Source organism: Mixophyes fleayi, chromosome 3 (assembly GCF_038048845.1).
Source record: "Mixophyes fleayi isolate aMixFle1 chromosome 3, aMixFle1.hap1, whole genome shotgun sequence".
NCBI lineage: Eukaryota > Metazoa > Chordata > Amphibia > Anura > Limnodynastidae > Mixophyes > Mixophyes fleayi.
The window spans coordinates 32119586-32407943 of NC_134404.1; the positions used below are offsets into that span (position 1 = coordinate 32119586).

At 41.4% G+C, this 288358-nt stretch overlaps 1 protein-coding gene across 3 annotated transcripts; it reads right to left on the reverse strand.

Moving 5' to 3' along the window:
• Positions 1 to 35956: 35956 nt before the first annotated feature.
• ADGRF5 (adhesion G protein-coupled receptor F5) lies at positions 35957 to 208825 on the reverse strand. Of its 3 annotated transcripts, none has more exons than XM_075201341.1 (21): positions 208741 to 208825; positions 115350 to 115472; positions 114126 to 114198; positions 98696 to 98845; positions 96997 to 97161; positions 93422 to 93534; positions 91452 to 91510; positions 89435 to 89577; positions 84619 to 84837; positions 83624 to 83830; positions 81503 to 81658; positions 79682 to 79891; positions 68234 to 68449; positions 66824 to 66964; positions 64013 to 64194; positions 61339 to 61515; positions 46337 to 47698; positions 44180 to 44221; positions 43466 to 43525; positions 42408 to 42474; positions 35957 to 41020 (listed from the first exon to the last, which is right to left on the reverse strand). In XM_075201341.1, the coding sequence occupies exons 2-21, from the start codon at positions 115449 to 115451 to the stop codon at positions 40944 to 40946; spliced, it is 3921 nt and encodes a 1306-aa protein (XP_075057442.1). In that variant the 5' UTR covers positions 115452 to 115472; positions 208741 to 208825; the 3' UTR covers positions 35957 to 40943. The 3 variants fall into 3 exon arrangements, with proteins under 3 accessions (XP_075057442.1, XP_075057441.1, XP_075057443.1); XM_075201340.1 differs by lacking the exon at positions 208741 to 208825 and adding an exon at positions 129023 to 129250; XM_075201342.1 differs by lacking the exons at positions 35957 to 41020; positions 208741 to 208825 and adding exons at positions 41765 to 41858; positions 129023 to 129250.
• Between the last annotated feature and the right edge of the window lie 79533 nt (positions 208826 to 288358).

Sequence of the window (288358 nt, forward strand, 5' to 3'; positions counted from 1 at the left end):
CCTATCCATGATTGGTGGCAGAGGAGGCAGCGGCCCGAACAGCTGACCGCCGACAGGAAGTGCAGAAAAGCTCCCCGTTGCTAGGAAACGGAGACAGGAGCGGACACATGCGCACGGCAATCCTGAGGAGAGAGGGCAGCATCCAGCTGCCTAGCATCAGACAGTTTTTTGGGGGCCCAAACAAACCAAGAACTTAAGCCACAAAAGTAGCAGTCCTTGTTGCTGAAGTTCTTGTTTTGTTAAAATGTGTATGTCCTTTTTAAGATCTAAAATAACGCTGGGTGGGAGGGCCCAAGGACAATTCCATCTTGCTTCACTTTTCTTTTGTGCCACTGCTGTGCGACATTGTTTCCTACATGTGCTATGAACTGCCGTGTATTTTTGCCATTGTTCTGTCGATTATATTGAAGCAGCTACAAGAACAATTTAATTTGCCCTGCCACCAACTGAAGAAAGAGGTGGTAACAAGGTGGAAATGCACCCTCTATATTCTTCAGAGAATGGAGGAAGAGCAAAAAGCCATCAGTCTTAGCGTTCATTGGTTTGTTAAACAGTACCTGCTACCCCTACTGTTTCTGTGTGAGTTTGTTAAACCTTTTTAACATACAGTATTTTCATCTTGCACTGTTTGACATTTTGGCCTTGGTCTATCATCTTTTGTGTCAGTCGACAATTCAGGTTTCAACAGTATTATTAGATCGCCAATTCAAATGGTGGACGGTATGATTAGGTAGACTATTCAAATGTGGACAGTACTATTATAGGACTAGGGAAATGGCTAAGGACAGGTCTAGGGACAGGGATAGGGACAGGTCTAGAGATAGGGACAGTTTTAGGGATAGGGACAGGGTTAGAGTTAGGGTTAATACTGTCTTCATTTGAATTGTCAACCTAATAAATACTGTCTACATTGCAACTGATGTCCTAATAATAATGTCAATGCCATTATATTGTCAACTTTATAACCTCATCTACTCTGCTGACCATCAATCATATTATGTTAATCCAACAAAAGGGTGGGTGGGAGTTTCGAAGGACAATTCCATCTTGCACCACTTTTCTTTTCTGCCACTGCTGTGTAGCAATGTTTCCTAAATGTGCTATGAACTGCCGTGTTCTTTGCAAAATTTAGCTTTCCTAAGACACCTATTGAAGATGCAGATTACTCGGCACACCATTTTAACATCTGGTCTGGTCTACTCTAAATGAATTTACCCAGTGTCGGACTGGGGCATGAAAGGCCCACCGGGGAATGCAACACTAGGGGCCCACCAAAGGGGGTGTGGTCAGTGATCATGGAGGCGGGACCAAACTAGAGGGGGAGTGGTCAGTCCACAAAGGACAGCTAGCACCTTAGTGTAGTATATAAAGAATGCAGTGTGTGTATAAAGAATACACAGTCTTGACCTGCCCCTTAGATTGGGCAGAACAGTCACCAAAAATCAGGATTGTCAGACTAGACCAGGATTGGCTAACCTGTGGCACTCCAGGTGTTGTTAAACTACAAGCTTTGCCAATATATAGCAGCTTATTGCTGGAAGGGTATGCTGGGTTTCACAACACCTGGAGTACCACAGGTTAGCCAAGCCTGCACTAGACTCAGATCATTTGACAGACTGTCCTACCTGTTCTTGTGACTTTAACCACCTGTGGCTGCTGGTTTCTTTAGTTGCGGCTTGTCTGGATCGTGGAATGTTGAGGGCCCTATTTGGAACAAATAATGGGTACATTTAGAAAATTCCAACCAGCCCCGGCATTAAATAAATAGGACCCACAATTAATACATGGGCCTTCCTCCAGCCCCAACATAAAATAGTATTCCCATTTAATAAATAACCCTGATACCCTCCCTCCAAACAGCGCCTGCAATAAATTAATAGCATTTACATTTAATACATCCATTTCCCACAACCATTCCCAGCATTAAATAATATTCACATTTAATAGATAGCACTCCTCCACACACTCAGCCCCACATTCAATTATAGACCCAAAACACCTTAGCATTAAATTAAAGGTCCCATCACCCCCTCCCTATAGTGTTTTCTGTGCAGCCCTCCTCCCTATAGTTTAGTATAGTCAGCCCCCCTATGCCACACAGGAGTGCTCCCAAACAATGTTATGCCACACAGGAGTGCCATGTTATGCCACACACAGGGCCTGATTAAGGGTTCCAGCCGCCCCAGGCTAACACTTCGGTTGATGCCCCCGCCACGCGCGCGCTAGAGCGCACCTCCCGCCCCAACCCATACCTATACCTATTCTGTACAGATTTTTGCCTTAGATAGGTTTCCTGCCAAATTCCATCCTTTTCCTCTTGAATTAATTCCCAGCTCTTCCCCTGACCCTTCCCATATTCATTCCTCCTCTCTCCACTGCCTTAATGGACTCCTGTTCCCCATCTCTTTTTGGAAAAATATTCAAACTTCTGAAAATGATCTGCCACGCTAATGCATATCGGTATTCACTTTTGACAATATTTTTAAATTTTGATATGTCCTCAGTGCTATTACTCGTGTATTTATAATGTTGACATGTGAATAAATAAAGTATTAAAATAAACACAAGGAGCAGAGGATAACACATACCATACACTCCAGCTTGTCAATGAGCTGTTCCAAGCGATTAATCTGTACAGACCACTGAGTGTCACCATCTACCAGCAAACCTACCAGATATAGAGGGAACTTTACATATAGTTAGAGGAAGGTAACCACTTCACATAGAGAGAGCTGAAAACATACCAGTTGTCAGAATCCCAGGATAAGCATCTGCTGGTGAGAGGCAGACAGACTGATGCCCGCGCAGCCTGCTTTTGACTTTAACTTACCTTGAGGACTGCCGGACTGGTCCTCTTCTGTCCCGTGCGACGCTCTGGTGCTTCTTCCTTCTAGCAGTGCGGGCGCGATCGGTCTGCTTAGTGTGGTCACGTGAGATGTTAACATCTCTGACTGTGTATGGAGTCATAGGTGGACTCCATACACAGGGGCGGACCCCATAAGGTAGGAATTTCATGGGGGAGGGGGGGGGGGGGCGACGGGTTGCATCAGCCACAAAAAAAAAAAAGGACCCAGCGCCCCAGGCTGCAGCCTGGTCAGCCTGTTGGCTAATCAGGCCCTGGCCACACACAATAGTACCAAAAATTCACAAATGCCACGCTATAGTGTCCCCAATTCAAATTATGCCTGCAATAGTGCCGCCCAATTCATATATATATATTATTTACTATTAAAAATCTCCATGTGCAGATTCATGTAAGGTACTTGTAAATTTACAAGTGAAACATATTGCATATTCTCTATTTGCATTTCTAGATGTTTATTTCAAAGCTGAACCTTCTATTACAGCAGATTTGTTAGCCCAAGGCACAGGTTTATTATATGACAGTTTCTGAGTGTGTTTAAATCTCAATCTTTACATTTACATTTAAAAGTGCTGGATACCTACGATAGGGGGTGCTTAATCGTTTTTTTTTGCCAGCGTTGCAACAAATAATGCCTGTGAATCACCAGTTCAACTTTAATTAACAATGTATTTCCTTTTAATCACTATCATTTATTGTTATTATAAACAAATAGCAATACAAAATTATTGTGTAAAAACATTAATAATGTGTGTGTATATATATATATATATATATATATATACTAGGGATGAGCGCGCTCGGATTTCTGAAATCCGAGCCCACCCGAACGTTGCGGATCCGAGTCGGATCCGAGACAGATCCGGGTATTGGCGCCAAATTCAAAAGTGAAACTGAGGCTCTGACTCATAATCCCGTTGTCGGATCTCGCGATACTCGGATCCTATAAATTCCCCGCTAGTCGCCGCCATCTTCACTCGGGCATTTATCAGGGTAGAGGGAGGGTGTGTTAGGTGGTCCTCTGTGCTGTTTAGTTCTGTGCTGTTTAGTTCTGTGCTGTTTAGTTCTGTGCTGTGCTGTGCTGTGCTGTGCTGTGCTGTGCTGTGCTGTGCTGTGTTCTGCAGTATCAGTCCAGTGGTGCTGTGTGCTGTGCTCTGTCCTTCTGAGGTCAGTGGTGCTGCTGGGTCCTGTGCTGTGTCCTGTTCAGTCCAGTGGTGCTGTGTCCTGTGCTCTGTGCTTCTAAGGGCATAGTTATTTCCCCAATATTCCCCTGTGTTTAAAAAAATAAAAAAAAGTTTTTTTAAAAAATACCAAAAACTACTTTAATATTTTTTAATTACCACAAAATTTTCACAACCAATCCTGCAGTATAAGCCCATTGGTACTGCAATATTACCAAGTTCACACATTCAGCAGTAAAAGTCCAGTGGTACTGCAATATTACAAAGTTTACACATTCTGCAGTATCAGTCCAGTGGTGCTGTGTCCTGTGCTCTGTCCTGCTGAGTTCCGTAGTGCTGCTGGGTCCTGTGCCGTGTCCTGTTCAGTCCAGTGGTGCTGTGTCCTGTGCTCTGTGCTTCTAAGGGCATAGTTATTTCCCCATTATTCCCAAGTTTTTAAAAAATAAAAAAAAAGTAAAAAATAATAAAAAATTTAAAAAAAAAAAAATATATAATAATTATAACCAAATTTGCAAAACCAATCCAGCATTATAAGTCCATTGGTACTGCAATATTACCAAGTTCACACATTCTGCAGTATCAGTCCAGTGGTGCTGTGTCCTGTGCTCTGTCCTGCTGAGTTCCGTAGTGCTGCTGGGTCCTGTGCCGTGTCCTGTTCAGTCCAGTGGTGCTGTGTCCTGTGCTCTGTGCTTCTAAGGGCATAGTTATTTCCCCACTATTCCCAAGTTTTTTAAAAATAAAAAAAAAGTAAAAAAAATAAAAAAATAAAAAAATAAATAAATATATAATAATTATAACCAAATTTGCAAAACCAATCCAGCAGTATAAGTCCATTGGTACTGCAATATTACCAAGTTCACACATTCTGCAGTATCTTGTGCTACATATAATGGAGACCAAAAATTTGGAGGATAAAGTAGGGAAAGATCAAGACCCACTTCCTCCTAATGCTGAAGCTGCTGCCACTAGTCATGACATAGACGATGAAATGCCATCAACGTCGTCTTCCAAGCCCGATGCCCAATCTCGTAGTACCGGGCATGTAAAATCCAAAAAGCCCAAGTTAAGAAAAAGTAGCAAAAAGAGAAACTTAAAATCATCTGAGGAGAAACGTAAAGTTGCCAATATGCCATTTACGACACGGAGTGGCAAGGAACGGCTTAGGCCCTGGCCCGTGTTCATGACTAGTGGTTCAGCTTCACCCACGGATCTTAGCCCTCCTCCTCCTCCCCCCCCCTACAAAAAATTGAAGAGAGTTATGCTGTCAGCAACAAAACAGCAAACAACTCTGCCTTCTAAAGAGAAATTATCACAAATCCCCAAGGCGAGTCCAAGGGTGTTGGTGGTTGTCAAGCCTGACCTTCCCATCACTGTACGGGAAGAGGTGGCTCGGGAGGAGGCTATTGATGATGTAGCTGGCGCTGTGGAGGAACTTGATGATGAGGATGGTGATGTGGTTATTGTAAATGAGGCACCAGGGGGGGAAACAGCTGATGTCCATGGGATGAAAAAGCCCATCGTCATGCCTGGTCAGAAGACCAAAAAATGCACCTCTTCGGTCTGGAGTTATTTTTATCCAAATCCAGACAACCAATGTATGGCAATATGTAGCTTATGTAAAGCTCAAATAAGCAGGGGTAAGGATCTTGCCCACCTAGGAACATCCTCCCTTATACGTCACCTGAATAACCTTCATAGTTCAGTGGTTAGTTCAGGAACTGGGGCTAGGACCCTCATCGGTACAGGGACACCTAAATCCCGTGGTCCAGTTGGATACACACCAGCAACACCCTCCTCGTCAACTTCCTCCACAATCTCCATCAGATTCAGTCCTGCAGCCCAAGTCACCAGCCAGACTGAGTCCTCCTCAATACGGGATTCATCCGAGGAATCCTGCAGCGGTACGCCTACTACTGCCACTGCTGCTGTTGCTGCTGTTAGTCGGTCATCTTCCCAGAGGGGAAGTCGTAAGACCGCTAAGTCTTTCACCAAACAATTGACCGTCCAACAGTCGTTTGCCATGACCACCAAATACGATAGTAGTCACCCTATTGCAAAGCGTATAACTGCGGCTGTAACTGCAATGTTGGTGTTAGACGTGCGCCCGGTGTCCGCCATCAGTGGAGTGGGATTTAGAGGGTTGATGGAGGTATTGTGTCCCCGGTACCAAATCCCCTCGAGATTCCACTTCACTAGGCAGGCGATACCAAAAATGTACAGAGAAGTACGATCAAGTGTCCTCAGTGCTCTTAAAAATGCGGTTGTACCCACTGTCCACTTAACCACGGACATGTGGACAAGTGGTTCTGGGCAAACGAAGGACTATATGACTGTGACAGCCCACTGGGTAGATGCATCCCCTTCCGCAGCAACAGCAACAGCTGCATCAGTAGCAGCATCTACAAAATGGCTGCTCATGCAAAGGCAGGCAACATTGTGCATTACAGGCTTTAATAAGAGGCACAACGCTGACAACATATTAGAGAAAATGAGGGAAATTATCTCCCAGTGGCTTACCCCACTTAGACTCTCATGGGGATTTGTGGTGTCAGACAATGCCAGTAACATTGTGCGGGCATTAAATATGGGCAATTTCCAGCACGTCCCATGTTTTGCCCACACCATTAATTTGGTGGTGCAGCATTACCTCAAGAGTGACAGGGGTGTGCAGGAGATGCTTGCGGTGGCCCGCAAAATTGCTGGACACTTTCGGCATTCAGCCAGTGCCTACCGCAGACTAGAGGCACATCAAAAAAGCTTGAACCTGCCCTGCCATCACCTCAAACAAGAGGTTGTGACGCGCTGGAACTCCACCCTCTATATGCTGCAGAGGATGGAGGAGCAGCAAAAGGCCATTCAGGCCTACACAGCCACCTACGACATAGGCAAAGGAGTGGGGATGCGCCTGAGTCAAGCGCAGTGGAGACTGATTTCCGTGTTGTGCAAGGTTCTGCAGCCATTTGAACTTGCCACACGAGAAGTCAGTTCCGACACTGCCAGCTTGAGTCAGGTCATTCCACTGATCAGGCTGTTGCAGAAGCAGCTGGAGAAAGTGAGGGAGGAGCTGGTAAGCCATTGCGATTACAGCAAGCATGTAGCTCTTGTGGATGTAGCCCTTCGTACGCTTTGCCAGGATCCGAGGGTGGTCACTCTTTTAAAGTCAGAGGAATACATTCTGGCCACCGTGCTCGATCCTCGGTTTAAAGCGTATGTTGTGTCTCTGTTTCCGGCGGACACAAATCTACAGCGGTGCAAAGACCTGCTGGTCAGGAGATTGTCCTCTGAAGAGGACCGTGACATGCCAACAGCTCCACCCTCATTTTCTTCCACATCTATGGCTGCGAGGAAAAAGCTCAGTTTTCCCAAAAGAGGCACTGGCGGGGATGCTGATAACATCTGGTCCGGACTGAAGGACCTGCCAACCATTGCAGACATGTCTACTCTCGCTGCATTGGATGCTGTGACAATAGAAAAAATTGTGGATGATTACTTTGCTGACACCATCCAAGTAGACATGTCAGACAGTCCATATTGTTACTGGCAGGAAAAAAAGGCAGTTTGGAAGCCCCTGTACAAACTGGCTCTATTTTACCTGAGTTGTCCCCCCTCCAGTGTGTACTCGGAAAGAGTTTTTAGTGCAGCGGGGAACCTGGTCAGTGAGCGGCGAAGGAGGTTGCTTCCTCACAACGTTGAAAAAATGATGTTTATAAAAATGAATAATCAATTCCTCAATGAAGTACAGCACTGCCCTCCAGATACTACAGAGGGACCTGTGGTTGTGGAGTCCAGCGGGGACGAATTGATAATGTGTGATGAGGAGGAAGTACACACTGTAGGGGGAGAGGAATCAGAGGTTGAGGATGAGGACGACATCTTGCCTCAGTAGAGCCTGTTTAGTCTGTACAGGGAGAGATGAATAGCTTTTTTGGTGTGGGGGCCCAAACAAACCAATCATTTCAGTCAAAGTTGTTTGGTAGGCCCTGTCGCTGAAATGATTGGTTTGTTAAAGTGTGCATGTCCTATTTCAACAACAGACCTCTCAACTGCAGCTCATCCCTCCTCTGCGGGGATAATGTCTCCTGTGCTCTGACACGTCACTCTGTGTACTCTCAGCCTCAGGATCTGACACTACAGCTACTATGCCTCTTGTAGCAGCCCTCACTCCAGGGCCTCTTCCATGTGCAGTGTCCCCCTCTCTCTTGGGTTCACTATAGTGGCATGGAGTTCTCCCCCTCATCCAGGGCACACATTCCTTGCCCTGGCTCAGTCACCACGCTCAGACTTCCAGGCAATGCTGGGGGAGCCTGGGAGCTTCCACCCCAGGTCCCCAGCTACAACTCTCCTCTCCTGTGTCTTCTCTCTCTTTCTGACACTTTAAAGATCGTGCCTTTAAATGAAAAAGTCAGTCTTCATTGCACGACTATGTGCAAGTGCAACAGGGACATTTTTTTGGGTTTACAAAGTCAAACAATAACACTACGACCCTGTCTGTCTGGGGTCTGTCAATGACGAATTGTCTGGAGCATGTTTTGAGGAGGTATTGTGGCCCCGGTATCAAATTGGGTACTGGGGCCACCCCACTATGCAGTCCAGATACTTGTTTGGTGGAATTCCGACACGTGGAGGGTTTTTTAATTATATTGTGGCCTCGGTACCAAATTGTGTACCGGGGCCACCACACTACGCAGTCAAGATACTTGTTTGGTGGAATTCAGACCAGTTGAGGGTTTTATTATTATATTGTGTGGATCACTCTATCTATACCACACTACAACTCTATACCACTCTATTTCCTACTTTAATTCTATTTAATTCTATTTCCTACTTTAATTCTATTACTAATTAATTAACATAAAGAGGAACAAAAAAAACCAATTTTACCAAAAGTATAATATGACTTAGACTTACAAACACTACACTTGAAAGATCGTGCCTTTAAATGAAAAAGTAAGTCTTCATTGCACGACTATGTGCAACAGGGACAGTTTTTTTCTTTACAAAGTCAACTAATAACACTTGGACCCTGTCTGTCTTTAACATACTTGATGGGATCTCAATGACGAATTGTCTGTAGCATGTTTGGAGGAGGTATTGTGGCCCCGGTATCAAGTTGGGTACCGGGGCCACCCCACTACGCAGTCCAGATACTTGTTTGGTGGAATTCTGACACGTGGAGGGTGTATTTATTTTATTGTGGCCCCGGTATCAAATTGGGTACCGGGGCCACCCCACTACGCAGTCCAGATACTTGTTTGGTGGAATTCTGACACGTGGAGGGTGTATTTATTTTATTGTGGCCCCGGTATCAAATTGGGTACCGGGGCCACCCCACTACGCAGTCCAGATACTTGTTTGGTGGAATTCTGACACGTGGAGGGTGTATTTATTTTATTGTGGCCCCGGTATCAAATTGGGTACCGGGGCCACCCCACTACGCAGTCCAGATACTTGTTTGGTGGAATTCTGACACGTGGAGGGTTTTCTAATTATATTGTGGCCTCGGTACCAAATTGTGTACCGGGGCCACCACACTACGCAGTCAAGATAGATAGATGCGTATCATAGATAAAGTACATTCAGTGGTGTGGGGCAAATTGAAAAATATTCAAAATGCACTGACATTATCAAAAACAAGAGGTTGTCACACGCTAAAACTCCAACATGTATATGATGGAGAGGATGGAGGAGCAGCCGTATGTGTAGTGTAATGCAGACCTGTTGAAGGTTTTTTATATATTTTATTGTGGTGCCCAGTGCCCACTCCTCTAGGCAGTCCAGGTACATTTATTGGTGCGATTCATAAAAGTTCAGGGTTTTTAATATATTGTGGTGACCCACTCCTCTACGCAGTCCAGGTACATTTATTGGTGCGAATCATAAAAGTTCAGGGTTTTTAATATATCTTGTGGTGACCCACTCCTCTACGCAGTCCAGGTACATTTATTGGTGCGAATCAAACAAGTTGATGGTTTTCTTATTATATATATTGTGGTGACCCACTCCTCTACGCAGTCCAGGTACATTTATTGGTGCGAATCAAACAAGTTGATGGTTTTCTTATTATATATATTGTGGTGACCCACTCCTCTACGCAGTCCAGGTACATTTATTGGTGCGATTCATAAAAGTTCAGGGTTTTTAATATATTGTGGTGACCCACTCCTCTACGCAGTCCAGGTACATTTATTGGTGCGAATCAAACAAGTTGATGGTTTTCTTATTATATATATTGTGGTGACCCACTCCTCTACGCAGTCCAGGTACATTTATTGGTGCGAATCAAACAAGTTGATGGTTTTCTTATTATATATATTGTGGTGACCCACTCCTCTACGCAGTCCAGGTACATTTATTGGTGCGATTCATAAAAGTTCAGGGTTTTTAATATATTGTGGTGACCCACTCCTCTACGCAGTCCAGGTACAATTATTGGTGCGAATCATAAAAGTTCAGGGTTTTTAAGATATTGTGGTGACCCACTCCTCTACGCAGTCCAGGTACAATTATTGGTGCGAATCATAAAAGTTCAGGGTTTTTAAGATATTGTGGTGACCCACTCCTCTACGCAGTCCAGGTACAATTATTGGTGCGAATCATAAAAGTTCAGGGTTTTTAAGATATTGTGGTGACCCACTCCTCTACGCAGTCCAGGTACAATTATTGGTGCGAATCATAAAAGTTCAGGGTTTTTAAGATATATTGTGGTGACCCACTCCTCTACGCAGTCCAGAAAGATACCTTTTTGCAACGTTTTGGACTAATAACTATATTGTGAGGTGTTCAGAATACACTGTAAATTAGTGGAAATGCTTGTTATTGAATGTTATTGAGGTTAATAATAGCCTAGGAGTGAAAATAAGCCCAAAAACTTGATTTTTAAACTTTTTATGTTTTTTTCAAAAAAAATCCGAATCCAATACCTTAAATCCGAACCGAGACCTTTCGTCAAGTGTTTTGCGAGACAAATCCGAACCTCAAAAATAACGAAAATCCGGATCCAAAACACAAAACACGAGACCTCAAAAGTCGCCGGTGCACATCCCTAATATATACATATATATATATACACACACACACACACACATATAGACAGACAGACAGACAGAGACATACATACATACATACAAACAAACAAACATACAAGTGGCTGGAAGCTACTTACCATAAGTTGATTTTAGCAGCCTCTCTGCTCCTCGATGCTCCCGGCAGCCTCTTTCCTTCTGATGCTCCAGGCAATCAGCTGACAGGGGGAGGGGGCGGGTCACATGATCGCAGCTGGGATCGCATTTGAAGTAGCGGTGAGGCCGGGGAGGACAGCGGGCTGCCTAGTGCGGACAACGGGTCCCCAGGGGCAGCTCCGCCCACTTTGAAAAGGGTGTGTGGCCGTAAGGTATCCGGGCCTACCGGTGATTTTACCGGTAGCCCGCTGGGCCATTCCGATCCTGAATTGACCACAATTCGTGACACTGCTGCCGTAACTCCACCTGATCCTACTATCGACATCCAAAGAATGGTGAAGGATGATTTTATTGACAGCGTACAAATAGACGTCAGACAGTCTCTTTACATGCTGGGAGGATAAAAAGGCAATTTGGAGACCCATGTACAAACTCGCTTTGCAATACCTAAGCTGCCCACCCTCCAGTGTGTACTCAGAAAGAGTTTTCAGCTCAGCAGAAAACCTTGTCAGCGATCGGCGTTGGAGGCTATTTCCTAAAAATGTGCAAAAGATGATATTCATCAAAATGAACTACAAATTCCTCAAGGAGGGCCTTTACTGGCAATTACATCAAAGTACAGAGACTTCTAAGCTATTGGTAGCTTATTTTGTGAGGGCCCAAACAAACCAAGCACTTCAGCCACAAAAGTTGCACTCCTTGTCGCTGGAGTGCTTGGTTTGTTAAACTGTACAGATCCTTTTCAATGTCTTACAAAAGGGTGGGTGGGAGGTCCCAAGGACAATTCCATCTTGCACCACTTTTCTTTTCAGCCACTGCTGTGTTGCAATGTTACCTAGATGTTCTGTGAAGTGCCGTGTGTTTGTGACATTGCTCTGTTGCTTAGTATCCAACCAGCTTGCTGCAGTCTTTGGCCGAAAGTGGATGAAGATAATATTGTCACCTGTGAGGAGGTCAAAATTGACTGGATATGACTGGAAATTAGTGTTATTGAAGTTAATAATATTGTAGGAACAAAAAAAAGCATGTTTTAGCAATTTTTGTAAAAAATACAGATACAAAACCAAAGCAAAAACACGGAGGTCAGTGAACATCTCTAATCATAACCTATCTTAAGAATTGTGTGGATTTGAATACAAGCAGAACTACGCAGCATTTTCATCCTCTTTTAAAAACATGTAGAATAGGCACATTTTGCATTCCCTTCCTCTTGCAGGACAGACAAATGCCCCTTCACTTGGCTATCTTATGACCTCTTTCCACTGAGCAATCTCCTTAGCTCCTCACTGAGCTGTCCAATCAGACTTTCTGCCTCTGGGCCCTCCACTCAGCTACTCACTGAGCTCTACATTGAGCTGCAGATAGGTGCAGTAACATACCTTTTCAAACCTTTGGGGGAGGATCCCAAACTCCAGAATCTGAACAAGTGGCAAATCATTGCCCCTGTGCAATGTTGAGGTAAAGCCACTGTTAGTTGATGATCAGTCGTAGTAAGAGCAAGTAAGTACTTAGTGCTCTTTGTAAAAATATGCAATTTAATACTGTGGGTTTACATGTGTGGTAGGAAGATAGAGACAAAAAGTAAGGGTTAAATATTTATTTAAGCAAAAGTTGATGATAATAATAAGATACTGTTTGATATATTGTATAAGAATAAAGTCAACTATTACTTTTGATGTAAGTGAAATAGGAAGGAGCAAGCAATATCTCTGCTACAATGAAGTAAGGTGGTAGTGAAAAAAACCTGCAGATGGAACAGTACAGTTTTTCAAATCATTTACATACCTGGGGGTAAATGTATCAAAGTGCGATTTTGCAACTCCAGCGATTTTCTCGGGAGAGTTGAAACTCGCCAATGTATGAAGCTGAGATTTCATGCAAAGAGTTGTACTTCTGTCAAAATCGCTATTTGCAAAATCGCCAGAGATCAAACTCCCGACTGTTTGCCACTGCAGCTATACAGCTCTCAAATGTATGAAGCTGCGAGTTAGCAAACTCAGGAGAGTTTGCTTCAAAACACGACAGATACAACACGCTGCTTGATAGCAGCGTGTTGTAGAAACACATCACTGTTACACTGCCCTGGCAGTGTTAAAACTGTAAAGAATAGATAAAAGTTGAAAAAAAAAAAAAGTGTGAGGTCCCCCCGCTATTCATGCTTAACCCTAGTGCTGCCTGACTAGTGCTGGTCCCATGAAAATCGGGGAAAAATTTTGCGTGGGGTCCCCCCGATTTTCACTTTACCAGCACTAGGCAAACCAGCCAGGGTTGGCGGCACTATAGCAGTGGGACACACGGCAGGGGTCCCCCTGCCATAATGACTAACCAACCCTAGACTGTTCAGCACTGGGTTGGATTTCCTAGGGAGTGGGGCCGCCGAAAAAAACGAGCGGGCCCCACCCCTAGAAAGAACCAGCCCAGTGCTAATAGCACTAGGGCTCTTCCTACTACCCCTGGGCTGTGGGTAGTAAGGTAATACGGCGATAAAGAATGAAAAAAAATAAACGGACGCCATTTTGTTTTGTGGAACTACAAGTCCCAGCCAGCCAGGTTGCCAAAAACAGTGTGGCCATGCTTTGGGGTGTCAGAAAAGGTGTATTCATTGCTGAGTGACTAAGGTGACGCCAGTCACGGCCAGCTGTTCAGATTGCTGCTTTTGGGACAAGCTGGGCGTTCGTGACAAACTTAAATCCCAGTGTGCATGTACTTCCTTTAGGAAAGGAAACATGAGTGAGAGTAATGTTAAGGGGTAAGATTGTGCTGCAGAGGAACAGTCAGAGTTTGGAGTCAGTTATGTAATTATCTCCGACAGGGACTCACTCAAGGATGCCAAATGGAAGACAATCCGAGAACTCTATAAGCTTGAAGAGTGTTTGTAGCAGGAAGCCTGTTTAGATCTGTGAGCATCAAGCGAAAATGGCAGCTCCCATGGCACATGTGGCAGGGGAGTGCAGACACAGGTAGGCTTGTGAGGAATCAGGGATGCAGGTGACTGCCTTGAATCGGATGAGTGATGTTCACAGGGAGTCGGGAGAAATGCGCCACAGAAACACAATACACAGAGCCCTGCACAGTGAGTGGAGGGAGTAGAGCCACGCAGCAGGTAAGTAGAGCGGACCTCAGGAGTCTGTCGGCGGTGGAGGCAAATCGGCTTGGACAGAAGGATCATCCACATGAGGTGAGTGAAAAGCAGCTTTAGGACGACCAGGGCCTGAAGGAAGTTAGCGGCACAGCAGGGACACTGCCTTTGTGGTAAGAGGCAGGAGGGAAGATAATAAGCTCTGTTTTGGACAATGGGGCAGGGACTGATATGAATGACAAATATTCTCTGTATAGCTCTGCGGAATTTGTGGCGCTATATAAATAAATTGTGATGATGAAAGGCTGTGTTACTGTATTATCGAGCTGAATAATACTGTAAATTACATTAATGGTTATAATTAACTAAATATGTCCATCATGCTCTTTTTACCCGTTGTGCCTCTGGGTCATTCCATACCAAATCATCACAGCTTCCAACCCGACCATCTCAGATTTTCGTGAAATTTGGTAGGATGGTAGATGACATAACGTAACATTCATATGTAAAATTTTAGCCCTCAGTGATACACGATGTTCTTGCTACAGGGTTGCAAAAATGATAAAAAATGTAACATTTATTCTTGCAAAATCAATTAAAACAAATCATGACTTTCCTTCTAATTGTTGTAGAACGTTCATGTTGGTCTTGGTTTGAATCTAAGGGACCTTAGTTTTTTAAAAAAAATAGTTTTATATTTAAATATTGACTATTGACTTCTACATTTCAAGGTCACATAATGTGACCTTTGACCTTGAAAATCTAAAAAAGTGTATGTTTAATGTTTCTGTACATAAAGTAGGTTATGCAGTTAAATACAATCTCTCTTTGGTGTAAGTTTCATTTTGGGATGCTTTTGGGAACAGGAGTAAAAAATCTGAAAATTATACATACCACAATCAGTGAAATACATTAATGCGTGATTGCGAGATTTCTGTACCATAGAATGATGTATAATGCAGTGTACAATGCTGAGGAAAACTTACAGGTCAGTGCCTCCTTCTCCTCAGCAATACTTTTTCTGTGTTTGGTGTTTTGGGTGCCCACAGCAGGTAGTGTGTAGGTTCATCCAGTTGCAGTCTGAGGCTCAACCTTAGGGAGAACTTGTTCTCTTGGTATGTTCAAGATGTCTGGCTGATGAGGGTACACATATGATGGTGATAAACCATTGGGATGTAGAAAACTGATTAAAACCTCCTGTAATGTTGCATTCATATTCATCACACAACCTAACCACCAAGCATCATTATAGACGCAAGTCACAAAACCTTTTTTCTCCTTCATCCATTCTGGGGGACACTGCTACCATGGGGTTGTCTGAGGGCGTTGGAGTTGGCACTTAAATAGTTAACAACTAAGTTTGCGGATGACTCCTCCCCTCTGCAATCCCACAGACCTCAGTTATGTCTAAGTGCCCAAGGAGTTGGGCTGCGTTTGGTACTGCTTAGCAGTACCTGCTGTTTAGTGTTAGATTTTATAATTTTTAATTAGTTTTCAAATGAGTGTAGTTGAGGTTTTAATGTTATTAACATTTTTTTTCTCATAGATATTTATAATGGAACAAAGTTCCGTTCCTTTAAGAAGAAAGAAGGTTTTTTTAAAAAAAAAAAAAAAAAAAAAGAAACTACACGATTTGTGTGGTATTTAGTGAACGGTGACAGCGCTAAGCGCCTGTAATCACTTTGTCCCGGCGGGTCCGACACTGCCATAAGGCAGAGAGTGTTGCACTCTGTCTGAGGACCGGACAGGTTTGGAGATACCAAGTCCCCCGCTGAGGCAGAGGGGGGGGGACTTGGATCTCTATAGCCGCAGGAGGTGTTGTGGATGCGGAAGGGGAGTCCCGAGTGAGCAATAGGAGAGGCACAATATATGCTCACAGGACTGAACTGTCCGAGGTTTTATTTATGACAAAGAAGACAGCCGGACGTAGTTTAAGACTGCCGGCTGCTCAGTGGAAGATCCCGAGGAGGGAGATTTTCCCGCCCTTTTCTTTCTATGGGCGTTTGAACCATCAGACAGCGGGGGAGTGAGTGAGAGATTCTCCGGCTGTCAGTGGTATGCTCCGAGGTGGGGGATATTCGCACCTTTTCCTGTCATCGCAGTCGGACTTCAGAGGCACCTCAGAGAGTTCTACTGCTGCTGGTTTCTCCTCACAAGTCCTCCTTGTGTCAGCTAAGTACCCCATAGGGGATATATATTTAAAAAAAAAAAAAAAAGAAAACACCAGTGCTGGTAGTGTAAAGGAGACCCCCACTGCTGATTGGTACGCTCCAAAGGCGGGAGAATTCAGCTACAGTTTACCTCAGAGGACTCCTGACTGAAATAATGGAGAATCCATCTGCTGCTGCTTCACTTCACTGACAATTGCTCTAAGTATCCCAGTTGTTTATGATATAAGTCAGCAGAGTTTTCTATATATATATATATATATATATATATATATATATATATATATATAAATAATATATGTTTGTTTATGTATATATGTGTTTACAAAAGGCATATAGGGTTATAAGTAGACTCTATCTGCACTTAGGTGATTTTATACAATATCTTCCACGTTTACATTATTATTACCACAGATATTTATATTACTGTTTTGAGGCTATTGGCCAGGGTCAGAACTAGTAATTATTTTACTGTATTTTTATCTGTGAAAGTTGCCTAATCTGTATTTCTTAAAATAAAAAAAATAAAAAAAATATATATAATGTCTGATAAGAGCAAGAATTATTGTGCAGAATTTTATAGCTGTTCACAATACCTGTCAGATTATCTGTGGGGTAAAGAGACCTGGGGGTAAATGTATCAATATGCGGGTTCTTCAACAACCGCGTGTTCAGCCTCTTCCGCGATTAAATTTCAAGCGGCGCTGCATTGTAAAGGGAAGTTAACCCTTTACAATGCAGCGCTGCTTGAAATTTAATCGCGGAAGAGGCTGAACACGCGGTTGTTGAAGAACCCGCATATTGATACATTTACCCCCAGGAGGCAGTTTGAGCTCAGTGTGACACTGTCCTCAGCAGCTAAGTACCCCACTGGGGAATAACTAGTTAATGAGGCTCCTTGTGGTAATAGAGAGAAAACTGTAATATATATATATATATATATATATATATATATATATATATATATATATATATATATCTACCTAGAGTTAAGAGTTGTATTATAGAAGGATCTAAAGTTAATGCAGACAGTATTTTACATGAGTGTATAGTCAATGATTATGATTTTATTATTCAGAGATTAATTTCCATACTGTTTTGAGGCATTAGCCAGGATCAAAAAAAACATGATTATACAATCTATTATCTCTGTGGTCTGATTGTTTATGGCCTGTCTGTTTCTTTTTTTAAAAAAATAACATAAAAACTGAGGAGGAGCTGTTAGGAACCCCTTCAGCCGGCACAAAACAACGCGGAGTCTACTCTGCCAATCAGGTGTTCACTGGAGCCCCTGGTGGTGGGGACAGACTGGGCTGCAGACTGACAGAGGGTCGTGAAGTGTGTGCCGACTAGGGAGAACCCAGGCAAGCGGGGTGAGGTCCACGCAGAAGTCAAGGGCCTGCAGCAGGTTGCTATTCCAGTTAACGAACCAGGGTCAAGGGTCACAGGCAGACATGAGAAACGGTAAACAGGCCAGAGGTCAGGGTCACGAGATACACAAGCGAAGTCCAAATCCAAGCCAGGGGTCATACACGGGAGATCAGCAGAAGTTTAACAGATAGGAACAGGAACAAAGCAGGTCAGCAGACTGGGAAGCAGAAGCTATAACCGGCAATGAGGCAGCAGACCTCATTGCCTTAAATACAGACTCAGACCAATCAGCAGTTGAACACACTCCTGCAGGCTAATTTACTAGTATCCAGCAGGGCCAATCAGGGCTTGCCCCTGACCTGCACAGTTGCAGGCTAATGCCTGTTAATCAGCCTAATAGAATCAGCCCACAGGCTGCCTGCTATGCGCATGCGCCCGGCTACCATCACCGCCGGGGCGCAGCGCTAGTGTACTAGCGTCCGGCCGTTGCCCTGGTGATGGCCGGACAGGAAGAGGAAATGACGTCCCGGTCGTCAAGGTGACGGCCGGGACGCTGGGGCACATGAGAAGCGAGCCGCGGCGGCTGTGAGTACCGCCGCGGCTCGTGACAGGAGCATGTCATTTTCCTATAGGACTGCTCCCCCTTCACAAATTGGTCTGTTCCTTTAAGCCAATTCACGGAACTGGACAGTAAACAGTTGAAGAAACTCCCGAGCAGTTTTACTTCACAAGCACTGATCAGCAGTATATACTGTGTTTGACTGACAGGCTGCTCTCTGTCAGCAGTATATACTATGTGGGACTGACAGGCTGCTCTCTATCAACAGTTTATAGTGTGTGTGACTGACAGGCTGCTCTCTATCTGTGGGTACTACAGGTATCACTGCTACTGATCAGCAGTGTATACTGTGTGTGACTCATAGGCTGCTCTATGTCTGTGGGTACTACAGGTATCACTGCTACTGATCAGCAGTATATACTGAGTGTGACTCACAGGCTGCTCTCTATCAGCAGTATATGCTGTATCTAACTGACAGGCTACTCTCCATCAGCAGTATATACTGTGTGTGACTCATAAGCTGCTCTCTATCAGCAGTATATACTGTATCTAACTGACAGACTGCTCTCCATCAGCAGTATATACTGTGTGTGACTCATAGGCTGCTCTATGTCTGTGGGTACTACAGGTATCACTGCCACTGATCAGCAGTATTCTGTGTGTAACTAACAGGCTGCTCTCTATCAGCAGTAGACTGTGTCTGTCTGACAGGTTGTTCTCTATCTGCGGGTACTCTGCCCTAGACATGGTTCTGGAGGGATGAGTACCTTACATCAGTTTTGCCTTACACATATCTGTACAAATAGATTTCTGTAGAATATTTACTAATTCCTTCACATAGTTATCAACTTATTGTCGAGATTCTTCTATTGTGAGGATTATTCTGTTATGTATACATACATATATATATATTTATATATATATATCATGAACTACGTGTTTTGGATCTTTTTGGAAACCCATTCTTGTGAACACAGACTATTAATTTCAGCCCACCAATAGAGGTAGTCTCTTTGCAATTCGAGGACAGTTGCAAACGGGTGAAGATGCTTACTCTACAAGATGTCCGAATCCCAAGATCTTAAAATAAAAAAATAAAAAAAATAAAAAATATTAATAATAAAAAATTAAAAATGAAATACTAATCTGCATGACGGGACCTTACTCTCCTCGCGACTGCGGAGGTAGGGGGTCACCTACAATTATTCAAATATCAGTGGACGGCGTACACCTAAGATATTTGGAACTTGGGGATCATGTCCACAGTGGAGAAACACGGGGGGTTACATTTAAACCTGTTCTTGGTGCCCAAAACAGGACGGATCATTTCTAAACCTCAAGGGGCTAAAACAACATTTACGAGTAGACAAGTCCTTTGTTTTTAACAGTAGGAAGCTCCCATTATCAATTCAGGACTATCCCCTTTGGCTTTCCAGAGCCCAGAAAGTTTTCACAAAGATTATGGCGGTAATGGCAGAACGTTTACGTGCCTTGTGAGAGAACATTATTCCGCATTTGGACTATTTTTTCCTCAAAGACTTATCAGGTCCTTATCTCTATTAGCATCTGACCCTGTCTATTCCAATTCTGGAGCAGCACAGTTGGATAATTAATTATTCCAGATCCCAGTTGATGCCCTCACAGAGGATGAGGTTTCTAGGATTAATAATGGACACGACTTTTCAGAAGTTTTTTTTTTTGTTCCAGAACCTTCTCTACCGATCCCTACAACTCTCTATACGGTTAATCCTGAGTCACCCTGGTCCTTCCATGTGCTTGGGCATGGGGATTCTAAAGTTGATGTTCGAAACCATCCCATACGGTTGTTTCCACTCTCGCACGTTCCAGTGGAATCTACTAAGACATTGATCATGTCCCCCTTTTTTTATCTGGTGACCCAACAAATCAGACTCTCCAGGGAGATTGTCAACCTCTGAAATGGTGGCTAGTTCAACAGCTTCTGATGATGGGCCGATCTTTTGTCCTGTGGTCTTGGATTCTGGTGACCACAAATGCCAGTCTGAAGGGCTCGGGAGCTGTTGTTCTCCAGCTTTGTCTCCAGGGTCTTTGGAAAGACAGGGAGACGCTTCGGCCCATAGATGTTTTCGAGCTAAGAGCCATGCTGTTAGCCCTCCAGGGAGCTCAGTCTCTCCTTCAAGGAAAACCAGTCCACCTCCAATCCTTCAATGTCACTGCAGTGGCATATGTAAATTACCAAGGAGGAACAAGAAGTGCAGAAGCTATGCAGGTAGCGGAACAGGTCTTCTTGTGGGTGGAGAAATTTGTTCCAGCGATTTCGGCAGTATTTATTCCCAGGTGTTTCAGGAGTTAGTTTTGAAATTGGCCTGCTAGATCTGGATCACTAGGTTCCAAGATTCTGCGCGAGAACTAGAGTTTCTCTGGCTGTGGAGGTAATGTCCATGAGGTTGGACTCCTGTTTAGGATATCACTTTCCACCAATTCCGATGATTCCTCAGGTCCTAAGACGAGTACTGTTGGAAAGTTTTCCGATCATTCTGGTGGCACCAAATTGCCTCGGTTGGCTCTGATTCGCCAACATCTTGCTGCTAGTGGAAGGGTCAGGCTGGGTTTTTCAGTCAAGAATCATTTACACCATCCGCACTTGTCTCGGCTGGCTTTAATGGCGTGGCTGTTGAAGCCAACCTCTGATGGTTGAGGAGGTTCTCTTCCAGTGTAGTGCAGACCCTCATAAAAGCTCGGAAACCGGTATCAGCTAAGATCTATCACAGGGTGTGGAGGATCTATGTACTGTAGGGAAGAAGTGTCATAACCGTACCTTTTTCAGATGGGTTAGAGATGGGACTAAGACTGAGTTCTTTGAAGGTTCAGGTCTCTACGCTTTCTATTTTCTTTCAGCGCCAGTTGGCTTTTCTCCCTGACGTTTGTACTTTCCTTCAAGGGGTTATTCGTGTTCAGTTTCCCAACGTTTCTCTGTTGGCCCCCGGGGGATTTGAACTTCGTTATTGAGGTTCTTCAGCGGCCTCCATTCGAACCCCTGGAGTCGACTGATCTGCGTTTCTTGACGTGGAAGGTGGTGTTTTTGCTGACAATTGCATCTAGCAACGTGTGTCGGACCTTGGAGCCTTGTTCCGTAGGGGTCTTTATCTGGTGTTCCATGAGAATAGGACGGTTCATAAGACTGTACCTACTGTCTTGCCTAGGGTGGTTCCTGTTTTTTATTTAAATCATGAGATAGTGGTTCCGGCCTTTAGAGAAAGGATTGCTCCTTCTGGGCCTTCTTCCTCTGTTAGTCTGGACGTGGTCTGGGCTTTATGGATTTATGTGGACAGGACTTCTGCTGGTTGCAGGACTGACTCTTTTTGTTCTTTACGAATTTCATAGGAGAGTTTGGCTGTCCATCAAGCAGGCCATTGCTCGTCGGATCAGATCTATGATTAAGCTTGCGTATGTGTAGAAACCTACCTGTGCCTCAGGTTCTTACGGTGCACTCTACTTGTGCGGTGGGGGCTTCCTGAGCTGCTCGCCATGGAGCATCTGCAGAGCAGCTGGATAGGGTGGCGACCTGGTCCTCAGTTCATATCTTTACGAGGTTTTGCCAGTTCAACATTTTTGCGTCTGCGGACTCCAATTTCGTCCGCAATGTTTTGCGAGCTAGTAGACCAGAGAATTCTCTCCCTTAGGGGCAACTTTAGAAGCTCCCCATTGTAGCAGTGTCCCCCAGAGTGTCACAGTTACAAACAGAAGTACAGCTAGGAGTCACGAATATAGTGAAACCACTCTGTGTTTATTTGCAGACAAGTATGAATAACAGGTTGTCAGGAGTAGTGGTAATTACCAGGTGCAGGCTGATGCAGGAGATAATATAAATGTCCAGAAACAAGCAGGTACACAGCTAATGCAGGGAAGCAGGGTATGAACAGATTCCAGGCAGCATGAACCAGAGGAGCAAGGCAGGAGGAAGAATCCACAGGTACACAGGATATGACATCAGAATAGGACAACAATAACCAGCCATGTGTGCTGGGGGAAACAGGTTTAAATGGACCACACCCAGGTGCATGGAATGATTAGTGAACAGGAAGGTTAACCCCTAATGCACACAATAAAGCACAATAGCAGCTCCTCTGGTGAGTGGAGGAACTGCCAATACAATATAATAATAGGACAAAAGGGCAGGAGCTGCCATGCAAAGCAGTATGTACTACAAGGGGCTTGCAGGCAGATCCTGATAGTACCCCCACCCCTTAGGGCGGATTCCAGAAGCCCGATTACCAAAAATGTCTAAATTCGTCGGAATCATAGTCCACAATAGGGGCAGAAAAGTCCTCGTCCATGGGCGGAAAGGCAAAGGAGACCATGCCAGATGCCAGTTCAAGCTCCGTAGACCTTGCTCTCTTCTTTCGCTTTTTCTTCTTGCGAGAATTCCCTGGAACAGCAGTTTGAACCAATTGGGTGGAGCACAAAGGAATCTCTAGGCCAGGTGAGATGGGTGGAACTGCTGACAATACGGAGGCCCCGTAAGATGGCATAGCGGGAGGTGTTGGTGAAAACTTGTTGATCACTGCCTCGACAAATATTTGTAAATCAGATAGAATGGGGTGATTAGACTCAACAAAAGGGTTTGCCCATTCCATAGCCTCTCCTCTAAAATGTGTTAACAAAAACAAAACTTGCCTCTTTGGGTCACTGGCAAGGCTAGGTACTGAGGGGAAATAAGAAGCACAAAACCTCAGTAGAGCACTAAATTGAAAAAGGTGCCCCTCAAAGGTAGATGACAGCTCACACTTGGCACCCTTGGCAACGGATGGTTCGGACTTGGCAGCAGGCTTGATAGCAGGCCCGGACTGGGCGGCTGGCTTGGCAGCAGGCCCGACAGCAGGCCCGGACTGGGCGGCTGCCTTGGCAGCAGGCCCGGACTGGGCGGAAGGCTTGGCAGCAGGCCCGGACTGGGCGGAAGGCTTGGCAGCAGGCCCGAGCTGGGCGGAAGGCTTGGCAGCAGGCCCGGACTGGGCGGAAGGCTTGGTAGCAGGCCCGGACTGGGCGCAAGGCTTGGCAGCAGGCCCGGACTGGGCAGAAGGCTTGGCAGCAGGCCCGGACTGGGCGGAAGGCTTGGCAGCAGGCCCGGACTGGGCAGAAGGCTTGGCAGCAGGCCCGGACTGGGCAGAAGGCTTGCCAGCAGGCCCAGACTGGGCAGAAGGCTTGCCAGCAAGCCCAGACTGGGCAGAAGGCTTGCCAGCAGGCCCGGATTGGGCGGCAGGCCTGGCAGGGACAACACTTTGAGAAGCCTGAGGGCAGACAGCACTTTGAGAAGCCTGAGGGCAGACAGCACTTTGAGAAGCCTGAGGGCAGACAGCACTTTGAGAAGCCTGAGGGCAGACAGCACCAAGTGGTAACTCGAGCTGAACCGCATGGACTGGCAACTCGGGCTGGACCGCATGGACTGGCAACTCGGGCTGGACCGCATGGACTGGCAACTCGGGCTGGACCGCATGGACTGGCAACTCTTCTGGAGCAGACTGGAGGGACAGGACCCCCTCTGGAGCAGACTGTAAGGGCATCGCCCCCTCTGGAGAAGACTGTAAGGGCAGCGCCCCCTCTGGAGAAGAATGTAAGGGCAGCGCCCCCTCTGGAGAAGGCTTTAAGGGAAGCGCCCCTTGTGGAACGGTCTTTAAGGGCAGCGCCCCCTCTGGAGAAGACTGTAAGGGCAGCGCCCTTTCTGGAGAAGACTGTAAGGGCAGCGCCCCCTCTGGAGTGGTCTTTAAGGGCAGCGCCCCCTCTGAAGAAGACTGGAAGGGCAGCGCCCCCTCTGGAGCAGACTGGAAGGGCAGCGCCCCCTCTGGAGCGGTCTTTAAGGGCAGCGCCCCCTCTGAAGAAGACTGGAAGGGCAGCGCCCCCTCTGAAGAAGACTGGAAGGGCAGCGCCCCCTCTGGAGCAGACTGGAGCTCAGGAACAGAGACAGCGTCTGAAGACTCGGAACCGGAGACAGCGGCTGAAGACTCGGAACCGGAGATAGAGGCTGAAAACTCGGAACCGGAGACAGAGGCTGAAAACTCGGAACCGGAGACAGAGGCTGAAAACTCGGAACCGGAGACAGAGGCTGAAAACTCGGAACCGGAGACAGAGGCTGAAAACTCGGAACCGGAGACAGCGGCTGAAGACTAGGAACCGGAGACAGCGGCTGAAGACTCGGAACGGAGACAAAGGCTGAAGACTCGGAACCGGAAACAAAGGCTGAAGACTCAGAACCGGAGACAAAGGCTGAAGACTCGGAACCGGAGACAAAGGCTGAAGACTCGGAACCGGAGACAGAGGCTGAAGACTCGGGACCGGAGACAGAGGCTGAAGACTCGGGACCAGAGACAGAGGCAGGAAACTCGGGACCGGAGACAGAGGCAGGAGACTCGGGACCGGAGACAGAGGCAGGAGACTCGGGACCGGAGACAGAGGCAGGAGACTCGGGACCGGACACAGTGGCAGGAGACTCAGGACCGGACACTGAGGCAGCAGGCTCCAAGCTGGAGGCAGATGATGTGACCTCAGAGATGGAGGCAGATGATGTGACCTCAGAGCTGGAGGCAGATGATGTGACATCAGAGCTGGAGGCAGATGATGTGACCTCAGAGCTGGAGGCAGAGGCTGGCACCTCGGCACTGGAGACAGAGGGAGTTGGTGCCTCAGAACAGGCGGCTGGAGCTGGCAGATTGGGTCTCTTCGCAGAGAACAGGAATGCTGGAGCATAAACAGATTTGGAGTGCAGAGAGGAAACAATAGGAGATGGTTCAGTAAGCTGACGTGGTCTACGGACAGGACAGTCCTGCAAGAAATGTGCATTGCTGGCACAGTAGAGACACAACTTGTATGTTATCCTGCGCTGCCGTTCCTCCTCGGTCAGATGGGGGCGTGGACCACCTGTGTACTGGGAATTTGTTACCCCATACTTCATAGAAAACAGCAAATTTGTAGAAGTACTTTTAAGAGGTGCTGTTTGCACAGGTTCATCAGCAGAGAAGGTTGATTTAGACAGATCAGCAGCTTCTGAATTAGGAGAGACAGAATCTGACAGTCTCCTGAGCGGGTCCAAAAGCAAAGTGGAAAATTTAGCCAGCTGGGAACGTAGCAATATAATGTCCATCTCTAAAGTTTGTAGCAGTGGCAATTCCAAGACTGGTGAAACAGACATTTTGCAAACACAAATGAAAACTTGATTGCAGAAAAGGGCCCCAGAAATAACAAAACTTTCACCTGACTCCAAAGCTGTTTTGTGGGCTGGTTATACTGTCACAGTTACAAACAGAAGTACAGCTAGGAGTCACGAATATGGTGAAACCACTCTGTGTTTATTTGCAGACAAGTATGAATAACAGGTTGTCAGGAGTAGTGGTAATTACCAGGTGCAGGCTGATGCAGGAGATAATATAAATGTCCAGAAACAAGCAGGTACACAGCTAATGCAGGGAAGCAGGGTATGAACAGATTCCAGGCAGCATGAACCAGAGGAGCAAGGCAGGAGGAAGAATCCACAGGTACACAGGATATGACATCAGAATAGGATAACAATAACCAGCCATGTGTGCTGGGGGGAAACAGGTTTAAATGGACCACACCCAGGTGCATGGAATGATTAGTGAACAGGAAGGTTAACCCCTAATGCACACAATAGAGCACAATAGCAGCTCCTCTGGTGAGTGGAGGAACTGCCAATACAATATAATAATAGGACAAAAGGGCAGGAGCTGCCATGCAAAGCAGTATGTACTGCAAGGGGCTTGCAGGCAGATCCTGATAGTACCCCCCCCCCCCCTTAGGGCGGATTCCAGAAGCCCGATTACCAAAAATGTCTAAATTCGTCGGAATCATAGTCCACAATAGGGGCAGAAAAGTCCTCGTCCATGGGCGGAAAGGCAAAGGAGACCATGCCAGATGCCAGTTCAAGCTCCGTAGACCTTGCTCTCTTCTTTCGCTTTTTCTTCTTGCGAGAATTCCCTGGAACAGCAGTTTGAACCAATTGGGTGGAGCACAAAGGAATCTCTAGGCCAGGTGAGATGGGTGGAACTGCTGACAATACGGAGGCCCCGTAAGATGGCATAGCGGGAGGTGTTGGTGAAAACTTGTTGATCACTGCCTCGACAAATATTTGTAAATCAGATAGAATGGGGTGATTAGACTCAACAAAAGGGTTTGCCCATTCCATAGCCTCTCCTCTAAAATGTGTTAACAAAAACAAAACTTGCCTCTTTGGGTCACTGGCAAGGCTAGGTACTGAGGGGAAATAAGAAGCACAAAACCTCAGTAGAGCACTAAATTGAAAAAGGTGCCCCTCAAAGGTAGATGACAGCTCACACTTGGCACCCTTGGCAACGGATGGTTCGGACTTGGCAGCAGGCTTGATAGCAGGCCCGGACTGGGCGGCTGGCTTGGCAGCAGGCCCGACAGCAGGCCCGGACTGGGCGGCTGCCTTGGCAGCAGGCCCGGACTGGGCGGAAGGCTTGGCAGCAGGCCCGGACTGGGCGGAAGGCTTGGCAGCAGGCCCGAGCTGGGCGGAAGGCTTGGCAGCAGGCCCGGACTGGGCGGAAGGCTTGGTAGCAGGCCCGGACTGGGCGGAAGGCTTGGCAGCAGGCCCGGACTGGGCAGAAGGCTTGGCAGCAGGCCCGGACTGGGCGGAAGGCTTGGCAGCAGGCCCGGACTGGGCAGAAGGCTTGGCAGCAGGCCCGGACTGGGCAGAAGGCTTGGCAGCAGGCCCGGACTGGGCAGAAGGCTTGCCAGCAGGCCCAGACTGGGCAGAAGGCTTGCCAGCAAGCCCAGACTGGGCAGAAGGCTTGCCAGCAGGCCCGGATTGGGCGGCAGGCCTGGCAGGGACAACACTTTGAGAAGCCTGAGGGCAGACAGCACTTTGAGAAGCCTGAGGGCAGACAGCACTTTGAGAAGCCTGAGGGCAGACAGCACTTTGAGAAGCCTGAGGGCAGACAGCACCAAGTGGTAACTCGAGCTGAACCGCATGGACTGGCAACTCGGGCTGGACCGCATGGACTGGCAACTCGGGCTGGACCGCATGGACTGGCAACTCGGGCTGGACCGCATGGACTGGCAACTCGGGCTGGACCGCATGGACTGGCAACTCTTCTGGAGCAGACTGGAGGGACAGGACCCCCTCTGGAGCAGACTGTAAGGGCATCGCCCCCTCTGGAGAAGACTGTAAGGGCAGCGCCCCCTCTGGAGAAGAATGTAAGGGCAGCGCCCCCTCTGGAGAAGGCTTTAAGGGAAGCGCCCCTTGTGGAACGGTCTTTAAGGGCAGCGCCCCCTCTGGAGAAGACTGTAAGGGCAGCGCCCTTTCTGGAGAAGACTGTAAGGGCAGCGCCCCCTCTGGAGTGGTCTTTAAGGGCAGCGCCCCCTCTGAAGAAGACTGGAAGGGCAGCGCCCCCTCTGGAGCAGACTGGAAGGGCAGCGCCCCCTCTGGAGCGGTCTTTAAGGGCAGCGCCCCCTCTGAAGAAGACTGGAAGGGCAGCGCCCCCTCTGAAGAAGACTGGAAGGGCAGCGCCCCCTCTGGAGCAGACTGGAGCTCAGGAACAGAGACAGCGTCTGAAGACTCGGAACCGGAGACAGCGGCTGAAGACTCGGAACCGGAGATAGAGGCTGAAAACTCGGAACCGGAGACAGAGGCTGAAAACTCGGAACCGGAGACAGAGGCTGAAAACTCGGAACCGGAGACAGAGGCTGAAAACTCGGAACCGGAGACAGAGGCTGAAAACTCGGAACCGGAGACAGCGGCTGAAGACTAGGAACCGGAGACAGCGGCTGAAGACTCGGAACGGAGACAAAGGCTGAAGACTCGGAACCGGAAACAAAGGCTGAAGACTCAGAACCGGAGACAAAGGCTGAAGACTCGGAACCGGAGACAAAGGCTGAAGACTCGGAACCGGAGACAGAGGCTGAAGACTCGGGACCGGAGACAGAGGCTGAAGACTCGGGACCAGAGACAGAGGCAGGAAACTCGGGACCGGAGACAGAGGCAGGAGACTCGGGACCGGAGACAGAGGCAGGAGACTCGGGACCGGAGACAGAGGCAGGAGACTCGGGACCAGACACAGTGGCAGGAGACTCAGGACCGGACACTGAGGCAGCAGGCTCCAAGCTGGAGGCAGATGATGTGACCTCAGAGATGGAGGCAGATGATGTGACCTCAGAGCTGGAGGCAGATGATGTGACATCAGAGCTGGAGGCAGATGATGTGACCTCAGAGCTGGAGGCAGAGGCTGGCACCTCGGCACTGGAGACAGAGGGAGTTGGTGCCTCAGAACAGGCGGCTGGAGCTGGCAGATTGGGTCTCTTCGCAGAGAACAGGAATGCTGGAGCATAAACAGATTTGGAGTGCAGAGAGGAAACAATAGGAGATGGTTCAGTAAGCTGACGTGGTCTACGGACAGGACAGTCCTGCAAGAAATGTGCATTGCTGGCACAGTAGAGACACAACTTGTATGTTATCCTGCGCTGCCGTTCCTCCTCGGTCAGATGGGGGCGTGGACCACCTGTGTACTGGGAATTTGTTACCCCATACTTCATAGAAAACAGCAAATTTGTAGAAGTACTTTTAAGAGGTGCTGTTTGCACAGGTTCATCAGCAGAGAAGGTTGATTTAGACAGATCAGCAGCTTCTGAATTAGGAGAGACAGAATCTGACAGTCTCCTGAGCGGGTCCAAAAGCAAAGTGGAAAATTTAGCCAGCTGGGAACGTAGCAATATAATGTCCATCTCTAAAGTTTGTAGCAGTGGCAATTCCAAGACTGGTGAAACAGACATTTTGCAAACACAAATGAAAACTTGATTGCAGAAAAGGGCCCCAGAAATAACAAAACTTTCACCTGACTCCAAAGCTGTTTTGTGGGCTGGTTATACTGTCACAGTTACAAACAGAAGTACAGCTAGGAGTCACGAATATGGTGAAACCACTCTGTGTTTATTTGCAGACAAGTATGAATAACAGGTTGTCAGGAGTAGTGGTAATTACCAGGTGCAGGCTGATGCAGGAGATAATATAAATGTCCAGAAACAAGCAGGTACACAGCTAATGCAGGGAAGCAGGGTATGAACAGATTCCAGGCAGCATGAACCAGAGGAGCAAGGCAGGAGGAAGAATCCACAGGTACACAGGATATGACATCAGAATAGGATAACAATAACCAGCCATGTGTGCTGGGGGGAAACAGGTTTAAATGGACCACACCCAGGTGCATGGAATGATTAGTGAACAGGAAGGTTAACCCCTAATGCACACAATAGAGCACAATAGCAGCTCCTCTGGTGAGTGGAGGAACTGCCAATACAATATAATAATAGGACAAAAGGGCAGGAGCTGCCATGCAAAGCAGTATGTACTGCAAGGGGCTTGCAGGCAGATCCTGATAGTACCCCCCCCCCCCCTTAGGGCGGATTCCAGAAGCCCGATTACCAAAAATGTCTAAATTCGTCGGAATCATAGTCCACAATAGGGGCAGAAAAGTCCTCGTCCATGGGCGGAAAGGCAAAGGAGACCATGCCAGATGCCAGTTCAAGCTCCGTAGACCTTGCTCTCTTCTTTCGCTTTTTCTTCTTGCGAGAATTCCCTGGAACAGCAGTTTGAACCAATTGGGTGGAGCACAAAGGAATCTCTAGGCCAGGTGAGATGGGTGGAACTGCTGACAATACGGAGGCCCCGTAAGATGGCATAGCGGGAGGTGTTGGTGAAAACTTGTTGATCACTGCCTCGACAAATATTTGTAAATCAGATAGAATGGGGTGATTAGACTCAACAAAAGGGTTTGCCCATTCCATAGCCTCTCCTCTAAAATGTGTTAACAAAAACAAAACTTGCCTCTTTGGGTCACTGGCAAGGCTAGGTACTGAGGGGAAATAAGAAGCACAAAACCTCAGTAGAGCACTAAATTGAAAAAGGTGCCCCTCAAAGGTAGATGACAGCTCACACTTGGCACCCTTGGCAACGGATGGTTCGGACTTGGCAGCAGGCTTGATAGCAGGCCCGGACTGGGCGGCTGGCTTGGCAGCAGGCCCGACAGCAGGCCCGGACTGGGCGGCTGCCTTGGCAGCAGGCCCGGACTGGGCGGAAGGCTTGGCAGCAGGCCCGGACTGGGCGGAAGGCTTGGCAGCAGGCCCGAGCTGGGCGGAAGGCTTGGCAGCAGGCCCGGACTGGGCGGAAGGCTTGGTAGCAGGCCCGGACTGGGCGGAAGGCTTGGCAGCAGGCCCGGACTGGGCAGAAGGCTTGGCAGCAGGCCCGGACTGGGCGGAAGGCTTGGCAGCAGGCCCGGACTGGGCAGAAGGCTTGGCAGCAGGCCCGGACTGGGCAGAAGGCTTGGCAGCAGGCCCGGACTGGGCAGAAGGCTTGCCAGCAGGCCCAGACTGGGCAGAAGGCTTGCCAGCAAGCCCAGACTGGGCAGAAGGCTTGCCAGCAGGCCCGGATTGGGCGGCAGGCCTGGCAGGGACAACACTTTGAGAAGCCTGAGGGCAGACAGCACTTTGAGAAGCCTGAGGGCAGACAGCACTTTGAGAAGCCTGAGGGCAGACAGCACTTTGAGAAGCCTGAGGGCAGACAGCACCAAGTGGTAACTCGAGCTGAACCGCATGGACTGGCAACTCGGGCTGGACCGCATGGACTGGCAACTCGGGCTGGACCGCATGGACTGGCAACTCGGGCTGGACCGCATGGACTGGCAACTCGGGCTGGACCGCATGGACTGGCAACTCTTCTGGAGCAGACTGGAGGGACAGGACCCCCTCTGGAGCAGACTGTAAGGGCATCGCCCCCTCTGGAGAAGACTGTAAGGGCAGCGCCCCCTCTGGAGAAGAATGTAAGGGCAGCGCCCCCTCTGGAGAAGGCTTTAAGGGAAGCGCCCCTTGTGGAACGGTCTTTAAGGGCAGCGCCCCCTCTGGAGAAGACTGTAAGGGCAGCGCCCTTTCTGGAGAAGACTGTAAGGGCAGCGCCCCCTCTGGAGTGGTCTTTAAGGGCAGCGCCCCCTCTGAAGAAGACTGGAAGGACAGCGCCCCCTCTGGAGCAGACTGGAAGGGCAGTGCCCCCTCTGGAGCGGTCTTTAAGGGCAGCGCCCCCTCTGAAGAAGACTGGAAGGGCAGCGCCCCCTCTGAAGAAGACTGGAAGGGCAGCGCCCCCTCTGGAGCAGACTGGAGCTCAGGAACAGAGACAGCGTCTGAAGACTCGGAACCGGAGACAGCGGCTGAAGACTCGGAACCGGAGATAGAGGCTGAAAACTCGGAACCGGAGACAGAGGCTGAAAACTCGGAACCGGAGACAGAGGCTGAAAACTCGGAACCGGAGACAGAGGCTGAAAACTCGGAACCGGAGACAGAGGCTGAAGACTCGGAACCGGAGACAGCGGCTGAAGACTCGGAACCGGAGACAGCGGCTGAAGACTCGGAACCGGAGACAAAGGCTGAAGACTCGGAACCGGAGACAAAGGCTGAAGACTCGGAACCGGAGACAAAGGCTGAAGACCTCGGAACCGGAGACAAAGGCTGAAGACTCGGAACCGGAGACAAAGGCTGAAGACTCGGAACCGGAGACAGAGGCTGAAGACTCGGGACCGGAGACAGAGGCTGAAGACTCGGGACCAGAGACAGAGGCAGGAAACTCGGGACCGGAGACAGAGGCAGGAGACTCGGGACCGGAGACAGAGGCAGGAGACTCGGGACCGGAGACAGAGGCAGGAGACTCGGGACCAGACACAGTGGCAGGAGACTCAGGACCGGACACTGAGGCAGCAGGCTCCAAGCTGGAGGCAGATGATGTGACCTCAGAGATGGAGGCAGATGATGTGACCTCAGAGCTGGAGGCAGATGATGTGACATCAGAGCTGGAGGCAGATGATGTGACCTCAGAGCTGGAGGCAGAGGCTGGCACCTCGGCACTGGAGACAGAGGGAGTTGGTGCCTCAGAACAGGCGGCTGGAGCTGGCAGATTGGGTCTCTTCGCAGAGAACAGGAATGCTGGAGCATAAACAGATTTGGAGTGCAGAGAGGAAACAATAGGAGATGGTTCAGTAAGCTGACGTGGTCTACGGACAGGACAGTCCTGCAAGAAATGTGCATTGCTGGCACAGTAGAGACACAACTTGTATGTTATCCTGCGCTGCCGTTCCTCCTCGGTCAGATGGGGGCGTGGACCACCTGTGTACTGGGAATTTGTTACCCCATACTTCATAGAAAACAGCAAATTTGTAGAAGTACTTTTAAGAGGTGCTGTTTGCACAGGTTCATCAGCAGAGAAGGTTGATTTAGACAGATCAGCAGCTTCTGAATTAGGAGAGACAGAATCTGACAGTCTCCTGAGCGGGTCCAAAAGCAAAGTGGAAAATTTAGCCAGCTGGGAACGTAGCAATATAATGTCCATCTCTAAAGTTTGTAGCAGTGGCAATTCCAAGACTGGTGAAACAGACATTTTGCAAACACAAATGAAAACTTGATTGCAGAAAAGGGCCCCAGAAATAACAAAACTTTCACCTGACTCCAAAGCTGTTTTGTGGGCTGGTTATACTGTCACAGTTACAAACAGAAGTACAGCTAGGAGTCACGAATATGGTGAAACCACTCTGTGTTTATTTGCAGACAAGTATGAATAACAGGTTGTCAGGAGTAGTGGTAATTACCAGGTGCAGGCTGATGCAGGAGATAATATAAATGTCCAGAAACAAGCAGGTACACAGCTAATGCAGGGAAGCAGGGTATGAACAGATTCCAGGCAGCATGAACCAGAGGAGCAAGGCAGGAGGAAGAATCCACAGGTACACAGGATATGACATCAGAATAGGATAACAATAACCAGCCATGTGTGCTGGGGGGAAACAGGTTTAAATGGACCACACCCAGGTGCATGGAATGATTAGTGAACAGGAAGGTTAACCCCTAATGCACACAATAGAGCACAATAGCAGCTCCTCTGGTGAGTGGAGGAACTGCCAATACAATATAATAATAGGACAAAAGGGCAGGAGCTGCCATGCAAAGCAGTATGTACTGCAAGGGGCTTGCAGGCAGATCCTGACACAGAGTGGATGAAAAAGAAAAGTAGATGTTTGTACTTACGTTAAATCTTTTTCTCTGATTCCATCTGCGGGACACTGCGTTCCCGCCCTTTTGCTGTTCTACAATTAGTTGTGTTGTTGAGCCCTTTTCTTGGGACTTTAGTATTACTGAGGTCTGTGGGTTTGCAGAGGGGAGGAGTCAGCCACAAACTTAGTTGTTAACTATTTAAGTGCCAACTCCAACGCCCTCAGACAACCCCATGGTAGCAGTGTCCCCCAGATGGAATCAGAGAAAGAGATTTAACGTAAGTACAAAAATCTTCTTATTTATTCCAAAGGCAATGTTTCATATGGTGTATGTGTTTCCCAGAGCCGTAACTTAGAATTCTGGTGCCCTGGGCGAGAAAGACAAATGCCGCCCCCCCTAGCCCTCAATTTTAACCAAATTAACCTAAAATATTCCAAATTGCGCCCCCCTTTAGTGTTGCACCCTGGGCGGTCGCCCCTGTTGCACAGCCCTAGTTACAGCCCTGGTGTTTCCTTCACAGCACTGGATGAGTCTGTAGAAATCCTCTTGATTATTAAGCTGTTCCGTGTTCCTGATATGAAATCATGAAATGTTTGAGTTCCAGGTACTCGTCTTGCTTTCTCATGTTGGTTATATAGCAACTTTTCATTCTCCATTATTTCTTTTTGACACACATATATAAAGTTCATATTCTTGATATTATCCTTTACCCAGTCAAACAGTTGTATTAGAGTCATAATTTGTTCTGTATAAAGACGTTGTAATCTCGCCGTAGCTGTCAGCCTCTTAAAAGTTTTGGCAAGTCTATCACATGAATTTTTCGCATGAGATGTGGCAAAGAAGTGCCACTCAGCTGGCTCACCAAAATTAACTTGGTGATGTACCAAGTTTGAAAACAAAAGTCTGTTTTTGTATTGGGCTGCACACCCACCTGAGAAATAATATATCTTACTTACATTTTGTATGCGTTGTTTAAGAAATTAAATGAATGTATATACAGCTACTGTATTGTGTTGCAGACAATCTGAAATGACAACTAAGTTTATACAGGATAACTTCCCTGATTTCGTTCCTCTGTAATAAATGGCAAATGGGTGAATTGTGTTTTGGGCATTATTCCAGTGAAAACCTTGCACCTCATTTTGAGGGCTGAAAGAATACGTTTCAGCAAAGTCACATGTAACAATAATTTCACCAATATCTATATCATCCTTAAGGCTTTTCAGATAGGGCAATTGCTGAACAGCAATGAAAGAATTGGTGTGTAAATGAATAACTTAGAAATTAATAATTCAATGAAATCTTCGAAGGACTTGACAAGTGTCTCAAGTGTGCAGGTCTGTGATGTAATCCACTGTTTGAAGGTAACACTTTCAATGGCATCTCTTCTAGTATATTCTTCAATATACTAGAACTGATCACATCCTGGGCACATTCTAGGAAGAAACACTCTATTTTGGGTGAATTGCATATCATATTTGCCAGTGTTGGTTATTGGATAGGTGAAAATTCTAGTCCTCCGTTAGTTTATTTAATTTGCTCTCTTCCATTAACAGTTTCACATTCTGATGTAAAGTACAAACACATACAAAGTGTGTACCATTTGCTTCCACAAGCCCACAGTGTTTGGGACACAGTGTATCGGGATGTCTTTGTCCCTTGTATCACTAGTTCTCAATGCAGAAGCTGTAGCCAGACTAAGAAAAGACAATACAAGAAAAGTCTGAAAACAAGATAAAAATTACTGTTGTACCACAATTAGAAGTTATTATTCATTTTACTTGACCTTGCAAGCATAAAGTTTACATTTTTTGTAATATTTGCAACCCTGTCACATGAACACGTTATATTACAGAGCACTAAAATTTACATATTAAAGTTACTTTATGTTGTCTACCGTTCTACCAAATTTCACAAAAATCTGAGATGGTCAGGTTGAAAAGTTACTTTTTTTATATGATTTGACAGGGAACGAAGCCTTTATCTGTATCATAAAAGTATGGCTGACAGACATACATACTGCTTAGAGACATTCACTTTGTGGATTGGTGAATTGTAATAAAGAGGTAGGTCCATCGATGTCACATTAGCTTAACTAACTGAAATATAAGCCTTTTGACCTGCACCGCAGACAGGATTTAGCATTGGCTGTTTGTGATGGCCTCATGAGATAATACTCTGTTCATTTTATTTGTCAGGTTTACACTGAAAATGTATCTTGCCTTCATGGTTCAAAAGGTCTATTATAAATACACAGCTAAGAAATTCTCAAATAGGTTTGATTGTATATACTGTGTGTGAACACACACTATTCAATATGTTGTATTAAATCAATAGGGTGTATTACATATTATTACTTGTATAAACAGATTTTGCCACCTAAACCTAATCTACAGTAGCAAAGCACGTAACCACGCCTAAAAGATGATGCAAAATAGTACATCAAGGTGAAAACGGTTGACATTATTTTCTAATAACCACTTCTTCAAAGCTGACATAAAAATTACGTGAAATAACACAAGTAGGCTTTGCACTTTTAATGGTATTTATAAAAACTGACACAGAAATACAAATAATTAAAATGCAATTTGCAGATAATACATTATTATACAATAAATTGAACATATCAGTGTAAAGGATGCAAATCAGGTACAGTATGTGTATCACGGTAGTTGATTGTGTAGTTTATACTTAAATATTATTATTATCTTTAATTTATAAGGCGCCACAAAGGGTCCACAGCGCCGTACATGACATATACAGAAAACAGTGACCCATGACACATGATACATAAAGAAGAAAATATGATGAACCAAAATATACAAATCTACACAAACACACATACACAGGTAACATGGTAATGCAAATCAGATTATTTCTGGGACAATGAGTGAAATTAATGGTAGAAATCAGCGAGAAGTAGGCCGAAGCTTAAGAAAGCAGGGCTAGGGAAGCAGGCCAAGAGGTACAGAGGGTGATGGAATAGTAGAAGGAGCACACAAAGAAAGAGGGCCTTGACAGCTTACATCCTAAAGGAAAGGGGGAGACACAAATAGGGTTGTACTAACTGGGGGAGAGAGCTGGGACAAGGGAGTTAGGATGAGGACTGATAGACTTGAATAAAGAAGTGAGTCTTAAGGGCACGCTTGAAGCCTTTGAGAGTAGATGCAAACCTGATGGAACGTGGAAGATGGTTCCACAGCTGGGAAGCAGCCCAGGCAAAGTCCTGGAGACGTGAGTGGGAAGAGGTGATCAGTGAAGTAGTGAGGAGGCGGTCACAGGCAGAGCGGAGTGGGCGGCTAGGAGTGTAGGTAGAGATGAGATTGGAGATGTAGGGAGGGGAGGATTGATTAATAGCTTTAAAGGTGAGGGTGAGGAGTTTCAATTTAATTCTGTAGGCCATGGGGAGCCAATGTAATGACTGCTGGATGGGGGACAGCAGAGATAGAGTGGCGGGAGAGAAACATGTGGCGGGCAGCAGCATTGAGTATCGACTTAAGAGGGTGAAGGTGAGAATCAGGTAGGCCAGAGAGAAGAAGGTTACAGTAGTCAAGGCGAGAGATTACAAGTGACTGAACAAGGGTTTTCGTGGCATCCGTGGTGAGAAAGGGGCTATACAGCACATAAACATATATAAATTCTTATCAATGCCCTTCAAGACTATTTACTTGTTCAAACCTTATATACATTAAAGATTTGCAGAATTGCAGACCGTACAATGAATGAGTTGATATAATGGATCCATGGGTCCATTTATCAATAAAAATCACATTTGTGGTGACAAGGCCAATTTTTTTTGCTTATCGCGTTGATTAGAAACCATTTATTGGTGTAATTAATTCAAAAATATCACCAGGCAGTTGATCGCTATTCAGCTGCCTTGGCAACACTAGCATAGAGCGGGATGGGATAATTTACCACTTCATCGACCAGTCTTTACAGATATGTGTATGTTTGAGTCAGCTTTGCGCAAGTGCAGTGGAACTGAAAGCCTAGATTTGGGCTTCCAGTTCCACTAATACGGAGAAAAAAATATTAATAAAATGCTACAAAAATAGATTACATTTATTTAAACAAAATACTAAATATTTTACAGGAATAAAGCATTTAAATGTTTATCTGTTTTTGCCATCCTGAGATGGAGTGTTATTGCCAACGGTATCTCTTTGATATATAGGTTATAGAAAAGAAAAAGCTGTATCACGGGTGAAAACCCTTGTTTTCGCCAGCAATAGGGTTTTTGACCTATGTTAAATCGGATCCTGTAAATGAAAAAGTATTATTTTAATCTGTCTGTGTTATACAAATGGAGAAAATTTCTTTTATGAAAACAGTGTAATCGAGAGCCACAATAGTGTAGTTCATGCTTAGCAGTGTCCCACCACTATTAATATACATTGAAGGAGGCGAGGATTCTGGGGTGTGTTCTGGTTATCTGCCATGACTTGGCAGTTGCTGGATCACACTATCCTGACAAAATGTGTTCTCTATGTAAATTTACTGGACTGTAGAGCAGTGTCTTTGCATAGATAACAGCCCAGGATTACAGTACATATCTAAACATAGAAACACTGTAACCCCTAGCAACCAATCAATTGTTTGCTGTCAGTTTCTAAACTTTGCTAAAACAAAAAAAATACAGCTAGACTCCAATTGGCTGCTGTTGGTTACGGTGCTGCTGTTTGCGGTGGACCCTTTCTTTAAATAAGTCAAAATTATTTGAGAATACGTTTGCAGACAAAGTGAGGAGAATAGCACATTTTTGCCCTAAGTAAGACACATTTTTGATTTTTACAAAATAATTCATTTAATACGTACAAGTCACAGAAATAGCAAAATTACAGCAAGAGCCAAGTAAAAGTCTTACTGATTAATTCAATGTTTTTTAAGCTATGAAAATCTTTTAGGACTGGAATAAATAGTTTATACAAAATCAACCTAATATATATTTTATTTGTTTAGTCCAAAGAAAATCTGAAAGGCCAGGAAATTGAAACAATATTACAACATGGAAAAATCACCATACAAATAAATTTTTAATGGTTGTCTTTCAGAAAACTTTAAATTGTATCAAATCATCTCTTTATATATCTTGAACCTTTTGGGGAGGGATTCAAGTACCGTCGGAGCTTTGCCTGGTGAGACTCAGCGGGATGTTTGATTAGTAATACACCGCTGTTTTTTGTGAGGTTCGAGCTAAAATCAGCGATGTTTGCTTACCGTAGCAGCTGAAAGTGCGCACAGGTGCACTGATGTGAGGCTCTCATGAGACTTTACAGGTAGTTGAATTTCCCCCTTGGTGTCCATGCCTTGTGACTTATTCAACAACATTATACACAGAGCACAAATGTGCTTTAACCAAAAGCGACCAATTAGGTGTCGCTGGGCTCCATATTAAAACATTTTTTTCTGCTTAGGAGGCCACTTGAGCATGTACGGAGCATTTAGGCATTCAGTCCACTGCACATACTGAGACGAGCAGAGAGGGGTCTCCTTATTGGATGAACCAGCATCATCGTGCTCCCCCAACATAGAAGATGCATGGCCTGCTTCGTGCTTGTTCCACCACTGGGTATTTCATGTTACACTAATGTTACACTATACTCCATGTTAATAAATACAATAGGCCTTCTGGTTCTGTTGATCAGTGTTTTTGGCTTAGAAATAATGGTTGATTATTGAAGATCTGGCATAGTAGCTTGTGTCTGCTGCACTTGGAATATCTCCTGCTATCATAGCCTTTTATTACTTACATTATTATAAGTATATATCAAATATATCAATATATCAAATAAATAAGTTAAAGATTGATGAAAAAAAGACTTCTTAGTGTACCCTGTAGAGTATGGCTATACTGTATGGTTTTGGTTATAATAGTTATACAATATACAATCTAAAATATCAAGAGTAAGGACATTCTATGGTGATCTACGTTACATTTAGTAGATTGTTTTTAATTTAACAAAAATATTGTGTAAAAAATTATGATCTGTTTTTGTCTTTTGTTTTTTTAAATCCATGTTTAAATTGTATTTCTGATGTTTTGTTTTGTGAAACGCCATGATTTCAGTAAAATACCCCCCCCCCCTCACACTTCTACACTGAAGCAGTAGGGCCATCGGCAGGAAGTCACTGGTCGTGGTTTTAAAGGATCCTTAAGGGTAACAAACAAGAGCCTATTACTCTGGGGGCGGAGGAAACATTATAGCACGGAGTTCTTCTTCAATACCTTACTGTAAAGGCAGTCATACTATGGAATTCTCTAGCAAGGGAGGTTGTTGTATCTCCAGGTATAACTATTAATAGATTGCTTTATATAGGAATTATTATAATTAATCTGATTACTCTTTATGGGATCAGGAGGGAATTGATATTTTTTCCACTGTGGGGATAAAATGGCAACTGCCTCACTAGGGTTTACATTTCGTTTCCAACTGGATCTACACAACTAGAACTTTTAGTAGAATGAACATAATGGACCTTTATCTTTTTTGTCCTTAATAACCATGTAACTGAGGTTTTTTTCATCAGTGTTATCACTAGTTTCTTGTAAATTGATAAGCTTCATTCTCAGTTATATCACCAGTTCCTTGTAAATTTATAAGCTGTAATCTCAGTGAAGTCACTGGTTCCTTGTGAACTGATAGGCAGCATTCTCAGTGATGTCACTGGTTTCTTGTTACTTGATAGGCTGCATCCCCAGTGATGTCACTGGTTCCTTGTGAACTGATAGACAACATTCTCAGTGATGTCACTGGTTCCTTGTAAAGTGATAGGTTGTATCTGCAGTGTTGTCACTGGTTCCTTGTGAACTGATAGGCACCATTTTCAGTGATGTCCTGGTTCCTTGTAATGTGATAGGCAGCATTCTCAGTGATGTCACTGGTTCCTTGTAAAGTGATTGGCAGCATCCGCAATGATGTCACTGGTTCCTTGTGAACTGATAGGCAGCATTCTCAATGATGTCAGCTGTTACTTGTAAAGTGATAGGCTGCATTCTCATTATGTCACATTCTCATTAATTGTTTTCCACACTACAAAATGTCTTTCTACTTTGTGATGGCTGTCTTTTTTGAAAAGGATTTTGATCTATGCCATAATGCCACATCCAAATATGGCAAAGCATAAACAATTACAAGCTGAAAATGGAGTATTTGGTGAGGTAGTCTCACATATTATAGATTACTATGGTATCCAGTGTGCTCACCTATGCTTCTACTTATGTAATCACTTTGAGTTTTTAGCATCAATGAACATATACAAACTCTAGATGGCTGTGAGCAGTGCCTGGCTATAAACTGTACACTGGAAATATATGTCATCATATGATGAGACATTAACTCAATTCATAGTGGGAAAAAAAGAGTTCAGGCATAAATGGCTTTTCCACAACACAATGCACTAAGTGTGACATACTTGGCTATAAAGAATAAAGTGCATAACAAAAATTACAATAACGGAACATATCAATAGATATGCAATATAAGCATGTTCAGCAGTAAGTCTCTTCTCACTCAGTTGAGTAGTGAGTACGAGTTTGAGGCTGATTCACTAGATGAGCTAACTTGGGCAGAAGAAATGTTGTAAAGTCCTATGAAAGAAAATGAAAACATAACATTGGTTAGTTGGTGACCATTTATTTTCAGGATTATAATGAATGGATTCTTTTAAGCTTTAGAGAGACATTTCAGTGTGATCGCAACATGCTTTTATAAAGTCATGTCCACAAATTAATATGTTTATTTGAATTTAGCTGTCATTAACTTTTCTGCTGCCTTCTGCAGGAAAAAAAATAATCATTGAGTTGTTTCTAACCTATGTACTTGTGAGAAGTTGAATTCAACGGATGATTGTGAGTTTGTAAAGATACAAGTCTGAGCTCTTACATTCCCCTCCCTCTCCAATTTACTACAATAGATCTTGGCAGGCAGCCAAAATATTGTTAGGGTATTATGTTTTTGCAAAATTGTTGCAACCTTCTTGAAAACAGTTTTAGTTCAGTTTATTTTTAATGCTGCCAGGAAGCTGAAAAGTTAAATGACATTTTGTAACCATAAGAGTGAAAAGTAATGAATAACAATGTTTATAAATCAATTATCATTTTGGTAATTTACTTTTATACATTGACCGAATATGTCAATTTTAGGAGGACTTATGACAAGTCTTGGGTTTGGGTAATACTTTGAGCTGTGATTTATTTTGTTACAACTATAAAGACCATAAATACTGGAACACAAAACAGAAATGAGTTTGTAATCCAGTATTACAATTGATTTGGTATATACAATATATTGATTGGTGCATGATCATTATAATACTTATGATAAATTATTTTTAAGGCACAATTTACACTTTAACTCTTGATACCTATTTACAAAGCTGTCCTGTATAAGGAACCACCCGTTAGTAGAAGCGTTTTGTATAGGATTCTGTAAAGTACAAAAAAACAATGTAGGAAATGTCAAAGAGGAACCACAGTAGAACGTTTTAGTAAGGAAATTAGTATTGGATTGTAGAGGTGAATGAGGGAAGACCAGCAAGATGGAGATTGCAATAGTCAATGCGGGAGATTGTGAGTTTATAGATTAAAGTTTTTGCAGTGCCTTGTGTGAAATATGTGCATAATCTGAAATTGTTTCTTAGGTGTATGTAACAGGATTTCGATATAAACTGGATGTGGAGAACAAAGGACAGTTCTGAGTCAAATCACCTAGGCCACAAGCATGAAGGGTAGGGTTTATTGTCATGTTGTCAACGGAAATAGAGATGTTAGTTAGTTAGCTTCTATTGGCTGGTAGAAATATTGCTAAAAGTTTTTGAAAGTTTGAGGTGCCGAGAGGACATCTAGGATGAAATAGCAGAAAGATATACAGTTATGGTACACAGACTGGCGAGTTGCTTAGAGGTTCCCCTTCAAAGGTTTGCTGTAGGGCTCAGTGATTTCCTATCAGACAGTTCCATATTTCTTTGGTACTCACCTCTTTTAGCAAACAAATTGATAACTCCTTTTGAAAATGGAGGCTCTGAAGAACTGACATTGGACGTCTAAGGAAACATTGTGAAATGATCAGTAAACACATATATGTATATGGTAAGAAAAATCACTTTCTGATTAAACTTTCAATACTTTAACCAAAGTTCAGTTGTTTCCAAGGTCCTGTGAGGCTCATTGCATTCTTTACTTTCCTTTGGCATGCATAGCATACTGTATTAATGTTACTGTAGGCTGACGCAACATTTTCCATGTAGCTGATGTGGAACTACAAATTTCAGCCTGACCTTCCAATGCATGCTGGCAGCAGTTGGAAAGCCTGAGGTTGCCTACTTACAGTAACCAAGACACACAACTATATTTTTTTGAAAGGAATATATAAATACCTGTAACCTACTTATTTTATTCAGTAAACTAGATGTATATATTGTACAACCCATTTGAAGAAGAAAACAAATTTGGTGAAATCTCAAATTTGGCAGTATGATATTCTGTATGAATTCTTGGACAATTCCCATATTAATGTATATTACAGTTAATTGAGCTACTTTTTAAAAACAATAAGGCAGTGTTTCAGTGATCAACTTTGGTAATTGCAGCTTTTAATAACTACTTCATGCAATAGCCACAAATGGATAGAGTTCTAAATCATGAGGCGACTATAGGCAAGGGACTTATGTTCCTATTTGAAAATCCTGCCCTTAATATTTTCAATGCCGTCTTGAGCCATGGATTTAGGAACTCTGAATAATATTGCTGGAATTATGGGTATTTCTACTACAGCTTTACCCTATCCACTAGGTACCGCTAACCGCACCTCCAATGTGTGATGTAAACCAGTAACAATAAAATAAGTTAGCAGAAAATATATGGGGCTATTATGAGTGCAGATATATTTCTACATAAAGTATGTGTGGATATAGACAACATTAATATAAAAGTAAGCAGCAAGCTATGAAGTGGGTGGGGCTATTATAGCTGATGGCCCTATAGGAATGTGCCTCATTCTAAACGTAATAATAAAAAAAGAAAATGTTCCCATACCTTTGTCTGCTGTGAAGACCATCTGGAGAGAGAAAATTTGCTGAGCAAAGAATCCCGTACCTATATTATTAGAGGAAAAAGAGTTTTCTTTTAGGGACATGTGTTCTGTTTAACAAACCTAAAATTAAAAACACCATTTTATTTACTAGATGTGGATGTGCAGCACAGACGCAGTTTGTTCCCATTATTTTGTGTAATTATTCCCTTTTGTGTAGATCAGTGCTGATCTTATCACGTGAAGGTAGTGGCTACATAGAAGGCACAAAATGTAGCTCTTTCTGGTGGAAGGAGCTGGGCATGTCCCTTGCTGATTGGGGGGCAAACACAGTAATACACGTTGAATTGTGCCAAAATGAAAAAAAAAATGTATTTCATTTTGTGGGGTAATATATTTAAATAAGACCTAAGGAGTGGATATTGCAGGGGTTGGGGTATTTTGAGGGGGGGGGGGGCATTCCTTATCTAATAAATGGCCACAAAACCTTTGTACCCCTGTAAAATGACTTGATTTGTACATGGCCTAATAAGCTCTGTCTATAGGATCCACTCACAATATTATTATTGTTTATTTATATAGTACCACCATATTACGCAGCTCTTACAGAGAATAGTTTAGCACTCACATCAGTCGGATAGGTGCATTTGTGAAAGACGTATAGACAGCATCCACATTGTTTCAGGTTTGGGAATTACCCTGAAGTGTTTAGATCTTACCTTTTTGTCCATCAAACACCCAAACAGCAGAATAAATAGTCCCTGAAAGAAAAAGCAGAATTTAGATTTTTATTTATATTGCGACCTTCTCTGGTTTAAACAATGCTAGTAATCAGACTACTGACCCGCTAAGAACTAGGCATTAATAATACAGGGTGATTCAAAAGTCGCAGTACACCCTTTTATTTCAAGAACTCTACAGGAATTGGGCCGATTGGCCGATTTCAAGATGGCGCCCATATTTGGTACATACCGTAAAAGATAGACCACGTCACCCATACCTTACTGGACTATTCAGGTTTCCCAATTTCCTGTAGAGTTTTTGAAATAAAAGGGTGTACTGCGACTTTTGAATCACCCTGTATAATGACCGTTTAATTATGCCAATAATAAATATGTTGTTTTACCATCTAGTGACTATACATTGTAAACGCGGCAGGGCCTTCACTGCGCATGTGCAAACTCCTGTAGAGGGGGGCGCTAGAAATGTCATCCCTGGCTCTGAGTATATGAAATCATCACAATACATACTAATACTATATATAATGTATATTAATATATATATATATATACCATACAGTAAAATGAATCCCTGTAGACTGTCAGATTATTGGAATGTTTACAGCAGCACAGAGTCTGAGTGTGCTGACCATGTGGATAGGGCTGCCAGGAGGAATTTCGGGCCCTGGTACAGCAACATCTTGGGGCCCTTTCCATAGCCACCAAGGGGGCTACTTTGTACCTGTCCCCCCTCTTGGCCTCCTGCTTGTGGGAAGCAGGGACCTCTCCCTGGTGCAAATATATCAGTGAGGACAGGGCTGCATGTGACAGTATCATGATGTGAGGAGGGAAATACAGGAAGCTACAGGCTGAGAGTTATACAGTGGAAGGAGCAGAGTCCAGAGCAGCACAGAGTATATCAGGAGATGATTGATGTGTCAGTGAGGACAGGGCTGCATGTGACAGGGGCAGTGACATTATGTGAGGAGGGGAATGGAGGCAGCAGGAAGCCACAGACTGAGTTATATGGTGGAAGGAGCAGGGTCTCCCATCAGCACAGAGTAATGATGGGAGTCTCCACATGAAGATTGTGGTGTTATTGAATATTAAATAATATAACCCCTCCATCTTTTTTTCTTTGACTATGTATTCTGGCCAGGTCTGCCATTGAGAAAATAATATCGATCAGAGGGTAGCAGGCTTGTTACTCATCATGGAACTCGTGCTCAGCAATTTTTAAACCATTACACGAAGAACATTGAATTCAGTAGAGAACAATATTGCTCCGACTCTTTTTTGGATTTTGATAGTTATTGAGGCTGTGTGCGGACAGGGCCGAACGTAATAATTGCAGTATCATGATGCATACTGCTCAACTGTCCCGATTTGCAGACTTCGAAAGGGGTGGGTATTACATGAAAATGGTTGGCGTTTCAATCAAAAGTGGATGTTTTGGGCAGATTGGGTTGCTTGGTGTGGGGCTTATTTTGTCCTGATTTAACATGTGTGTCTACATGTTGGAAGTATTATGATGTAAGGGGGGGGATGGTGGAAAGTTGGAAGCCACAGACTGGGAAAGACAGCAGAAGAAGAAGAGTCCCAACAGTGCAGAGTGATGTGAGGCTCCTGCAAGGAAACCTGTGCACACCTCTATATGAAACAAATTTCATATATCAGATTTTATTATCATTATTATTATTATTATTTATAACTATGCATTGGGTACTTCTCAGTATTTAAATGTTTGAAAGAAGGTTTTTATTGCGAGTAGGCGGATTCCAGACGTATTTTACATGGCTTTTAACAGAGAACAATACCCTCAGCTTCCATAATAGATTTAGGGCTAGATTTACTAAGCTGCGGGTTTGAAAAAGTGGGGATGTTGCCTATAGCAACCAATCAGATTCTAGCTGTCATTTTGTAGAAGGTACTAAATAAATGAAAGCTAGAATCTGATTGGTTGCTATAGGCAACATCCCCACTTTTTCAAACCCGCAGCTTAGTAAATCTAGCCCTTAGTGTTTCTGAACCTCAACTGTTGGAGACAAAATAAGTTGGTAGCCAATCAAACCTGCTTTAAATCCATGAAGGGAAGATTTCATGTCTCTGAGAGAACCTGTATTAAGATATAAGTTTGAGTAGATATTTATTGCTTACCTGAAGTGAATTCAGTGCTGAAAAAATCCCGTGTATTACAAGTGATGAATTTGACATCGTTCCAATTCCGAAGCCCCAGGTAAGTCCAAGAAGTGGTGTCAGGATCAGTATACATTTTGTAATATGATTTAAGGTGCTTTTCTCCTCTTTTTTCGGCCTGTCCCCTATAGACGGTCTGAGGACTTTAACTATCACAACAAGTAGAGTAATAAAATTCACAAATAAAATGGTAAATGCTGGCACCACAAATGCAAGGAATGCTTTGCTTTCTACAATATTGAGCCAACAAAGCTTTTCAGCACCTTTTTGAATTATGTAGTTTTCATTGGATTGGGTGACAGCCACAGTGATTACTGAAATAATGACAGGACATCCGTAACCCAGGAAAAATGATATACCCATCATGGTAGTCTTGCTGAGGTCGTGGAAAACACACATAAGGCGATAGAAAAGTATAAGTCCCATGGTTAGCATCCAAAAAAAGACACACAAGTAAAAGAGATGTGCGAAAAACGTTGCCGACACGCAGGCTTGTGTGTTAGTTTTCGCCACGGCTGCACCAACGATAAACCAGATATCTGCCATCAAGAGCGTGACAGCAATGTTTATTATGCAGATGTGGCGCATGTAAGAGGTCTTGTTCTTGGTTACGGATTTCCAGACCACAGCCTCGATTATGATGCAGATGACCAGACTAAGGATGGAGATGCCTACCCCAATGTAGGTAACATAGTCTAACCATGGCGCATTCGGGACTGATAGGGACATGAGAATAGAGAATGAAGTCAAGTGACTACAGTTACATTTTACAATGTTCCCATCAATTGCACTATTGCAGCCTCTACTGTCCCAGTCCAGAGTTGTAAAGTTCCAGTAAACACATGTTGCTTTATTTAATGTCTCGTTACTCTTTTTAAAATCCATCTCAATCTTGAAGTTGGTATAGTTGCCAGTTACTATTGTTGTCATCACAAGACCGTTCAAAACGTTTGTGTTACTTGTGTTATTTGAGTCCGTATTTAGAATGTCCTTTAATGTAGCATATGCAATGCTTATAACACTGGCATTTTCTGATATATGGTTCAGGGTGTCTTTACTAATCAAAACATTCCCTGTTAAATTATTTGAGCGGCTGAAATTAAAATTTGCATTGTAATCTTTTGGAGAATTGCTAATAGATTTGCCAACTAGCTGAATATTTATGTTAGTTGTGATATCCAACGATTCATTGAAGGTTAGTTTTTCTGCAAATTTTTCGACAGATTGGAGAAGATTTGAGCTCTCTGCACCCTGGTTTGAAATTTGTTTCCAAGTGTGTACTGATGAATTGTCTACAACAATGTCGACCGTCTCAAGAAAGCTCTGCAAGGAAAATAAGTGTTTGAATATACATTTATAGTAATTTTTGTTATATTTTATTATCTATTTGCATAGTGAAAATTACTTTTACATATCTCTTTAAGGTCACAAGTGTGACATTTTTATTGAATGTCAAGGGACATTGTATGGTGAGACAGTATTAAATGGTCATAAATTAAAAATACTAATAAAAAACTATTATTATTATGCTTGTGTATGGTCAGAACATCGTTTTTTATTGTTTATTTCCTGCTCATCTGTTTGTCATCAGTTTCTGTGGACAGAGGGCTAGTACAAGCTGTCAATAATCACATAATCAGAATGCTCTTGGCAGCACAAAGCAGTTCAGGGAGATGTGTGCTGACCTTATGAAAGGCAGTGACCTGTCTAGTCGTGATTATGTTTGCTAGGCTAGGGCTACATGTGACAAGGTGGAATCATGCGGTGAGGAATAAAGGAATACAGGGAGCCACAGACTGAGAGATAGTAGAAAGAGCAGGTTCCTCCAACAGCACAGAGTAGTGATATACTGGTGCATAAAGATTGTGGTGCCAAACACAATTCTATATCAAATAAAGAACATCCAACGTGTCCTCATAAATATGGTGAACAACAAGTATATAGCAGAGAAGGCGAAGATGGATGTGACTCTTCTACTGTTTAAAATATGAACTTTCAAAAAACCACATTTTCATAATGATTTTATTGTGTTGCATCTTATTGAGTATTTCAATATTAAATAATAATTACACATCCATCTATATATTCTGACCAGGATTGCCATTGAGGAACAGACACCCGATCAGATGGGAGCAGACAGCTAAAGGCTTTTTACTCATCACAGAAGTTTAAGTTCTCAGCAATTTACATGAAGTAAACTGAATTATTTGGACGTTGATGATACTAAAATATATGCTCCTATTCTTTTTTGCTTATATTTTATCATGTCATTTAATTGATTTGAGTAGGACAATCCTACATTTAGAGTTCATCATAGAGCTGGTTTTAAACAAGTGGATGCATAAATGGATTGGTTTGGTTCTCAATCTTTATGATTCAAATCTGGGGTTTACAGATTGTGTTCTCCCACACTTAATAGTTGTTCATAAATGATATGAGAGGTAGTCCCATATGGTGGCCAAGTCACAATTTGTTTTTCTCAGTTGAGGGTTTTTTTTGTTATTTGGGGGTCTATTAATGGGTGAAAAGCCTAGCTTTCAATGATTTTAGAGCATCTATGTATTTTCCAAAGCCCCCGACAGTGAAGAATAAGATCCCCTCTCTGCTCTTTTCAGAGCAGGGCGAGGAGTCTAGGAGGCTACAGGTCCATAACCAAGATTTGCTATTGGGCTGGGCGAAGCACTGTTCTTCCCCTGCACACACTGTACAGTACTTCATGACAAAGTGGTAAGGCAAGTTCTCTTCTAATCTAGTGTGCAGCCCCTCTAATACAGCGCACGGCTCTTCTAATCTAGTGTGCAGTCCCTCTAATACAGCGCACAGCTCTTCTAATCTAGTGTGCAGTCCCTCTAATACAGCGCACAGCTCTTCTAATCTAGTGTGCAGTCCCTCTAATACAGCGCACAGCTCTTCTAATCTAGTGTGCAGTCCCTCTAATACAGCGCACGGCTCTTCTAATCTAGTGTGCAGCCCCTCTAATACAGCGCACGGCTCTTCTAATCTAGTGTGCAGCCCCTCTAATACAGCGCACGGCTCTTCTAATCTAGTGTGCAGTCCCTCTAATACAGCGCACAGCTCTTCTAATCTAGTGTGCAGTCCCTCTAATACAGCGCACGGCTCTTCTAATCTAGTGTGCAGTCCCTCTAATACAGCGCATGGCTCTTCTAATCTAGTGTGCAGTCCCTCTAATACAGCGCATGGCTCTTCTAATCTAGTGTGTAGCCCCTCCAATTCAGCGCACGGCTTTTCTAATCTAGTGTGCAGTCCCTCTAATACAGCGCACAGCTCTTCTAATCTAGTGTGCAGTCCCTCTAATACAGCGCACAGCTCTTCTAATCTAGTGTGCAGTCCCTCTAATACAGCGCACGGCTCTTCTAATCTAGTGTGCAGTCCCTCTAATACAGCGCACAGCTCTTCTAATCTAGTGGGCAGTCCATCTAATACAGCGCACAGCTCTTCTAATCTAGTGTGCAGCCAGTCTAATACAGCGCACAGCTCTTCTAATCTAGTGTGCAGTCCCTCTAATACAGCACACAGCTCTTGTAATCTAGTGTGCAGCCAGTCTAATACAGTGCACAGCTCTTCTAATCTAGTGTGCAGTCCCTCTAATACAGCGCACGGCTCTTCTAATCTAGTGTGCAGTCCCTTTTATACAGCGCACAGGTCTTCTAATCTAGTGTGCAGTCCCTCTAATACAGCGCACAGCTCTTCTAATCTAGTGTGCAGTCCCTCTAATACAGCACACAGCTCTTCTAACCTAGTGTGCAGTCCCTCTAATATAGCGCACAGCTCTTCTAATCTAGTGTGCAGTCCTTCTAATACAGCGCACGGCTCTTCTAATCTAGTGTGCAGTCCCTCCAATACAGCGCATGGCTCTTCTAATCTAGTGTGCAGCCCCTCCAATTCAGCGCACGGCTCTTCTAATCTAGTGTGCAGTCCCTCTAATACAGCGCACAGCTCTTCTAATCTAGTGTGCAGTCCCTCTAATACAGCGCACGGCTCTTCTAATCTACTGTGCAGTCCCTCTAATACAGTGCATGGCTCTTCTAATCTAGTGTGCAGCCCCTCCCATTCAGCGCAAGGCTTTTCTAATCTAGTGTGCAGTTCTTCTAATACAGCGCACGGCTCTTCTAACCTAGAGTGCAGCCAGTCTAATACAGCACACAGCTCTTGTAATCTAGTGTGCAGCCAGTCTAATACAGTGCACGGCTCTTCTAATCTAGTGTGCAGTCCCTCTAATACAGCGCACAGCTCTTCTAATCTAGTGTGCAGTCCCTCTAATACAGTGCACAGCTCTTCTAATCTAGTGTGCAGTCCATCTAATACAGCGCACAGCTCTTCTAATCTAGTGTGCAGTCCCTCTAATACAGCACACAGCTCTTCTAACCTAGTGTGCAGTCCCTCTAATACAGCGCACAGCTCTTCTAATCTAGTGTGCAGTCCTTCTAATACAGCGCACGGCTCTTCTAATCTAGTGTGCAGTCCCTCCAATACAGCGCATGGCTCTTCTAATCTAGTGTGCAGCCCCTCCAATTCAGCGCACGGCTCTTCTAATCTAGTGTGCAGTCCCTCTAATACAGCGCACAGCTCTTCTAATCTAGTGTGCAATCCCTCTAATACAGCGCACGGCTCTTCTAATCTAGTGTGCAGTCCCTCTAATACAGCGCATGGCTCTTCTAATCTAGTGTGCAGCCCCTCCAATTCAGCGCACGGCTTTTCTAATCTAGTGTGCAGTTCTTCTAATACAGCGCACGGCTCTTCTAACCTAGTGTGCAGCCAGTCTAATACAGCACACAGCTCTTGTAATCTAGTGTGCAGCCAGTCTAATACAGTGCACGGCTTTTCTAATCTAGTGTGCAGTCCCTCTAATACAGTGCACGGCTCTTCTAATCTAGTGTGCAGTCCCTCTAATACAGCGCACAGCTCTTCTAATCTAGTGTGCAGTCCATCTAATACAGCGCACAGCTCTTCTAATCTAGTGTGCAGTCCCTCTAATACAGCGCACAGCTCTTCTAATCTAGTGTGCAGTCCCTCTAATACAGCGCACGTCTCTTCTAATCTAGTGTGCAGTCCCTCTAATACAGCGCATGGCTCTTCTAATCTAGTGTGCAGCCCCTCCAATTCAGCGCACGGCTCTTCTAATCTAGTGTGCAGTCCCTTTAATACAGCGCACAGCTCTTCTAATCTAGTGTGCAGTCCCTCTAATACAGCACACGGCTCTTCTAATCTAGTGTGCAGTCCCTCTAATACAGCGCATGGCTCTTCTAATCTAGTGTGCAGCCCCTCCAATTCAGCGCACGGCTCTTCTAATCTAGTGTGTGTCAGGAACCCCTCCAACCAATACAACACCACCCGGAGTCTACTCTGATAGTCAGGTGTTCGCTGGAGCCCCTAGTGGTGGGGACAGACTTGGCTGCAGACTACAGAGGGTCGTGTGGCGTGTATCAGCTGCGGGGAACCCAGGAGCAGAGGATAATGGCAGGCAGCAGTTCCAAAGGAGGGGCCGAGGTCAGGGGTCACTTGCTAGGAAGAATAGTCAGGAAACAAGCCAAGGGTCGAGGTCACGGGCAAATCAGCAGAAAGGGTTGTACAAGCCAGAAGGTCAAGGGCACAGGCAAACAGGCAAATTCAGAAAACAGGCAGGGGTCATACACGGCAGAATTCAATCCAAAAGTTAACACCAAAGTACAGCAGCAGGCAGCAACACAGGAACTGGAAGCTATAACCGGCAGGGAGGTTAAGCCCTCCCTGCCTTAAATACTGAAACAGACCAATGATAGCCCAGTACTCTAATTGCCCACAGGCTGTTCCTTGATGGAATTAATCAGCCTGCAGACTTGCCCCGCTGTTGTGCACGCGCCCGGCTGCCCTGTAATGCCGGGATGCGGCGCTGGATAGAAGAGCGTTTGGCCATTGCTAAGGCAGCGGCCGGCGAGCCCCCGGAAGTGACGTCCCGGTCGTCATAGCGACGGCCGGGACGGAGGTAGGAGAGTCGCGGCGGCTGGGCACCGCCGCGGCTCGTAACAGTACCCCCTCCTTGAGGAGGGGTCAAAGCAACCCGACATCCAGGTTTGCCAGGGAATTGTTTGAAGAAATCCTCAATGAGTTTGCGGGCATGTAAGCGTCTCCACGGAATCCAAGATCTTTCCTCCGGGCCACGATTTTTCCATTGGACTAAGAAGTGGATTTGCCCCTGGACCTTTTTGGAATCCAGAATCTTCTCCACCAGGAGTTCCCTGTGGCCCTCTGGGATGACAGACTGAGATCTGCGTAAGTAACGAAGCCTAGACTTACGTGCAGGGATAGCCGGCTTCAGGAGAGAACAGTGGAAGGTATTCGGCATCCTAAGTGACTGAGGAAGCTTTAGCCTGAAGGCGACAGGATTGACCTGTTTGAGGATCAGGAATGGGCCAATAAATCTAGGCCCTAGTTTTTTTACAAGGCTGTTTGAGCTTGATATTGCGTGTGGACAACCAGACTTTTTGCCCCACCTTAAATGAACAGTCCTTCTGGTGACGGTCTGCAAATTTTTTAGACTGGAAAAAAGCCAGAGTTAATGCAGAATGCACCTTCTTCCAAACAGATTTAAGGTATGAAGCTGTGGAACGGATCTCTGGAAGACCGGAATAGTTGAGTGATGATAATGAATTGGACCTTGGATGGAAGCCAAAATTACAGAAAAATGGAGAGACTTGGGTGGAAGAGTGAGATGCATTATTGTACGCAAACTCAGCCCACGAAAGCAATGATGACCAATTGTCTTGAAATTCTGTGATGTAGAGACGTAAATATTGCTCCAAGGACTGGTTCACTCTCTCAGTCTGCCCATTAGATTGAGGATGATAGACTGAAGAGAGACTTATGTTAATTACCAGGAGACTGCAGAAAGACCTCCAGAATTGGGCGATAAATTGGGAACCCCGGTCGGAAACAAAATCAATGGGTAAGCCATGAAGACGGAAAACATGTTTCACGAACAGCACAGCCAGATCCTGAGCGCTGGGGAGTTTGGTTACTGGAACAAAATGGGACATTTTGCTAAAACGATCCACTATTACCCAAATTGTGTTGTTTCCTGAAGAACATGGCAGATCCACGATAAAATCCATGGACAGATGTGTCCAGGGTCTCATAGGCGGAGACAGGGGCATAAGTGGACCTGACGGAGAAGTTCTGGAAGTTTTGTTTTTTGCGCAATCTTCACAGGTGCGGATAAAACTCTCCACATCCGAGGACAAGGAAGGCCACCATACAGAACGTGCAAGTATTTCAAGGGTTCTGGAGATACCCGGATGCCCTGCTGATTTGTTCTCATGGGCCTCAGCGAGAACCGCTCTTCGAAGATGCACTGGAACAAAAAGACGTCCTGGAGGTGTTTCGGAAGGGGCAATTTTCTGAAACTGACGTATGGTGTTTCCTAGATCCTGAGTCAACCCAGCTTGAATGATAGAAGCTGGAATGATAGATGATGGTTCACCAGTGGGTAATTGATGAGGTAGAAAGCTCCTGGACAATGCATCCGCCTTGATATTCTTAGAACCGGGTCTGTAGGTTAGAATAAAGTTGAAGTGGGTAAAGAACAAGGCCCACCGAGCTTGTCTAGAATTTAACCGTTTGGCGGATTCAATGTACAATAGGTTTTTGTGATCAGTGAGGAATGAAATAGTATGAACTGTACCCTCAAGCCAGTGGCGCCACTCCTCGAACGCCCACTTGATTGCCAGAAGTTCCCGGTTACCCACATTATAGTTGACTTCGGCAGACGAAAACTTGCGTGAGAAGAAGGCACATGGATGCACCTTACGATCACCGGGGTCCCTCTGGGATAAGAGAGCACCAGCGCCTACTTCCGAGGCATCAACTTTCAGAATAAATGGCAACTGTGGATTAGGGTGCTTGAGGACCGGAGCAGTAGTGAACGCTGTTTTAAGAGCTTCAAATGATGCAATGGCCTCTGGTGACCAATTACAAGGATCCGCCCCTTTGCGGGTAAGGGCAGTGATGGGAGCCACAAGTTCCGAGAAAGCCCGAATGAATCTCCGATAGTAGTTTGCAAAGCCCAGAAATCTTTGGATTGCTTTTAGATTCGTAGGACATACCCAGTCCGGGATGGCTTGGACTTTACTAGAATCCATAGAGAATCCATCAGGAGAAATTACATATCCAAGAAATGACACTTTTTCGACATCAAACTCACACTTTTCAAGCTTGGCGAAGAGATGATGTTTTCTGAGTTTAAGCAAAACCTGTTTGACATGATCACGGTGTTGAGAAAGAGACTTCGAATAAATCAGGATGTCGTCCAGATACACCACTACAAACTGGCCCAGGAACTCACTGAGTACTTCGTTAATAAGGTCCTGGAAGACGGCAGGCGCATTACACAGACCGAAGGGCATGACCAAATATTCATAATGGCCTGATTGAGTGCTGAAGGCCGTTTTCCACTCATCGCCCTCTCGGATGCGTATAAGATTATAGGCGACGCGGAGATCTATCTTGGTGTACATCGTAGCGTCTCTCAATTGGTCAAACAGGACAGAGATGAGCGGAAGCGGGTAAGTATTTTTGATGGTGATCTTGTTCAGTCCACGATAATCAATGCACGGGCGTAGACTACCATCCTTTTTGGAAACTAAAAAACACCCTGCTCCTGCAGGAGACTTTGAAGGTCTGATGAAACCTCTTTGCAAGTTTTCCTCCACATAATCTTGCATAGCCTTAGTCTCAGGGCCAGAAAGAGAGTACAACCTTCCCTTGGGCAACTTGGAACCTGGAAGCAGATCAATGGCACAATCGAAGTCTCTATGTGGAGGTAGCGAATCAGCTGCCTTCTTGGAAAACACATCCTGGAATTCGCTATACGCAGAGGGCAGTTGATCCGGGCGCGACTGCAGGAGCCGCAGAGACATGGTCAAACAACTTTGAGAACAGTGAGTACTCCAACGAGTAATTTCTCCCAGATTCCAGTCGATCACAGGATTATGGAGGTGAAGCCATGGATGACCGAGAATTAGCGGAACAGAAGGGCAATCAATGAGGAGAAGAGACAAGGTTTCAGAGTGAAGAGACCCAACTGTAAGACGTAGGGGCGGAGTCGTGAAGGATATCCTGCCACCCGGTAAAGGACCCCCGTCCAGACCGCAGACAGTAATAGCGGAATCCATTTTGATGAATGGAATTCCAATGGACTTGGCAAAACTTGTATCCAAAAAGTTGCCTGCTGCACCACTATCAATAAAGGCTGAGGTATCAGAAGAGTGTGATCCATAGGAAAGATTAGCGGGAACTATTAATGCGTTTTTGGAAGAAATGAACTGCAGACCTAGATAAATCTCTTCCACCTTCTCTAGGCCTGATCTTTTCCCGACTTGTTGGGGCAAGAGCGCAGGAGATGACCTTTAGTTCCACAATATAGGCAGAGGCCTAAGGTGCATCTCCTAGATCTCTCTTCCTGAGAGAGGCGATAGGCGCCTAACTGCATCGGTTCCGCAGCTTCCATGTTAGGAGGAGGCGCAGAAAGGAATGGATGTTTCCCTCTCGGTTCTTCTTTCCTTGAGGCGTCTGTCAATTTTGATTGTAAGCTGCATGAGTCCCTCCAGGGAAGTAGGTGACGGATACTGTACCAGGGAATCCTTTATTTGTTCCGATAACCCCAAACGGAATTGGCTGCGTTAAGCTGGGTCATTCCACTCGCTATCAGTGGACCAGCGCCGGAATTCAGCAGCGTATTCCTCTGCAGAACGTCGGCCTTGTTTTAGGGATCTGAAGTGACCCTCAGCAGACGCTACCCCATCCGAGTCCTCATACAAAAGGCCTAGGGCTTCAAAAAAGGATTCCACGGACCTCAGAGAAGGACTATCAGAAGGCAAGCTGAAGGCCCAGGACTGTGGGTCCCCCTGAAGCAAGGAAATCACGATGCCCACTCTTTGCTGATCAGAGCCAGAGGAATGGGGTCGGAGACGGAAGAACAATTTACAGCTCTCCTTGAAGTTACGGAAGAGATTCCTGTCCCCAGAAAATCGATCCGGCAAATTCAGCTTGGGTTCCATAGCAGGAACTGATGGGTCTACCTGGGCTTGGGCTTGAGCGGCTCTGGTGGCCTCTTCCTGAGCAGGCAGGCGTTGAACCAGGTTCTGGACCACTTGTGAGACGGACTGGATCTGACCTGCCAGAATTTGGGCTGGAGAAAGGTTTGCTCCGTTATCTTCCATTGAAGGGAATTCTCCAAAGATTTGGGCCGGTTATAATGTCAGGAACCCCTCCAACCAATACAACACCACCCGGAGTCTACTCTGATAGTCAGGTGTTCGCTGGAGCCCCTAGTGGTGGGGACAGACTTGGCTGCAGACTACAGAGGGTCATGTGGCGTGTATCAGCTGCGGGGAACCCAGGAGCAGAGGATAATGGCAGGCAGCAGTTCCAAAGGAGGGGCCGAGGTCAGGGGTCACTTGCTAGGAAGAATAGTCAGGAAACAAGCCAAGGGTCGAGGTCACGGGCAAATCAGCAGAAACGGTGGTACAAGCCCGAAGGTCAAGGGCACAGGCAAACAGGCAAATCCAGAAAACAGGCAGGGGTCATACACGGCAGAATTCAATCCAAAAGTTAACACCAAAGTACAGCAGCAGGCAGCAACACAGGAACTGGAAGCTATAACCGGCAGGGAGGCTAAGCCCTCCCTACCTTCAATACTGAAACAGACCAATGAGAGCCCAGTACTCTAATTGCCCACAGGCTGCTCCTTGATGGAATTAATAAGCCTGCAGACTTGCCCCGCTGTTGCGCACGCGCCCGGCTGCCCTGTAATGCCGGGACGCGGCTCTGGATAGAAGAGCGTCTGGCCGTTGCTATGGCAGCGGCCGGCCAGCCCCCGGAAGTGACGTCCCGGTCGTCATAGCGACGGCCGGGACGGAGGTAGGCTCGTAACAGTGTGCAGTCCCACTAATACAGCGCACGGCTCTTCTAACCTAGTGTGCAGCCAGTCTAATACAGCACACAGCTCTTGTAATCTAGTGTGCAGCCAGTCTAATACAGTGCACGGCTCTTCTAATCTAGTGTGCAGCCCCTCTAATACAGCGCACAGCTCTTCTAATCTAGTGTGCAGTCCCTCTAATACAGCGCACAGCTCTTCTAATCTAGTGTGCAGTCCCTCTAATACAGCGCATGGCTCTTCTAATCTAGTGTGCAGCCCCTCCAATTCAGCGCACAGCTCTTCTAATCTAGTGTGCAGTCCCTCTAATATAGCGCATGGCTCTTCTAATCTAGTGTGCAGCCCCTCCAATTCAGCGCACAGCTCTTCTAATCTAGTGTGCAGTCCCTCTAATACAGCGCACTGCTCTTCTAACCTAGTGTGCAGTCCCTCTAATACAGCGCACGGCTCTTCTAATCTAGTGTGCAGTCCCTCCAATTCAGCGCACGGCTCTTGTAATCTAGTGTGCAGTCCATCTAATACAGCGCACAGCTCTTCTAATCTAGTGTGCAGTCCCTCTAATACAGCGCACGGCTCTTCTAATCTAGTGTGCAGTCCCTCTAATACAGCGCACTGCTCTTCTAACCTAGTGTGCAGCCAGTCTAATACAGCACACAGCTCTTGTAATCTAGTGTGCAGCCAGTCTAATACAGCGCACGACTCTTCTGATCTAGTGTGCAGCCAGTCTAATACAGTGCACGGCTCTTCTGATCTATTGTGCAGCCCCTCTAATACAGCACACAGCTCTTCTAATCTAGTGTGCAGTCCCTCTAATACAGCGCACAGCTCTTCTAATCTAGTGTGCAGTCCCTCTAATACAGCGCACAGCTCTTCTAATCTAGTGTGCAGTCCCTCTAATACAGCGCACGGCTCTTCTAATCTAATGTGCAGTCCCTCTAATACAGCGCACGGCTCTTCTAATCTAGTGTGCAGTCCCTCTAATACAGCGCACAGCTCTTCTAATCTAGTGTGCAGTCCCTCCAATACAGCGCATGGCTCTTCTAATCTAGTGTGCAGTCCCTCTAATACAGCGCACGGCTCTTCTAATCTAGTGTGCAGCCAGTCTAATACAGCACACAGCTCTTGTAATCTAGTGTGCAGCCAGTCTAATACAGTGCACGGCTCATCTAATCTAGTGTGCAGTCCCTCTAATACAGCGCACGGCTTTTCTAATCTAGTGTGCAGTCCCTCTAATACAGCGCACGGCTCTTCTAACCTAGTGTGCAGCCAGTCTAATACAGCACACAGCTCTTGTAATCTAGTGTGCAGCCAGTCTAATACAGTGCACGGCTCATCTAATCTAGTGTGCAGTCCCTCTAATACAGCGCACGGCTCTTCTGATCTAGTGTGCAGCCAGTCTAATACAGCACACAGCTCTTAAAATCTAGTGTGCAGCCCCTCTAATACAGCGCACGGCTCTTCTAACCTAGTGTGCAGTCCCTCTAATACAGCTCACGGCTCTTCTGATCTAGTGTGCAGCCAGTCTAATACAGCACACAGCTCTTAAAATCTAGTGTGCAGCCCCTCTAATACAGTGCACAGCTGTTATGGCTACCAGTGCAACATAAACTCATAGAACAGGTTGAAGAGGACTTCACCTTTAGCAGCCGCCTTTCCCGTAGAGACTGGTTGTGCTCACAGGTACTCAGATGCCCCCAGGTCTTGTACTCAGAGTAGTATGGGTTTATGTTAGCACGGCAGCGGACAGGTACAGGAGGTTGCACACGGAGTAGCGACAGGCCAGAGTTAAGCAGAGTGGACAGGACACCTGAGGGTATGTCGGGTACAGGCAGGCAGGTCAAGGTCACAGGCACAGGTTCAGGATCCAGGGGCAGGTGGTAAGTCAGGGTCACTAGCAGAGGTTCAGAATCCAGGTACAGGCAATAAATCAGGGTCAGAAGCACAGGTTCAGAATCCAGGAACAGGCAAAGATCATACATGGTTGATCAATCACATGTTAAACACCACAGATAGGAACAGGAGCAGGCAGCAGAACTGAACAGTACACTATAGTGCAGATGACTAATCAGAAACAGGCCCTGTAAGTGCTCTCAGCACTTGCCTAATTAATTGCTGGTACCAGCAGCCAATGACAAAGTGCGCCCAGCAGATTTAATTTAACAACCTAATTAGCCATATTTGGCTGATTCTGTACAGCCCTGCGCGCGCTCGGCTGTTTGACAGCTGGACAGGCACGGCGGCAGGAAGCCCAATGCGTCCCGGTTGTTGCCCAGGCAACCAGGACGCAGGAACCGGAAGTGATGCCCCGGTCGTCATGGAGACGGCCGGGACGTCACAAGCAGGAGGGGAAGAGTCGCGGCGGCCGCAGGCACCGCCGCGATTGCTGACAACAGCTCTTCGAATCTAGTGTCCAGCCCCTCTAATACAGCACACAGCTCTTCTAATCTAATGTACAGCCAGTCTAATACAGCGCACAACTCTTCTAATCTAGTGTGCAGCACCTCTAATACAGCGCACATCTCTTCTAGTGGGCAACCCCTCTAATACAGCGCACAACTCTTCTAATCTAGTGTGCAGGTCCTCTAATACAGCGCAGATCTCTTCTAGTCTAGTGGGCAGCCCCTCTAATACAATGCACAACTCTTCTAACCTAGTGTGCAGCACCTCTAATACAGCACAGATCTCTTCTAATCCAGTGTGCAGCACCTCTAATACAGCGCATAGCTCTTTCAATCTAGTGTGCAAACAGTCTAATACAGCGCATAGCTCTTCTAACCTAGTGTGCATCCCCTCTAATACAGCACACAGATCTTATAATCTAGTGTGCAGCCCCTCTAATACAGTGCACATCTCTTCTAATCTAGTGTGCAGCCCCTCTAATACAGCGTACAGCTCTTCTAGTGTGCAGTCCCTCTAATACAGTGTACAATTCTTCTAGTGTGCATCCCTCTAATACAGCGCAGATCTCTTCTAATCTAGTGTGCAGTCCCTCTAATACAGCGCAGATCTCTTCTAATCTAGTATGCAGCCCCTTTAATACAGCGCACATCTCTTCTAACCTATTGTGCAGCCCCTCGACCACAGCACATAGCTTTTCTAATCTAGTGTGTGGACCCTCTAATACAGCACAGAGCTCTTCTAATAGAGCTTTCTGTCTAGTCCAGTCTGTTTTTACTTGCATTGCATTATTCAATATGTCACAGCTCATGGCAGTGTTTGCTTTTGGTTTAGGTAACCCCAAGTGGTGGTTTGTAAGGGATTGTTCAACTGATAAAGTAGACTATAATATGGGACTTTCAGGTATGGTTCCATAGGCCATGTTTCTGGGATTTGCAGCCAAGTATAGCACCCACAGCTCCAGGTCGTAGACGTAAAATTTGAGGTCACAAAGTGTGGGCTTAGTTCCTGTTATCTATATCTTCATGTCAACAAATGCATGTCATTATTTATTTAATGTATCTACTATAATTGTTATCTAGATAATGTATTTAAAATATTAGTATATTTAAAAAGTCAGCTCTGTCCTTTCTATTTCTGCGTGCATGTTTGTGTATGCGTAATTGGTCTGTGAGTTTGGCTTGAGAAAGACCCTTGGATATGACGCTGTTCATATTAATGGAATGTCAGAAATAACCTAGAGAAAGTTAGGAGTCTTGAACATGTTCTATCCAGAGTATATCAATTTTGTTTTTATCTGTCAGTAACGTGGTAATATTAATGCAATGTGACTCAGTATAAATATGGGATTGTACTTCCTGATTGCCACATTAAGTTGCTTTATCTATTGCTCTGGCTCAAGCTGTTAAACATTTCTTTGGTTTTCAAACTGGTTTAAAACGAACCTCTACAATTATCCATAAGTTGTTTGATTAAAACTGGATTTGCCCTTCCTCTGATCACTCTCTTACTCTATTTATTATGAACTAGATAATAAGTAGTATGTGATTTCCAGTGATTGTTAAACAACAAGTTCCAGAATAGCCTGCCAGTCTTTGGCCTGGAATTGGAAGTAGTTATCTTTCTAACTCCTTACCTTCATAACCAGCGGCTGCACCTCTATAGCCACATTTTGGACCTGCTGTAATATGTTGATCACAAGTTGAATATTATTAGTTGATGAAGTTATAGATTGTTTTCCGGTAGTTACTGTATAACTCAGATTTCCAAGTACATTGGGAACGTTTGCTGCAGATCCAGGGCCTGTTAACTCCTGAAAGAAAACAATAAAACAACTTGGTAAATAAATATTAAACATAATGTGCAATATAATGAATGTATTTAACCATAGTTTAAGTTGATTATTCTATAAAGGTAAACTGTAATGCTCTGCTTTTCATAGTTACCAGTTAAGGGGTCTGATGCTGAGTGGAATTTATGCCAGTTTGTGTAGCGCAAATTGCTCAAATTCACACTATGCAGGCCCAGAAAGAGAGCATTTGCATATGCACCGATGCCAACTGTGTATCTGGCATTTGTGCCTTCTTACTGGAGAGGGAAGGGGCGTGCAAACACAGGCCAAGTACACTAAGGGCGTATTCACCCAAATGCGGCTCATGCAGACCTACAGAAATACGCCTGTTAGGAGGTGTATCTTTTGCACCTGTTACAGGGCAGGTGCAAATACACGCTGATGATGACTTATGCATAGTTGCCTACTCTCCTGGAATGTCCTAGAGACTCCCGAATTTCTGGGAGTCCTTCCGGACTCATGGGAGAGCAGGGTAACCTCCCAGAACCTGCCCATGTCCATAGTGAAGTAGGTGGGGGCGGAGCTTAGTGACACGATTCACACAGAATCACGTCATACTGGTCCCACCCCTGCTATAATAAGATGAAAAATTGAGCACTTTAACAGATGGGGCAGGGCATATTGAGGCTGTTCCAGTGACCACGCCCCCAGGTCCCAGCAACAAGATCTCCCCTCCCGGAAGGGGGATCTCAAATGTTGTCAAGTATGAACTTCTGGCGTAAACCAGGCACATTTGCTGCCAGTGCAGAGCTGGATACATTTAGAGCTGTGTACTACACAGGGGCTTAAGTACACTGTTTTGAGTAATTCATGCCAAGTTTGCGCCCAACTTAGCCACATGGTGTTTTACTTCAGGCACCAGTTATCGGTCTGTTTTTCTTAATGGTCAATGAAAAACACAGCATAAGTTTAAAGGTTAGACTTTATGATAATGACTTTGCTTTTAGTATAGTGCTGCACAGGCCTCCAGCTACAAGTAGGCAAAATCTAAGGTCTCAAAGACATCTGCCTTTACCAGCTTTCTTTAATGATCGGACAAGTGAAGTGGAGAGACCCGATATTGAGAGATCCACAGAGCTACAGAGGAGGGCAGCGGAGAAGTCCGCAGACAGAATAACAGTTCTCAGGCCAAGTAATTGTCAGCTCTTGTGTAGGACTTGTGGACACTGTCGATTTTGTATTGTTTACTTCAACAAATAAGTGTGTGCTTGAGGAGATGAACGAGTGAACTTTAGCAACAGATGTTTTGTTGCCACAGAGAGACTGGAGAACTGAGAGACTGAGCTAGTTTGGAGAGCAAAACCAGCTAAATGGTTGAGTGCTTTTGCAAACTGAACGTACATAGAAAAAGATATTCATGAAAAGGAACAGTTGCATGTGTGTGTTGAGTCGGACGTATCACAAGATACATACGGGCATATTCATTTGGTCGTGTTACTGTCAAAAGTAACGCGGCCTGCGCACTATTACCGTTACTACATTATTTACTTCTATTACTTATTTACTACGTAGTAGTAACGCTTACCGTTACTACTACGTTATTTTATAGATATTTTCAGACTATTCCTGAAATCAAAACTGGTATCTGTTATTGGGTGAGGTGGAAACTAAGTTCAGTATTATTGGGAAAATATATGTATTATAAATGACACAAGAGAGATGGGTGGAGAGAGAATCCTTCATACTCTATCCATTCCATTTTTTAATAGGTGCTTCCCAATGACTTGATTCCCATCAATGGGCCTGATTCATCAAGGAATGTAAATGCCAATTATGTGATTATAATCCACAAATTTCATCTGTGCATGGACAGATCTGGATCATATGTAACTAAATGCAGCAATGTTTAATTCATCTTCATGCACAAAGGACACTTACTACAGTCTACAATTTCTGGGAGGGAACGGGGCGCAAAAGTAACATTCGGCCATAGTCAGTACACAGAGAAGGCGTGACAAGCTGTAGCGCACACACACGACTGATTCAAACTTTGGGCATCTGAGTTATTTGTTTTTCTGCCGTATCTTGCACCAGCTGCAGGGCTAGTCCTGATTACTAGAGTGATGAAATGTGTGTTTTTTTTTTAACATTTTCTGCATTAATGCTTATATTATTAATAGGTGACATTAATTGTATAGGTTTTTTTTTCCTTTGTGTGTTCTTTTTTGTGAATGTATATTCCACATAGGCATTGCACATATCCTGCAGCATCTTGTCTAGTAGTGCAGAGCAGACCTCCACCCGATTTCATCAGCGCATGTATTTTCAGATCTTTTCCTTGTTGAATTCGGGGGAGCGCAGAGCCGATTTATGTGCATTTTAAAATAAGCGTACGTTGCGCTCAATCTCTCCACTAAAAGTCTCACAAGAAAAAAAAATCAGTCTAGTATCTACATAGTAAAGTGAAAAGATGTCAGCGGTGTCTAGTACAAAGCAGAACGTTTGTTGGTCTACTTACCGCAACTTGATTGCTAATCACGTTGAGGCTGGCAAGTACGCAGTTTGAACTTTTATTTTGCCATTGACCCCCAGTACTGCATATAAAAGTTCTATTTCCAGTCAGGGTAGGATCATAATTCTCACAAGGAACTGTGATAACAGTACCTATAACTCCAAAGAAAGGGTATGTGCAAGTTGGGGCTGAAAAAGAAAAGAAGTTAAATTTCTTGCTCACTATTATTTTGTTATTGTATACTATAATTATATTACCTATTTATTGGACAGTGCAAATTGTTGACTGATCCAGGTGTAGCGATTCCCATAAATATGGTACAACTAATTTGGATGTGAAGTTTTGCAGTTTTTGTGACCCAATACCTGGTGAAGGGATTGGACTTCACAATCAAGTATGGTGAATGATTTCAATATAAAAGTCTTCTAAAAGCCACCTGCGAGCCCCCAGTGTTTGTGACCTCAGGGGTTCCTTGTTTCTAGTGCATCTAACTACTTAATGGGCCGGTCAGTAGGGGAAATTTTGTTATTCCCCGTTGCTATCTGCAATGTATCTGAGGGTTATGATCTTATGTCTAAAATTCTCAGAAGCTTTTTCTTTCTAAGTTTCCTGATTTTGGACTACCTTAAGATGTTGCTTCTAGCAAAATATATTCAGGATCTAATTCAGTTCCTGCACCTTCCTGCACAGGCAGTCTCTACCCTACATAGTTCATCGCCATCTTGCTACAATTGGGATCATCATGCTGGTAGGGATTTTCTGAATTATGCACAGTACAGTTTGAACTACTGTCAGAAAACTCCACAGTGACATATATGATTGTCTACTTTCTAGAAAAGCTCTAAGGCCCAACCATTTTGGGAAAGGAGCAATCTTAGTCCAGTTGGGTGTCTACCACCTCTGAAACTCAGCTGTGTGTTTGACAAGGAACGATGACCATAGGTGCTATCTAAATTTACTCCTAGATCTTGGAACTTTGGTGGTACAATAAAGTGTTTATAACCACCTTCTGGCAGAGCCTTTCACACAAGATCAAGGATGAGTTTGCAGCCATGATGTCCTAGCATCTCTTGATGAGCTTATTACTCTTTGTAAAATAAAAAAAAAATAGGCTTCCACTTCAGTGAGCATTATTAGGAAAGATGATGTACCCGAAAAATGCAGCCACTCATTTAGCCCCAAATGTCCACTGCTTACTTTCTTAGAGAAACCTAGGCATGTAAATCTCTGAAGGTACTGTGACAGCCATTTTATTAGCCAGTATCCCCAGGAATACAAAATCCTAGCTGGATATGTAAATGCCATTATGAGCAATGATGATTGCTCTCCAACAAATAAAATATGTATATTTGTCCTGATCTTGCACATTGTGTTCTTCAGTGTTAATGCTTTCCTGTATTTGGGGGCTGCTGGTCATTTTATTGCACAAACTCGAAACTACCAGATTCTCAAGAAATCCCTCTACACTACAGTCATTGAAATGTGATTACAGATTGAAAAAAGGGGTGTCGGAGCCTAGTAGTGGCTATGTTTCTAGCCTGGGTCTATAGTTATGGTGGCTGACTGTTGAGTATGATGGTTTTGGTCGCTTACTGGGTATGAGCGTTTGCCATTCAGTTGTTGTGTAGGAGAATGACTGTCAAATACATTGACAGAGCATCGTGGTCATTTACTGTAGAGGGATCATTGGTCATCAGATTATGGGGCTCTGTACTGGTAATCACATGTTGGTGCTCTGTATCATATACTAGAGATGATCAAACATTTCAAACCAGTTTGAAATTCAATCAAATTTCACCGGTTTGATGTCCACAAACATGCTAGTGGTACAATCTACAAGTGACTCTGATTTGATTTTGCAGTTTGAAATATGCAGTTCACATTCATGGGACCCTCAAATGTTTTCTAGGTCCTTGAAAAGGCTCTCTATAGGAATTATCGACTTATTTTAAACATCTTCTGGTTTTGATTGAGTATTTCTTATCTCAGAATTGCCAACCATCCCTAATTCTCCATATTGAACAACTGCACAATATAATTTTTTCTGCATGCTAACTGAAATTTTTATCAATTTCTGGAAACATGATGTCCAACAAGACAGTACCACATGTGATGTGCTTAAATTCCCCTGCTCAGCAGCTAAGTGTCCCTGAACACTATTCTAAGATATTGGCAACTATGCTGTTCTCTATAATTTACCTGTATGAAATTAAGTCTGGTACAACTTTAAGCTAGATTAAACCCATATATCCCGACATTATTTACTGAAAAATCATGATAATGCCAACCAAATAATGCCTTTCTACTTACAGACTACACCCCCTTTGCCCACAGGAAATTTGGATTGTCCCATAAATAACTGAGATTCTTGGGGTCTAGCTCTCATAATTTTGAAATGTAAAAATTACACCCCATGCTTCCTGTTTGGTCCCAGGCAAGTTAAAACAGTTCTAGGAACCCATTCTCACTTATCTTGCATTGTGCTTTAAAGTTCTTTGGATGATAAAGGGTACTCTCCAGGTAACACATGGAAGCCCAATTTGAGAGTATTTAATCCACTTAGAAAGCTTAGAAGTCCCAATCACCCTTTCTGTAATGTGGATTGGGAAGTGATGAAATTATATCAGCAGATCCCAATATTCCACATAGTGCAATTCATGTAAGAAAGGAAGGGTGGATGGAAAGTAGAATTACAAACAAATCTGACAAACTGCAAGAATACTACAGTCCCTTCACGTCTTCATGTGAGGAACGCTGGAGAGACATATGGATATTATATCACAATTACAAAATAACAATGTAGTACGAAGGTCTTACTTGGAATATAAGTCAGCGTCATTGTGTCACTTGTTACAGTATCATTATTTAAGTTAGTAATTGTGCAGGTAGCTGTAAATGTCATGCCTCCAGGAGTAATACTTGTATTATAGCAAACGTCGGATCCAGAACGGAGCATTGCTGTGAAGAAAGAGTGATCATGTAAGTATTTCTATCCACGATAAATGTGACGCTTACCTGAATATGACACACTGGGGCATATTTAATGAAATGGGACATGTACAAATGTGCTATACAATGTAGCAACCAATAAGATTCAACCTGTCGTTTCTCAAGTACAATTTAGAGAACGGAAGCAACTATCTGACTGATTACTGGGATCCAGCAAATCTGTGACACATTGTACCATGTTATTAAATAAGCCCCATTATCTAATTCTTTTGGAGAATTTTGTTTGTCAGAACATTCTCACACTGCAACATATGTCAAGTAAGACTGTGAACAGGATGGAATGGATTACACTGCACAAACTACAGGCCTGATTCATATTCAGATTTAAGTCCGTTTGTGTCCTGTATCTGGCATGAAAATTGCTCTGCGCATGCTCCGAAAAGGACCTTACGCCAATATGAACAAAATTGTATGCAATTCATTAATGTAACCCAGGTACAGTGTATTCCAGGGGCTGGCGATGCAAGTCCTGGGTCTCTCGTAAGTCATCATTGTTTCATCTGTATCACTTGCACCAACTACAGGGCAGGTGTAAGAGCAGACTGATAGTGATGACTGACACGGCATAGTCTTTATATTAACAACTACACGTATGCGTGTCACTAGTTAGCACAGAACATGTGTATGCAAGTAAGATAGACTATAAAACCACACTGAATGTACAGTACTCATTAAAAGCATCTTGGGATCCGCTTGTATTTGAATATGGTCAGAACTACGCACAAATTACTGCTCATTTTTAAAACGCAACTTGCGCTATGTCCAAACATGAATCGTGCCCTAAGTGTACATCATCGAGAGAGATGGGTGGTACTATCAGCATACGATAGACACTCAATAACGCTGCTTGTCCATGTAAATCCGGCAACATTTGTAACTCCCAACTATCCTTATATGCGCATGCTCAGTACAGCAGGAGCGGGTGTCTCCACAAGAATAGCTAACCCCTACAGCGTTAGATATCTTTAGCTGTAGCCGATGTTAAACTGCTGTGATAAGTGTAATGTTAATACATAGTAACTGTAAGCTAAACTAAAATAATTTGGAAAATAAATTAGTTAAGTAAATAAATAAGAGTTGTTATATGACAAGTCTAAACCATTGTAGAAATAACCACCCCATTCCTTTCATTTCTCTCTAAAGGTATAACTTATATAAGTATGAAGTTAATAATCATTATACAATTGCAAAGTGATTGTAGACGAGAGAGACTTTTACCTTGTGTAGAGATGGCTGACGCTGTAGTGATCTGTAAAGTTGCACTAGGTTTATACGCGTCAATGTAATCTAAACAGCACGAAAAGGCTATTGGTGTATTTCCCGTGAAACCCGTATCAATTGGGCTTCTTCTAATTTGATTTGGTTTAGCCAGTCTGAAAACATTAATCACTTTACTTGTCAGTATGCCATTGTTCACTGCACAGTAATAAATTCCTGTAAAATAAATCAAACAAAATTACAATATATTCATATACTCATTGGTAAGATAAGAAAGGCACAGCTAGGTCAATGATGATTATCACTGCGCTACCGCATTCTTTTACCATATAAAAGCACAGAGATACAGATTGTTAATAAGGTAAATAACACACCTGAAGTAACTGAAGTGTATATACTTAATTAAATCTATTTCACACACTGCGTAATCCACTTGGGGAATGCAGACATCTTTACATATCCGCATAAGAGGGTGGTGTTTCACTATCTGCGACAGTGCAGAAAAAAAAGTTTCATACGTTTTTAAATAAGATTTTCTTGCAGTCTCCTAGCTAACAGATATTCTTTGTACAGACTGGTGTCTTAAAACACAGGTTCATGACCAGTCATGTTACAAAAAGCTTAACTATGACCTTTTTGTCCTAACTTTGTTGCCCTTTAGCCATTGAGTACGAGTTGTGGAGTTTATAGTAGGTAGGAAATATGCTAACACAATTTTAACACCACTACAGTTGAAAGTTGAGATAATGTTTGAACATTATATTGTACTTTAGTATTTAATACAGAAAAAATGCATTGGTTTTCTTGTATTTTAAACACTTTTACACCTGTAATAGATCTCTACAGTGATTTCAGGTATTATAATCTACATTAAGGTAATAGGAGTATAACAGGTTCAAGGCGCTAGTGAGTAGGACATATGTGGCTGGTAACGATAATGACATTTATTGAAACATGATTTGCACAGAGTACTTTCCGGCCGGAAAGAGAATAAATAAAAATAAAAATAAACTGGTCATACACGGTATATGAAATATGCAAAAAAACTGCTGGAACCGGGAACAGCAGGATAGATATGTTATTCCATAAACATCGTTGTATCTCTGATGGTTAAAAGGTTTGCACAGTGCAAAAATAACAAACAAAAAAAAAACCAAAACTTGAAAACCAAACGGAAAAACAGAAAATATAGTATGATAAGATGTCAAATGTCCAAAGAATAGATGAAAGACAAGTGTGATTCGGCTGTGTTATCAAAACAAATGTCCCATAAGAAATCCGGGCTCGCTGAATTGACAAAATGAGCCCAAACCGGTGTTGCAATAAAAGCAAGGTATATCTCGTGGTAAAGTAAATGTTCCAAAAAGTCAGCAAATGGACCAAAAGTGACTTACACGACTGCGTCCAGCAGTAGAAGTTCTCCACGAAGCAGAGGTTCCTCCTGTGGTGCGGCAGCGTCTCTGGCCTCTCAGCCTTATGTTGTTACGGATCGCAAAGCCGCAGCCCGTATAAGTTGGAGGTGGTGTATGCACGCTCTCGGTATTCCTCTTAAGCAACGGATGACTGGTCAATTTGTTTGTAGATGAGTATCTAGCATGCTAGATGTGGGTTTAGGTTTTGTCAGTGCTGAAGTCAATATGATAAAAGTTCTCCCCAACGCGTTTCGCTCGGGGTTTAAAAAACCCAATGAGCTTCCTCAGGGATTGTTTGTGATGAAACTGGTCTTCCTTCCAGTCTATTTATAGAACCTGGATGTTTTTAATTAGGCGGCAAAACTTTCACTTAATTGTCCAGAGGTTCAGCTGGTGGTAATGAAACCGCTCAGACTTTTTCCAGGCTGATTTGCTTGGCCCGGTGCGCTGCTCTCTCTTACCTTTGCTTCTCAGCTATTCACCATTAAGTGTAATATCATATGATACAAGCAGGCCCGGCGCCCCCATTAGGCAACGTTAGGCAGTTGCCTAGGGCGCCACAGGATTAAAAAGCAGATATACTTTATATTGTAAAACTGTGCTGCGACCGCGGGCATACCTTCCACGGCCGCCGCACAGCTATGGATCACCATCGCCGCAACGGCCCCCTCCAACAGCTGATGGGGCGGGCGCACCTCCTTCTCCTTCACTTTCCCTCACCCCCCCTCACTCCCCCTCCCCTCACTGACTGTCGGGCGTGACATCATCAGGGCCCGACAGTGTCAGTCAGTGAGGGACGGGACCCTGCAGAGAGGAGCAGCGTTATGGAGTTTAAGGTAAGGAAAGCCCTGGGGGCGGATATTTGGGGGGGGGGTGGATTTATTTTTTGGGGGGGCGGATATTTTGGGGGTGGGTGGCTGATTTATTTGGGGGGGGGGGGATTTCAAAATTGTGCCTAGGGCGCCGGGGATCCTAGCACCGGGCCTGGATACAAGAGTTGTGGTACTTTAGCAAATGCTAAATACGTCCGTGATTATGGCACTATGCTGCTACATAGGTCTATAAATAGTAAAGCGGTATTGTCTGATTTTTTTTTCTCTTTTTAACTAATTTCACACCCTGAGTACAGTGTGAATTAGTTCTGCGTATTCTCAGAAACGGACTTTGCGCCAATAAACGCAATTGCATGCCATTCATGTCTGAACGAAGATGATACTTACTACTAGAGATGGTCACTGACCCCCGTGTTTTGGTTTTGGTTTTGGAACTGGATTACCTTCGTGTTTTGGTTTTGGCAAAACCGCCCTTGCGTGTTTTGGTTTTGGTTTTGTTTTGCTATTTTTGTAAAAAATAGCATTTTTTTGGTCTAAAATAACCTAATTTAGTGCTCCACCAGTTTATTGGATAAGTGAGGTAATTCTAAAGCTAATAAATTATGAAAAAAACAGTTTAATCCCTGGTAGGCCGTCCTTAATTCTAAAACTTGCCTGCAAATTATACAGACAAACCTGGTTGTCTTCTCCTCCATCTTTGACTATTGGCAATGTAGCCATCGTCTTTGGGTGCATACTGCACCCTCCACTTGTAGTTAAATAGAAAAAAATCAGCCTCCATTGACTGTACGTTAAATAGAAATGGACAAAGGCAGTTTGGTATCTGTCTGCATCAGACCCCCTCTCCACTAGTAGTAAAATAGAAAACTATTCAGCCATTATAGACTGTAGAATATAAATAGAAATGGACAAAGGCAGTTTGGTGTCAGTGCTTGGATGTCTTTGATGGTGAAGGCCTTCCTCGTGGAAGATGTAGTTAATTTTTATGAACATCATTTTCTCCATATTTTTTGGCAGTAACATTCTACGGCGGTCACTGACTAGGTTCCCGGCTGTGCTGAAAACTCGTTCAGAGTACACACTGGAGGGTGGGCAGCTTAGGTATTGCAAAGCAAGTTTGTACATGGGTTTCCAAATGGCCTGCTTTTCTTCCCAGTAAGGAATGGAAGTGTCTGACATTTCCATATCAATTACTTCTTGAAAATAATCCTCCACCATCCTTTGCATGTTAATACTCGGATTGGATGGAGTTATGGGCAAGGTCACACTTTTTTTGAAAAATCTTTCAAACCAGCCCAGATGTTAATTTGTTCTGGTCTGCCTCCAGCGTCTTACCTGCTTAGCTTTTGAAAATTTTATTTTTTACGAGCAGCAGCTGCTTGAGAAACTGAATGAGGACACGTCGTCAAGCCGAGGCCCAGTTCAGCAGACAACTTGCTGAGCAATAGCTCCTTGCAAAAGTTCACATATCGCTAATTTTGAAGCAAAGACTCAATGTAGGTCTTAAACCTTGGATCAAGCACAGTGGCCAAAATGTAGTGATCCGAGTTCAAGATTTTAATAACTCGAGGATCATTGTGAAGCGAATTAAGAACTTGATCTACAAGGCCAACATAATTTGCGGAATTGCTTTCTTTCATCTCCTCCTTCAGTTTCCCAAGCTGCATTTCCAATAGGCTAATTAAAGGAATGACTTGACTCAAGTTAGCAGAGTCTGCACTCACTTCACATGTCACAACTTCAAATGGTTTCCGCACCTTGCACAGCATTGAAAGGATTTCCCACTGTGCAAGAGGGAAATACATCCTCCCCTCCTTTCCCAATGTCATGACTTGTGCAATATGTTTGGATGGCTTTGCGCTGTTCCTCCATCCTCTGAAACATGTACAGGGTGGAATTCCACCTAGTTAACACCTCCTGCTTAAGTTGGTGGCAGGGCAAGTTAAATTGCTCTTGGAGCTGCTGCAATCTCCTACATGCTGTGGCTGAATGCCTGAAATGGCCTGAAATTTTACGGGACACCGAAAGCATCTCCTGCACCTCACGATAATTTCTTAGGAAGCTCTGCACCACCAAGTTGATGGTTTGAGCAAAACAGGGAATGTGATGGAATTCACCCAGCTGTAATGCTCGCACTATATTGTTGGCGTTATCAGAAATGACATATACTGGGGAGAGTCCAAGTGGTATAAGCCATGTATCAATCATATCTCTTAGTTTTCGTAAGAAATTATCAGCTGTATGCCTGTTAGTGAAGCCGGTGATACAAAGAGTGGCCTGCCTGTGACAAATGTTGCGTAGTGGTGTACATGCTGCTGCTGTTCCTGCTGGTGAAGGGGAATGACCAGCCCAGTGGGCTGTCAGTCATATAGTCTTTGGTTTGACCACTCCCACCTGTCCACATATCTGTGGTTAAGTGGACAGTGGGCAGAATGGCATTTTTCAGCACAATCTACATTTTTACACACTTTTTCGTATAGTTGTGGAATAGCTTTACGGGAAAAATGGTGTTGCTATGAAATTTTGTAACGCGGACACAAAACCTCAATTAACTGTGAAAAACCAGCTGCGTTTATTGTGGATATTGGACGCAGATCTAATACTAACATAGTAGCCATGGCGTCTGATTTGCTTGGGTGCTGTCATATTTGCTTGCCCTAGCAAATGATTCACAGTTAATTGTTATAATTTAGGACTGCTCTTTTTCTTGGCCTTCTTCTGGGATGAAGATTCACCCCCAGCAGCAGCAACAGCAACAGCAGTGGGACTAACGCTTTCTTCAGAGGAATCAATTATAGTGCAGGAGTCATCCAGCCTTACTAAGTGGGATGCAGGGCTAACTCCGAGCGCTACTGAGGATATTGATGAGGATGGTGTGGTGGGTGTATTTTGTAGCTGTCGGATGTCAGTGACCGAAGGGTCCTAGCTGATGATGGAGTGCTTGTAATTTTTTTGGAAGAACTTTCAGCTTTTCCCAACACTTTGCCATGAACTCTCGTCAAATGGCGTAACATGGATGGGGTTCCAAGATGGTTAAGGTCCCTCCCTCGACTGACTGTGGCTTGACATACACTACAAATGGCTATACAACTGTTGTCAGGATTTGGGTAGAAATAATTCCACACATAAGAAGTGGATTTTTTGGTTTTATGCCCAGGCATGACAATGGCCTTTTTCTTGTCACGGTCCAGAACTGCTGCCACTGGTGCAGGACTTACACAAACAACCTCATCCTCATCAACATCCTCATTAGCGCCATCGTCGCCTACACAAATCTCCCCCTCATCCTCTTCTAATTCCAAAGTGGCATCCTCAATTGGTGTATCACCGGCTACACTCGGGCTGTTCAGGCACACATCAGCAGAAATGCTTAAAGGGTCCTTTTTTATGGGTACACTATCAGAATGCTCTCGATTACACATACCACTGTTGGAGGGACTCTCCACAGGGATTGGTGTCATTTCTGATTCTGAGCATAAATTGTGCTCTACTGCCTTACTGTTTTCTTGCAGCTCTGCTTTCACGCGTAACAGTAGTTGTGCACCACTTTTGGACTGCAAATTACTTGGTCTTGCTTGGTCACGAGTGAAAGTACAAGAAGAAGGCTCAGTAACATTTGATCTGGCACTAATAGAGAAAGGCTAAGGCCTCATTATTTCTTTGCCACTGCGTGTGTAGAATGGCGTGTTGGCAATTTTTTTTTTATCGGCAGTTAACTTTTCCTCAGTTACACTTCTTTTTCGCTTCAACACGGTAAAAAAAAAATTTGGGTTTGTTTATTTGCCTGATTTAAATAGACTATGTACTTTTACATAGGCTTTACCAGATGACGTACTGGGAACACTACCATCAGGACTGGTGCCAGCACCTGCTTGCTGATCCTGCTCATATGTGGACTGCTTTGAATCCATTTTAATGAGCCCAAAGCACTTGTAGTGCAAAATATTAAATAGATAGTGCTACTAGATAAGACTTTCAACACTAGAAAAATTGTGGATTCACACTGGGGAATATGGGACACCCCAAAAAACATGTAGTGTAAAATATTAAAGAGTTAGTGCTGCTAGATAAGACTTTCAACACCAGAAAAAATGTGGTTTCACACTGGGGAATATGGGACACCCCAAAGCACTTGTAGTGCAAAATATTCAATAGATAGTGCTGCTAGATAAGACTTTCTGCAGCCAGAAAATAGTTTCTGTAGGAGGGAATATGACACCCCAAACAGTTGGTAATGTTTGCAAAAATGCCTCTATCCTCCTCTCTTACTGCTATAACAATTGCTAGAAGAATTGCAATAAGAATTGCAAGAAGAATTGCTCTGTCCCTGCTCTAATGTTCCCTGGCCTAATGCTGCCTGCGACCTAACCCTGCTCTCCTCTGTCAAATGGCGATGGATTGCTGTGCATGCGGGTATTTATGGATTTCAAATATCGCGAGAACCGAGCTCCGAGATCCGACGACATCACAATGACGTTTTGTCTCGATTTCGAATCCGAATTGGCGCGAGAATACTGAGCCTGCTTGGCTTGGTACTCGGATAGGTGAAGTTTGGGCGGGTTCGGATCTCGGGGAACCGAGCTCGCCCATCTCTACTTACTACTTCCCTTGAATTGCAGAACAGGGGAGGGAAGGGGCGAATAAACGTAAGCAATGTACAGTAAGGTCGCGCCGAGGGCATGCTAACCCCAAGTGATTCAAGTCCTGGGTTTTCTGTAAGTATGTGGTTTTTTTCCCCGTATAGTTTGCACAAGCTCCAGGGCAGGTGTAAGTGATAGTGATGACTAACACAGTATAGTCTTTATGTTAAAAACTACACGTATCAGTGCAGAGGAGGGCTGGCAAATATGAGCCCGGGGGACAAGACTTGACTCAGCAGCCTATATTAAAGGAAGAAAAATTCAGGTGGCCCAGTGACTCAGCCCAAGGTAGCCCACTATGGGACCGGCCCAGCCTGCCCCTGTATCTGTGCCACTAGCTAGCACAGAACATGTGTATGCAAGGAAGATAGGCTATAAAAATGCATTGTATGTAGTATTAGTAAGAACATCTTAATTTATGTGATTACTGTTAAAAAATATTGGTACATATTTTTTTTACAAATATTTTTATTAAATGATTATAGTATTAAGAGTTCATTTGTTTTCTAAAAAAATTTTTTTTGCATGCGTTCTAATGGGACTTTATAGTGCACATATGTATGTGTCTATCCTGCACTCAGTTCTGTCTGTCTACATACGGCTAGTTACAATTAGGCAGAGCGTACTTATACCAAAATTCAAATGGAAAGGTATATTGATGTCCGCTTGTATTTGCATACGGGCGTAGGTGTGCACAAGTTACTTGATTTTTTTTTAACGAAAGTTGCATGCAGATGAATCAACTGACCACAGTACACAGTTATTTTCTGTACTTGTCATTAGTATCAATAGTGATCTCAACCTGTGCATTTGTTAATACACATGACCAGTGCAAAACAGTTTTTCGATACTTGTTATTAGCACCACTGTAGACCTTTGGTATACAAATGGTTCAATATGAACCAATGTTATTTTTATAACACCTTGGTTTTGCACCAATCTGCTCATTAGTGTGAAAGCTAATCTTCACTCTTAGGAGACGCCTCTACAAACCGAAGTAAGTATAGGTGGAGAGGCAGACCAATCCGAAGAGGTGCTATGTGCAATAGTGTAAACGCCACATCAACGTCCAGTCCCTTACCACTTCAAAACCACTTCTTTAAATGCAAGGTTTTTTTTCCCCCCCCTAAATACTGCTTTGCTTAGTCTCATTTAGGACTTAAATTAATCGTTAAAGTAAGGGAACGTTTTTTTTTTTATCTAATTTTTTTGTGTGTGAGCTACTTATTACATTGTATAAAAGAGTAACTTGATTAGGATAAAATATAACATGTAGACAAATGCAATATCACACTTACAGCAGTGGTTTTGATAGAGTTAAAAATAAATACATTTTAGATGCATTTAAACACTATATTGTATAATATAAAACATATTAAATGATGCAAGGCTATCCACCCTCTTTTGTCCCCCTCTCCTGTGTCTAATTACCTTTCCTCTGTGTCCCTCCACCTCTCTCTCATGTCTCCCTTATATCTACCATGTTACCTTTTATCTTTCCTTTATCTGTTTCCTTTCTCTGTTCCTATGTGCCCCCTCATTGCAGGTATTCCCCTCTCTACCTCCTAACCTGCGCTCCCCTGTTCCTCACATCCTCGCATCTCGCTTCTTCCTTACTCTTTGATCCTCTCTATCTATCCCTGTTCCTGTTCCTATTATTACCTTTCATTATTGAATTCACACTTTTGCCCCTCCATCATCATACTGTTTCCCCGCCTCCATCACACTGTGCCCCTCCTTCACCACACTACATCCTCCTTCATCACACTGTGCCCCCTCCATCATACTGTGTCCCCTCCATCATACTGCCCCCTCCTTCATCACACTGTGCCCCCTCCAACATACTGTGTCCCCTCCATCACACTGCCCCCTCCTTCATCACACCGCATCCTCCTTCATCACACTGTGCCCCCTCCATCATACTGTGTCCCCTCCATCACACTGCCCCCTCCTTCATCACACCGCATCCTCCTTCATCACACTGTGCCCCCTTCATCATACTGTGTCCCCTCCATCACACTGCCCCCTCCTTCATCACACCGCATCCTCCTTCATCACACTGTGCCCCCTCCATCATACTGTGTCCCCTCCATCACACTGCCCCCTCCTTCATCACACCGCATCCTCCTTCATCACACTGTGCCCCCTCCATCATACTGTGTCCCCTCCATCACACTGCCCCCTCCTTCATCACACTGCATCCTCCTTCATCACACTGTGCCCCCTCCATCATACTGTGTCCCCTCCATCACACTGTGCCCCCTCCTTCACACCGCATCCTCCTTCATCACACTGTGCCCCCTCCATCATACTGTGTCCCCTCCATCACACTGCCCCCTCCTTCATCACACTGCATCCTGCTTCATCACACTGTGCCCCCTCCATAATACTGTGTCCCCTCCATCACACTGCCCCCTCCTTCATCACACCGCATCCTCCTTCATCACACTGTGCCCCCTCCATCATACTGTATCCCCTCCATCACACTGCCCCCTCCTTCATCACACCGCATCCTCCTTCATCACACTGTGCCCCCTCTATCATACTGTGCCCCCTCCTTCATCACACCGCATCCTCCTTCATCACACTGTGCCCCCTCCATCATACTGTGTCCCCTCCATCACACTGCCCCCTCCTTCATCACACTGCACCCTGCTTCATCACACTGTGCCCCCTCCATAATACTGTGTCCCCTCCATCACACTGCCCCCTCCTTCATCACACCGCATCCTCCTTCATCACACTGTGCCCCCTCCATCATACTGTATCCCCTCCATCACACTGCCCCCTCCTTCATCACACTGCATCCTCCTTCATCACACTGTGCCCCCTCTATCATACTGTGCCCCCCAATCATACTGTGCCCCCTTCATCATACTGTGTCCCCTCCATCACACTGTGCCCCTTCTTTATCACACTGCATCCTCCTTCATCACACTGTGTCCTCTCCTTCATCACACAGTGCCCCCTCTTTCATCACACTGTGCCCCCTCCTTCATCACACTGTGCCCCCTCCTTCATCACACTGCATCCTCCTTCATCATACTGTGTCCCCTCCTTCATCACACAGTGCCCCCTCTTTCATCCCACTGTGCCCCCTTATTCATCACACTGTGCCATCTCCTAAATCACATTGTGCCCTCTTCATCCCATTGTGGCCCCTTCATTACACTGCTATCCCCTTCATCACTGCTGCCCTCTTCATCACTATGCCCCCTTGATCACACTGGAACCCCCTCCATTCTTTACTTAACATTCTATGACATTCTGTCTTGTTTTCTTCCTCTTCTGTCTTCTTTTCTTCATTGTGCTGGCTCCTCTCTCCACGGCTCCTCACTGACAGTGCAGGGACATGATGATGTCACACTCTACAGCCAGAAAGAAGTGCGCCGGGTGCAGCTGCTGGCACCAAGTAAATTAGTGCTTGCCGGTGGACAAGCATTCCCAGGCCCTGGCTGCCTGCAAGAAAGTGGGGTGAAGAAGTGCCGATATGTCTTTTCGGCACATATCACCCCACTTACAGAATCACTGCCTTACAATACCATGGAGTACCACATAAAAGGCTTATCTCTGGATGCAGATGCTGATAGAGGTCATTCTTCAGATGTGATGGACCTTGAATGACTGAATTTTCCAAAGAGTTTCATCTGTCTTTTATTCGATACTCAATACTGTGAATGACACTGTTGTGAGATATTGCCTTTGCCCAGTGGCCGGGTATACGGTGGTATGCCATACCACCACTTCTCCTACTGCTTTCAACATAAAACTATCAGATTCCAGTCACTTACATTTTCCATAACACCACTTCTAAATTTCCACTTCGATCACTGCATATATAAAGTTATATTGCAGCCTGATCAGGTTGCATGTGGAGACAATTCATTTTTCCATACTAATTTTGTCATGGGATGAACTTGAGCTGTGTACCCTTCTGTCTTTCTATTTTATTACAATGTCCTTCTCTGTTGAAATGCCCTCCCTGTCTTTTTTTCTTCACATTTTCATCTTGTGGCAACACAATGCCACTACCCCCATCTGTTACAAATAGTAACACCTAAATTAATATTTGATGTAATCACCTAAACCAGTAGCAAAATTATATAAACTTAATAGAACACACTCACACATACAAACAAAAAAGAGGGAGAAAGCTTACAATCAGTGCCATCTTTAACTAAAACATCCATTTACTGCATCCCCTGTAATGGGGAAATGTTAGAAGCATGTAAGGCAGCAGTATGTCCACCCTCATAACACCAGATACCTCAGCTTTCCTCACTATAGACACACAGCAGGTTACTAAAGGCTTGTAGACAAGGGCACCAATAAGGCGCTTGCTCAGTATGCTTCTGACATGCTGCACATTAAAGAAATTTTGGTTCATTGAACCCTTGGGCAAACGCTCACTAGGGGTATTCGTTGTGTGAACATGGGACGATCTTTGAATGCAAGGCAATGCCGCTTGTAATATTTTTAAAGCGCAGCTGAATGTCTTAAAGCAAAGTTATATATATTAAAGAAAAAAATAAAATTGAATTAATGAGCATTTTTGTCACTTACCGTTCCAGGCCACTGTTGAAATACTACTTGGAATTGTAAGATTAGAATCACATATGTCCAGATTATTAGTATAGTATTGTGTGGGAATGCTGTTGCTACCATTGAAGGACCAGCTCATACTTTTTACCGATCTGCCATTACATTTGCATTCCAATGTTATTGATGTCCCCTCTGAAATTCTCTCAGATTTTGCAGTAATATTAGCTTGAACTAACCGGAAAATAGAAGAAAACATATTTTATTCAACATAATCTAAGCATTCCTATTCCTATTCTGCAGGTATGGAACAATGCACAGTGCAATTGCTCTGGCTGCATATGATTCTCAGTATTTGTTCTTTATTATGCAGATGTTAAATGTATTAAAAATGAGACATTAAAAAAAATGGGGCCATATTTTAATGTCGCCCAGCGATCATATATCGAAAAGGCGCAATGTTCAATTTACGTCTCGTGCATTGTGTTTAATGGTTCTATATTCTGGGCTTCAGTTTGTCTAGTCTTTTAAAACCATTGGTTGTTTTCTTTTTGGCACCAAATTCAGTAAAACATATTAACGTATTCCTAGTTTTCCTGTGTATCAGCAATGATGATCTGAATTCAGGTAAAATATTTATTTTAATTATAACTTACAGATTTTTTGCAGCGATATGAGATGAATTATCGTAGCATTTTAACAATTTACTCATGCTGGGTCAGGGCCTCCAATTAGCAACTGTCCTGGCAAAGACTATTTTAAATTGAGTTGCCTTTCGTCCATATCTGTACACAGCAGCGAAAGACATAACTTCTGGGTTCTCCCCCTGACTGAGATTACTGCACATACACTGCTTTGTGCACTCCTCTCCGTCAGGCCATAACACGATGGTAAGAGTGACTAAGGCCACCTTCAGATGGCGTCAGCCAGCTCCGAAAAGGAAAGATTTTGGAAGCTTAATAAATTAAAAAACTATAGGGACATTGGTTACGATCGAAACTGCAGAGAACGCTGGAGATATCTGTGTTATCTCCATCATTAGAGTTTTCTTAAAAAGTCCTGATACTAAATTTTGCCATAATCCTGCGAAAACGAATGTTTTTTCAGGATTTAAGGCACAAAAGTGTTTCATAAATAGGTCCCTAATTGAGCATGACGTGCAGTTTTGCATTACTTGGAACAGTATGTATATACTACAATACTTTATCAATATAGAATATACATTCTTGATTTCCGTCCTGGGTTTTACTTACACTTACTGACACTTAAATCGATCCTCCTTGCTATGGGAGCTCTGCCTAGACCTTCTGCTCTCTGAAGTGGTAAATTAATTGGCATCCTTTGTATAAGGGCAGTGTACGGATGGAGCAAGTGTCACGTTACCTTCAAACCATACTGGATATTGATTTTAGGAGGGGGATGGGAGTAGGATGCACGCTTTTGTTTTATTAAACTATTAGGCAAATATTATATAGACCTAGATGTAAGTCATCATTACCAAGATGTTGAAATGGCCCAGGAAGAAGTCGGTGATGATGACTGCTGTATCTTACATCTACGCTGTACACTGAAACTTATTAATGAATCATTTTCACAGTGTGTGGTAAGAGTCTCCTAAGCCACCAGTACTGGTACTACAAGAAAAAACTTATTGAGATAAAACCGCAATGCTCCGGGAGTCGTATTAAAACTTGCTACATCTGTACACTATAAACACAAATAATTATACGCCGATATCAAATAACTTTTTTAAAAATGTTGTTGTCCCCACAAATCCCCTGCTGGAACGTTGTATATTAACTGCTAATAACTCTTGGAAAGTTTTTTTTATTAGACAATACGTACATGAAGTTGTAAATGTCACTTTGACTGTCTGTGACTGGACGGCTCCATTCCCTGTGAAACATGTAAAAGAATAGCTGGATTCGTCTACACCGGTGCATTTTGAGGGGTCTGCTGAGATTGTGTAGGTTTTACATGTTGAGCTGTTTTTTGTGATCCCTGTTTTTAAAAAGAAAATAAATATGAAGTACATTATGTGAGGTAGGCACAGCAGCAACTGTATCAAATACTTGTATTCTGTTATCATCTTAACAAAAATAAATGGAAAATGCATGCTGTCTTTGGTACTCTATAGAAGAGGCAGGTATTTTGCAAGAATACAGAAGGAACCAGTGACATCACTGAGTCATGATGATTATATCCTCTAATTGTCCCGGTTTCCACACTGAAAAGATTTAATAATTGGAGGATGGAGTCATGTCTTATTGGGAGTGTAGTCTTCCAATCTAGAAGGGCTTAAAGTGTCAGTTTTTCACAATGGATTGTTGAGAGATCTGATTAACTGTATTATTTTACAAGGAGCCAGTCACAACACTGTGATGCCATCAGTTCTAAATTCTGTATTTCAATTATGACACTGGTTCCTAGTGAAAAGGTTATCTTTTTTTTTTACGTTTTCCCTATCCCATCCACGCCTCCCAAATTCATTTACTTTACTACAATACAGTACCCATGTTCCTTTTGTATTCATGGTCCAGCCATGCCACTACGGCTGAGAGTTCTCCTCAGCTCCCGGGACCTGGCTGCAATATATAATAGTATTTGATGGAATTCCCAGTGTCCGACTTCTCTGTGATCTCCTGCCAACTATAACTGATAATAATGAGCTAAATTCTTGTGATCCTCATGCAGTCATCATTGGAGGAGGACGTACACAATGATATAAATCACTGTAGGCTTCATGCTGCATGGGGCCATATGAGATGAGAACCTGTATTAAGAGTGTGGATTTCCTTTTGCAGCAATTATATGAGGAGTATACTGTTACAACAGGGAGACAACACCCTCTACTGTACTTCCTTCTCTCCCACTGTCGGTCACTGCTGTGCTCCTCACACAGTCACCAATTCCTCCTGCAGTTCTGCATATATAAAGAGCAAAGGCGGTAATTGGGAGGGACATATCTTGAATGGGGAAAGGACAAAGGGTTATGTTTTTAATGCAAACAAATTATATACACACAACTTGTTAGCATGAAAACATTGCACGTAATGAGCCTAGGCAAAAAGCATGCAGTATACATTGTGGGGTCTAATATCAATAGCAACACCAATGCAAAAACTGGCTTCAGAACCAGAAATGTTATCTGCTAGGAATCAAAGGGACCATGATAAGGCAAGAGGAACAGAGGCAAGAAGAAACAAGCTAAGGAAATGAAATCAAATGATTAACAAGCGAAAAGCAATTGATCATATCTGATATTTAGGCAATGAACACTGAGCTTTGGTGGAAATTATGTCAATCAGGAATCTGGGATATTTATAAATCTGATTATTATATATTTATATTACTCTGTGCTATATGGGAGTATTCTGTAAAATCCCTAGGCATTTTTAATTGTTTTGCAGTCGCTGTCCTAAGGCAGTTGCCTCTGTCTTCACTATTCAGCGGACCCTGATGCCAGTGACTGCTTGTAGTATAGCAGTTATTGGCAAAGTGCTAGCTGCTGCCTAACAGCTTGTTCAGAAATAAGCAACCTGCTGCCCTTCAACTACTGTGGAACTACAAGTTCCAGCATGTTCAGCCAGCCATATGATTTTATTATGTCTTTTTTACATACACATAGGGTGGCAAGGCATTCTGGGAGTCACAGGCTGCCAATCACTGGCAGAGCATGGCTGGGTTTGTCTCTCTCTTATCTAGATGCTATAGGAGGATGTGCACTGGAGTATCTAGGTGGAGATCCATACTGGATAGATTTTGATTTTAGAGGTTAATGAGACATCATAAGCTTTGCCTCAAACTTCAATTTGTTTGGGATGGCTCTGCTTGTACCTATCTATAACCCCAAAAAATACAGTTGCAACTGACATTGTTTTCAAACTAGGAATACTGTGCAATGCCCCCCTAATTATATCTAATACATTGATCACATCTCCAATTTCTATGTACAGGAGTATTTACCATTGATAGTTAAGCTCCCCGAAATAATTTGGCCCGTAAGATCAAATGAAGCATTCCCCCCTTGTGTGCAGCACTGAATTACAGGAACATCTGTATTGGTACAGGGGATGCTTGTGTTTAACACAGTAAGGTCCATGGGCTGAACATTTAAATCCATCTGTGCTTGGTAAGAGTTTGTGTCCGAATTTATGATGCAACGATAAGTTCCTAAAAACATAAAAACAGAGATCAACGCAAAAGCAAATAAAGTATTCTATTTGTTATACTTAGTTCAGATTAAAAAAAAAAATAATTATATTTCCTTGCTTATTTAAACTGTTAATTATTGATTTTACTTGTCTTTTCATTGCATGCTGCCAAAGCTTACCTTCCAACTGTCCCGATTAGAGGGCTCTGACCTGCTGTAACACCCATGGACATCTATGTCCCACAGGGCAGAAAGTTGGGAGGTTGTCCTGTTCACTGCATAGCAGAGCAGCGATGAACATGTTATATTACATCTCAAGTAATCCTTTGTATTTCAACAATGTAGTGTTTTGGCTTCAAGGCTGACAATGCAATATTATTTTTAATTGCAAACTTTGTGTTGTGATGGGGCATATTTAAAGGTTTCTAGAACCCTCCAAGTCAAGACAAAAACCCGAATAAAGAGTCAATAGAACCTTCAGTTTATTTTATGTATTTATCAAGCAATATCGTTTGTGGACCAAACTAAAACAGGTCTCACATATACCATATAATAGTATGGTGTTAATGTATTAAGAATGTGGTGAGAAATTTTACAAAAAGTAGGGATTAAAGTCTAAAGATGGCTATACAACTCCCCTTATTGTCTCTTTGATATAGTTGTCACCATTCTAGAATATTTTTCATTTAGAATCTCCCTTCCCAGCCATAGAACCATCCTGACAACTAAAGTAATGTTCACTCAGTGAACTTCACTGACTTAATGACTAATAAACAGAAATAATAAAAACTTTTTGCAAAATTCTTACCAGAATCGTTCTGTGACGCACGATTTATCGTTAAGGTGGATTGTACTATACTGCCTGTAGCAGTTGTGGTGTATGAACTGTATGAACTGTTTACTATCATGTTTGAGCTATTGATCATCCAAGCGACGCTCGTATAAGAGGTGATGTTTGCTGTACATAGAAGGATCACTTTATCGTTGGGAAAGACATTTCCTGGATTAATTGTGACGTTGATCGAGTCTGTGAGAAATAAAAATATGAAAAAATAAGTCACTTCAGGTTTACAACCACTTGTAAAATGTCACTACAGGATCAAGGACTTAGTTCTTAGCCAAGTGACAAGTAGATGTAAGTGGCTCATGTTACTGTTATGTGACCACTTGAGATGACACGTGTTGCTATTGGCTATCCAGAATGCACAACCACAGCCTAGTTGTGCCTGCTCGCAGCCATAGCAACAGGTTTCAATGGCTGTAACTGAGCGGTAGTCAAGCCATGGCAGCTGAAATAAGTCGACGCTTGTAGCGAGATGGCCAATTGCCAAAGTGGGAAAACCAGTACTGGGGACAAATGCCCCACTGGTCCCTCTGCCAGCCCGAGACTTCATCAGGTTTACCCATTTCTATATGTTTTTATTAACTTTGGTTGATTTGCACTCATTTTAATTTAATCTATACATACTTTTAATGAAGTTATAAATATTGCTCCCCTACAAATGGCAAAATGCGTTACAATCTGATTCTTAAATCCAATCAATTTTTATTAAAGTGTTAAAAAAGCGACTTGTGTGGGTGGCAAAGGATTCAATACAATCAGAGGCAAATGGCCTGACTAATTGGTCAGCTGATTAAAGTCTAACCATGCTACAGATATTATTCACAGTAAAACTGCATACTTCTACAACTGTATGCAAACTTAGACGTTTCTGTCCGCTGCACCTCTCTAAGTTTAGAGAGAAGGAATGGAGGGTGGGAAGGGGAGGCCTAGGGTAGCCCATGGACATTAAGGACGTGCCACGCACCTTATGTACTATGAAAGTATGGAAGCATGCGTAGATACACCTCTTAGGAGGCATATCTGTTGTGTCTGCTACCCCCTAGTGCAAGATAGGTGCTGATGATCATTATTATTATTATCATAGACTGAGATATTCCCATGCCCCCTGAGGTCAGGATGTGGGAATTTCCCGGTCTATAAATATTAATGCAATGCCTTGTATCAGTCATTGGTAACAAGCAAATATCACATCATCATTTCAGGGGGTTTTTATTAACCCCTGGAATTCCTGGTGGACCCCAAGAAGAGTCCTACCAGCATCCCAGGAATTAGGTGAGCAATAAAATGGTTAAAGAGTGTTGTTTGGGAGGCTGTTTGTATTATATCACTGTGTTTTCTATTTATACATTTTCCCAAGGGGCACTACAAATCTCAGCATGCCCTGGATGCCAGGGCAGGCTGGCACTTGTAGTTCTACAAGTGACAGCATACCGAAACACAATAAGATGGCCAGGACTTGTTGGGACTAGTAATGTGTCAAGTCAGAATGCTTCACTATAATTTTATTTTTAGTTCTACTTTTGAGGGGGACACTCATTTCTTTCTGTGCATGCGTAGCCCTCTAGACTACAAAGGAGCCACACAAGAGAATGAGGGAGAGCAGAGTGCAAACCCTCCTCCTCCGTGTATGCCGCGTGTCCTCCCTGCACTGTGCAGAAGAGGTCATGTAATGCGTAAGATGCCTGCCCTCATTCTGGTAAGATCGGAAGCAGCCAACTGGGGGCTGCAGGTTTAGGCTTGGTAGGCTGCATTTTTATTACGTACAGGCAGGGCCGGATTAAGGGAATGGAGGCCCCTGGGCTAAGGGGGCCTTCATTCCCCCGTGAGGGCCCCCCCTGTGATCTGAGCTGCCCCCCAGGTGAGCCGAGCCGCCCCAAGGCACTTACCTCCTTCTCCTGCCATTGCAGTCCTTCTCAGGCGTGCTGTACGCTCTTTACTGAGGAGATCTCGTGAGAGTGAGACTCACGAGATCTCCTCAGTAAGGAGACTACAGCGCGCCAGGGAAGGACCACAGTGAAAGTGCTCAGCAACATTGATCGGGCCGGGGGCGCCCCCGCCCCCGACCGATCAATACTGCTGCTGAGCACTTAAAAGGGCCCCCTGGATGCCCGAGGCCCCTGGGCTGTAGCCCAGTTAGCCCTATGTTTGATCCGGCCCTGCGTACAGGTGCGGGCTTGGCGCTGCCCAACTCCTAAAGTATATAGGAGATATGTCAAGCCTGTGATTTCTATGTATTGTTGTATGCGTGACTTGGACGGGAGTGCGACAGCGTGACTACACAGACCTAGGACATCTGGAGGATAGCTTCATTTTACTACAAATTGATGCAGACTATTTTAACCATTCATGTAAGTGCTACACTTGTGTATTAGGAATAAAGTAAACAGCGTGCTACACTATATATGCATTTATCTTTTCTTGCTGCAAACTCTGTACTTGGGCACCCCAAAAGTGTAACAAAGTTTGGGAACAACAAGTGAAGAGGTCTTCAGTACATGAGAAACATTTCTACGTGAACATAAAGCACATATAGGTATAAGTGCAATACATATTAAAATTAAACACCAAAAGGACCGTACTTCACTATTAGGGGTATACTTACTAAACTGCGGGTTTGAAAAAGTGGGGATGTTGCCTATAGCAACCAATCAGATTCTAGCTGTCATTTTGTAGAATGCACTAAATAAATGACAGCTAGAATCTGATTGGTTGCTATAGGCAACATCTCCACTTTTTCAAACCCGCAGTTTAGTAAATCTAGCTCCTATTGTCTCTTTTTCCATATATTCTATGTGAATTATCGGGACAACACTCTATATGCATTTTACTTCCTTCCTGGAAACTCTATACTGGGACACCTTCAAAATATAACAGAGGTGCGGGAACAACTAGTGAAGAGGTCTCCATTACATGTGAAATAATTATACACAATCATATGCTGCATAGAGATGTAAATGCATCACCTATTGGAATTAAACACTGAAGGGAACGTACTTCACTGTGAGTCTATTTTTTCTATGTAAATTATCGGGACAACTCTGGAAGCCAGATAAAGATTAGATGAACAGAGAACCCAGGAGATAAAAGAAAAAGAAAAAAACCTACAAGGACAGTGTCCCTACAGAACTGTAAGATGCACCGTTATAGGATGCAGTAAATGTGTGCTTGAACAGTAGCCTACTAGTATGTCCACGGTAAGGCAATAAACACACAGGGTGTAGATTGGTATTGAGACTGAAGGGAGATCCACAAGTCACGCATACAACAATACATAAAGATCATAGGATTGAAAAATCTCCTTTATAATGTAGAAATTGGGCAGCGCCAAACCCGCACCTGTATGTAATAAAACTGTAGTAAAGCGGGAGGACAACCCTCGGCTCTTTCTGCTGGGTTATAGGCAGCAGCCAAACCTGTAATATCAAACTCCTGAGCGCCTATCTGTTCATACTTAGTAAATACTGGCGGTGGGCTGCACGCTGCTCTTGATAGTTATTATTGATGCTATCATTGATTTATTTTATGATCTGATGACTTACACAATATTGTTTTTATATACTTCCTGTAAGATCACAATTAAAAGGGGAACACAACAAGGCTGCCCCCTATTGCCCTTATTATTTGCATTAGCAAGTCAGTCTCTCCTGATGGCAATGCAAAATATGAACAGTATGCAAATCAAAGTCAAAAGCCTATACAGATGATTTGGCTCTTATGGTTCATCCCTAATCTATTGAATTGTTTCCAAATTTCTGGTCTATGAGAGAATTAAGATAAGTTGGATGCTTTGGGAGTTTGCACCCCACAGACCGCAATCTGTGTATTTAGGAATTATTCATTTTTGTTTTTAGTGTGCAAGGTTAATTACATTACTGATGCAACTTCTTTCTTCTCCAAACTCCTTCTCTGGTTTTGTGGATGCAATGAAGTAGGTACAGTGAGGCATATATCGTGGCCCTATCCCATAGGTCATAAAATCTGGTCGAATGTTTTCAATTTAGTATCTACCCTGTCTAAGTGCAAACTGAAACGTGAGCCATAGGTATTTATATTGGCGCAGAGTTTTACTTCACAAAGGTCTAAATAACTTGTAATGTTTGCATTGTGTGTTAGATTTAGAGGGCGGAAAGGATGAGCCGGAGTCTTGTTTAGTGTCCGCGTCACTAAACCTAGCCTTTAAATCATAGAGGAAACTATGTGCATACTTGATGGCATCTGTAAAATGGACCATAGCCACACATTGGATGTCTGAAGTCATTCCCTTTATTTTGATGCTAAATACAGTGATCGAGAACTGACAATTGCTTCACTGTACTACGCAACTTGTCGGTCATTATTAGAGTGGTAAACCGTGTCTGATATTCTGTAGAGGATGAAGGATTTATTTACCTGCTGTAATTCTTTAGGACTCTGATCTAGTATGAATGTGATGTACGTGTCCGCCCCCCTCCCTGATACTTGTTTATGTTCATGTGACTCTGTTGCATTTTACTGTAACTAATTAATATTTAGTACAACACAATAATTATTGGACTGTGAAAAGTAACACAATAATATGTGTCTTGATTGTATATTGATGTCGTTGTACCAGAACTGTAATCACTTGCTTGGAAAAAACAAACAGAATTAATGCCTATTTGGCCAACCTAACTTTTAATGTTTAAAGGTAATCAAACCCACTGAGAGAGCAGTCAGGGACACCATTGCCTTGCTGGTTCTTCTGCTGCATCTTATTCTGCCTGCAGGTACTGTACTATATTCATGGGTCAAAAGTTCTTACCTGTAATAACGCTTCGAATCGTAGGGTCTACAGGGTAGCTAGTATTCTGTAAGTTGGTTATTAGATCGCTGTTGGCTGCTGTAAGTGCAGAAGTAGAGACTGCCTCAGTGACAACAGTGTAATCAGCTAGAATACTCCCAGGTCTGCAAAAAAACAACACATCATGTAATACCTAATATGTTCCTGACACTGTTTACAAGTTATTTCTATATATCCCAGCACCAGTCAAAGCTGTTACCAGTTTCATACAGATTAAGCAGTGTTTATTGCAACATTTAGATCAGGCCTGTCCAACCTGCGGCCCTCCAGGTGTTATGAAACTACAAGCCCCAGCATGCTTTGCCAGTAGACAACCTGTTGATAGCTGGAAGGGCATGCTGGGACTTGTAGTTTCACAGCATCTGGAGGGCCGCATGTTGGACAGGCCTGATTTAGATCACTTCTCTCTAATGACCACTAATTAGGTACATAGTTATCACATGTTTTCTATTAAATAGGACTGGGATCAACTGCAACTGTGCTGTACTGCGGAAAGTACCCCAACTGTGTGTGTGTATATATATATATATATATATATATATATATATATATATATATATAAATATTCAATCTCATAACAGGGATCACCATTTTATAACTCAATATTTCCTATGTTATATGATATACAAGGGATTTTTAATCACAATGGTTTCCTTTAATCAAACAATGCTGCAGCTTGATCACATGCATTTCAGACAATTAGGGGGAGATTCAATTCAGCGCAATGTGTCTCCGGAACATCCACGAAGACATATGGGGGTATTCTATAGAATGTACTAAATAAATGATAGCTAGAATCTGGTTGCTATAGGCAACGTCTCCACTTTTTAAAACCCGCAGTTTAGTAAATATACCCCATTATGTTCTGGCTGTAATCTCCACTCATTTTTACTCCCACTCCACAGTGGTGCAAGGAAAAATAAGCAGAGATTCTCTACCATAATGGCCGGCAATGTGCTAAGTCAGACATCGCAGTGATGTTCGGCGGCACACAGCCTGCAATTGAATTTATACCATAGAGTTTAAGAGATGTTAGATGACATCTCTGCCCATAGAATGCATAGGAAATTGAGAACATGTGATATAAATTGCAGAAAGTGTATTAAATCTCACTATGTTTTTGTTCTCATGGAATTTAACTGCAGAGACTACAAATCGCCCATGTAACCTAGTTTTATATAAGTTTATTTTTGGGACACCTATACATTCCTTTTGGTAGATAGTGGAATAAATATCTGTTTTATTTTGTGGATGTTATATAAGGAAAGACCTGCAAGAATAGGGAAAGACCCTCCCTTCTTAACAATTATCCCCTCTGTACTTTTATGTAGAGATGAGCAAAGTTATGACAAGTATTCCACGCACATTGAGTTTCGTGGAAGAAAAAGCTTTGTCGAAGAGGATCTTTATGTTTATGCTTTTGCTTTGTCATTCTATGGAATCACATTCCGCACTGTGTTTTGTGGTCCGGCTGAGTTAGGAACTTGCTCACCTCGGCTCTTACGTAATTAGTGCTATATAAAATATTTACATCAAAATGTGAGCAGCTAGTTTATTAAATTAAACAGATAGCAAATATGCATACATTATACACAATCTGACCCTAGTGTAGGGTCCCGGGACAAAGGTTTGCATTTTAGTGTTAAATATTATTTTTTTACTTTCATACTATGTTGCCTTGGAACATGGATGCAAAATCCCCACATGCACAAACTTAGGGTGGTAGTCAGTGGGCATAGAGCCTGGGTGGAAGGACAATACACCATTTGGAAAAACTTGGGTTTGGATCTTCATTTTGGGTGAAATTCACACACGTTTACATGAGGGTGCAAACGTTATGCAGAATTTGTTACGCAAAATAATCAATGAGGTTTTATTGAGCCAGAGAGGGTGTTTGACTAATGTGTGCTAAATTTATTGTCCACGTTTGGAAAACAAATGTCAGCCCATAAAGAGATCTGGTAAACCTTATTCTTACCTGAACGCTGTAATATTTGCGGATATAAAACCATTCAGATGTTTATAGGCGTTATAAAACTGGGGTAAAAAACAAAGAGAATAATAATTGAAGTTATTTCTTAGCATTTTGATTTGTCTAATGCATTTTACTTACATGTCTTTATTCTGAAAACATTGCAATCTGCTTTGTCTTAAATGCATCTGCAGATTTTCACATTGCAGACTAATTTTGACATTTTGATTATGCAAGCCTGTATTTTCTCATACATTTGTGATAATGCACACCTAGGGGTAAATGTATTAACCTCCGGTTTTGTCAAGTCCCGCGCCGAAGACGCCGAACTCGCGGGACTTGACAAAACCGGAGGTTAATGCATTTACCCCCTACTGTGAAATACAAGGGTGTTAGAAGTAACCAAAGAGTTCAGTGATCAAATAAAGTGCAAGGCCACAAGAAGCCTGTTGGAGACAGAGGTCGCTTGGAAGGATAGGGTAAAGAGAGGAATGAAGCAGAGGAGCTGTAGGTATTGTTAAAAATTAGGAATAAGTATGTGACATATATTATCTTTGTCACTCTCTAGAATTACTGAAGTGTGTCCTAAAATGGCTACACTGGTGAAATATATTATTATCTTAAAGCATGTGCAATATCAGAGACTGCTGAATATATATATAGATTGTTCATTTGGAGCAGGGACTGATATGAATGGTTACTAGAGAAGCTCAGGCTCGGTTCCCCAAGAGCTGAACACACCCGAACTTAGCAGATCCGAGTACCGAGCCCTTTCACGCGATCTCAGAATTGAAAACGAGGCAAAACGTCATTGTTACGTCGTCAGTTCTCTTGAGCTTTGGATTCTATAAGTACCGCCCTCCATGGCGATCCAGCGCCATTTCACAGAGGGACACAGAAGGGGTGGCACAGTTCTTGGCAGTCTCTAGTGCAGTTGGGCTGCGTCATAGGTAGAATATAAAGAGGAGGGGTAGCAGTGTTCTTCAATGTCGCCAGTGACATTCAGGAGAGCTCCATTGCTCCATTGCTAATTGTCATTGATGAAATAGAAATAATAGGTCTGGCAGGTTTGGTCTTCTAAATCTGCAGTCACATTGTACTGTGTTATATAGGTAACACACAAAGAGTAGAGCTCCATTGCTCCATTGCTAATTGTCATTGCTGAAATATAAATAATAGGTCTGGCAGGATTGATCTTCTAAATCTGCAGTCTTTGTTTGAAAGTGTATGAAAATAATACTGTGACCCGTAAGGTGGTCAAAATTGACTGAAAATAACTTGAATTTAGTGTTATTGAAGATGGAGGTTAATACTAACGTAGGGGGAAAAAAGCAAACATATGTGATTTTAGCAAAAAAAATAGGGATTTTAGTAAAAAATCTGGATCCAAAACCAAAACACGCAAGGACGGTTTTGCCAAAACCAAAACACGAAGTTAATCCAGATTCAAAACCAAAACCAGAACACAGGAGTCAGTGAACATCTCTAATGGTTACATATTCTCTGTACATCCCTGTGTAATATGGTGATGCTATATAAATAACTTAATAAATAAATACCTACTGTAAAATACAAGGATATTAGTAGATACTGAGTTATGTGATTATTTACGAGCACAAGGCCTCAAACTGTGGAGATTATTATTACCATTTCAGTTTTATTTTACACAAGTGGGTAAATTATTTCCTATAACACAATATTAATTGTTTTTTTGCATTTGAAAGAAACAACTGGTATGATGTAACCCCCATATCCAGGCATGTCTTATTCTTCCCTGACTGATATACTGTATCTTCCATCATGTAAAAGTTTCACAATGAGTCATGTGACATCAGTACTCACCAGATATTAGTTTATATATTACAGGAGGTGTGTTACTGCTTTCCAAATATTAGTGATGACATCATTGCTCTCTAAATATCACGCAATGTTTTACATATGTTTGTGCCACTTGCATATTATTATTATAATAGTACCTGTTTTTCCAGGTCATCTTTATATTTCTTGTGCTTGAATGATAATGGGTCCATCAAATCTGATGTAAAAGTTTCGCGAATTGTTAGCCTCAGATTTGTATTCACTGTAGTCACTATAATGAAACAAATACATAGAATATAAATAAGTGTTTTTTTTATTGAATCTGATATATTTGAGACAAGCAGGTCAGCAGGTCAGTGAGCTATGGAGATATCTGTGGTATCTCCATCAATAGAGTCTTCATAAAAAGCCCCGATACTTAAGTTTCCTAATGTTTTTGCAGGATTTAAGGCACAAAAGTGCCTTATTGAGCATGATGTGCAGTTTTGCATTACTTGGAACACTGTGTATAAACTGCAATACTTTAACAATACGGAACCATACCCTTGATTTCCGTCTGGTTTTTACTTACACTTACTGACACTTGAACCGATCCTCCTTGCTAAGAGAGGTCTGCCTAGTCCTTCAGCTCCCTAAGGTGGCAAATTAATTGGCATAGTTTGTATAAGGGTAGTGTACGGAGGGAGCAAGTGTCACGTTACCATCAAACCATACTGGATATTGAGGAGGGGTGGTTATTTGCACACTTTTGTTTTATTAAACTGTATTAGACAAATATTATATAGACCTAGATGTAAGTCATCATTACCAAGCTGTTGGAATGGCTCAGGAAGAAATCGGTGATGATGACTGTTCCACCTTACATCCACGCTGTACACTGAATCTTATAAATGATTCATTTTCACAGTGTGTGGTAAGAGTCTCCTAAGCGGCCAGTATTGGTACTACAAGCAATAAAATTATAATGGATTCGGGAAGTTAAGTCAAAATAGCCTGATGCTAAATTGTAACTTATAAATGGCGCAATGAGATAAAACCAAAATACTCCGGGAGTCATATTAATGCTTGCTACATCTGTACACTATGAGGCACAAATAATTATACTTTAACAATAGTAAATAACTTTTTTTTTTGTAAAGTTTGTTGTCCCCACAAATCTATATGACTTTCATATCATTCACAAGTAAGCAAAGGCCCACAGCAATGCGGATGGTCTGTCTCGGCAGGAAGAGCTGTAGCCGCCGGCTCACCTCTGGTAGACTGCGGGACCAGGGGCCAAATAGTGGGCCGCTGGTTGCCCACATGGACAAGGGGGGGAGGAGTGTGGCTGGATCAGGTAGAGATAACTTATTATAGATATTTAGTTTAATTAGGGGTGCAGTGCATCTCTGTACATCATTGCAAATATAGTGATTTTTGATACTGTGTTATATGATTGCATTATAAATGTACTGATTTCTGATACAATAGGGAAATGTTGGAGGAAATTCACTTTGTATCTTCTGAAGGCAGACTAAACATGCTAATTAAGTATTTTCCTGTGAAGGGACCAACACAGCAGGAGTTTGTTACCTTTCGGTCCTGTGTAGATTTACTTCCTGTATCTTAGAACCTGTCTGAACAATGTAGACCCAGGATACAAATAATTGAGGATATCACAGATTGCTGTGAATTTATTGCGTGAAATGCAAGATTAGAGAATATTACATCCTGAATGCTAAACATTCAATGACAAAAGGTGTTAAACCCCTCCTGGTTGACTTATGTGCAAGCTGCATGAAGCTTCCTGGATTGCTTAAAGGGGCAAGGAGGCTGGATTATCTCCTTCCAGAGTATGTGTGTAAATCTGTATAAAAAGGAGTACTGTTTGCCCTTGTAATGTAGTATTATACCATCTGTACCTTCTGCAGATCAGTAGTACCACAAACTACTGTAACTGTCCTTAGGACACTTGAGCTAATAAACATCACTGCTTCAAGATCTGCTTACCTGTAGCAATTCCTGTGATCTACAGATTAGACCAATCTAATCCGCTATCCGGCAGGTTGGAACCCTGCATCCATTACCAACTCTCTGCCCGCTACCCTGCAGCTCAGGCCAGTCTGATAGGCCAGGGGGACCCATTCACAGCAACCCTGATCTTAAGGCAAGAGGTCAGGTGTACCAGCCCAGGCATCCTGCAAGGATGTACCCTAGCAGCGAGTGTTACTCAGAAGGAAGCGGTATTAGGTGCCACAAAGGAGCCTAGTGGTTGCAGCAGAAGCCCTGCCTACTGTGTGTAGAGAAGCGCATTTTGGGATAAAGAAAGGGGATAGTGGCTAGGCAGACCCAGCCGGTCCCCAGCAACACACAGACAGGGTGGCATAGGAGGTCGATCCTGTCACAATGAGACTGTGCATTCATACCTCTTGCATTGGAGCAATATTAAGTTTGTTAACTCAAAGTCTCTTTTTACTTCCTACATATTCCACAAGAGCTTCCTGAAATTTTTTCACATCTGCCCTACCCAATTCCATTGGAAGAAGCAGGAGAAGGTAGATGATCTTTGCTAGGATATGTATCATGGCAAAATGTTTTCTGCCTATTCCAGAAAAGATTATCATTTGAGCCCCCTTTGTGTTTCTCAGATACCTGGGGGGGGGGGGGGGGGAGGGGGTAGTTTGGTTTACAGAAGGCATGCTATCAATGTTGAACTATTCTGTTGCAGTTCTGATATCTCTGCAAACCTATTTAATAAATAGTAGAGGTTTGGAAGGGAGATGATGGAGATAGAAGGATATCACTGGCTTAAAAGGAACATTTACAAATGATATCACCATTTGGAATTTCTGTATTATTTGGATTTGCTATAATAAACTAAGGATTCCAATGCACAAATAAAAAGCAAAGGAAAAAGCGAGGTCCTATATTTCGCTTCTCTGCCTATTTGTATTTGTAGAGGTCTGGAATGACCTCCTCTTGAAGAGGTAACATTGCTTTATGGAGTTATATAGCAGGTACAAAAATATATCAACCTATCCCCAATGCACCCACTCTTGGGAGACAAACTAGAGGTAGGACGAGTTTTGAGGGGCGGTGGAAACATCTGAAGTAAAAGTGTAAATGTCACATTAATAGTTTCCCTTTCTGCCAGGCAGGGAACACCATGACAAATTCACCCTCTCCAACCTTTTATCTCATTTTAATTATTTTGCTCTTCAAAATGAAATCATGTATTTGCGTTAATCTGTAATACTACCAGTATACCAGTAAGGAACACCTTGGCTCCTCCCATGAGCCTCAGCAAACTTTTGAAGGGAAATGGGTTGGAACGGTTATACTTCTTGGTAGGTTTCAGAATCGCTATAATAAAAGCAGACAAAGCCTCCGTAGCTAAGACACCATTGGAACTTAAAGAATTGATAATGATAACTGGGTGAGGGGTGAATTTCTTGTCATGTTGGCCATCAGGACCTAGAATTTTGGTTACATTTGTATCTTTGCTTCCGGAGTTTCCTCTTTATTTATATGTGGCATATTTGCATGATCTTATGTGTTTTAAGCGAGAGTGGTATCTGATAAGGCATTCGAACCAGACGAGCTATATATAACAACTGATAATAGTGAAAAGGACACCCACACATTTTTTTAGTATTGTAAATAATCGTCATCTTCTTGAAACTCAGTTGTTTGTCCCCCAGAATAATATGAGCAACCACATGCAGAAGAGAGATGTTACCTTACTTTCTCTTACCTGGATTAGCCTGACAATATTGAGACGGGATGCTTGTGCCTTTGATACAGCTGCAATTGCTTGCATCTGATGTAGTACAGGGACTGTATGATGTACATACAGAGCTAGGCCAGCTGTATCCATCTTCACAAGAACACTGCACATCACTCCCAGATTGATTACAAGCTGAGGACAAGTAAGGTAGAATTAGGCTACAATGCCTGAGATTCATTCATTCATTCAATATTAAAGGGAATCAATACTTAACAATGGATGGAATCTTTTCATATGAGGTTTGCAAAACGATCAAATGTACAATATAATTTCTGGTTATGAAATTACTTTGAGAAATAACAGAAATTTTAGGTCAATAATTTGTCGTTAAAATGTTTTTGTAAAACAATTTTGCTGTAACATCGGTTAATTTGTCTTTGTTTATTTTAACAATTTACAACAACTCCACTTCCTTCATGTTTAGAAAGAAAGTCGACTTTATCAGTTAGAGATTACATTATATCATCACCGCATGCTAATGTTGGTTAGAAAAGATAAGCAGAGGTAAGAAGAGCCCTGTCTATACATGGGATAGCATTTATGTTACTTCTTTGTAGAAGCTATGAATAAACATTATGGGACCTGAAAACACACCCCATTGATACACCTGGAAACTATTTTATTGTAAAAGGATTCTCACACTGACAGGCAGGGATTATGCGCAGAGACAAAAAGGAAGGTGGGTTCTGCAAGCAGATTTAGGGTAGATGTATCAAACCGTCTAAAAAGGAAACATGGAGATGTTGCCCATAGCAACCAATCAGATTCTAGCTATCATGATCTAGAATGTACTAGATAAAGGATGGCTGAAATGTTATAGTTTGCTGTGGGCAACACCTCTACTTTTCCTTCTTAGAAGGTTTGATAAATCTAGGGACTAGTAACACCTTATTCCCTGCATGGAATTGAATGACTTGATCAAAGGTAATGAGGGTTGGACTTGTGGAAAAGTTATTTTTCCTATGTAAATCAATATATTCATTGAATATATTAATTTATGTAAGAAAATTATCTTTACTTTTAGAGAATAAAAAAAACATGTTTACCAGGATCTCGGGTTACGTTGTTGTATCCAAACACGAAAGGGTTGGGCATTTATAGACATTGATTTAAAAAAAGAAAAATAAAGTATCCTATAGCGACCATTTATTTTCTGTTAAGTTTTATAGTGCAGTTTAAAAAAAAAAAAAAATGAAAGCAAGCATCTGATTGGTTGTACACGTTTATTTGTTAACAGAACGAAAACAACTGATTTTTATCTAACATGCAACCGAGAGATGGAGAATGACACCTTGTCCTAGCCCACTGCTTGCTCCTGTATTAATATAATATTTGAAAGGAACCATCATTTAATGTGTGAGCCAGTAATCATTGTAAAAATATAACATGTTATCCTCTATCCCTTCCCCATTGCTGAAAATAAAAAAAAATATGAATGTTTGCAACTAATTTTTCTATTAAATTGCAATGCTTTATTATACCTTGAAAGTGTCCCTGTTGCTATAACTGACTATGAAGTGTGCAACAAGACCTTTTGCAGATAACTTTGAAGGATGCAGCAGAAGTTGGCTACTTTTAGTAAGGTTTAACTATAATTCTTTACGTATTATTTTAATCACAATGATAGCACACTGGTAATTGTAAATTGCACATGGCAGAAATGTACCTGTTGTGACATTGATACTTGTGATTGTTGTGCTGTTAGAACCAAATAACATGAAGAGCGTCGAGTTATTCTCTATATATTGCTTTATCTTGCTTTGAAAGGAGGGGTCGGGAAAACTGATCTCTATATCCACTGTGTATTCTGGAATCACTGTTAAAATAAAGAGAAAGTGTTATCTGCAGAGTATTATATACTAATTATACAGATATTATTTGCAGAACTTTGTATATATATTCTATTACCATCACTTGTGTGATAGGTATAACAGAATAAAACATGGAAGACCTTTAAAAAGTCAATTCAAAGCTTAGAGCCTATTTATCAATATTGAAGATTTTCGGTCGCTGTTTATCGCAGAAGCAGACAAATTTTGTATCGCCCAATTTAACAAGAAAAGGTCCCTGATGATACTGTCCGGTAGGGTAAGAGGAGTCCTCCTTGCTTGACCAGTGCAGGGTCCCTTTGCACAAAGCCCAGAACTGGAACTCCGGACTTCCAGTTCAAGATTTGTTTAAAAAACAAACAGAATTAAAAGAAATAACAAAAGTGAAAAAAACAACTTTAAAGAAAGAGGACACAATTATTTATTTTACTAGTAAAGCATTTTTTCTTCACAGTACCCCTATCTGTCGCCACCCTCAGATGGCCATAGCAAAAGGACTACAGTGATGGTACTCCTGTTTTTGCCGGATTTAGGGGTTTACTCTATTTGATAGATAAATAGACCCATTAGTTCTGAACAGAGATATCTAACTTCATTATAATCTTACTATTAAAAAAAATAAAACGTTTAGAAGACCTTGCTGTATCATCCAACTTAGTCACTGCCTTATTTCTCAAAGAACTCCCTTCTCTTCCCTATCAGACATCTCTTGATATCTAGTTGTATTGTACTTGGCTGAACAGGCTATCCAAGGTGACAGCCTCACAGCTCCTAAGGCAGCCAGTGGCAATACAACTAGGAAGCCGTGCATGCATCTGTCGTTTTTCTTATTTGCTCTCCTACAAATCATTATGTCCTTTTCAAAATCTCTCTGGAGGGTGCACAGTATGGCTGCCAGACACACGTGCCATTAGCCATTAGTCCTGATTTGTTTTTCTATTTTTTGATTATCCTGAAATGATATTACATTTGACTCACTTTACTATTTTCACTTGATAATAAAAGTACTAGTTGAATATGTAGTGTACATTTTACAGCAATGGCTGGGTAAGTATTATACTTGGTCACCAGCAGGGGGTGCTGTCTACTAAAACTAAATCTAATACGATGGCTGCACGAGTTTTTACAGACAATAGTGTCTGTAAGCAGATTGTTGAGGATAGACAATGACCAATTTGCCGGTTTAGATTGCCCATGCTGTATTTTCCCATTTAAAATTGTGTTCCCTGCTCTAAATATTTAATATTTTGCAATATATGTTGTTTATAAGTGCATTTTCTGCAACCATGTACAATTTAATTTTAACGAAGGCATAAAGAAGTGTAACCAAAGCAAATCTGATCAATGAAAACAGAACTCATCATCAGAACACTTTACATTAAACACGAGTTTAAAAATAAAATGTAACAAAGTCAACACCTTAGACTAAAAATAATTTAGTAGGGTTTCTAAGTCATCAGGCTCGGCTCATAAGGATGAAAGTAACCAATCAATTCACTATCACAGGGCTGCAAAGTGCATCGTCTCTAAGTGGTATCAGTAGTTTCTTGTGATTCGATAGACTGCCTTCTCATGAATATTGTTCAGCCCATAAAATGGCTGCCTTCGCTTTGCATAGGGGAAGGGCAAATAGCAACACAATGAATCCTGTAAAATCAAAATAGAGAGTAAAGCATAAACTTTTATGGACTATATAAACAATGACAGCAGTTTATGAAGTGCTTAACCTGTGGGTCTGTTATAAATGCACTACATTCTATTGGCAGCTATCTCTTGCAGGCCCAGAACAGTGGCACATTGCCGTTTGTGTTCTTGACTAAACAAAAGAATGAGCACCACTTCTCCAGAATATAATATACTAAAATGTATATATTTCCTTGCAGTAAAACAAAGTAGAAAGGGAGGATTATTGAGGAGCTTCATAACACATTTTTTAAAACACCCACAAAGTACAAATAATCACATGGAAAGTAAATTCTAAGTAATTCGACTTTATAGGCATTTTATATTCTTATATATTTACAGACTGCACAGACATTTAAATTTAATATATGTCTGCAGTTATGAAAAGGAGACCATACCGACCACAGAGCCAGGTGTATTGACATTTTTTAAGGCATCAGTTCTATGAAGAAATTAGGTGTGCTTTTTTAGCATAAACACTGTGGCACGCTATAAGAAGAATGTTGACATTTAACCTTTTACCTTGTTTTTTCATTAGGCTGCTATACATGCTTTATGATTCTGGGCTACCATGGCAACCACAGTCACATGGCACATTACATAGTGAGGCTTTGGAACACCCCTCTGAGCTCTGTCCGCACTGTGACATCCTCCTTCTCCCCTGTCTAGTAACATAGTAACATAGTTGATTAGGTTGAAAAACGACATCAGTTCATCAAGTTCAACCTATTTTAGATCTCCTGCGATCCCTCACTTATATTTGAAATTGATCCAGATTAAGCAACTGCCAATCTGTTTCAATCTGGAAAAACCCCTCTAGACCCAATATTGCAGTCCTATTTTTCCCTGTATCCACTACTGTCCTTCATTTTAATTAACGATCGTATCCCTGGATACACTTTTCCGCTAAAAATATTTCTAACCCTTTCTTAAACATATCTATTGAGTCTGCCCTCACAACCTTCCCTGGCAGTAAATTCCATATCTTGACTGCCCTTACTGTAAAGAACCCCTTCCTTTGCTGGTTGTGAAACTTCCTCCCCTCTAACCTTAGGGTGTTTTGTTGCCCTTCTCTGAACACTTTCTAGTTCCAAATTATCTTTTTTATAGAGTGGTGCCCAGAACTGTACTGCATATTCAAGATGAGGTCTTACCAACGATTTATACAGTGGCAAAATTACACTGTCTTCCCTTGCATCTATGCCCCTTTTTATGCATGCCAATACTTTATTTGCCCTTGCAGCTGCTGCTTGACATTGAGCACTATTGCTAAGTCTACTGTCTACGAGCACTCCCAAATCCTTTTCCATTATAGATTCCCCTAAATTAATCCCATTTAATTTATAGATTGTGTGCTTGTTTTTGATCCTTAAATGCATAACCTTACATTTATCTACGTTAAACCTCATATTCCATTTGGCCGCCCAATCCTCCAGTTTATTTAAGTCCCTCTGTAGAGAAGCTACATCTTGCTCTGATTTTATTACCTTACAGAGTTTAGTGTCATCTGCAGAAATGGAAACTTTATTCTCTAAACCATCACCAAGGTCATTAATAAATATATTTAAAAGGAGTGGCCCCAGCACAGAACCTTGAGGTACTTCACTTAAAACTTTTGACCAATTACAAAATGTTCCATTTATCACAACTCTCTGTTCCATATTCTCTAACCAGTTTTCAATCCAAGTACAAATGTTGTTTCCTAGACCCAGTTCCCATATTTTGTAAACCAAACTCCTGTGTGGCACTGTATCAGATGCTTTTGCAAAATCTAAGTAGACCACATCTGCTGTGCTGCCCTGGTCTAAGTTCCCACTAACCTCCTCTGCCATCACATGAGATGCTGAGAGTCTGTGAGCCTATGTACTTCTTTTTCTATGACTGGCAGCCATTTTTCTTTGCCAAACAGAGATATTTTGAAATGGAGACAATGATTTGTAGGAGGACAGCTAAGGTGCATGCTTAAAAGGCACATAACTTGCTATTTAAAAATAATAATAATAATAATAATAATAAAAAATATATATAAATATATAATAAATATACTATATTTGCTTTATATAGTGGATAATAAAAATCAACACAGTGCATCATTTTGCACATATGAATTCATTCAGTATCTTCAGAGGTGAAACTCCTGAGTGACAGGGAAATAATGTTTTCAGTTGTCTGCAATGTATCAGTAACATAATGTTTAATAGCTTTGGAGATCTGCATTTTTCTGGCTGGAAAGAAAATACAGCGTTCAATCTCTCCAATGTGACCGTTACTGGCACAGCTGCAAATCAGTGGTTTGCAATATAAAAGGACTTTACACTTGTGTGTGTCTACTGAAAACACATAATATATTGTCCAATGTTATATTGCTGCAACGCCATGTGCTGCAATAAAATCAACTGCAACTGTAAACTGTAGCCTGTAGTCTATTTCTAATGATATTATTCTTTTGCCAACAACGAGAGGAGTTTGGCCAAATCGTCTGATGTGAATCACTGATCTTTTCCTATGTTTGAAGCCTCTAAACCGATACGATCACTGCCCCATATTTGGACTCAGCAACCGTGAGTCTTGTGAATGCTCAGCATTTTAGTAACCTGTTATAAGGTAGATATGATGAAACACAAATTTATCTATCCTCTCCTGATCTCTCACCATCTGTGTTGTCTCGCGTTACTGACTGTCTTTCTGCCATTTCATCTTGGATGTCCTCTCGAGAACTCAAACTCAATCTTTCAAAAGCAGAATTCTCACCCAACAATAGAAGCTTCCTGCCTGACATTTCTATTTCTGTTGAAAACATGACCATAAATCCCACCCCGCGTGCTCGCTGCCTAGGTGTAATTCTTGACTCTCAACTATCCTTTGTTCCCTACATCAATTCTATATTTACATCATTCTGCATATATCTAAAAAGCATTTCCAGAATATGTACATATCTCACACAAGACACTGCAAAAACTTTAATTCATGCACTCATCATTTCCCGCATAGACTATTATAATTCCCTCCTTAATGGTTTTCCCAAAATCAGACTCTCACCCCTACAATCTATTTTGCATGCAGTGGCTATAATGATTTTCCTTGCAAATCGTTTTTCGTATGCTGAGTCACTCTGTCAGTCTCTACATTTGTTGACCGTTTTTCAATGAATCCAATAACTTGTCTCCCAAATCGACACCTCCGTTCTGCACAAGATCTGCGTCTCTCTTCCACTCTCATCACATCCTCCCATTCTCGGTTACAGGACTTCTTCAGGCTGCACCCACTTTGTGGAATTCCCTCCCTTGCACAGTAAGACTTTCCTCTAGTCTTTAAACCTTCAAGCGTTCTCTGAAAACCCACCCCTTCAGACAAGCTTATAATATTCCTCTACCACCCTTTTAATCTCCCTATGTTACCCTATTACCACCCTCTACACAGCTAATACAAGACAACAACCCTCTGAACAACATAATTGTGTGACTGAGCATACAGCCCACTAAATACTTTGTAACCTTTGCATTCTAGCTGGACAAATATTCAATATGATGCAGCACTTACCCTTGTGTATCAAACCATTGTCCCATAGATTGTAAGCTTGTGAGCAGGGTTCTCTTACCTCTCTGTCTGTATGTATTACCCAGTATTGTCTTATTAATGCTTGGTCCCAATTGTAAAACGCTACAAAATCTGCTGCCAGTATATAAATAAATGAGAAAAGAGGAATTGGGACCCCACCGGCGCTCTACAATCCGGTACAGCTTAAATATACCTCATACAACCATACACCAATTGTAAAATAGATACAGCAAAACCAGAATAGAGGCGATTCAAGCGCTCCAGATATCCCCCATAGAAGACAACAACTATTAAGTAATAACAAATATCTGTGTAATCAATAAAAAGTATACTTAGATTGAAAATTGATGTATACTCCCAATATTTCTCTTATATTGAAAGTGAATATCCTGTGTAGATCATATGTAATAAATCAGAAAATTCAAAATAGTGTGATAACGGCAATATAACAATATTTCATATATGAATTTATAAATCCAAAAATAGAATATAATATATATGTGCTGTTCTTCAGTTTTTTCGGGGGGTAGCTGTTCCAATGCCCCCAATAGTATCACACTCGCCAAATAAAGAAAAGAAATGCGCCTTAAGAGTATTTCTTGAATTCCTCTCTTATATAGATCTTGAAAGAGTAGATAGCTCTCTTCCCCTCATCGATCATGTTAGAGAAAGACAACGAATAAACGGGGGGAAGGCTTTGTGTGATATTGTATGACAAATAGATTTTAATGATAAAAAAAATATATAAACTCACATAGAGTCAAATAAAAACAGCATGATAAACATATCCTGAATTAGGTGTACAGATTACTCATACCGAATGCTAGGGATATTCAGGCAGAATCAGATCTTGTATCCTTCCCGGGATAGGAAAAGCTACAAGGATTAGTCCCAGTTAAAGATGGTATAAGTCGGTCAGTGAATCTATAGTCTCATCCTGATTCTGTCTGAATATACCTCAATACCTATGTGGAATATACATTAGCAAAAGAATGCACAGAAAATAAAACACCTATTCAATTAATATCATCTATTAATAATATAAACATTAATGACAAAACAGTTAAAAACAAAAACAATGGTTTTTTTTTTTATATTTTTTCCATGAAATACATTTAATAGGATAATCTTAATGTCTACTGAGCAGAAAATAAATTTTTACAGTTGCTCCTGATTGCAAACACATGTTATAGCATGCATACGAGACTGTCATCACTAGTGATCAGGACTTAGACTAACCCTGTAGCTGGAGCAAGACATACGGCAGAAAAATAAGTTACTTTGAGATGCCCAAAGCTTGAATTTGATGTGGCTACGTGCGGATGAGTTTGGCACGCCTTCACTGTACATTGACTAAAGACGCCCCTTCCCCACCTGGTACCCTTATAGAAATCGTAGGCTCTAATAAATGTCCATTGTGTACGAAGATGAATTGATCGTTGCTGCGTTTAGTTGCGTATGATCCGGTTCTGGGCAAGCACAGATTAATTTTGCGTACACTACGCAGAAAAACAGCAGATACGTTCTTTGATAATTAAGGCCCACAGTGTCTGTAGTGGTAATACATAACAAACTAATTATCTGTATGTTCTGTACTGTAGATAAACTGAACAGCAATCTGAAAACATTGCAATAAGCACAAACCAGTAGTTGACCAATAATGTTTTTGCTCCATACAAGATATAGTAGGGCATAAACAAGATAAAGTAAGGCATAAACAATTTAAATTATGTAGCTGTTACAGCCAGAAACAGGTAATGTCAAATTGTCAATCTGTAGATATGTTTATAAAAAAGGCAAAATAAAACAATCAATCTACAATGTTTCCAAAATATTGTTGGGTATTACTTGAAAATGGTCGTAGTTATTTGGGTACAATGGCTCAGAAACTATAGAAGAGACAGGTATGGGCATTTGTGAATACCATTGCTCAAGATCACAGCAACCAATCGGAGCCTGCCATTTTTGTAGTGCAGTTTAGAACCAACTTTTTCTTGTGCACCAGTTTTTATAAATATCCCTATATAAAATAAAACATATTATGGTAATGATGGTCTGTAACATACAACCACCAATGAGATATCAGCTTTTCAAATATTCAAGTATTATTTGACTGGTTGATATGGGTTTCTTACAACACATGTCTGCTTATTTACCCTCCAACATTCCTGATTTTTTTTTTTACAATCCTGATTTTCAGTGATCAAAAGGGATGTGGCTTACCCATTGGGTTCATGAGCTTACCAAAATGGGAGTGTGGCTAGGCAGGTGGGGGCATGACTGGGAGGTTTAGGAGCATTGACAATATTTGTCCCAATTTTTTCCCCTAGAATGATGTGTGTCTGTACTTGCACCATTTTATAAAATGAGCTCTGCAGTGAATTATACGCATGTTATTGGGGATTATTTAATAAAACCCATAGCAACCAATCTGATGCTAATTATTATCTCTCTGCTGCTGTTTAGCCATGAAATCAGCCGACAATACATGTACGTTTGTAACAACATCAGTAACGGGAGAGAATAGCATTCATCACTCAGTTATCTGTGAGACTGGTTTCATCTCTCACTATCTATGTGTTAGGATTAGGAGGGAGAGGCTGTACCAGCTCTGTTATCTGTCACCAGCCCTGTTATCAGCTGCCCGGGAAGGTAGTGGGTGCTCGGAGGGGTCAGCGGCAGCGCACACAACATCAATACATATTATTGTTACTTATCTGTATGCCACAGACTATGCTTTTTGTAATGGAACATATCTGCAGTAAAACCATAGCAACTGATGACATGTTAGCTTTTATTTGCCTAATGAAAGTTATACAATAAAGGCCATTAACAAAAGTGCAAAATATGCGCCGCCTCCTCTGGGCTGTATATAACAAATAGGCAAACTATGCACAAAGCTGCCTAAAGCTGGGTCCACACCTATGCAATCTTACTTCAGATGCGATTTCTGTAGCGATTTTACCAACGACTGAAAGTCCTGATGAGCATGTAGATTCATGTGTACACACCTACACCATGTACCTTCAGTTCTGAGATGGATCTCTCATATCCATCTGCTGAAAAGATCATGACTCTATACAGTCATGGGCAGCACCACACTTGCCAACTCCTCCGGAATGTCCGGGAGACGCCCAAATTCCGTGGAGAACTCCCAGGAGAGCAGACAATTCTCTCGAATCCTGCCCATGAATCCTGCCCACGAATCCTGCCCACTTCCTAATGAAGTGGGCAGGATGGTAGCCTCAATGACGCAACTTGCGGTGAATCGCATCATTTTGGCCCGGCCTTTGCCACAAAATTATGTTTTGTCGCTGGGCTTGGGACAAAACGGCGCAATTTGCTGCTACCTGTACAATTTGTATTTTAGATCTGCTGGTCCTTTATAGAGGATTGCACCACTTTTTACATCAATCACGATATCAGTTAACACTATTATAGTCTCTAGTTGCATCACACACCAACCTTAAGAGATCACAATGCAAAAGGCATGTGACAGAGTAGCAAGACAGGGTGGATCTCTGTTCTCAGTGGTTAAGGTGTGGCCACCACATTGTTTGAGAATCTAGGTATCTCTAAGCTCTTTTTTGTTTGCTAATTATATGTGTGTCTTCCTGGGGTTTTCCTACTGGAAATGTTTAAATCTTTCACTAAATAGTTTTGATTTCAGTGCTTTTCAGTTATGTCCTCATATCATCAGTGAAGACTGCTTATTGTCAATGTCCTGGGATACCGTACTGCTTTGAGAATAACTTCTTGTGGGAACTCTGCCTGATGATATAAACACAAGGCTGGAAAGCACAGGAGGGAGCTAGCATTAAAATGCAATGTATTTGTAAAAGTTGTAGAAGGGCGTGTAAGAGCCACTAACTGAAAGTCATTTATCTGCTATGTGTACCAATTATTACTATGCTTTCCTGATAATCCATCAATAGATTTTATTAACAATGTCCTGACATCAGACTCAGGCAGGAAGTGACAAGTGTTCTGTAAAATACCTTCCCCATAAATCACATGCAATTCTAAATATCTGATCTATTGTCAAATGATGGTTTTGCACATGTGTTTGTAAGAAAGAAAACATTTACACATATGTAACTTTGTGAGCGCCGTCTGTTTGCCCATGTTACAAGATGGGGATATCTTCTGTGATAAAAGTGAGTATTTGCTGCTTAGGAAAATCGCATAATGCCTTAAAAAGTTATCATAAAATAAAATGTATTAAACTTGAGGTTGCCGGGGTGATGATTAAAATGTTCTTACTCTCCGACATGCGGAGATTCCCTTGTGTTCACTTTGAGGAGTGTGAGAGGATGTGTGTATGTGTTTTATGGGTTTGTTATACCCATGTCTGCTGCCAGGTGGTTGAACTGTTGTTAGCAACATCTTAAACACTTTACATCTAATCGCGCTTTATCATCAGATTGTAAACGATTCCAGCAGGAAACATCATATCACACTATCTGTCGCTATGTCTAGTTACACAGTACTTGGGTTTGCAGTTCTGTGGTCAGACCAGTACTCAGGCAAGGTAGACGGATATCTATCTATTTATCAATGGGAGTAAAGCTCTATCAATACGATCTGTTTCTCTGGCAAAGCATGGGGAAACTTATTTTCAAGGATGGCGATACGTGTGCCATCATAATCCTTCTAAGGATTGCAATAAGAGGAGATATTACATTTCAATATTTTATTTTCTCAACTGTGGATGATATTGAAATAATAATATTTTTTTTTATTATTGTTTTTTTTTTTTTTACATATTTTTAAACTTTTTTTTCTTTAACAAGAGGAACTGAAAATCCAAGTATTGACTTTCAGTTCCTCTGTACATGCGTGAACAGGTTAGTCGGGTCAGGCATGCACATATCCCTGGACACCTACCTGGCAAAGTGGTAAGAGTACTCATACTACTCTCGACCAGGATCGCCGGGAAACTGAGTATCATTCAGCTGCCCCCTCCATATGTTTATTAGTATATCACGGTGATAGTAGGTGCTCTATCGTTGCATTAAGTGGCGATGGAATACGATGCCTGTCTCCCCTTTTTAATAGACATCTTACTGTATTTGTCCCCAATTGTAAAGTGCTACGGAATATGTTGGCGCTATATAAATAAATCATGATGATGATATCCCCATAAGTCACAAAGTAACTGATCTATTGAATACAACACAGCAAAACTTTATAAGAACTAGTTACTTCCCCAGGCAGATTACAGGTAGATTGATCAAACCTTCTAAAAACGAAAAGTGGAGGTGTTGCCCATAGCAACCAATCAGATTCTAGCTATCATATTCTAGAATATAATAGATCACTGATGATCAGCAGGCGACCCTTCCAGCCTTCACTGGACCTGTCAGGTCATCCATGTAAAACCAGCTACATTCAGTATATCAAATGCTCCTCACAAATGACAGAATGACAGGAACCAGAATAAATACTCCCCTTCATATTGTATCCACTTTCTGCTGTTATCAGTGGTGAGTATATCCCAAATGGCAGTGATCAGGGCAATAGACTTGACCAAACTTTCCTACAGCGCCATACTTGGCATCATGCAAGTGACACCTCTTTAAAACATTTAACTGATACTTTCACATATTTTAATTACATTTTAATTTAACAAATTTGGCACTACTCTATGAAGAACACCAGGCAGTACCACCTGAATACGCTCCACATTAGCGAACATGGTGGAATTCGGTTTTCACTTATTCTCACACCCTTTGCACTGTTAAATCAGTTCATCTTAACAAGAATGCTAAGCACTTGCTTTGAAGGTCAGGTTAGATTTGTTATGAAAATAACACACAGATACAAGCTGTCTTCTCATTGTCTGAATGTGCCACTAACGCAACTGTCTGATACTAAAATCGGCACAAATAACTTTAAATAATACCTCAGACAATGCAGGTTTCTGCATGAATTATGGATAAAAGATTTCAGTGACAAATGATTACGTTAGCACTTCTAGCAGGAAGAAAGAGGATCATTTCTCAATGTCATCAAGCTTATAATACTTAGTTTGCACGCGGAGGTTATGTTACGTTTTACCTGCAATAAGACAAGGTTTCGTTATGGAGCCACAGACAGAACACCAAAAACACGTAAACTTCGTCATCTTCTCTGCCTCTGCCCCTCTCACACCTTGATCATAAGCGTTTCCCCTTATCCACACACTCTTTTTATACATGTACACAGTTCCACCTAATATTAACCTCCCTGTACCCAAATAACATTATCCCCCCCCCACCACCCCCACCCCCCCTAGTCTCCACATCAGTCCCAATAGCATTAACCCTCCAGTCCTCCTCTATTAACCCAGACACATACTTATCTCACCATGCTCTTAGCAAAATACATGAGAGGGGCATAGAGAGTGTAACATAGGATGAGAAAGGGACATACAGAAAAGGTGGAGCATTGAAAGGGAAGGGGGTGAGAAAGCAGGAGTAGAAGGGACAGATCAATAGGTCATGAGGTGCTTGAGTTTGGTATTGAGGTGTTCGTGAAGAGAGCCACTGTGATGTGCAATCTGGAGGATGTAGGTATTTACAGGCCTCTGGGGGGCATGAGCATTAGCATTCTGTAGTAGGGTTTGTGGTTGATGGAAAGCAGATATCGTTAATGGGAGTAGATAATATATGTGGCTGCCATCTAGCCTACTACTGACAGATATTTGCAGAGAAAGTGCCAAGACAAGGGATACTGAGGATAGTGTTGCTGTCAGGTATGCCTGTAAATCGAACCCCTAATTACCCTGTTTTTCAGCAGTCAAGATAGGTGGGGATTAAAAGATTGGGGGTGGATCCACAATTAAACGTGACGTGGCTGGGTTGGATGGTCTTTTTTATTTTTATTTTTAAATGTTAAAATGTTTAAAGATATGCTATGATGTACTCTAGCTTAGAGTAAACTAGATGGATTGCTGCAGCAGGAGGGAGCCGTATATTGGCCCACTTCAACCACTGTATGTACATTTAGGTACATTTAGGTCAAGAAGAAAATCCTGATGTGAACCTGGGATTTGAAATATGATCCAAATGTCTATACATTGGAGCAACAATTCCAATGGGTTTCAAATTCACTTCTATTAAGATCTATGACTACCAAATGACCGTCTTAGGAGATATGAATCAAGAGGGAGATTCACTTGGGAGCGAGGTGCCGCTGGACATCGCTGCACACATTGCCAACGCTTACGGTAAAGAGTTTGCCCTCATTTTTCCTTGCATCACTATAGGACGCCTGGAAAAATGAACAGAGATTTGATTATCTGTAGACCATCCCGGAAAGACATTGCAGCACCTCGCCACAAGTTGAATCTGCCCCTGAGGGCTCTAGTTATCCACACCCGGCAATACTGTAGAGAGCCTATTGATACTTGTCGCAGCAACAGAAAATGTTCTCTCACCGTAATTTACTATTTCAATTTCGATGGCACAGCTGAGTGATACTCAGCTTCCTGGCGATACTGGATGGCAATGGTAAGGCTGGTCTTACGGCTTCCTCAAGCCAGCGTGGAAGCCTATACGCATGTGTGAACCGACTTCAGCAGTGGAGCTGGAAGCCCGCAGTTGGGTTTCCAGTTCCACTTTCGATAAATAAAGTTTATTTATGAAAAAAATGTTTTTATGCAACAATGAAGCATTTTGTCTGCTTCTGAGCCCCGCTATTGGCATCCAGAGATTGCAATAGTGATAGGAGGTCCTTTAATTGTTGCTATCCATGGTAAATAGCAGAGCATGGCAAGCCTTCACCTGAAGGCCCCAGCGAAAGCTATAGTCGACTATACCCGCCGGCCTGGGGCTTTGTTAAATAGGGGGAAACCCTAAATCCGTGGAAAATCCAGTAGTGTTTGAAGTTCGATTTTTAAGAAAATCATTATTATGTTAAAGCATCTACAAAACCTACAAATCTTTCTTGTAGATTGTGAAATGTCTCATCTGGACAGTGTTAAAGATACCTTACACTTGTATAGGAAGAGCTTCTTGTCTACAATTACCCATACATTCATGGCAAAATATGATTGTTTTATACCAGGGTCAATGAGATGTTGACCAGAACTGTCAGAAAATCCAGCCAGCTGCTGACAATGATATGTTACAGTGCGCGCCTAGCGTGTATGCACCTAGTGTGGGTGCACCTAGCGTGTGCGCCTAGTGCGTGTGCCTAGTGCGTGTGCACCTAGCGTGTGCGCCTAGTGCGTGTGCTGGTTGCTTGGCGGCAATTATAAGTCCATGGGATGGGAATGGCTGCACACAAGTTGACAAATTGATCTTAGACTAAGAAGATGAGCAGCAGGATCTGTCTGTGTATAAGCAGTGTTACTGTCTGACTTCACTGACAATTATACAATATGTCCCCTGAATATTAAGGTGACTAGAATGAGTGCAAAACGTTTTCCTTTCATTAAGCATACCTGCAAAGGACGCTTAGACGGTAAAGATAGTATTTCTGAGAACAGGTAAGACTGCTATAGTTTAAACTTCCCAAAAATCAGATGCAGAATTAGAAAAGCTTCTGGCGCCCTCACATGCTGAACAATATAACAATTTAATTTGCACAGTTGAACAAGTCATGTCGTTGTCAGAAAGTTTCGGTGGTGATCTACTTATCAAATATGGATTTTACCTCTCTTTTATATATCTATTTCATATCTACTTACCTAATATATATATATATATATATATATATATATATATATATATATATGTATATATATATATTTACTTAATATCTCTCCAACTAATCTATCTTTCCATCCATCCCCTGAAGCTGTGTAAGAAACAACAGGACCAGATTACAACGGCTGTTACTGATATTGACTGAACACTTCCTCGCTTTTACCAAGTTATAGGCTTTGATCAAAGAATATGTTACACAAGGATGATCTCTGGCTGGATTATAAAATAATGTTTCAGTTTAATGTCCCCTTAAATCACTCTTGTTCAGAACCAGCAGCGCCACGTTTCAGAACATTATATGATCTCCAGCACATCAGTTCTGGCTCTGGCGAAGATGCTATTACTGCTAATTTCTAATGCAAACTATTTAATAAGAATATTTGTATAGCAAAGTATGTCAATCTCCTCTACTAATATTTGTTTTGTGTCTGTACCATTAATTCCTTTCTCATTTGTTATGCTTGTTTAATCGTGAAGCTCTGTAGATTTATGAAACTAGACAAATAACAATACACCTTTGATGTGACCTCTGTGTGCCACATCTACTCGCTTAGCCCGTTTGTAAATCACACAGGGCCTTATGTAATAGCCTGGTGCAGTGTACCAACCTGTGCTTGTGCCCCAAGCAACCAATCAGATATTAGCTTATGTTTTCAAAACAGTGCTAGGACAGTGGCACGCACACGTTTGTATTTACTGCACCAACTTATTACAAAATAGCCACAAAATATACAACAGCTATATTAAAACTCTAAGGGGTAAATGTATCAAGCTGAGAGTTTTCCTGCGGATTTGAAAAACCAATCAGATTCTAGCTATCATTTATTTAGTACATTCTACAAAATGACAGCTAGATTCTGATTGGATGTTATAGACAACATCTACACTTTTCAAACCCGGCAGAAAACTCTCAGCTTGAAACATTTATCCCTAAGTCTTATTTGTGCCATAGGAAATATTTTCCTAATATATGCAATATCAGGTTTTGTGGACTGGGTGCTGCCATGACAATCTCTCTAAAAGTGGGGTTTAAATCATTAAAGACATCCACTGTTTCGTATGGTGTAGCTAACAGGGCAGCTTAGTTATTGATCTGGGTCGGTGGCTTTGGAGGTTGTACAGACTTTCTCAAAAAATATGTCAGCCTGCAGTAAACAATTTAGTAAGTGACGTGTTTTAGGTTTCATATCAGTAAATGCTCTTCTTGGACGCTAATTCAATGTCGTTGATATAAATATTATAGTAATAGAAGTGATAACAAATGAGAAAATGTCAATGCAACAAATGAAATGATGATGATAATAATAATAATAATAATAATACATTTATTTACCAGTTTCACGCTTCTTTCTCGACAGACTCTTCTCCATTGTTTTTTCAGACCTAATTCCATGGAAACCATGATTCTAAAATACAAAAAACACATTACATATGCTGCAAAATCATCAGGCCCATTATATTACTGGTAATATAATACTAACTCAAATGTTCATTCTGCATCATTCACATATATATAAAATACTCCTAAACTGCGCCCCACACCCCCACCTACCAGCCAGTATTTTGGCTCAGGAGCTTCCTCTGCACCTGTAACCCCCTCTTCTCAGCATTAGATATAAAGAGAAGCATATAAAGCAAATGTTACTTTTTCTGTGACCTTTCAACAATTCCTTACATGATGCTTAACAACTTACCAATGAGCACCGCAAACATATGTAACAGAGTTACAGAATTTCAAGAGAAAACAAAGTGTTCAATATAAATGTCACCCCACACACTGGTTTCTGATTAACCATACAAAACCCCAAACCAAATAGTAAGGCTTAAGCTCGATAGGAGTACATAATAACCTCATGAATGTGATGTGACCATAGTAATGAAGGCAGGATGAACGCTCAGAACAATGAGACTTGTACAACAAACTAACATCTGTTCTCTGACCACACTAAAGGGCTACAAACCTCTACTTTCTTATCACCAAGTTTTTAATTATTGCAGGATGTATTATGGTTATATGAGATATTTGTTCCAACCTAGTCAAAACAACGTGGATAAGTAATTATTCATGTCATCCTTCTTATTGCCATATATAGAGAAATGTGAGTTTTGAGCTACTCTGTAACAAGTGAATACTGAAATTAATTAAATTAGGCACTCTGGGGAAAATAAAAAATATTTTCAGCTTGTTTCAGATTTTGTTTTGGAAGTTGATTTAATCATATATGAAAACAATGTGAATGGTTTGTAATATATATTTTGGGACAATTTTACTGTCCAAGCAAAAGGTTTAGAGGAACAAGTGTATAATGAACCTGATATCCATGTACAAAGTCAAACTGGCACAGTGAATATTCTCACGAGACAACATAACTCCTGAAAGCTAATGTGTTGCTTTTAATCCAAGGAGAAAATAGACACTTGTACTGAGACGAATGTATGTATTCATTCATCAGAGTCTAGGTGATTCAGAGGTTTCAAGTTAAAGGACAAATGCGATCATAAAGGAGTTCTGCCCCAAGGATTACTTCCCCCAGGGAGGGTGCTCAGTTATACTCACCAAGGCAGACAGCAGCGACGAGAAGTCCCATGATTCTTTTGTCGCCTCAGAAGGTGTCATAAAAACGGACAGTGAAAAGATACATACCCACGCCAGACGCATCTTGTGCCTCAGTCAGCAAATCTGGAATTGAATACAACATGCTCAGTTTCCGGGGTAAAAGGAAAACTTTTTGTTTGAACTGGTCACCATGAATTAACTTTGCCACAATCAATTACATTTTATTGTTATTATTATAATTGCTTATATATATAGCACCAATTATATTCCGCAGCGCTGTACAGAGAATATGTAATCATTCACATCAGTCCCGGCCCCGCTGGAGCTTACATTCTAAATGCCCTAATACCCCATTCATACTGCACCAAAATCCCGGGTTTTTCCTGGGTTGAGCTCAAACGAGAGAGAGAGAGAGAGAGTTTTTTTTTTCATATTCCAGCTTTCAGCCAATGAAAAGTGCTCTGGTGATGACTCCCACAAATTGTCAGGGCACAGACTTGTACAGTATGAATGGGGTCAACCCAGGAAATTCCCGGGTCCAAGGTGCAGTATGAATGGTGTTTCTGAGCTGGGACGCTCCGAGCCCCTGCAAAAACCCGGCTTCAAAAACCCGGGATATTGCAGGGGCGGTAGTATGAAAGTGGTATAACTCATCAGCCTGTGACTCCCTGTTGCTGGCAGTGAATTCCGGGACTAGTTTAACAACAGCAAGTTGTCTAGCTCGGTATAACCTGAAACACATAGGGGGTCGTGTATAGTTGGTCATGTGCAGAGTAACTGTAAATTGCATCTCTTGCTTAATTATGTATTCCAAGCCACCCATTTCTTATGGACTTGTGACTTGGAGTAGTGCACAAAAGGCATGTAATCATCATTAGTACATATCTGACACCAGTGGGAGAGCAGCTACAACAGACACACCTCTCGTGGGTGCATATTCAGCTACTTCCCCCTCAGCATAATAAGTAAAGAACATTGTCACAGTCTTTCTGCCTCCCACATTCCATAGTGAGACATAAGTTTGAGAGCAGACTGAGACGTTCATTTATTTCTACATGACCCCCATGTGCAGATAAATTCAGCAATCATTCCAGAACACTAAAAAGGCAGACAAACTCACATCATCATGGGCAGTGCGGTGGCTCAGTGGTTAGCACTTCTCACAGCACTGGGAATATGAGTTTATTTCCTGACCATGGCCTTATCTGTGTGGAGTTTGTATGTTCTCCACGTGATTTTGTGGGTTTCCTCCAGGTACCTCCCACACTCCAAAAACATACTAGTAGGTTAATTGTCTGATATTAAATTGACCTTAGTCACTCTTGGTCTGTGTACGTTAGGGAATTTATACTGTAAGCTCCAATGGGGCAGGGACTGATGTGAGTTCTCTGTACAGTGCTACGGAATTAGTGGTGCTATATAAATAGCTGATGATGATTGTTCCAAAGTTCCGCAGTTGCATAGTGTTTGGAGATGCTAATTCATTTGTACCATCTTCCAAGCGGCCCTCTCTTTCCATAAGGTCTAAGCAGTACTGAATTACAACATGTAAACATGGAGAATAATCATGAGCACTTATTTGTATAGCGCTAGCAAATTCCGTAGCGCTTTAATAATGAGCCTCATAGGGCAAATATGTCCAGATCTGGGATCAGTTTGGATATTTTAGACCTAATTTTTATATTTAGATAAATATGAAGCAAGACACTTTGTTATACTGCTTTGTGTGCACCATAAATAAATATATTTAGTGGATTCCTGCCAGGAGATGGTTTGCCCAAGACAGAGTCCATGGTGAGCTCAGATATAAACTAGTCCTCAGGATATTTACATATAGTGAACACAGAGTAAGTGAAGTGTTCTGTATTTAATCTCATTGTTATTCACTGTATGTCCAGTGTTCAACTACAAACAACAGCTTTACAGTCCTGTATAATATAAATGGATAATTATTATAGTTGTTTTAATTAAAGTTTATCTGCTTGTTCAATTACAATATCTCTGTACTGCATATAAAATCCAATCAGTTTGTGTTTGGTAAATGGTTTAAAGTGTTACATATCTCATTATAGCTGTGTTGTTACCAAAACAATGGGAGATGGAGGAATATGTCATAATAGTATGTGCAGCCTGCCAGATTATCAGTTATAAACCATAGAAAACAACCGACGCCTTCACTTGACGGACCGGAAAATCATGTTACTGTCACCATAAAGCCAGCAGAACATATAATGTGACTTGGCGGAAAAGCCGCAGCTATGTGCACTGGCACAGGACATTATATTATAGTATTATGTCACATGGGGTATTACAGTGTACAGTGCAGTATATAATATCCGTAGCAGTATAATACAATTTTTATAAATCGCTGTGTATTAAGTATAAGTTATACAGACATTTTACACCTGTGCAAATCATGGTGAGAAAATAGGGTCTTGTTCATGAGAACTTGCAGTCTATAGGGAGAAACACAATCTGAGGTGTACAGGGTGGTTAAAGTAATGTAATATACAGTATGTAAAACTAAATGATGGGCTTGATTCTGCCTTGGATTAAGGTCCAATTGCAACATGTAAAAATGTATAAAGTTTGGCACACTGCTCTCGCACATGTTTTGCACCCATATTTTCAGTTGAGTGCATCTTATACTTGTACCCAAGTTCAGTACAGTAGGGGTGTGAAGGCACAAGTCAACCATGCCCTTAGAGATACGTACGATTTTTACTTGCACCTATCCTTGAGATATACCTGTTTAGTGGCATATCTTAGCCATAAACCTGGTTCAAATTTGTTAGTTGCTGATAGGGATGGAACCAGTTTTGCGTCGGACATATCGATACGCTAGGTTTAAAGTTTCCTGTATTTTAAGATATGTGCAACTCAGTATACAGCCTCACAAATATAGGTGTTCGGATGCATGTTTGCGTGTTGTATTTGTCATGGTGGACATGGTCCTGACGTGTCTTGACAGCCTAGCTGGCTAACAGGGTTGCTTGAACATATAGGTACACAGCAGCCGGAGCCACAGTATGCCTAGCTCTGATATATGGTACCACTGACACATAGCACTATACGGGATTACTCAGCGGTATAGAATGGCACAGGTCTTTACTGAGCGACATGACTGTATACAAGGACATAATGTCAGGTGGCAGCACAGTGGTGTTATATAAGGTAAAGCAGAATAACATGGTTTCATAGGTCAGGATATAGTGAGAACAGACCTCACTGGTCCGTATATATTGCAGATCAATAAAAGATAGCCAGTAATACATTTAAACAACGTTACATGTGTGTATACAGTATCAGGGAGAAATTACATTGCATTTGTTAAACTACTCCCCTCTCCATTTTCAGATCCAGTATTCATTAAAAAAAATAATCTTCTGCCTATCTCTTAGCATTAGGGGGTCATCAGTTTAATGAGTTCTATAGAATCTGAAGTTTAGTTGAAAGGTTCTTTGTCCCTTGTAATTAAACCTACACTGTAAATGAACATGTAGGCAAGTATTGCAGTCGAATATCATGGGTATACAAGATACCAGTACAGAATTCCAACAGCAAAAATGGCATGTGTCATATAAAGAGCAGACAAGTATACACACAATCTTTCAGTGGAGTTACGTCAACCTGGATGTCACTTCTCAGCCTGATCTATGCTGCTAGTGCGTCCACTGATAGTCTATCACATAGCGTCTGAGTTTTTATTGCACTGAAAGTTGAATCACACTATGGAAATTTATATATATATATATATATATATATATATATATATATATATATATATACACCAATCAGTCACAAGTGAAGTGAATAACATTGATTATCTCATTAGAATGACATCTGTCAAAGGTTGAGATATATTAGGCAGCAAGTGAACAGTCAGTTCTTGAAGTTGATGTGTTGGAAGCAAGAAAAGTGGGCAAGCTTAAGAATCTGAGCGACTTTGACAAGGTACAAATTGTGATGGCTACAGTACTGGGTCAGGGCATCTCCCAAAACGGCAGGTCTTGTGGGGTATTCCCGGTATGCAGTGGTTAGCATTTACCAAAAGTGGTCCAAGGAAGGAAAACCGGTGAACCCGGTGACAGAGCCATGGACTCCCAGGGCTCATTAATGCGGGTGGGAAGTGAAGCCTAGCCCGTCTGGTCCAATCCCGCAGGAGAGATACCGTAGCACAAATTGCTAAAAAACGTTAATGCTGGCTATGATACAAAAGGTGTCAGAACACACAGTGCATGGCAGCTAGCTGCATATGGGGCTGTGTAGCCGTAGACCAATCAGAGTGCCCATACTGACCTCTGTCCACTGTCGAAAGTGCCTACAATGGCCACGTGGACACTAGAGCTGGACCATGTAGCACTGAAAGAAGGTGGTCTGGTCTGATGAATCACTTGTTTTTTTCCATCATGTGAAGGTCCAGGTGCATGTGCATCATTTACCTGGGAAAGAGATGGCACCAGCATGCGCTATGGGAAGAAGGCAAGGTGGTGGAGGCAGTGTGATGCTCAGGGCATTCATGAGGATGTTACTTTAACATGTACTGACTACCTAAACATTATTGCAGACCAAGTACACCCATTCATGGAAATGGTATTCCCTGATGGCAGTGGCCTCTTTCAGCAGGATAATGTGCCCTGACACACTGCAAATATTATTCAAGAATGGTCTAAGGAACATGACAGATTAGAGAGTTTAAGGTGTTGACTTGGCCTCCAAATTTCCCAGATCTCAGTCTGATCGAGCTGTTTTGATGGCACGAGGGGGACCTACACAGTATTAGGCAGGTGGTTATAGTGTCGATATGTATAGTGAGGCTCAGATCTTGAAATGTTTGCTGAATATACTATTCTATTCTATAACTAAGACAAAGGGCATTAGTTAGACTTGTCCTTCCTCTTCTGGCTAAGGATTGCATAATAGTCAAACAAGCCTAAGTTCTTGTTTGCACTGTTATCATCTCATAAGCGAGGTAAACCCTTATTAAAAAAAAGTTTTTTGTATTATGTTCAATCAGTAGATAAGAGCACAATTACAAGAAACAGGGATGTAACACTGAACCACTGGTCTCCATAGCAAAATGTGCAGGCTCACAAGAATATAGTGGCCCATTACAGCCGTATGAGCTGCTCTGGCAATAGACTGCAAATGACAAGAACATATTGTAGGAGAGGAGGCCTCAGCTCTGGGCCTTGGTGAATGTGTATGGGCCTCACATGCAATCTTGTTACACCCTATGGCCAGTGACATTGGTGGCTATTATCTTGCTTATAAAGAAAATAATCATAGTGAGATTATTCAGAGGCAATGCAAGGTCTTTGAGGTGCATTTGACGAGGATGTCAGCACCTTTACTAACAATCCTATATTTTTTTTTATGTAGTTTTCTTTGTTATATCCAGTTAACTCATATGTACCCTGTTTTGAAGTGTTTGGGCACAGGACAACTTGTACCCACTCAGATCATCTAAACCTTCAGTGTGAGTTAATTTTGTAGTGTAAGGTTATTTATATACATTTATATACATTTTTCATTGTAAGTTCTCCATGCCAATGTTGACAGTGTCACCCACGTGGCAGTTCTGAAGTCCCTAATAAACAATTTTATGGTGCCAGTGACGAGAAAGAAGTCAGGCAGGGCTGGGAAGGAGGTGTGTGGTGAAGCCGGCATCTGATTGGATGGTCATGGCATCTGTGCAATCAGGAAAAAAGGAAAAGAGTACTACACGTCTGCACTGTAATTGTAATGTTAAATAGTTCTTACATAATATTAATATTATTATTTATGATTTAATTGAAAAAAAACAACTTGATTTTATTTGTCTTAATGTTTCCCCTATTTATTACATTGTGAGCAGTAGGTAGTCCTGGGCAAAATCTCTTCACAAACAGCAATAGCAACATTGATACAGGTTATAACAACGGGCAAAATAAAATATTAAAAAGGCGGAGCGTCATATGAAACCAACAGAGCATAAACTATGTACATTTTGCAGTGAAATAGATTGCACAACATATTTAAACGGTAAATGGACGATTATTCCTCTAATAGCTCCACAGTTATATAATTGTTAAGGGAGGTCAGGTAAGTAAATCGTTCTAAGCAGAACAACCGACACAGATATAATCAGGTACCTGTTATCTAGATACAAGAACAAATAGCAGTATATTAATCTGCTGCCCTGTGGTTATGATATGTAATACTTCACTATTATACAATGTAGCCCTCTGATATGACAACACCACAGAGAAGGGTTAACAACTGAGTTCTATATTCTACAAAAAACTTTTCACCAATTACAGTTAACAAAGTAGCAGGTGATCTGTGACTCAGCAAGACATGAGGTTGCTTTGGTCTAATGACCACTAAAATCCTGTGATTTCACTTACATGTGTGTACGGTTTTGTATAGACTAGTGGTGGGCAAGAGCAGCCCAGGAGCCAAACGTGGCCCTCAGGAGGTATAATTACAGCCCCCCTGGCTAGAAGTAACTTCCTGCTTTAAATCACATTGTAGTGATTCTAAAATGATAATGAAATAGGGGTAGATTGACTACTCCTGCAAAATTTGTGGCGCTATATAAATAACTGGTGATGATGACTAAAAGCTCTAAAAATAAAAAGTGGAGGTGTTGCCCATAGCAACCACTCAGATTCCATATCATTTTCTTGAATGTACTAGACAAATGATAGCTAGAATCTGATTGGTTACTATCGGCAACACCTCCACTTTTCTATTTTAGATGTTTTAGTAAATTTACCCCAATAGTTTATCTGGTTCAGAATAATAGTGTAAATAAACTACACATTGGGGGTGATATATGAATACCACTGTAATATTTGTACTTTGCTGCTATTACTTTGTACTAGTTTTTTTTCTTTCTTAAAAGATACTGCTCATTTGGACATAATTTACTTACTATCTGGACCTGATGACCTGGGCTGCCAAAATGAATTTCAGGCACACCAACTTATTGGGGGTCCTTCCACAGCCACCGAAGGGGTTCCTGGATACAGTCCAGTGGGCATTCATTTATAGTTCCTTACTTAGGTTTCCAATAATATCTATATTTGTATATAAGCAACTCTTTGTTGATATAAACAAATACAACTAGGCCAAACAAACAAAGGCAAAAAAATTGCAAACACGCGTATTCAGCGCATAGGTACAGGTATAAAGCTTCCTCTATCGGATCTATCAGTAAATTCAATGTATATTTTCTTTTCTTATAGTCTTCCACTTGTCTTTTCCACAATTAGCTCATATATCATATGAATGCTGGGAGATAAGGTTTATTTAACCAGTGGCTTTCAAGTTTATCTGGACAACATGTACAGTAGTCCCAAAGCAGGAGTGGAACTATAAGACTTAGCAGGGCCAGCATGCTGGTGCTTGTAGTACCTCAGCGACGGAGAGCCAACTTAGGCAAGGATTGTAATATGAAATAGATCATTACAATGGTGAAAACGTCAACTGCTTTTAACAAATATTTAGGTATGACAGGCCAGCATAAAGTAGAAAATGACATCGCAAGTAAGTAGTGATACAAATATGTAAACCTGGAAGCCAAAAAGATAGTAAGTGGTTTCAAATATTTGTTTGCCTTATGCACAAACTTTAAAAAATAAATAGTACTATTAAGATACCAGCTATTCTGGAATCACCTATAATTCCATAAACTGTGTCAAATCACAGTTGTGTCAACATAATGAAAGCATTTATTGATAGTGAGACAGAAACTTATGATTCTACTTTTCTTCTACCTCATTATTTAGGATGATTTGAAGTTCAATAAAAGGTGACTTGGATACAGTTCTACCTGAAAGTCTGTATTGATAAGATAATCTGCTATTCAGTGCAACCCTGCACAATGGATGAGTTTTCCTCCCCATAGCTTGCAGCTTAGAGGGAACAGTGCTTTCTTGATATCACAGTACATTAAATTAATTTGGATGTACTTAGTAGTTGTACAAGGTGACTAAGGGAGTGTAACTAAAGGATGTTGGTCACGCTGCATACACATAGGCCAATAGTTATTTCATTCATAGCACGACAGCTCTAGATGTGTCCTTTTATAGGCACAAAAAGCAAACACATTACAAAATGACATCTAGAAAAATGTAGTACTCGCTAAACCAGGATTGTACCGCTACTAGAGATCACTAAAATCAAATTCTACCAAGCAATTTAATTAAATGAATTAAGTAGGGCTGTACTTTTCTAAAGATAAGAATGGTATATAATCTAGAACTGTGTGTAGCTAGCCAGGTAACATATAACAATGCAATTTCGTAGTATAACCAGCTGTTATTGAAGATAGAAGAGCAAAATCTATGACAAAACCTGCTCCAAGAGCCAACGTCTAGACGAATCCAGATAAAATATAGTTACTTATTTGTAGAACCACACGTATTTAGCTTTTATTCCACATATAATACACAAGTGACGCTAATACATGAATAAACTCCAACAATGTGTTGATCCTTAGTTCCTTAGAATTTGTATAAAATAAATAATGTTATATTGAGCAAAATCTTTTTAGTTGCTATGGCTACCAACATTCTTTTTAAACATAAGATACAGTTGAAACATTAGAAAGATCTTTATCAAAGGCGGATACTGAATATATCCCATCACCCAGGGATTCCATAGTCATAAAACTTCCGTCAACAACAATACAACCATTGTGTTCTGCAACAGTGTACTAGTACAAAACACAACCACAGAACACAACAGCCTAATGCAGTATGTCTCCAAGGTGAACTATCATTCGGAAAAACCCGCAGTCCTGTGGGTCTGACCATGACTCAAGGCTGAGATGGAGCTAGGTGTTCAAACTCACGTCCCTTTTATCACTGATATTGCATACTCTTAATACAGTGTTTCCAACAATCACTTTCTAGGAGTGTTTTACATATCCTGTTACGTTATATAATCCCACGCCTGAAAATGATAGCTTGAAAGCAATGACAATGAGAGAATAAATGGATTTATCTTCTGTAGCTAAAAAGGAATATAGATAAAATGATATCTAGGTGCAGTGTGCAACTTTAGAAGTTACAGTCTCGGTGTTGCTAAGGATTCTGGGGAGGAAGTTTAGCGTTGCTTTGCAAGTGATCATATCTAGAGTCTGGTACGGTCTGTGTTACTGGACTGGGCTGTTATGTAAACGAAGGGCCTGGTAGATAGGTAAACTGGTATAGTGTAGTATTTTGTGTATCCTAATCACTGGCAGCTGCTTTTTGGGAAGTGTTCTCTTATTTTCACTAAAGCATTAGCTAATGTTAAAGATTTAATTACAATTCCAGTGACAAAAGAAATAGAATTTCCATCACATAACTTTAACAGATTGAGCTGAAAATAAGATCTAAGTGAATTATTTGATGTAAGTAAAGGTCTGTGGTTCTGCTTTAGTTAGAACAGGCAAAGTTGGCTTTAGGGCAGTGCAGAAAATTTCCCTTGGCTTCAGTCTCCAACTTTATAGGAAGTTACTTTGTATGTTATACAGTATATTGTTCTATTGACGTTTCACATCGTGATTGCAGATGGGAGGAACGGTATACAATGCTATGAACCACTATTCTCCAACAAGTAATAGCACTTTGGATACTAAATTTACATGTAAATGTCTTCCCTATATCAGTTGTAGGGACAGATTTTAACAGTTATATTTGGTGATAATAATATGTAGTAACTTTTGTACATAATTTAGTTATATATGGTGATATCATGACACATAATGGAAGGGTCCTGGGTCTGTGATCTGGTCAGTATTTTTTATGGATGCACAAGTCGAATTTGGCTTTTTCCTTCTTCTCTAGTGTTTAGATGCTGGAATATTCCCAATTTATCGCTCTCTCTAACCCATTCTGCAATGAAATGCCCCAATCAGGAACTGCCTGGACAGAATCCTGCCCCAATACAATAACAAACAGGGTCACTAAACGGGACAGACTAGAATGCAATCCCATAGATAGTAAGCTTGCGAGCAGGGCCTTCTCACCTCTTTGTCTGTTTTACCCAGTTTGTTTATTAGTTTACTATGATTGTCCCCAATTGTAAAGCACTATGGAATATGTTGGCGCTATATAAATAAATGAGGATGATGTTGATGAATATGTGGTTTATTTGTGAAACTTTTGTCAATGTTCTATATTCTTTAAAGATGGCAATTTTAAATGGTCGTTACACAAGCAGAGCATGCTTACGTTCCCCTCTACATCACGCCCTTTGCTGTGGATAATGGGGCGCATTTTGTGTGTATGCCTGGGAGGTCGGAGCATGTGCAGTAAAGCTCTGGATGGCTCAGTGTTATGTATTACCGGTTACAATTAATCTCCCAGTACTATAAATCACTGATCCTTATAACAGTGTTTTTCTGACAAATGTATGTCAGTACAGCTGTTTACTCAGTTGATCATTGCTTATAGACTGCTGCCATATTTTTGTGAAAATCCTTCACACATGCCAAGTCAGTGAATTGGATCAATAATTTATATTACATTACATTATTAGTAGCAATTAAAGCTAGTCAATCATAGCAAAAAAACATATTATTGTCTGTGCTCCTGAAATGTACAACAACCAGTAAGAGAAAGGTCACGGACGTACCAGTCCGCAGATCCAGATGTGTGGATCTGACGCAATATATTATCTATAATGGCCCCAATAAAAAGAGATCACCTACAACTTCCTGTAACATCCCGAGTAAAGTAAAACAACTATGAGATCACATTCCAGCGTGTCCAGTTAGTTCAGGTTCATTCATAGTTTACATTTTGGGGGAGTAAGCATTGTGAGCAAATAATTTCAGTGGAAAAACAGGACTCTCATAGAAAAAACGGGGAGTCCTTATTAAAGGAAAATTCCACCCAAATGTTGGTTTGGTTGAAACTTGTTGAGATAGATGAAAAATGAAAAAGTTTCTTTCCTGCTCTCCCCCAATCCTCCGATACAGAGGTTCACGTGTATTTTCTGAAGTTGGATGATGACATTTGACACCTAACGCTCAGAGGTCTGCTGTGCTGCCTGTACAGCAGAGGAATGGAATAATTCTTACATAAAAACAGGGCATTGTATATAGACAAGTAAGTATTTAGGTTTGGGTGGAATTACCTTTAAATCATTTTAAGGATATAAAAAGAAACCTGTTATGTGAAATCTGTGTATTCACTTTCTGTGTTCAGTTCCAAATCTACGTCCTAATTCGTTAACCAATGTGTGTACATTAAAGTTTGGAAAATATCAGATGATCTGATTCTAAGGCAAAGGCAATTATATGACCAACCTCACAGGGGCACAAATCACTGGGATGTTATTCTTAATTCTATAGGTAGCTCCAATATCCTGGTGTCAATTGACCGTCCCCTTGACACACTGGCTACAACCCAGGTAGTTACTATTATTAATCAGGCTATAGGGCACCCTGATAAATAGTGATGATCCAAAAACACAATTGGACGCCAGCCGTCAGTAAGATCACATCACATTTTTATCTGTCTGCAAGGACATATTGAGATCAGTAAACAAATATGACAGCCTCTGAGAGTACTATGAGACCTTTTTATAAATTGTATATATATGCCCAGCCAGATTTCAATGGGAACAAGTGCTTAGTGGGACTGTATGATCCAGTCACACAGCAATGTTTATTTGGAGGTTGTGATAGTTGTTTGAGTATAGAAGGAGAATAAATGCAAGATTTGAGCGCACTGTTTAGAGGGGTGGTAATCAGGTAGAGTAGCCTACAGAGGTTAAGCAGATAAGATTGTCTAAAGCAGAAAGATTTGAGGGAATGCTGACGGTTTGGAGACTAGAGGAAAGTCTTGTTGTGTGAGGGAAGGAATTCCACAAAGTGGGTGCAGCCTAAGAAACGTCCTGTAACTAGGAATGGGAGCAGGTAATGGTTGTGGATGAGAGACACAGATCTGGTTGGGAGATATGTTGAGACAAGTGAGGAGATGTATGTTGGTGCAGCAGAGGCGGGCTGGCCCGGGGGCATGGGGGCAGCGCCCCCCGGGCCGCTCAGACAGACCGCTATTAGGGCCGGGTGGTAGGCCTGCTGGCCGCCCCCCGGATGCAACATACCACATTTTTACCTATTTTTACATCAATGACGCGGCCGCATGCCTTGTCATGTGATGCGGCCGTCTGTGTGCCCCCCGGGCTTCCCTCTCCCAGCCCGCGCCTGTGGTGCAGTTTAGTTAATGGTCTTGTATGTTATTAGAAGTATTTTATATTGTATTCTCCTTCCTCCTTAGTTACATTTTTTTAAATTTAAATATATAACAATTGCATCAATAAAAAAAGTGGGGTCTCTACGTTTTTTTAAATGAGGGTGTCGTCATTTATTCCAGATCCATAATGAGGGGAGATCTGAGCTAACCCCCTTTAATGTTATCTGCTGCCTTCTGATTAAAAATTATCAACAGGAAATATTTAAACAGGAGATCTCTTGTTTGAAAGATGAGATTCCCCTCTTTACAATGAAGGTGCTCCCATTTATCTAGGAGCTGGGGGGGGCTGAGATTTGAGCATTTTTACAGCCACTGTCCTATCTAATGGCACATAAATGTTCAGCAGGTGATTAATAAGCAGGGGTATCTTCCTCTGAAGGAGGCCACATTCCCCTAACAAACAAGAGTGGCTCCAAGTAATTCCGAGACAGGGATAGTGACTCCGATAGAGACTTCTGTGACTAAACTTGTCACTGCTCATTGCCTGAGCGTGTGTGCACACTGATTGCTCCAGTGGATTTGTGAGGGGTACTCGTGACAACTGGAGAATGGCAGGGGAGCATGGGGAGAGCGGGGGTGGGGAGGGCACATGTCACATCCGCCTCCCCCCACTTTGCCCTTGTTACTTATGTCCCCCCACCATTATCTGTTTACATATGGGGAGCACTACTTGCACACAGCCCACTAAATTCATAAAACATCCCAGACACCGAGGTAAATCCTTAACTCTTGGTTTAAAGAATGAATTTCAGAGCTCTGCACAAAAAGATTTTCCTTAAATGGAGTCAAAATAAATGAATATGAGATTATTTAAGAACACCAGCAGCGGTTCGTGCCATCACTAAATAAGCAAAATTAGCTTTATGCCAAGTACTGATGATATAAAGCCCCACAGTATTTCTGTAAGTTTGTGGCATCAGTAACTGAAAGAATTTAGTCCTGTATAACGATTTTATTTGAATCATAACGTCAGTGTTTTATTACATATAAAAATTGTATTATTGGAGGAATGATAGAATTTGGTTTCCTTTGGGTGATTAGATTACAACCTACAGCATAGTAACAGCTTTATAGTTGCAATATGTCTTGAGTTAAATGTACGTTAAAAAAACCTAAACATATATTTTACAACAACATAGACTCTGGCTTTTATCAGCCACTTCTGAAAATACAAATTGACATTTTTAAGACACATAATCTAGACACTGTTTATTTTAAAAGGGGTTTGACAGCAGTTTGTAGAACCAGTATAATCTACATGATCGTTAATAATGTTCAGCTCATAGTTAACGCAAAGGAAACTTAATTACAGCTATAAATTTGCTACAACACATGGCACAAACAACAATATAATATAAATAATATAGTCCACACAACTTGGTGGACACTAGTAATATATATAAAGCCGTGTGTGCTGTATCTAGTCGTGGTGCTTACCTCACTGCTGTGATTTTGGTAGATGTTATTGGGGTTTTGATTTTGTAGTTCCTTGCTGCAGGCTCTCAGAGGTCCAATGCATGTTTAATAATAATCCACAAAAAGTCAGTAAACCATCTTTTCCAGGTAAATATGTGACAGCTATTAGTCAGTCCTGATTGAACACTGCCGGAGGTGCGCTTAGCTGGGCATGTAGTAAGACGACTCTATACATATTTTACTGACATTACTTCCTCATGACGCGCTCTAGAATGTGTCTGCAACAGTCCCTTCAGTTTTTACCTACTGCTGCATACTTAAAGTGGTCTAACTTGTTTTCACGTCCTTTCGGTTGTTTTCCCTGATAAGAGGTGAAAGAGCTCAGCAAGATCGATACCTGGATATTCAGGTTCTACTACATTCACTTAGATGGTATACAGATAGATTCTTTCATTTTACACCAACTGCCCTATGTAATACATTTAAAGGAGCTGGAACTGAACCATACCTCTAAGTGATGTATTTCTATCTTGCAATATATATATATATATATATATATATATATATATATATTCTATAGAGCAAATATCAGCCCTTTGTGTTGCTCAGTTGTAAAGACATTTATAGAATATGGAGTTATCTTACCTCCACTTTAAATACATTTTACCTTCATATTCAGCTTCCCCAACTCTTTTTATACAATCCTCCCGTTATGTTGGTAGTATAAGTAGATAATAGTAATACAATTGCTTAATAGGGTGTTAAAATAATTTGAAATCCTCTGCATTTTTCTGTTAAAGGATTGGTTCCTGTATCCTTTGTACACACCCAGGGCCTGTGTGCAAAATCTATGTTGTACCTCGAAAGTGGTGCATAAGATAAGTCAGATCGATGGTCCAGATACTCTAAGTGAAGGATTCATTATACATGCGTTTCCATCCAGCCTCTACAGAATAAAACTCTGGCTCAGAAGTATTGAAAAAAAATAACCACCAATACTTTGAAATCATTGATGTGATTACAGAGAACATTTTTTATAAAAAGAATAACAGTTCTTTTAGAATTTGTTCAGACCACGTTGTATCAGAATGTTATCCTGTCAAACCGTAGTACAGGTGTCCTAAGGCGAGCTCAGGGAGGACAGATACCTCCCGTGGAGCAGAAGTGCTGCTATGTGTAAAACATCTAATTACCCCAGTTACAGGCTGTTTGTGTTATATTGGATTGTAAGAGAGCTCTCATCTGTTGTATAATTATAGCAACTTTATATTTCCCTCAAGATGTCCACTAAGACCTACACTATGCTACACTCTATTCTGGTACACACTAAGGGGATCATGTAGTGCTTTGTACAACTGAGAATTCCTAATAGAAAAACTTAGGTCTTAGTTTGTTCTCAGACTATCTTCCCCTATCTCCCCCTAAGCTTAGATAGTCAGAACAGTGGAGATACTGGACGGGCAGGTGTAGGCATAGTGCAGTAAGTGTGTGTTATCTCTGCTTACTATGCGGAGGGGGAAATAGCCACAGATACACCACTAGGTGGTATATCTTCTGTATCTGCTTTCCTCCTGGTGTAAGATCCCCTACTGATGATGATTGTATGCATTCTGCGTACTATTCCAAGTAACACGTATCATGTGTGACTAGAGAGAGTACAGGATACAATTCACACTTATAACACAAGTTTGCGGTTTTTTAACTATAGTTGGTATAATGCTTAACTCAATGCTTTAACATCAAAACAGAGTGTGTGTCTGTGTGTGTCTGTGGGGGTGTATGTTTATGTGTGTATCTGTGAGTGTGTGTGTGTGTGTGTGTGTGTGTGTCTGTGAGTGTGTGTTTATGTGTGTGTCTGTGAGTGTGTGTTTATGTGTGTGTCTTTGTCATACTTGCCAACTCTCCTGGGAGTCTCCCAAATTCCAGGTAGATCTCCTGGGTGAGTTTGCAATTCTCCTGATGACACGATTCGCGGTGAATCACAAGATTTGGTTACACAAAGCAGACACATAGAAGACACATAGATAAAGCGAGGGCCGTGAACTTGAAGTCTGAGCATTCTGCTCTTTTATTTTTAACAGAAAATCCATGACATGAGTGGGTGACAATCTATTACAAAATGTCACTGATCACAACAAGTTGCCTAGAAATCCTTTCAATGGCATTTAGGGCAGTTGGGGCATATTGTAAATTGGTACCTTTTTCTCATGCCTGAAAAAGTCAAAATTTTACACATGAGGACAGCAATGCGATGTGAACTGTTCTAACTTCATTTGCAGTTCGAATATTCTCCGAATTGAAATAAAAATGACATTAATTATAATCATTGCTTTCTAGACCCGTACCATAACTTATAGAAGTAGAGCATCATAAAGCTAAAATCAATAATTGGGACAATATATATAATCTAACCTTAACTTCACTTGTATAATTAACTAGAAAATCTAGACTGCCCCCGACCCGATGAAGAAGATGCCACACAGAATAATAATTAACAAAAAGCCCCATATTAAAATCTTTGCTAGGGCCCCCCAGCTGCCCTAGGCCCCTGGGCTTTAGCCCAGAAAGGTCTTGGGTTAATCCGGCCTTGGCCCTAAGTATGATTGCATTGTGCAATAGACTTATGCAGACAAAGCCCAAGATGGTTTCTCAAGTTTCTCGAGTTCTTGTCTCCTACCCAAATATCAAAGGATTCCCTTTAGCTTTACATTACAAAGTACAGGGTCAGGACAGATAACTGCCTGGAATCATCTCTTAAGATCTAGTTCTGCTAAACTAGATCTAAATCGCAGGACATTCTATGATACAAATGGTACAAGTGAAACAAAGGATGCAGGATATTCTAATTATCTGAACAGGATAAACCAGCCACACACAGGCTGCTCAACATGGGCTCACCTGGACAGGATTAATATCCAATTTGGCTAATATGGATGAGATCTGACTGTGCAGACCCTGCCTGTTTAGCAGTTATAAGCAGGCCCAGGTATGTGGAAAGACCTCATCATAATTACCTACTTTTTCCAATATCCCCTCTGTGGTATTATCCCTATGCCCAGCCCTACTCTGGATCTTAACCTGTGCCTTGCCTTGATATAGTCCTAGTTGTAGTGTAACCTTGTCTTAAAATGTGTCTTTTTGCCATTTAATCTCGTCCTGTCTTGAGTATCTTGATATTCCTTTGTTAGCCTTTTGTTTTTGCCTTGTTCCATTATTTTCTGCTAACCTTCGTTTGTATCCCAGTCCTGGTCCTGTCCACCCCAGCCTGCCCCACTGTAGAGCTGAAGTTCCTTGTGCTATCCCAGGCCTGGTGACATGTGAGTACCTGAGGGTAGACCCAAGGAGAAGGCTGGCTGCTATAGGTCCAAGAGGAGGACCAAGCACTTTGCCATTTCTGTCTTGTTTCACATCATTTATTATCTCTGTATCCTGTTTGCATCTGCATTTATGTCTAGTATTTACCTGTGGCCTGCCTGACTACCCAGTGAAGTTCTTACCCCTTGGGGTATTACTGACCTTGGCTTGCCTATCTATTCTATTATCTTACTGATACACTTGGCTGATTCATCTTTTTTCGCTAGTCCCTCTCTGCATGATCTCCCAAACCACCCTCATTGTGTTCCTGCACTGAAATTCCATTCCCCCTCAGTTACTGCTTAGAAGTTTCCTGCTGATCATCACAAAATATGTATAAGAAATGCTAAGTGTGGACCACAGACTACTAGTTTCGCACACCCTTGTTGCTATATCAATAACATACAAGTCACTAAATTTCAGAACAAGTGAAACAGCCCAAGTGTTCCATATTGTGACGCAATGAAAGGGTACAAATTCCAATTGCGCATCTCTAGGCAACAAATAAAACACACTGTAGAAATATACATGCCTGTAAACCAATGTATTTAAAGAGTTAGTCAAATTATTTGTCCCTTGAAATGTCAGAGGCTTATACCAAATGCGGGTCAGATCAGGGAAGAGAAAATTCCGTAAGAAGGGTGGTAAACATGGTGACACTTATATAAGTGTATCTTGAAGAATATTTACAAAAGCTAACTCGCCTCTTATCTCCGAATATATATGTATTTTTTATTAAATAACTTAGTTGCTCCCTGTATGCTATAGGCATCACACTCCAGGCACTGACTAACTATAGAATTACAAATCTGCAAGTTCTACTAGAGTTCGTCTAGGGAAATAACCCACAGGTCAATATAGTTGTTAGGCTGCCGGTCAGATAACGAACCTGCAGAACTGGTAGACGGAAGTCTTCACCTATAGCAGCCGCCTTTCCCGTAGAGCTTTTCACGCTCACAGGTACTCGGATGCCCCCAGGACTTCACTCCAATGTAGTATACATTTCTTATACAGTACCACAGCGGCAGGCCAGGAGGCTGCAAAGATGGTAATGGGTGGTCAGAAGGCCGAGGTCAAGGGTCACTAACACAGTAGAATAGTCAGATAGCACGCCAAAGGTCAGGGTCACAGGCAAAACAGCTGAGTCCAAGATACAGGCGGAAGGGTCAGGGTCACAGGCAAGTAGACAAGGTCTAAGGTACAGGCAGAGGGTCACAACAATAAATCAGCAATGCAGGATTCCAGAGCAGTTCAACAACAGTACAGGACTGTAACGCTATAAGGAGGCTAAGCACTCCCTGCCTTAAATACAGAAATCAGCCAATCAGAGCCAAGCTCTGAAAATACCCTCAGTCCCGGCTTCGTAACAATGGTCTGACCTTTTTGTGAATGTTTTCTTTTTCTTCTTTTTCTGTTTTTTGTTGGGTTGGGGTTATCTGTTGATCTTGTACTTTGTTTCTTAATATTCTTTATAATATAAACTAGGCTGACACCGGTGCTATATCCACAACTCTTCATCATCACCATATACTTAGGGCTCTGCTTTTCAGTGTTTCTTTTTTGAGTATTCTGTGCCTGAATATAGTGACAGGAAAGAGCCTACAGGTTTTTGTTTGCTTTGGTTTTCTTAGTATTTTCTGTTTTCATCTATACAACAGTATTATGTTTTTCCCATGCATTCTGCAACTCCCTTACTCTAAGAGCCCCCACCACAACTGCTGTAACACATGTCTTCCTTAGCTTAGCTTTCTCTCTTCCTCTCACCAATTGCAAAGTTTGTACCAGGGGCACAGTGCAATAACTTCATTTTTGGCCTTGCAACCTTAAAGCTTTCTCACACCTCTATCCCCCTTCAAGTCCATTCCCTGCCACTCCTCAAGCACATTCACCCCCTCCTCAGCATCATCACCACCCATTAAATCCCCTTCTACAACCTACTGTCCATTTTATCATCCTCCTCTCCTCATAATCCCCCTAATAGCATGCCCCCTTCATCCCAATCACCATCCTGCCCCACCATATCATTTTTATGCTCTGAAAATCGTAAATTGCTAAATTGTGTATTTGATAAATCTCAGTGTGCTAGAGCCCCAGCTTTGGTCTTGACTTTCTGATTTCCATAGTACCAGACATTTGGCTTTGAAAATGACCATAAGATATATTGGTCCTTTGACAGTTCTATGTTGTACTAGTGTTTGCATGTTATTGGAGCATACTACTTGTTGGGCAGAGATACCGATTTTACTCCATTGTTGCTGAAGAAAATCTTTTCTGTGCCCACCCACCACTTGGCACCATCACCAAAGTCACAATTAGCGTACACTTATTACACCTTCTCTTATAGGCCACAAGATAGAATTTTTGCCCCTCTTTGAACATAGATGAAAGTTGTGCTTGCAGTTCAATTTTGAAAAAAAAATGTGTTATATCATCATGTGTCAGTGTATTTTAATTAATAAGCCAGGAGTCGGCCAACATGGTTTCCTTGTGAATCCTTTTTTCTTTTTAGTCTTAGTAAATTATGCAGAACCAGCTAGATTCATCCATTACTAGTCTAACTTCTGCATAAAAAATACTTATTACAACACAAGGGTTGTGGGGTGGACAATTATGAAACCTGGTGTATATAAACTGCTTTAACTCATAGCAACAAAAGATGTTTTCTATAATTTCTTAACTGTACTACAAACAATTCAGTTAGAATTTGGCTGGTTGCTATGGATTACTGCTCATTTTTGCAGTTACCTGGGCACCATTTTTCATAAATGTCACCAAAATATTCTGCCGCATCTGCAGACTTTACTGTACAGATTCCCAATGTGGAGTTAGGCACCCATAGTTTCCCTACACAGCTTGTATTTCCGTAATATACTTTTGTTCCCTTTTGCCTGTTGAAGAGGCATCAGAGAACCTCGGCGCTTGTAACGCAATGCTAAAACGTCATTGTCTAGGTGACACAAGGTTTATGGCTAAAATACTGTTCTGTGGTGTGAAGCAGTCTCACTTATAGATGCTGCGGTTGATGCGATTCATTCACTTCAAGTGGTCATGGTAAAAAAATCTTGTTTTGCTATTCAACACCCTCCTAATTGTACCTCATACTAGCCAACTCTCCCTGAATGTCAGGGAGACTCCCTGAAATAGGGGTGATCTCCCTCACTCCCTGAAGAGTCTGGCATTCTCCAGTACAAGACGTGGTTGGCTTCGCCATCTGTGGCATGGTGACACAGTTCAGAAATTGTGTCCTATGTCCTTGTATTGATGTCTATGGAGGTGGCCATTTTCATGGAGACCAAGATTTAATCAAAGACTGACAGGTAAGACAACATGACTTCAGTAATGGAGACAGAAATGTAAAAGACACTTCAGTCTCTAGAGATTCATTAGCTGCTTTTCTTTAATGCATAGTTTCCTACTCTTCCGGAATGTCCGGGAGACCTTCCGGGAGAGCAGGGCAACCTCCCGGTTCTCGCCCTCGCAATAGATAAGTAGCGCGGGGGGGCTCATAATGACACAAATATCGCGTCATCTTAGCCCCGCCCCCTACTGTATTTGGTCAAAATTGTGACAATCGTTTAGGGTCGGGGCTAGAATGATGCGATACATCATGCCCCACCCCTGCTCGCCCACCTCCCCCGGGATCTCCCTGAAGCCAACGAGGAAAATTTAGCAAATATGTTCTACCTAAGTTCATATTGACAACTTTTAATACCAAGGACAGTTCCAAGTTTCAAAGATTTATTCTGGAAATGTTTGTCTATTTTTCAATGTTGACCAACTGCACACCAATATCACGTTTTCTGCACGTAAGGTGAAATTTTTACGATCTATTCTTATCCTTTAGACTTCATAAATTAATATCTATTTAAATTGAATATTTTAATTGCAAAAAGTACATCATTATCACATGTAAATGATCTAATGGAGATTGTAGCGCACAGACATTGCCGTGAGTAGCCTGCATAGATGTACAATATGAGCAGCAAAGTGTTCCTGGAACATGTCTTAAAAAATCTGACAACTATGCATTTGATAACATACAGCTATTCCTTTCCCCAATGTTTCTCTGTTGTGTTTCTCATTTATTTTATCAATAACACATAAATCTCCAAGATGCGCGGATTGGGGTAGGACAAGGTGAAAAATTCATTTCTGACGATGAAAGACTGGATGATTCAGATGCCAGAGGAGAGAAAACATTAACACTGAAATTAAGATAGTGAACTGTGACTAATTGCTGTGATTATAAGGAGGAAGTAACCTGGCGCAGAAAGTGGGCTCTATCGGCCTCTATCTGGTGCCAACTCTGCAAAGTCAGACACATGTAATGTATACCAGTACAGAAGATAAGAAGCTGCAAGTTAACTTGTGCTGTCCTGCCAAAAGAAGATCTGATTTAGCAACCGTGCATCAACATGAATTGTAAAACAAAACAAAAACAACAATTTTACATAATCTTTTTTTTTTTTTACTTCACTGCTTACATTTTTGCATATTTGTTTTATTACGTTGACCTGGTTGTGCAATAAAGTTATAACAAAATATTTTATGTTGCACCTGTTACCTACACACACAGAAGGCTGCACCTATATTCATTATAATGCAATTAATCAATTCATTAGGAACCAGTCATGATACTGAGGAATACATACAGCCACACAAATGTAGGCATAAAAATACTATCACAAAAAAAACCACAATTTTGTATGTTGAGTAGCCCGTGTCTCAAGATACGTCCAATTTAAAACACATAAATATTTCTGAGTCGTAAGTCAGGCATATAAATGTGTGTACTTATGCTCCTACCATAGCATAGAGATGCGGCTTCACAGTGGTAGTTGCAAATGCAAATACATTTTTAACAAAAGGTGACCTGCATTATGGTGTGTGGTACAGGGTAATGTGAAGGAGGTGGCATGTGAGCAGCTTGTTTCAGAGGGTGTCCCCTCAATAGGTTCTTGCAAACAAGCACTGGGAAAAACAGGTTTGAATTGTATGGAGGAGAAGTGTAAACAAGATGGTAGTTATGAATAAAATGAAAGTTGTGATACCAAGCAGGAATTGTGTGGATTACCCTTGATATACAGTGTACTCTAAATGGCTACTTTCAGGGACTCAATGTTACACTATACAATGGTTATTGTATAAGCCAGGTCAAACACCATGTAAAAAACAATATGTAACAACAAGTTTTCTGTGCTGAATGTGCACAAGGTTTTCTTCTGAATGGAGAGGGTCTGTTTTTGATGGTTTAAATGTTCAATTAGTGAAGTAATTAGATAAGTAAATGAAAAGTGGTAGTGATCCAACGCGTTTCGTCACTTGACACGTGGCTTCCTCAGAAGGTGTATGTGCAGAGTATGTCAAACATTTAAATAAGGACTGCTTGTCCATCATTGGTCATTAGTTCATTATTAAGTGGGCATAAGAAATAGGTTATTGAATCAGTTTAACAGAATCTAAGGTTACTGTCTAATCATAGTGAGAATAATAAATCACTAAATATTGCACATAATTATATATGACCAATCCCTGAATGTAAAAGGAAGAAGGAAAACTGTTTAGTAAATCCGTGTTTAGTAATTGCATGCTGTAGTTTTCCCATCGGTGTGATGTGTGTGGGGTGGTGGTTAGTTAGGATATAAGATGGTGGGTAAAGGATGACCATAGCGGTAGGAATGGAAGGTGTATGCAGTTGGGAGAGATAAGAATGAATTTTCTCAGCAGGAATATGGGACCAGATAATAACAAATGGAAGGTATAAGCCCCGACAATATATCATGCATAGAGCTCAGTGTCAGGGAGTCATTGAGCAAGGGCTAAAGATAACAAGGGTCATAACCTTAATCCCTAAGGGATATTGTTATTGTTATGCTTTTGGAACAATCTACTAGGGAGTCTGTGAACTCTTCAGGTTGGATGTGGGTTGACAAAGTCCCAGAAGAGTTTCCTTGAAAGATATTCATTTTGTAAGAAAGGTTTGTACTTCAAAGTCAACATTAAGGCCGTTAGGGCTGAGAGTCTTTAAGTGGTAGGCCCATTTGGTTTCTGATAGATTGATGGTTTTGATGAAGTCACCTCCCCTCCACTCCCTTTTCGCCTTTTGTATAACAATACAATTTAGGCTTGTAGGAAGACAGTTATGTATTTCTTTAAAGTGGTTGGACAGATTATGGGCCTGATTCATTAAGGATCTTAAATGCAAAGAATTCTTATTTCAGTCTCCTGGACAAAACCATGTTACAATGCAAGGGGTGCAAATGAGTGTTCTGTTTTGCACATAAGTTAAATACTGCCTGTTTTTTCATGTAGCACACAAATACTTGATAGCTTATTTGTACACTGAAATTAAAAGTTGATATTTGTGTGTTACATGAAATAACAGTCAGTATTTAACTTATGTGCAAAACAGAACACTCATTTGCACCCCTTGCAATGTAACATGGTTTTATCCAGGTGACTGAAATAAGAATCCTCTGCATTTAAGATCCTTAATGAATCAGGCCCTATGTTCTCATAGCCTTTTTTTTATATTTGTAAGATGTTCACCTATTGTATTTCTCAGGGGTTGAATTGTCCTACCCCATACTGTAAATTGCAAGGACGCTGTAGCGGGTATATTACTTCTGATATGTTACATATGAGTAGGTCCATGATTGTGTATGTATGGCCAGTGACATTGGATGTGAGATTGGCCGTGGCCTTGCTCTTAGTATATTTATTACATACTTGCCTACTCTCCCGGAATTTCTGGGAGGCTCCCGAATTTCGGGGAGTCCCCCCGGACTCCCAGAAGAGTATGCAAACCTCCCAGAACCTGTAAAATGCCGAAATTGACAGCATTGAACAGCGTGGGGTGGGGCTTAATCACGTCATTAAGCCTCGCTCCCCACTATTCAATACCTTGAGTTTCTGTATTTTATAGTAGGGGTGGGGCTATAGTGACATAATAATGTCGTCACTCCCCCTCCTACTCTCTGTCACATGATCTGTACTCCGGATCCCGGAGTACAGAATTAAAAAGTAGGCAAGTATGATTTTGCTAAGGCATTGCATTTAAGGCATAGCCTGCAGTAATAGAAGCCTGTACTGTTGTCTAGCCATTTTTTTGCCTCTGGGATCTGATTCTAGGTGGTTTCTGACAAGTGTTTGTTGCAGGCTTGGTTCTAAAAACTATATCAGAATGTTTTCTTTAAATATCTGCTAGAGTTTCATCCTTCAGGAGGATATGCAAGTGTCTCTTAATTTACCTCAGGAATTTCACTGACATGCTATTATATTGAGTAATGAAGAAAACCTTGTTGTCCTGTGCTGTATTGGTGTTCCTATCTTTTTATTTTAAAAGGGAGTTCCTATCGAGTTCCCTACCCTCATTAAAGCTGCCCCTATGGTGGACTGGTCATATTTCTTATCCAGATATTGATTCTGCTGGGCCTTTCCAGGTGTCTCATAATCGTTGATGATTCAGCAGTTGCCTCTAATGCGCTTAAACTGTCCTACTGGAATATTCATATTCCAGTTAGGGTGGTGGTTGCTGATAGACAGAATATAGTTGTTAATATCAACGTTTTTATGATAATATTTAGTTGCCAAATCATGTATACAAATATAAATACATAATTGTATGGCTTATTATTTAGATAATGTGTGACTTCCCTGGAAATGTCTTCTGTAGCTCGCCATATAAACAGTACATCATCTGTATAGAAGTGACTTCTCCCATGGCTGCAGATAGTATTTGTCCCCAAACCAGAAGTAGTTCTGTTTAAGTATAAATTAAATTCCTTAAATGAAAAAAAAAATCTCTTTGCTGCGTTGGTGAAGATGTACCTCTCTCTAGAAAGTATCTGATACTTCCCATGGCCTATTGTGGTCGATAACAGTGTATGTGACGTCACTGGTTGCTAGCCATAGGTCTTCTGTCCAGATAGATCATTCAGTACATTTAAAATTTGGTTAGGGTCCCTAATGTAAGATGATTGTGTGCTCACTTAGCTCTGCCGAAATCGGTCGATGTATTGTGACAAGTTGGATGCGAGGGATTGAAAGTCAGATATTATTGGTCTTTGAGGGGGCTTGGGGATGTTTTTATGTATTTTGGGCAGATAGTAAAAGATTAGGATGACTGGATGTCTGGTATTCAGGAAGTCATATTTGGGTTTTTTTCAGGGTGCCCATATCTAAACCGCTTTCAAGGTGTGTGTTCAGTTGTTTCAAGAAATCTTGAGTGGGATTTTATTCAGTGTCTCATAAGTTACTTTATCTTGTAGAATGTTTAATGATTCTTTATTATATGTGTTCTGATCAATAGGCGTCCATCTTTATCAGCTGGTTTTATTACTTTATGGTGTTTGTCTTTTTCAATTTATCTAGGCCTCTCCCTCTGCTTTGTTTAGGTTTCATGTCTATGCTTTTATATATAAATATTCCATTGTTTATTTCACCCTACCAATTTCACTGAAAGTACTTCACTATATAGTCTCCTTTTTATTTTGCTTACATGTTTTGGTCTGAAACAGCACAGCGATGATCCAGAGTAAGAGAGCTACAATGTAGTGACAAATTCAATGGAAATGACTCAATCATTCGACTAATAGAATATTTAAGCAAACTACTGAGGAGGAAAGGAGTGACTATTTCAGGTGATTTAGAGGCAGGTAAGCAATGTAACAAAGCAATGTGGAAGGGAAGTCAGATGCTTGGTTACATAGGGAGAGGGTTAAACAGCAGAAAGAAAGAAGTAATAATGCCACTGTCATTGGTACGGCCTCATCTAGAATACTGTGTTTAGTTCTGGAGGCCATATCTTCAGAAGGATATAAATACATTAGAAACTGTAGAAAGAAGGGCTACTAAAATGGTGCATAACCTACAGCACAACACTTACACACATAGACTAAAAGATCTTAATATGTATAGTTTGGAGCAGAGAAGGGAAATGGGAATATGAACAAAACTTTCAAATATCTCTAGGGTTTTAACAAGGTACAGGAGGGAAATATTCTTCAAAGGAAGAGAAGTATTAGAACACGAGGACATGTACTGACACTGGAGGGAAGTAGGTTCAGGGGAATTTTGAGGAAAAATTACTTCACCAAAAGGGTAGTGGATACGTGGAATAGCCTCCCATCAGAGGTGGTAGAGGCTAATACAGTAGAGCAATGTAAACATGCTTGGGATAGACATAAGGATATCCTTACAAAGAGCTAAGGATCAATTAGGGTTTGAGGTTACCTTAGGTTAAAAAAATGGGCAGACTAGATGGGCCAAGTGGTTCTTATCTGCCGTCAAATTCTATATTTCAAATTCTAAATTTCTGTGACGGCTTCCCAGTACCATCATAAGCTTTTAGAACTGGCAGGAGAGGTCGTCACCTATAGCAGCCGTCTTTCCTGTAGAGGTAGACACACTCACAGGTACTTGGACGCCTCCAGGACTTAACTCAGAGTAGGAAAAGCTCATAACCAGAAATTGGCAGCGCGGAGATAGAAGGCAGAGAGAGACAACTCTAAGCACAGAATAACCAGGGCCAAGTGAGAGGTCGTGGGTCAGAAGCCAGCAAGGAGAGTCACTTGACAGTCCAATAGGTCAGGGCTGGCAACAGGCAGGAGTAGCCCATACGAGCATGCCAAGACGTCAGGGTCAATCAGCAAACAAAGTGAGGTCCAGATAACAAGCCACTGTTCAAAACAGGTAATCAGTCAGAGATTCACAGAACAAGGAGCAGGTTCAGCACTATGCAGGCAAGAACGCTATAACTGGCAGGGATGCTAAACCCTCTCTGTCATTTAAACTGATGAGAGTCAATCAGATGTATAGAAGAACGGACACCCCCACTCCACCATAGGAGACTACAATCAAGTGATTGCCTGTCTACTGCCTGGACTCGAAGGACCGGAAGTGACGTCCAGGCTGCCTGGGCAATAGCCGGGATGCGGCAGCTGGAAGGTACCCGTGCCGATGCGGCTAGCGTGACAGTTTCTTTGAGTTTCAATAATGTTTTCTTTCACCTATTTAAAGGGTGATAAAACAAAAGTCAAGTTGACATGACCAAGAATGCGCTTTACTTCTCATAATGGACCCTTGAACATACATAAAGCAATAAAGCTGACATGATGGTTTCTCAAACAGGAGGTAAAGAACTTGTGGGACGGGTCTTGACTGACTGTAAACCTAGCAGAGAGCTCCAGTAGAAGAATAGTTATATGGTAGGGTTGTATTATTTGTTGCAGTATACTTTACAATGTACATAAAACAGCAGTGCATATAACTGTCACCATCTTTGAGCTGCTTTACACTCGATTGTACGACTTTATAGGCTGCACTCCCTGAAGAGAGAATTCTTGGGTAGCAATCATGACTAAATGCTAAAGTCCACACAATAAAATGCCATTTTCAAAATGTGATACATTCTTAGCTGCACACCATCCTCTTCTTCACCTGTTCATGCTATTTTATTTTGAAATAGAAAGTACAGGGTAAGTAAAAAAGTAATTGGATATGAAGTCCAATTCAGTTCTTTTTGCGCATTATTTTTACTTACTTTTGGTGCGGAAAGATTCAGGAACAGTGGCATTCAGATGTTATTGACCCTCACTATAGTCTATAAATAATGTATTTCTTCCCCCCCCCCCAAAAAAACAACAATTACTTTGGGGGGGGTGTTTAAGTAGGTATCCAGTCCGTGGTAACGCGCGTTACCGTGATAAATGCGCATATTGATGGTAATACGGTACCGTATTAACGCATATTTTCCTTTGCAACCCTATGGGATGCACACGAAAATCCACGTTACTGCTTTTGTGTAAAAAAAAATGCATATAACACATATAGATGCTTAATTTTTCTATTTTAACAAAATATGAAACTACATGTCCCAGCATGCACTGGCAGCCTATGCCTGGAAGGGCATGCCGAGGTTCAGCAAGTACTGTCTGCTTCACATTTTATTTTTACATAGTGTAAAGTCATTTTAGGCATACCATTTAAACATAACTTAATCTAATCTCATTTCTTTAATCTACACTGTGGCACTTTCATAACAGCTTTATTCCCTGAGCCCTGATAAAGATCTGATATGTAACACTATTTACACTGCAAATGAGAAGCATGATATTTACACATAAAGCAAAACAATGTTTTTGTGCTTTCTGATGTATGACGTTTCGAAGTCAGCAAATTGGATAAAGTCATTTCAATTAAAATCGAGCAAACTTGGTTGTCTTTGTCTGAAAAGATGCGTATGGCACGCTACGGCGTGGAGAGGCGTACGCAGCCACAACACGTGGCAACAACAGTATTTACGCTTTTACATACATTAGCACCAACACACACATTTGTAAAAAAGTACACATTAATGGTAGTTGCAACACATAGTTATTTATGTCGAAATATAGTAGTGTTTATGTGTAATATTATAAGTTATATGCATATCAGTAAAACATATGGTACAGGTTGAAGGAATCATGTCATGTGTGGTATCATATTAATCCCCTTTACATTTGCGACTGTCCAGTTCACTCTGCGAAGGGATCGCAGAGTGCATACGCAAGTTATTAATGTTAGGGAATTATGGACTATTAAGACTATGAATCTTGGTGGGAAGATCGGAGCATATCCCCTGGAGAGATGACCCCCACCTTTGGATTCTTTAGGTTTAACTAGCCAATAATCGACAACCCCCTGGGCCTTCCTGAAACCTGGACCAATAGAAGCAAGCTATACCATCTGCATTGTTTACTGTATCTCTGTGTGCATATAAGCAGCAGCTCCTCATCTAGTGTTCAGTCACCTTGACCACAGACTTCTGACCTGAATGACTGTACACTGGATCCAGAGCGCCTGCGATAAGTAACGGCTGTACTTATTATTTCGCTTGAATATATTCTGCTACTTTTTGAGAATAAATCTTTGTGTGTTGGAAACACAAATCGAGATTCGACAATCGTTATTGGATAGCGACAAAACGTTCATAACAGATGCAATCGTTCATTTACAAAGAAATTCACACAGCACAGCTGTGTATATACATTGTGTATACACCTGTATATATATACAGTACATATATATATACAAGTTAACCCGTGCATGATACTCATGCATTCTAGTCAAATCAAGATACTTAAGGTCTTAAAAAGGTTCTTGTCATGCATTTGGGCCTAGCCCAGGCCTCGTCAGGGGAAGATCGTTACTTCCCGACGCAAGCGCCCTTTTTAATGTGTGTTCATGAGGTAAAATTACCTCACGAAAATGAGTTTGACCCCTCAACTCGTAAATTTAGCCTTTACTACCCCTCCCACGGGGGGAAGGGGGGATGATGGAAGTTAACTGACTTGACTATTCTAATTTTTTTGTCAAATAATGTCAGTATACCAAATTTCAGGTCAATTGGATGAGCCCTTTCTTAAAAAAATAGTTTTTTACACACACACACACACACACACACACTAACGCACGCCTCTACACATGTGTGTTCATGAGGTAAAATTACCTGACGAAAATGAGTTTGAGCCCTACCAAATTTCAGCCCTTTTTGAATTTTTTTTCCCACACACACTAAGAATTTAGTAGGTGGCGCTGCAATTTGGTTTTTTTTTCCACACGCACACAGACGCCACTAAGCATTTATATATTAGATAAATACACTCAATTGCACCTTTTATGGTCCCCACATACACAAATGTGCACTCACACTGAGCACTGTCAGTCTCCTTCATTAGTTTAGCCATATCCATTCAAAGTTCTGCTTGGTTAACCCTTGTTTATGTTCCATAGAGTAGAAGCATTAAGAGTGAAGCAGAGGTTAGCAGGGCCTGGAAGTGAGGGGGGCCTGGCACTCAAAATAACAGAGCAGAGGACTCTTCTGAGGCAGCGCATGCTCACAGGAGACCTACGCATGCTCACAGGAGATCTAAGCATGCTCACAGGAGACCTACGCAGGAGACCTACGCTTGCTCACAGGAGACCTACGCAGGAGACCTACGCATGCTCACAAGAGAGCTACGCATGCTCACAAGAGACCTGCGCATGCTTACAGGAGACCTACGCATGCTAACAGGAGACCTACGCATGCTCACAAGAGACCTACGCATGCTCACAAGAGACCTATGCATGCTCACAGGAGACCTATGCATGCTCACAGGAGACCTACACATGCTCACAAGAGCATTTTGAGAGCAGGGGGTGGTGGTCCTGGGAGGCTAGCATCATCAGACCTGTACTCAGATTTTGCTATGATGCTCGGTAATGCCTATTCCACGTCTGGTTTCATACAACTACCAACAGGAAGGGGACACCTGGTTGCTTTATTTTTAAGTGTCTTACATGTAAGTGCTGATTCCTCTCAAATCTGAGGTGGTTTCAGATTCTGGTTATTTTGCATGGGTTAAGTCGTATAATTGGATGAACGAAAAGTAAATTGGTTAATATTGTTTTATTGTGCGATTGCACTCAGCATGCCACGCTACATGGGGCATGGCGCTATCATGCGGTAAAATACGCACACACTCGCACTACAACATTTGGTTATTTATATATTTCATATTTATTAAAGGTTCCAATCCACATTCATTTATTAGTAAAATGTATTAGATTGTATATTTATATATAATACTGTAGTAAAGGTTTTTATGGTTCAGGTGTTTTAAAAGATAAAGAGTTTGGTCTCATATTAAAGCTTATTTCACCAGCATTAACCCGGTGTGGACGGAATAGCGATCGCAAGATACAAGCGATATGAGATTAATGCTCTTAAATACATTTATGTGGGTCAGTTTGAACTGGTCATTCAGAGTCAAATCATGGGAACAATAGGGTGGGGGATGTTCCCCTCACCCTCTGTAAGGATCAAATGAACTGACCTATGACTTGCAAGGAACTGGAATGCCATAAAACCCCCGGACCAATGAAGAAATTACTAAGTGTTAGCTGGACAAGTATATACAAGCATGCTGGCTTTTGTTCTCTCTCTCTCTTTTGGAAACTGGAAATGTTACCGCATGGGCTGCAGTCATTGAACCTGAATAAAACCTATAAGGAAGATGTAATGTATTCGGTGTTTTCATACTTTCCTGATTTAATGTAAGATCTTTAATATGTATCGGCTATATTGTACTGTATTGTACTTATTTATTGAACTGCTAAACAAATTGCTTTTGCTAAATAAATTGCTTGTGCTTCAGAACCACACAATACAATCGCTTGGGCAATGCTTATTTGAAAACGATAAAATTACTTTAATACTACCTTGTCAACACAATGATCAGTAGAGATTGGGATCCCCCAGCCTCAGGGAAAAAAGCAGAGCTACTAAGACAAAATGGGCTGCAGCTGCTCCCACTACCGCCACCCCTCCCCCAACTCCTGGAAAGTACTAAAGACGTAATCTGAGAAGGATCCTGTGAGAGAGGGACCTATCTAGAGTCAGGATCCAGCTCTGTCTGCCAACAACAGGTGCCTGCAAGGAAACCAGGGGAATGGCTACAGCACAAGCAAAGGTAGACTGCTGAGGCTGCCTTCTGAATGGACTGTAAGTAATCCTTTCCAGGCCTGGTAGTGTTCATTGCTATCACTGTAAGTGATTGTAGAGTCTGCCTTCCTAATAATCTCCAGTGCATGCTGGTGTGCACGGCACCCATTCACCACTGCTTTGTTACGCAGAGCAGCAGTGAACAGGACATGACCCCCACCTTTGCAAGCCATGGAACAAAGGTGTCAGTGGGCGGGATGGCAGGACAGAGCCAAGGTGCTAGGCTGCCACCATCTCCCCATCCCTAAAAACACCCATAAATAACCAGGGACGCCAAAGGCCCCTGGTCATCATGGTGCGTGGACATACCTCCCAACTTCCCACAAGTCTCAAACTGGGACTGTTGGGAGGTACGCTAAAAGCAGATACTGACTTCTGCTAGTGCCACTGACAGTGTGCTTAAAGGAAGAGACTGACTTGTATTAACGACCACTGTAAGAGTGGTCTGGCTTCTATTAGTGCCACTATCAACACGCTTAAAACAGCCCTCATCTATACCTACAAGACAAGAAGCACACCACCGAGGGCCCCTAATTATACTTACAAGTCAACAAGCACACCAGCTTGGACCCTCACCTATATCCAAAAGTTGACAAGCATACTGCTGAGGACCCTCATCTATTTCCAAAAATCAACAGCATACCGCCAACAACCCTCATATATACCCACAAGTCAACAAGCACACCAATGAGGCAACTCATCTTTACCCACAAGTCAATAAGCACACATGCCAAGGGCTCTTACCTATACCCACAAGTCAACAAGCACACCAATGAGCCACCTCATCTATACCCACAAGTCAACAAGCACACCAATGAGGCACCTCATCTATACCCTCAAGTCAATAAGCACACATGCCAAGGGCTCTCATCTATACCCACAAGTTGACAAGCACACCACCCTCACCTATACCCACAAGTCAACAAGCACACCACCCAGGTTCCACATCTATACCCACAGGACAACAAACACAACACCGAAGCCCCTCATCTATACCCTCAAGTTAAGAAGCACACCACGGCAGTGGTCGTAGTAATGGTTGCAGGAAATATGTATATTTGTTAAACATAAATGCTATTAATTTATTGCCGGGGTGGGGGGGTCTCTACTGTAATTTGGGTGGAAGGTAGGCTAATAATTTAATGGTGTACTGTGGCTCGGAGCTAATTATTGAACGGTAGGTTCTATTAATTTATTTGTGGGGTGAGGGTAAGGCAATTTCATTTAATAGTGGGGCCTGTTAATTTAAGATGAGGTGACAGGACCTTTAATTTAATGTTGGGGTGGTTTGGACATATTAATTGAATGTGGGGCTGAGTTTGGGGAAGAGGCCTTTTTATTAATTGTGAATATGCATTATTTAATGCCAGGGATGGTTGTGGGAAATGGTTATATTTATTAAATGTAAATGCTATTAATATATTTCTCGGGCTGTTTGGAGGGAGTGAGATAAGTTTATTTATAAATGTGTATGCTATTAATTTAATGTCAGGGCTGGTTGGAGGGAAATAGATGAAATGTGAATACTATTATTTTAATGTTGGGGCTCGAGAGAAGCCTAATTATTAAATGTGGGTGCTACTAATTTAACACTGGGGCTGGTTGTAGTTTTCTAAGTTTCATGTACCCATATTTTTTCCAAATAGGGCCTCCAGCATTCCAGGATCCAGACAACCAGCAACTGAGCAAAAGACACAGCAGCCACAGATGGTGAATGTGACAAGAACAGGTAGGAGAGAGCTGGACAGTCTGTCAACTGTCCTTAATCTGGCGGGGCAGTCCCAAATTTGGGTGACTGTCTCGCTTAGTCAGGATTTGATCCGACAACATGGACAGTTGGGAGGTACGTTCCATTTCACACTGTACTGCCCGTGAAGGCAGAGCTGCGTGAAATTAACACTAGTGCACACAGTATTGTCTGTGTAGTGGTCTAAAATTTGTCTAAAATAATAGCGATGTTACATAATAGAGGCCCCTCTGTTTTAAGTGCCCTGGGCTCCCCTGAGACTTAATCCAGCTCTGGATACATGTGTTAACTACATGGTACTGCCCCATAACTAATCACAGAGATAGGCCATATAGTCAGTTAATGAGTTATAACAAGAAGGCAATAGCTTGCCTCGTTGTTATTGTACTGTGCTTACTTTACAATTGGTAAAGACATCAGGTAGGAAACGACCACTCTACTACTGTGAAAGCTCCAATAAGGACTTGGGTGGAGTCACTGCGCCAGGAGACTAGAGATTTGCTGATAGCTTTCCCTGAGCACAAAGGGTGCCGACCAAAATGAATTCAAGGTTGTAATCATTATAGGTGGTCGGTGGCATCCACATCATATACTCATACTGAAAGTACTTTTAAAATCAAGTATTTGTGACATGCCACAAAACTGTCTACTGACAATTCTATCACAGGTTAACTGATATTAACCTTCTCCTGACATATTACCATTCTATCTTATCTGTCTAGAATCGAAAGTGAAAGCTGCATCTACAACAAAACACGGTTTAGTGGTTCAGGACATGGATCAATCTGAGACTCATTGGATACTTCTGTCTATAATTTTATTGTGGCACAAGTTTTACTGCTCCCAAATGCTGCTTTCCTTATTACTGACTGTCAGTAAATGTACTGATGGTTGGTAACCCTGATGCCAATGAACCCTTCATACAGTCAGGTCCCAGCTTGTAACCTTGATAGTGCTGTATATAAATTTGCAGCTGTAATAAAATGTATACAATGTAACACAACAATAATCCTTGCTAACCAACTTTTCACTCTTTGCCACCAGGAGATCCCGGAGGGGAGGTGACATGCGAGGGTGAAAGGGGGCGGAGTTTTGTGACTTGTGTCATTATTGGGACTGTCCCTGCGACGCACTAATGCAATAGCGTAATTTTGCCATGAGGGGCCGGGCCAAAATTACTCGATTCACCACAAATTGCATTATGGAGGGTCCCATCTAGGAAGTGGGCAAGATGCGGGAGAGTTGCCAGCTCTCCTGGGAGTCTGGGACTCCTACCCGGAATACAGGAGTCTCCCGGACATTCCAGGAGCGTTGTCAAGTATGTAATCATTAAAGAAAATCCATCTTAGGAAATCACTGTTCATTAGGTCTATGTGGCTTTCTATAATTCTTCCACTTGTGGTCATTAGGAGACGTTTGAGATCCTAAAGCACTGACGTTTCACCTAAGTTAGTCAGTGACCATGGTGTATATTTACTAAACTGATGGTTTGAAAAAGTGGAGATGTTGCCTATAGCAACCAATCAGATTCTAAGTATCATTTTGTAGTGATAGCTACAATCTGATTGGTCGCATCTCCACTTTTTCAAACTCGCAGTTTAATAAATTTACCCCCATGTCTTGTCCCTCTGAAACTTCTGTCTGAGGCACGTTCTTGGCTCAATTTGATATTTGATTCATTATTTAGCTCATGCTGTTCCTTAACTTCTCTTAATTTACTTTTTATATAGAACCTCCTTCTGTAGGTTCTGTTTATTAAAATGTGGTGATGAGGCTGATTTTCTAATGCTGCAATTTACCATTAAAATCTTGCCATGGCAGCTGAGTAACACTCGGACCAGTAGTATGACTTAGGCTTTCAGTTCCATTTATTAAATATCATAAAATAAAAAAATGTTAAAAATAGATTTCACAGACTTATACCTGTCTATGGATGAAATTACCTTAGTGGCGGAAGACAAATTCCATGAAATCTCTGTTGTTTGGTTTCATTGGCTAGAGTTCAAAGAGAAATCCAATGTAAAGCTTACTTCCAAATTCATTCTTACCCTCCTTAGAGAGAGCTAACGAATCGATATTCTAAATTATATTGACTCCAGGTTTTCACTGTCACCTCTCTCACTTTCCTGACCCTATTCCCCTTCCTGCCTCACCTTCTCTGCTCTTGTTTCCCCCTCCCCTCTCTTTTTGTTTTCCTTTCCTGTCAACCGAAAGTTATAACAAAGGTGTGTTGTGATAGACATGCAATTAAGAAGTGAAAATTGTTTCATTATCTCAAATGCTTTATTTGATGTTAACTCTGTATTCTGTAACCTTTGTTTGGAAAAATAGCAAATAAAGAATAGGTTAAAAAAGAAAATTGATTTGAAATATAATATACGTCGATAACAGAAAAAGGATTGCGGCAGTACTTACACGAGGAAACTTTCGCTGGCGAAACCCGGAGAAACTCTGCAGAGGACCCTTTGATGTATCATAATCTTCATCATCAACATCTACTATATAAAAGCCTAGTGGTGTGTGTCTGTGTGTGGAAAAAAAAACAAGCTGCAGCACCACCTGCTAGGCGAAGTTATACACTGACCTACTAAATTCTTAGTGAGTGTGGAAAAAAAGACTCAGAAAGGGCTGAAATTTGCTGCAGCGCCACCTGCTGGGCGGAGTTATACACTGACCTACTAAATTCTTAGTGTGTGTGGGAAAAAAGACTCAGAAAGGGCTGAAATTTGGTATACTAAGATGTTTTTAATTTGTTAATTTAATTTGTTAATTGTTAAAAGTGTTTATAAAGATTTTAAAAAAATATATATATATATTTCTTGAAGGATAAGTGACAGTTGGGAGTGGTTGGTGGTTGCCGGGGGTGACAGTGGGGAGTGGTTGGTGGTTGCCGGAGGTGACAGAGCGAGAGGAGTGTGATACTCAGGACCGCTGAGAGAGATCCCTGTGTCTGGATAGACATCTGGATAGATGTGGCGATAAAGATGAAGGATAAGGTGATGGAGAATAATTATGAGGTGGTGACATGTGGACAAAACCACGTTAAAAAAGGGCGCTTGTGTTGGGAAGTAACGCTCTTCCCCTGAGGAGGCCTAGCCCCAAATGCATGACAAGAACCTTTTTAACACCTTAAGTAGCTTGATTTGACTAGAATGCATGAGTATCATGCACGGGTTAACTTGTTTATTTATATAGTGCCAGAAAATTCCGTAGCGCTTTACAATTGGGAACAAACATTAATAAAACAATACTGGGTAATACATACAGATGGAGAAGTAAGAGAACCCTGCCCGCAAGCTTACAATCTATGGGACAATGAGAGTTAGAAACACAAGGGCATGTGCTACATCATATTGCACACTGGACCAGCTAGAATGCAAAGGTAAAAGTATTGAGTGGGCTGTGTGTGTTGCAGTGTTGGTCAGAGGGTTGTTGTCTTGTGTTAGCTGTGTAGAGGGTGCTAATAGGGTATAAGGTAAAACCCTATCTCAGGCAAAAACACTTGTTTTTCCTGGAGATAGGGCTTTTTGACGTTTAATAAACAGAGCCCTGTATCTCTGTCCATCAGATGTCTGCACGAAATAACATCTTGGCAGCTCAACAACTTCCATGTTCCATCACACCACAACCCCACATTTTCACCAACCTGGAACAGCTGTAAGAATTTAGAGCTGTGGTCAAAATACTTTTTCTGTTTGCTGCTGAACTGGATTTGCAGTTGTCTTGGAGAATTAAAGCTTTGAAAGAAAACTATCCTATTCATAATGTTGCCAAATATAACTTTTTAGCTTTGTACAATATCTTTTTTATGAAAGAAAGAGAAAACAGCTGAAACGGTAATACAATGTTATACATGCCATAAAATGTCAACAATATTGGTACAAACATTGAGAACTAAAAGAAACATACACATTGCCTCAGCAAAGGCATAAAAAAGGATCAGGGTCCTAATCTTTGGTGGAGATAGCTATAGGGGTTAAACTGTATCAAATGGGAGTTCGGTCAAATGGGGTTTTCACAATTTGCATCGTACTGAATAGCAACTATTTTGATAAGGTGATGTAGTTCTCAATTTCTTAAAACTCTAACCAGTCTAGTCCAAATGGAGCAATAATCTTCAAACTTATCGGAGGATGAGAGGTTTACATCAACCATATTCCTGTAAAGTTAAAGCTGAAGGAACCACTCCTCTAGTGTTGGAGGAGGGGTATCTCCAGTATACCGGGAGCACTGCCTCTTACAGCTTCTGATTCCTGAGTGACCTTTTGTGGACCTATTCCAACATCTCCTTTCTAATTTTTGATGGGACAATGACTATATTCCCTTTAAAATGAATTCCATTGGCTTCTGACATCTCATCCCTGAACTTCCAGTAGTCCTATAACTCTTGTGGAATCTGTTTCTTCTCTCAGACCAGCCATGGTATGGTAGCCATGAGTTTTATTAAAGTTTCGCAAAGTTTTCTAGTTTGTCCTTGGACACTGGTCGGTTGCCAATAACACATACTGGTGCTTCTGTTTCTTCTGAAAGCTCCTCCATTTCCTTTATGTAAGATTTGGTCAAAGGCCAAATGCATTTATTTTCCTGGTATATTTATTACTTTAAGATGGTATTTCTGTAACCACATTAACATCTCTGGATTATAGCTGGAGTACTAATCAGTTTTTTTTTTTAGAATTTCTTCAAGTGGTTAATGGTCTGATCCAACTTCAAATTCTTTCCCATACAAATACTGACAAAATCTTTCAACTTGAAAAACTACAGCTAGCATCTCTTTCTCTATTTGGGCATAGCGTCTCTGGGTGACTGTCATAGCTGGTGAGGTATATTCTACTGACCTCTTGTCCTTGATGTAAAACAGCTACTTTTTGAAGAACTTGACCCTGAACATAGTATTTGAGCACTGGTGCTTCAGTAGACATCATTATGAGCTTATCTAGTGGTTACTGAAATTGTTTGTCCCATTTCAGAATAACAGGATCACTGGTCAGTTCATGGAGTGACGTTCTGATCCTTTTAAAAAAAAAATAATTAGCAGAAAGGTGATCATTCTACCATTCAAGTAACAAGGGAGAGTCCATAGTGGGTATGATTGACTAGGAATTACTAATTAATTAAGTGGTCATCCCCTTTAAAGGCAATAATTCAGGGAAAGTAGAACTATATAACCAGAAGCCCAAGGTTATTTGCACATTTATTTTGTGATGCATTTACTAATATTTATTGTTATTATTCTATGTTTAGTTTTTTAGTAATGTCACAGAACAAAAAGTAATCTCTCATTTCTTTTGATGAACACCTTACGTTTTATTTATATCTCCCTTCAAAATGATTATTAATTTACCAAACGTGATGAAAATACGTTAGGAACGCAACATAAGAGCATAGGGGCAGCGTAATAAAGTGATTATCACTATCCTGCTGATTAGGGCATTTATTGTATACAGAGGGCAAAGACATTTTAAAGGCACACTGGCACATTGAGCAGACGTGTGCTCTTCAGGATAAACTACAAAAATATTTGTGTGATATTACTGACAAAAAATAAAGTTGCAAGACCCCTTTAGGCTAGTGGACAGTGCCCTGTAGTTAGTGGAGGGTTCTACTGTCCGGAAGTAATTGATACAATGTAGCTCATTTATGCCCCATGTGGAATCTATATGCAAATAGGCAATCACATCAGCTTTTTCTCTCTCTAGCCAATCAGGGTGAAGCCACTTGTGATTGGTTATTTGTGGACAGGGTCCTCCTTGTCTGTCATTCGCATCACCACCCCACCAGGATTTCTCCTTGATCTGTGAAAGTTTTCTTTATTATATATTACAAGTTAACCCGTGCATGATACTCATGCATTCTAGTCAAATCAAGCTACTTAAGGTGTTAAAAAGGTTCTTGTCATGCATTTGGGCCATAGCCCAGGCCTCAACCACCAACCACTCCCCACTGTCACCCCCGGCAACCACCAACCACTCCCAACTGTCACTTCTCCTTCAAGAAATATATATATTTTTTTTAAATCTTTATAAACACTTTTAACAATTAACAAATTAAATTAACAAATTAAAAACATCTTAGTATACCAAATTTCAGCCCTTTCTGATTTTTTTTTTCCACACACACTAAGAATTTAGTAGGTCAGTGTATAACTCTGCCCAGCAGGTGGCGCTGCAGTTTGGTTTTATTTTTTCCACACACAGACAGACTAACACACGCCACTAGACATTTATATTATAGATATTTATGTGGAGAACAAGTGATTAGGGGAGGGGAGTGTTTATTTAAATGGCTTTTAATACGCTGTGTGTGTTTATTTTAGTACATTTCTAAGTAGCGCTAAAGGTGCCCAGCGTGCATTGAATGCCAGGGCATGTTGGCACTTGTAGTTCTACAAGGCCCAACATACCCAAGCAGTTTATATCTGCTATGGATTACTGGACCAGTAGTGCCACATATTAAAATATTATTTATTTACATTTTACTTAACCCAAGTCCCACTGCCCATCACACAGAAGTGTTGGGATAAGCATCAATTTAATCAGCATGTGCCTAATTTTCCTTTTGTGTGAGACCCCCAGATTTTTTGTGGGCCTGATATCCCTAATAAATTCATCCCAGCTCATGTAAAACAGCCACTTTGTGAAAATCCACAGAAATAGCATTATGCATTGACAGTACTACAGATTTAACCTACACCAAGCATACATAATGTAAACATGCTTTTTATCTGAGCACTGCAGTGTTGGTGTGTGCGTAACCAAACTTCAGCCTGAGGTACCTAAATATTTGCCACATTTCTCATGTACGTGTATGTCAAACAATTCTGCTGCCTGAGGTGGCAAGTAATATGGCGTTCCTTTAATCCCTTATACAAACTACCATAAACATTTCTGTCTGAGCTGTACATAATGTAGGCTGACTGCACGTACAACCCCCCGAAGAAAAACATGTATTGTCATTTTTAATGATTTTAGAGCCACCCACAACAGACCTTAGGCACATACTTAGTTTCCTATATGGATAATACAGATTTGTCTCTGCAGGAATGTGATACCACCTTGCAGCTTATTCTTTAGATCACCATGGAATACAACCCTCCTTATCTGTACTGAGCATGGAAAATACTTTGTATCCAGCAACATTTCTTCAGATTGGCAGAAAATAATCATCATATAAAGCACATTTTCACCTCTCACCCTGCTTCTGTGGTTGTAGGGCGGTACGATATATGTCCCCACCCTGTGCGCCAGGCTGGGCTCTAGTTAGTAAAGTGAGAAGACCCTATCTTAGCGAAGACTCCCATAGGTCTTCTCCTTATCTATGAAAGGGATAACAACAGAGATAACTGCTATTGTGGATGGTAACCCCAGTCAGTGATAAGATTCGCTGGTTTTCTCCAACAATAGCCTTTCCCACGCAAAGCATAGTGAAGCCTATTTATTTATAATTGCGGTGGTAGATATACCTCTGCAGTCCTTCTCGGGATGGCAATAGCGGGAAATTTTCAATGAAAAAAATGTTTAATTAATTAAATAAAAGCATTTGTCAACTCTGAATTATATGAAAAGATTTTTTTTTTTGTTTAAAAAAGGAGTCATGTGTGAACAAGCTAGGATGGTCACATGTGCACATATACCTGAACACTGTGCCAGTGTCCCGTCCGGGGGACATGTTTGTACCACAGGCGGGAATGTTTGGGAAAGGGAGGTATGTAATGGGCAGCCTAGCTCTAGGCAACCCTCGGGGATCTGGACACTCCTCTGCCATGCCGTGGTCATACCCCTTGTCCCAAATCCAGGGACAGACATTTGGGAGTTATGAAAGAACCATTTATTGCACACACACACTTGCCCTTGTCATGCTATGTAAAGCAGCAGTGAATGGGGCCCCACCTTGCAACACTCTGATCCGCAGAATTATAATGTTGACGGGAGAATCCGGCCAATCACAGTGTATAGAGGCCAATCAGCAAGCAGCAACAAATAACAAGTCTTTGTAGCTTCTCTGTAACCAGTGAAGTGGTAAGTCTACTTTTGGTCAGTATCAACAGGCAGCTGCCTCTGTGTTATTTTATTAGTAAATAATGGCGATATGACTATCACTGCAGATTGCCCACCTCAACCCCAGACTACCTGTTGTAAATCGATGCCGGCATAACATGATTGCTGCCTGGACCCTCACTTAGTGGTATAAGCATACCCTCCCGCCAGTGTTCTCTGTTACCCAGGACTAAAGTGTTAGCTCTGCACCTAACAATCTCTCTAGCGACCAGTATCTTATACAAAATATAATGCATAATGTAAAATATAATAAAATATAATGTATTGCATTTGTACACCTATTTGTGCTAATGACACAATCAGAAAAAATTAGGTGTTAATGTATTGTAACAAATATTCCCGCTGATCACGCAATGTACTGACTGGGAATTCTTACCACTATATACCTAATGGTGCTACTGGCGAGGGAAGAACAGAATTTGGTTCTTGATTTATGACAGTATTGAATACAAACTGAGGGGGAGATCGTGAAAATAAGGGTGCAATAAAAAAAATAAACCAAAAATGGATTGTGCTCCTTATAATTGTGACAATTGGACTAACCTGCCTTGCTAGGCAGGGAGGGGGCTACTTTGGGAATGGTTCTAATTAGTATTAAGATCACAAGGGGAGAGGGGGGACTTATTACTAGCCATCTCCATGATAGCGAGGATGTCCGTTCTACAATGTGGTTTCATATCTCCATCCCAGACATTACCTTGTTTAAAGAAAAATTATTTCCCATCTTTAGGTTTTGGAGACATTAATTCACATAGAGAAAGACTTTTCTTGGATGTGTGAGAGGATCAGTCACACTCTTCCCTTAACTACGAAAGGCCAGATTCAGAAATGTTTTCAGTAGAGCACGTGGTGTGAGTTGCCCAAGAACCCACTATTTAACCCTGATTACGCAGTTACCTGTTACTATACTGAGACCTTCTACGGCAACAATCTCACAGGGACTGACGTGTCAGTGGGCTTTCCCGTGCAGATCTCCCCATGCCATGTATGAAGGTAACATACATGAAATTACTTACAATTATTAATATCGTCTACTTGGGGTCTCTATCATAAGGATGTCAAACTTGCATGCATGTTTATATCTGTGAACTGATCACGCATGTAATATCTGCACCACAAGCAAGTGCTTCAATAAAAGAGAAGTAAAAATAAATAAAAACAAAATAAAAGGCGCATCTGGCAATGCAGCTGAACTGTTCAAACAGCTATGTGCCAATGCACAGAGGTCTGGGTCATTGTCTCAGCTCACGGTACAAGTCACAGAGAGCACCCACAGGAGTTTTACTCTAGTAAGATTCAGGAATAATGAGCTTCAGAGGAGCTTCAGAGACTGCTTGCTAATTGGCTTCTTTAAGTTCTATGCACTGTGATTGGCCAAATTGTCCAGTCAGCGTTATAAATCCTGCGGATCAGAGTGTTGGAAGGTGGGGCCCCATTCACTGCTGCTCTACATAGTATGACAAGGGCAAGTGTGTGTGTGTGTGCAATAAATGGTTCTTTCATACCCCCCAAATGTCTGTCCCTGTATCCGGGACAAGAGGTATGGCCACGGCATGGCAGGGGAGTGGCCACACCCCCGGAGGGCTGCCTAGCGCTAGGCTGCCCATTACATACCTCCCTTTCCCAAACATTCCCACTTGTGGGACAAACATGTCCCCGGATGGTACACTGGGACAGCGAGACAGTTGTAAGGTGTGGTTCTTTTGAGGGAGGGGGGTTATGAAGCTGCCCTGGGATGTGAACACACCCTGATCGTGATGTCATACCATGGACATGACGTGGCCATGCCCCTTTGATATGTGCCTGCAAAGTTGTGAGGTCTACATCTCTACTGGTTGCTTTCATTAATGCTTTGTAGCATCAATGGCAAGCATTAAGCATTCCTCAATATGAAGGATATAATATTACACAGTGTTGAATCAAATATATGAAATTGGCAAAAACAGAACTATGTTATGCTTTTGGCTTCCTTTGCGGTTTCTCTGTAACAAACCAGTCCTAGTATAAAACAATGTATTTCCTTTCATCTAGACATCATGCATACTTGATCCATAATTAAATTGTAGGACTAAGTGTAAAATATCTTGATGATAGATTCAGCAAGAAAAAAGATAAAACAAAAGTGCTATATTTGGAAATGTGTCACACATCACTCTACTAAGCTAAACACTTTAAACCTGATTGTGTATAAAACCTGAAGAAGCACCTAATATAGTCTGACTCTCAGCAGAGAACCATTAATTAGAGATGGAAAATAGATTTAGGCTTGTAATTTATAAAGTAAAGCACTCAAAGTCTATGGGAGGTATGTATATGATATCATTTTCCTTTAACATATTAATATACAATGTTATAAGATGTAGACAATGACAAGTCTAGTGGTTAAATGACCATGAATTCATTTCTCTGAACATTGACTATAACAAGCTTGGAAGGCCACTGGCCATCAAAGCAGACAGTTTAAAACTCAGGAGGGGAAGAGTCTGTCACCGCACCCTATAGCAAAACTTGGGTAGGGCAGGGCTATGCTGACCTAGTCTCTCTGACCACCAGCTCCGCTCTCAAGTGAGCAGGGGTCCTCTTCTCAGCATGCACTGACCACAGAAGAGGACTTCGGCTTCAGAGGAAGCAGGGGTGCCTATACTCCGGACCCTATAGCTGTCACTCCCCTACACCCCCTATTGTTATGCTCCTGCCAGAACTAGCATAGGGCTAGTTGCATTTTGCGAACTATTATACCATGACAAACCTTTTCTCTTTCAAGAGAGCATAGTCTATAAAAAAAATGACTGAAGTTATTGTTCCAGTTGGCCACTAAGAGGGTTATCATCTCATAGAAGGAGAGAGGACACATATATAAATATAATATTTTTGAAAACATGGTGTTTGTTTTGTAATTTGTTATGCTTGTAAGGAATTGTATACTGGTTATATGCCTTAGGGGGTTTTGGTGTCCCTTTAACCAGTCTCTATATTGAGTTGTAATGTTTTTGAGAGGGGTGGATTTTATTCTGGTCACAGATCTGGATTGCCCCATTACCCATTTATTGGCACCTCTACGGTGACTGTCCCAAAAGTGATATCCCAGCAGCCCCAGAACAGGATGATTTGCACCAATCTCCTGATCGGGGCACTGGATCAACTGCATATTGAGTAGAGATGAGCGGGCTCGGATATCTGAAATCCGAGCCCACCCGAACGTTGCCGATCCGAGCCGGATCTGAGACAGATACGGGTATTCCCGCCAATTGCAAAACTGAAACCGAGGCTCTGAGTCATAATCCCGCTGTCGGATCTCGTGATACTCGTATTCTATAAATTCCCCGCTAGCCGCCGCCATCTTCACTCGGGCATTGATCAGGGTAGAGGGAGGTTGTGTTAGGTGGTCCTCTGTCCTGCTATATCTCGTGCTGTGCTGTGCTGTGCTGTGCTGTGCTGTGCTGTGTCCTTCTAAGGGCATTGTTATTTCCACATTATTCCCAAGTTATAAAAAATTTTAAAAAAAGTTATAAAAAAAAAAAAAAATAATTATAAAAAAAAGAATGATTGTCATTGAATGTTATTGAGGTTAATAATAGCGTAGGAGTGAAAATAAACCAAAAAACTTGATTTTAACACTTTTTATGTTTTTTTCAAAATAAATCCGAATCCAAAACCTTAAATCCGAACCAAAACCTTTCGTCAGGTGTTTTGCGAAACAAATCCGAACCCAAAACCTCAAGCAAATCCGAATCCAAAACACAAAACACGAGACACCAAAAGTGGCCGGTGCACATCCCTAATATTGAGATCAATGCATGAAAGTCACGTATACACTTTTTATTTGCTTTTATGCATTGATGTCTAAACACATATTAAACATAATTGGTTTTATATGGATATCAGAGACCTGAAAACTAAATGTAAACAGCACTGACAACCCAGATGATGCATGTACTAATCTCATTATCATCATCATCACTTATTTATATAACGCCAACATATTCCGTAGCGCTTTACAATTGGAGACAAACATAGTAAACTAATAGACAAACTGGGTAAAACAGACAAAGAGGTGAGAAGGCCCTGCTCGCAAGCTTACAATCTATTGGACAATGGGAGTTTGATACATGAGGTTAAGTCTACATTTGCAGTCGGCCCAGGCAGACTGCAAAGGTAAAAGTGACTCATAAGCTAAATGATCCTGTCACACAACAATGGTGATCAAGGGGTAGTTGTATAACAGGTGGTAATAGGGTAATGTACAGAGGTTAAGAGGGTGGTTGAGGAATATTATAAGCTTGTCTGAAGAGGTAGGTTTTCAGAGAACGCTTGAAAGCTTGTAGACTAGAGGAGAGTCTTATTGTGCGAGGGAGAGAATTCCATAGAGTAGGTGCAGCTCGGAAAAAGTCCTGTAATTGGGAATGGGAGGATGTAATGAGTGTGGATGAGAGACGCAGATCTTGTGCAGAATGGAGTTGCCGAGTTGGGAGATATTTTGAGACAAGAGAGTAGATGTATGTTGGTGCAGCCTTGTTGATGGCCTTGTAGGTTAGTAAGAGTATTTTATATTGGATTCGGTAGAAAACAGGCAACCAGTGTAGAGACATACAGAGTGATTCAACAGAGGAATAACGATTTGCAAGGAAAATCAGTCTTGCCGCAGCATGCAATATAGATTGTAGAGGTTTGAGTCTGTTTTTGGGAAGGCCAGTAAGGAGGGAATTGCAATAGTCAATGCGTGAGATGATAAGTGCATGAATTAAGGTTTTTGCAGTATCTTGTGTGAGATATGTGCGAATTCTAGAAATGTTTTTTTAGATGTATGTAACTGTAAAGATGTATTTTTTAGATCATTATAACATAAAGTTCTATGAAATACATTGACGCTCATGACTTCTAGGACTGAACGATATTGGGTCAATGTTCCAGTCTTAAACATTCATAATAAATAGATGCTGAATAAAATATATGTAATGTTTATGCAATACATTACTAGAATTCTTTGCTATCTTTTTTTGTGATAACCCACACTTTGTCTGTATACAGTATAGACCCTATTAAGCCTTACCGGAGATGGCTGTCAAGTCATAAAAATATTTAAAATGCATGGAGAGCTCTTCATATCTCAACACATAATATTGCAACAGACCTTAGAGTGCAAAGAAATTCTGCCACTATATTATGTTATATATGAGCATTAGTCAGAAAAAGATGTTTACATGGTTTTTAAACGCCAGTGCATACCACAAAAGGAGCTCAGCTACAGTCGTGTTTTTCGTACATGACGTTAATGTTAAAGTTATCTCAAAAGAATTTCTGTGAAAGTAAAATGTATCCTTATATCAAGCAGAACAATTAGAAACAAAATACTCATGCAACTGTTTATTGAGAATTCCATAAAGATACACTAAGTTTGACAGATTGACAGAGACGAATCGACAAAATAACACTGACCCGACAGAGACAGTTAAGGGCAACTTAACAATCTGTGGGAACATTGCACTCCAATAGATAATGAAGGATTACCTAATAGAGGAGACTATCATTTCTGGGATATTATATTATATCACTAATGAAGCACTAACTATAACACCAAATATGTGAATAAATGGCAATAATCCATACGATTTTAGACAGTTTAGCACAGAAGGAGCTAGTGGAAATTAAATAAAAAAATTGACATTTTGGATGCATTCACTATATGGACAACAGTATTTGGCGACATCTGTTAATTATTGAATTGAGGTGTTTCAATCAGACCTGTTGCCAGAGGTGTATATAATCAAGCACCTAGCCATGCAGTCTACTTTTATAAATATTTGTGATACAAAATGGGTAGTTCTGAAGAGCGCAGTGCCTTCAAGCGTGGTACTGTGATAGGATGCCACCTTTGTAATAAGATGGTTTGTGAAATTTCATATCTGCGGATATTCCACGGTCAGCTGTAAGTGATATTATTATAAAGTGGAAGCGTTTAGGAACAACAGCCATTCAGTCACAAAGCAGAAGACCACGCTTCTCTTTTTGGCAGTCAGATGGGCGAGTCTGGGTTTGGTGGATGCCGGGAAAACATTACCTGCCTGACTGCATTATGCCAACTGAGAAGGGGAATTGGAATGGGGCTGTTTGTCAGAGTTTGGCTAGGTCCCTTATCTCCAGTGAAGAGCAATCTTAATGCTTCAGCATACCAAGTCATTTTGGACAATGCTATGTTTTCAGCTTTGCAGCAACAGTTTGGGGAAGGTCCTTTTCTATTCCAACATGACTGTGCCCCAGTGCACAAAGCAAGGGCTACAAAGACATGGTTTGATGGATTTTGTGGGGAAGAACTTTACTGGTCCGCACAGAGCCCTGACCTTAATCCCATAGAACACTTTTGGGATGAACTGGAACGTAGATTATGAGCCAGGCCTTCTCGTCCAACATCAGTCCTGACCTCATAAATGCTCTACAGAATGAATGGGCACAAATTCCCACAGAAACACTCCAGCATCTTGTGAAAAGTCTTCCAAGAAGAGTGGAAGCTGTTATGGCTGCAAAAGGGGGACCAACTCCATATTAAAGTATATGTATTTGAATACAATGTCATTACAGTCCCTGTTGGTGTAATGGTCAAGCGTCTGAATACTTTTGTGTATATAGTGTATGTATACACAAAAAATACAAACTCCATTTAACCACGTATAGCAGAATCAATAATTAAAGAGTTATATAGCCAATTAATGTTAACTAATAGAGGACAAATCCAAAGTGAATCCTGATTGGTTGGTCGGACAGGATTCAAATACCCCGCTCTTTGAAACATTGGGTTGCCCTGACAAAGCAAACTATCCAGCGAAACGCATATCGGCGTTTATCTGGCTGCACGTCGTTCCTCTAATAGCAATAAGAGGTATATTGACTAAATATACCGGCAAACAGATTAATGATTTGGATCATTAGGCTCAATATAGCTCCATATATTTCTAAGTTAAAACGGTTCATTTAGAAGGGAGCCAGCAAATGAATGAAAATGGATACATAGTTCCCTGCAAGTAAGCCCTAATACTGATACATAAATGGACACAATTGCAGAGACTGTTATATAAACAAAAGTGAAGTAGTTACAAATGTATCCACCACTTACAAAGCTCTCTCCCAGTCTACTGCCCCCTACATCTCCGACCTCCTCACCATTCACACTCCAGCCTGATTCCTGCGCTCTGCTACTGACCGTCTCCACTCTTCCACTCTCATTACCACTTCCCACTCCAGAATCCAAGACTTCTCCCGAGCTGCCCCCCTACACTGGAATGACCTCCCTCGCTCCATCTGTCTCGCTCCCAATCTGTGCTCCTTCAAACAAGCACTTAAAACTCACCTGTTCCTTAAAGCCTACCAATCATCCACCTAACCCCTCACCTACTCTGCTCGCTCTTCCCTCTCTCCCCTACCAGCTCCCTCTCGTGTCTGTTTCGTCCACCCTCCCTTAGGATGTAAGCTCGTTTGAGCAGGGCACTTCTTCCCTCGTGTCTCCACACCTGTTCTTCTGCTCTGTCCTTACTCCATTTGTCTGTCCTGGAGTTTCTGAAGCATTGGTACTTTGTGTTTACTGTTCTGTACTATGTACGGCGCTGCGGACACCTTGTGGCGCCTAACAAATAAATGATGATAATAATAATAATAATAATAATATCCACTGTGAAAAGCATCCACAGAAGCAGTGATGTATAATATAGGGAGAGATTTCCTATTGAACCTAATTCCAAAATATTAACATAGGCAGGTGGATCCTAATTCTAAATACAAACAAATTTATTGTTCACATACATGCGCGTATTAATTTCAAGAGGTTTTCCAATCTGTATTATTATTTGTGAAATACGCAGATTAATTAGCCAGAATAAAATAACCTCAACTAATCATAGGAACGATGATGAAAAGTGCACCCAGCTAATTTTAATCTCACATTTATTCACATATACACATTTTCACTCTTATTTCGCTGTTTTAAGTTTTAGAAAATAATTAATAAAAGTTGGTTTTAAATAACAATGAGAAATAAGGAGGAACTCAGCGCAGCACATTAAACAAACCTCTTTCTTCCTTCACTGAAAGTAAAATTACAGTCAACCATTTTTTACTACCCCTGAAACTCCTGAGGATCGTCCAATTAGCTTCCGACTTATAACCGTGTACAGAGATCTCTACATTAAACCGTTTCTGTCATATGGAGAATTGTGGGAGCTGAGATGTTGGCGGGGAGATTATCTCCAGAGCGATGGGGTACTTCACACGGGATTCCCTTACACTGATGTACCCCCATGTGTCACCCTATGGCGCTGCGGACCACTGGTGGTGCCTTATAAATACAGGATAATAATAATAATGGGATCTCCTAATTGGATGTTGAACAATTGAGGGGAATTTATCCCAATACTAATACTTATAATACAATGCAACAGGATTGGAACTGTGTTAACTTCCCTAGAGCATCAGAACAGCACTGTTTACCTACTATTTAGAAATTGCCCATTGCATGTTGCCATATCTCTGTATCTGTTCTGTACACAAGTGAATAGAAAAACAGCTGTGTTAGCCTGTATGTCGCAACTGATTATTTCTTATCTATTTTACTTATTGAAAATCCAATGATAGCAAAGCATTGTATCCATATGTAATTCTCTTTTCTTTCTATAGTACAGTAAAGTACTATGTACAATACACCGCCCATGGGATTATGGTATTACTGAAATATGCAAATATCTATATTGAACAAGTGAAGCACTTGTAGGCTTGAATGACTACATAAGTTAATATACTGCTTGTTGAATATCAGCCAAGATAGGGGAAGCTATGCATAACACACTTAGAAAGCCATTAATGTGTAGCCGAGGACTGTTCAGAAATGCGGTGGAACAGGAACCTTTGTAAAGATGAATTTTATTTTGTAACAATTACCGGAAATGCTGGATTGTTTTAATAAAGAGGAAATTCCCAAGGAGGCCTCATGTTCGGACGACATGCAGCTTTCTATCAAACCATCCATTTATATCTTCCTTATGTATTGTTGCTGTCTGTAAGCACAACCATTAACGACACACAATAAAGCCACGAAAGAGTGACACTAGCTCAGACTGTTGAAAACATTATACATCACTTTTATAGTAAACATATTGGATGTATGATTCACATTTCATACAGAGGTGTGTTTATGCCACAATATTCCTGCTCCTTCCACTATATAACTCTCAGTCTGTTGCTTCCTGCTGCCTCCATTCCCCTCCTCACATCATGTCACTGCCCCTGTCACATGCAGTCCTGTCCTCACTAACACATCACTCATCTCCTGATATACTCTGTGCTGCTGGGGACCCTGCTCCTTCCACTATATAACTCTTAGTCTGTGGCTTTCTGCTGCCTCCATTCCCCTCCTCACATCATGTCACTGCCCCTGTCACATGCAGCCCTGTCCTCACTAACACATCACTTATCTCCTGATATACTCTGTGCTGCTGGGGGACCCTGCTCCTTCCACTATATAACTCTTAGTCTGTGGCTTCCTGCTGCCTCCATTCCCCTCCTCACATCATGTCACTGCCCCTGTCACATGCAGCCCTGTCCTCACTAACACATCACTTATCTCCTGATATAGTCTGTGCTGCTGGGGGACCCTGCTCCTTCCACTATATAACTCTCAGTCTGTGGCTTCCTTCTATTCCCCTCCTCACATCATGACACTGCCCCTGTCACATGCGACATTGTTCTCACTAACACATCACTCATCTCCTGATATACTCTGTGCTGCTGGGGACCCTGCTCCTTCCACTATATAACTCTCAGTCTGTGGCTTCCTGCTGCCTCCATTCCCCTCCTCACATCATGTCACTGCCCCTATCATATGCAGTCTTGTCCTCACTAACACATCACTCATCTCCTGATATATTCTGTGCTGCTGGGGGACCCTGCTCCTTCCACTATATGACTCTGTCTGTGGCTTCCTGCTGCCTCCATTCCCCTGCTCACATCATGTCACTGCCCCTGTCACATGCAGCCCTGACCTCAGTAACACATCACTCATTTCCTGATATATTATGTGCTGCTGGGGGACCAGATTTACTGTGGGAGAGGGATGGAGCTCATCAATGATGCGGCAGCATCCCGTGTCATGTGATGCGGCCGCCTGTGCGCCCCCCGGGCTGTCATCTCCCAGCCCGCGCCTGACTTTATGGCAGCATACCAACCAACTGTCCCGATTTTGGTGGGCCAGTCCCGATCAGAGGGCTCTCTCCTGCCGTCCATATCGGGAAAGCTGTGTCCCACTGGTAAGAAAGTTAGGAGGTATCTCTGGTTCACCAATGGGTGCTGTGTGCCTCTGCCACTGGTTCAGGGAGCAACGAATGGGTGTTTGGTGGTGCTGGGTGTGGCCACGACTCCACGCGTCATTAGGCTTCTCCCCCACCTACTTCATAAGGGAAGTGGGATAGATGCGGGAGGTAACAATTCTCTCACAAGGATCTGGGAGACCTCAGGAGTCTCCTGGGCATTCCTGGAGAGTAGGCAACTGTGAGATATCCATTGGCACCTGGCACTGTTCTCAAACTATTGTATTGTGAGCGGATAATCACATCTTGATAAGACTGACAGTATGACAGGAACATACAGGAAAACAATAAAAGGATTATAGGTAAGAGAGGGGAAACAATGATATCTCTACTGAATGGTGAGCTCTGCAAACAGACAAACTAGCACAGTCATAAAGACTAGGTAAGATCATATAGTTGGAATATTTCTCTTCATCCTTTAATATGTATATTAGATAAATAAAAAGGAAAAATAAATATATATATATATAAATAAATGGTGATGATGATGAAGAAAAATGAAGTGCCTTTAAGAAATACTATATAATAATAAAACAAATCAAACTGTGATTATATGCAAGTTCTATTGTCCCTTTAAATATATAGCTGTACATGTCCAGTGCATCCACCCTGTGTAAATCTTATATTTATTTTTTAAAATCTTTTTTCGGTTATATAATGATTTGCGCTCACTATCAGTTCATGACCTGCTCTCTGTACAGCTTGTTCTAGGAAGACAACTTAATGGGTGTAAATATGACAGGAAAGGAATTGCACCACTTCACATTTTTCCGTCTTTTCACTAAGTACAACACTAGATATTACTAAAATACAGTTTTTGTTATGCTAGTTAGGACTGCAGATTAGTGGAAAGTTTATCAAATGTTTTCTTACCAAGTTAAAGATGAGGCTGCGGAAATGCAGTTTAGTACTAATTCTCTTGTACTTTGTCATTGTTATTAGCATTTTCTGTATGGATGTATTAAAAAGACAATAAAATACATTATAGCACTGTTTCGTAGCCAGGACATATTGTGTAGTGCTCCTACGTTAGCCCCTATGTGCAGATCCCAAATGTTAGCAACTACATCCCTCTAAAACCTTTCAGAGCGGCAGTCCGGATTTTAGGGATCTGTCCCACCCGGGGACATGTTTGTCTCGCAGGTGAGAAAATTGGGCGTAAGGGAGATTTGTAATGGGCAGCCTAGCAGTCCTCTGGGGGTGTGGCCACGCCCCCCACCATGATGTGGCCACGCCCCAAAACTTTCAGGTATGCAACTATGCTCTCCCCAAATTATCTGACCATGCCCCAAAACTAAGAAATGTGGTCCCCTCTCAAAAAATTCATTGAACGAAGAACTTGCGTTCAGTGGCAGCCCCATAGTGGTGCAAGGGGTGTGGCCGCTAATTCCGGGACACCCTCTCTTCCTTTAGTTTTTCCACTGAGTGGAACTGAAAGCCCAAATCTAAGCTTCCAGTTGCATTGACAGGTCACGCATTTACAGATTCTTGGTCACTGCCTTGCATGTTTATTACATTTATTTTCGGGTGTACAATAGTTTTAAAGCATGACATACTTTACTAGATTGAACTCTATGGGGGGGAATTCAATTGGCCGTCTTACTGTAAAAAGTAACTTGCAACGTTATTATGGTAATAGTGCATTTAAATACTGTTATTTCAGTAGTTTCAACACTGGCTCAGGGAGCTGCGAGCAGAAAGCCGGGTTAAATTTACCGTAATAGAGTTATCGCTGCGCTTCTTCGGGGGGAATTGAATTCCCCCTTAGATATACTAATTAAAGAAAAACAGTCAATTTGGCCATCATCATTCAGTCAACAACAGTGTTTTGATTTAGACTTCTCGTAAATACTTAGACAAGCTTTATTTGTTTAAATGTACTAAATTCTTGTTGGTCACATCCCTTTTGCCTGAGGGTAATTGGGAATAATAATCAAAAAATGGGACTGTTTTAGGTGTATGTTATTTACCAGGCAGATAGTCTACAGACAAAACATTCCTAAAGACAAAAATACAATGGTTAGTTTTATTAATGTGGGAAAGGTTTGTTGATCAGTTAGACAGAAGAGAAGCTGTTGCACATATTTCTATTCCGTTTCCAAATATTTGTATGTTTTTGAATTTAGTAGCACTTCAATGTCTTTACTGCTTTCACCACATAACAGCTTTTCTGTGTTATTGGTGGAACCTGCTTTCTTCTAGTCTGAACTTATTCCTATTGTGTTGTCGTTCAGGAATGTCATGCAAAGTGCACTTGATAACCCACATGAAAACAAAAAGATATTTTTTTTACCATGTTATTCCTTTCTTTACAGCTATTAAGACAAATAAAGTTTTTTTTTCTTAAAAAGAGAAATGTTTATTGTTCTGTTACACAAAAGACAAAACTGGGCACATATTTCTGTATCACATCCAAATATTTGTATGTGTTTTTGAATGTAAACAGTGCACTACAATATCTTTACTGCTTTTACTATAGAGAAGCCTTTCTCTGTTGCTGAGGGAACCTGCTTTCCTCTATTCTTATATTTTTCTTATGTTTATAAGCTTATGGCAAAAACAAGCCTTATAGCGACTACCACAAAAGAATACTGTGCATAGTGTACATGAAAGCACATTGGTTCTTGGAGGTCAGTGAAACCAGGCTCACTGTAGGAGAGCTGCTTTGGGTCTTGCAAGACACAGGATCTCTTAGTCATCCAGATAAACTCTGGCGATGATGTCACTATGATTTTAGACAGCCCTGGAAATGGCTCCTATGCACAGTACAGAGTAATCAAATAGACTGCTCTATCTGCTTGTTCACTTGGTGATTGGGTGTTCGGGACACCCAATTATCTCCTGCAGATAAGCCAGGTTCCTCCTAGCTCACCCACACGTAATTATAGTAGAGAATCTACACCTCTGTCCCTCTATACTTGGCATATCACCAATTAGATTCTACGTCTATGGTGCTGATAGGGTTAAACCTAATGTAGAGTGAATCGTCCAGTGAAGGGTTAAGGGAATTCTCTTGTTAAAGAGGATGGTGTATGTTGAAGATACTACATATTAACTAATTTGAGATGTGTACCACCGACATTACTTTGTATACTTTTAAAATATTTTTTGGGTTTAAAGATTAAAGTAATAGTTGGAATTGTACAACCAAAATACAGGAGAGGTGCAGAAATTAGTCCAGTGAATAAACAATGAGACTTATCTTTAATAAAATAAAGGAAACAGATCATCTTACATAGATGGAATATTCAATCAAATTTTAATGCATTAAAATTGAAAATGTTCGTTCACTGGTAATGTTCAATCACTGGACGATTCACCCTATTCCGAACGTGTGGTCTCCTTACCTTTGCAAAGTACATTTCATATGTGTAGTTTGTGATCAAACCAGAACCTGGGGCCTGATTCATTAAGGATCTTAACTTAAGAAACTTCTTATTTAAGTCTCCTGGACAAAATCATGTCACAATGCAAGGGGTGCAAATCAGTATTCTGTTTTGCACATAAGTTAAATACTGACTGTTTTTAATGTAGCACACAAATATCAACTTTAAATTTCAGTGTACAAATAAGCTATCAAGTATTTGTGTGCTACATGAAAAAACAGTCAGTATTAAACTTATGTGCAAAACAGAATACTAATTTGCACCCCTTGCATTGTAACATGGTTTTGTCCAGGAGACTTAAATAAGAAGTTTCTTAAGTTAAGATCCTTAATGAATCAGGCCCCTGATCTTTGATAATAACAATTATTCTTCTAGAAGACAAGATGATTTCCAGTTTTTTAATATTGCAAATTAATATTAGGATTTGGTCCAATAGTTCTATTTTCAACCTAATTTTTCAATGAGGTTTTAAGCGAGGAACTTCTGGCGACTCTTTTGAAAGTATATGCAGTGTGCAGCATGCTTGGAAGTACCGTTGTGCATGTTAAACACACTTCCCCCCATGTTTGGTAGAAGAGTGGCTACCGGAATACTAATGATCAGTGATGTAAACTCTTCATAGTATCAGTGTCAGGAAATTGTCATATTTTTACCGATTATTACTCTGAGTGAAGTTGAGGCATTCAAGAATGAAGCTGATGGCATGTGATTGGATATGAGCTAATCACATGACACACTGCCCGGCTCAATTCCAATCAAGTTCTTCCTTTTTTGGCCAGGAATGTAACGTTGTTTTAAGTCTAAATTGTCACCAAGCCTGATCACATAAAATGCAATGACAGGTTTACATTCTGCAGGATGTCATCTGACTCCTATGAAAACTGATTATGGACACTAGTGTATTGTAAAATGACCCCAACTGCAGATTATATGGTTATTTTAAGTCATCTTTTTAAGATCTGTATTTATGTGTCTCTATAGGGTCATAAAACTCTTAAAATGTTCTTGTAATGTAGAACTTTTATTACTTTATATAATTACATAATTATATCACTCACAAATCAAATGTAGATCTACAAAGAAAACATTAAATACATCTATTAATCAGGAACAATTTATCTCTTTATAGCTTATGTATAATCCAAGTAGGAAGTCTGGGGATTATATTAAATTGCACAGTGGCCAAACAAAATTCTAGGGACATACCAATTGCAGCAATAAATAAGTTATTTTCCTTAAAAAAAAACTTTGCTGGACAAAGTACTTTTTTCAACTTTACATTTTCCCACACAGGAAAAAGCAAAAACATATGGACAAAATTAATGGTGTACAGAGAAAATGTATATACTTTAAGTGATGCAGTTGCGCGTGGATGAAAATGCATGCAAAATTTGACTTTTACTATAAAAACTTGTTTTAAAATATACCCTTCACCAACACTCATTTTATGGACTGAACAAATATTTATTGAATGCCTCTTACCAATTCACAAGTCCCAAAGCGAGGAACGCCACTAAAAATGGGCGTCTTTTCCCCTTTATTGTTTCATCGTTTAGCTTTGCAAAATAAAATCTCATTTTATCATTGATCCGCAGGGTGCAACGGTGCATCTACTCTGTACTTAGCAAGGTACATCCTCTCAACTTCTGCCAAACTTCTCCTCCTCCACAAATGATGCCCTCATCCTCCTTAAGCCAATCTACTTTAGTGGAAATCATGGAACTCTTTACGTGTTGTAATTCAGGTCCAGTGTGTGCAGTTGAGAGGTACATATTAATCTTATACATTCTTCAGAGTGTATGACAGATCTCTAAGATTATGACTCTGCTGTATATATTCCTTCAAACTAATAGAACATTCTGTGTAAATAAAAACTTCCTATGATTTTCTGCTGCTGGTCTAATACTAGATATAGGAAATGTGTCCCTTCTAAATTGTATTTTTATGATTCATAGTTCTCTTTTGAACGAAAGAACGGATTTCCTATATTACTCAATTTTTTTACAATTTTGTTTGTTTTCATCCTTGAAAAGCACAAAGCGGATGAAAATAATCACATTTGTGCATACATGCCAACTGTCCTGGAATGTCTGGGAGACTCCCAGATTCCGAGTAGGTCTCCCGAAATCCCGGGAGAGCTGACAATTCTCCCGCACCTGTCTTAAGAGCCGACATGGAGGGGGTCTTTTTTTACCACAGCAAAGAGATCCACAACAGGCATTAAGTCACTGGGGGCGGGGCCAAAATGACGCAATTCATGAAGCCCTGCCCCCTCCCATCCTCCCCCCACACCCATCTTCAGTGATGCCCCAGAGGGAACCAGGCAAAAGTAGGCAAGTATGCATTTGTGCAAATAAGAAAAGAAGTACAGAGCTGTATTTTCTTGTGGTTTGGAAGTGACCCTTATAGTGTCTAAACTTTAATATTAGTTACAGGGCCAGTGTGTCCTCCCCCTTGTGCACTGTCCGAACCCCCTCTTCCCCTGCGTCATCTCCATCTGTGACTCATTGTCACATTTGCCTACTCTCTCAAATTTCGGAGAGTAGTCCTGAGGGTATATTTACTAAGCTGCAGGTTTGAAAAAGTAGAGATGTTGCCTATAGCAACCAATCAGATTCTAGGCTTCATTTTGTAGAATGTACTAATGAACATGACACCTAGAATCTGATTGGTTGCTATAGGCAACATCTCCCCTTTTTCAAACCCGCAGTTTAGTAAATATACCCCCTGGACTCTTTGGAGCTAAGGCCACCTACCTGTAGAAATACAGATTCAAACAAGAGATAGCCCCATCTCAATAATTTACAGCATTAAAAATTACGGATTCCATTATTTTTCTAGTGCCGTTTTAAAAATTTAAACAAATACATATTTTTTTTCTAATTGCACCAGTTTTTAGAAATGTATTCCTCCATCTCAATGAATATAAATAACAGGATGAGCAAAGTACAAAGATACAAAGGTTCATAGTGATTGCACAAAAAGTTCATAATCAATTTGGTAGCTTAAAATGTAAAACCTAATTTTTCTTGGTAGGAGTGATTTCCAAATGTTCTAGTGAATCCTGATAGTGGTCTGTTCCTGAGGGTCCTAAGGAGCAAATACTACAGCCAAGCTCAAAGACCTCTGGCTGCAGTACTGCCTGCCAGCCACTGGAACCAAATTTAATTTTCGTGCTGGCAGTAGACCCTGAGGCAGTGTTGGCTAACCTGTAAAACTCCAGGTGTTGTGAAACTACAAGTCCCAGAATGCTTTGCCAATATATAGCAGCTTCTTGCTGGAAGGGTATGCTGGGACTTCACAACACCTGGAGTGTCACAGGTTAGCCAACACTGCCCTGGGGACAGAGTCCTGGAATTCAGTTTGGACAGAAGATATAAAACTAAATTTCCCAGCCCAGACTTAGTGGAGCCAGAGTGGAGAGGTGTATGTCTATTGCACCAGTGTGAACCTGCCAAAAGCAGCATGACACTTGGCCTGATCTTTTGCCACAGCTGACAGTAGGAAATCATGATTGTTAAATAAAATGGGGCTGAGCTTATATTGGCTTGTCACCTAAGTGTGTACTTCTCTCATGAAACAAAACCCGTAATCTTGGCCGTATTAGTCCCGTTGTCCACTAGACATGGTAAAAGTAGCTCTCAGTAGTCACTGGCGACACTTGGACCTCAGAGGGATGTGGAGGTAGTCATGATGACCATGGTATTGTAACAAGCATGCACCATATAATGTACTACGTGGACAAGTAGGGGAAGTTTATAAATTTTATGGGATCAACTTGTTCACTATGACGAGCACGACTTCTATACTTTCGGTAGCATTTACAAATGCCATGTGAATTATAGATGTAATAAACTACAGATCTCCACCTTCATCCAGCCGTTAGTAATGTTTGAGCTGGAAACTTCCATTTTTTTTTTTATCTTTCTCATGTTATATACAATTTACATACCCAGAAGCCCTTGTTGGATTTTATATACTTTCCGATATTTAAAACAAGAAAAGATACATGATTAGTAAGGATCAGTTTCAAACCCTTTATAATATATTTTACTGATGATGATTTCTATGAGTGACTTTTCACAATTTTGTTCCTCGTATTAATTTGCAAAATGAAATCACTCAAAATCTGACAAATATGTAAAATAAAGAACATTTTAAATGTATCTCTAATTGCATCTACATGCAAATTAAGTAAGTAAACAGTGTAATAAAATATATCTTAATATGTACAGTGTATATTACATTATAAGTTTATTATTCCATTAAGATCCATAACGCAATAAAAAGCTGCAGTTTACAGTAAAAGGCTTACTGTTTCATAAGCAGAGACTTTTCTAATTGTCCCTTCATGAGAAAGTAACACACAATCTGGAAGTCTGAATACTGTGTGTTTTGCACACAATAGAAAAGAAAATTAGGGGCTAAAAATAGAGCATTCATCTAAAAAGGAACTTTAGACAATAAGTTGTAGACGATGTTAACGTAACCTGCAAGATCTCCATGTGAAACTGTTGACATTACAGAATGCAGAGACTGAGAATTGTGTCCCCATTCCTGCACATGTTATGCTGCCTAGACGAGATAAGGCTTTGTGACGTTTTAGCAAAGTAAATATTTCATGTGAAATTCATGTTAATCATTTGGAATATCATTTGGGTTCAACAAAATGCTACCCAAACATTCATAAGGGGTGGTACAATAGTTGGGGAACAGAGGGTTATTTCCTAACATTGATGAAAGGTGCAAGTCAACCAATGAGTGATAAGATTTTGTTTTTCCAATGCAAGTCATTTCAGCAAAATCACTCGTTATACTGGGAAGGGTTTTAACTTTGCAGGCAAAGATGGCGTTGTCGGCAGGACAACAAAGTCCAATGGAAGGATTTGGACAGATTATTATTATTATTATTATTATTATAATTATTATTAGTGGAGACTTTGCCAACATGAAGGTAAGAAATCCACTCATACACTATAAGATAATCATCTGACAAAATCACATAGAGGTGCTGGATGGGCAGCAAGGTGGCTTGGTGGTTAGCACTTCTGCCTTACAGCACTGGGGTCATGAGTTCAATTCCCGACCATGGCCTTATCTGTGAGGAGTTTGTATGTTCTCCACATGTTTGCGTGGCTTTCCTCCGGGTGCTCCGGTTTCCTCCCACACTCCAAAATATACTGGTAGGTTAATTGGCCTCTAACAAATTGACCCTAGTCTCTCTCTTTGTCTGTGTGTGTGTGTGTTAGGGAATTAAGACTGTAAGCCCCAATGGGGCAGGGACTGATGTGAGTGAGTTCTCTGTACAGAGCTGCGGAATTAGTGGCGCTATCTAAATAAATGGTGATGATGATGGATATGAAGCGAGGAAGAAGAGAAGCCTCCAATATATCAAAGTGTATAAAAGTAGAATGTGCCAGTATGATCCTTTGAGAAACTACAGGCTGTCTCTCACCACTCACCACCAATAGCAGCACAGGGGTCAGCCCAAACTGACCACATCCACCAGCTACGCATTTTGAAATGAATCTTCTACAAGTTGTTCACAACAGGGAAGTATGTGTGGTGTGAAAGCCCTTATAAACAGGTTGCAATCAATTAACTGCAATACACTTTAAAAACATTAACAAAAAAAATACAATATGGGACTAAGCAGTGGTCGAAGTGGACGTTTAGATGTGGCGGTATGGGAAATATAAGTGGAATGTGTTACAATCAAAGCAGTAGGAGAAGTATCAGTATGGCCAGGGTCATCTTAACAACATTATGGGCCCCCGGGCAAAGCAGTCCACTGGGCCCCCTACATATATATATATATATATATATATATATATAGATAGATAGATAGATAGATAGATAGATAGATAGTTAGATAGAGATATATATAATCACTTTTTTTTAAAATGTAATCGCTCAGTGATCTTTGAAGTACAGCCACTAACAAAATCAAATCCCCCCTTCACTTACCTTTCAAATGCCCTGTTCTCCGATTGCACCCCCTTCTTCTCTTCTTTTTTTCTTATTCTGTGTCTTCTGCTTCTATGAATCCTCGAAAGTGTCATTCAGTGTGAGCGCAATACGGAGGAGTGAAACAGGGAGGGAGCCGGATGGCTACCTGACCTGACCGCAGAAGGTAAGTTTTGGGGTTTTTTTGCAGGATTTTTTTTTGCAAGATTATTTATTCTAATTAAGAGCCCTGCCTATGGGGCCCCCTTGCTTGTGGGGCCCCCGGGCATCTGCCCATCGTGCCCAGTGGAAAAGATGGCCCTGAGTATGGCATACCCCCCACTTCCACCCATGTTAATAAGTTAATGTAAATATTTATTTCTCAAAATACATAAGAAAAATCACAACTATCTTTAAAATGATAGCTAGAATCTGATTGGTTGCTATGGGCCGCGCCTCAACTTTTCCCATTTAGAAGGTTTGATAAATCTAGCCTATATTTCATATGAGTCTGAACCTTTCTTTATAAATATTATGGGCCTGATTCATTAAGAAAAATTCAGGTAAATCGGCTCTGTGTGCTCCCAAATTCATCAATGAACGGCTCTGAAGATACGTGTGGTGATTAATTCTGGTGTAGGTCTGCTCTGCACTACTACACAAGACACTGCAGGGTACACCCAATACCTATGTGAAATATACATTCACAAAAGAACGCACAGAAAAGAAATTGATTTAATGCTAATTGTTAATAATATAGGAATTAATGACCAAACAGCTAAAAACAAAAAAATAATTGCTTTTTTTTCCCCATGAAATACATTTATTACGATGATCTTAGGATGAAATTCAATTATTCGTCACTACGGTAAAATCTCTGCTCATTTTTACCGTAACTATGGTAAAATCTCGGCTCATTTTGTCTTGCACCTCTATGGGGTGCGAGGAAAAATCTGTAAAAATCCTGTTGCTGCGATGTTCTCAGGAACATCGTGGCTAATTGAATTCTCCCCTTAAGGTCTACTGAGCATAAAATACATTCTCACAGTTGCTCCTGATTACAAACACATGTTATAGCATGCATACAGGACTGTCATCACTACTGTAGCTGGAGCAAGAGATTCAGCAGAAACACAAGTAAATTCAAGTTGCCCAAAGCTTGATTTGGATGTGGCTGCGTCCGTTTGAGTTTAAAACGCCTTTCCCACCCTGTTCCCTCCCAGTGAACATTCCTGCGTTTAGTGGCGCATGTGCAGAGTGGTTTTGCGTACGATACACACAAAATCGGCAAATAGGTGCCTTGTTGAATCAGATACTTTATGTTTAGAAATCCTTTGTGCGGAGGTGAACTCCACATATTGGAATCCACAACCGAGGTGAACATATTGTAGTGTACATGTTAAATAACACTTTCACCTTTGAAGATTTCATGCTTAATAAGCACGATAATTATCTCCATTTAAAATGTTGTTATACAATAAATAGAAAATCAATATTATTTCTTCATGTGCATATATTTGGGAATAATAAATTATGTTCTACAATCTTTTTTTAAATAAATGGATATCAATACATATCTAAGTCAACATAATGATAGCTCAAAACATTTGGAAGAGTCTATTAACTAGAATAAAAATGATTTGCTCTAGAACTTGTGATTTTGATATATAGGCACCTATGATTATTAAGTGAATTTTAGAAAAAGTTTTTTTTAACAGAATTATTTTTATTGGGGTATTGAAATGGTAAGGGAAAGGGATACAGAAAAAAGGAGGGGGTGGAATGGGGTACATAGTGGGGAGCAGACAAAACACAAGATACATATAATCAAAATATGAAATGGCAGATAAATAAGCTAGAACCAAACTATTGCATGTTAGAAAAAGGTTTTAATTTAGAATTTGTCACCTTTGTCAAAGGTCAGGTGGCTCTTTATCTATGTGGAGTTTGTATGTTCTCCCCATGTTTGCGTGGGTTTCCTCAGGGTGCTCTGGTTTTCTCTCACACTCCAAAAACATACTGGTAGGTTAATTGGCTGCTCTCAAATTGACCCTAGTCTGTGTGGCTGTCTGTCTGTCTGTCTCTCTGTCAGTCTGTCTGTCTGTGTGTGTATTTAACGGAATTTAGACTGTAAGCTCCAATGGGGCAGGGACTGATGTGAATGAGTTCTCTGTACAGCGCTGCGGAATTAGTGGCGCTATATAAATAAATGATGATGATGTTTTAAATCGTGTTATTCTACTCCACAGAACTGATGTGGTGTCAAATCATTAAGAAAAACATATTATTGGAATATAGTTTCATTACATATGATATACATGATCATAGAAAGGTTAGATATATTTTTAAAGAGCATTGAGGGATCTTTAACAATTTAGGTTTTGTTCTTGGTCGCAAGTTTATAGGTGAAACAATAAGTAAAAAATATCAGGATAGATATAAAATAAAGCATTTTTACACACTCATATTTTAAAATATTTATTTCATTTTTGAAATAAATAGAATATTTTTATACTTTATATATTTATTTTTATTTTACATTAGTGGAATATGTATATGGGTGTGGAGGAGTTGGCAAGCCAGCTTACACAACTCTAGCGGCTGTTTTGGCAAATCAGTAACAGTTTCTGCAATGGATCATTATTGCCTGGGAAGTTGAGTATCGCTGGTGGTAGCCAATAAGGATAAGGAATTTGGAAATGTTTCTAGATGTAGGCCTTCTTCATATTTACCTATACTCCCGGCTGGTGAAGACTATCAGCCGCAGTAGCCATCCTCGGGGACATCTTATGTTTCTACTGCTATCCCCTCAGGATGGCGTTAGCCATTTATTATTAAAATGAAGTCTTTTTTTTTTTTTTAACAAAATTAGTTTTAATTTTCTATTATTTTTACATCTTGTTTTTTCTTCTAATAACCAAGTCTGGGCTTCCAATTCCCTGCACTGACCTGGCGAGCGGTAAGACTCCTCAGCGACATTTTAGCGATAAATTGGGGGGGGGGGGGAGATTTTCTATTCCTGCTATGAATGGATCTTGATAAATAGGGGTTGGGTACGAATTAACTATTGTGAGCATGCCGACATGGACAAGCCCTACAAACTACACCAGACTTACCTTGAAGACGACGCTGGAGATCTCCGATTGGATCAGCATGATGACAGTAAGTGTTTCCGATTGAAGAAGTGTTCGGCAGTGCAGGCTGCAGTCATCGCGATTTCTGTCACTGGAAATTTAAAGCGGCAATGTCGAGACCCCTAAGGTTAAGTGTTTAAACACTTAACTTGACATTGCCGCTTTAAATTTCTAGTGACAGAAATCGCGATGACCGCAGCCTGCACTGCCGAACATTTCTTCAATCGGAAATACTTACTGTCATCATGCTGATCCAATCGGAGATCTCCAGTGTCGTCTTCAAGGTAAGTCTGGTTTTTTTTTCATTCCTTTTTTCAGGTTTTCGGGTTTATTTTGTAGGGCTTGTCCATGTCGGCATAGTGGTAATCGTTTTTTACGAGTACTACCGGATAAATAGACCCCTCAGAGTTAAACCTTATGTATAGAAGAAATGCGAAGTAATGCATTGCCTCAAATGCAACCCTTTTTAGCTTAGTCTAGAAATATAAAAGTAATCATTGAAAATCCAGGTTATACAAGTGTTGATTTAGTTTTCAAAATACTGCATACTTGCCTATTCTCCCGGACTCCAGGAAGAGTAGCCCCCCCCCCCCCCTCCCGCTATGCAGTGCTGTGATTTTTGGCATTTCATACCACCTATTACATGACCTAAAAGTGGGCAAGTATAAAACACTGTGGGTTCTATTTAACAAAGGTAGAAAACCCAGTTCTACCTATCTATCCTTCCGACAGCCATTGAAGGATAGGCAAGTCTATTTAAGAAGGATCGTCCTCATGTCACCAACATTACCTCAGGATGGAGATAGAGTTATTTTATAGAGAAATGCTTGATTTACAAAAACCTTTTTTTCACAGTTTTTTTGAAAACTTCTAAATAAATTGCAACAATTCAAGATTTTCTATCGCTGTGATAAGTGGTATTTGAAAAATCAGACTTATCAGCTTATAATAATAAATAGTGCTCAGTCTCACTTATGATTTCTTAAGTGATCTTTAAGACCAGGGGGTATATTTACTAAACTGCGGGTTTGAAAAAGTGGAGATGTTGCCTATAGCAACCAATCAGATTCTAGCTGTCATTTTGTAGAATGTACTAAATAAATGATAACTAGAATCTGATTGGTTGCTATAGGCAACATCTGCACTTTTTCAAACCCGCAGTTTAGTAAATATACCCCTATGACTCCACAGAAGGTTTATTTGGTTGCTCACATCTGTCATACTTAGAAGGACAATTTTATTTATGCAGGAAGGAAATCGGTGAATATACAAAGTGTTTAGCACAGAAAAACTAGTAAATCACCTAATCACCATATCACTAAGAAGTACATTTGTAAATCCTTAAGAATTAGCAGTAGTTATTTTATTGGATAGCAAAGTGAAAGGACCAGAGATTAGCAGATGGTAATGGAATGTGTAGACACTTCTTTTTACTGGTGTAACTGATGTAACAGATCTTCCACTTGAAGTTGAAAATAACAACCTGGCAAGGGTCAAAGTCTGTACAATGTCTGTGCGGTATGAGACCAGAGACCAGAGCCTTATTTTAACTAAATGCACTTTAATTAACTTAAAATATTTCTCTACGCTGTTGTATAATTCATATGAAAAACAATATTTATAATATATAACAATATTTTGCAGGATATTGATGTTAACGTCGATGATGATTTTTGGTGGTAAAACAAACATACATTAAAGTTATTCCTAAATCTACTTGTTAGCTGGATAATTCAGCTGACCTGTATCAATTCAGTTTTAAAAAGATAGTAGTCTGAGCTTTTACATTCCCCTCCCTTCCAGGAGTTTGGAACATGCCATCACCTGGCCCCATGGCAAAATTTGGTGGAGGACCAAGCAATTCCGGTCCTGTTTGGGTCTTCACAGTTCATGCTCCAGCACATGCTCAGAAGAACATGGTGGGTGTCTTGGGAAAATGAGCATTCCCAGTTCCATTCACCTCGGGGCCACATAGCAGTCGCACCCCTGCAGTGACTGTATTTCCGCCGCTGCTCTCTGCCCTTTCACTAGGCAGCCACAACTATTGTTAATTTTTTACTAAACCGGAACACGGCCAACAGGGTTGCTTACTATAACCATTCAAGGCATCCTAGAAATAACCAGATATAATAAAATAAGTAGAAATAGTTACGTGAGTCCCATTTTTTTTCTGAAGGTAGAGGTGTTATTATTCTGTCTACTTCTGCGACATCCGGGTCACCTAATTCAATGTCACTTTGCTTGTTTTCCCATGTTTCTGATTGAGCTTGTTGATTAGGCTGAACTATTTGTGAAATGTCTTACAATTTGAGTGCTAGAGAGTCACCATACTTATGATAATTGTTATATTGTTAATGTCGTGGCACAAAATTCTGCATCCATTTTACTCTTGTTGTAGCTTGCCAGAATTTCTTCCTTTGCATGAGCTTTCCACTAGGCATACTGTTCTTATGGAACATGTACATAGGCCTTGCTTCCAAATACTCTAATATGCTGCAGCTCAATCTTTATTCTGTGGGGTTTTTTGTATATTGCCTTACTTGGTAAACACTTTTTGAGATAGAAGGCTGCTCATAATTGCTTCACCCCAATATTGGTGGCATATCTGCTTCAAAGAGGAAATGTTGCCCACTTTCACAGAGAGTATAGTTTCTTCTCTTCACTATACCACTATGTTTGAGGATGTATGGCTCTGTGGTCTGGAATACAAATCCATTTTTCAAGATGGCTTGTGTCTAACCATTTGTGTATTCAGTCCCATTATCGGCACATAGTATCTTCGGCATCCTGCCAAACCTGTTGCTTATTTGAGGAAGATATTCGATGAGTTTCATGTGTACGTCATCCATGCTGTGAAGCTGGTAGTCTATTGTTTATCTTGACTAATCATTGATGACTGTGGGAAAATACTATTTCCAGTTAGAGAAATGTGTGTCATGTCCCCAGGCTGCTCAACCCTGTAAACCGCTGGTTGCAATGACACACCTTGACCATTAATGAGCAGCTCTATAGCTTGTTTACTTATTGTTTTAGGTTTCCTATGTCCTAGATGTCGGTTCCACGTGAAGTTCATATGTCACCATACTGGTTATTTGCACTCAGCTGATACAATTCAGTTATATCTGTTTTTGCAAGAATGTGATGACCTGTAGCTTGAGCTCTCTGTTTTCCAGCTTGAATTCATCCCAAGCTTGCCTATGACATAATGTGAGTTCATTGTCTGCTCCAATATCAAGTGCGATCAAGTATTTCATAGCTCCCTAGGAGACCACTGAGTAGTAATGCCACTACATGGAAGTGTTTCACTTCTTCCCAATATCGGGTGGGCACTGTACCATGCTCCTTAAGTAATCCTGCATATGTTGATCCTTAATCAGCTTACTCTTAGATATATATATATATATATATATCTCTACTATATAAATGCCTAGTGGCGTGTGTGAAAAAAAAAACCAAGCTGCAGCGCCACCTGCTGGGCAGAGTTATACACTGACCTATATATTTCTTGAAGGAGAAGTGACAGTTGGGAGTGGTTGGTGGTTGCCGGGGGTGACAGTGGGGAGTTTTTAACACCTTAAGTAGTTTGATTAAGGATGTGGCGATGAAGATGAAGGATGAGGTGATGAAGAAAAATGATGAGGTGGTGACATGTGGACAAAACCACGTTAAAAAAGGGCGCTTGCGTCGGGAAGTAACGCTCTTCCCCTGAGGAGGCCTGGGCTAGGCCCAAATGCATGACAAGAACCTTTTTAACACCTTAAGTAGCTTGATTTGACTAGAATGCATGAGTATTATGCACGGGTTAACTTGTATATATATATATATATATATATATATATGTATTTTCTGAAATTCAGTATATTGCTATGATTTGCTCTTTCGTGCACTTTCTATAACTCCTCACACATTTATTTTACAGTATTGCGTTTGCACATGTGTTCAACTTGATTATTATTCATTCTAAGGGAAGTTATACTTTAGGCTTTTGGAACTCTAGCAATCCAGTCAGCTGGGAGTGGGTGGGGCCTGGCCTCTTGCTTATATTTCCACATTTCTTCCCATATGAGCAGTATCTTTAAGCTTAATTGACTGGTAATTTTGCATTGTCAGATTGGCCATTTAGTTCCTATTAACAACAATTTTAGTTAAGCTTCTTAATTTCACTGTTGTCCTGGGCTCATAACCTGTCCAGGTATGTTGAAGTTAACGGTTCAACTCCACATAGACTTTTTTTTTTAAACAGCAAGTTTGGAACCTTTGTAACTTTATTCCAGAAGTTCTTGTCTAACTCAGTGTTCCGTTTACAAAATCTGTAGGGGAGATTTATATAGTTGCCACTGCACAAAAACGTTCCTGGAAACACTTGGGGCCTCATTCATTAGGGGACACAAAACGAATATATTGTACGTCATACTTGCCAACTTTGGGATATTGTTCTCCGGGATACTGGGGGAGGAGGTGGGCGTTTGGGGGAAGGGCGCAGCAAATCGCATCATTTGGCCCTGCCTGCTAAACTTGCAGCACATTTTCTGGTCTATTATACTGGCGGTTGGAGTCACGATGATGCAAAAATCACGTCCTAAGCCACACCCCCACCACTTAACTAAAGAATGCCCATGAACTGGGAGGTTCCCTGCTCTCCCAGGAGTCTGAGAGGACTCCCAGAAATTTGTGAGTCTCCCGGACATTCCAGGAGAGTAGACAACTATGTAGGCAACTATGTTGTACGTTTTTAAAAAAAACGCACACAAATCGGGCATATGCATGTCCGTATTCAACAAGTAATAACGACACGTTTAGGTGCTCTCTACTCTAACAGACAATATACTGCATTCAATAAATATGGGGAATATAAAGTCACAAAAGAACTCACGGAATATATATATATATATTTGGATCTCCTGTTAATAATGTTGTCATTAATGACAAAACATTTTTTTAAAAAAAATAAGTTTTTATGTTTTATTTTCCCCCCCATAAAATACATTTCTGAGGATGTTATGAATATCTAGTATACATAAAATGCATCTTTACAGTTGCTCCTGTTTGCAAACACATGTTCTAGCGTGCCTACGAGACCATCACTAGTAATCAGCACATACACCAGCCTTCTAGCTGGTGCAAGTGATGCAACAAAAAAAAACTTACCTTTCAGATGCCCAAATCTTGAATCGGATGTTGCTGCGTGCGTTCGACCTTGGCACGCCCTTAATGTACACTGACTATATGCATACACCCCTTCCTTGCACTGTTCCGCTCATAAAATAAGAGACACTACTAAGGGTACTTTCAGCTCGAAGATGAATTGGATATTGCTGCATTCACTGGCGTATGGACCGGTTCTGGCCACGTGCAATGAGATTTTACGTAAACTACGGCACGTATCGTCATTTACGTTTCTTAATACACAAGGCCCTTGGTTTCTGCTTGGTTCTAGGGCTAGATCACCTAATGATTAACAACTTCCGATCTCTTAGTATATGCCAGTCAGTCACCAAACTTGTAGTTGCCCATGGGGTGACAGAGGAAGGTGGTGGGGGTTATGCTTTGAGTTTCAAAACCCTGCCAAAGTAATCACATGACACTTATCAAAGTGTAAATCATCAGTAGCAACTTAAATCAAAACCCTAAGGAAAAAATGAGCAACGCAAAGTGTCTTCTTAAAGGTCATCAGTGTAATTTATGTGGAGGAAACCAACAACTTGAACCTTTAAGTTGTTTTTATTACTGTTCATTTTATTATTAAGTGCAAAACTTACTAGACGCTTGTAACACTGCAGAAACACACGTCTTACAACTGGTACTTTATAGTTACCTGACTTCTTTGACTTTTTAAAGAAAAATAACTTTATTGACATTTCAAAGAACTGCATTTTACATAGTGATCAGAAGTTTTTACAATAAGTATATGCATAAACTCTATTCTTACAATAAAACAACACATACCTTCAATAATAAAAACAATTTTGACCACACATCATCATCATCAATATTTATATACCGCCAGCAAATTCCGTAGCGCTTTACAATTGGGAACACACATAAGACAATACTGGGTAATACATCCAGACAGAGAGGTAAGAGGGCCCTGCTCGCAAACTTACAATCTATGGGGGACAACACATCCTGTCATACAATTAAATGTGTGCTTCACAATGTCACTTATGCAGAACCAGCCACCAATTATCCTGTACTAGCTCCTAACCGGTAACAGATTGGAGTTTACACTTTTTAATTAACTCTGATATATTCTGAACATAAATTATTAACAAATGCTTCTCAGTGAGCATCAACCTTAGAAAATCCTCCACTAGGTAAATTGATATAACTTAATTATCTTTCACCAGTCACTAAAGCAATAGTCCTTGTTTAGTATATTATTTACCTTATAATAATTTCACATGTAAAATTCAATTATACCAACTTGCTAAAAAATATTTGTGTCCCTACTCCCCAAAAAACTACACGTGTATACTTTATTTTCTCTGTTTCACTGTAGCAGTTGTTGTACACCAGCTGATTTGTAAACATACTTTGTATATGATGTCCATTTATCTTTTCCGATTGCTATAGTATTCTATTACAAACATTGCAACATAGTTGTTGCTGGTGTTTGGCCTGTGTATTCACTTTGGATTTAATGTTGCGTCTATGTGAAATCTGCAACATAATTCTAAACAATAGGATAAAAACAACCCAGTGCGAATGTATACTAAATATTATTACTACTACTCTTTATTTATATAACGTCAACATATTACAACGCTGTACAGAGAATGTTTATTCAGTCATGTCAATTCCTCCCTCAGTCAGACTTCTAATCTTATTTCTCTACCACAGGCACATAAAAGGGGTTGGGTACAAATTTCCTTGCACAAAATACCAACATCAAGAATACTGACACGAACATGCCAACACTGAAAATACTGACAAGTAGGAAATACCTAACGTTGTAAACACTGACAGGCAAGAAATCCTAACAGCCTAAATACCTACATGTGAGAAATCCCAACACATTTAAAATATCGACAGTGTGATTGTTGACAGTGAAAATACCGACAGTCACACTGCTGACATTAAGGCACCCATTCAAGCTGTATAGCCACTGGACCCGCTGGCTGTATACTGTTAAAAAAAGAACAATTTAAAAAAAAAAAGGCGTAGGGTCCACCCCTATAAACACTATTAACCCTAATGCTAGCAGCTTACTGTCATCAATCACACTGACGGTATATTATATGTGTCGGACTTTCTTTTATGTAGTTATTTAGACTGTCGAGATTTCTTGCTTGTCAGTGTTTAAAACATTAGGTACTTCCAACTTGTCAGTATTTAATGTGACAGCATTTTCATGTCAGTATTCCTTGTGTCTGTATTTTGTGCATAGGAAATATGATTTCCATCCCATGAAAGTGTACACACACAAATACAAACACCCTATGGCCGTGGGTCTCAAACTTTCTCAGATTGAGGCATCTTTAGGTTCTCCATAATGTTTTCAAGGCACTCTTAAGTCAAAGTAGCCCCCCTGCCTTGCATACCACCAACCATGGCCATGGCACCCCTGTGAGATCGCCGCGGTACACAATTGGGGAACCTCTGTCCTAGGGCCACTTAGTTAGAAGTCAATTAACCATTGTTGGATATGTGATGTGAGACAATGTCTACAAGGCAGGCAGGGTAAGAAACAAGATTAAATAGAAACCATAAAAATAGTCCTTTAATATTGGCAAGTCAGGTCATAACTACAATAGTTTCGTCACAACATTTTTTATTGAGGGTGTTAAGTCAAACTGGTAAACAAAAATGATCAGCACTCAATAGTGACTATAGGAGTGTTATAACTTGTGCGGGCTATCTGGATTTGAAGAGTAACCCCGATTTCCCCCACCCAAAAAATAAGAAGAAACAGTAAATATTAGAAAGAGTGAATCTGAAGGGGGGGGGTCAATATTAATCCTATTATAAAATTAGAATCGCATTATCTGACACCTGCACTATTATTCTGTGGTCTGATGAACACAATACTTTGATCATTGAAGGAGTGGAGTGGAGCAGGAATGCCTTTACAATATGCATCTATCTTGAGTGCATCAACTCTAAACTTAGAAACCAAGTATTCACCCGTAATGTAAGACTCACTACACTGCTTATATGTGTTTTGAGACACCATCAAAAGAACTATAGCCTTTGATTGTTGTGTTCCATATATGCATTCCATTGATAAACCCGTATGGTATCCACCTTTCTAATAGAATATATTTGATAATATTGGTGCCACACCGTTGCATTCTATTCTGCTAACAGTACTATTCATTAGCTGTGTAAGTAGCTCCCAGATTCCTTTTCTTCCTGTTACGTCAAGTTGTATAGTTCATCTGCGTTGACAAATGGAGAAACAAACGAGATCAATGTAGCCATACCTCCCGGCTGTCCTGATGTCAATGGGACAGTCCCAATTTTAAGGCTCTGTCCTGCCCAGGGACACGTTTGTCCCATGGCTGGAAATGTTGGGAGATATCTGGCAAATGTCTTCATAGCAGTGGATCGGTGAACGGGTGCCGCACACTGCTACCGGTGTGTGCTGCAGAGTTTGGAGGGCAAGGGAGGAATCTAAGGGGCAGCCTATTGGTTTACAGCTCTAGGCAGCCCTCTGGGGGATTGGCCCCCCCCCTCATCATGACATGGTTATGCCTCCCATTGTGAAGTGACCACGCCCCCTATCCTGATTCCTGGAAGTAAAATGTTGGGAGGTATGATGTAGCACACAGACAAGGACAGTGGAATAACAGAACAATTTGCTGCATTGGACAGGGTTTAGTATGCCACTGAAACTACTACTACAGAATTTAAATCTAATTTTAAAATTCCGAACATGCTACATACCAGCACACTACAGTTGGTGATATTATTGATAACAATGCTTATGGGAATGGGAATGAATAGTAAAGTCTTGATGCTACTTCTGAACAAAAGGTATATGACAATAATAAGTTATGATTGTTGTCTTCTGACCAAATCTTACAAGATCATGGTATGAACTGGACAGAATTGCTGATGGAACTCTTGAAGGAGTTTTCTAAGTACTGTATGACAACAAAATACAGCCGTTAGCTTTCTGTGATAATTTTGATGGTCGCTGTATCAAACTCCCAGAATACAGCATGCGATGTTCAATTTGTTTTTACCCGCCCATCTCATCCAGAGATATGAGCTAACGGGGGATCTCTGCTTCTACAATTGTCGGTATAATGATGACGAGGAGATCTTTGCTCTCATGAATTTAGCAACAGGGGGAAGTAGCTGAAATTATGAACTTAGAAGCCATTTATAGGAAAGTGACCAATGGTTGGAGCCCATTTGGAATGGTCCCATGTTTTTGGAGAGATTTGTATGTCTAGATCCTGCTGATCATATAAGCCTGAGCAAAGAGCAAATACCTAAAAAAGCAGCAATGACTAATAAGTAGTGTAGACACAAATTGGCTAAAAGCAAATACACTATAAAACTTAGAGAAAGTATGTGATTGTTGACCCTTCAAATAACCCCTAACCCCATTTAGATAGGAAACCACCTCATTTAGGGAATAATAATGGTTTCTTAAAGAACCACATTAATATCTTGTATACACTAAGGTGGTTTGGATACAGACACAAAGAAGTTTGGTGCTTGTGAATCTGTAAGCGAATTCGTTGACTGTCCATACAGCAGAGGTTGCAACATGGAATCAGATACAAATGCAGTAAAGATCAGGGATGCCTCAAGTTGGCCCATAGAAATAACAAGGTTTTAGTCGAAATAAAAAATGATTATATGAGAGAGGTCATAGAAAGCCGCTACAAGTTACCTAGAGGTGAGAAATCCGCACTGAAGTGATGGGCAGAGTTACTTTAGAATGCATTTTCTACCTTGTACTAACCACTCCTAGGGGTAAGTTTATCAAGCTGCTGGTTTGAAAAGTGGAGATGTTGCCTATAGCAACCAATCAGATTCTAGCTATCAATTTGTAGACTGTACTAAATAAATGATCAATAGAAATAGGAAAGCGCTCCAATCCGATTATAAACTCCTAGCCTGAGACAAGCTGCTATTTAGGAAGATTTTCCAAAAATCTTATATATGTGTGAGTATTGTGAACCTATAGCGCTCAAATCCCAAACCAAACCTAAATGATAACTAGAATCTGAGTGGTTGCTATAGGCAACATCTTCACTTTTTCAAACCCGCAACTTGATAAATTTACCCCCTAGACTGAGAATTGAAATTTTCATTTTCCATATTTATATGTTCTTTTTTTTTACATAATGTTTTTCCTCTCTTGAGTTTCTGAAAGAAGTTTATAATATGAGTCTCGATTAATGTAATAATGTTATTATTATTTTTAAACACCTAAATTCTCTATACAAACATTGAATGTGATACAGAAGTGTCAAATGAGAATTGGTTATATATTGACTGGCAGTTGGTGAGGGTTTAGAGTATAGGTGGAGGTTTAGATTAAAGATTAACGACAATGTTAATTTCCAACAATAGGGGATTTCAAAAGAATATATCACCCGTTACACTTTGGGACAGAATAATGCCAGCTGTAGCTCTCAATTTAAAAGCACATATATGTATGCCCCACAAATAGGGACTCTCATTGATTAGAGTTAGGACCATCCTATTAGCAGAAGCAACGTGACGTGGCGGGTGGCTTACCATGCATTTGCAAATGTCTGTAACTAAGAATTCTACATTTTTAAATACAAGTAGAAATAGCAGCTTTCTAACTGGCTAACAGCAGTGTGCTGGGGGATTTTTCTCTGATGAGACGGTCTGTAAATTGGATCAGTTTCACATATAGATTAATTCCTAAACTACAGAACAAAGTTGTTTATTTTTACATATGTACCCACACACACTGATCAGACTCCCTGCACATAGATGTAAATCTCAGTTGCATTCTTCAAGACATCCTCACCCAGACCATATGTCTTTATCGCATATAGCTATAATTGTTTCTTCAAAAGACTAATACAGGGACTCCATATATGGTAAAAACATTTGTATAAGATGCAAATATATTCCAAACTTACAGACACTTACCGCCACTGGAATGTGGAAGGTGACCTAATGTCATGTGTACATATCAATAGGGTAAGCTTTCGAGCAGGGTTCTCTTACCCAGGGCCGGTGCTAGGGTCCACGGCGCCCTAGGCATTTTTAAAAAAGCGTTGACCCCCCCCCCTCACAAAAATCGCCCCCCCCCCCGCAAAAATCGCCGCCCTCCTCCCTCCTCTCCTTACCTTGTCTCACCACCGCCGCCTCTCTGCTCCGACTCACTGACACTAGTAAGTGGAGGGGAGGAGACGGACCAGAGAGGCGGCGGTGGTGACAAAATAGCCTCTTCCCCCCTCCCCGTGCATCTGAATGCTGTGCGGCAGCCGTGACAGGTATGGTCAGCGGTCGCCGCACAGTTTTAAAGTCATTTAGTATTCTGTGGCGCCCTCCAGGCGCCCTCCAGAGCCCGGCGCCCTAGGCATGTGCCTAACCTTGCCTAATGGGAGCGCCGGGCCTGCTCTTACCTCTCTGTCTGTATGTATTACCCAGTATTGTCTTATCAATGTTTGTTCCCAATTGTAAAGCGCTACGGAATTTGCTGGCGCTATATAAATAAATGATGATGATGATGATGATAGGGTAAATCAAGAGATAGACTGGGATAAACAGGGCGATATTCAAACTGTCCGGTGATTGGAGGGCTCCAAGGTGTACTACTAAAGAAATATATTCATCCAAAGATTCTCTGTTTGTTACGTTTCTAAAGTATTATTGATAAAAGGATAAAGTTTGCTGAATCTTAAGTAATAAAAGTGGTGAGGAAGAGTTCTGTGCAAAAGTACAGTAGGGGGAAAAAATGATGGAAAATAAACAGCTTTTCACACCAACCATATACATTTGTATTAATGAAGTGTAAATATACTAAATTAAACTATTGTAATCAATTTTAAGTATAATTTAAATGATAATTCCACCCAAAATTGAAAGATTTTCAGTTGTGGGTGGAGTTAGTAAAACATTAATGTAGAACACTTCTTACCTGGGATACAACGTTCCTCCAGATCCATCAATGTCTGCCCCAACCCTATTATACTCTCCTCACTCCCACTGGCAGCATGTTGTTGGTGGACAACACATTGCCTGTATGAAAGAAGGATGCCTCACCTTTTTCATTATTATTATTATTATTATTATTTATAATGCGCCACAGATTCCCCAGCGCCGGATAGAGAGGCAAGTAACAAATAGATGCGGTAATACACATTAGTAGCACAGATGAGTGTGAGTAATTCTATGGGGACTCACACAGAGTGCTGCAAAACACATGACAGGATGTACGAGGGAGTCAGACAGTAGACAGACATGGGACAATAGATAAGGAGGATCCTGCCTGTGAGAGCTTACATTCTAGAGGGAGGGGTGGTGAGAGACAATAGGACCAATGGGGAAAAAATGTAGATAGCAGGCGGGGTAGAGAAGGTGATGGATAGAATGGTTTTGAATTTTAAGTGAGCGTTTGAAGGACTGAAGGTTGGGGGAGAGACGAGTGAGACGGGTAGAGAGTTCCAAAGATTAGGGGCAGCACGGCAGAGGTCTTGAAGGCGAGCACGGGAGGAGCTAATGAGAGGTGAATTGAGACGGATGTCAGAGGCAGAGTGGAGTGGCCGGGTAGGTATGTACCTTGAGACAAGGTCAGAGATGCAAGGGGGAGAAATGTTTGTAATTGCATTGTAAGTGAGGGTAAGGAGCATGAACTGAATTCTGAAACATACAGGGACCCAATAAAGGATTTACGCAGAGGAGAAAAGGAAGAGGTGAGGTGGGAGAGGAAGATGAGCTTAGCCACAGCATTGTCTACGGATTGAAGTTCAAAATAGTGAGAAACAGGAAGGCCAGTGAATCTTTAGTGAGGAGAGTTCCTCTTGTGTCTCTTGTGGTCCAGTGATAACACAAGATATGAAGGAGCGAGGAGGACATCGCTTGATTGACTTCTTTGTGAAGGATGGAAAGAGATAATTACTGTGTGTAACTCTACCTGACATGGGACTTGACATGATATGAGGAGGGCTCCTGCCACCATCCATTTGGCCACTTGCGGTAACAAATTAGAAGCTGGTGCACGCTCATATGTGAAATCATGTCACTACATCGGTTGACTTTGGAAAAACTAAAGGTCGGTTAAAGAAGAGACAGTGGCAAGGTGTGAAGAATGCAGCTCACTGTCCACCGCTGATACTAGGTGTTATTGCTACTTTGCATTCATTTTACTCATAGTTATCCTGTTGAGCATTGCTACCATGATTGTGCATGAAACTAGGTATTGCATTCACTGATGGCTTCTTACTAGACATTACTGATTCTAAGAGGCATCTTATTGGATATTAATTTGTGCTTATGGGCATCTTTTTGAAGTATTACAAACTGCTGCTAATGAGCCTCTTATTGTACATTACTGCTATTGATTGTCATATTACTGGGTATTACCAAGTATTGGCACTCTTTAAACTAGTTAGAAATAATTAGATTCCACGCAGGTGATTATCCTTCGTTATAGAACTGAACTCACCTGTGGTGAGAAGCAATATAAAATCAATCCGCTTGATTAGAGGAAAGGACTAACTCTCCTGGTTGATGTCACTGTGTGTACTGCAATGAGCATTTAGAAAAGAAACAAAGTCAGAAAAGTAAATGAGAATAACCGATAGAACATTGCAGCCAAGCATGGCCAACCTCAAGGCTGCAAATTGATCTCTAGAGACCTTAAAGTTCCTGTTTCCACCGTACGTAATGTTATTAGGAAGTTTAAGGCCCATGGTGCTGTAACTAACTTCCCTGGATGTGGCCACAAGAGAAAACATGATTGAAGTTTGCAGGGCAGGATTGTTTTAAATGGAATATGGAATCACCTAGATAAACTGCCAAACAGATTCAAGCTGACCTTCAGACACAAGGTACGTCAGCTTTATCTCGCACCATTCGTCGCCAACTCAATGAAAGGGGGTTACATGGTAGGACGTCCAGGAGGGCCTCATTGCTGGGAGACAGACATAAAAATTCCAGATTGGATTTTGCCAAAACACACCTGGACATGCCAAATTCCTTCTGGGAGAATGAGACAAAATTAAAAAAACACGTTTCCTACAGTCAAGCATGGAGGACGCTCAGTGATGTTTTGGGATCACTGTGCATCTGGCACTGTGTGTCTTGAACGTGTCCATGGCATCATGACCTCTGGAGATTACCAGCTCATTTTTGAGTGCAGTGTTGAACCCAGTGTCAGAAAGCTGGGTCTCTGTCGAAGGTCTTGGGTCAGAGATCGGAAAACAGCAGTTGGGAGAAGGACGCCTTGAAATCTGGGCGAACTGGAGCAGTTTGCAAAAGCAGAGTGGACCAATCTACCAGCAGAGAGGTGCAGGAAGCTCATCCATAACTATAGGAAGTTATAGGCAGCTATTTTCACCAAAGGCTGTGCTACAAAACATTGCCTCTAAGGTGTCAATAATTTTGTCAATCCCATTTATTTCCATTTTTGTTATTTAAAAGGATATAAAGAATTAAATTCAGAATATCAAGCAAAGGTTCTGTATATTAACACAGAAAGAATTGTGGAGACCAAATATTGTTATTAATTTTGCCTTATGTTTAGAGGAAATTGTGTTTTATATGAAAAAAGTACATTGGTGTCAACATTTTTGGCCACAACAGTAGTTACACCTCTGCCTGGGATTGTCCTTCATAAAAGACTTCCTCACCCCCCCTCACCGCCCCCCTCCCCCCCCCCCCCCCCCCCCCCATTGTAACAAAGGAAGGTGAAGAGGACACAAAGAAAATGAAACCATAGCACCAGTTTGACAGGTAGCAAACTTGGCTCTTTTACACAGAGAATCTCACTTTCCATTAAAACACACAGGGATAGGACATGCTTGTGAAGAACAGGTGCTTATTAAAGAATAAACATAGCAAAATGTGATTTATAACACTCCACGATGAAGCAGGTTATTCCTAATGAGCAGAATCCATTACAATGATTGATGTACTCCAGTAAGAGCTACAAGCTGATGAAAGGGAGAGAACAGGCGCAACTAGTACAGGGGTCACAGAGGATTTTAGCACATTATATCCTGTCTTCCTGAACAGCAGGGTGTCCTGATAGCCACTTCCATTTCCTGCTCACAAAGGAATGCATTCGATGCATGTTTCTAACATTAGACCTCAAGAGCTGACGCACTACGTATACTGTCTGTCTGACACGACCGGAGCACCAACTGAGAGTGCTGATCTCAGCGGCCCAGTCTCGGTACCAATCACTAGGGGCACTAATGTGCACTGAGGTGTAATCCTCACTTAAAAAATAAAATATTATTTTTTCTTTCTGTCTAGGGAAGTCAGCAGTGTCAATCTCAAGACTTAAATAAATTAGGGTTACATTAGACCCTTCTGAATTAAGAGGCTTCATTTTCATGAATGTTACTTATGACGCCAGTGGAGGCCATTTATGAAGTGTAGAACGACTGATGCCCAGGTCCTGCTGATTGCCCTGACTGGTGATTGGCTTTTTGCGAATGCTCCGCTTACCCTGATTGGTGCTTCCTTTGTTACACATGAATATATGATGATTTTGTGCACATGTTTAAAGGAAACAGTTTTTTGTCGCTCACAAGATAGGGAGTTGTTTCTCCTGTATTATAGAGGTCTTAGCAGGTTTATTGTCGCCTAATAGTGAATGTATTTGTTGCAAAAAAAGATAAAAACATGGGCACAAGTGTATGCGACATACACCTGGTGTAAACCTGGTATAAATATATGCTACTGTTGCCGACTGGTACGTATCTTAATCTAGCTGCCGCTATGTATATATCTAATATATAAATGTCTAGTGGCGTGTGTTAGTCTGTCTGTGTGTGTGTGTGTGTGTGTGTGTGTGTGTGTGTGTGTGGAAAAAATAAAACCAAGCTGCAGCGCCACCTGCTGGGAGGAGTTATACACTGACCTACTAAATTCTTAGTGTGTGTGGGGAAAAAAATCAGAAAGGGCTGAAATTTGGTATACTAAGATGTTTTTAGTTTGTTAATTGTTAAAAGTGTTTATAAAGATTTAAAAAAAATATATATATATTTCTTGAAGGAGAAGTGACAGTTGGGAGTGGTTGGTGGTTGCCGGGGGTGACAGTGGGGAGTGGTTGGTGGTTGAGGCCTGGGCTATGGCCCAAATGCATGACAAGAACCTTTTTAACACCTCAAGTAGCTTGATTTGACTAGAATGCATGAGTATCATGCACGGGTTAACTTGTATATATATATATATATATATATATATATATATATATATATATATGTATAAGCAAGTTGCTTGGCACAGAAAATATTGCAATAAGCGTGCATAGATGTATTATCCTCACTTCAGCGACCTTTACTGTTTATCCCCATAGTACATGACATTAAATCAGTGGAAACATTATTCTGACTAATCCTCTTGCTAATGAGAGAGAACCTCCTGAACTTAGATCAGGAAATCTGTTTTTATTGGGGTAATTGACAGCTGTATGTGGTTTTTAGAAGGAATGTTAGTTATGTCTTCAATGTAAATATCTATTATGCAACCGATGCTGGGTTGCTGTAAAGTGAGCTGAATGTTGCAGGTACCTAGGAACAGAATGACAGCATAGTACTAACACTGCTAAGTGTTATCAATATTTGCTTTATGTTCATTAAATATCTATAGGAAAATGGAACAAATATAACTCTTTATGTGGCTTCCTAACAATATCACATCAATACAGCATAACAGCATATAAATATGTACCATGAATAACAGATATGCAACCAATGGCTCTCCAGCTTTTGTAGAACCACAAGTCTAAGCATGCCTTGTCAGCCTCTGACTCAAGTGGTTTTTTTTTGTTTTAAATACAATTTTTTTTATTGTTATTGTATCCTTTTTGTTGTGTTTTTCTTTTCCTGCCTAGGACTATTTCCATGTTACGGTATGATACATTTTTTTACTTTTCTTTGTTTAACGGTGTCCCAGAATCCTCTGTTAACTTTGGCACAGTCTGTAGAAGTCATTTAGAAAATACATAACAAAATGAAACACTACAAATGTTCACTCTAATTACTGATAGTTTGTGTGCGCAAAAAAAATTAAATTATTATTTTCTGAATAATAATTGAAATACGCGCACTGTGTTTGAATGAGACAAATACAATTGTAATGCATGTAACAGAATGTTAATAATAAAGTGCAAATTAACCTACAAAGCACCGCAGTGGAGCCCAGCAAACAGCCCTAGTCCTTGCCATTAGTACACACAGGCCACATAGCCAAAGTAGAATAATGAAGCAAGAGTACGCCTCTACCAATTTGTCAGGTTGCTGTCTTTCACATGATCAGAACACTCATCTCTTGGTGCTGTGACCATTCTGATGATCTGATTGGCTACACAGGTTGTTCTACCCCCGCCTACTTCAAATCTGGGAATAGACAGACGACCAGGAGATGAAAACTGGATACAATAAGGTGCTGTGACAATAGTCAAATGTATTTCAGCCATTTCACCGCTAACAATGTAGGATATACAATGATGCCTGTCTCAGGTGCAGGAGCTATCAACTTATATCCTACGTCTAGTAAGACACAGATCATCTCTGACACAGCCCCCACCCCATATCAGCACATGTGTTTATGATCTATGGTATTGTGTGTTAAAGAAGTGTTTGTAAAAACATGGACTAACAATGGCCGGCATTACTATTTGCCGAACCAAGAGGTTGGGGTATCAGAGAGAAGAAAAGTAGGTGACTGAGGGGCACTCAGAAACAATGGATGACTGTGTATGTAGAGTAAAATAATTTTTTATTGATATACCTTAAAATTGTAAATAAGCATTTCATCCTAAACCCAAAAGCTAGCGAAGTATTAAAAACAAAAAACAAAAACAATAATTGTTAAAATTGCAGGTCCACTGCAAACTTAGCTCAGTGGTCATATAATAGAAAATGAACTCAAGGTGGAAAATATCACTATTAATATAAATAGGTTGATATAGAAATAGAAAAATCCACTATTAGCAAAGAATTCCCTATTGACAATAATGACTCTTAGGCTTGAACAATATATAGGATCTAAATCAGAGAAAACCCCTAGGTGGAGGTTATAATAGTGACTTAATAATATATCATAGTAGCGATATTAAGATAATAAGTGACATATCAGAGTGAGCCCCTGATTGTATATCTGATTTCCAATGATAAGGAGTGTCTTGGAGAGATGCCTATAAGCCTATAAAAGCAATCCCCCTAGTGGTAGCTAGAATAATATATCTCAGGTCTGTCCTGTATCATATCGTGCTGACTCAGATATAAGGTCTAATAGAGGTCTGATGTGAGAACAGAGTGTGTCTGTATAGACAGACTCACGGAGCAGCGTGGGAATCCTGATGATTATATTAACGCTTGGGCTTGAAAAATTTATAGGATCTAAATCAGAGAAAACCCCTAGGTGGAGGTTATAATGGTGACTTAATAATATATCATAGTAGCGATATTAAGATAATAAGTGACATATCAGAGTGAGCCCCTGATTGTATATCTGATTTCCAATGATAAGGAGTGTCTTGGAGAGATGCCTATAAGCCTATAAAAGCAATCCCCTTAGTGGTAGCTAGAATAATATATCTCAGGTCTGTCCTGTGTCATATCGTGCTGACTCAGATATAAGGTCTAATAGAGGTCTGATGTGAGAACAGAGTGTGTCTGTATAGACAGACTCACGGAGCAGCGTGGGAATCCTGATGATTATATTAACGCTGAATAACCTACACTATTTATCCCTAAATGCCCTATTTTATCTGGAGCAGCTATTAGGTAAGTAAAGGTAAGGGAGAGTAGTGAGAGCGTGGTTTAATATTTGAACATGTTAGGAACACTGAGCTAAGAAACGCCAACGCGCGTTTCGCTGCACAGCTTTTTCAAGGCTAACCAGAGCCTCTTGTTCGTATGCCTTAAATAGTCAATCAGATCAGCCCCTGAAATGACGCTGTAACGTTCAGCCAATCACGCCACAGCATAGGTGGCATTGATGGACATGTCTATTGACCAATGGGGGAAAGTTAGAGCGGTTAGGCTCCGCCCACAAATCGCCGTGATACAGAGATAATGAAGAAGCTAAAAATAGAAGCAAACAGCAGTAATCCTAACTGTAACGATTGTTAACATTGTCTGAAACTTTATCAGATGGTGCCCAGAAATAAGAACTTTCAGAAAGGAGATTCCATTCATATTATAAATAGGATTAATACCAATTACCTATTCCTATACAATCATGGATATATAGATGTTAGCAGAAGTAAACCCTTGTATATTATATATATTCCATTATATACAATAATTATAAATATTAAGGAATCTAATCATATGAATGATGAAGAAGATATATTAGAGATGTTTATAAATCTACATTACGGTGAGTATAAATAATACCCATGTATCATACTAATAGATCATAATGATCTGATAGTGAAACCATGAAAGAGATAAAATATTGAGAGACTAGTGATCAGAAAATATAACCACACGTGAGAGGAAAGTGGTGATTAATCTAAAGTTAGCATCATATTACTAGGTGACCTGAAACAGGAAAAATAAAGGGTGGTGACAAAAATAAAACAGTGATAGGATTAAGGAAAGGGGGTAGAGTGAGACTAGTGTAGGGAAACATAATGTGATATAAGGGGTATAAACCCAATAGGATGGTGTGTGAATAAGAAGGACCTATTCCATAGTGTTACAATTCGCTGATACGATATTCACGAGTATAAGTGATAAAATGAATATTATAGAAAGGTAGAATAGCTATTATGATCATTATGACCATTATGTATGGAGACATAGAGTGATGTAAGGGGTATAAAACCATTAAGGTGGTGTGTAAATAAAAGGTCTATACCATGGTATTACAAAACGTTGAGACGATATATAGGAATATAAGTAATAAATTGGGTATTATAGAAAGGCAGAATAGCTATTATAATCATTGAGACCGTTAGGAAACATACTGCCCATCAGAAAGATAGTTCTGGTTTCTTTCCTCAATAATTGTGATTGTAAATCACCTCCTCTTAAATTTAGGACAGTTTTCTCCATAGCGAAAGCTTTTATATGTTTGGGATCACAGTTGTGACATTTCATAAAGTGTCTGGCTACAGTAGTCAATTTTTTAAAATTCTTCTGGTCTCTCAAGGCATTTTTGATATTGCCAATGTGTTCCAAGAGACATTTTTTGAAAGGGCGGCTAGTCATCCCTATATATTTTAGTCCACATGGGCAAATTAGACAGTAAATGACTCCCTGAGAGTTACAATTTAGGAATTCAGTAATGTACCAGACCTTACCATATTTGTCTACATATTGTTTTGTTGGGATAGTAAATTGGCAAGCCTTGCATGTACCACAATTAAAGAAACCTTTCGGTCTATTGTCTTCTTTTCTTGGGGACTGTAAATGGCTATGCACCAATTTATCTCTTAGGGTTGTTGATCTTCTCCAACTGAAAGCAATATTATCATCCAATTCTTTCTTAAGGTCCTCGTCAGATAGTAGGATGTGCCAATGTTTTTGAAAGATGGTTGATAAATCACGCCATTCTGCACAAAAAGTCCCTACCATTCTGACTGAGGCCTTATCCTTATTTGAATTCGGAGATGGATAGATAAGCGTCTGTCTATCTCTTTGATCTGCAGAGATTTTAGCTTTCTGTATGGTCTTACTCCCATAACCTCTTTTCTTTAAACGATTGGTAAGTTCTGCTGATCTTGTTTGGTATATTTTGGTATCTGAACAATTACGCCTCATACGTAAAAATTCCCCTTTCGGAACACCTTTAAGAACTGGTGGGAAATGGGCACTTGAGTGATGGAGGATACTATTTGTAGATGTAGGTTTTCTAAAGATATCAGTCTCGAGAGAGCCATTTGGACTCTTATAAATGGTAAGGTCTAGAAAATTGATGGTGGTATGATTAATTTCTGATGTTAATTTTAGGTTGAGATTATTGATGTTTAGAATTCTTGTGAATTCTTCAAAGAGGTCTTTTTCCCCCTCCCACAGAATAAAAATGTCGTCGATATATCTCAACCATAATGTAATGTGTTTGGTGAACTTGTCATACTTTTCACTGAATACCACCTCTCTCTCCCACCAGCCTAAAAAATGACCAGCATAAGTGGGGGCACAACATGTCCCCATCGCTGTGCCCCTCACCTGTAGATAGAATCTATCCTCAAAAACAAAATAGTTTTTAGTAAGGATGAAGCGTAGCAGTACCACAAGAAAGTTACTGAAATCCGTTTTTCTGTCCATTTCCAGAAAATATCTGACTGCAGCTATGCCCTGATTATGGTCAATGTTTGTGTATAAAGATTCCACATCATATGATGCTAGCCATGTTGCTTCATTAGTCACTATATCTTGAATCTTGGACAATACATCTAGGGTGTCCCTTGTATATGATGGTAAGCTGAGTAAAAACTTGCGTATATGAGAATCTACATAGACGCTCGCATTCTCAGTGAGTCCTCCAATCCCGGAGACTATAGGTCTACCTGGGGGGTTGTGTTCGCATTTATGAATCTTGGGCAGAATGTATAACGTGGGTGTTTTGGGGTTTTCAACACCAAGATACTCATAATCCTGTTTGGATATGATGCCCTCTTTAAATGCTGAATTAATCAAGTAATAAACAGCCTCCCTCGAACAATCCACGGAGACCTCTTCCAAACCATGTGTAAGACTAAAGAAAAAATCATCATTTATGCCAAATATCAATATATGTCCTCAAGTCAAAGTATATATGGACCTTGTTTCCAAAGATTTAGATAGACTTTATACTAACAAGACTAGACACACTAGATCACCATCTAACCTGGATAAAGATGAGATCCAGGCCCTCAAGGATATTGAGGGGTGGGATGATACCATCATAAAACCCCCAGACAAGGGGGGTAATATTGTTCTACTATCAAGGAAAAATTATGTCAAAGAAGTCTATCGTCAGTTAGGTGACACTACTTGTTACCAACGACTCATCTTTAACCCCACGGCTAATTTTACGTCCATATATAATAACCTGATTAATTCAGCATTTAAAGAGGGCATCATATCCAAACAGGATTATGAGTATCTTGGTGTTGAAAACCCCAAAACACCCATGTTATACATTCTGCCCAAGATTCATAAATGCGAACACAACCCCCCAGGTAGACCTATAGTCTCTGGGATTGGAGGACTCACTGAGAATGCGAGCGTCTATGTAGATTCTCATATACGCAAGTTTTTACTCAGCTTACCATCATATACAAGGGACACCCTAGATGTATTGTCCAAGATTCAAGATATAGTGACTAATGAAGCAACATGGCTAGCATCATATGATGTGGAATCTTTATACACAAACATTGACCATAATCAGGGCATAGCTGCAGTCAGATATTTTCTGGAAATGGACAGAAAAACGGATTTCAGTAACTTTCTTGTGGTACTGCTACGCTTCATCCTTACTAAAAACTATTTTGTTTTTGAGGATAGATTCTATCTACAGGTGAGGGGCACAGCGATGGGAACATGTTGTGCCCCCACTTATGCTGGTCTTTTTTTAGGCTGGTGGGAGAGAGAGGTGGTATTCAGTGAAAAGTATGACAAGTTCACCAAACACATTACATTATGGTTGAGATATATCGATGACATTTTTATTCTGTGGGAGGGGGAAAAAGACCTCTTTGAAGAATTCACAAGAATTCTAAACATCAATAATCTCAACCTAAAATTAACATCAGAAATTAATCATACCACCATCAATTTTCTAGACCTTACCATTTATAAGAGTCCAAATGGCTCTTTCCAGACTGATATCTTTAGAAAACCTACATCTACAAATAGTATCCTCCATCACTCAAGTGCCCATTTCCCACCAGTTCTTAAAGGTGTTCCGAAAGGGGAATTTTTACGTATGAGGCGTAATTGTTCAGATACCAAAATATACCAAACAAGATCAGCAGAACTTACCAATCGTTTAAAGAAAAGAGGTTATGGGAGTAAGACCATACAGAAAGCTAAAATCTCTGCAGATCAGAGAGATAGACAGACACTTATCTATCCATCTCCGAATTCAAATAAGGATAAAGCCTCAGTCAGAATGGTAGGGACTTTTTGTGCAGAATGGCGTGATTTATCAACCATCTTTCAAAAACATTGGCACATCCTGCTATCTGACGAGGACCTTAAGAAAGAATTGGATGATAATATTGCTTTCAGTTGGAGAAGATCAACAAACCTAAGAGATAAATTGGTGCATAGCCATTTACAGTCCCCAAGAAAAGAAGACAATAGACCGAAAGGTTTCTTTAATTGTGGTACATGCAAGGCTTGCCAATTCACTATCCCAACAAAACAATATATAGACAAATATGGTAAGGTCTGGTACATTACTGAATTCCTAAATTGTAACTCTCAGGGAGTCATTTACTGTCTAATTTGCCCATGTGGACTAAAATATATAGGGATGACTAGCCGCCCTTTCAAAAAACGTCTCTTGGAACACATTGGCAATATCAAAAATGCCTTGAGAGACCAGAAGAATTTTAAAAAATTGACTACTGTAGCCAGACACTTTATGAAATATCACAACTGTGATCCTAAACATATAAAAGCTTTCGCTATGGAGAAAACTGTCCTAAATTTAAGAGGAGGTGATTTACAATCACAATTATTGAGGAAAGAAACCAGAACGATCATAATAGCTATTCTACCTTTCTATAATATTCATTTTATCACTTATACTCGTGAATATCGTATCAGCGAATTGTAACACTATGGAATAGGTCCTTCTTATTCACACACCATCCTATTGGGTTTATACCCCTTATATCACATTATGTTTCCCTACACTAGTCTCACTCTACCCCCTTCCCTTAATCCTATCACTGTTTTATTTTTGTCACCACCCTTTATTTTTCCTGTTTCAGGTCACCTAGTAATATGATGCTAACTTTAGATTAATCACCACTTTCCTCTCACGTGTGGTTATATTTTCTGATCACTAGTCTCTCAATATTTTATCTCTTTCATGGTTTCACTATCAGATCATTATGATTTATTAGTATGATACATGGGTATTATTTATACTCACCGTAATGTAGATTTATAAACATCTCTAATATATCTTCTTCATCATTCATATGATTAGATTCCTTAATATTTATAATTATTGTATATAATGGAATATATATAATATACAAGGGTTTACTTCTGCTAACATCTATATATCCATGATTGTATAGGAATAGGTAATTGGTATTAATCCTATTTATAATATGAATGGAATCTCCTTTCTGAAAGTTCTTATTTCTGGGCACCATCTGATAAAGTTTCAGACAATGTTAACAATCGTTACAGTTAGGATTACTGCTGTTTGCTTCTATTTTTAGCTTCTTCATTATCTCTGTATCACAGCGATTTGTGGGCGGAGCCTAACCGCTCTAACTTTCCCCCATTGGTCAATAGACATGTCCATCAATGCCACCTATGCTGTGGCGTGATTGGCTGAACGTTACAGCGTCATTTCAGGGGCTGATCTGATTGACTATTTAAGGCATACGAACAAGAGGCTCTGGTTAGCCTTGAAAAAGCTGTTCAGCGAAACGCGCGTTGGCGTTTCTTAGCTCAGTGTTCCTAACATGTTCAAATATTAAACCACGCTCTCACTACTCTCCCTTACCTTTACTTACCTAATAGCTGCTCCAGATAAAATAGGGCATTTAGGGATAAATAGTGTAGGTTATTCAGCGTTAATATAATCATCAGGATTCCCACGCTGCTCCGTGAGTCTGTCTATACAGACACACTCTGTTCTCACATCAGACCTCTATTAGACCTTATATCTGAGTCAGCACGATATGACACAGGACAGACCTGAGATATATTATTCTAGCTACCACTAGGGGGATTGCTTTTATAGGCTTATAGGCATCTCTCCAAGACACTCCTTATCATTGGAAATCAGATATACAATCAGGGGCTCACTCTGATATGTCACTTATTATCTTAATATCGCTACTATGATATATTATTAAGTCACTATTATAACCTCCACCTAGGGGTTTTCTCTGATTTAGATCCTATATATTGTTCAAGCCTAAGAGTCATTATTGTCAATAGGGAATTCTTTGCTAATAGTGGATTTTTCTATTTCTATATCAACCTATTTATATTAATAGTGATATTTTCCACCTTGAGTTCATTTTCTATTATATGACCACTGAGCTAAGTTTGCAGTGGACCTGCAATTTTAACAATTATTGTTTTTGTTTTTTGTTTTTAATACTTCGCTAGCTTTTGGGTTTAGGATGAAATGCTTATTTAGAATTTTAAGGTATATCAATAAAAATTTATTTTACTCTACATACACACTCATCCATTGTCTCTGAGTGCCCCTCAGTCACCTACTTTTCTTCTCTCTGATACTCCACTATATTTTTGGTGTATAGGGTGCACCGCTCAGGATGTTTTGTACTACAATTCAATCATCCTGATTGATAGGCCATAATATTTAGAGCCTATTATTAGACATTGGTATGAAACTTACCTAGTGCGGATATCTTTTCTTGTTCACGAACCAAGAGGTTGTCTAGGGCACCAATGTTTTGGGGACGCCTAAAACACTGGATGGGTGATATAATGGCACTAATTCAGTGCTTTCCATGCCTCTACATGAAGGTTTGGATGCTGACATGAAGGAGAAGCAGTCGTCAGGTTCTTGAAGCTCAGTGTTGAGATCCACATGACCAGATTGAGGAGAAGAGGATGCCATCACCCCCTTCTGCCTGCTAAGGTAAGAAGTAGCATGGTAGAGGCACACAGTCCGAAGAATTGGGGACTGAATCTCCTGGGTGAGAGGAATGCTGCCAGGAGAGCCCGCAGGGCTTGACAAGGTTTCTAGGAAAGCTGTTTAGGACTGCTTTACTACACCTTATCCCGGCACATTGCTCACTCATATTATACTAGACAAATTGAGACATTCAATCCATGGTCACCAGCTAAGTGCACTTCTTGAGGCCCCCTGTTGTTCATCTCGACCTTAGAATGATTAAATTCCTATATTTTAGCTCAACACATGTCAGACCAAAGTGCCCACAGACCCAGTTATTCAGTGATACAGCTGAACGACCACATCAGTCCATGTTCTGCCAGAAAAGCCAATAGGCAAACGTCAAGTCAAAAAGAAGTCTAAGAATGGAGACCCACAATGAGTGACCTAAGAAGATATCAAACAAGCTAAATGCACAACAGACAGAAATATAAAATAAATGCAGATCAGCAAAAAAAAAAAAAAATGAATTTTTTTTTTTACAAACTGTGATAAATTTGTGTAACAGTTCCCCAGCTGATACAGTTGTCATGCACATGCAGAATTAATTGTAAATAAATGCGGTCAACACTTGATTATTGCAATGAAATAGGCACAGCATTATGAAAGACAGATGAAGCACTACTGTTTGTCACAAACTGTATCATACAATCGGGTCAATCAGGCACGTTCCCCACAGCTTAGGATCGTGCCATACTAACCCCGTCCACTCAGTAGACATATTATTGAGGCATGATGTGGTTAGAGATGAACGGCACAATTCACACGCCAAGTGACATGTTCTTGATCACATCACTGTTTCAAGCCATCCATCTCTACGACTATAGAGAGCAAGTGACTTCTCTGTAGAGATTTTCAGAAGTTGGTCTGTTTGTTTTCACTGCTGTGCTTTCCTCCGGGAAGTACTTTACAAGCAAGCGACTGCAGAACAAATAGGTGGAGCATGTTTATTGAGTATTAACAGGTAGACAGACGGGATAGATGAACACTAAGGATGGAAGAATGCTTTTAATAAAAAAATCCTGAAGAGATTAAACCAAGGAGAAAACTACAAACCAGAAGCTAAAAGCTAGGTAAAGAAAGACATAGCATAGCATTAGATATATGTTCTCTAATATGTAATTTATAAACACTGGAAGAATTGCATCCTGCATTAACTTTTATTTTTTTGTTTCTCGATTTGCATTAATTTCATGAATATACTAAATAAATACTTTAGATCTTAGGTGATTACTGTATTAAATCTTAGAGGGTTTGAATAAAACAAGTTGCCCATTACTACACAAAGCAGCATTCAAATGAAATGAGTGGTGTTACTTCTACGCAAATGGTCCAACCAATAGAGGAACTAACACCAACACCTCTGATGAGTTATCCCATAGAACGGTATTTACTTATATTTTTGGATTTGCATATGATGAATACCTGTTGTTCTCTGCCTGCAACAAGTGCTGAAATAAAGACACTGTTACCTGCAGTTCAGCAGAAATAAAAGACTCAATTGAGCTAGCTTGTAATAAAGGAATTTAAATAGGTAGATGATAGCATAACTAAATATCCTTTATTGTAGTGTTATATGCAAATCTCAATAATCCCATCACAATTCTCCTACAATACAGTATTATGTAACAATTAATGACAAGGTGTTTTCAAAGGGCGTAAAAACTTCCCTTTGCATTTATTCACAAAGATCTACTCCAGAGAACTACAGTACATATTATGGGTTTGTTACCCAGCTGTCACTGATATGTACAGGTCTCATACTCTTTAGAACACATTACTAGCAGCAAAAGGTACATGTAATGCCTTCACCAGCAGTCTCTCTCAATATTCTCCATTACAAAGAATACTGACAAACAAATGTTTGCAAACATTATATTGCAAGTGTTATATATACATATTTATTCTGATTTAATACATTGCTGCACTAATGCAGTCTACATCAGGAGTTGTATTGACAGTTCTTGTCTTGATTTTAATTATTACAATAGTAATGTTTATATAGTCTGCTACATTAAGAGGCAAAGTGGGGTATTCAATTGTTCCTCCGGGCGCCGCTGGAACGAGCGCGTTAAAACTATTACCGTTTATACGGTAAACTTGCGTGTAAAAACCGTTAATACTGTAGTTTACTCGCTGAATTTCAGCTCGCAGCTCAGGGAGCTGCGAGATGAAATTCAGCGAGTAATTACCGTACAAACGGTAATAGTTTTAACGCACTCGTTCCAGCGGCGCCCGGGGGAACAATTGAATACCCCCCAAAAGATACACAACATGATTAATGGCTACATATATCCCTCCAATATCTTTTTGTCATAAGCATGGTTACAAAATTTCCATACTTATATACCAGAGGCAAGCAATCAATGCGTGTTCAGCAGTTATGGAACTACAAATCCCAGCATGGCCTTTACCATGTGGCTTAATCCTGCTTCTGGCTGGCAGTGCATGCTGGGACCTGTAGTTCCACAAGAGCTAAACAGCTACATGTTGCTTACGTTTGTTGTACAGTGTGTGTTTGTGTGTATGTGTGTGTCTTACAAAGTGATACATAGTGTGTGTGTTACAAAGTGATGCACAGAGAATGTGTGTGCTACCAAGTGATGCATAGTGTGTGTGTTACAAAGTGATGTATAGTGTGTGTGTGTGTGTGTGTGTGTGTGTGTGTGTGTGTGTGTGTATGTGTTACAAAGTGATACATAAAAGACTATATTGTATTAACTTTAAGTACAGCGATTATCCACACAAGTATGTGAAATTCTTCATGAACTTTTACCATATTTCAGAAACTAGCATAAAATTGAAAAAAATAAAATCTATTCATATAAATGACAAAACTTCAGAAAGTTACACAAACTGGAAGGAAATAAATTGGGGATACAACACAGAAGGCTGCCTGCTGAATTTGATAGATACGGTTGTCAGAATATAAAATGCTTTGGTAAAATGCTGCATTTCAAAGTTGTGGAAAAAAGTTTATTTAACATTTACAAGCCATGAACAATTTCTTTCTGAAGCCAACAGCTAATGCGTCTGACCGTGCAGCTGAACACGATCAGCATAAAACTATTTCATAGACAAAAAATAGCCCCAAATAACAGGAAGGCAAAATGTTGGAGAAAATTTCCTGTTTTATAAATAAGTGCCAAATCTCTTTATGTTTTTACATATACGCTGCTGAATAAAGAAAACAGTACAATGTATCCAGTATCTAAAGCTGCATTTTAAAGAAAAGTTGTTTTTTTGTAATGAAACTTTAGTTAGATTTATAGAAAATTCCTACCGTTCTGTGTCTCCTCTCCTAATCCTTCCTGTAGTTTTATGGTGCACTCTGATAATCCCTGAAAGATTTCAGCCGGGTCTGCTGGATCATTAATATCCACTGTAAGACCACGCCTCCGCTGAGGATATTAATGTGCCTGGTAGGTGCATAGTCAGAGCTAGCTACATTAAAGTTGTATGGTATATAAATAAATCCATGCTCTTAAACTAACATTTTCTAATGCAGCCCCATTTAAAATATTATTTGTTTATAAAAACTAAAAACATAAGTTTATTAATATAATTTACAATAAATAAACATATCAAATATGTTATATATTAAATATAATGATTATATGTGCATGTGTTTTTGTTTAGTGTTGTATTCTCATTTTTTTTTACTTTTACTATTATCAGTAATGCAGGCAGAGTTGCACAGTTTTTTAAAGCAATGATAAGTGGCGATAACAAATTGCAGCTATTGCTGCAATAATATCTCTTTTACTAAATAGGCCCCTAAGTTTTAATCAAATCAGTCAGACTGTTGCAAAGCAAGATAGCAGTCCTCTACCGTGGTACAAATTGGCGGATTGTGGTATTAATGGCCCACCAGGCAAATACCCAGGAGATAGTGCTGGGGAGGGGCTTTAGCAGTCTACTGAGGGGCATGGCCAGCCCTGGAGGGGTGTGGCTAGTGATTATCCAGTTAACCCTTCGACAACCACCCATCCTCTCCATTTTACCCCTGAATGTCACAAGGACCAGAATTTGGTTAGGCTCAGCTGTCTAGGATCAAAGCTGAGTAGAGGAGGAAGTCCTCACTTATCTTGCGCACAGTCTTCTCCTCCTTTCTCTCTGTTCTGTTTACACTGAATGTCGGGCGTGACGTCATCAAGTCACGCCCAACATTTAGTGAGGAGCAGCGTAGAGAGGACCAAGAAAGAAGCAAGAAGACAGAAGAAAAGGAAAGAGATTAAAGATGCTAATACAAAGGTAATTAAAAGAGTGGAGGCAAAGGGAGGAAAGCAGAAAAACACAATGTGAGGAAAAAGGGGGGAAGGCACAGTATGATGTAAAAGGGGAGGAGAGGCACAGTATGATGAAAAAGGGGGGAGGAGAGGCACATTATGATGAAAAATGGGGGGTGAGAGGCACAGTATGATGAATAAGGGGGGAGAGGCACAATATGATGAAAAGGGGAGGGAGAGGCACAGTATGATGAAAAAGGGGGGGAGAGGTACAGTATGATGAAAAAGGGGGGGAGAGGCACATTATGATGAAAAATGGGGGGCGAGAGGCACAGTATGATGAAAAAGGGGGGAGAGGCACAGTATGATGAAAAGGGGGGGAGAGGCACAGTATGATGAAAAAGGAGGGGGAACAGTATGATGAAAAAGCAGAGGGGAGGCATAGTATGATGAAAAGGGGAGGGGGAGCCATAGTATGATGAAAAAAGTGGGGGAGAGAGACAGTATGATAAAAAAGGGAGGGCACAGTATGATGAAAAAGGGGGGAGACAGTATGATGAAAAAGGGGGGAGAGGCACAGTATGATGAAAAAGGGGGGAGAGGAGCACAGTATGATGAAAAGGGGGGGAGAGGCACAGTGTGATGAAGAAGGGGGAGGCACAGTATGATGAAAAAGGGGGGAGAGAGGCACAGTATGATGAAAAAGGGTAGGGGGAGAGGCACAGTATGATGCAAAAGGGAGAGATAGAGGCACAGTATGATGAAAAAGGGGGAGAGAGAGGCACAGTATAATGAAAAAGGGGGGGGAGAGAGGCATAGTATTATGAAAAAGGGGGGGGAGAGAGGCACAGTGTGATGAAAAAGGGAGGTGGAGAGAGTCACAGTATGATAAAAAAAAAGGGGGAAGAAATGCACAGGATGATGAAAAAGGGGGATAGAGCGACACAGTATGATGAAAAAGGGGAGGGGAGAGGCACAGTATGATGAAAAAGGGGGGAGAGGCACAGTATGATGAAAAAGGGGGGAGAGAAAGGCACCGTGTGAGGAAAAAAGGGGGGACAGCAGAAAGGCACCGAGTGATGAAGGAGATGGGGGCAGCATGGCACAGTGATGGAGAGGGGGGCAGGATGGCACAGTAATGGAGAGACAGGGCAGCATGGCACAGAGATGAAAGAGAGGGGGGGCAGGATGGCACAGTAATGAAGGAGAGGGTGGGTGTAGCATGGCACAGTGATGAAGGAGAGGGAGGGCAAGGTGGCACAGTGTGATAACGGAGAGCAGCGTGGCATAGTGATGAAGGAGAGGGGGGCAGGATGGCACAGTGATGAAGGAGAGGGGGGCATGATGGCACAGTGATGAAGGGGGAGAGCAGGATGGCACAGTGATGAAGAAGAGGTGGGAGCAGCATGGCACAGTGTGATGAAGGATAGGGAGGAGCAGCATGGCACAGTGTGATGATGGGGGGCCAGATAAAGGGGGGAAAGCAGCATGGAGGGCGCAGTGTGATCATAAGGGGGCACAATGTGGTGATGAAGGGGCACAGTAATGTGTGTGTGATGGCACAGGGGGCTTGTGGTAGTGTGTGTGTGATGGCACAGGGAGCTTGTGGCAATGTAGTGTGAGGTAGGTGGTGGCTAATTAATGGGTGTAATTTTGTTTGTGGGGTGATGGAGCAATTTAATAGTGGGGGCTATTAAATTTAAGATGGGATGGTTTGGGGGCTATTGAATGTAGGGGGAAATTGGGGAGAATTAGGTCTCTTTATTAAATGTGCCTATGAATTATTTAATGTTAGTGAGGGTTGCGGGAAATAGGTATATTTCTGAAATGTAATTACTATTAATTTATTGCTGGGGCTGTTTGGAGGGAGGGAAATAGGTTTATTTATTAAATGTGAATACTATTACTTCAATGTTGGGGTTGGTTGGAGGGATATAGATCTATTTATTAAATGGGAATACTATTATTTTAATGTTGGGGCTGGAGGGAGGCTTAATTATTAATCGTGGGTGCTATTGATTTAACGCCAGGGCTAGTTGGAGTTTTCTAAATGTACTAATTTTTTTTTCCAAAAGGGCCCCCAACATTCCAGGATACAGACAAACCGCAACTAAAGAAACGAGCAGCCACAGATGGTGATAGTGACAAGAACAGGTAGGAGAGAGCAGGAGAGTCTGTGAAATGTTGTGATTCTAGTGGGCCAATCCCAATTTTTGGTAACTGTTCAATAGTGTACACAACAGTGCAGATTTTTTTTTCTGTAGGAGGGTGGCCTAGTGCTTCCTTGTAGCCAGGCCCAATAATGCATAGCCACTCCTCCAATTGTATGAACAACACCTACTAGCACTTTGGCAGCGGCGGCGCAAATTTTTTTTACTTTCTCAACTATAAAGGGGGCCCCATGAAGTTGGTGTACCGGAGCCATGAATTCCAGGGGGGGGGGGGAGGGTTTGCATTGGAAAGAAGAATTTGGTTGGAAAGAAATATATAATTAATCAATCCTCATTCAATAATTTAAAATGTATACAGGGACAGCCACTTCCTTCTAATGTAAGAAAGAGGCAACAAGCTCACTATAATGTTACTAAAATGTATAAAATATTAAGTGCAGCCATCCCTATTGTGTACAAAGCAAATACTTATGTCCATAATTCTTAAAACCAGCATCCATAAAACACATACATAGCATTATTAAAGCACAGATTAGCAATCACCTAGAAATAACAAAATAAAACCTTTGTAGCTGTAACCATTGGCATACAGTTTCTAGACACACTGCTGTTATGCAGTTACACTGGGGAGGGTTTTGGGGGTGGTGGAGATGGAAGGGGTGTCCATGAGAGAACTAGTGTGCGTGGGGGGGATATTGGAGAGTGTCGTGAACATAGAGTGTTTGCAGTTATTTAAAAGGGATAATTCATAACTGCAGTGTAAATAGGTGATATCAAATTAATCCATTGATAAGTTAAAGTGTAAGATTTGCAGTCAGAGAGTCTGATGTAAATTTATTGGATGGCTTTGCACATCCCAGTGTGAAAAGATAGAAGTGTCACCTGGGGGGGGCAGCATCAAAGGACTGCCGGGGTGAGATCTAGACTATTTGTGACACTTGAATAGTCTTTTAGGTACCGCTCAGCATGTGGTTTGGCTCAAAGAGGCCATGTGCTGACATAGCCTATATGTAATACTGTATAGACAAAAAGAATTCAGTTTTAATATGTGCCACTTAAAATCAATAAAAGTAGTGATCAACCACATATTCCTCAATAGCACGATGAAGGGCAGCTCATATGTTAAATTAAGAATTCTGCCCCACAGAGAAATGAAGAAAAGGAGTGTAAGCTCTGCGAATGCACTGTAGTTAGGCGTGTTTGATATCAAAAGATGGACAAAGTCATAGGGGATTTATTAATGATAAAATTGAATCGATGTAACGCTCTCCAGAAAAAATATATCACATAGTAGAATTGGTTAGTAAATCAGGCAACATGTAAATGTGGATTGAAAAAGTGTCCCAGGCCACAACCCCCATTTAGCATTAAACGCTGCCCCTGTGAAGACCATCCCATTTCGTGTTGCTTAAAAACCTGTGTTCGAAAGGAACAAAGGGTAAACTTCTTGGGGAATCAATCTAATTGAAGGACTGTCTATCTTCTCTGCCTGCCCCAGGCATACAGATTATAAGTAAGTTATGCTCTGTACGTTTATCTCTTTTATTTTAGACTGTTTTGCTTGTTATGTCCATAAATTGTTATTCATTATTTTTTTATCTGTATGTCCTGTATTTTTGTATATTAAATCTATAATTTAATAAGTTGCGTCCTTGATACTCTAACGAATCCATTAGCCTATTAGGAGAGACAGATTGCTCGACCAAGTTAACCCTTGGAATGCCAGTATGTGATTTGTTGATACATTTGATTAACAAGCTGTGTGTGGTTGCATTTACATTTGTGTAACAGTCTGGAGGTGTGAAGAGTTAACCCTGTCTGTGCTGGTGTGGGTCTTGCTAGTTCGTGGAACTAGAAACCTGTGTGCCAGTGTGGGACAGTATATTGGGGTCCTATTGCCCGTACCCAATAGGTGGTGGCAAACCTGAAGTGTTTGGGGGTGTGAGAGCCCTGTGTTGGGGACGATTCCATAGGTCTATAACCTGTGTGATAGGTAGAGAGAGACTGTGGGCTGAAATCGTGTGTGACCTCATACAGCGAACACCCCAAAGTCACGGCATCTGGGAGCGTCTTCGTGACAGAGAGCAATTTAGTTGTAAAGAGATATAAAATATAATTGTTGGACTGCCATTTGGACTGTTAGAAGGTACATAGCTTTGGGACTTTGCTCATGCACATACTTTTATATACCTGTTATTCCCCCAAAGGGATTTCCCTAATACTATTTTATGAGTAGAATGTACACACATGTGATACATTTTATATGTTATAATTTTTATTTTCCTTTTATTGAGATATTGCCACTCATTCATTGTGGTTTTCGATGTATTTGGAATAAAAAATTGATACTTATCCATGGTTCATAGTTGTTTTGTGTACAACCATAAACTATTGCATATTTTTTCTTTCTACTTATTGTTTTTTGGAGGACTGCAGACCTCCTGCAATTAGTGGTTTCGTGTCCACTGTCAATACAGCACCAAAAGGAAAAACTATTTCCTTATATATCAGCTGTCATCAGTCTAGTGTAGCCAGAGTAATAAAAGCTAGTATCTGATTTGTTGTTATGGATCACAATGTGTGTTCTACTTACACTGTTGTAGCTATACGATTTCAGCATGTTATGCTACATGAAATAGAATAGAAGGCTGAATACTGCAAGTAATTTAAGCAAAAAGTCACCATAATAAAGTGCAGATTGTTTAGATATATTTTCTACCAGTCCCATACTGTGAAGGCTGGAGCACAACTGCCAAAACTCCTTAAAATATTAATAGTCATGTTAAGACTAAGCCATATGCTTTTCATAAAAGTCCCTTAAAACCCAAATCTATCTTTCCCACACATATTTCTATTTTGACAAGTATGCATTTAATCCCCCTAAATTCGGCTGCATAAATTGCTGTGTGTTCATAGAAAGTCTGTTGCTGCAAGTCCTTTCTGGTTGTTTCCCATGATGTGGGAAGGGTTTGTTTGGCCGGGTAAGAACAGCCAAGAATTGTTCCTGGAGGAAACGCAGGTCGGTGACATTAGGGAGTTGGAGCGGCTGTCTTTTGCCTTCCTGGTGAATGTTCGTATTATTGGCTTGGATACAATACTATCTTCCCGTGCTTTGTTTACAACATGTCATCTGAAATGTGTGCTCCCTTTAACTTTCCCAGCACTCACAAACACGCAGAATTATATGACAATAAACAAATCATTACAATTTTAGCACAGAGCAAAGTCTTTGGTGATTGCCTTGTATTGCTCGCACTGCACAGAAGTAAATGCCAGTACTTGTATTATCCATGAACAGGAAGTAACAGGTGGTGAATACATAGAACTTTGGTCTACTCGGACAGGATATAATTTATCCCACTGACAGTTCCCTGATTAACCTTCCACATTATTTGGCAACTGATTTCTGTACAGTATAACATTTTTTGTTTTGTTTTACATACCTGCTAGCATTCTTACTGCAAAGATTGGAGCAAATTAACCTACACCCCTCATTTTTTCAAATCACACCCCCTGTCTGTCCCCATATGCATTTAAAACAATTATTGCAAATATAACTATAGGTGTTGCTGCAATCATACATTATTTTTTTTTGCAAGAAAAACTTTCTGGGCTTTTGCACAACACACAGAAAGTATAATAAAATCAGTGCTTAATCTGTAGGTATAAGTGGAACTCAGAAACGTGTGACGTGCTGGGAGGACATGAAATATTAACTTAGAACACTAAAGATTTAGACTTGGAGATACATCAATTTTTGTGGCGTAAATATACGCATTTTTGTACTGCGCTTGTGCACCAAAATCTGTCTCTATCTAGATTTGTGCATATCTTAGACTTGCGGCCCCTTATGTTTTGAGAGGTGGAACTGGAGCAGACAAACATGTGTTGAGTACAATAAGGTTTTGTTCACGCAAGCCGTAACAAAACGCTTCAACGTCACTCTCTGATGGGGATCCTATGGGCAAAAATGTGTTCCAGCACAGATTCAGCCATGAGTACAATAGTGCAGTTGCAGTATTACAAATTGTAGCATGGCTATTCACCAAAATACATAATGAGGTGCACAAGTATCCTTACAGTACTCCAAAATTGCACAGATGGACCAGTTCTTCACAGAAGACAATCTGGGTGGGATAAAGCATCAACATCATCAACATTTATTTATATAGCACCATCAAATTCCGCAGAGCTTTGAAATTGGCTAAATTAAGTGAGCCTGTGTTTGCAATCACGTAAAAAATAATTAAGGTTCGATTGATTGGGGTCTGAGCACCTTATTTTATTCAATCTTCAATTCCTGCTCATCCTGGGTATCTTTACTTTAGAAGTGGGAGGGGATAGAACAAACTATGGACAATCAGAATGTTCAAAAGAGCAATAGCTGTGTGTGCTGATCTTATGGTAGGTAATGACCGATAGAATCAATGGAGTGGGAGACATGTCCCCTCAATTTTCTGTTGCCCATTCTTGCCCAAATTTAGACGCAACAGCAGACAACTCCCTGAGCCGCAGTCAAAACGAATACAACTTTGAACACTTTTCCCTACTTGCATTCCATGTAACTTTATTATGTTTGCCTTAATCACAAAGTCAGATATATGTACAAAGGTATGTTAGATATACTGTATGTACCAAAGAACACTATAAAATCTGCCATTACAAACACCCGACTAAAAATAACTAAAACAAATGTATAACCAAGTGAACTACACTTACAATTAGATATAACTTGCGACTCGTATTTTATACCTTAGAGGCAGACCAGATTCTTCAATAATAATAAATAGAGGGTGGTTTTACAAAGCTTTTTGTACGTTGTCCTAAGGCAGCCAGAAATCAGATGTGGTTTTAAAGCACAAACTGGAGTATTTATTAACCTGCGATTTACATAAAATCTCAACTGATGTGTGACAGTTTGAAAGACCCAATTTACATGTGGTTTAGAGCAAACCACTAATTTTTAAACCATGCAAATACATGTTTAAACCATCCTGTTTTAATCTGCGGTTTTCAATTGGCTCACCAAAACACGCAGGATCATGACCTCAGTGCACATCCTCATTGTCCTTGATAGGGGCCAGAGGATCAGGGCCTGGACAACCAGTATCTGTACAGGCTGCAGCCTAGGGCGCAGCATTCTAGAAGCGCAGCGCTAACAGAATTACATTTCTTGTTTCCCTCACACTTTCTTTTCTTTACATTTCTGTGGCTGGGCTGACTTGAATGATCGGGACTGTCACAGGTTTTTAAAGGGGCGGCCCCCGAGAATCGCGATTGCAAACAGGCAGCAAATCAGACTTCTCTTAGCTGCCTGTCAGTGTGCCAGCACTGTTTAGTCTGGCCTTGCAAGATAAGTATCACGAGGACAGTGCGCAGCCGCACTCACAGGCAGCTAGGAGCAATTGGATTTGCTGAAGGTAAGTGACATGAAGGGAGTCTGAATAAGTGACATTAAATGGCATTATATTAAGGGGATGGTTAAGTGACATGAAGGGGGATTATATTAAGGGGCTGATTAACTGACATGTAGGGTGGCTCATTAAGTGACCTGAAGGAGGACTATATTAAGGGGCTAATTAAATTACATGAAGGGGACTGATTAGTGACATGAAGGGGGCTATTTAAGGGGTTGATTAAGTGACATGAAGGGGGCAGATTAACCAACATGAAGGAGTATGCTGAAGGGGCTGATTAAGTGATGAAAGGGAGCAGCTTTGGGGAGTGGGCATGATCTCTGTATTGTGCGGTGGTCACAAGGATGTTCTCCATATTGTATGGTGACCACAATGATGTTCTCATGCTGAAGGGGCTGATTAAGTGATGAAAGGGAGCAGCTTTGGGGGGTGGGCATGATCTCTGTATTGTGCGGTGGTCACAAGGATGTTCTCCATATTGTGTGGCAGTCACAAGGAGGCTCTCTGCGGTCACTAGAATGCTAAATACTAGTTAGATGGGGCTGGTAGATGTATGTATTTGATTATTGCTCTTCGAAAATGAGTTTTCATATAAATTGTTGCCTATATATGCCTGTGCTATGGGGTAGTGTTTTTCTAGCCATAATGGAGTGTTGTGTTTTAACTAATCATTCAGGGTTTAACATTATGTATTATATTATTTTTTTTGCATATTTTCAAAACAGGACACCAACTTTTTAGAAGCCAGACAAATGACAAGTAAGATGGAAGAACAGGTAAGAGAGAACAGCATAGTCTGTCTAAATTTGAATGCTTGAGAATACTCCTGAATATTCATATTCAGGAGTATTCTTATACGCCTAAATATTCATTAATGTGTTCCAGAAGCATGGATTAAATGATATGCTCAATGTCAACATAGCTCCCTATGTGCATTAATTGGTTGATGTGCAGTATGATATTTTGCATGTTGCTGAATGCCAATGTAAACTGGGGCAGGGGGTTACAGTGGAGGGACGCTACGTGTGTATTAGCCTAGAAAGACTGGAACCTTTAATCAGGCCCTGCACAGGAGAGTGAGGATAGGAGAGTTAAAGTAGATCTAGGTAGTAAATAGTTTTCACAGAGATTTCTGAGAGCTGACTTTTCTGCTGGCTGTCAGTTGTTTATTGGTGTGTGTTTTTCTTTACATTCTGCTTGTTATTTGTGTGTGAGTGGTAGATGTTTAGGTTTTTGTTGTGTTTGTATTTTTTCCCTCTGTGTTTAGTTTGGAGGGAGGGTATGGAGTGAGGGAAGTGAAGGGGTGCTGGGATTGGTAGTGGTATCCAGAATACTGGCTGCTCAGCCTCAGCGGTCATAGGTGAATTTACACATACATGTATGTGCATCATCCTCATCATTTTGTCCTCATGTGCATATACATTTAATTTTCCCTCCTGATAAGTCCTGTCACAGATATCATGTCAAGACTGTACTGCAACACTTATGAAACTATATCGAGTGGTGGGCACGGCCCTTCCCTTTGCTACCATGGCTGCCTCCTTGCACCCCGGGGAATAATTTAAAGTAGCAATTATGGGATCGCTCTTACCCTATCCAGATCCAGGGACTTGGCTCATTTTATAGCATTCTATTGGCTGCCTGCACCTTCATTATACAGACAGTCATCCACTCACTACCTATTATAGGTGCAGTGTACTGTGTTGGAGTGCCCACTTTGCTTGGTCAACAACCTCCAAATAATAAGCCTCTTATTACATGCAGATAACATGGGTGTAACCAAGAACAGTGATTACATTCATCTCTAAGAAAAATGGGGCTGCTAATGTTGAAGACAACGACCAACTCCTTGTGGCTCACTCTAGGGGGTAGATGTATCAAGCTGAGAGCTTTCCGGCGGGTTTGAAAAGATTCCAGCTATCATTTATGTAGTACATTCTACAACATGATAGCTAGAATCTGATTGGTTGCTATAGGCAACATCTCCACTTTTTAAACCCGACGGAAAACTCTCAGCTTGATACATTTACCTCGAGGTATCATTCTAGGTGTCTGTGCTTGGGTTCACAATTATTATAAAAATTTATTTTGAGCAAGTAGGTGTGACCCCTTCTTGACTTAATATGAAACTAGGCAAGGTTTCTGCTACGCTGAATTGGCTTTAGCCTACTGGTCTCAATACCTCTCAGGTGTCTTGACCTTGCTAATTATTATGGCCTATTTGTTAGAAACTACTCTTCTGGAATTGCTCTGATAATTTCTTACACTAAGAAAGTTTCTGAAGCCCAGATATATTTTCATTAAACCACCTCTGCTTTCCTTACCGTGAAAAATGTTTGTCCTCTACAATGGTATTATAACACTCTAGTTCATCTCACCCATTATTTTAAAGGTGGTTGGAGTAGCACCAGTACTATAAGAGTGCAGTAAAACAAGGAAGAGTCATACTTATGGATTCTTCTACAAATATGTCTTTCTCCAGAAAAGTATCACTCGATTGGAGATGGTGAACTCCTAGCTTTGGAAAAGCGGAAGCTTCTGCTTAAAGGAGTACTCATCCTAATCATCATCTTTGATCATTTATAAGGTGCTACAGATTCCACAGAGTGACAGACAGTCAGCATGCAGATACTTTTTCCAATTGCCATATATGCCCTGTACATTGACCATTCACCTTGGTTAAAAAAACAGACACCCTTTTGACAATCATTTTATTGCAATCATTGATGAGACTCCTCTGATCTTTAGTCACCACTTCACTTGGAGAGATGATCCACCTCTGAGCCACACATTCATTCCACTATCAGCAGGGTAGAGTCCAAGTCCAATGTCTTCCAGCTTTTGGCAGGTTCACAAAGTGATAAGGTCCATGGAGACCTCGAAGATCACTATTTCTGGCAATATCCCAGAGCAGTCCAACAGGAGGAGTCAAAACTGTTTCAAAGTGCAACCAGTACAGCAACATAAGCTCTTTATATAAAGCTAAAATCAGTTCCATAAATTCAAATATGTCTTTAAATACTGCAGCAATCCTAGTGGATGTTTGAGCATAGTGGGAAATCTAGAAGATGGGGTATACTTCACTGAGCCAACTAATCAGGACTATGATTGGCTAGGCCAATCAGCAAGGTCTTTAGAAGCACATACAATTAATTTTCTTCTGGTTTTTGCTTTCTCATTACAAACAGCATATCATTGCTTCACCTCAAAGTTGGACACATTTTAATGTTTAGAGTCAGAGACGATAGCAATGAATTATCTAAAATCGAGATTCAAAATCTGTAATTTAACAAATAACTGTAGTATGGAACATTTCTATGCCATCTTTAGCAAAGACCCACAGGGTACTCCTGGTGTGCACTATAGCCAAGAATGTGGTGGTCAAGATAACACCAACCCCCCTGCCTAGCTGAGACAAAAGGCTATTTTACATCTGACTTCCAATGTGCAGGCTCTCTCCAAAAACACCAGTACCTAAATTACATTTATTTCATTTGCAATAATATATCACGTACACTGTACCAATAATGGGGCTGATTCATCAAGGCATGTATCTGCCGATTTTGAGCGTATCCTATGCAAAAGCACTCTGCTCCCATAACCGGGAGATATATATACGTGAACGCAGCCCTGTCAGCTATGTCTGAGAATGCAAAGGACATTTTACGATTTTCGGGGAGTAAACGGGACGGGGAAAGGTCGTTTTGCCATAGTCAGCATACAGTAAGGGTGTGCCAATCTCAAGCACACGCAACCACATCTGAATCAAGCTCTGAGCACCTTAAAGTTACTTGTTAGTCTGCCGTATCTCTTGTTCCAGCTACAGAGCTAGTCTATGTCCTGATCAGTAGTGATGATAGTTTCATATGCATGCTATAACATGTGTTTGCAATGAGGAGCACCGGTAAAAATGAAATTTATGTTCAGTAGACATTATTAACATTCTAATATACCGTATATACTCGTGTATAAGCCGAGTTTTTCAGCACATTTTTTTGTGCTGAAAAAAGCCCCCCTCGGCTTATACTCGAGTCCCACTTACCTGGTCTCCGTTTTCCAGTCTCCCCCGCTCATCTGCAGGCATCTGCAGCCTCTGTGGATCACTGTCAGCCACCATTTTATTGTAGCCCGTTTTTGTGTGTTCATTGCACATGGAACAATAAAGTTAAATGAAAAGGAACCTGTCAGTCAAAGCTAAAGACCGGGACATTTCCATCTAGCCCCGCTGGTCAGAGACACATGTGAGTACCCTGACTTGTCCACTGCAATTATTTGCAGCAGTTTTATAAAGTCCAATATTTTCATTTTTTGTCACCTATTAATAAGTGTCTAAAGATTCTTTTGCATAACTGTGAAATCATTGAAAAGTCTAAAAACATCCCAAACTTCAAGTATAATAAGGGTTAAATCACACAAAGCAAATTGTATTGTTCTGTTAAAATGTTTCTTCCAGCAAACAAAATCAAACTTATCTTTATCTGAGCTATTATATCAAATTCTATTTAGTGTATGTGCAGCATCTTTTACATTACTAAAGCCTAAATTACTGTACTGTTCTGAACACTTAGGAGTAACTGCTCATCACCTCCTAAAGGAGAATAAACTTAACTGGCACATGTATTTAGTATCCACAGACTGTCTCATTGATTTATATATTAATGATCTGAGTTGTCTTTAGTGAATGTTATTTATATCTGTGTTCACCTATTAGGCTTGATACCAAGTGCAGAGGATTTAGTTTAACCATTTGTGTACAATTTATTAGGATATGGGTATATATTATGTACTTATAAAATTTTATTGATGTTTAATAACAATAAATTTTGATATATTCATTTACAACACTGTTTTTATTTTTGAAACTTACCAGTAGCTGCTGCATTTCCCACCCTAGGCTTATACTCGAGTCAATAAGTTTTCCCAGTTTTTTTGTGGTAAAATTAAGTTCCTCGGCTTATATTCGGGTCGACTTATACTCGAGTATATACGGTATGTATTTTATGGAAAGAAAAAACCCCCAAAACACTTCTTTTTTTAACTGTTTTACCATTGCTGCCTATATTAGTAACAGGTGACATTAATTCATTTTTCCCCCGAGCATTTTTTTACTAATTTATGACCCACATAGGTATTGGCAGGCCTGCCAAGAGGAATTCAGGGCTCGGGTACAACAAATTCATGGGGCCCCCCCCCCTCATAGTTGAGTAAGCCCTAAAAAATTTTGTCCTCAAAAATTTTCAGGGGTGTGGTCATGCATTTGGGGGCGTGGCAATGCGCTGTTGGGGCGTGGCTAGCACATCAAAATCACTAGGTCCTGAATTCACCAGAGCATGACATATGTCCCAGCACTCCTGACTTTTAAGACATCTAGCACCACAGTGTAGTATAGAAAGAATGCAGTGTGTACACAAAGAGTTCAGTCTTGGCCTGCACCTTACATTGGGCACAACACTCACCAAAAATTTACATTGTCCCTACTAGAATCACAACATTTCACACACTCTGCTGCTCTTTCCTATCTGTTCTTCTCACTTTCACCACCTGTGACTGCTGCTTTCTTTAGTTGCGGCTTGTCCGGATCCTGGAATGTTGGAGGACCTATTTGGGAAAAAAATGGCTACATTTAGAAAATTACAGCCAGCCCCGGCGTTAAATCAATAGCACCCACGATTAATAATTAAGCCTTCCTCCAGCCCCAACATTAAAATAATAGTATTCACATTTAATAAATAAACCTATTCCCTTCCTGCAAACAGCAATACGTATTTCCCGCAATCATCACTGCCATTAAATAACTCATAGTCACATTTAATAAATATACCTCATTCTCCCTAAACTCACCCCCATATTCAACAGCCCCCAAACCACCCCATCTTAAATTAATAGTCCCCACTATTAAATTGCCCCACCATCACCCTACAAACAAAATAGTGGCCATTAATTAGCCACCACCTACCTCACACACACTACATTGCAACAAGCCCCCTGTGCCATCACACACACAATATTGTGCACCTTCATCACAACTAAACTGCGCACTCCATGCTGCTTTCCCCCCTTCTTTTTCACTCTGTGCCTCTCCCCTTTTTTTTTTAAATTAGTGCTTCTCTCCCCTTTTTTTTAATTAGTGCTTCTCTCCCCTTTTTTTTAATTAATGCTTCTCTCCCCTTTTTTTAATTAGTGCTTCTCTCCCCTTTTTTTCCTCTGTGCCTCTTTGCCCCTTTTTTTTCCTCTGTGCCTCTTTGCCCCTTTTTTTTCCTCTGTGCCTGTGTCCCTTTTTTCCTCTGTGTCCCTTTTTTCCTCTGTGCCTCTGTGTCCCTTTTTTCCTCTGTGCCTCTGTGTCCCTTTTTTCCTCTGTGCCTCTGTGTCCCTTTTTTCCTCTGTGCCCCTTTTTTCCTCTGTGCCCCTTTTTTTTCCTCTGTGCCTTTGTGTCACTTTTTTCCTCTGTGCCTCTGTGTCCCTTTTTGCCTCTGTGTCCCTTTTTTCCGCTGTGCCTCTGTGTCCCTTTTTTCCTCTGTGTCCCTTTTTCCCTCTGTGCCTCTGTGTCCCTTTTTTCCTCTGTGTCCCTTTTTTTCTTTGTCCCTCTGTGTCCCTTTTTTCCTCTGTGTCCCTTTTTTCCTCTGTGTCCCTTTTTTTCTCTGTTCCTCTGTGTCCCTTTTTTCCTCTGTGTCCCTTTTTTCCTCTGTGCCTCTTTTTTCCTCTGTGTCCCTTTTTTCCTCTGTGCCTGTGTCCCTTCTTTATAGCACTGTCCCTTTCTGTTTTCCTCTCCTTGACTCTCCGTTTCTTTACTTACCTTTTGGTAGGTTCTTTTGTCTTCTGTCTTCTCTTCTCTTCTTTCTTTTGGCTTCTTTCTTCATGCTGCGGCGCTCCTCAATGACTGACTGTCGGGCGTGACTTGATGACGTCACGCCTGACAGTCAGTGTGAATGGAGAAGACAGGAGAGGAGGGACGCGGCGCCGCGGTCACGTGAGTATTAATTTTTTTACTTTTTTTTATATCTTATTGCTCCCCCCACTAACGGAGCTTGCCCCCGATTTCAGCAGTACATGTATCTTGTGAACCGTGCCTTGCTAATTTGGGAGTATGCAAAGCCTAAATACATGTGTTTAATACTAAATGCAGGTTGATCTCAAAGTTTATGCTGTTCAACCCCCCTGGCAACATTTAAGAACAATGTATTTGTAACTTACAGCACACCTAGGGTAATACGTTTTTGACATAAGCTATTGAGCATTGGCTGATGAGAGGGAATGCCAAGTGGGCTCAGCCTTTATTTTAACAGATCTGCCTGGCACCCTACTCTCGCCACAACATACTAAACTCCTGAATCCAATTTCCCTTTCTTCTGGACTTCCCATTGCTGAGTCCATACATTTTTGAAACATCTTATTCTTGAAACAAACAGTGCACAAATCACAAGTCCCAATGTCGATAACGGGATTTACGTGATCTTCGCTCCTGTCTCCTTCAGACAATCAAGGCCTGTATCATTTTTTGAATACAATGTGAATGCAATGTAACTTGTACACACTTACCCCCGCATTCAAATATAAGCGGATGTCAAGATACTTTTCCATTTGAACTTGGATATGCTCAGGCTATACGTTACTTGCTGTATGTAAACAGAATAGACTGCAGGATACACACATAAACATGTGCAACATAAAGTCCCATCAGAACACATATTAAAAAAATGACCAACTCATAATACTATAATCATTAATAAAAATGTGTTTGTGTTTTCCAAATTGTTTTTTGTTTTTTTTTACATTAAATACATAAATCAGGATGTTCTTAATGCGTACTGTACATACAATGGATTTTTATAGTTTCTCTTCCTTACATATACGTGTTCTGTACAATTTAGTGGCATGCATACATGCAATCACCTCCATCAGTCGGCGCTTACACCTGTCCTGCAGCTAGTGCAGATGATAAAAAAAGATAAAAAGATCTTCCCCTAATTGAGGCATAACTTGGCCTTTCTATATGTATGGTGAATTATTGAAAATACATTGTTGTGTTCCTCCCCACTATGTACCCTCTTACCCTCCTCCATTCTGTCCTTTCCTTACCCCCTCCCTTTTTTGCTTTCTCTACCCCATAATTTTTTGAAAATCGATATAAAAAAGCCATTGAAGTTAATAAAAAGATAAAAAGTGATAAAAAAGCATTTAAGTAAAAGATGGCCAGGGCTTGAATTGGCCACATCCACATTGGCACCCCCTCGGCGCGCCCATACTGCCTACATTCATCCGTACCTTCCCGCTCACATTGTGACGTTCAAAATCGTAGGTAATGGTAGGTGTAATATGCGGTCACACATGAATCAGGCCCTCATTGTTTAAACACCAAAAAAAAACTGTTCTCAGTGTCCTCCCCTTCACATTACGTGACCTCCATGGGAACAGAGAAAATCTATAAATAAATCAAAGAAGGGACATTCCCATGGTGCAAAATCATTTAAAAAGTCTTATTAGCAGGTATAGTAACCCTCTTTCCTCTGGGGCAGTACTGGGTAGCCCCCAGGTCTTAAGTGCACTAGTAAGGACTTAATCCTAAGTTTTACTCTTTTTATGGAGAACAGCCACACATCTGATGCCAAGACCATCATTAAAGAAAGGGCCTCATGTGGAATTGTCTGAGTGAAAGTGGACCGGATCCAGGGCTGAGATCAGGGCAGCTGTGATGTAAGAGTAGTCAGTATCCAAAGCAAATGGTCAGGGCAAGCTGCAGACTAGTAGACAAAATCAGAAGCAGGTCTCAGATCCTGAAACAAGGTAAGAATAGCATAAGCAAACATTCCAGAAACATTGTGACTGCACCTATAATTGGCTTTATGGCAATAAGCTTCTTGTACTTTAAAACGCAGTGAGCTAATCAAGAGGCTCCGAGCGAGTTAGGCTAGGTACACACTAAAGAATTTTCTGAATGACTTGTTGTCTTCAACGATTGTACCTGCGACTGAAGGTCCCATCCGTAGGGCGATTCATGTGTACACACTAGACAGATTTGTGCTCTTCATCTGGTCTTCTAGTCATTTAGAGAATGAGAGTCGATAGTCACTCCTTCACGCATTCCTGTCACATTGACTAAAACCACCTTGTTATAGCTATCCACATGTCATTACGAATTTCGTTAGCTTCTGTGACTCTGAAACAAAATATTCAGTCTCAGAACAAAAAAACTATTCCATCTATAGCACTTTCTATATTTAGTCACCAGGACATGTTCATTGCCGGCATCGGCTGAAAAGAGCACAACTCTGTCAATAATATGGAGATCGTTATCGTGAGTGCATACACACTACATGATCGGCAGGTGATTGGAACAAGATTATTAAACAGTACGACCAACCAAATGAGACGACGATTGGCACGTTGGAACAATTCGTTCATAGTGTGAGTATACACATGGACGAGATATGTGGCCAAACTGTCATTTATCAGGTGATTGGCTCGATAATCGGCTGAAACACCTTCAGTGTGTACTTAGCCTTAAGCCTCTCTGAGCTGATTTGCTACAGGGCAATCACAGATGTCCGTGCAAACAAACAGCTTAGAACTGGAAAAAAAGGATTGTGGCGGAGCGTGTCTACCCCACCGATCCTAATACAAGGAATATAACAGAAGAACATGGCAGATAGGCATGTGTATCGGGATCCCTACTATCTCGCTAGTGGCATAGTGGGTCCACATCTGGCTCTTTGCATGATGCATATACTATTATCTTTTATAGCTTTGCGAAATCATTTTGAAATGGTTGATGATTTTCTGCAGTTGAACTAAAGAATAGTCAAGTGGCATAAGATTATATTTTGCAATTCCGTATATACTCGAGTATAAGTCAACCCGAATATAAGCCGAGGAACTTAATGTTACCACAAAAAACTGGGAAAACTTATTGACTGGAGTATAAGCCTAGGGTGGGAAATGCAGCAGCTACTGGTAAATTTCAAAAATAAAAACAGTGCTGGATATCGTTAACACTGGGCTCCCAATAATACAAACGTGAGGTTGTAAATAAATATATCAAAATGTATTGTTATAAAACAATAAAATTATATAAGTACATTATATATACCCATATCCTAATAGATTGTACACAAATGGTTAAACTAAATCCTTTGCACTTGGTATCAAGCCTAATAGGTGAACACAGATATAAATAACATTCTCTAAAGACAACTCAGACCATTAATATAGAAATCAATGAGACAGTCTGTGGATACTAAATACATGTGCCAGTTCCGTTTATTCTCCTTTAGGAGGTGATGAGCAGTTACTCCTAAGTGTTCAGAACAGTACAGTAATTTAGGCTTTAGTAATGCAAAAGATGCTGCACATACGCTAAATAGAATTTGATATAATAGCTCAGATAAAGATAAGTTTGATTTTGTTGGCTGAAAGAAACATTTTAACAGAACAATACAATTTGCTTTGTGTGATTTAACCCTTATTATACTTGAAGTTTGGGATGTTTTTAGACTTTTCAATGATTTCAGAGTTATGCAAAAGAATCTTTAGACACGTATTAATAGGTGACAAAAAATGAAAATATTGGACTTTAGAAAACTGATGCAAATAATTGCAGTGGACAAGTCAGGGTACTCACATGTGTCTCTGACCAGCGGGGCTAGATGGAAATGTCCCGGGCTTTAGCTTTGACTGACAGGCTCCTTTTCATTTAACTTTATTGTTCCATGTGCAATGAACACCCAAAAACGGGGCTACAATAAAATGGTGGCTGACAGTGATCCACAGAGGCTGCAGATGCCTGCGGATGAGCGGGGGAGACTGGAGAACGGAGACCAGGTAAGTGGGACTCGAGTATAAGCCGAGGGGGGCTTTTTTCAGCACAAAAAATGTGCTGAAAAACTCAGCTTATACACGAGTATATACGGTACTTTCAGTAAATCAATTTGCATATCACACCTTGGCATGCATCAATGGTGACCTGTTCAGTTTTTGTGCAGAAGCCGGCATCCCTCGCCTGCACGGAGGGATAAAGAGAAAACTAAGAGTAGTACATATGTTACCCTGTGCAAGGTACAAGTAATCAAAGAAACATTTTGAGCTTATAGTCGCTTTAAAAAAGGGAGGGGGGGTCCCACCGAATCCCATACAGCAGTGTAAGTGCTGTGGAATTAGATAATGTGCCCTAAATCTGACCATGTCCTCCTCAGTTACTGCTGGTGACTAAATTGGATTTAATTGTTTTCTACCTTTTATTTGTAGGGGTCAAAGTCGCTCATCCCAGAGCCTGGATGAGGAAACCAGAGTGTAAGTAATAGGAAGAGAACAAAGCAGCTTACAGGGATTCTTGGCCCATTGATGTCAAAGGCCTTTGAACTGAGAACCTCTGTATAAACAATACGCGGGAGTCCCTAGTACAGAAGGGAAATGTTAGAGGTGTGCAGACTGTATCAGCCAGACATAACATATTGTACTCTGAGAACTTCCTATCGCAACAAAGAGATGAGAGATAGGGGGTGTATATTTCAACCTGAGAAATACTTTCTAGCGCACATCATTTTTCAGTAATGATCCAAAAAACTACCCAAGGAAATGGAAATTAAATACTTTAAATGATAATACTTTTAAATACAATATAAAATACAATTTATTATTTTTTTCCACCAATATATTAATCACATTAAGCAGACAAAACACTATCAAGAATTTCAGATTTTTCTGGACAACATAGCTTGGTTGCATGTAAATACTGACTTCTATGTTGCTGGTCTACTAAAATATACTTTTATTTGAGAGTATCCTTTAAATGAAAAGAAATATTGTTACCATGTTAAAGCACAAATCTGCAATAATAAATGTATGGTTCACTACGGTAATTGTAGGCTTTCTTTTAAAAGGATGAATGTTTCAGTCTTACAGTCAATACACATATCAGCCCAATTCTTTAAGGTCGTTGACTGTTGAACTAGCTCTTGCATTACAGGTCCTGAAAATAAACTAACAACTTTCAGTTCTAATGCATGCTTTTGGGACCCTCTGTTTTAGGCCCTATTCAATAGCTTGGCTTGCTTTGTAGATCATTTGTGCATTGGAAAAGGCCACCTTCACCAAGTACAACTTTCACATACTTAGAAACAGTCCAAGGTTAATATCTTCAGAACTGTAATATTCTCCACATTTTGCGAACAGCGTAAATTTCACATCATTTGAATCATAAAACCTGTTGTTCCAAAATTACCATGGATTTAACCTATGGGTTGGCATATCTTGGTCATTTCAGGCAAGATTGTACCTAAAACAAATAAGAAAAGCCATTACAATTAGCCAAATCATTTTACATGCTCCTCCTCATTCTCCCGTCTGAAGACCACGCCTGGCAGGTTCTGCAAAGAGGCATGATCTTGCCATCTGTTCTAACAGCGTTTAAAGTCTAACGCTATTTGTGAAATATTTATTGTAGTAGGAAGTCCCAGTGACATCACCAGAGGTTTTATACTGGTTAGCCAGCCTGGGTCCTTTCTTGGGACAGCTGAATCAGCTAAACGTGGTGTAATAAAGGACAGGCAGAAACACAAGGCACAGAGTCAGGATTCACACACTGGCTCCAGATAACAACTGCCAGATAATTATTCACAATTACAGCTACAAACACCTTTTCTAAATTCCTCTAATCAGCATTCAGCTAAGAGCAGCAATCTAGCTAGTCACTTCACCTACTGCACCGCCTTCCCTACTCTGTGACTTTGGCTTCGTCAATCACTATTCTACCTTTTACAATCCTTTGACTTCAACTTGCGCCTCCCTACCACTCCTCTCAGGACTAAGTGGCTTGGCTTGATGTGGTGTGTCTCTGATAGCTACCCCAGCACGACCCAGAACCACTTCAAAGTGGTACTTTCATGGTAGCTGCCAGCACAGTGACATTTAGCTCCGGCCAAACTTGGACCATACTGGGTAGAGCACACTCAATGATACGTTTCCTAACCAGGGCCGTCTCTTCCATAGGGCACGATGGGCAGGTGCCCGGGGGCCCTGCAGCCCAAGGGGCCCGTCAGAGGCAGCTAAAAAAAAAAAGTTCCTGAAAAAAAAAAAGAAGAAAATACTTACCTTGCTCTCAGCTGGTGATCCGGCTCCCTCCCTGGTCACCTCCTCCGCGCTGCGCTGGCAGTGCATGTCGGGTGTGACATCATCACGCCCGCCCGACATCCATTGCGGAGCGCAGCACGGAGGAGGAGACCATGGAGGGAGCCGGATCACCAGCTGAGAGCAAGGTAAGTATTTTCTTATTTTTTTTCAGGAACTTTTTTCTCTCGCTGCCTTTGACGGGCCCCTTGGGCTGCAGGGCCCATATATATAATCTTTTTTTTTTTTATATATATATATATATATAGGGGCCCCGATGCACTGCTTTGCCCGGGGGCCCCAAATGTTGTTAAGAGGGCCCTGTACCTAACAGGTGGATCTATACCTGCTTCCAGGTCTACATTGGTCGCATTTACTTGAACACGCTCATATGCACACCCCTTACCTCCAACGTTCTGCCTCCATAAGCATAAAGAGATATATATACACAAGATGCGACTTACTTTGCATACAGACCAAGTCTTTTTTGTGCGCATATGCAGTAGGAAAATTTGTATATTATGCTACGTGAAGATAGCGATAAAGCATCAAATACACACATTTTTATGCACTGTGCCAGAGATTCCCAATCTCAGGGCCCATTAGCAGTGCAGGTGACAAGTGAAATAATAATTAGTACAACCTGTGGCCAGTCAGTAATAAATACACCCGTGCTACAGCAAGGAGATATGCAGGGCTGGCAAGAGGAATTCAGGGCCCTGGTACAACAAATTCATGGGGCCCCCCTTATAGTCGAGTATGCTAAAAAAAATTGTGCCGCCGGCGCAAAATTTTTCGGAGGTGTGGTCATGCATTTGGGGGCATGGCAAATGCCCCGTTGGGGCGTGGCTAACACATCAAAATCACTAGGCTCTGAATTCGCCGGAGCGTCACATATGTCCACGCACTCCTGACTTTCAGAACATCTAGCACCACAGTGTAGTATAGAAAGAATGCAGTGTGTACACAAAGAGTTCAGTCTTGGCCTGTACCTTACATTGGGCAGAATACTCACCAAAAATTGCCATTGTCCCTACTAGAATCACAACATTTCACATACTGTCCTGCTCTCTCCTACCTGTTCTTCTCACTTTCACCACCTGTGGCTGCAGGTTTCTTTAGTTGCGGCTTGTCTGAATCCTGGAATGCTGGGGGCCCTATTTGGAAAAAAATGGCTACATTTAGATAATTCCAAACAACCCTGGCGTTAAATTAATACCACCCAGGATTAATATTTAGGCCTTCCTCCAGCTCCAAATTACAATAATGTGCCCCTTCATCATCGCCATGCCTTATGATCACACTGCGCCCTCCATGCTGCTTTTGCCCCTTCACCTGGCTCCCCTTCATCACACTATACTATGCTGCTCCCCCCCTTTTTCAATCCCACTGTGCCATGCTGCCCCCCTGTTTTTTAACCCCACTGTGACATTCTCCCCCTGTTTTTTAACCCCACTGTGCCATGCTGCCCCCATTTTTAAACCCAACTGTGCCATTCTGCCCCTCTGTTTTTTAACCCCACTGTGATATGCCCCCCCTGTTTTTTAACCCCACTGTGCCATGCCCCCCCTCATTTTTTAACCCCTATGTTCCATGCCCCCCACCGTTTTTAACCCCTCTGTGTCATACTGCCCCCCCCCATTTTTTAACCCCTCTGTGCCATGCCCCCCCCCCCATTTTTTAACCCCTCTGTGCCATGCCCAGACCGTTTTCCTCCCTTTACTTACCTTTTCCTTTTCTTCTCTCTTCTTTCTTGGTCTTCTCTGCTCCTCTCTGCTCCACTCAGACTGTCTGAATGCTGGGCGTGACATGATGACGTTACACCCGGCATTCAGTCTGAATGGAGCAAAGAGGAGGGTCGCCGGCGCCGCAATCACGTGAGTATGTTTATTTTTTTTTCAACTACCCTGCTCCCCCCACCAACTACTGCATCCCCCCCTGCCGCAAAAACCCCCCCAAAAAAAACCAACAACAAAAAAAATTAGTTTCGAAAAAAAAAAAAAAAAAATAAAAATCGTCAGCGCTAGGGCCTGGGCTGGGCCCCCTGGCATGCCCGGGCCCGGCTAATTAGTACCCGCTCCCCCCCTCTCTGCGGCCCTGGAGATATGGAAAATATGCACTGTTAGGGGCTCTGAGGACTGGGTTTGGGAAACCTTGCACTATTCTCTGTCCCAGGACTTCTCTCTCAACCTATACAGTAAGAGAGCTGTTAGATATACAGAAAGCCAGCCCAAAAGTAAGGTCTCAATGCTCTCACCTTGAACTGTCAAACTGCGCTATGCTCACTCTCAGGCCAGCTTCCCCTGTACCTCACACTATTTCTGTTGTGCAGTACAGAGGAAGTGGGCCCATGAGAGCATGGAGAGCACATTGGATTTAGTGCTGTCTCGCAGGCCAACAGGATCACTGGGAACCCTTTTTTTGTGTCAACTAGTGAGACAAAACTAAATAAATACATGCAGTGCTTGACATGTGTCCCCGAGCCTTACTGTACGCAAGGCAGATGTCTTTTCTTCCTGGTAGCACAGTACTGTAGTTCTCAGATATAGCATTTTGTGGATTGTTGCAACCTCTTCTTCAAACTTCTGGTGGTCTTAGTGATCTATAGTCGTTCCAGCGAAAAGTCCCTTCCACCCTGACCAGAAAGTAAGTTATTACTAAACTTTTTCCCTTTATTGTCAACATAAATAAAAATACAATGGAAGAACCCATCTCAGATAAGGGAGATTGTATATGACATCCACACCGCACTGCCTTCCTGTATATCCAATATACCGTTTGTACTTTTCTAACTTTGTATATCTCTCTAATCTATTCGAAACATAGCATAAGCTATATAGGTGAGGGATGTTCCAGAGTACAGAACTAGCTAGGGATGATATTTGTTGCATATAGAAATAAATTTGACACCACAATCATCTAGGATGAGGAGCTTCACATCAATATTCTGTACCCCTTCTCACATCATACCTCTGCCCCTATCACATGCAACCCTGAGGGTAAATGTATCAAACCCTTTAAAAAGCAAGCATGGAGGTGTTGTCCATAGCAATCAATCAGATTCTAGCTCTCATTTATTTAGTTAGTAGAAAGTGATCCGCACAGTCATCTACTGCTGCTGCGAATATTCAGATGGTTTTCTAGTGCCCTACTAGCTTGATGTCCTTCAAACTTACATAACACTAAGGGAACTCTTCTAAAATATGATTTGAGAGCAAAAGTGCAGTAGTATATGTGGTTGTAACTGTAAATTCAATTAGAAATTGGTGTTCAGGTTACAAATTGCACTGTATACATTTAAACCTGTATAATAGGGTAGAGACTTTATTGGAGAGACTGTACATAGAAACCACAGCTAGCAGTTTGTTTTGAGCCTGTCGGCACAAGTCCGTGCCTAGCACATAACCAGAGATCACTCCCATGCTAGCAGCCCACTGGGAAGCAGAGTGCTCCAGCTCTATTGGATCATCTGTTTTGTGGTGCAGTCAGCATCTGAGGTTGGAGCTGCACTGTCACAAAGAGAAGGGCTGCTAATGTGGTGAGAGAAGGAACAATGAACGAGTGCAATTGGAGAGCGAGAAACAGGGAGTTAAGAAAAGCATAAGGGAATACAGTATTGAATGGAGTAAAAGGGGTAGAGCAGGAGAAGAAATCAAGAGCAGACAGGAAAAACACAGGCTCTGCGGCAATGCATGGGAATGTCACGTGGAAGCTTGGTGTGGAGCATACTTCGCAAAACTCCCAAATGTCTTGTCACCAGGTTGGTCACCATGCTGATTTGGAAAGTGTAGAAGTCACCATGGTGTCCAGAAAGCTTATGCTCATTGAACTCTGACTTGTTGTCAGAAACAATCAGGGACAAACAAGAGATTCTCTGGCATCTTGGGTGGTCTCTGGTCTCAGATGGTTCATGAGTCAGAGTACCCAAAATTACCATGGCTGGAAGAATTGGACTGTGTGACAGGGTGGACCGCCTATGCCACTCTGTTGTTGCTGAGAACCGGCTGGGCTTACTTTGCCACCATCCCCTTACGTTATTCCGAATATGCCCCTACTGCCGCAGTAGGAGGAGCCTGCTGCCACCGCTGGACTCCTTTATGGCATCCAGAACCACGTTTCTTCTGGGTAGCTGTCGCTGCTAGTGTACTCCCTCGCTGGTACACTTGGGCTGGTACCCCTGACCGCTTACTATGGATCAGGGTGCTGTAGATGGATCCACCTGGCCTATCATACTGGCCAGAGCTGCTGGGTAGCGGGCAGAGCAGTGGTACTGGAGAGCTGTGTCCAAACCTCAGACAGCCGGGGGATGGATTAGATTTCATCATTATCATCACCATTTATTTATATAGCGCCACTAATTCTGCAGCGCTGTACAGAGAACTCACTCACATCAGTCCCTGCCCCATTGGGGCTTATAGTCTAAATTCCCTAATACACACACACAGGCACAGATAGACAGAGACTAGGGTCAATTTGTTAGCAGCCAATTAACTTACTAGTATGTTTTTGGAGTGTGGGAGGAAACCGTAGCACCCGGAGGAAACCCACGCAAACACAGGGAGAACATACAAACTCCTCACAGATAAGGCCATGGTCGGGAATTGAACTAATGATCCCAGTGCTGTAAGGCAAAAGTGCTAACCACTACGCCACCATGCTGCCCTTTAGGGTTTAATATGTAGGTCACAAGGACAGTTCCACTGATAAAAGGTATCAGCGGTCCGGTCAGATGGAACATCAGAATGATACATTTCACTGTACAAGGGGTCTTTTTTTATACAGTTTTAGACACAGCCTCACAGGCTAACAATATTTACGCTTATCTGTGATATCCTAAAACCTTGCTGTGATTTCCTGTTATTGTTCTGTTGTTATTTTAGACACAGTGGATATCTGACAACAAGTTTAATTACCCCTTCATTTCCCTTAAGGGGTATTGGACACTCACATCAAAAGGTCTAATTAACATGAGATTAGCATGGGTGTTTTCTTCCAACAGTTGCAGAATACACATTTCCTCCAAAGAAAAGAATGCCCCAAGAAAAGTTGCAAAACCACAAACAAGGCATTTCCTTACACAAAGATGCACAAAATACTTCCAAAACAATGGCTTATTGTATCAGAAATAATGCATTTCCTCTAGCAAGGTTGAAACCTAAACAAATTTTTACCCTGGCCTCAAAAATAACGATATCTCTTTTACCAACATACCCACAATATCAAAAATAAGTGCATTTTCAACTATATAAATAAGCGCCCTGGGCAATTTCCTTTAAATGAATTTATACCATAAGTTATTTATAAAAGTGATCCAGCCACACTCCTCCCCCCCCTTGTCCATGCGGGCAACCAGCGTGCCATGTCCCAACGATTTGGCTCCTGGTCCTGCAGTTCTTTGGGTGACCAAGGGTCAGTCCATCAGCATTGTGAATTATGTGAAAGTCATAAATTTGAAGGGCAGGGCTCCAGCTCAGCAAACGGCCATTTTCCCCTGAGGTGTGTTGTAGTCACTTTAAAGGATTATGGTAAGTCACCACAGTAAAATGTCATCCATACAAATAAGGTTGAAGTTTTTTCACTGCCCAAACAATGGCCAAACATTCCTTCTCAACTGTGGCATACCCTACTTCCTGGTTTAGCAGTTTGCTGCTCAAATAGGCCACAGGGTGCTCCTACCCATCTGGCCCCACACAAAAGGCTTCCTAAACAAAGGCTTATTGTATCAGATGTATACATCAGAAATAATGCATTTCCTCTAGCAAGGTTGAAACCGAGATGAATTTCTTCCCCTGCTCTCAGGAACAAAAATATGTCTTTTACAAACATACCCACAATATCAAAATAAGTGAATTTGCAACTATATAAATAAGTGCCCTGTGCTATTTCCTTTAAATAAATTTATACCATAAGTTATTTATAAAAGTGATCCAGTCACAGACTGTTATCAGGAATGCCCTCATAAGAAGGCAGAAAGTTCATAGAGAGTGTGTCAGCTTTGATATCTTTTGACCCTGGTTGGTATGAATTTACAAAGATATATCTGGAAAAGAAAAAAGGCCATCAAGCTTGTCTAGTTGTGAGTCTCATAGCAGGACTGATGTATTCCAAGTTTTTATGCCCAATCCAATATGGCCTGGACCTTGATTGGATCCATAGAGAAGCCTTCAATAGATATGATATAGCTCAAAAAGGAGACCTGTGGCACTTCAAATCCACATTTCTCCCTTTTGTCAAACAATTTGTGAAGTCTTAAGCGTTCAACGACGTGGCAAACATGGGGTCTGTCAAAGTAACAAACAAGCAAACTTAGATACCTGTCTCTGGTGGTTGGATTCCAACAGCTTGCGTAAAAATGGATCTGAACTTGAAAAGTCAGCATGGCAGGAGGACCAGATGTCGGACCGGACGCTGTAGCTGTGTAAGGAAGGTCCAGAAATGTGGTCTTTGATGAAGCTGGGTAGTACACACAGGAAGACAAAAATAGTAATACGTTTCAAATTTTAACAGTAACGTAATCCACAAGTCCAGCCAGGTTGGTACCCAGAGTAGCTGTTTAGTACAAGCAGGGTTCCGAAGTGTTAATGCAGAAAGTAGTATCCAAGATTCAAATCAGTTCACAGATTAACAATATGGTGCAAGCAAAGTTCCAAATGGTTAATGCGAGGAGCGGTATCCAAAAAAACAAGCAGGGTCAGTACACAGATTAATGGAATAATGCAAACAGGGTTTCAAAGATTAAATGCAGGTTACCGTATCCAAGCTTCAAGCCAGGTCAGACTGAGACTAAAGGAATAAATCAGGATATCATATAGATAAACCACAGCAAAATGTCCCGAGAAATCCAAGTATCATTGATGAGGTCTCGGAACATGGCGGGAGCATTGCAAAGGCAGAATGAAATTACCATATACTCTTAATGTTCTGAAAAGGTGTTAAATGCTGTTTTCCATTCATCGCCATCTTTTATTCTAATCAGATTATAGGCCCCTTAAAAATCAATCTTAGTAAAAATTGGTAGCTCCACTAAGCTGGCCAAAAAGTTCAGAAATTAATGGAAGTGGATATTGATTTTTTTTTATTGTTTTTTTAAGCTCACAAAAGTCAATACAGGTTCATAACTCGCCATCTTTGTTAGTAACAAGAAGAATCCAACTCCAACTGCTGTTTTTGAAGGGCGAATAAAACCAAGATTTTCTTTTATGTAATCGTCCATAGGCTTGGCTTCAGTAGCAGATAAAGTATACAGTCTAGTTTTAGGCAAAGTAATCCCAAGAAGTAGGTCAATGGTACTATCATACCACCTGTGATAAAGCAGAATTTTTACTGAAAACATCAGCAAACTTTTGGTATGGAACAGGTAAATCAACAGAGTTCAAGGTGTTTTAATAAAAGTTAAATATTTAAGCAACTGTGATGACGCGAATCACTCCAGAAGATTATCTCTCTGGTTTTTCTTATAGACAATATTTACAGTTCTGTATTGCAAAAAAGACTGTGTATATACCTGTATAAGTGGTCGAAGTGGGGGTGTATACAGTGGTGTGTCATACCTCCACTTCTCCCACTGCATTCAATGTAAATCTATCAGATTCCATTCACTTACGTTTCCATTAAATATTTCATACCACCACTTCTAAATCTCCATGCCAGTGACCTGTATTGTAGCACAATTGTTACACTACTGCATTTATTCCTGCATTATCCTGTGGCTGATTACTCATCCTCAGAGCTTGTGTTTTCCTGTCTGCTCTTCATTACTGCAATAAACTCCATATTGTTTATAACTACATCACCTCATAATTCCTGTGACTTCCTAATATTATCACTGACTCACCTTGACAAAGACCCACATATTGGGCCGAAGTTGGATAAGTGCAAGTTAAATATTGTATATTTATCTTACATATTCCACTAGATTGTTTCTCCTTTGTATTTGTTCTTGTTCATTATGAACTTATGAGATAACCTCTTTTCATGACATTACGTCACTGAAGAGTACAAACAACTTATTATTGTAAGCAACTTTCAAGACTCCATATAGTAAACATAATATCGAAAGGGGAGTGACCACATTGGAAGGTGTTATATCTATCTGATTTTTTATGAAGGCACATTCATAAATTGGTGTTCTGTCCAATCTTTTACAAAAGGGGATCTACACTGTGGACACTGATTTGAATTGTTTTTCTTTGTGTTATATTTGATATTCATATGTTGTCTATACAGTATTCCACTATTATGTGTGTATTTTATATTTTTACATGTTTCGGACCTTTTTGATGAAATTTGTAAACCGCGTCCTGTATATCTCCAAAAAAAATTAAGTATTATTTTATTATGTATTTTGATATCATTCTGTATGACTAGAGTAGCGTTTGAATGTTTCTTGTTATTTTTACATTATCACTGCTCTAACAAGTTCAGAGGTGAGTTGCTAGTAATGGAGTATCAGCCTGATATAATCAGCACTGCCCATGTGCAAGCAAATCAAACTGTGGAATTGCACAAAGCAGTACAGACTTTAGCTGCATTGTAGTCAGCTCAAGGTGAATGTGCTAAGAACACCGTTACTATACAGACTGCCACTCTTGAACATAAAATGTACCTTCCTGATCATTTCAATGGTGACAGGTTGCTTCCACAGCTTCCTGAATAGTTGGAAATTGTATTTCTGTTTTTGTCCTCTGGTATTGAATCACAATGAGTCTGCCTTATTTTCTCACTCCTTAAGGGAGATCCACAGTCCTAGGCTTTTTCATTAAGGCCTCCTGAGCTTGCATAACTGAGAATGGAGGGGTTCCTTTCTGTATTACCCCTCTAGTATGATGACCAAGATAGGAGATCCTCAGTAGAATCTTTTTTACCTGCACTAAGACGAGCTCATCATCCAGTGAACTATATTGCTCAAAATTTCCTAGGTGGGCTGTGTGCACCACTTGGAATGATCCTGCCCTTTGCAGTCAATTCAGTGTTGGATTATCTGAGGTGATAAAGGATACCCTCCATCTGAGACATTAGACACACTCATGAATCTGTTCATCAAGATTGACCGCCGACACAGAAAGAGTTGTCAATAGAGGAGGAAACAAGTACCTCCTACCTCTTTTCCTCATTCCACAGTAAATGAATCTTCTGAACCACTGCAATTAATGAAGAAGAGAAGCAGCACCGCAGGACACTACGATTGTGCTTTTACTGTGGTCTTAATGGGCATTTTGCCATCTCTTGCCCAAATAAAAATTAGACATCGAGAAAATACAGGACCTAGGGAATGAGGGAGTGGTTCTCCCAGGTCTCTCAAACTTGAAACTCTACACAAATCTCTAAAACATCCTACAAAATTGGTATTACTGCGATCACGCTTCAGCATTAATTGATAGTGGATCTGCAGGTAATTTCTTGGACCTTATAATGGCAGCATATGAGTGTTGATAGAAAGACTGCACTTTATAAACCCTCATCTGTTCTGCTTTGATTGCCAGTGATAGTGTTGACACTTTAGCTTCCTGGTTCCTAAATTTGTGTTTTAAGTGCTCCTCACCTTGCATCAGAAGTTCCTGGCTCTGCATTCATTTGTCTCCTGACACAACAGAGTTCTGAACATTAAATACAGAGAATAATTGAAGTAAATACTGATAGAGTTCTGTTGTGTCGACTAGGTCTGCTTTGAGTATTTATTTTATTTTATTATTTTTTATTTATATATATGTTTATGAATTTTGTATGATATAACTTCTAAGAATAATAATACAGTATACACCCCTCTAGTTTTTTTCAATATTGCTTATCCATTTAGGGTGCCACACTATTAAAATTAGTACATTCATTTATGAATTATGAATTATGTTGATAAATTACATTTGTTATATATTGGTGGATGTTTTATGATGATGTTTGTTACCGCACAGCCAAATTGATAGGATAGGCATTATTGGATAGTGTCTAAGACGCTGGCTAACTTTGACAACAATTCTATACATTGCCGATGCACTGCAAAGATGCTGGGATTTGTTATGTAACATTAAGAAATTATGGCAAAGCCAACAGCGTATTGGTTGTATTGCAGTCACATGATTGATCGAGACTGCTGTAAATAGTGTACAACATTAGAGCTAACTTTTTCCTCTGGTTAAACCGCCATATGAGGGGGCGGAAAAATGCGTCAGTATGGTTGACATACTTTTGCATTTGGTTCTATGCTGAATTCAGAGCACACCGCTACATGCTTGGCTACTATATATGTGGATGATTGCACAGCTTGATAAGTGAATAGCTTTATGCCCTAAAAGAAGTCGGACCCACAAATTTTATTCTGCTGAGAATAAGGATGGCTGCAAATTGACATCTGCAGGTTGAACCAATTCCTCTCAAATCTGGATGATCTCTTCTGCTTAATATATCATAATCCTCATCATCATCATCAATGTTTATTTATATAGTGTCAGCAAATACCATAGTGCTTTGCAATTGGGTATATGTGAAGTTCCAATGAACAATATATGTTTTGGTCAAGTTCCGAACATTTATACTAATCACTAACACATAAATAATCATCATCATCATCATCAACTTTTATTTATATAGCACCAGTAAATTCCATAGCGCTTTACAAATGGGAAAAGACATTAATAAAACAATACTGGGTAATACATACAGAGAGATAAGAGGGCCCTGCTCGCAAGCTTACAATCTATCTATAACTCTAATAGCTGTTCCACTAACCTAGCTTGTGAGAACTATTGTAGCATGCATGCTTGAATTCCGTGACCATCTAACTACCTTCAGCTGCGATTGACAAGTCTACAAGAATCTCTGATAACTTTTTAACATTTACACACAGGACAGGGTTGTCTGTTTTGTATGCTTCTGAGAATTGGAACTTAGATAATGTTTTTCTGGTAGTGTTATTTAAAATTATTATGTGCACTGTATTTGACCTATGTATAAATGTCAATATTGATCTTGGAATATTGTAAATGTTTATAGTAAATATTTAATTTCATATCAGCGTTCTCTGTATGTTTTAATATTTGCACAGGTTATAACTAAGGGCCTAGTATTTGGAACATAAAAGACGATCCAAAAATGAATCCCCTAATTTTTGGGATAATATATATTGCGTAGACTTTGCAATTTGTTACATTGTTGCCCATGTTTGAATTGCATGTTAATGATTAATGCATGAATTTGTTTGAGGTTAAACATATTTGAACAATGTGTAGTAAATTAAAATTGTATGATACACTCCATGCAAAATAAACTGTTATGCAACTTATTTTTATTAGGCCTAAGACAAAAAACAGTTTTAATATAAAAATTTTAAAACAAATATTTTAATGAATATCAGTACTAGTGTCAGTCTCTAAGGGCGTAGGAATATAAACCTCCTCGGGGTACCCACACTTCTCATTCTGGGAGTAGATACTTATATACCTGAATAAATTTCTCTGATTGTCCAACACTGCAGAATATGTTGGTACTATATAAATTGCAATATTAAATAATAGCGCTTAATGTTCATTTACTAATTAATTAATTAAACCCTCAGTTCTTAGTAACATTTAGACAATTACTTTTTAATTAGTTGTGATTGACCCGCGTTGTTTCACAATGGATGTGGTGAACAGGGGTTTTGAGGAGTCCTGTCCTTTATGCAGTGAAACTTACTTGTAAATTGTGTATGTGTCTTTATTGTTTTCACTTTTACACTGTGACTATATCCCATTATACTGGGACCACTGGCATGGTAAATTTGGGCCAATCTTGATAATTAACTCAGACTGTTTTGTTTCATTGAAAGTATAAGAGGAAACTGGATCTAAGTCAGCTCTGAAATGGGGCAAAATTCAAGTCATTTTGTGAAGGGAGAATGGATGTGAAAGGGAATGAAATGTGCGTTCTCTACCCCTTCACATCTCATCTCATAGCAATAATCTTGCTCTGCAAAATGAAATATCTCTTCTGCAATAAAGCTTCTATCACAGCTTCCTCATAGCCTAGGAAGGTAAGAAACCCCTTGTTGGAAAAAAGAGACCCTCCCTCTTTCAAATAAATCACTTGATCTAAGCTCCAGCTGAACTGAATAATGTTATCGCTACTCCTTGTATAGGCCCAACAATAACCCACATCTTCAATCTAAAGCCACTCGGCAATCCAAGCCTATCTAAGTCCTTGACCCATGCACCAACATTATCCTGACTCATAGCAGACTAGTTTTTCCTTTCTACAGAGGCTTTGGTGCCCACTGATGGAATCTTTGCCCTGGGCCTACATGAAGAAGCCTTGCTCCACTTTTCCCCAAACCACTAGGTCTCCCCCATTTTGTCCATGGGAAATTGAAACTGTCCCACAAAAAAGGGACAACTGGAGAGCATGCATTGCCTCCTTACGCCTGAAGAGGTGTGACTGGGGAGGGAATGGGGTGTTCTTATTAGGCAATGTACAGTAAGGGCGTGTTCGAGCAATTGCATTTAGATTCAGACTGTAGTCACAGATACAGCTGAAGAAAAGGTTTTACTTGTGGGTGGCCAGCGGGAGGTGTAAGTAGATGATGATGATGACAAGGAGCACCCAGACTAGCAAACCGCTTGTAATTAGAGTTTGTATATGATTCACAGATGCTTATTGAGACTTTAGTAGTCACTCGGTCATAGATTATGATTTGCTGAGTGTGTTATAGGAAAGATAGAAAAAAAAATTGTACGTATGTTGGGAAGTTGTTCCTGCTATATTTGCTAGTTAACTCAAGATGAAATTTAGCTACATAGCAATTACTTTCGTAACATATACAATAAAAGTTTTTTTGCACATGCTTGTCAGTTAGACGTAAGTGTCAGAGATCCGTCTGTTGTCAAGTGGACACATCTACTGCTCATTCAGAACCAGACCCATCTTCAGCTCTAAACACTGTGTATATACACACTCACTTACGTGCAACTTTTCCAAACACAAGTTATGCTTACACTTGCATTCCACTCTGAATCAGGCCCCTGGTGATTAATTTAGAGTTGGACACAAGTCCAAAGGCAGTGCATAACAATTCACTTTTTTGAACTGTGCATGCGTACACAAATGTAGCTGTCACAGATCTTGTCAGCATTAACCTTGTCTGGGACTCAGAAATTTGGAATTCCATGTTATTAAAAAAAGATTGTATTAAAAAACTTGCAAGATTTTATCATTCCCAGGCATTTAGTAGCTTGCCAGCTGGGCTAGGGCAAGGGAAGCATCACGTGAGATCAAACACTAGTTATTGAGCGCTATGTGTATAATATAATGTGAAGATAGTTTGCATCTCTGGGCCTGATTCATCTGCCGATCTTTAGCATATCATATGCAAAATCACGCATGCCCAGAACCGGGACATATGCCAGTAAGTGCAGCCTTGTCTGATCTGTCTTCAAACGGAAAAGTCACTTACTACAGCCTACAATTTCTGGGAGTGAAAGGGACATTTGGCCACAGTCAATGTACAGTAAGGGCGTGCTCAGGCTCACACAACCATGTCCGAATCAAGCTTTGGGCATCACAAAGTTACTTGTTTCTTTACCGTATCTCTTGCGCCTGTTACAGGGCTAGTCTAGGTCCTGATCAGTAGTGATGACAATCTCGTATGCATGCTATAACATGTGTCTGCAATCACAAGCAACTGTAAACATTTATCTTATGCTCAGTAGACATTAATAACATCCTCATAAATGTATTTCATGGGAAGAAAAAAACAAACTTTCTTTATATATATATATATATATATATATATATATATATATATATATGTATGTATCTCTTGTCTGTGTATTCCTTGGCTATTTTATAATCCTCACAGGTATTGGACGTATCCTGAAGCGCTTTGTGTAGTAGAGCACAACGGACCTGCCCCCGAATTCACAGCACACGTATCTTGAGATTCATGCCTTGATGAATTTGGGGGTGCACAAAGTCAAAATACTTGCATTTAAATCCAAACACACAATTGTGCTCAGTATACGTGTCTTGAGGAATCATCCTCTCTGTCTCTAAGTTAATATATAAACTATACATAAACTATAAACATGTTCTACGTGTACTATTCACTCACACACCCTATTTAGTAGAGCCAGACAGACACACTACCACACGCAAGCACTACTTGTCACACCATATGCTACGCTCAGGAATATGTGTGCACCATTTATTGTTTTAAAGGATTAAGCCCTGATGTTAAAATATTGTGCTGTCTTGCAGGCTTCAGCGCCTGCTTCTCTGCCATAGACAGCATTTGCAGGTAAGCATGGCAAATTCTCCTTTTTTAAGTTTGTATTTTTATCGTTATATGTGAGAACAATAAAGTTTTAATAGTCTGTCTCAGCTTTTATCAGTGCAATGACCTCCCTAGGAACAACTGTGAGACGGACTTTGGAGTCGATGCCTTGAGAAACTTGATTAAGTTCATTAAGCAGAACAATGTATTTCACTCATTAAAGAAAATGGAAAATTGCTTTGTTTAATCTTTTATTTGACTGACCAATATCAGTTCTGATCCATCTTCGGATGTAAGTGCCAGTTACTGGCTATGTTTTACGTGAAATTGCTCTGCACATGCTCAGAAACAGACTTTGGGCTAGATTTACTAAACTGCGGGTTTGAAAAAGTGGAGATGTTGCCTATAGTAACCAATCAGATTCTAGATGTCATTTATTTAGTGCATTCTACTAAATGACAGCTAGAATCTGATTGGTTGCCATAGGCAACATCTAGGGCCTGATTCATTAAGGATCTTAAATGAAGAGAATCCTTATTTCAGTCTCCTGGACAAAACCATGTTACAATGCAAGGGGTGCAAATGAGTGTTCTGTTTTGCACATAAGTTAAATACTGACTGTTTTTTCATGTAACACATAAATATCAACTTTAAATTTCAGTGTACAAATAAGCTATCAAGTATTTGTGTGTTACATGAAAAAACAGTCAGTATTTAACTTATGTGCAAAACAGAATACTCATTTGTACCCCTTGCATTGTAACATGGCTTTGACCAGGAGACTGAAATAAGGATCCTCTTCATTTAAGATCCTTAATGAATCAGACCCCTCCACTTTTTGAAACCCGCAGTTTAGTAAATATACCCCTTTATGTCAGTGAGCGCAAATACATACAATTCAAGTTCAAACCCAAATGACACTTCCGTCTGCCTAGGAATTGAAGGGTAGAACGGTGGAAGGGAAGTGACGAATGCCTGTAGGCAATGTACAGTAAGGGTGTGTGGAGGGCAAGCACATGCACATTTGACATTCAAGCTCTGGGCGTCTCTGAGGTATGTGATTTTTAACACTTGCAAAGGTCACAGGGCAGGTGTAAATGAGCTAATCTATAGAGATGCCGTCCATGCACTATGCAATATTCCAGGGATTGTGCCTTCTCTAACCTGTCAAGCTCATTTAAAAATTTCACTCCACAAAACAAAAGCTTGTGCTTTCATGAGGGACATAAACTCCTTCCCCAGCTCATCCCATCAGAAGCTGCAATATTTTTCCATCCGTAGTTATGGTAAACTGGATGTGCAAGTTCTTCCTATAAAAACGGATGTATTTGCACAAATATGCCAAAGTCTCTAAATTCCTCTTTTGAAGAACATCTATACTCATTATAGGCCAATCATGTTTTAGCATTAACAAAGAGTGCAAACATCTGGCACTCCATTCACCTCCAGGATACAGCAGCAAAATTATCCAACAAAAATAATAAGAACAGAGGGCTGTACATAAGCTCGAGGGATAATAAAAGCTAAGGCTGTATTGAGCTGTATTGGTACTCTGGGGGTTAACTGGATTGGTCTGTTCATGACGTCAGGTTGAGTCATGGGGAGGAGCTACGGAAGATATATCTGAAAGGGGCGGAGAAGAATCATCCTCTTGGATCCTGGACGTTGAAGCTGCTGGACGTGGGATAAGTATAGCTCTATGCACAATTTTCTGTCCCTATTGCATAATCTGGTGCTTTCTTCTTTCTAGCATCCTCTGTCTACAGGTCTTTGTTTCTTTCCCCTTCCCCTTTATTGCTTGGTATTGTTAGTTATTTAATTTCGCCAACTGTTTTCTCCCTTCTTGCCCCCCCCCCTTTCCATCGCCTCCCAACCTTCTTCCCCTTATTGCCCATTCGTTTTATCCATCCCTTTCCCCAGGCTATCCCTCTCCCTCCCTCCCCACATCCACTCCGTCATGGACTCCCGATCCCCGCCCCTCCCCGGGTCCTCTCTCCCCTCCGGTTCCTTACCTGGGCCGGGTCATGTCCCCCGCTCTCATGTGAGAGCTAGTAGGCGGCGTTCTTTCCCTCCATCGCGAGCCGCGGCGGAGGGGTACTCTCCAGTCCTCCATGGCCGCCGTGCGGCCGGAAGTGACGGTCGTCACTTCCGGTCCCGGGTTCGTCGCCATGGCAACTCCCCGAGCGGCGGATCTGCTCGGGGAGATCAATCCAGCAGGGGTAGGTCTGGTGGTCAGCTTTCAGTGGCGGAGGGGGCTGGTCGCTCCCCCGCCGGTAGTGGGCACGCTAGGTCCAGCAGGCAACATGGTGGGAGATCTCTCCAGGGGTCGGCACGGGGGGGGGGGTTGTTTCCCCACCCCCTTCTCAGGTGGGTAGGTCCAGCAGTTTCAGGGTTAATCCGGGGGGTATCCCCGGGCCCGCTAGAGCCAGCCAGCCCCAGGCTTTGTTCAGTCCCTCCAGGGCTCATAGTAATAGGCCAGGCAGCGGGAGGTCCCTCCCAGGGAATAGGGCCAGCCAGGGCCCTCAAGGGGCCAGGGAGGGGGTAGCAGTTAGGGGGCAGTCACGTTTGGGCTCTTCACGGGGTAGTTGTCAGGTGGAGGGGCAAGTGCGGGATCTTCCACGTGGGCAGAGTCTAGGCAGGGGTAGGAATGTAGTCCCCCTTAGCAGTCAGCGGTCCGATCAGGCAGCTGGGGGTAGTGGACAGGTTTTTTCCGAGTCCCACAGGTGGCGGTCAAGGAGTAGATCAGGCCACAGGAGTGTTGGCACGGATGGGCAGGGGGAGCGGGCTAACAGGGTAGAACAAGTTAATGGTCTGTTAGTCACGGGAGGCGCTCTTTGTCGATCGGTGCTGTGTCTCAGAGGTCTGGTAGTAACGTGTCTCTCCCAGCAGATGGTGGCGCTTTCAGTGATGGTCGTAGGGATAGGTCCGGAACTCGGGAGCGGCAGGCCTTGGCCGAGGCGGAGTTGGAAGGTCAGTGGACGGGAATGGAAGGCGAGTCCGCTGAACAAGGTGAGATGAGTGCTATGGATATGTATGATGAGCAATCTGTGTGGTCTGATAGCTATAGCTGTAGCTCTAGTAGATCGTCTTCAGATTCCCAGGGTAGACCGCAGCGGCTAGTGAAGCGCCTGCGTAAGCATTTTGTTCCTCGACACTCGGAGCGGGCAACGGACAGAGACAGGCATTTCAGGGGCTCCAGGCTCACGGGCGATGAGACAATGCGCTGCGCGAGCACGGGTATATTTCAAGGGGTGAGGAAGACAATACGGAGTAGAATCTACAGGGGACGTTTCGTAGACATGTTTGAGGTTTCTAAGCAAGGCAAAAAGTTGGTGGCAGCGGCCATGGCCCGGGGAGGGGGCGGGGAAGCCAGTTACAAGACCTATAAGAACTGGCTCTCGGGCGCTTACCTTTTTGCGGCCTGTTATTTGGAATCTCGCCCTAGCGAATGGATGGATATGCTGAAATATCTGCATATGGTGCACGAGATGTACGTGTCCTCTTGCCCTGGGGTTTGGCTAGCATACGACGAGGTTTTCAGAGAGAAATACAATGGCCATGCCAGCCTGATGTTAGGGTACAAAGATGTTGAGACTTGGTTGAAGGTGTCCCAGGAGGGGTGGGTGTCTGGGTCCGGGAGTGCCACAGGGCGGAGGCAGTCAGGGAGGATGAGGGGTAACACGCCCTTTCTCAGCAAGGGCCGCTGTTTCCTGTTCAACCGATCAAGCTGCCCTCATGGTCAGGGATGCAGATTCGCTCATACTTGCATTAAGTGTGGGGGAGGTCACCCGGCAAAGACATGCGACAGGCAGGATAGAAGGGGTGGCACAAGCAGCCAGCCCAACACTGGCGTTGGTGAAGGCAGGATCGCCGATTAATTTGGCGAGCCTGGGTCGCTGGCTTAGCCGCTACCCGTACAGAATGGAGGCAGAGTTTTTGAGGGAAGGTTTTAGTGAGGGGTTTAGAGTCCCTATCGAGGGTCAAGTTCAATCAGGGGAAGGGCGTAATTTGAAATCAGCTAGTCTGTTCCCAGGGGTCTTATTGGAGAAAGTCCAGAAGGAAGTGATGCTGGGGCGCATGAGTGGGCCTTTTCGGGACCCGCCCTATCGGGACTTGGTGGTATCCCCGGTAGGGGTGGTTCCTAAGAAGGCGGCAGGGAAATTTCGACTCATTCAGCATCTCTCATTTCCACACGGGGCATCGATGAACGATGCGATCCCCGACAGGTACTGTAGGGTCACGTACCAGTCCTTTGAATCGGCCCTGGACATGGTACGAGAATTTGGGGAAGGGGCAGTCACGGGGAAGGTTGACGTTGAGTCAGCTTTTCGTCTGTTGCCACTTCACCCGGATTCCTTCCCATTTATGGGCTTTAAGGTAGAGGAGGGCTTCTATGTGGACAGATGTCTCCCCATGGGGTGCGCAGTGTCTTGCGCATTCTTCGAATGTTTCAGTTCGTTTTTACACTGGTGTATCTGTGCGGGCACAGGCCACCACGGAGTCGCCCACTACTTGGACGACTTCTTGGTGGTAGGGCCCGGGGGGGTGAGACTTGCAGAGACATGCTGTTTTCGGTGAAGGCTCTTTTCCATTCCCTGGGGGTACCGGTGGCTGGGGAGAAGACTGAGGGTCCCACTACTCAGTTATCGTACCTGGGGATTGAGATTGACACTGTTCAAGGTCTCTGCCGCTTGCCAAATGACAAAGTGATCAAGCTGAAGGGAGCGATAGGTGAGGTTTTAGGTCAGGACGGACTGACGTTGCGACAGGCGCAGGCGTTATTAGGACGTTTCAATTTTGCTTGCCGAGTAATACCCATTGGGCGGGTTTTTTTGTAGGAAGCTAGAGAGGGCAACAGCGGGGAACAGGCGTCCGCACGGTCGAATCATGCTCTCGGAAGAAATCCGGGTTGATTTAGCGGTGTGGGATCTGTTCTTACAGGATTTCAATGGGGTACGGGTTTGGCCCGGTCCTCCGATGTCCAGTCCTGAGCTGGAGCTCTTTACAGACGCTTCTGGGTCAGTAGGGTTTGGGGCATACTTTGCTGGTGAATGGTGCGCTGCACCATGGCCCAACGAGTAGGTGGTGTCCGGATGGACAGCCAACCTGACGCTTCTTGAAATTTTCCCCGTGATCGTGGCACTGGAGCTGTGGTCAGGCAGGTTAGCCGGGAAACAGGTAGTTTTTTGGTGTGACAACCTGGGTGTCGTGCAGGCGATAAACGGGCAAAGGTCCAAGTCCCCCCCAGTAATTACGCTCCTGCCCAGGTTAGTTTGGCGCTGTCTGGTCTGCGATATATCCTTTCAAGCTCGGCATGTGCCTGGAGTAGAGAACGAGTTGGCGGATGCTTTGTCTAGGGGTCAGATGGAGAGATTTAGGATCTTGGCTCCTGGGGCATCCCTAACGGGTGTGCCCTGTCCCTCTTACGTATGGCAGATTGTCAAGCCAGCATAGAAGGGCTAGCCGAAGCCTCCCTGGCTCCCTAGACAAGGAGAAAATACCGGGCTGCTTGGATGGAATGGCGCTCTTTCCGAAGCCAAGGCCTTGGCGGTAAGGAAGATGGGGATAAGCGCATGCTGGCGTTTGTCTGGGCTGGGTATCAGGCAGGCAAATCTAAGGCTTCCATGGTTGCCTCATTGGCTGGGATTTCATTTTTTGCTAATATGAAGGGTGAGAGAGATGTTACAAAAAGTTTTCTGATTTCCAAAGCCCTGAGGGGTTGGGCTAGAGAAAGACCGGTTGCTGCGGACCAGAGAAGGCCCATAAGTGACTCGCTCCTAAGTAATATGGTAGCCGCAGTGTCGGATATTGCTAGGGACAGCTATGAGGTGGCTTTGTTTCGCGCTGCTTTTGTGATGTTGTACTTTGGCGCGTTGCGGGTGAGCGAGCTAGTGGCTTCCTCTCGTACTTCACCCTTGTCAGGCATGCTAGGCCAGCACGTGATAATATCTAGCAGTTCGGTGTGTTGTAAGGTGAGGAAGTCTAAATCTGACCAGTTAGGGAGGGGGCGCTGGGTTACATTGGTCCCAAGGGTTGGTTGCTCTGTATGCCCTATTGTGTTAATCAGACGATTTGCCTCCCTTAGACCGAGTGGTGCATTACCTTGGTTAGTGCATGGTGATGGTTCCCCGCTCACTAGGTACCAATTTTCAGTGGTTTTCAAACGCACAGTAACGGCTGTTGGTGTTGATTGTACGCAGTTTGGCACCCATTCGTTTCGTATTGGTGCTGCTGCATCTGCTGCGGTTGCAGGGGCATCAGAGCCTGCCTTAAAGGAGCTAGGCAGGTGGAAAAGTAATGTATACAAACGCTATGTGAGACCTTCTCTCCTTTCCTGAATTTCTCCTTTCCTGATCTGAAGCTGCGGGCGGATTCACAGGGCTTCGGCTGCTCATGCTTTTGGAAGCAGAGCGCGAGGGGTTTTGTCCGTTTTTTCCCTCTAAAGTGGGGCCATGATTGGCTTGTTGGCTCCATGAGGTTTAATGGTTTTACCCTCGCTTGTGTTTCAGCCCCCCTCTTTGTTTTCCGTCTTCTTCTGGTGTAAATGAGTTTCTCTGGGATGGTGGTCTGCTGATTTGCCTTGTTATGGGTCTGCAGGATAGACATGCTGGTCTTTGTTTTTTCTTCTTCTTATCTTCTATTTTACAGCTGCTGTAAAGTGCTGGTTTTTGTCCCTAACACGGTGCTTGTTTTACTGCCTTTTTTTACAGAACACAGGACCCTGTGGTCCGGGTTGATCTGGGTGTTGGGACATTCTTATGTGCATTGGGCTGCTTTGCATAGGGCTGTAGGTGATACTTCAGCTATTCCGGGGTCTGTTGTAGTTTGGTGGATTGGGCAGAGAGGCTTGAGATGGCCGGGGTTTCGTAGGTTATTTTTGAACGAGATGGATAAGGGTAGTGTGCCTCATGTGTTGGTTATTCATCTGGGTGGAAATGACTTGGGTATAGGAAGGACAGTGGATTTGGAGTTCGTAATTCAGTCAGAGTTATCCTGGGTCCGTGCCTCCTGGCCTGACCTTTTAATATGCTGGTCGGACATAGTGCCTAGGTTGTCTTGGAGAAATTTTGCGGTAGGCAAAGTGGCTGACGAGGTGTGGAAGAAGGTGAACTCGGTGACGGCTCGTTTCATTTGTTCTATTGGTGGAGTGCGTATACAACATCCTCTTATACGTTTTCAGAATCCGGGGCTTTATCGTGGTGATGGTGTTCATTTGAATGAGGAAGGCATGCGGTTGTTTGTTGAGGATATTTACAAGGGCTTAGCGGGAGTTCTTTAGGTGTGGTGGCAGGCCGCGGCTCTGGTGGATCCGGGCGTGGCTTGAAATCGCAGTACAGTCAACGGCCTGTGGTAAGGGCACATGACGGTATCGGGCACGCTTAACCCACCTGTTTTCAAATGGAATAGGCTATTAGTCTTGGTCCAAGTACTTCCCGACCGGGTTGACTTGTGGTTGCTTCCGTTAGCCTAGAAAAGGGGAGGGTTCTGTAGTGCCCGGGGCGGTAGCCCCGTTTAGGTAGATATGTGCACCTTGGGGTGTGTGGTTGTCCCCCGTTTGCGGATGCCCCCTGGAAGGCTGGGGGCATTCTGGTTGCCTGGCGGATGTCGACTCGGACTGCTCTTTTCTCCACCACCATACCTGGCAATAAATCCCTTTATTCTTTCCCCACAATTAAGTTGTCGCGTCTTTATTTTATGGTAAAACAATAAGAGTATAATGTAAGGAAAGGTTATCAGCCGTTAAGCATTTTATAAGAACAGAGGGCTGTACATAAGCTCGAGGGATAATAAAAGCTAAGGCTGTATTGAGCTGTATTGGTACTCTGGGGGTTAACTGGATTGGTCTGTTCATGACGTCAGGTTGAGTCATGGGGAGGAGCTACGGAAGATATATCTGAAAGGGGCGGAGAAGAATCATCCTCTTGGATCCTGGACGTTGCCCACCCTCCCTCCCTATTGGATCAACTATGATGGTCTGCTGCAGTAATCTGTTACAGGTGCAATTTGGGTGGTGGTGTTTATTTAAAGTAGCTGTGGCTTGAAATCGCAGTACAGTCGATGGCCAGTGGTAAGGGCACATGACGGTATCGGGCACGCTTAACCCACCTGTTTTCAAATGGAATAGGCTATTAGTCTCGGTCCAAGTACTTCCCGACCGGGTTGACTTGTGGTTGCTTCCGTTAGCCTAGAAAAGGGGAGGGTTCTGTAGTGCCCGGGGCGGTAGCCCCGTTTAGGTAGATATGTGCACCTTGGGGTGTGTGGTTGTCCCCCGTTTGCGGATGCCCCCTAGAAGGCTGGGGGCATTCTGGTTGCCTGGCGGATGTCGACTCGGACTGCTCTTTTCTCCACCACCATACCTGGCAATAAATCCCTTTATTATTTCCCCACAATTAAGTTGTCGCGTCTTTATTTTATGGTAAAACAATAAGAGTATAATGTAAGGAAAGGTTATCAGCCGTTAAGCATTTTATAGCTCGCCATATGGCTACACAGTCACTGGGCTAATATCACCTGTAAATATATGACCTGTCAGAGCCTGTCAGGAAGTGAGGTCGTCGGCTAGGCATGCTGGGAAATTACTGTTCTCTTGACACTAGTGCAAAGTTCAACGTCATGTCAAAAACTCTCCTGCAGAGAACAAGCCTACAGGCACTAATTGACCAGGCAGATTCAGCAAACCTTGTAAAGTATGGAGGTCAAATCATTAAAATTATGGGTATGGCCGCACTCGAGTTCACGTGTCCGCCATTACAGCTTCACATTGTTGATTGTGACGTCAGACCACTACTTGGACTGCCTGATAGTGTGAAACTGTGCTTGATACACGTTGGAGCCAAAGTCCATATAGTACAGCCAGAAATTTCAGAATTCAAGGAATTCAAAGATATTTTTGACTGTCGTACCATTGGTAAACTTCCTGTCATTTAACACCTGCAACTGGATGATTCTGTCAAGTGCCTTCCCCGTAGTTCTCTACCTCTTCAGGGATGGCCGCATCTCTCTTTCGGCCGGCAGCGCCTCATTGCTGGACAGCAAGACGCAGCCTCTCCCGTCCAGCCCTGCGCTACTGTGTGCATAAGCATACCCATTGCAAGGTGATTAGTATGCTCTGCTCATTGTCCATGACATCCTCATCTGGGGTCGCAACATGCAAGAACAAGATGAGCGCCTCCGTCAGGTGATGAAAATGATCCGTAGACAAATGCAAGTTCTGGGTGTTGGGAATTCCATATGTGGGTCACCTCCTCACTTACAAGGGGGTCAAGTCAGACCCTGAAAAAAAACAGTGGATGTTCAGCAATTCCCGCTCCCTGAGGACAAACTCAGTCTTCAGCGATTTCTGGGAATGACAAACTACCTGTTGAAATTTCTTCCCAGCTCCAGTGAGACAATTGCACCACTAAGACAGCTCCTACACCAAGATATAGAATGGTGCTGGCAGGAGCCGCAGCAGGCTGCAGTTACTAAATTAAAAGACTTGTTAACAAGCCCTACAGTACTGCATTACTTTAATGTGCATTTACCGGTGGTCATCTATGTAGATGCCTCACAACACGGACTGGGTACTGTTTGCCTCCAAAACAACAGGCCCAAAGCCTTCTCCTCCAGAGCAGTGACTGAGACTCAATCATGATATGCACAGATTGAAAAATAACTTTGGCATTAGTCGTTGCCTGTCACAAGGTCCACGACTTTATATATGGATGTCCTGTCACTGTTGAGACAGACCATCTGCCACTCATCACCATACTGAGGAAGCCTCTGCATAATACTTCTGTCGCATACAAAGAATGATCCTCAATTTACAGAGATACCATCTGGATGTCGCATACAAGTGTGGCAAAGAATTATTTGTGGCTGATGCCCTCTCCCAGCACGTTGGTTAAGTGGTTAGCACTTCTGCCTCGCAGCACTTTGGTCCCGACCATGGCTTTATCTGTGAGGAGTTTGTATGTTCTCCCCATGGTTGCGTGGGTTTCCTCCGGGTGCTCCGGTTTCCTCCCACACTCCAAAAACATACTGACAGGTTTATTGGCTGCTATCAAAAATTGCCCCTAGTCTCTCTCTGTCTGTGTGTGTATGTTAGGGAATTTAGACTGTAAGCTCCAATGGGGCAGGGACTGATGTGAATGAGTTCTCTGTACAGCACTGTGGAATTAGTGGCGTTATATAAATAGCTGATGATAATGATGATGATACTTGCCTCACACTGAGTGTCCACCAGTTGAGGATGAATATGACATCATGTCTGTACAAATTCTATCCTCCAACCAAATGGATGAGCTTCAGCATGAAAACTTTGCAGACGACCTGCACCAATGGTTGTCTGAAATCATATAACAACGGTGGCCCGTTGTCTAGGGAGATCGCACAAGATCTGCACCCGCCTTTTTTGCCATGAAAGATAAATTTACTCTGATAGAGTCATCCTGAGAGGGCAACGATTCATCATACCGTACACCCTGCAGAAGTACTATGCAAAGCAGCTACACCATGGGCACACGGGCCTTGAAGCTACCAAGCGTAGTGTCAGAGAGTCACTATATTGGTCCACCATGTACAGTGACATTGAAAAAGAAGTCTCCATATGTGGCCCATACAATGCTCTCAAAACTCATCAACCGAAGGAACCTCTGCAAGGACACAAGATTGCTGACTTGCCCTGGTCTGTCACTGCTGCAGACATCTTTGAATGGAGAAGAAAGGAACATCTAGTTTTGGTGGATTCTTATTCTCTATCTTAGCAGTGCTACTGTTATTGCCAAATTCTAGAGATACTTTGCTACACATGGCATCCTATAATAACTCATCACGGACAATGCCATGCAATTCATGAGTAGAGAGTTCAGAGAGGTTGCAAGAACCTGTGATTTTCATCCCTCTACCATCAGCCCCCACTATCCTCAACCCACTCAAACACCTGCTGGAAAAATGCACATGTGATAATACTGACATCTTTGTAGCATTGCTTAACCTCAGAAACACACCACGAGATGGTTTACAACCACCTGTACAGCGGCTGTTGTCACACATCATAAGGACTCTCATCCCTGTTACAAGGCAACAATTGCAAAAGCAAGTACAAGCATGAGTACAAATGATACTTACCTCAAAGTGACTGTCCAACAAAAGAAGTTATGACAAAGCATACATTGTCTTCCACATCTGGTTCCAGGTGAAGCTGTCTTAATCCAAACTCCTTGTGGATATGATAGAGATTCCACCGTCTTCCAAGAATCTGCTCATCCTAACAGTTACGTGGCACAAGCTGATGGTGCCACCTATGAACATAGCCATCGCCACCTGCTGAGTGTGCCTGAGGAAGTTCCTCCAGCAACCAATTCACCTATGGTTGACCCTTAACTCATTCACACTTCACAGGTGTCAAGATCTGATAGGCCCATGACCATACCTTCAGACAATCACTTGACCTGCCTAAATTCTCAGATGGACTTTGGGAAACTATCAACCAGTGACGCTTCCTATTGTCATGAGGTCTGGTCGGGTGTCCAAGCCTAACTCGAAATTTCAGGACTATGTAACCTAATGGTAATTCTTCTTTGGTCTTTTCTCTCATTAGCTTGCCACCACATCCTACTTTAGGTCTAACCCATTATCTTTATCTAGAAGGGAAGCATGTGAATGGATGACGTGCAAGAGCCTGGTAGGAAGTGAGGCCGTTGGCTAGGCACGCTGGGAAGTACCTGTTCTCTGTTCTGCATTCTTGTTAAGTATGTTATGCTGAGTAAACATGTTGGGCCTGATTCATTAAGGAACGTAAGGCAAAAAAATGAGTACGTTTTCTCCTGGACAAAATCATGTTACATTGCAAGGGATGCAAATAAGTTTATTATTTTGCACATAAGTTAAATACTGTCTTTTTTTCATCGAGCACACAAATACTTGAAATTTAAAGCTGATCTAGGACATGCCCTAACCCAACTATAAATCTGTTATCTCATTTTATATTTACCTCCCCCTCCAATTCAACATGGTTTTGCCAAGGTGCAAAGTTACTTCTTTTTTTGCTTTACGGGCCTTAATGAATCATATTCATTATATTTCACTCCTGAGAGTTGTCACTAGAGTCTTTCTACACCCATATCTACATCACCCACTACAACTAGACTGATATATTGATGTGATTATTGTCAAACTTAAACCTTTACTGCCTTGCTGTGTACTATGAATTGTTAAAGCATCAGTTAGTGAATTTATCTCGTGTCTTTCATTTTTCATATTTTTGAGAACAGTCCACAGTTTGCTCCAAGCTGTTTATGTATATTACATTAGGTTGTTGTCCCTTTTGCATTCAACAGACCTCATTTTGTGTTAGGAGTAAATGTAGCTAGAAGGTACAATTTTGCACCTTGGCAAATTAGTATTTCATTGCAGGAGGGGTACATTTTAAATGTGTAGATGTGATGGTGCTGCCCCTGTTGACTTAAGCTGCAATTACATGCGGTCCTTGTTGACTCGGCTAACTGGGGGTACAGGCAAATAATATCAGAGGACCCCCCAGAGGACACTAGTGTAGTAATGCGCGTGCAGTGCAAATGGAATTGTGCACCAGGACATCTTGTTTCAAAACAGGACAGATAAACTTTATTAGTGCGTCTTCCTCCAGCACAGAAGAGCATAACGGTTGTAAAATGGTACACATTTTAAACAAGAGTCTCATGTTAAATATCAGTCACTGCTAATGGGAAGAGTAGTTCCACAGACTTATCACAGGTCATATCACACAGGCTTCCTGACTTAATTCAGCTTACCTGGTGGCAGGCCACAGATGGCTACCTCAAAGATCCTCCATCCCACTCTCCAGGGACTCTCTCCTGTCGTGAAGCGCAGACATACCCTGATCCAGGGACTCCGCTGCCATGCAGACTACTCCTTCCTTACAGCTGCACTCCCAATTAGCCGCACTGCACCATGCAACGTCCCCCACCTCTCAGTAAGGGGGCACATTCCAAGGGTTTTACTCCATGGGAATACCTATAGGAATGGGCTCTCCAGATTTTTCTCATATACTTCCCTGTGGTGCACACTGTCTGCCTGCTGTGGTGGTGTTGCTTTCAGGGTACCCCTGAAGGTGGGGTTCCCCCTCCTGGTACCTCACTGTGTCCTCAAACTACTGGGTCTCTCATAATGAATGGGATTATCTCCCCCTCTTTATCTCACTGGCCCCCGTGACAGCCACCATGCACCTGCTTAACATATATTGGGTGCACACCCAGGCTACAGGGTACCTTCTGAAATGCAGCATCTGAACACACCTATTAGGGCCAAAAACATGCCCACTTTTTTCTACTGTGGTCTTGGGGGATTTAACTAACACGGTTCGCTGCAACCTTTATTAATATTATAGATTTGTGCCTCAAGGCATCCACCACACGCCCCTTCTCTGCTGGGGACTCAGAACTACACACCTACCTTCCTGGAGAACGACATAAAATGGCTGCACATCTCAAAAGAGCAGCAAGCTAGAGTCTTTATACCGGCACTGGAGCTTTTGCGCCATGCCTTGGGCCACACCCCCACTGATCATGTGCCCGCTTGTGTAATAGCATGGAGCCACCTCTCCGGTGATGCATGACCCCTGTCTCCGGCTCCAACCCTACAGTTTGAGGTACTAGCCTCATTACACAAAAATCGTAATAAAATTGTGATTTTTATCCCCAAGTTAGATTAATTTACAACACACACAGGCTCGGCGCTCCCATTAGGCAACCTTAGGCAGTTGCCTAGGGCGCCGGGACCTGCAGGGCGCCGCTCCCGCTGCCTAGATTTGAAAATCTAGTCAGCGGAGAAAAGTGTGAGGCCGGGCGCCGCCGCTGTTTCTTCTCTGTCCGCCCGCCCAGCCTGTGCTTTAATATATCAGACTGTCTGCCACTGACAGTGTTAATAAAGTTTGCTAATACCCATCGCCCCCCTCCCTTCCCAGCATGCATAGGCTGCTACACCCCTCTCCTTTGTGATAAAGAAGGTGAGGAGCGGTGGGCAGCCATTAGATAAGAAGAGCCTCCCAGCCTTCAGGATCCAAAAAAGTAAGTATTTATCTTTTTTTGGAGGGTATTATTATTATAATTTAATTAATTAAAGTTTGGAGTAAAAAAAAATGTTGGGGGTGGGATTTTTTTATTATTATGTCACCCTTTTTTGTTAAATTTTAAAACTAATGTGGTTAAAATAATTATTTTATTGCACCTCATGCTCTATATTTAACTTGCTTCAAGTCAATAATAGAGCATGACGTGCCAATAATATAATTATTTTATCCACCATAGTTTTTAAATCAAAGATGGAGCATGAAGTGCCAAATAATATTAATTTTTCTCCCACATAGCTTGAAAATTAAATATAGATCATGAGGTGGAAAATAGTATTTTTTCAATGGTATAAAAATGACTATTTTCCACGTCATACTCTATATTTCATTTGCAAACTATGCGGTGGAAAAATGACTATTATTTGGCACTTCATGCTCTATCTTTGATTTAAACACTATGGTGGATAAAACAATTATTTTATTGGCACCTCGAGCTCTATTATTGACTTGCTGCAAGTCAAAAATAGAGTATGACGTGCCAATAAAATCATGGTGCTGCAGGGGGGGACAGAGGACATGGTGCTGCAGGGGGGGGGACAGAGGACATGGTGCTGCAGGGGGGGAGGAGGACAGAGGACATGGTGCTGCATGGGAGGAGGGGGACAGAGGACATGGTGCTGCAGGGGGGGAGGGGGACAGAGGACATGGTGCTGCAGGTGGGGGACAGAGGACATGGTACTGCAGGGGGGGGGAGGGGGACAGAGGACATGGTGCTGCAGGGGGGAGGGGGACAGAGGACATGGTGCTGGAGGGGGTGGTGGGACAGAGGACATGGGGGGGCAGTATGCTGCAGTGGGGGGGCAGTGTGCTGCTTGGGGGGGTGCAGTGTTATGGGCCATTCTCACAAGTTTTTGTTCGCATATCTAATACTTGGATACTTCCCCTCTAGAAATTCTGTGATTGCCCCTGGACAGCAGTGGAGTCTGGACAACGATCTCTATAAAACATCACGGCAGCCAGACCGCTGTAGGAGGTAAGGCTTATCTTTTTTTTTTTTTTTTTTTTAACCAATGAAGTGTGTGAGGGTCTGGGAAGTGGGTATTTGGCGTGTCTTGGGGTGGGGGGGCGGTATTTTGAAATTTTGCCTAGGGTGCTGAGAACCCTAGCACCGGCCCTGAATACACAGATAAGTCTCACAATAACAGTTACAAACCTATTAAGATCATTCAATATTTAGTGTGTTGTGAGCGCAGTTTCAGATAACTTTATGTACAATTTTCCAAGAAGTGATATCTTGAACTTAGCGGGCTTCTGCACCACATTGTGGTTTTTATAGGTTTGAGTGCGGCTCTCATAAACAATCTAATAACCCTTATCTATCCCTGTACTGCTGCACAACCTCATACTCTGCTAAAATCACCGCTCATTCGATTGAAATATGGCCCCTGTTGGCTTGAGCTGCAACTACATGCGGTCCCCCCCTAGGAATTAGATTCAATAGACAAGATAGAGCAAAAGATGTAATTTCAAAGAACACCACAGACACAGATAACTTAAAAGGATATAGTTTTTGCCAGACATTTTTAACGTTTGAGAAGTTACTTATGAAAGAAACCAGTCTCTGGTGGGACATTTACACACTAGAAGAGTACTTAACAAAAAAATTTATCCCCAAAGGATTCAAAATCAATAAATTACCTACGTATGGGAAAGACGACTCAAACTTTTTACAACCATGGCAATCACTAAAAACTGCTCATATAGACTCATGGAATTGATCATTTCCCACCATAAACAAACGTTAAAGCATATAGAGACTGAAATAAATACCATTAGTAACACACTGTCCCCATATGAACATGAAACTTCAAGAATCTCACAGCAATAGCTAAAAACAGATTAATCAACAAAGAAAACTTATTATTGTAGAGAAAGAAAATCAAAATACTTGAGGGACAAATATGGTCTGAAAATAAAAGGAAGGGCTATGATAAGGAATTAAAAAGAACCAAAATTAAAAAACAGGATTTAAAATGTAAGATGGTTAAGTCCGACATAAGACCACACAAAAATTATCTTCAATTTAAATCACCCCATAGTTCACTGACCCACAAGACCAGTAATCGATTAGTGATAGTGATCTCTCATTTCAAGACTACAGTTTAGACTATGATAGAATGGCAGTCAAAAAGGCTGGAGTGACAATATCAATAGCATTATTCAAAACCTAAGCGTTTATGATAACACCAACGTAGATGAGACTCTAGCTGATATTGAATCAAGCCCGCCGGAATTACAAGAAACCCCAGGACTCCAGATAACTTCAACTTTCATATTCACAAAATACGATATTTTCGACACCAATGATGGGAGACAGTGAACGGACAAACAAATCTCCTAGTCACACTCAGGTACAGTTTTTTGTCTAGAGCCTAATCCACAAAACCCTGACAACGAATTTAAACAAACTAATATTAATATATCAGGAGAGGAACAAAGAGAGGCAACAAAAAAATCAAAAGAAGATCACACACATCAGATGTTGCATCCAAACCATTAGGTATTTTCAATTTAGGCACATATCCCATAACGGACAGTGAAATTACATTATTGAACAAAGGCATGAATAATGCCCCCACAAAAAGACTAAATAAATTTGAAACGTTTGCCCATGAATTCATTCGCAAATTACCTCTAAAGAAATGTTTTCTTAAATCTTTAATTGAAAGACAATATAAGCAACCAGTTACCACCACACAGACAACAGACTGTTTAAACATACCGATCTTAAATCACAATCCACTTTTTACCCGATACATGTAAAAGGCCACTTGATAGATACTTTCGAACAATTGGTTCTAGAAAACTGGAAAACTTAAGGACAAGTATATCAAAGTTAAAAGCATTATCTAAACTCAGAACCTAAGAGAATATTGTCATTAAACCAGCAGACAAGGGTGGTGGGATAGTTATTTTAGAAAAGAGTGATTATGTCAGAAAGACTGAAACCATTCTATCTGACTTATTAACATATAAACCACTAGATGGCAATCCCAATATGGTATTCCAAAAACAACTGAAGGAGATTCTTCTAAAAGGACGAAATATTGGTATCATTAACTCCAAGAGTATAACTACATATACAATAAACATCCTGTGATTCCAGTTATATACTATCTCCCCAAGATTCAGAAAAGCATTACAAGCCCACCAGGGATACAAATTATTTCAGGAATTAATTCAATTACATTCAATCTCTCACATTATCTGGATTTTTTTGTACAACACTTTGTCAGAAAACAAAGGTCTCACAGGATACTGCATGTACTACAACAATTGAGAGATCTAAAATGGGAGGCAAATTATTGGTTAGTCACATGTGATGTGACCTCCCTATGTTGGGTCATTGACCATCAATTAGGTCTAAATAGCATTAAATTATTTTTTAGAAAAAGATGATCAATACAAACAGGACCGAATTTAATGTATTTTAGCGAACATTTTTGGTTTAATGATACATTTTAACAATGAGGCACAGCAATGGGCACCAGGTTTGCCCCCAGTTATTGCAAACCTCTTCATGAGCAACTGGGAAGAGGATTACATTTGGTCCAACCATGACTGGGGTGCAAACCTGATGCTCTGGAAGAGATTCATCGATGACACCCTTTTTATATGGGATGGGACACTAAACTGCCTAGATGAGTTGTTAATATATCTTAACAGTAACAACAGCGGTCTCAATTTTACATCCAATTTTAGTAAAACAAAGATAGAGTTTTTAGATGTAGAAATTTTTATTGATGACAATGGGTTAGCAGCAAGAACATATCAGTAGATGTCAACAGTTATATTTTAGCCAATAGCCATCACCACCCAAACTGGATCAATAACATTACCTTGCTGCTTCAGATGGTATAATCCAATTGTGTTCACTGAACAGGGTTGTGTTAATATTGATTTGCATTGTGCACTTTATAGGTTCTATTTTATATCATTTTTATATATTCATTTTATTGTAATAAAATTGTGTGTTATTTATCTCTATATTAGATTCATTTACAATAAACAGATAAGTCTCACAATTACAGTTACAGACCTATTAGCATCATACAGTATTCAGTGTGGTGTGAGTTTCAGATAACTTCATTACACAAAAACATCACCCTGTGACCTTAGCTACTGTTACAGTGGGGCGAGGCCTAAGTGTGTAACGCTACATGCGTTACATGGACAGATTTAGAGTTGTGAGGGGGCGTGTCCTAGCTAAACTCTAAATTGGTGCTAAAATAAACCTGCTGAATATTTGTATGCTACCTGCAAAATCAGCCAGTATTATCCCCGCATGCAAAAAAATAATGTAATTTGCTCATCTGCAACATGGTTTACCCATATGTATATCTGTACCCTTTAGCTTGGCTTGCTTGTAATTATACATGAGGCCTAATATGAAGTTGATAATGTTCATGATGTCCTGATTTTTGAACCGTGATGTGTTGGGACCATTTGGTTTCGATGCACTGGACACAACTCCATTAATTTAGGTCCATCAACTGTTGGCAGTGCTGTTTCCAAACCAAGTACCACTTAAAGGAGGTCTGTCACTGCCATACTGCTCCCCCCGTCATCACGCCATCTTCTTTGAATTTTTTATTTTTTTAAAAAATGTTTACCTAGCAAGAATCCCCAGTAATTTTTTTCCAGCAGTCACCAGCTCACACTTATATACAGACGCAGGAGGTGGCGCGTATTGGCGCAGGGTGTTCATTAACCTGTCACCGTATAAGGCATGCATCTCTATAAGGGTTACATCTGACAATAGGTAGCAGAAAGTGTCAGCCAAAAATGTCAAGAATGCGATCAGACCAAAAGATAAATCACAGGGACTTTTTTGTTTCGTATAAAAATTGCTGTGAATAATGGGTCATTCAGGCGTTTTGAAGGTTAGCTGATTTTCTATAAGTGTTTGTTACACTCTTATCTTAAGAATATCTAGTTGATGTTATTATTTTCCTTAGTACATGTGGGCCATATTTCACCTGTAATTAGTGAACTTTTTTTTCGGTGATTCCCGTCAGTATGCCTAGAGGCTGCTGTTACAATAGAGTTTATCTACTAATGCAAACTAGCTGCATTTTTGAGTAGTATGCTGACATAGAAAGTGTCTGATAAGAAAACAAAGGTTGTTGCCATGGTTACCTAGGAAGTAATACTACGAATGTAACCAGAATCTGTGCAGCATATTAAAGAATGTAAGACAAATGAATTAGGGTCAACAAGAACTTCAGAATGTAATTTGACGCGAAAGTACCTCCGGACTTTCCGCAAGACACTTCGCAGTGGAGATATGACAAAAATCTCTGCTCACTTTTCCTCACACGAAAATGAGTGGAGATTTCTACCGTAATTGCCAGCAATGTGCGTGGCACGATGTCTGCACACCACATTGCCGCGCCAATTGAATCTCGCCATAGGGGCCTGATTTAGAGTAAGATGTACGTATGCTCAGCATGTGAACGTATGTAACTGCTGCTAATCAGGCCTGCAACTTTTGCCACTTGCCCCTTACGCCTGAAGATGCATTGCGTGGGAGGGAAAGGGTGTTCAAAAGTAGGCGATGTACAGTAACGACGTGTTCGAGCAAGTTGTGTATGGACGCAGACTGGGATGTAGTCGTAGGTATGGCTGAAAAAATGGTTTTACTTGCAGATGGTCAGGGGTAGATGCAAGTAGCGCATGATGAAGATGATGGTGGTGATGATGATGATGATGATGGTGGTGATGATGGTAAACACATAAACCGCTTATAAAGTTTGCTAATGACTTGCAGACGTTTGATGACTTTAGTAGTCGCATGGTCATAAATTAGAAATTTCCAAGCGTGTTATAGCAAAAATAAAAAGGTTTACTATTTTTGTACGCATGTCGGAAGGTTACTACTGTACTAGCTAGATTATTCGGGTTTAAATGATGCTTCATAGCAAATTATGTAAAATAAAAGGTTTTTGTACATGTTGGCAAGTTGGACGTAGGTGCCTGAGTGGTGGGTCTGTTACCAATGGGACACATCTGCTACTCATTTAGCCCTGGATGCATCTTCAACTTTAAATAGTTAATCTTATGCTTGCGTTCCACTCTGTCCAAAGAGCTGGCAATCTAATTAAGACACTGAAAACGGACACAGGCCGATTGGCTAAAGATCTGATCCCAGAAAAGAGAGTACTAATGTTTAAGTACTTTGTGGTTTCTCCTCTAAACCAGGGCCCAAAAATCGCTGTGTGGGAATCCTCTATTTCCCATTATTGGCCAAACAGCTGGAGTGACTCAACATCCCATTATCATTTTGGTCCTTAACCTTTTCCTCGCCAAAGATGTAGCATTTAAGCAAACAGCATAACTCCTCCGGGGGGTCCATAGACGTAGATTCTACATCCCAGCGGTTTTCTCAGTATCCATAACTTAGAGCATCAGGGATTTTGGATAACATGTCTCTGGTATTGTACTACATGCAAATGTACAATTGTAATAAAATGAACAGTTTTCTCACTACAAGGGGATAAAAAAAATACAAGTACACACTTAAACATTAACTTTATTATGACCCACATATGTAGACCAATCCCATAATAAAATACACATATATAAAATTCTTGCAAACGGTAGAAGTTACAGATTAAAATTTGGAGCATTTCATGGGTTGAATTAATTGTCTTCAAGTAGATAACGTAAGAACCATAGATACGTGTATTCTTTTTTATTTTTGACTGTTTTTTCCCCATATAATGTCCATAAAAAAAGAAGATATTTACTTGACCATTGAAACAAAAAAAACAAGAATATAAATCCCAGAGAGTGTTACCATGCTCAAAAATGTGACAATGACTTGGCCACTTCAGGGATTATGTTTGCAAAATCCTCCAGCAGTGAAAGTGTTAGATGTGACCTTCAGGTTTGGCCAAGAGTATGAGTTCTTACTTGTGAACTCCTGGCGTACACTTTTTACTGCAATGATTACACCATACTTGACAACTGTTTTGACCTCCCCTCCAGGAGATCTCAAAGGGAAGGTCCAAAGGGGCAGGGTGTCATTGTGCAAAGTAAAGTGAAGGCACTACCCAAAATTCGGGGGTCTCTCGCATCATGAGAAGGATAAGGGTGCTGGCTACATAACAATGACAAGGCTGGAGTTTTGAGCTGCAAAACAAATGCCTGTGGCCCCTGGCATCTTTGCCATGGTACAAAGCTAGCTGCGTGACTGCAATTTCCCTCTGGCTGGAGTATCAGCTGTTTATTAGACTGGGTCACAAACTTGTGCTTTTATTGACTGACAGCAGTTTGATGGGAGGGTTGATGTCTTTCTGATCACAGCGCCACCAGCTGGTGTCCTACATAGTCCTCCAGGAAAACTTGTCTAATTGCTTGCTACCAGGGGGATTGAGGAAGGCTTGTCTGGCTGTAGTGTAGCTGTGACAGTAGCAATGTAATTAATAATTCACAGACATTTACAATTAAAATGTGATAATAAGTTGAATAGGTATCAGAAAAGTGCTTCTATAAAACATTGAGTGACTCATTTAGAGGTGGATGCATATGCACTGATAACAATCGCATTTACGTGCAAATGTTCAGTTGTAAAAGATAAAGTCGCACTATCCTATTTGTACGCAATACGTAACAAAAGTGTCATGTGCATAAGAGAGTTAATAATAAATGTGTAAGTTGCATGCTCCTTATAAAATGTAATTTGATAAAAGCACAAATGCAAAATACAAGTTAAATTGAATACAAACAGCTGTTGTTTTCCTCCTCAACAATCAAATGGTAATATTATTTCCTGCAGTCGTCCAAATGAAAATGTCCATTAAGTAATGAGAATAGACAGCAGCAACTCCATGTAATTAGCTGCAATGCTAATGATTAACGGAAGAAACACTTCACACTCACAGAAGCTATTTTATTGTTCAATGTGACCACTTACAAAATTGTCTTAATATCCAACGTTGCAGCTTAACTAAGGGAGGACCTGTCTTAACCTTCTGACGGATATGTAAAAGAAATTCTATTTATGTAAGCACTGGTGTTAGTTTATAGACCGTTATTAAAATACAACTGAGGATAAAAAATCCCACTTATGACACCACTATTTCAACTGACATAGCATCATCGTCATCATCAACATTTATTTATATAGCGCCAGCAAATTCCGTAGCGCTTTACAATTGGGAGCATAAAAGTACACATTAATAAAGAAAATTAAAATTGTATTAATAGTAAAATGGTATTAATAAGCACTATATTATATCACTAAAATCACAGCAGTAACAATCATGATATAAAGTTCTAACAAAAGAAAACACCTTTTGGCGCTTAACAGGCTATGGTTCAAAAACTACTAGTTGCAAGGAGTCTGCACTCCCCCCCCCAAAAAAAAATTGTCAATATAAATAGTAAAGTGCAACAGTAAATTATGAACTACAAAAACAGAAAAGTGAACTGCAGATGTTGCAAACTGTTTATTATTAACACAGATGCATATAAAATATCATATACATATATTCTCTCATAAAAATATATTCTATTCACCATAAAAATAAATGCCTAGGTGCATATATATGTACCACTTTAGGAATTAATATCGCTGTTTGATCGAGGATAAGAATGTATTGTTGTAAATGAGATAAAGATCTATCTTTATAAATCAATGGTAAACTAACTGACATATTAAAACTGTTTGAAAACAACTTCCAATAGTGTGAAAGTATCGAATAAATCAATTTTAATTGTCTAGGAATGTGCAAATATTACCTTATCTTATCTCTCTAATGCCTGAGTTTCAGAATATCACTTCACACATAAAGTTACAGTACAGAAAGTGACAATTCATGAATGCATACATACCGTGGCACATTTAGAGTTGGACGTATGTTTTTTTTTTGCATAAGATACACATTTACATACTGCGTATGTGCACCAAAATGTGTATGCATGCGTCCATATGTAGAATTTTGAGTATCTTTGGGCTGTTTCCCTTTATACCTGGACAGTCAGAACATTAACAGACAGGATTAGCAAGCATAGGCTGAGTACAATAAGGGCGTGCTTATGTAATTGCAACACCAGTATATTTGGACGCATTCGCAGATGCGCCTTTTAGGTGGCGGATCTCTTGCTGGTGGGCTGTTGTAATAATACGCCATGATGATGACAACTAGCAGTAGCTCTATCTATCCACATCCGATTGGCTGATTTGTGTATTGCAGAGCAGTGCAGGAGTGACGAAAGAACATTAAAATGACACAGTGAAGAGGATCCATTTGCAGGGCATTCATTGCTGTGCAGAGGGGTTCATATTCCATGAAAGGATTACAATTTTGCACCAATTCAGAGCTGTCAGTGTTCGGGTTTTGTCCTATACTTTTCATTTCTATGCATTGATATAATAAAAAGCTTTACATATAAAATTGACATGTACTAAAGAAATAAATACATTTACTTAACTGTCATGAATTAGGTAAGACCAAGCAGTATTTTAGGAAAGTGGTGGGAGGTTGGGTTTTCATGCAACGTTTACACTTCTGCACAGTGAGATTTTGTCTGTGTGAAATGTTTTATTCCTTTGCTTGGTGTGCACCTGGAAATCCGTTTCTCCTTTGAATTGTAACATGGAGCAAACAATGGGTCCTGTTAAAATTTTAGGACAATACCCAAATACCACTAACTTTGAGCTGGTGCAAAATTAAAGTCCTATTCAATGCTAGGAGCTCCTTCCCTCTTCACCAACACTTTTCTTCTGTCTGTGAAAACTTTCCCTGCAAATTCTGCCATCTTGCTCCACAAACTTATACCCCTCAGTGGAAATCTAGGGGTAAATGTATCAATATGCGGGTTCTTCAACACCCGCGTGTTCAACCTCTTCCGCGATTAAATTTCAAGCGGCGCTGCATTGTAAAGGGTTAACTTCCCTTTACAATGCAGCGCCGCTTGAAATTTAATCGCGGAAGAGGCTGAACACGCGGGTGTTGAAGAACCCGCATATTGATACATTTACCCCCTAGTCTTGAAAAATTACTTTTTATATGTGCTAAATAAAAAAAAAAATACATGTATCATTGTAATTTGGTGACAACCAGTTTAGATTGTTGTTAGGCTACATATGTCAATTTCTAACACACTCTATGAAGTAGGAGAAAGGCAAATTAAAATGCTTAAAAGGGTTATACACTTAAAAAACAACCACGTATAGCAAAAATGCCTCCAGGACCTTTTAGTTTCCTAAAGCCTAAAACGGGCCTTCGTCGTGGTCATCATTGCTAGGAACTTTCTATGAAGGGTCCACCACCATATCAGTTACATGCGACATGTGGAATGTGGCAGAGCACCATCAACAATAACAACTGCAAAATTCTTTTTCATTTACTGCAACATAGCACTTTGTTAAAGGTCAAGTCAAGAGAACACACCTGTATAGTTTTAATAAAGCCCTCAATCCCAACAATCTTTGCACAAGCAAATTTGGAATTTTGGTTCTCTGAATCTTGTTTTGTTTGCCTGTTTATCAACATTGCCTACATTCCTCATGATTCTACATTGTCCAGCGCATCGTCTTCAGCTTCGTCATTCACAATCCTGTATTCTCCAACGACTCCCGCTTTTTCCTCACAAACTGTCCTCTATGGGTTAAGCAACTTGGCCGGTCGAGATATGTCTCTGATAGCTACCCCAGACAAGTGGTTCTCTCCTGGGAGCACTCAAGTGTAATTTGCTAATTTTCTTCTACAGTCTGCACATGACAAGTCTCTTTTATTCTTGCCTTGTACTTTTCTAAGTTTACTAAATGATGTTGAGAAAGATTCTCTATTCGGGGAACATTATTTCTCCTTAATTCAAACCATTAATAATGTCTTGAGGAAAATCTCGTTTTTCCTATTTTAACTGTTTTGTTAAGGAATTTAATAAACCAATGCACATTTTGGCACATCAGATGTTCTCAGACTCTTTTCTTTAATAGCAAAACTGCTTTTTTTTAATATTTATACATTACATGGCACTTTCTGTGTTGAATATACCCAGCTCACATGATTTTAATGCATCTATGATAAGGGTCCTACGTGTCCTACTTTTCCCACAACAGTTCTGATTTTTAAATCTGGGAAATGTTAAAATATTTTTTTTCCTAGAACTGTTTATTATTGATTCATCCACTATAAAACCCATGTCCTGGTTTTCTGTTTCACTAATGTGAGCAGTAGGTTATGAGATACCTCAGGGTGTGGGGTAGGGTTGACTTTTAAAAAGCATTATCATTTACTTCTGCAGTACAATTCAATATAACCATGCAAATTAATTTCTGTTGTGCATAGTATTATAGTATATTCTCTGTGTATAAGGGTGTAACGTATCAAGTACAGGATTCAGTGCTAATTAAGATTGTCGCTGGCTGACCAGAGGAGCGGAGCCTAACGAGCCCTCTGGTGTACACCAAGAACCGCTGCAGGGCGAGATGGACTTAGCTGCCAAGGGCTCGTAGGTCATGGCCCACTAGCCGGCTCCAAGATGTAGCACTGCGGATAGAGGTAGAGACTGGTTTGCAGGATGTGAAAATATATGATAAGTGAAGTCAGACAGGCCGGTCCGGGTACACAAACTGGCAGATAGGTACTAAATCAGGAGGTGGCAACGGAATCAGGATGAGACAGTTCTGGTACACGATATGACAGCAAGGTACAGAGTCAAGAGACTGAAACTGGGTCTGGATCTGGTAAACAATTAGGCAGCACGGTGCAGAATCATGAGGCAGAATAAGAAATTGGTCAAGTCGAGCCTGGTACTCAGAAACGCAGACTAACACAATGCAGAGAATAGTCAATAAGTCGGTACACTGGGAAAGGAGATCAGAATGTAGTCAGCCAAACAGATGGTCTGGTGCACAGGGATCAACCAAGGATACAGGATACACAAGGAAGGATGCATACAAGTTGCTCTGACACTGAATGAGGGTCAGAGCAGAGTTCATATACACAACAAGATTCAAATCCCCTGCCCCTTATTGCGGTTATGTGACTGCCAATGCCCGGAAGCGCCGTCCTAGATAGGGAGAACGGGGACGGGGCTGACATGAGGAGAGGTAGTTCGTACCAAAGGGATAGGCGGCTATAACAGTTAAGGGCTAAGATTGTCACTTACCCTTCTGAATCATAGAAGACATAACTCAGAGTCCATCTTTTGTAGACATCACCTTTCAGACTGAATGGTACTGCAATTTGTAAGTTTTTGTTCTCTTTTGACAAGTGCACTCAAACAGGATACAAAACAGCTAATTAGTGTCAGGCACAGGACCCGCTGCCACTCGGTCAGGGTCTGGCGCTCCCATCTCCCTTTTGCAGCCGCTCTCCTCTCCTCATCAGAGGCGCCATCTTGCCGGCATGAACCGGGCATGCGCACACCCGGTCTTTTTAAAACTCCATGCATTCAATTGATTGGCTGATTGCCTGTCAGCCCTGTCTATTTAAAGCATCTGCCTCCTTACCTGGATGCCACATCTATAGGTCTCCTCACCTGTCTAGACGTGTTCTAGTCTGGCTCCAGTTCTCTTGCTGCTGCAGAGGGTTACTACCAGTCTCTGCTTCCTGCTCTCCGGTGCTACAGTTCATTATCCTGCTGCAGAGGGTTACTACCAGTCTCTGCATTCTGCTCTTAGGTGCTATAGTTCCCCATCCTGCAGCAGAGTGTTACTACCTGTGTCACGCCAACCAGAAGATTATCGCAGCACCTCGTGATCCTGACTCCAGGAGCTTCCCATTTCCCCAGGACCTCTGTGTCTTATCTAGCTGCAGATTATCACACCTCCTTGTGATCCTGACTCCAGGGGCTTCCCAGCTCCCCAGGATCTCTGTGCCTTATCTAGCAGCAGAGAGTTACCCAGAAGGAAGCAGTCCTAGGTGCCAGTGAAGGAGCCTAGTGGTGACAGAAGGCCCATCTTACTGCGGTCAGAGGGGCGCAATTTGTGATAAAGAAAGGGGACGTTGGCAAGGCAAGCCCAGCTGGCCCACAGCAACAATGGACAGGGTGGCATAGGAGGTCCATCCTATTTCAATAAGTATATATGTAGATATGTCTCTTTGCTCTTAAGTGGCTGCTTCGAGGACTGATCCTTACTCAACTTCCTATAGAGCACCAATGGGTGAAATAAGGACCACCTTAAGAAGTCTTGGGGACCACCCCAACCAGATCTACAAAGCTCACTGTGGTCCATTATGATCATTAGTCTACAATAAAGAACCAATTCTGGTGGCTTGGAAATTAGGCAGAGTCCAATCTAATAGAAAGTTCATATAACAAAGCCCATTTTGGTGGCCAGTATAGAAAACAGATCTCCAATCTGGCGGATAATATATAAAACAGACCTCTAAACAGGCGGCTAGTATAGATCTACCATCTATTGGCTACAATAAAAAGTAATCTGGTCGCTAGTATATAAAACATACAATCAATGTGGTGGCTATTATACAAATCAATCCAGTAAACTGATGGCTATTATTATTATTAATATTTATTTATAAGGCGCCACAAGGTGTCCGCAGCGCCGTACAGAGACAAACAAAATTACAATACAATGGGAGACAGCACAGTACAGTAAACACAGCAACTCAGTAAGCTCAAAGCACACCTAGAGAGGGCGGGGAAGGGGGAGGGAGGATCCGCAAACTACGGGGCCCAAGAAGGAGGGCGCGGAAGACAGGGGGGAGGAGGGAGCGAGAGTGGACGTGGGGTGGAGGACCCTCGAGGAGGAGGCTAGAGTATAAAGTTGGCCTCCAATATATTGGCTACTAGGCAATACAGACCTGTATTCTAGTGGCTGGTAAGCATTCAAAGCCCTGTACTCTGATGGCTAGTAGGAAATGCAGACCAGCATTCTGGGGGCTAGTAGACACAATAGATTTCATATTTGGTAGCTAGAAGGCAATGTTCCCCAGTCTTGCTTTGATGCCCCTCCTGACTCACTTATCTACCATAGAGATCGTCAGGCTCACCAGATCCCCCACCCTGATGGTGACTCTGGGTAAAATTGTATATGGTTTACATTCCATTTTCAGGCCACTTCGTCTGGTGTTGCTCAGAAAAACAGTGCTTTAGTTTTTGGCCAAATACGCCCACTTGTCCACTTTCACATTTGTAGGTACACACCCAGGCGTGGGCTGGCAGATGTCAGCCCGGGGGGCGCACAGGCGGCCGCATCACATGACATGACGTGATGCGGCCGCATCACATTTATCGAGGAATAAAAAAAAGGGGGAGAGAGGCACAGAGTGAAAAAAAGAGGGAGAGAGGCACAGAGTGAAAAAAGGGGAGAAAGGCACAGAGGGATAAAAGAAGGGGAGAGAAGCGCAGAGGGATAAAAGAAGGGGGAGAGAGGCACAGGGGGAAAAAGAAGGAGGGAAGGCAGCATGGAGGGTGCAGTGTGAGCATAAGGGGGCACAGTGTAGTTGTGAAGAAGGGGCACAGTAATGTGTGTGTGATGGCACAGGGGGCTTGTTGCAATGTAGTGAGTGTGAGGTAGGTGGTGGCTAATTAATGGGTGCTATTTTGTTTGTAGGGTGATGGTGAGGCAATTTAATAGTGGGGACTAGTTAAGATGGGGTGGTTTGGGGGCTATTGAATGTTGGGGTGAGTTTGGGGAGAATGAGGTCTATTTATTAAATGTGACTAGGAATTATTTAATGGCAGTGATGGTTGCGGGAAATAGGTATTGCTGGGGCTGTTTACAGGAAGGGAAAGAGGTTTATTTATTAAATTTGAATACTATTATTTTAATGTTGGGGCTGGAGAAAGGCCTAATTATTAATCGTGGGTGCTATTGATTTAACGCTGGGGCTGGCTGTAATTTTCTAAATGTATCCATTTTTTTCCCCAAATAGGTCCTCCAACATTCCAGGATTCGGACAAGCCACAACTAAAGAAACCAGCAGCCACAGGTAGTGAAAGTGAGAAGAACAGGTAGGACAGAGCAGCATAGTGTGTGAGATGTTGTGATTCTAGTAGGGACAATGCCAATGTTTGGTGAGTGTGTGGTGAGCCCAGTGGGCGCAGGCCAAGACTGAACTCTTTCTGTACACACTGCATTCTTCCTATACTACACAAGGGTGCTAGATGTCCTGAAAGTCAGGAGTGCTTGGACAACTGTCACGCTCCAGTGAATTCAGGACCTAGTGATTTTGATGTGCTAGCAACGCCCCAATGGCGCATTGCCACGCCCCCAATGGTGTGACCACACCCCTAAAAAAATTGCTTACTCAACTATAAGGGGGGCCCCATGAATTTGTTGTATTGGGGCCCTGAATTCCTCTTGGCAGCCCTGTGTATGGTAGAAAGATTGAAAATGTCTCTACAAAGTCCAACTTACCCAACTTACTACAGCATAAGAGTCACCCCCATATTTATTTAAAAGTTTAAGTTTTACTTTTAAGATACTGCTCTGTTTAGTCTCATGTACGTCTTACACTAATCATGAGCGTGATGGGACATGGGGGCTGCCATTATTATGTCTGTCACTTTTGTATACCTGCATAAATGCACTTTTCTGTAAAAAACAAACAAAAAAACCTCAGCATCTGAAAGGTATAAACAGGATTACTGCCAGCTCAAAAGTACCAGTAACATGAGCATTGTTTTGCAAAGAGAAGAATGCTCTGTGGACCTCCACTAAACAGGGAAACCCCACTAAAATGGAGATTCATCATTTGCATCTCATTTGAATAATCTCATCCTACAAAACATTTTGTTTTGACGTGTGGTTGCTTAAATAGGCACATTCATGTACCTAGCCCACGATAAGTAAGGAACATCCAGCTCTTCCCATTGTCATCAAATTGCAATATTTTGCATCCACTCAGATGCCTTATTCCTGGCATGCAAAGCCGTTCACATGTAAAACAGGTGCAAAGTATGTGACAAAATATAGCATTTGTGCTGCACCTCTGCACTTTTGTACATGACCTCTACTGAGGGAAGGCAGAATCAATTTAAACAGTAAAGTGTGTAAATCCTGTAATAACTCAGAGAGACAAATTTCCACAGTCTTGCCTGCTATGGGAAAGTGATCATGAAGAAGTAATGATGACTTCTGCATTGACTATACATGTCAGGATGTTAGTTATTTGTTCCTCCTACCAAAGTGAAGAACACCATCCTATTCCTCAGGGAAGCTTCTACTGATGCCTGTTCCTAAAATTAAGCTTAGAGTGATTTAATACTTAACCTTTGCCTATCCCAATCATAAATCATGTGTGCTGCTCTTGTTAGAGCTGATTATCATCATCACTTGTCAATTAGGAGATAAGGGCACTAGAGACGAATTGCAGAAACCTATGACCATTACAGGCAGGTGGCATGGGGCAGCCAATGCAGGAAAGCACTATTGAGAAGCTGTGTCTACAAGAGTCGTCAAATATTATAGATAAAATATCATTTATCATTTAAATAATATAATACATTTTTGCGCTCTCCCTTAGGATTAGCTATTTCTCCAGAAGTTTATAGTTTATACTGCCACAAACTTCCCTAACGTGAAACATGTAGGACCTGTTGCGGTGCTCAATGTTTACCCATTTGCGTAGTACCTGTACGGATCCACTCTTGCGCCTGCTTGTGACTGAAGAGGCATGACAGGAAAGGGAACATTCTAACATGGGCAGACCATCAGTAATAGCATGCTCAGTAATAGGACCAGCGGTAGTAGCATGCTCAGTAATAGGACCAGCAGTAGTAGCATGCTCAGTAATAAGACCAGCAGTAGTAGCATGCTCAGTAATAGGACCAGCGGTATTACCATGCTCAGTAATAGAACCAGCGGTAGTAGCATGCTCAGTAATAGGACCAGCGGTAGTACCATGCTCAGTAATAGGACCAGCAGTAGTAGCATGCTCAGTAATAGGACCATCAGTAATAGCATGCTCAGTAATAGGACCAGCAGTAGTAGCATGCTCAGTAAGAGAACCATCAGTAATAGCATGCTCAGTAATAGAACCAGCGGTAGTAGCATGCTCAGTAATAGAACCATCAGTAATAGCATGCTCAGTAATAGGACCAGCGGTAGTAGCATGCTCAGTAATAGAACCAGCGGCAGTAGCACGCTCAGTAATAGAACCAGCGGTAGTAGCATGCTCAGTAATAGAACCAGCGGTATTATCATGCTCAGTAATAGGACCAGCGGTAGTAGCATGCTCAGTAATAGAACCAGCGGTATTAGCATGCTCAGTAATAGGAACAGTGATAGCAGCATGCTCAGTAATAGGACCAGCGATAGTAGCATGCTCAGTAATAGAACCAGCGGTAGTAGCATGCTCAGTAATAGAACCAGCGGTAGTAGCATGCTCAGTAATAGGACCAGCGGTAGTAGCATGCTCAGTAATAAGACCAGTGATAGTAGCATGCTCAGTAATAGAACCAGCGGTAGTAGCATGCTCAGTAATAGAACCAGCGGTATTACCATGCTCAGTAATAGAACGAGCGGTAGTAGCATGCTCAGTAATAGAACGAGCGGTAGTAGCATGCTCAGTAATAGAACCATCAGTAATAGCATGCTCAGTAATAGAACCATCAGTAATAGCATGCTCAGTAATAGAACCAGCGGTAGTAGCATGCTCAGTAATAGTACCAGCGGTAGTAGCATGCTCAGTAATAGGACCAGCGGTATTAGCATGCTCAGTAATAGAACCATCAGTAATAGCATGCTCAGTAATAGAACCATCAGTAATAGCATGCTCAGTAATAGAACCAGCGGTAGTAGCATGCTCAGTAATAGTACCAGCGGTAGTAGCATGCTCAGTAATAAGACCAGTGGTAGTAACATGCTCAGTAATAGGACCAGCAGTAGTAGCATGCTCAGTAATAGGACCAGCAGTCAGGGGCAAATGCAGGATTTTTAAGGGGGGGTTTCCAAATAGTTGAATTCGGAACAAAGCAAAATAAAGCATAAAAAAATCATTCCTACCACACACTAAAATACTGTACATTCATTAAAATGAGTATTGAAACTCCATATTAAAACTAGCAATGGTACCGCACATTAAAATAGCATTGATAACACACATTAAAACTAGCAATGATACCGCACATCAAAATAGCATTGATAACACACATTAAAACTAACATTGCTAATGTATATGAAAAAAACCAACTAAAAACAAACAAAAAACATTTATAACATGACACAAGTTTGGACTATATATAATATATATATATATTAGGGATGTGCACCGGCGACTTTTGAGGTCTCGTGTTTTGTGTTTTGGATCCGGATTTTCGTTATTTTTGGGGTTCGGATTTGTCTCGCAAAACACTTGACGAAAGGTCTCGGTTCGGATTTAAGGTTTTGGATTCGGATTTTTTTTGAAAAAAACATAAAAAGTTTAAAAATCAAGTTTTTGGGCTTATTTTCACTCCTAGGCTATTATTAACCTCAATAACATTCAATAACAAGCATTTCCACTAATTTACAGTGTATTCTGAACACCTCACAATATAGTTATTAGTCCAAAACGTTGCAACAAGGTATCTTTCTGGACTGCGTAGAGGAGTGGGTCACCACAATATATATTAAAAACCCTGAACTTTTATGATTCGCACCAATAAATGTACCTGGACTGCGTAGAGGAGTGGGTCACCACAATATATATTAAAAACCCTGAACTTTTATGAATCGCACCAATAAATGTACCTGGACTGCGTAGAGGAGTGGGTCACCACAATATATATAATAAGAAAACCATCAACTTGTTTGATTCGCACCAATAAATGTACCTGGACTGCGTAGAGGAGTGGGTCACCACAATATATTAAAAACCCTGAACTTTTATGAATCGCACCAATAAATGTACCTGGACTGCGTAGAGGAGTGGGTCACCACAATATATATAATAAGAAAACCATCAACTTGTTTGATTCGCACCAATAAATGTACCTGGACTGCGTAGAGGAGTGGGTCACCACAATATATATTAAAAACCCTGAACTTTTATGATTCGCACCAATAAATGTACCTGGACTGCGTAGAGGAGTGGGTCACCACAATATATATTAAAAACCCTGAACTTTTATGATTCGCACCAATAAATGTACCTGGACTGCGTAGAGGAGTGGGTCACCACAATATATATTAAAAACCCTGAACTTTTATGAATCGCACCAATAAATGTACCTGGACTGCCTAGAGGAGTGGGCACTGGGCACCACAATAAAATATATAAAAAACCTTCAACAGGTCTGCATTACACTACACATACGGCTGCTCCTCCATCCTCTCCATCATATACATGTTGGAGTTTTAGCGTGTGACAACCTCTTGTTTTTGATAATGTCAGTGCATTTTGAATATTTTTCAATTTGCCCCACACCACTGAATGTACTTTATCTATGATACGCATCTATCTATCTTGACTGCGTAGTGTGGTGGCCCCGGTACACAATTTGGTACCGAGGCCACAATATAATTAAAAAACCCTCCACGTGTCAGAATTCCACCAAACAAGTATCTGGACTGCGTAGTGGGGTGGCCCCGGTACCCAATTTGATACCGGGGCCACAATAAAATAAATACACCCTCCACGTGTCAGAATTCCACCAAACAAGTATCTGGACTGCGTAGTGGGGTGGCCCCGGTACCCAATTTGATACCGGGGCCACAATACCTCCTCCAAACATGGTACAGACAATTCGTCATTGAGATCCCATCAAGTATGTTAAAGACAGACAGGGTCCAAGTGTTATTGGTTGACTTTGTAAACCAAAAAACTGTCCCTGTTGCACATAGTCGTGCAATGAAGACTGACTTTTTCATTTAAAGGCACCATCTTTCAAGTGTAGTGTTTGTAAGTCTAAGTCATATTATACTTTTGGTAAAATTGGTTTATTTTGTTCCTCTTTATGGTAACTACTAATAGAATTAAAGTATTAAATAGAAGCGGCAGTTCCTCTTTATGGTAATTAGTAATAGAATTAAAGTATTAAATAGAATTAAAGTATGAAATGGAATTAAAGTATTAAATAGAATTAAAGTATGAAATAGAATTAAAGTATTAAATAGAATTAAAGTATTAAATAGAGTGGTATAGAGTTGTAGTGTGGTATAGATAGAGTGGTCCCCACAATATAATAATAAAACCCTCAACTGGTCTGAATTCCACCAAACAAGTATCTGGACTGCGTAGTGTGGTGGCCCCGGTACACAATTTGGTACCGAGGCCACAATATAATTAAAAAATTGGGCATCAACTGTCACCGTTGTTTAATATCTGATACACCTAAATATGGACTGCACAGTGGAGTGGCCCCGGTAGTAAATTTGGTACCGGGGACACAATACCTCCATCAACCCTCTAAATCCCACTCCACTGATGGCGGACACCGGGCGCACGTCTAACACCAACATTGCAGTTACAGCCGCAGTTATACGCTTTGCAATAGGGTGACTACTATCGTATTTTGTGGTCATGGCAAACGACTGTTGGACGGTCAATTGTTTTGTGAAAGACTTAGCGGTCTTCCCCTCTGGGAAGATGACCGACTAACAGCAGCAACAGCAGCAGTGGCAGTAGTAGGCGTACCGCTGCAGGATTCCTCGGATGAATCCCGTATTGAGGAGGACTCAGTCTGGCTGCTGACTTGGGCTGCAGGACTGAATCTGATGGAGATTGTGGAGGAAGTTGACGAGGAGGGTGTTGCTGGTGTGTATCCAACTGGACCACGGGATTTAGGTGTCCCTGTACCGATGAGGGACCTAGCCCCAGTTCCTGAACTAACCACTGAACTATGAAGATTATTCAGGTGACGTATAAGGGAGGATGTTCCTAGGTGGGCAAGATCCTTACCCCTGCTTATTTGAGCTTTACATAAGCTACATATGGCCATACATTGGTTGTCTGGATTTGGATAAAAATAACTCCAGACCGAAGAGGTGCATTTTTTGGTCTTCTGACCAGGCATGACGATGGGCTTTTTCATCCCATGGACATCAGCTGTTTCCCCCCTGGTGCCTCATTTACAATAACCACATCACCATCCTCATCATCAAGTTCCTCCACAGCGCCAGCTACATCATCAATAGCCTCCTCCCGAGCCACCTCTTCCCGTACAGTGATGGGAAGGTCAGGCTTGACAACCACCAACATCCTTGGACTCGCCTTGTGGATTTGTGATAATTTCTCTTTAGAAGGCAGAGTTGTTTGCTGTTTTGTTGCTGACAGCATAACTCTCTTCAATTTTTTGTAGGGGGGGGAGGAGGAGGAGGGCTAAGATCTGTGGGTGAAGCTGAACCACTAGTCATGAACACGGGCCAGGGCCTAAGCCGTTCCTTGCCACTCCGTGTCGTAAATGGCATATTGGCAATATATATATACTAGGGATGAGCGCACTCGGATTTATGAAATCCGAGCCCACCCGAACGTTGCGGATCCGAGTCGGATCCGAGACAGATCCGGGTATTGGCGCCAAATTCAAATGTGAAACTGAGGCTCTGACTCATAATCCCGTTGTCGGATCTCGCGATACTCGGATCCTATAAATTCCCCGCTAGTCGCCGCCATCTTCACTCGGGCATTGATCAGGGTAGAGGGAGGGTGTGTTAGGTGGTCCTCTGTCCTGGTAGATCTCGTGCTGTGCTGTTTAGTTCTGTGCTGTGCTGTTTAGTTCTGTGCTGTGTTGTGCTGTGCTGTGCTGTGCTGTGTTCTGCAGTATCAGTCCAGTGGTGCTGTGTGCTGTGCTCTGTCCTTCTGAGGTCAGTGGTGCTGCTGGGTCCTGTGCTGTGTCCTGTTCAGTCCAGTGGTGCTGTGTCCTGTGCTCTGTGCTTCTAAGGGCATAGTTATTTCCCCAATATTCCCCTGTGTTTAAAAAAATAAAAAAAAGTTTTTTAAAAAAATACCAAAAACTACTTTAATTTTTTTTAATTACCACAAAATTTGCACAACCAATCCTGCAGTATAAGCCCATTGGTACTGCAATATTACCAAGTTCACACATTCAGCAGTAAAAGTCCAGTGGTACTGCAATATTACAAAGTTTACACATTCTGCAGTATCAGTCCAGTGGTGCTGTGTCCTGTGCTCTGTCCTGCTGAGTTCCGTAGTGCTGCTGGGTCCTGTGCCGTGTCCTGTTCAGTCAGGTGGTGCTGTGTCCTGTGCTCTGTGCTTCTAAGGGCATAGTTATTTCCCCATTATTCCCAAGTTTTTAAAAAATAAAAAAAAGTAAAAAAAAATAAAAAATAAAAAAAAAAAAAAAAATATATAATAATTATAACCAAATTTGCAAAACCAATCCAGCAGTATAAGTCCATTGGTACTGCAATATTACAAAGTTCACACATTCTGCAGTATCAGTCCAGTGGTGCTGTGTCCTGTGCTCTGTCCTGCTGAGTTCCGTAGTGCTGCTGGGTCCTGTGCCGTGTCCTGTTCAGTCCAGTGGTGCTGTGTCCTGTGCTCTGTGCTTCTAAGGGCATAGTTATTTCCCCACTATTCCCAAGTTTTTTAAAAATAAAAAAAAAGTAAAAAAAAATAAAAAATTTAAAAAAAAATAAAAATATAATAATTATAACCAAATTTGCAAAACCAATACAGCAGTATAAGTCCATTGGTACTGCAATATTACCAAGTTCACACATTCTGCAGTATCTTGTGCTACATATAATGGAGACCAAAAATTTGGAGGATAAAGTAGGGAAAGATCAAGACCCACTTCCTCCTAATGCTGAAGCTGCTGCCACTAGTCATGACGTAGACAATGAAATGCCATCAACGTCGTCTTCCAAGCCCGATGCCCAATCTCGTAGTACCGGGCATGTAAAATCCAAAAAGCCCAAGTTAAGAAAAAGTAGCAAAAAGAGAAACTTAAAATCATCTGAGGAGAAACGTAAAGTTGCCAATATGCCATTTACGACACGGAGTGGCAAGGAACGGCTTAGGCCCTGGCCCGTGTTCATGACTAGTGGTTCAGCTTCACCCACGCATCTTAGCCCTCCTCCTCCTCCCCCCCCCTACAAAAAATTGAAGAGAGTCATGCTGTCAGCAACAAAACAGCAAACAACTCTGCCTTCTAAAGAGAAATTATCACAAATCCACAAGGCGAGTCCAAGGATGTTGGTGGTTGTCAAGCCTGACCTTCCCATCACTGTACGGGAAGAGGTGGCTCGGGAGGAGGCTATTGATGATGTAGCTGGCGCTGTGGAGGAACTTGATGATGAGGATGGTGATGTGGTTATTGTAAATGAGGCACCAGGGGGGGAAACAGCTGATGTCCATGGGATGAAAAAGCCCATCGTCATGCCTGGTCAGAAGACCAAAAAATGCACCTCTTCGGTCTGGAGTTATTTTTATCCAAATCCAGACAACCAATGTATGGCCATATGTAGCTTATGTAAAGCTCAAATAAGCAGGGGTAAGGATCTTGCCCACCTAGGAACATCCTCCCTTATACGTCACCTGAATAACCTTCATAGTTCAGTGGTTAGTTCAGGAACTGGGGCTAGGACCCTCATCGGTACAGGGACACCTAAATCCCGTGGTCCAGTTGGATACACACCAGCAACACCCTCCTCGTCAACTTCCTCCACAATCTCCATCAGATTCAGTCCTGCAGCCCAAGTCAGCAGCCAGACTGAGTCCTCCTCAATACGGGATTCATCCGAGGAATCCTGCAGCGGTACGCCTACTACTGCCACTGCTGCTGTTGCTGCTGTTAGTCGGTCATCTTCCCAGAGGGGAAGTCGTAAGACTGCTAAGTCTTTCACAAAACAATTGACCGTCCAACAGTCGTTTGCCATGACCACAAAATACGATAGTAGTCACCCTATTGCAAAGCGTATAACTGCGGCTGTAACTGCAATGTTGGTGTTAGACGTGCGCCCGGTGTCCGCCATCAGTGGAGTGTGATTTAGAGGGTTGATGGAGGTATTGTGTCCCCGGTACCAAATTTACTACCGGGGCCACTCCACTGTGCAGTCCATATTTAGGTGTATCAGATATTAAACAACGGTGACAGTTGATGCCCAATTTTTTAATTATATTGTGGCCTCGGTACCAAATTGTGTACCGGGGCCACCACACTACGCAGTCCAGATACTTGTTTGGTGGAATTCAGACCAGTTGAGGGTTTTATTATTATATTGTGGGGACCACTCTATCTATACCACACTACAACTCTATACCACTCTATTTAATACTTTAATTCTATTTAATACTTTAATTCTATTTCATACTTTAATTCTATTTAATACTTTAATTCTATTTCATACTTTAATTCTATTTAATACTTTAATTCTATTACTAATTACCATAAAGAGGAACTGCCGCTTCTATTTAATACTTTAATTCTATTAGTAGTTACCATAAAGAGGAACAAAATAAACCAATTTTACCAAAAGTATAATATGACTTAGACTTACAAACACTACACTTGAAAGATGGTGCCTTTAAATGAAAAAGTCAGTCTTCATTGCACGACTATGTGCAACAGGGACAGTTTTTTGGTTTACAAAGTCAACCAATAACACTTGGACCCTGTCTGTCTTTAACATACTTGATGGGATCTCAATGACGAATTGTCTGTACCATGTTTGGAGGAGGTATTGTGGCCCCGGTATCAAATTGGGTACCGGGGCCACCCCACTACGCAGTCCAGATACTTGTTTGGTGGAATTCTGACACGTGGAGGGTGTATTTATTTTATTGTGGGCCCGGTATCAAATTGGGTACCGGGGCCACCCCACTACGCAGTCCAGATACTTGTTTGGTGGAATTCTGACACGTGGAGGGTTTTTTAATTATATTGTGGCCTCGGTACCAAATTGTGTACCGGGGCCACCACACTAAGCAGTCAAGATAGATAGATGCGTATCATAGATAAAGTACATTCAGTGGTGTGGGGCAAATTGAAAAATATTCAAAATGCACTGACATTATCAAAAACAAGAGGTTGTCACACGCTAAAACTCCAACATGTATATGATGGAGAGGATGGAGGAGCAGCCGTATGTGTAGTGTAATGCAGACCTGTTGAAGGTTTTTTATATATTTTATTGTGGTGCCCAGTGCCCACTCCTCTAGGCAGTCCAGGTACATTTATTGGTGCGATTCATAAAAGTTCAGGGTTTTTAATATATATTGTGGTGACCCACTCCTCTACGCAGTCCAGGTACATTTATTGGTGCGATTCATAAAAGTTCAGGGTTTTTAATATATATTGTGGTGACCCACTCCTCTACGCAGTCCAGGTACATTTATTGGTGCGAATCATAAAAGTTCAGGGTTTTTAATATATATTGTGGTGACCCACTCCTCTACGCAGTCCAGGTACATTTATTGGTGCGAATCAAACAAGTTGATGGTTTTCTTATTATATATATTGTGGTGACCCACTCCTCTACGCAGTCCAGGTACATTTATTGGTGCGATTCATAAAAGTTCAGGGTTTTTAATATATTGTGGTGACCCACTCCTCTACGCAGTCCAGGTACATTTATTGGTGCGAATCAAACAAGTTGATGGTTTTCTTATTATATATATTGTGGTGACCCACTCCTCTACGCAGTCCAGGTACATTTATTGGTGCGATTCATAAAAGTTCAGGGTTTTTAATATATATTGTGGTGACCCACTCCTCTACGCAGTCAAGGTACATTTATTGGTGCATATCATAAAAGTTCAGGGTTTTTAATATATATTGTGGTGACCCACTCCTCTACGCAGTCCAGAAAGATACCTTGTTGCAACGTTTTGGACTAATAACTATATTGTGAGGTGTTCAGAATACACTGTAAATTAGTGGAAATGCTTGTTATTGAATGTTATTGAGGTTAATAATAGCCTAGGAGTGAAAATAAGCCCAAAAACTTGATTTTTAAACTTTTTATGTTTTTTTCAAAAAAAATCCGAATCCAAAACCTTAAATCCGAACCGAGACCTTTCGTCAAGTGTTTTGCGAGACAAATCCGAACCCCAAAAAGAACGAAAATCCGGATCCAAAACACAAAACACGAGACCTCAAAAGTCGCCGGTGCACATCCCTAATATATACACACATATTTACACACATATATATATATATATATATACACACATATTTACACACATATATATATATATATATATATATATATATACATATATATATATATATATATATATATATATATATATATACATATATTTACACATATATATATATATCTATATATATATATATATATATATATATATATATATTTATATAGATTTGTTATTGGGTTACAGGGTGAAATCAAATACTGGCCACAATCAATCTGATGTAGTTTTTTTTATTAATAGACCAAAGACTCCATTTCTGGGCAGCCTGCAGGGTATGCAGAGCTGTGTGATTATATATAAATATTGTAGTACAGGATTAAAAAAGTAGAGGAATCCTATAATACAATATTTATATACAATAACACAGCTCTGCATACCCTGCAGGCTGCCCAGAAATTGAGTCTTTGGTCTATTAATAAAACAGTACATCAGATTAATTGTGGCCAGTATCTGAAGCTCTTTTATTATTTAATAATTGCAATAGCGCTTGAAACATCAAGCCCTACCGTGTCCCAGCAGGGAAGCCAGCCAACATGGCCTGACCATTGTTTTATTGGTTACACCGCTGGGAGGTAGAGGCCAAGTAGCACAAAGAGAAAATGAAACCGGAAGCCATAAATAAAATTGATATAAAAGCATTTTAAGGATGCCTTCTGATCAGGGCTGCCTTAGGCATGTGCCTACTTGGGCTACTGGTGAAATAGAAACTAGAAGAGAAATGATAGCTCAGATTAACGCTGGGTGTGGAAATTCCTTATGGAAGAGAAATGATAGCTCAGATTAAACCTGGGTATGGTTGGTGCAGGAGTTAGATTAGAACAAGAAAGTAGGGACAATGTACTCTTTTCACGAGTCAGCAAGTCTTACCTGTGTATTATACAACCCAGCGGTTTACTAACCTCTGCAGTGACACTCCAATTTTCCAGTGACAATACAGTACCTGTAATAATATAACAGCTTCACTATAAAACATCTCCCCCAGCCAAGAGGGCGCTTCTAACAAAGGTTTTGTTCACATTACATTTTAGGGATTCAAGGGAGGAGCTGCTGTGCTCGCACATGCGCCCCAGCTTCTTTGTCGCCGAACGGGGGTTATACAGCAGGCGCGGCGCTGTGACCAAAGCGTAGCGGCGGTGCTGTAATAGAAAAAAATCTTTGGCATGTTTCAAAACATGCTTTTGCCCGACCGATCCGCGGAGGGGGGGGGGGTTCTGGAGACTCAGAAACCCCCCCTGCATGCACCCCTGGCAGTAGTAACATTCTCAGGATGTGGCTGCGTTCTGTGGTATATAGTGCAGTTCTGGGCCTGCGCAGAGTGATTTTGCGGATCTTACACACAAAGTTGATGTTTATGTTCCTTGATGGATCAGGCCCTATATCAGAAAACAGGTTATTAATCTTAAACAGTTTCTCCATATAAAAATGATAATTTTTGCTGTCTTTTATCCCAATGCCTGTCTCCCAGAATATGTTTTCATTTGGAACTAATTAAATGTCCACTAATCCTATAACTCTTTACAGCTCCCCAGAGACATTCGTGCTGTGCCAGATTCTGTACGTTCCACTGTCCTTAGCACTGCACCAATTCTCTGGAGGTTGGTTTACAAAGCTACGCTCACAAGTCTTTATGACACATTTCGTTTTTTGTTATAAAAGATAAAAAGGTTATTGCTTATAATCAAAGCCGACAGTTTCCCAGGATTTTTAAAACTGTCCCTCTGGGGACTAAAATTCATCAATTTCTAAAATAGAAATGTTCTCAGAACATAGTTGAGAATACCATCCTGGGACTCAGAAGCAGCGACCAACTTGTTTAAGAAGTGTTTTCAATAATGCTTATTGAAATAACCGCCCTATAGTGAAGAAAGTGATCACCATGATACCAATTTCTTTTTCCAGAAGCATCCTAACCGGAAAAATTACAGGGGAACTATTAGTAAATAAGAATAGTAAATAAGATTATTTCATGAGAAACACATAAGAATTCTTAAGCTGAAATGAAGAGACGCAATGGCTGATAATGGAAATAGGATTGTAATTATCTCCTGGAATATATATGACAAATAAAGTCCAACTCTGAAGGTATCTTGTGCTATCTGGCACCAAGACGTTAGCACAAGATCCTTTCATTTCTGTAAGCAGCGAGGTTTGGTCTCCATGTGTTGGGACTTGTTTTTCCAGTAGATACCACAAATGCTCGTTCAGATTGAGATCTGGGGAATTTGGAGGCCAAGTCAACACCTTGAACTCTTTGTTATGTTCTTCAATCCATTCCTGAAAGATTTTTGCAGTTTGGCAGAGCACATTATCCTCCTGAAAGAGGCCACTGGTATCATGGAATAACATTGCCATGAAGGGTTGTACTTGGTCTGCAACAATGTTTAGGTAGGTGATATGTGTCAAAGTAACATTCACATGGATGCCAGGACAAAAGGTTTCCCAGCAGATCATTGCCCAGAGCATCTCACTATTTCTGCCAGCTTGCCTTCTTCCCATAGTGCATCCTGGTGCCATCTCTTCCCCAGGTAAATGATGCACACACTCACCCGGCCGTCTATATGATGTAAAAGAAAACATAATTCATCAGACCAGGCCACCTTCTTCCATTGCTTCATGGTCCAGGTCTGGCGCTCATGTGCTCATTGTAGGCGCTTTTGGCGATGGACAGGGGTTAGCACGGGCACTCTGATTGGTCTGCTGCTACGCAAAAAGCTGTGATGCACTGTGTGTTCAGACACCTTTCTGTCATAGAAATTTCTGTACAGAAATTGAAGTTGCTCAATAATTTTATAGGTTCACAGCAGGTGCTTGAAAGGGTGTGGTTATCAAACACCTGCTGTGAACCTATGAATTATTTGAACAGCTCCCAATTCTGTATTGTTATTTGAGAGGCATGTTCTTCTACCAGTAGCTGATGGGGAGTGCTGGTCATCTATTGTCATTTGGATGCTCTTGGGGTACCTCTTGGCAAGTTAGATTTAAATGTAAAAACACATTAATGTATGACCCAGTATATAAGGACTCTCAATGTTTTGATTTAGGACCTCCATCATAGCATATTCTGCAGCAGGACAACGACTATATATATACACTTTACAGACATCAGAAAAGGAGGAAGCAATAACCCTTATTTACGTTCAGATGAACAAGCTGGCCAGATATGAGCCTAATTCTTGTAATAAAATTCGGTCTGAATACATAAATGTTAGATAAGGGAGTTTAACAGACAAGCTGAATATCTAGAACTTAGAATTCCATCCAGCTTGGATGACATCTTCTTCATAAAATAAACAAGAAAGGGCATTATATAGGCCGTTTCACACTGCAGTTTTATGGCCAAATGAAAAAGGTCTCAGTATAGTGTACAATATTTTATGTTTTGAAAGATTATGTATTCCTGGGAACAGAAATATTAAATGTCAGAACTAGAGCTAGATTTCACTAGCTAATTGCTTCTATGGCATAAATTCAAATCTGTCACTCACATGAAAGCACAGAGAGAGGATTTATTTCATATCTTATTGTATGTTAGTTAGTCCATGAACTACATGTGTTTGCCAAAGGTTTTATTGTCCTATACTGCATGTAAACCATTTGGCACACATTTGTC

What these genes read in the sequence shown, in the direction of transcription:
- ADGRF5 (XM_075201341.1), bottom strand. Translation starts at nt 115,451, where the DNA reads ATGCGTCTGGCGTGGGTATGTATCTTTTCACTGTCCGTTTTTATGACA. An exon ending in CGTCGCTGCTGTCTGCCTTG is followed by an intron (nt 114,199 to 115,349) that starts GTGAGTATAACT and finishes TTTGTATTTTAG; the next exon opens with AATCATGGTTTCCATGGAAT. An exon ending in AGTGACATTTACAACTTCAT is followed by an intron (nt 79,892 to 81,502) that starts GTACGTATTGTC and finishes TTTTCCGGTTAG; the next exon opens with TTCAAGCTAATATTACTGCA.